General features: G+C 38.2%; 3 protein-coding genes and 1 long non-coding RNA gene across 5 annotated transcripts; 2 read left to right on the top strand and 2 right to left on the bottom strand.

The window, feature by feature from the left end:
* Positions 1 to 6,525: 6,525 nt before the first annotated feature.
* Positions 6,526 to 54,908, bottom strand: DDIAS (DNA damage induced apoptosis suppressor). The gene is made up of 6 exons (XM_079105568.1): positions 54,605 to 54,908; positions 46,812 to 46,937; positions 40,343 to 40,504; positions 39,296 to 39,413; positions 35,700 to 38,279; positions 6,526 to 8,477 (listed from the first exon to the last, which is right to left on the bottom strand). Exons 2-5 carry the CDS (start codon positions 46,919 to 46,921, stop codon positions 35,739 to 35,741), a joined length of 2,931 nt encoding a protein of 976 aa, XP_078961694.1. The 5' UTR covers positions 46,922 to 46,937; positions 54,605 to 54,908; the 3' UTR covers positions 6,526 to 8,477; positions 35,700 to 35,738.
* Positions 54,909 to 55,119: 211 nt separating this feature from the next.
* On the top strand, positions 55,120 to 132,994 carry PRCP (prolylcarboxypeptidase). 2 transcript variants are annotated; one of them, XM_079105599.1, is made up of 9 exons: positions 55,120 to 55,463; positions 99,741 to 99,881; positions 102,418 to 102,519; positions 105,568 to 105,749; positions 105,979 to 106,136; positions 107,106 to 107,275; positions 120,471 to 120,635; positions 121,341 to 121,528; positions 132,240 to 132,994. In XM_079105599.1, exons 1-9 carry the CDS (start codon positions 55,416 to 55,418, stop codon positions 132,454 to 132,456), a joined length of 1,371 nt encoding a protein of 456 aa, XP_078961725.1. In that variant the 5' UTR covers positions 55,120 to 55,415; the 3' UTR covers positions 132,457 to 132,994. The 2 variants fall into 2 exon arrangements, with proteins under 2 accessions (XP_078961725.1, XP_078961724.1); XM_079105598.1 differs by lacking the exon at positions 55,120 to 55,463 and adding an exon at positions 55,804 to 56,075.
* An 8,063-nt stretch (positions 132,995 to 141,057) lies between these two features.
* Positions 141,058 to 151,871, top strand: LOC306640100. Its single transcript, XR_013757738.1, has 3 exons — positions 141,058 to 144,362; positions 147,591 to 148,553; positions 149,376 to 151,871. It is a non-coding gene; the product is annotated as an uncharacterized lncRNA (long non-coding RNA).
* A 64,718-nt stretch (positions 151,872 to 216,589) lies between these two features.
* LOC306639577 (uncharacterized protein) lies at positions 216,590 to 219,718 on the bottom strand. The gene has a single exon (XM_079103273.1). The coding sequence runs from the start codon at positions 219,609 to 219,611 to the stop codon at positions 217,215 to 217,217; it is 2,397 nt and encodes a 798-aa protein (XP_078959399.1). The 5' UTR covers positions 219,612 to 219,718; the 3' UTR covers positions 216,590 to 217,214.
* Positions 219,719 to 239,512: the final 19,794 nt, after the last annotated feature.

Here is a 239,512-nt window from a genome sequence, read left to right as displayed (position 1 = left end):
CTATTTAATTATAAGGAAATGAGTCATGTAGAACACAGTATTGATAAGGCATTTCTAGCATCTCTCTATCAGGTTTCAGCATGACCAATCTCTTGCACATGGAATTATTACTTATAATTAAGAGACTGGTACTTTCTGATTGGCCTCACTGTGTTTTTCCTGATTTATGGGAAAGAAAAACAGATCTCGGAAGTTTGGACTTTCTTGTAGAATCTGTCTCTATAGAAAAAAATCACTTTAATAAAAACCAAAATAATTTATAATTATTGTCTTTCCCTCATCTTCTCCACTGAGTCAGCAACTATAATATCAAAAAATAAGTTAATCAAGGTGGGCAGAAGTTAACTTTTTAAACTGTGAGATAATGTCCCTAAATTTAGATTTATTACCTTTCTGTTGGCAAAATTCCAATGTCTCCAGCATATGATGACCCAACTTCATCTCACAGCAGCAAGTGTGTTAAAAATAAGTTGCTTTGGGAACTTGGAAGGCTTTGTTGAATTGGACTAACTTAGTTCCAAAATAATGCCTTCTTGGTCCACATTTATGCTATGGAATTCTTATTCCCTAGGGTTTAATCCCCTGTCTACCATTGGCCAGACTCAGAATGGGATTAGAGAGATGTTCCTTTTTCTTCCTTGGTACTCCCTCTAGTCTTCTGTAGCTAACAGTTGCCTATCCATGGCCTGTCAGCAGGGACACATGAGAATTGGGGCTTTGTTTTTCTTAGTTCTGTGAATTTCAGATTAGGCCTTATGGGCATTTTTCCACTGATGTATCTGGAATTTGAGAACAAACTCTGAAGGTGCAATAAATATCAAATAAATGATTTAGTGCTAAAAGGGACTTCTTTGTTGTTAAATAGTAATTCCTTCAAGTAGAAGTTGAGAAGAATGCAAACAAATGAAGTCATCTTAACCTAGGCCAGAACCTAAATTTACAGGTTTGCCTAATTGTTCTTATTTTAAGGGCAATATTTGCTGAGATGAGCCTTCCTTAGGGAGAAAAAAAAACAAATTCTTATTTAATGGCAGATGAAAAGAAAAAAAGAGTTGCTTTATTATAGTTTAGTTTGGCTTGACTCTGACAAATAAGACCAGAGTCCATGCCTTCTATTTTTGGTGTGATCTTTTCCTTCTTTTAATAAAGTTATTAAATATATAGCAAAACTTTTTTCAGTTTCCAGTGAAAATACCTTCATGTTAGAGTTAAGCTTGGGAAAATCTATGAAATCATAATTTGCTGTTATCAATGACATGGCTTTGTATAAATTAAATCTTCAAAGGATTTCATGCTTTTTCCTTTGCCTGTGCAAGACTTTTTGATCCTTTGTATACTTTCATTAGATCTGTTGAATTATATTAATATTAACTTGTGATTATATAGGGCCAAATATGTTCTCTGTAGATTACTTGGGTTAAGTCAGTGGTTTTTCCTGGATTTTCTTTTTCCCATCTTTTAGTCATTTTCGTTAGCATCTCTCCCTATGTAAAGTGGCAAGAAAATAACTGAAAATGAAACAATTTGATTGTTTTGACAAAATGTCAAGTTCTGATTTAGAATTTGGTAAGAAAGGTAGAAGCCACTGACCAAAAGAAGGTATTTGGATTAGGATTATTTTAGAGTTATTGGAGGAAGGAACAAATTCAACACAGGACTAGACTCTTATTATTCTTCTGTTAATGAATGCATGCCTTGGGAGGACACTGGTGATCGCCACAGTGTTAGGTCAATTATTTGCCTCATCTACCCTTTAAGCTGTCCCATAGTTCCTCCAGATCCAGCATCAAATTTCAGTTAACAACTCACTCTGAATAAATACCAGTTGCAAATTATTTTGAACTGGTCTTCTGATTTTTTTGTAAATGGAGCCACAGAATGAGAATTCATCTCATACTCAGAAAAACACTTCTTTTCCCCCATATATCATATCAATGGCCTTAAAGATAGACATGTTCTATTTCTGAACCTTATAGAATTTTGTATATTTCAGTCATAAATACCTAGGGATCACTTCCTCATTTGTTCCTGTAAGAGGTTTTTTTTTTTTTTTTTTTAGGATTTGTCATTTCATTTTTTCTCTAGAATTTTTGTTTTAACTGCATCTGGTTACTTTCCTCAGTCATGGTTCTGACAGGTGTGTTTTGATGTAACTATAATACTTTAGAGTCAGAGAAAAGCACTGAAAAAAAATTTGCATCTCATTCTTCTGACAAATGTATTCCACCTAAGCAGTATTGTTAAACACTAATTTTAACAGCAAGGAATTAGGATGTATTTTCTTCCTTTTAGATTTCATTTCCGACAAGAGCCTTTTTGAATTTGAAAGGAAAGCTGCCTTCTCCTACATTGTACATGCTGATCATTTATTCATACTGAGTTAAGAAGTATCCCTTCAAACCACTAACTAAAATAGTCGTGTTAGAAGAAGAGAAATGGTACTTCTTTCTGAAGTCCCATCATTCCTAGGAGCCATACTTTGAAATTAAAAACAAATTGAGGCATAACCAGCCTGCTGAAGGAATTTAAAATTTAAGATGTTTGAAGAATACTTGAAGGATTGGGGGGAGGTGAACACAACTAGTCTATTATAGCAAGATGCTCTGTAGTTCAAAGAGGTAGAATAAGGCCCACTGAATAGAAGTTACAGAGGCCAAGTTTGGGCTTTGTTAGGGAAAACTTTCTCAAAGTTGACTTTCAATGAAAGGGGCCACCTCAAGTAATATCCTCTGTCAAGAGAGGATAGACAGGAACTGAGCAAAGAGAATGTGGAGAAGATTCAAGCATTGGTTGGGGATTTGACTAAATGACCTATTAACTTAAAATTCTACATTGCAGTGCTTTTCTTCTCATAACATGTTTAATTAAGTACCTTTTGACCCATAACTAATGCTTTTCTTAAAAAGGCTTTGTTCATCTGCCACAAATATATTCACCTCTCAGGGAAGAGGTTGGTTACTTGTTAAGCCAAGAGGCTGGTCTGCTGTCTTACTCCAAGCTGGGATTATCTTGCCAGTCCATTCACCAATGTCCTGTTGAAACCACAAACTAGTTGTTGAGTTAAAAATAAAACGATATTGTTTTTGTAAGTTATATGAGTCATGGAAATTATATCATTGTAATGCATAATGATCTCTTCAGGATTTTAGGGTAGGCCTTTTGAACAGAGCAGACTCTTCCATTCAAGACCTCACAAAATAGACCAACATGAAGTTTTTCAGCTCCCATGAGATGGACTGGTGGGTCACTGGCATAACACAGTCCTTGGGATCTACTTTAGAAAAGTCTAAAAAATTGGTGGGTTTCCTTGATTCTTTGGAAAGTGAGTTTTAAAAAGCTGAGGCCAAATTGCTCCATGTAGAATGTAACAAAGCACAGGCTTTTGATTTTTAAAATGAGATAACTATAAGCAATTTTTGCTTATAAAGCCTATCACCCAAATGATTCCACCTGCAAAATAATTTGCACTCTTTCTAGGCTGAATTATAGATTTTCATTGGTTTAAAAAACAAAGTCACTGGTCTTGAATCAGTATGGGAGAAATATACCGTAGTTTGGGTAAGCCTTTCTCTGACTCCTTTGGATAAGAGGTCAGAACACAAAGGCTAGCCCCCACTAATTTGACTTACTGAGATGTACAAGTCAAAATGTTACATTGCCACTAGCTTAAAGCAGAATTTTGGAGATGCTGTGTTCTAGTTCCTGTTGACTCCTTGGTAGGTGATGATTTTGACATTTTAAAGAGCGAGGTAGAAAGATGTATAGAAGGGAAACACTAATTCAAGTGTAAGGGGCCTTAAGATGCATAAGTTAGCTGAGACTTTAGGCAAAGAGCATCTTTATAAATATGCCAGACTTATCAGCATTATTGTGAACGTTAGATGAGAAAGTTAAAAGTAGAGTGCTCAGTAAATAGTAACCACTCAAATTATTAGTTCTTTCCTCCTTAATTAATAGAAGATTTTGGCACTGGGCATGGTGGCATGTGTCTGTGATTCCAGCTACATGGAAGGCTGAGGCAGGATGTTCACTTTAAGATCATCTGGGGTAACACAAAAAATTTGGATAGTATGATACAAGTATAGATCCTTCAGGGACAAAACCAATTGTTTTCTTTTTGGCTTAAAAGAAAACAATTCCATTCCTGATGTGTTCCTTAAAAGAAAATCACTTATTTGATCTGCTTTTGGGCATTACTGTCACTGTTTCTTTATGTATTTATGCAAAGATATTTTCTTTCAATAGGCAATTCCAGGGTTGTAAACTCCTCATCAGGAAACTTAATCTTAGAACTGAAATACCTCACAGTGCAATTTAAACCTCTTTGATCCCATTCTCTATGGTAAGAAAAATGGGTTGATCCCTTTCTTTTTAAGGAGCCACATTTGCCACTTATTATTGTTCTTTTTTGCTTAACTTGGTTTAAATAATGGAAAAATCTCATTAAAGTGATAATCATTCTTCTCTCAATGTCAGGATAGTCTTTGTTAATTCTTGGCTACTTCTTCCCCCTCCTGCAGTATTGGGGATTGAACCCAGGGCTTCATGCCTGGTAGTCAAGCACATTACATTGAGCTATATCCCCTGCCCACAGAACTCTTAGCTTCTTATTGATATCAGATTTAGATCTTAATGTTTATTAAATTGAAGAGTTCTTCAATTATACATGTATTTTTCTTCTTTATTTGTAACATATAATTGATAACAAAGTATGCTTCTGAAGAATAATTCTGGTTGTGTGGCTTGTTTCCATCCCTTGGTAAAAATGAAGTTATGAATACCAGTTTTGGGATCTGCTTTAAGAGTTAATTTCATATGTGACAATATTTGATGAATGTAATTACCAACACCCAAAAAGCCCCCCCCCCACTTTCTACGTGTGCACTATGTTCTGAAATAAAACTTGGAGTACCAAATGCCTAATAAAGCAAAAATTCATATAGAGAAAAAAACAAGGTAAAAATCTGATCAGATAGCATAATTTACTAGTTGGCTAAATGGTGCACAGCTTTTAAGGTTACACTGTTATGCCTGGATTCAATAACAATACTAAGTTTGATAAGCCCTCTGAAAAACAGCTGCTAATTGTATTGCATTCTGGAATGTAATCATTAGGAATAACTATTCTCTTGTCCTATGTAATTACAGAATGCTAGTGGAAATTTCTTGTAGGTTATTTGACAAATGACTGTCAAATGATTTCCTTAAACAATTAAAACAAATTTTATCCCCTTAACTCTTTTGGGGTTTTCATGCCTCTGTTGTAAAAAAAAATCCAAATGACTGGAATGCTGGCTTCTAATTTCTACTCACTGAAGTGTCCTCTAGACATACCACATCATTGGAGCTCTTGATGGTATATAAAGGAGCTGCATAAATGTATTTGTACTAATGCATGAGTAAAATTTGTTTTCAGCTTTAAAAAAACCTACTCTGCTAAAAAATTCAGCTAATAAAGAATTAAGAAGAGTTTTGATAATCTAAAGGGAAAAAGTGTGCCCTATATATTGTGACACACACTTTAATGCATGATTTTTAGTATAGGATGAAATAAAATTCAAAATATAATTCTGGAGATCTCAGCAGCTAGTTAAAATATTTAGAGAAGCTGCTTTATGAAGACTTAAGAGATTCCTTGATTTTCCCCTTCTATCTTTCCATTAAAAAACATGGATCTTTAATATACACATTTTAACAAACAGGTTATTCATTGAGTTTTATGAATTCAATTCTTAATATTTGGCTACTGGTTTTATATGTAGGATCTCAGTAAAATCTTATACATTAGCATATAAAATCTAATCAGCTTCAATATAAGCATAGTACTTGTTTCTAAATGCTAATATGCAAATATTAATGATACAATGTATATTTTGTGTCCATGTATTAATTTCTTTTTACTTAACAAAAAGCCTATTAGAAATATAAGCCACTGATGACCTGAGTGCAGTTAGCTGAAAAACATTCTGTAGAAAGATGATTTACTGAAAATTCACTCAACATTTTAAAAGGGGGACAGGGAGGAAAAAGGAACCTGAATAAAATATTTTAAAATGAAGTGTCCCTTGTTTTAAAATTAAGATATAATACACACACCATATACTTCACCATTTTCAAAGTATAAAATTCGATGTTTTTAGTGTATTTACTATGTTGTTGTGCAATATCATCACTAATTGTAGAACATGTGTCATCCCCAAAAGAAACCCTGTATCCATTAGTAGTCACTTCTTCTTCATCCTCCCCAGCATCTGGCAGCAACTATGGATTATTTCTATGGATTTTCTTATATTGGACATTTCATATAAATATAGTCCTAAAATATGTGGCCTTTGTGTCTGGCTTCTCACTTTATATTTTCAAGGTTCATCTATGTTGTAGCATGAATCAATACTTTGTTTCTATGGTTAAGTAATATTCCATTTTATTTGTCCGTCGGCTGATGGACATTTGGGTTGTTTCCATTTTTTGGCTATTATAAGTAATGCTGCTATGAACATTTATGTAATTTTTTTTTTGTGTGTGTGTGTGTGGGCATATGTTTTTACATCTCTTAAAAGCAATTAGCCTAACAAATCATGTCATTTGTCTGTATTTAAACATAACTCTTAAATTACTACTTGGGGAATGCAACTTATGATCTTAGTTCCCTTGATCAATTAGGAGACTCTTGAATAATGGCTAACTCTCCAATATGTCCATAAAATTTTTTTCTATGAGTCTGTCATGTAGATATGATAATCAATTTCTTGAAGACTGCTTTGGTCTTGTAGAAATTGCATTGTCATCACAGAATTTCTAAAGTCTTTTGCATTGTTTTTAAGGATAGCTACAATGATGGTGGAATGGAATATTCATTCAGTCTTTTAGGAGTCAGTGAAACATTTTTGAGGTACAATTTCTTTTATATGTTGTCTTTAAAATTTTTCCTTCTTGAAAAAAGATTGTTAAATTGCCAAACCACCTGACTGTTCATTGTGGCTTAAGTTTTTATTAAGAAATAATTCATACTGAGAGAAAAAGGAAAAAGAATGTATTTTGTGTGCAAAGAATGAATGTATTAACAAAACCTTTTTATTTGTAATAATTTTTTAAAAAGTTGAATGGAAATTGCTTTCCCATGTACTTGTACATAAATAAACATTTCCTGTTGCCCACATTGAGAGGGTCATATGCCATGTCAACATGCAAAAAGCAAATAAGTTTAAGTATACTAATATCCTTTAGCATAACGTGGAATGTGCCCTGGATTTGGGAATCTGGATACATGATTTGAATGTTGATTCTCTAACTTGTCTTGAACAAGTCATTTAATGTTTTATACCATGGTTTTCTCCTCTATAGAGAGGATAATCTAGATCACTTTTAAGGTCTCTTCCAATTATTCAACACTAAATGAGACTATTCTGCTATATTTAGGATGTGAAAATTATTTATAGTGATAGGAAAGATGCTTTAACTTATGATAAGGCTGAAGGAGTATTACACTGGGAACCAATGTCTTAATCCTGACTCTGAGAAGCTAAAAATTCTAGTACCATTAGATATTAGGGTAAAAATTTTATTTCAAGCCTTAATTTTTACAAGTTCAATATATGGGCACCAGATATCCTTCCAGCTAAAATGTATTATATGGTTCTATGTTCTTTAGAGATATCACCTAAAATGTTATCCTTCACAAGAGAAAGAGACTACCTACTCCTCACTAATAAGACATTTATTCATTCATCCATTCATTTATTCACCATTTATTGAGGATAAGGCAAGTTCAAGAATCTGCCTTTCAGATGTCCCCACCTTCATGGCTGGAGTTCCCTTTTCTTGAAATTCATCTCCAGTCCAATCCTTGCCTCTCATACTCTTTGCCTTCGGACATTCATTTGAGAGAATGCCTCTTATAAAAGCATAGTAAGAGAGACAAAATATCCTTGCAGACGTAAGTGTGAAAGAGACAGTCCCAACAAACTATCAGCATCGATGCTGGCAATCCCAGCTCCTGGAAAGTTTAACAACCCTCACAGGCTTGCAGCCCAATAGATAAGTAACTGGAAACCTGCAAGGTAGTTTTGTTTTAGGAACGGATTTCACAACATCTCCCAGAAAACCCCCAGGAAGCTATAGGCAGTTGAGAAGGGAGCTATTGCCTGAATTTGGGCTGCTCTAGGGTCAGAAACCCTTGCATATACCACCTCTGGGATCCCACATACATTCCACTGCCTAAGTAGGTATCTGCCTTGTGAAAAAAACATGGCAAAGCAGAGTAACTGACTCAAATCCACCAAGCGGTCTGCATTGTAAGGGACAGTTGTGACACTGAGGAGAATAAAGAGTGTCACACTTAACTGGGAAGCTTGCCCTCTGAGATCGAGGGCATGGCAGGTTGTAGATGAATTCATGCTGGTACCTGGTCTGAAGGCAGCCACTCATGTGGTTCTTACTGCCCTTCCCTTCAGCACAGCATACATGGGTGCCTGTCACTAGAAGGGAAAAGAAAGAGCTCTGTAGTTTTACTGCTGCCCTGAACACAGAGGTGCGCTGGGGTGGCTTTGAGTAAGGCTGGGTTCTGGGGTTTGGGGCTGTCATACTGCCCCCCTACTCTGCTTGGCTTAAGGTCAGAAGAGAAACTTGGCTTAGTGCCTGCTGTAATCCCTCTCCTCCACTTGCTCCCGCAGGCACTTCAGCTGGAGGAATATTCCCCTACTGTCCTCCCTGCCCATGGGCATGAACCGTCAAGGGAGGCCTAAGAGGAATTTTGCCTGGCTTCAGCCACATTTTGCTCCTACTAGCTTTACGGTAGGCACTTTAACTAAAGGAGTCAAGGGAGAAAAGCCCCATTTGTCACGGTATCCCCAGATACATATAGCTGGGAGTAGGAGGGGGTAGTGGAGATTGAGATCCTGCTCCTGGGTGGGTACTCCTACAATATAATCCCACAATAACAGCACATAGGGACACTGCAATTTCTGCTACCATCTCACCTATGCAGTTCCCTCTACAGGCTGCCCCTGCACCTTTTCCAACTACACACTGCTGTTAGGGTTCTGTGTGAGCACCACAGTGAAGGTGCTGTGGTTCCTGCCATTATCTCTCCCCATGAAGCTCTGGTACCTGTAACTACTATCTGGTCAGAGGATAATAGCTTCAGGCTGTTTCCACTATTGGTGTAGCCAGTGCTGCATAGTCTTATTAGAAACAAAACCAACACCAAGAGTGCCAGAGGAAACCCCCATCACCTGCTAGGAACCACCATTCCCATTGTAGGAGAAGCTACACAGTGTGCACTTCACATTCTCTGTGGTCTACACCACAACTGCCTGAACTGCTTGAGTGTCCTTGCTCTTGCAAAGCATAGAGAGATAGTGGACTTCACCAGCTCTGACATAGTACACGTTGTGCCCTCATTCATTAATTACAGATAAAGAAGCTTCAGGGAGACCACACTATGGTGCCCAGCTGGAAATAAAGCTAACATTGCAAACAAGTGATAACCCAAGACACATTTTCAGGAAAAAGCTTCTAAAGGCCATCCCATAAGTGGTAGAGATGTGCACCAGATGTTCCAATCTTAATGGAGGAACACAAGAAATGTGGAAAAACAAGTTCAATATGACACCTTCAAAATATAATTCTGTAGTAACAGATTCCAAAGAAATCAAAATGGATGAACTGACAAAAAATTCAAAATAATGATTTTTAAAAAGCTCAATAAGATCCAAGTAAATATGGATAAATAAATAAAATTAGGAAGATACACAAGAAAGTAATAAGATATTAAGCAAAGGGAGGTTCTGCAAAAGAACTGCACATAAATTTTGGAAAAGAGCTCAATAAGTCAAATTTAAAAATTGAAAGTCTTAATAATAGTGGAAGAAAATATCTGAGCTTGAAAAGAGGTCTTTGGAAATATCCTATTCAGACAAAAAAAAAAAAAAAAAAAAGAAAAAGAAAAGAAAAAGAAAAAAAGTATTAAAGATCTTTGGGAAACTATTAAACAACAACAACAAAAAATCTGCATTGTTGCAACATCCAAAGGTGAGGAGATAAAGGTTAAGGGCACAGAAAACTTATTCAATGAAATAATAGCAGAAAACTTCCCTAATCTTGGGAATGCCATGGACAACTATATATGGAGGCACAGAGAACCCTAAATAGATATGATCAGAAAAGATCTTAACCATGACATATTATAAAACTGTCAAAAGCAGATCAAAGGAAGAATTTCTAAATTTGTAGGAGAAAAGCACCATGTTACATTTAAGGGCAACCCCATTAGACTAACAGCAAAGTTTTCAGCAGAAACCATCAGCCCAAGAGGGAATGGGATGACATATTGCAAATGCTGAAAGAAACAAAAATGCCAACCAAGATTATAACAAGACTATTCTTCAGAAATGAACATCTCCTAACACAAAGAAAAACTAAGGGAATTCATGACTACCTGACCAGCCTTAACAAAAGACACTTTATGCAATCCTGCACTCAAAAGTGAAAGAAAAACAATAGAATCATGATAGTGTATGCGAGTATAAACCCCACTAGAAGAGTAAGTACACAAAAGAGAAAAAAGAATCAAATGTTATTACAGTAAACCATGGAAGCATAAAGATGAATAAGAAAGGAAGAAAAGAACAAAGAATATCAAAATCAAGAGAAGGAAATCAACAAAATGACAGGCATATATCTATACCTTTCAATAATAACCCTGAATATAAATAAATAAAATTCTCTGATAGACTGGCAAACTGGGTAAAAAACCCAAGACCCAACAATATGCTACCTACAAGAAACTCACTTTACCTGTAAAGATATACACAATGAAAATGAAGGGATCTAAAATTATATTTCAAGCAAATGGAATCCTAAAGCAAGTCAAAATAGTTGTATTTGACAAAACAGATCTTAAGACATTAGTGTAGCCATTTGGAATCAGAATGGAAGTTCCTCAAAAGACTAGGAACTACCATATGACCCAGCTATATCACATCTCTGAACTTATCCTAAAGAATTAAGGTCAGCATACTACAGTGATACATGTTATATTACTGTGCCACATGTTTACTGTAGCACAATTCACAATAACCAAGTTATGGAACCAGTTTGGGTGTCTATTAATGGATGACTAGATAAAGAAAATGTTGTATATATGCAAAATGAAGTTCTATAGCCATAAGGAAGAATAAGTTGTCTGCAGTAAAACGAATGGAACTTGAGGGCATTATGTGAAGAAAAATAAGCCAAACTCAGAAAGTCAAGGGTCATGTGTTTTTTTCCTCATATATGGAAACTACAGAGGAGAAAAAAAGGTGGGGGGGGAAGGTGGAGGATGGTCTCATGAAAACAGAAGGATAACCACTGGAACAGATAAAGAGGACAAGGGGGAGGAAGGAGGAGAGTTGGAAATTGGAGATACTGGAGAACAAAACTGACTAAACTATATTGTATGTACAAATATATATCAACAAATTCTAGTATTAAGTATAATTAAAATGCACCAACAAAAATAGACTTTAAGACAAACTTTAAAAAGAGACAAAGTCATTATATAATGATTAAAGGATCTATTCATAAAGAGGATATAATGATTGTAAATGAACATGCACTTATGTTGAAATATCCAATTTTTTAAAACAAAGGCTATTAATACTAAACTTAAAGGGAGAGATAGGCACCAATAACAGTTTACCCTCATCAATGTTCACATCATCCAACCCCACTCCCTGTCAAATAAGAAGTATCACAGTTAAACTATACACCAAATGAATTTAACAAAATTTTAAACAACATTCCAAACGGCAGATTATGCATGCTTTCTATCAGTGCATGCAACTTTCTCTAGAGTAGACCATGAAGTAGATCACAAAATAAGTCTTAACAAGTCTTGATAAAACTGAGTCATATTCTATATCTTTTCTGATCACAATGGAATAAAACTATAAGTCAACAATAAGAGAAACATAAGAAATTATACAAATACATAGAAACTAAACAACACACTTTTGAACAAATAGTGGGTCATTAAGGAATTCAGAAGTGAATTTAAAAAAATCTAAACAATAAAAATATAAACAAAACATACCAAAACTTGGGATGGAAAGAAAATAGCAAGAACCAGAGCAGAAATAAATGCGGGAAAAATAAACCTATGGAAACAAAAGAGTTGGTTCTTTGGAAAGATAAACAAATTGATAACCTTTAGCTAGACTAGCCAAGACAAAAAGAAAAGACCCAAATAAATAAAATTAGAGATGAAGAGGAGACACAGATATTGGGAGCAGTGGAATGAATTATGGGCCATCTCAAGGTAGGGGCATTGTTTTTCTGAGAATTCTTGGTGAAATCCTATCAATTTGAGACTGCTCAGTTTATGCTGACACCTGCCCATTGGCCTCAGACAGCCCTAGGTTCAAATGCAGCAGCCTAGAAGTAGAGGAGGTGGGTGTAACCTGCTAAGTCCCAACCAACTTGTTTTTGCCATCTTCATCCTGTTTTCCTCAGGAAGTTCTTCATATTAAATCCCACTGGTGTTCCTACCCATATAAATAAAGCATGGGCTCCATTTTGTGGCTAGATCCAGTCTCAGAGCTGGATCATCCCACTGTGCCTTGACTTTTCACTTATTTCTGTGTTTTGTCTTTATTTCTTAATTTCTCATACCTTTAATATTTCTAATCTGACTCACCACCCTGGTTCAGAAAAACTGTAAAGATCTTGTGGGTTGTGATACATCATAACTGAAAACAGAAATATAAAGGATAATTAGGGATTATGTTAAAACTATATGCTAATAAACTGGAAAATCTAGAAGGAATGGACAATTTCTTGAACACATATGACCTAGTAAAATTGAATATAGGATATAAAAGCCTAAATAGACCAATAAGTAATGATACTGAATCATAAAAGTCTATAAAAAAGAACTTCCCACAGAGATGTCCTTCATTGATAATATTACCAAACTATTAAAGAAGAACTTAAGTCTTTCTTACCAAATATTCCATGGATTGAAATGGAGAGAACCCTTCCAACTCATTCTGTGAGACTGGCATTATCCATGGAAAACACAAGAAGGAAACACACAGACCAATAACCTTGATGAACATTGATGCAAAAATCCTCAACAAAGTACCAGTGACTCAAGTTTAAGAGCACATAAAAAAGATCATATATCAGCCAGGTGCAATGGTGTTTGCCTGTAATCCTAGAGACTGAGGCAGGAGGATTGCAAGTTCAAAGTCAGCCTCAGCAACTTAGTGAGGCCCTAAGCAGCTTAGTGAGAACCTATCTCAAAATACAAAAAATTTAAAATAAATAAATAAATAAAAAGGGCTGGGGGTATGGCTCAGTGGTTAAGCACCCTTGGATTCCCTCTCCAGTACAAAAAACAACAACAACAACAACAACAAAAAACCCATCATGATTGAGTTGGTTTCACTACAGGGATACATGGATGTTTCAACATATCCAGATCAATAAATGTAATATATTATATGAACAGAATGAAGATAAAAATCACATGATTATTTCAAGAGATAAAGAGAAAGTATTTGATGAAATTCCACATTAGTTCATGATAAAAGCCTGTCATAAAATATATGACAAACCCAGTCAGTATTGTACTAAAATGAGGCAAAACTGAAAATATTTCTTCTAAGATCAGGAGCAAGACTACTCTCACCATTCTTACTCAGTACAGTACTAGAAGCTGTAGTGCAATTAGATAAGAGAAAAAAAAAAAGACATGAAGTAGGAAAGAAGAAAGTCATTCTGTTTTCGGATTGATTCTTACATAGAAGAGCCTAAAGAATCTACCAGAAGGCTAGTAGAACTGATAAAATGAATTTGGTAAAGGAGCAGGATACAAAAATCAAAATATAAAAATCAGTAGCTGTTCTACACACCAATAACCCATTTGTCGAGAAAGAAGTAATTTAAGCAATTCCATTTACAATAACCACAAAACAAACATACTTCAGGAATAAACTCAACTAAGGACAATGAAAATTGTAAAACAGATAAATGAAACAGAAGAAGATACTACAAGATGGAAAGACCTCCCATGTTCATGGATTGGAGAAATATTGTTAAACTGTCCATACTATCAAAAGTGATCTACAGATTCAATGCAATCCCCATCACAATGCTAATGGTATTCTTGGAAAAACTAGGGAAATTTCTAAAATTCATATGTAAGCACAAAAGCCCCCCAAATGGCCAAATCAATCTTAAAAAGAAAAGAATGAAGCTGATCTTAGGACATACTACAAGAGCTATCATAACCAAAAAAGCATGGTATCACATAAAAATAGATATAGACAACAGAACAAATAGAGAACCCAGAAAGGAAACCACACATCTATAGCCAACTGATTCTTGACAAAGGTACCAAAAACATACATTGGAGAGAGAAAACCTCTTTAACAAAAGGTGTTGGGAAAACTTGGTATCTGCATGCAAAATATTGAAACTTAACAACTATCTCTTATCTTGAACTGATAAAAATCAACTCAAAATGTATCAAAGATCTTAACATAAAACCTGAAATTCTGAAACTACTAGAGGAAAACATAAGAGAAACACTTCAAGATACTGGTCCAGGCAATGAATTTCTTGATAGGGCTCCAAAGGCACAGGGAAAAGCAAAATTGACAAATGGGATAACATCACCCCAAAGCATCTGCACAGCAAAAGAAGCAATCAACAGAGTTAAGAGACAATCTACAGATTGTGAGAAAATATTTGCCAGCTATCATCTGAGAGGGTTAAAATCCAGAAAGTATAAAAAACTCAAAATTAATAAAAAAATCAAAATGGGAAAATGATCTCAATAGACACTCCTCAAAAGAAATAAAAATGACAGTATATGAAAAAATGCTCTATATCATTAGCCATGAGGAAATTCAAATCAAAATTATAAGATACCAGTTAGAATGGCCATTATCAAAAAACAACAACAAAAAATAACAATGCAGATGAGGATGTGGAGAAAAAGGAACTCATATACTGTTTCTAGGAATGTAAATTAGCATAGCCACTATGTAGAACAGTATGGATGTTCCTCATAAAACTACTATATGACCCAGTTTCTCCCACTCCTGGGTTATATCCAAAGATACAAAGTCAGCATACAAAAGAGATACCTGCTTGACTATGTTTATCATAGCAATATTCACAACAGCTAAATCTAGGTGCCCATCAACAAATGATGAAAAAATATATGCAGTGTGGGTATGTGTGAGTATATAAATATACACACACAGATCATTATACAATACGGTGTGGGTATATATAGAGAATAAAGAAAATGTGAAATCCTTTCATTGCAGCAAAATAAACTGGAGGATATTATCTTAAACCAAGTAAATCAGATAGAAAGACAGGTACCACATGTTGTCTCATATGTGAAAATTTAAAAAAGAGTCAACCTAAAAGTAGAACAAGTGATTACCTGAGACTGGGAACAGATGATGGTATGTGGGTGGTAGAAGGATGGTTATGTATGCTCAATGGATACATCTACATGTATGAAAATACTACAAAAGAATACCATTAATAGCTAACACTAATGTGTTAATTTAAAGTATGATAGGTATGGAGCATAGTAACAGGGTGGATGAAGGGACAAATATGATCTTGCACGCCCTAGGCATTTTTGTTTTTATATAATTGGCATATGGGCAATTTGGAATCGTATCTGTCATCATTTAGCATTTATGAAGTATTAGGTTTTGTAAAAATCATTTGCTATAATTATGTATTATTCAATGATACCTTCTCTATAGTTGACACAAGGCTCTTAAATTTTGCTATCTCACTGCCTTCATTAAAAGGATATCGGGGGTGTAACTGTGGTAGACTGTGTGCTTAGAATGTAAAAGTTCATGGGTTCAATACCCATTGCTAATAAGTTTTTTTTTTTTTTAAAGATGTTTTGCAGAAATTTCTGTTCCGATTTTGCACATTGTGGTTTTAAAGTGTTCTCTTGTCAATATTTGAACCACATGAAATTGCTATTTCTATAGGTTAAAACCAGTCAGATATTGGCAATCTCATATTATTCTGATACCATCTACTAAGTTATAAGTAGCAAACACTTGTAGGGAACTACTACTACTTGGAGGAGAAACTGACTCAAAAGCTTTTTTTTCATTCTTGTCCCTATGGGAATTTAGGCAGGTTAGTTCACCTAGCACACTGGTTTTTCCATTGCTAACTAGAGCAAATTGCAAACTTCCCTCAAATTTTAACATGCTCCTTCATATGTAAATCATTACAGATCACTGGAAGGAAGGTATAAACATGGATTATCCTCCAAATATCTAAATGTTCAGATCATTATGTTTTTCATTTGGGTAATGTAATGCTCCAAAAACATATATATTATATATATATTTTTTTTTTTTTGGCAAATTGGAAAACTATTATGAAAAACCTTGAAGATTCTATCATTAATTGATCAATTATTCAGTATCTGCTAACTTGCAGACTATATCTGATGTGTTAGTCAACTTTTTGCCTGTGACCTAAATAACTGAGAACACTTCAAGAAGGGAAAGCTTATTGTAGTTCATGGTTTCAGATTTAGTCTGTGGTATGTCCACTCCATCACTTTGGGCCTGAGGTGAGGTGGAACATCATGGTGGAGAAGCACTGCTCAGCTCATGGTAGCCAGAAAATAGGCGGGGATGGGGCCTCAGGGAAGATGAACACTTCCAGGGCAGGAACCCAGTGACTCACCTTCTCTAGTCATGTCCCACCTGCCTACAGTTACAACCCAATTCTCCATTCAAACTAGGATGGACTGATTAGGTTGCAGCTGCCATCTAATCATTCCACCTCTGAATATTCCTACATTAACACAGGAGCTTTTGGGGGGACACCTCACATTCAAACATAACAACAGACATATTTACGTATCCTCAGACATATCTGCCACAGAGAGATGAACCTGGAATTATATTTAAACCATTATCTTATGGGTATGCTTAAGGTCAGTTTTTCACATCTGAATATTTCAGGAACATATATTTCCTGAACTAAAATATTTTATTCCCATTACTTGCACGAAACTACAATAATAATATAAGATATACTATCTAAATCTTCATACCTGGAATTTATTCAAACTTCCAGAGAATAGCTATATTTCCACATCTAGATAAAAGTAAGCTTGGAGAAACAAGAGTCTTTCTGACTTTGATTTTAGGAATCCACAAGAACTAACTGTATGAAGCCTAGCAGTTGCCGGGAAAATTTGGTATCCATATGTAGAAGAAGGAAACTAGATCTCTATCTCTGATCCTACACAAAGTGTTAGAAATATTAAGGTGATGCAATAAATCAAGCACATGTTCAGAACTGGGTTAGCAAGGGCAAAAGTACTTCTGCAGCAGGGTGCACTCCTAAAGGGAATCCAGCGAGCCAAACACCACCTGGGTGGGCAGTCTGCCAATATCTATCCATAATGAAGCACTGCCCCTTGATCTGACAAGAAGAGTTTGGGGGTAAAAAAATTTATGCAACGATTAGCTAATTTAAAACTTGGGTGGCACAGAAAAGGGTTACAGTTGTGATTGGATACTATTAGGGAATTTTTAAAAAAATAGCTCCATTCTAACCACAATGGTTTCCTAAGGTAATATGGCTCCATTATACATGTGAAACTTAAGTTACAGTAAACATGCCTGTGTTGCATTACAGCTTGAACTTTGATGGAGAACACAAATCTTGCAAAAGTCAACTCAATTGAAGACCTAGGAATTAGAACAGAGACTATGTAACTCCTGGAAGAAAATGTAGGGTCAATACTCTAACATATAGAACCCAGAGACTTGGGTGGCTGAGGCAGAAAGAATCTCAAGTTTGAGGTCTGCCTATGAATTTTAGTAAGATTCTGTAGTCAAAATAAAACATAAAAAGGGCTGGGGGAGGAGATCCAAAATGGTGGACTAGAGGAGGCTGCGTTCCTTGTCGCTCTGTAACTCGGGTTTAAGCAGAGGATATTTGTTTCTTGGTGAGGCCAGTTTTTTGCTGCTTATTGATCCCCTGTTGTTTACCCATTTGTCTACTGTGATCACTTGCAGTCTGCCAGCAACATTGACGCCTTTTTGAGTGCAGACTGCTCACTGTCAGGGCGCCTATCAACCGCCATTTGCCTGCCTCTTGCCTGTCCATCGGCTGCCTTATACCTATCCATCGCCCAACTCAAGCGTGTTCACCTCCCGATCGTCCGACAAACAGTCAGCAAACTGATCGCCAACCGCCAGTGAGCACCAGCTGCCTGCTGTTGCCTGGAGGTTAACTGTTACAGTACCTGCAGGTTTAATACACATGGCTGCCACCATTTTGAGACAACAGCCAGGCCCCTTAGGATCCCTGGCCAGACTGACGCAGCCCCGTCTCCAGGATCCCTCAGCCGCACTGATCACTTCCCTGCCTCTGGGGCCCTCACATCGACTGACTGCTCCCTGCCGCCAGACCCCCAGACCAACTGACTGCGCCCTATCACCGGGACCCCAGACCAACTGATTACACCCTGGCCTGCAGGATCCTGCAACCACACCACAACACACCTGACCTCCAGACCCCTGACTGACCAACCACACCCTGCCTCCGGACCTCCAGCTGAACCACGGCCACACCCTGAACTGCAGCTCCCCATCTGCCAACACATTTGGAAGCCAGAGCGGCCATCTTGGGTAATCCTGGAAGTCATAGCTCCGATCTTTAGGTGTGGGCAAATCCTATCCTGAGACGCCTGCTGGAGGCTTGAAGCTCATTGTCAGGTACCTCTCATGCATCAGGCTACTGAAACACTGTGAGGTTTCATTAGTATATGACTTTTATACAGTAGATTTTTCTTTTCTTTTAAAAAAAAAATTAAGTTTTATTTCTTTACTTTCTTGCTTTCTTTTCCCTTTGTTTACCTGTTCCCTCAGAGGCTCTTTCTCCCTTTTTTGCATGCTAACATCCAATTTCTTTTGATTACACTCTATTTCTATTATCTAGAACTTCTGTATATTCTTTTCTTATCCCATTAACAGCCCATTCTACATCCCTCTGCATCCTCTCTGTCCTCCATTAGGAACTGCAGACCTTATTGCAAACCTGTTGTTTTACCGAAGATAATATGTGAACTCATTCTGTTATTATGACAATTTTGTTATTGTCCCCATAGGGGCTATTTGGTCTAGGATTGCATAGTGTCTGAATTGGGCACTGCTAATATTCATATCCCCTTAAAGAAAAGGTTTTGGAAACCTATATGGCAACTATAAACCCTATAGGGGGAAATCTACAACTACCCAGATCTGCCTGCTAGAGGGGAAGATACATGAACAACATGAAAAAACAAGGAAGAAAATGATCCAAACAAATCTAGATTCTATATTAATAGAATCCAATGACAGTATGTTAGAAGAAATGTCAGAAAAGGACTTCAGATATCATGTAAGATATCCAAGAAGAAAGGATGAGATAAGAGCAATGTAGGCAATGAATGATATACCATAAACTGAAAGAGCACCTGCAGGAAGCAAAAAGATCATTTCACAAAGAGATAGAGATGTTAAAAAAAAACAAACGGAAATCCTTGAAATGAAGAAGACAATAAACCAAATAAAACACTCAATAGAAAGCATCACCAAAGACTAGACCACTTGAAAGACAGAATCTCAGACAATGAAGACAAAATATTTAATCTTGAAAAATAAAGTTGCCCAAACTAGAGAAGATGGTAAGAATACAGCAGAACTCTCCAAGAACTATGGGACATCATGAAAAGACCAAATTGAAGAATTATTGGGAATTGAGGAAGGCACGAAATACAAACACAAGGAATGAACAACCTATTCAATGAAATAATATCAGAAAAATTTCCCAAGCCTCAGAATGAAATGGAAAAATCAAATACAAGAGGCTTGCAGAACACCAAATGCGCAAAATCACAACAGATCCACACCAAGGCACATTATAATGAAAATGCCTCACATTCAAAATAAAGATAGGATTTTGAGGGCCGCAAGAGAAAGGCATCACAGATTACATACAGGGGGAAACCAATACAGATAGCAGCAGACTTCTCAACCCAGACTCTAAAAGCTAGAAGGGCCTGGAACAATGTATTTCAAGCTCTGAAAGAACATGGTTGCCAACCAAGAATCCTATACCCAGCAAAACTACCTTCAGATTTGAAGATGAAATAAAATCCCTTCCATGATAAACAAAAGTTAAAAACATTTACAAATAGAAGCCTGTGCTACAGAATGTTCTCAACAAATATTCCATGAGGAGAAAATGAAAAACAACAATGGAGGTCAGAAAGGGAGGAATTACCTTAGACAAAAACCACTCAAAGGAGAAACCAAGCCAAGTTAAAAACCAAAAATAAGCCCAAATGACTGGAATACCAATCTATCTCAATAATAACCCTGAACGGTAATGGCCTAAACTCCTCAGTCAAAAGACATAGACAGCAGAATGGATTAAAAAGAAAGACCCAACATATTGCTGCCTGTAAGAGACACAGCTCATAGAAAAGACTCCACAGACTAAAGGTGAAAGGATGGGAAAAAAACCTACCATGCACATGCACTCAGGAAAAAAGTGGGGGTTCCATCCTTGTATCAGATAAAGTGGACTTGAAGCCAAAGTTAGTCAGAAGGGATAAAGAAGGACATTCATACGCTTAAATCAGGAAAACATAACGATAGTAAATATTATGCCCCAAACAACGGTGCATCCCTGTACATCAAACAAATCCTTCTCAATTTCAGGAATCACATAGACCACAAACACAATAATTCTGGGGTGACTTTTAACGCACTGCTGTCACCCACTAGATGATATTCCACACGTCAAACCCAAACACAGAACACCATCGAACTCATAACACAATCATAACCTAGACTTAATAGGACCTATATAGAACATTCCATACATCAACAAGCGGATTCACTTTCTTCCTCAGCAGCACATGGAACTTCTCGAAAATAGACCATATGTTATGCCACAAAGCAGTCCTTAGGAAAGCAAAACACCAGGAGCATACTGCCTTGTGTCTATCAGATCAGCAATGGTACATGAGAGTAGAAATCAATGACAAATAAAAAAAACAGAAACTACTCTCCAACACCTGGAGACTAAATGAATATGCTATTGACACTGGAAACATGGATAACAGATAAACATCAGGGCGGAGATAAAAAATTCTTAGAGGGTCAATGAGAACAAACTGATACAACATATCAAAAATCTCCTTGGGACACTATGAAAGTCGGGTACTAGAGGAAAATTCATTGCATGGAGCGCATTCCAGAAAAGAATGAAAAGTCAACAACTAAATGACCCTAACCATTACAGCTCAAAGCCCTAGAAAAGAAACAGAATAACAGCAAAAGTAGTAGAAGACAGGAAATAATTAAATCAGAGCTGAAATCAATGAAATGAACAAAGAAACAATTCAAAAAATTGACAAAACAAAATGTTGGTTCTTTGAAAAAGTAAACAAAATAGACAAACCCTAGCCACACTAACAAAGAGAAAGGAGAGAGAAACACTCAAATTACTAAAATTTGGGATGAAAAAGGAAACATCATGACAGACACCACTGAGATACATAAACATAATGAGAAGCTACTTGAAAATCTGTATTCCAACAAAATAGAAACTACCGAAGACATTGACAAATTTCAAGAGACATATGCTCCTCCCAAACTGAACCAGGAGGACATACACAATTTAAACAGATCAATATCAAGCAATGAAATAGAAGAACCATTAAAAACCTACTATCCAAGAAAGACCAGGACCAGACAGATTCTCAGCCGAGTTCTACAAGATCTTCAAAGAAGAACTCATTCCAATACGTCTCAAAGTATTCCAGGAATATAGAAAAAGGAGGGTGCCCTACCAAACTCATTTGATGAAGCTAATACCATCCTCATACCAAACCAGCAAAGACACATCAAGGAAAAGAAAATTTAGACCAATATCCTTGAGGAATATAGATGCAAAGATCCTTACACAAATACTGGCAAAACGTATCCAAAAACATAGGAAGAAAATTGTGCACCACGATCAAGTGGGGTTCATCCCTGGAATGCAAGGATGATTTACATCCATAAATCAATAAACATAATCCATCAGGTCAATAGACTTAAGGATAAGAATCATATGGTTATTTCAATTGACGCAGAAAAAGCATTCAACAAAATACAACACCCCTCATGCTCAAAATACTAGAAAAAATATGGATAGTAGGAACATACCTGAACATTGTAAAGGCAATTATGCTAAGCCCATGGCCAACATCATTCTTAATGAGAAAAACTAAAACCATTCCCTTTAAAAACGGGAACAAGACAGGGATGTCTCTTTCACCACTTCTATTCAACATTGTCCTTGAAGCTCTAGCCAGAGCAATTAGGGTGACTAAAGAAATTAAAGGGATATGAATAGGAAAGAGGAACTTAAGCTGTCACTATTTGCTGATGGACATGATTCTATATTTAAGGATCCAAAAAACTCCTCCAGAAAACTTCTAGACCTCATCAATGAATTCAGCAAAATAGCAGGCTATAAAATCAACATGCATAAATCTAAAGCATTTTTTATACATAAGCGATGAAACACCTGAAAGGGAAATAAGAAAAACAACTCCATTTGCAATAGCCTCAAGAAAAATAAAATACTTGGGAATCAATCTAACCAGAGGTAAATATCTCTACAATGAAACTACAAAACATTGAAGAAGGAAATTGAGGAAGACCTTAGAAGATGGAAAGATCTCTCATGTTCTTGGATAGGCAGAATTAATATTCTCAAAATGGCCATACTACCAAAAGTGCTATACAGATTCAATAAAATTCCAATTAAATCCCAATGATGCACCTTACAGAAATAGAGCAAGCAATTATGAAATTCATCTGGAAGAATAAGAAACCCAGAATAGCTAAAGCAATCCTTAGCAGGAAGAATGAAAACGGGGTATCGCAATACCAGAAGTTCAACTATACTACAGAGCAATAGTAACAAAACGGCATGGTATTGGCACCAAAATAGACAGGTAGATCAATGGTACAGAATAGAGGACACGGACACAAACCCAAATAAATACAGTTTTCTCATACTAGACAAAGGTGCCAAAATATGCAATGGAGAATAGATAGCCTCTTCAACAAATGGTGCTGGGAAAACTGGAAATCCATATGCAACAGAATGAAACTAAACCCCTATCTCTCACCCTGCACAAAAATCAACTTACAATGGATCAAGGACCTTGAAATCAGACCAGAGACCCTGCATCTTATAGAAGAAAAGTAGGTCCAAATCTTCACCTTGTTGGCTTAGGATCAGACTTCCTATAAAGGACTCCCATAGCACAAGAAATAAAAGCAAGAATCAATAACTGGGATAGATTCAAACTAAGTAGCTTTCTCTCAGCAAAGGAAACTATCAGCAATGCGAAGGGAGAGCCTACAGAGTGGGAGACTATCTTTGCCACTCATACTTCAGATAGAGGACTAATTTCCAGAATATATAAAGAAACTCAAAAAACTCTACACCAAGAATACAAATAATGCAATCAATAAATGAGCTAAGGATGTGAACAGACACTTCACAGAAGATCTACAAGCAATCAACAACATATGAAAAAATGTTCACCATCTTAGTAATAAGAGAAATGCAAACCAAAAACTAACCCTAAGATTCCATCTCACCCCAATTAGAATGGCGATTATCAAGAATAGAAGCAACAATAGGTGTTGGAGAGGATGTGAAGAAAAAGGTACACTCATACATTGCTGGTGGGGCTGCAAATTAGTGCAGCCACTCTGGAAAGCAGTATGGAGATTCCTTAGAAAACTTGGAATGGACCCACCATTTGACCCAGCTATCCCAGTCCTTGCCTATACCCAAAGGACTTAAAATCAGATACTACAGAGATACAGCCACATCAATGTTCATTGCTGCTCAATTCACAATAGCCAGACTGTGGAACCAACCTAGATGTCCTTCAATTGATGAATGGATAAAGAAACTGTGGTGTATATATATATACAATGGAATATTACTTAGCTATAAAGAATATAAAATTATGGCATTTACAGGTAAATGGATGAAATTGGAGAATATTTGCTAAGTGAAATAACCAATCTCAAAAAACCAAAGGACAAATGATCTCGCTGATAAGCGGATGATGACACATAATGGGGACTGGAGGGGGGAAGAAGGAGGAAGGAGAGACTGTACAGAGGGAAAAGGGGGGGGGGGGGGGGAGGGGGGAAGGAAAAAATAACAGAATGAATCAAACATCATTACCCTATGTAAATGTATGATTACGCAAGTGGTATGCTGTTATTCCATGTACAAACAGAAACAACATGTATCCCATTTGTGTTACAATAAAAATAAATAAAAAAGAAAAAAAAGGGGCTGGGGATTAGCTCAGTGGTAGAGCACCCCTGGGTTCAATCCGAGTACTGAGAAATAAATAATAAATAAATAATAGCAAATTAAAAAGCTTCTGCACAGCAACAAAGGAACGAAGAGAGAATGTATAGAATAATCTTTGCCAGCTACTCTTCTTACAGAGGATCAATATCCAGAATATACAAAAGAATTCAAACTTACAAACATGCAACCCAGAAAAACAACCCAAACAAATGGGCAAATGAACTAAACAAACATTTCTCAAAAGAAATACAAATGGCTAATAAACATGAAAAAAAATACTGAACATCTTTAGCAACTAGCGAAATGCAAATTAAAACTGCACTCAGATTTCATCTCACTCTTATTCAGTAAGAATAGCAAACAAGAATACAATTAGTAATAAATATTAGCAAGGAAACAGGAAAAAAGGAAAACTTGTACCCTGTTATTGGGGTTATAAATTAGTACAACCACTACAGAAATCAGTATGGAGTTTCCTCAGAAGACTAGGAACAGATTGGGCACAGTGGTGCATGCCCGTAATCCCAGTGTCTTAGGAGGATCAACAAGTTTGAGGCTAGTGCCAGCAACTTAGCAAGACCTGGTCTCAAAATTAAAACAGCCTGGAGATATAGCTCAGTGGTAAAGTGCCTCTGGGTTTAATTCCCAGTAAAAAAGCAAAAACAAAATAAAACACAAGGAATGGAACCACTCTATGACCTAACTATGCCACTCATATTTATTGAAAAGAACTAAAGTCAGTGTACTATAGCCAATATGCATACCCAGCTTTACAGCAGCACAATTGACAATAGCCAAATTATAGGAACCAGCCTAGGTGCCTGTCAATGATGAAAGGGTTAAAAAAAAGTAGTATATATACATAAAGTAGTTTTACAACTACAAAAAATATCAGTTTGGAAAATGGATAAAACTGGAGATCATGTTAAGTGAAATAAACCAGACTCAGGAAGTTAAGGTCATATGTTGTCTCTCATATGTGGAAGCTAGAGAAAAAAAAAAAAAGGGGGGGGGGTGGGAATTTCATGAAATGGAAGTAGGTGATGGGGATGGAGGAGGAAAGAGGGAAGGGAAAGTGGAGCACTGGACAATGCAAACTGACCAAATTATGTTATGTGCATGTTAAATATATTAAATGAATTCCACTATTTTGATAATTAGAATGCAGCAACAAAAAATTTTTATTTTTTTTTATTGTAAACAAATGGGGTAAACAAAAACGTTTTTAAAGGAGGTTGTGATCAACCAAATCAAATAATACTAATCTATTGAAAAAGATGAGGACTAAGATAATAGTGGATTTAACAACACAAAGATTATTGGTGACCCTGAAAGAGCTGTTTTAGTGGAGTAATGGAGATGAGAGAGTGCTTTGTGAAAGTTCAGAACAGTTGGAAGATAGGAAATGGAGACAGTGATTATAGAATAAACTGATTACAGAATAAACTGATGTAAGGCCAAAAAACTTTTATTTTTAAAAGCAGGATATATTAGCACTGATGATAGTGACTATGAAATGAGTCATGATCAGAAGAAGTCAATATCTGGCCTGGTATCCTCAAGTACTCATGAGGAGAACTTTTAAGTGTTACAAGATGCTTAGTACACCTTAGTAGAAGGGAACAAAGAGTCTATGGGCATCTAGATGTATGAGGAATTAGTGAGAAAGTGATGATATCCTGACATATAGAAGGCATGCAACAAAGCTGGTTCTGTCTGTGGTGGGGAGGGGAACTTTTTTGTGTGTTGTGCTGGCGATTGAACCCAGGGCCTCATGCAGGTTAGGCTCAGTATACCACCGAGCTATACCCTTGGTCCCTTACCCTTTTTAAATACTAAAAATCTGGAGGTATAGATAGCTGTTTTACTAATCAGTGTATCATTAAACCAGGATTAATTGATTTAGAAACTGTGCTGGACAAAATGTAGGTAGAACACTGACGTGTGGCATTTTGGCCATATTTGGCAAAATACTATATATATTTTTAAAACCTCAGAAAACACTGGTACTGTGGTGTACACCTATAATCCCAGTGGCTTGGGAGGCTGAGGCAGGAGGATTGCAGGTTCAAAAGCCAGCCTCAGCAACTTAGCCAGGCCCTGTCTCAAAATAAAAAATAAAATTAAAAAAGGGGCTAGGGATGTGGCTCAGTGGTTAAACATAGCTGTACACTTGAGTTCGATCCTAGAATAAAACAAAACAAAATGCCTCAGAAAACAAGAAGGGGGTTCTTTTTTTTTTTTTTTCTTGTGAAAGAAGTTGAGAGGTTGGTAGCCTGAGACTAGTACTATGGTTTCATGGTTTTGTCATTGTCCTCAGGCTCTCTCTCACTCTGACCTCTCTTTTAAGGTCACCTTGGAGTCTGAGATGGCAGCTAGAGTTCTAGTCATCCTGTCTATGTCCCTGTTCCAGTCCCGCATTAGGGAAGAAGAGTCTAACCCTTTCATTTTAACTTAGAAGTTTCATGCAACATTTCCAATTATCTCTCTCTTGCTAGAACTTTGCCTGCAATGGAGGCTGGGAAATATAGTCTTTTGACAAGTCTTATTGTCACCCTGAATACAATCAGGTTTTATTACAAGGAATCATAATGGACATTACAGTAGGCAGTTAATATTTATTACACAAGTGATTACAACACTAGCTCTACGTTATATTGATTGTGACCTTGAACAAATTACTTTACTTTTGTGCCTCATAGTTTTTCTTTTCTAAATTGAGGTTAATAACAGGATATGAAATAATATAGGTAAAGTGCCATTGTGTCTGTCATATGATAGGCAATCAAAAGTAATATTACATGCATAAAATAAAAATTAGTCTTTTGGCAGGCAACTGAGGGATGGCATCTAGTTAATTAGGCTAACTGGGCTACTCAGTTTTAGGTTTAATATCAGTGTCACCATTTCACTTGCCCTATGTTTTATAAGAAATAAATACTCCAAAAAAAAAAAAAAAAAGAAATAAGTACTCCAAGATGAAGGAAGAAGAGTCATAGTATCAAAGGCATTTTGACTACAGGTAACCTAAACATTTACTCTACTCAGTTGTTCAAATTAATATTTGTTCAAATTGCCTTCAATCACTTTCCTAATCTGCTGGCAGCCAAACTGAATGCCCTGAAAAAGGAAATCGGTTTTAAGGTTCAATGGAATACATACCTTAAGTTTTTAAGCATGGATAAATTCTTCTCCAGCCACTGCTAGTTTGAAGGCTTTGTTTTAATCATCTTGGATAACATCCATTTTCATGATTTTTCTTCCTTTCTTCTTCTTCTTTTTTTTTTGGTACTAGGGATTAAACCCAGGGCCTTGTGCAAGTACTCCACTACTGAGCTACATCCCCAGAGTTTGGCTGATTTTTAATTACTGGGGTCATAATCAATAGCCAGTATATGTACACCCCAGATCTGATTATGAGTACCACTGTATCTACCAACCTGGCTTAGCCCTTAGAGTTACTTAACACAAAAGACTGCTGGTAAAGCCTGGGTTTTTGCATATCATGAATTTTCTTGGCAGAGCTAGTGACTCTAGTTAGCAGAAAGTGCTTCAGTCTGTGAAGGAAGCAGGGCCAAGTGGTCATGCACTTCAACTTAGCACCTAAAGGGAACTGCAGCAAACAGACTGGATTCTCTTAAGAGGAAAGGTGAAGTATTTTACAGGTGAATTTCTCTCCCTGGGAGTAATTTTCTCTAATCACATCACAAATTACTTCAGGCTGAGAAGCAAGTGATAGAGAAAAACACTGCAGTCCCACCTAGTCTATGTTTGACCTTAATTAATCACATAGTTGAAGCCACTGGCCAACAATTGGTTTTCTAACATCATCTGAAGGTACTAGTTTTTAAGGTACTACAATGAAAAAATATCATGAACCACTTGTATATATTTATTAAAGTGTCAACTTGACTTTTTTCTCATTTTTTGCATATTTTTCCAGCAATATTCTGTACACAAACAAAAAAACCAAAATAAAAGATCCCCTGGTGATTTAAATGAACAGTCCATAGATAAGATTCACTGCTTCACAAATATTTCCAAGGTTCTCTCCAGTTCTAAAATGCTAAGGAATTGATGAGGTACAATATTTACAAATTCAGCAATTATTTCAACAGGTTAATAAAAGAAGCTAGAAATTTTGGGGGTGGATTTTTTTTTTTTTTTAATCATCCCCAAAAGAGTGCAAATCCTGGGATATTTATTAACTTAATGATAATTCATGGCAGGCCATACACTGTGATATATTTACAAATGATTCAGTCATAAAATACGAACAAAATGTTCAGGTAATAATCTTAACCCAATCATATTGTGAGGTATGAGGGACAGAAGATTAAAGCCCAGAACTCGCTCTTGGTAAGGAATTTAATAACTTTAGGAAATTCTCAGTTAGGGTGAATCAGATGTAAACCCAAAGTAGGAGAAGATCCCTGTATAGTTTAGCAATACAAATTCACTTGTTGGTGGATTTGAAAACCCCTCAAGTTGTGAACTTAATTTAAGGTAATTACAGACTGATAGTGTTTCCAGGCACTTGGCAGAAACAAATGGAAATCCTCCACAGAAAACACCTTCTGAGTCCTCAAAGACTTCTTGTAAATATTTCCCAAAGAAAAATAGTACAGTTAGACTAAATCTAGGAGAAAAATAATATGACATATAGGCCTATTAAGAATGAATATAGACTAGCAATGTTACTGTGTTTAAAGCATTAATAGACAGACTTGAAAAATATATACAGGTAGAAGTAAACCTTCAAATGTGATGCGGATTTGAAAAGATACAATTTTAGCTTTAGAAATGAAATATATAATTTTTGAAATAATCAATAGGTGGAAAAGTAGTTTCGACACAGTTGAACAGGTCAAAGAAGAACTGAAGAACAAAGCAAACAGATGTAAAGATGAAATATAAGGAAAATATTAAGATAGATATTGAAGAACCTATAATTTACTGTTTAATTGGAATTCTAGAACCAGAAGAGGAACATAATGGGATAGAGGCAATATTTGAAAAGATGCTTAAGCATTTTGCCATGATTGATAAAATGTATTCATCTACAGACTCAGTAAGCTTAATAAATCAAGAACAATTAATAAAAGATATTTCTATCTCAATACATCACTAGTAGAACTAAGAAACACTAAAGACAAGGAGAATAAAAACATCCAAAAAAGAAAAATTTCAGATTACTTTCAGAGAAAATGCAATTAGATAGAAAGCTGATGTCCCAACAGCAATGACAGCCAGAAGACAATGGAATGATATTGTGAAATGAAAGAAAATGACTTCCAGCCTAGACTTCTACACCTGGAGAAACAGTTATAAGATTGAGGACAATGACATGGCTTGAAGTGAGGTGTCCCTCTAAAGCTCTTGCTTTGTGGGAGACAATGCAAGAAGGTTTAGAGGAAACTATTGGGTTGTGAAAGTCTTAACCCAATTAGTGAATTAATCTTCTGATAGGGATTAACTGAGTGGGTAGAGTATGGAAGGAAGTGGGTCACCGGGGGGCATGGCTTTGGGGTATATATTTTGTATCCGGTGAGTGGAGTTACTGTTTCCTGATCATGTGAGCTGCTTCCCTCTGCCACACTCTTCTGCCATGATGTTCAGCCTTACCTTGAGCCCTGAGGAATGGATCCTGCCAGCTATAGATTGAGATCTCTGAAACTGTGAGCTCCCAAATAAACTCTTTCTCCTCTACGGTTGTTTTCCTTGGGTCTTTAAGTCACAGCGGTGAAAAAGCTGATTAAACAGGGCAAAATAGAAACAGTTTTAGATGAATGAGTAGCACAATCAAGTAAATAATCAAGAACTGGCATAATAATCAAGAAATATGGCATTAAGAGAACCATGACAAAAGAAATTCTAAAGGATATATTTCAGGCCAAAGTAAAGTGATAGAGGGTCTGGAATGTGAAATAAATTGAATGAAGAACAAAGAAAATCATAAAAATGAGAGCAATTCTAAAAACAAACAAAAATCCCAAAAAAAGTGACCACAGAAACTAATACCTTGTAGAGTTAAAAATGTAGAATTAAATTTCATGAAAAATGATTCGAGAGAAGGGTCAATGGAATAAAAAAGGCATGAGGTCTTTGGGAAAGGGTTATAAGTATTGACTAGAAGCTTTATACTTTGATAAGTTTATAAGTTGTAATTCCTAGGATAAAAACAAAAGAAATAGCATTTAACTCTCAAACTAAGAAGGAAAAACTCCCCGCCCCCCCCCCCCCCCCAGGAATACAAAAAATAATCAACTGAAAAAGAAAGTATATAAAATCTGAAGTATGAAGATGGTAGCTATAAACCCAAACCTATTTTAATGATTATAATGTTAATAGACTAAATGCTCCAGTTAAAGGACAGAGATTGTCAAACTGGAAAAGAAATCCAAACCCAACTATAAGAGTTTTTAACACACCTAAGACAAGAAGACATAGAGAGACAAAAAATAACCTATTGCAAATACAGATCCAAACTAAGCTAATGTAGTATAGTAATAACAATTAGCTGTTAGAGCAAAAAACACTGTGATGAAAAGGGACTTTCATGATGAAATAAGCAAGATACATGTGGGAGATATAAGATTTAATTTGTGCCTAATAACACAGCACCAAGAAAGACAAAATTGAAAGAACCAAAAGGAGAAACACATTTATAGTCAGAGAGAGATTTTAACATCCTTTTCAGTAATTGGCAGAGAAGTAGGGAGAAATCATAACAAAGAGATCTAGTTATCACAAAGAGATAACTAGAATAAATCCATTGTGCTGGAAATTAAGAAGCATATTTGTAGTCAGGTGTGGTAGATGCCTATAATCTCAGCTACCTGGGAGGCTGAGGCAGGAGAATTGAAAATTTCAGGCCAAGTGGGCACAGTGGTACACACACCTATAATCCTGGTTACTCTGGAGGCTGAGGCATTAAGTCTGTAAGTTCAAGGCCAGTCTGGGCAATTAGCAAGACCTTGTTTCCAATAAAATAAAAAGGGGTGGGGACATAGCTCAGAGTGCTTGACTAGCATGTGTGAGGCCCTAGGTTCAATCTCCAGTAAACCACTCTGTGCATGTGTGCACACACACACATACACGAGAGAGAGAGAGAGAGAGAGAGAGAGAGAGAGAGAGAGAGAGAGGGAGAGGGAGAGGGAGAGGGAGAGAGATAGAGAGAGTGAGAGAGAGTGAGTTTGTAAATCATTCACAAATCAAAGAAACCACATAGAAATTACAAAATTTTTCACCTAAATGAAGACTAAAGAAACCTAACATACAAGTTTGGTCTCCAGAGAAAGTCTAGATAGAAGACAGAATTTGAATTAAATAGCCAATGACTGGTAACTGTAGATAAATGGATGAATTCAACCAGGGATTAAATGTAGAAAAAAACCAATAATAGAACACTAAGAGGTGTCATCTTTTAAAACAGGCATAAAGGAGGTTGTCCAGGGCAATAAGGAGGAATGATCAGAAAGTACCCTGGAGACTTGGGTAAGCAGGGACACTGTCAAGGACTCCATTCTTCAGGAGGCTTGTGCTTTGGAGTGCTTTTCTCAATGTTTTCTAAATTTTCCTCTTTAACTAAGGCCAGACATGGTCCCATATAGAATCTGGTTACCTTAAGTACCTCCCTTGAAATTTTCCAAGTCTCAGTATTGTGCCTGGGACAGTATAATTTCTCCCATTTGAGAAACTGCCAACATACTGCATCATGTTGGTTATGTATCAAAAACCCTTAGAAGGTGTGGGACTTGTGCCTATGAAATTATCTTAGGTCTGAAGAGTAGATCTCTCCCACCGGCTGATGCACTATTTCTTTCACAATATGGCATACAATTGGGTTGCCAGGATGGAGTTGACACATTTAGGTGACTTCTCATGTTGGGCACAATGTGTATTCAAGGTAATGTTGATGGATGGAATTGAGTTGTGGGGGGCCTGTGCATGGATTCTGATCTGTGAGGGTCGTGGCAGCTCCTTATACTATTTCCTGTAGATTTTATATCTTGTGTCAAACCGTGCTTGTGTCCTTTGAGGACTGTTTTTTTTTTGGTACTAAGAATTGAAACCAGGGCCTTGCATATACTATACAAGTACTATATCATTGAGCTGTGTCTCTAGCCCTTTTGATTTTTATTTTGAGACTTGCCGAGTTGTCAAAGCTGCCCTTAAATTTGCAACCCTTCTTCTTCAGCTTCTATAGTTAGGATTTCAGGAGGGCGTCACTTCACCTGTTGGGGCAGGCTGAAAAGGGCTATAGTTAGGCTCCCTTCCTGAGGCTTCTGGTGGGCCGTTTTTAGTGTAGTCAGGGCTGAGAACTGGCTATATTATGGTAAGTCAAAAACAGAAACATTGATTCAGCATATATACTCAAGGTCATAAACATTAACTTGTGAGCTTGAGTCCCCTCATGCAACCTGTTGGCAGTATGCCTTCTTTGGCCTGCACATAAAAAGGGCCTATGGAAAAGACTAGGGGTTAAAAAGGGGACAAAAATGGAACTGGCTGGGGGCTAGATCTGAAGCTGCAAATTGTTACCACTGTGGACTAAATAAAGCATGTCTTTATCCTACTGCATCTTGCATCTTCTTCCACCTGCCAGGCTCAAAATCTGAGTGCCCTGCGTGATACTGGTGGAGTTGTCACGATGTTCTGCAAGGTGAGAGATGCCTCAGCCTTGTCAGACAGGGATTTGTGGTCACAGAGCATCATGCACACTTGGTTGAGAAGGTCCTATTAGCATGTACTCCTGTATAGAGTTGGGATATGGTGAATGGGTTCCCTGTGAGCATAGAGGATTTCTGATTGCCCTGTGGTGAACATGGACCAGGCAGAATGAAATGTGAACTGAGCCACAGAGTTCCTGAATCTGTTTCCTAGGTCTGAGGACTCCATATCACAGCCTGACCCTTTGAAACTGTTATTCCATAATGCTAGTGGGTTTCCAATGTCCTTTCTTGTTTTCAACTGATAATATTGTGTTGGGTCTGGGCTTAAGCCATCCTGACGGAGGAATGGACATTCCTTGCACAAAGGAAACCATTCTTCTTGCTCCACCCACAGGCCTCTTGCAAACACTGAAAGAGATCAGTCTAGGAACGCAGATTATAGCTTAAAAAGTTTGAGAAGGAATAGCTGGAATGTGTCCAGTGCTTATGTTACAAAAGCCCAAATAATAAATATATGACCAGAAGATGAAATACTCACTTTCCTGCATACTCTGGGTACAACTTGCATTTTCTGTAATCATTAGTGACATATAGTTAATTCACTTTGAGAGATTCATTGCAAGACAGTATTATCAGTTGTACAATGAATGCACCATCATAAACAATGTAATCAGCATTAAATAATGGTATTGGGGAACTGCAGAACTATACAGTTCAATACCAACAGGTTCTGAAGAGTAATGGCATTGTGAATCCTAACAGTATTACTACTCTTATTGCAGAGGGAGATATGAAATTTGCATGTAACAAAAAGAACAAAATAGTTCCTAGTTCTGGAGATGTCTGTTTATTAAGAATTATTGCACACACAGATTAGACAATAAACATGTACCTCTTTTTGGGCTGGGGTTGTGGTTCAGTGGTAGAGCATTTGCCTAGCACAGGTGAGGTACCTGGTTTGACCCTCACCACCACATAAAATGAATAAATAAAATAAAGGCATTGGGTCATCTACAAATAAAAAAAGCACCTCTTTTCTACTCATTACTCTAAATCTTCACTGATAAACCACTCTACTTGGGCTCATAAATTTTTAAAATATTTTTAATTAAATGAGACAAAGGCTTTGAAAAAAAATTGTCCTATGGTGATACCTGATTAAAGAGCAGAAATTAAGAGAAATCAGAAACCATGAAAACATATCTTAGAAATAGAGGAAGTTCAGAGATCAAATTAAAATAAGGAATGTGATAATTCTGTGGCTAAAGAGAGAAGCCTTTCTAAGAAAATTAATGCAGAACTATTTGGGGATAAAAAGTCCTATCTGCAGCTTATCTTTAAACAGTCCACCAAAAACATATATACTTGTGTATATATATATATATATATAATTTTATACATATGCACATGTATACATATATATACAGAGAAAGGAAATATGCATATAGAAAAGGCAGATTTTAAAATAATTGAATAGATGGTATGATTATCTAATGCTGTATCATTGTAGTATTCTTTTAGCTGTTCTATTTCAAATTATCAAAATAAAAAGCTAGGGGGTAGGTGAGCAAGGAGGGAATATCTGGTATAAGATCCCAAGAAAGATGAATGTAATTGTATAACAGTACAAAAAGATTAGTACCAAGATGGTGCTCATCATTTTCTTACACTACAGGAAAGAACTTATGGGAGACTACAGATATAGAAAATTGTAGGTATGGTGTGGGAAGTTGAGAGAATACCAAGTGATCTCAATACCCGTCATGAAGTGAGAAAAGACTAGCAATAGCTTGGTGGCATAAAGAGTGTGAAGGTTTGGAATCATTTTCTGTGAGAAATGACAAAGGAAACTGTTTTAGTCAGCTTTTCTGCCACTGTGATCAAAAGACCTAACAAGAACAGTTTCAGAGGAGAAAAAGTTTATTTAGGGCTCACAGTTTAAGAGGTCTCAGTCCATAGGTAGTGGGCTCCATTGCTCTGGGTTCAAGGTGAGGCAGAACATCATGGTGGAAAAGCATGGTAGAAAAAAGTGGCTCAGGACATGGCACCAGGAAGTAGAGAGCTCTGCTCACCACAGACAAAATCTATATTCCAAAGGGATGCCTCCAGTGACTTACCTCCTCCAGCCACACAATACCTGCCTGTAGTTACCACCCAGTTAATCCATTCAAGTGACTAATGCATTGATTAGGTTAAGGCTCTCAAACGTTTGCTAGGTTAACCACTTCTATTTCATGCTCCCAACACAACATCTATGTGTGTAATACCCATTACAAATCTCAGATCAGAAAATACCTGATCTCAGCTGAACAATTAAGATTTTGTTTGGTTTGCAAAGGTTTTATTTCTGGCTGTACATGTGATTGTAACAAATACTTTTAAAAAGCAAAATTAACAATATTCCATGCTATTATCAGCACAAGATAAAGTGCCCAATAAAACACTGGGGAAAATATGCCTTTACATTTTAAAAGACCCAGTACAGTTCCTTTATTTACTTTTCTCAGAGTGGTCAAACTGTAAAGAATGCTTTCCATGCCACTGGAGGAAAAAGTTTCCAAACAGATTTACCTTTATTTAACAGTTGAAGAATTGAGTTCAGGTGACTTTTTATGAAAACAATTCAGGTGACCAAGTACTTTTAGTTTCAGACACTTCAGATGGAAGGCAACATTTGATTTCCGAAAAAAAATCATGTCCGAGAATTGACTCTTTGGAAATCCAGCCTGGCTGTTTACAGTTATATTCAGGAGTTTTCTGTTTTGCAACTATTTCTGTAAACATATTCTTTGACTTTTTCTTAACTAAAAATATATCAGTTCTTTGCTTGACATGTTTTAATTTCTTTCTTGGTAACTCTTTTTGGTCAGGAGAATTATGGGCAGTAAAGCACTTTCTTAGACCCATGACTTGGAATCCAAGCGAATCATTTTTTGGGGTAGGAGGGACCCATTCATCAATATCAGTTTCAAGACACTCAGCAATATTACAGTTGTTGAACATCTCTGACTGTGTAATACTAGATATAATAGGGCTTCTGAATTTTTTGCTACGTATTTTCATGTGTTTTGAACAGCTTGGGATGGCTTGCTGTTTGTCATTTTCAGGAGAAATCCTTATTTTTTCATGGTTAGCATCAAGATCTGAATACAAGGCAGGCAATTTGTGGAAAGCTTCATTTCTCCCATGAATTCTTTGGTGGAATCCTATAACTGGAGTTGACTGTGAACATGGAACAAAGTCTTGGCTATCTTCAAGGTCACATTCTGAATCTGACTGAAAATGAGGCAGAGGAGAGTATGTTCTCAGATACTTAGAGGTAGATGTGCTTTGTAAGGGTAATTTTTGTGAAGTCTGGCTAGAATTTTCAGAAAGTGATCTTCCTGAAAAATCAGGCTCTGCAAGATGATTTTCTGTCAAAGATGTTTCACACTGTAACAAAATATCCTGTGGTTTTTGGATAATTTCTGTTGCAATGGCCACATCTTTAGCAATATCATCAAAGAGATCAGCAGACGCATTGTAGCTACCTTCATGATCAGGAGAATAGATTTGTGTTAAGTTATTATCAATATGTCCAAAAGGCGTTTCTTTCAATGTATCTGTACTATTACAAAGAGTTTCTAAAGGATATGTAAGTTTCTTACAAACTGTAAAACTGTCACCTTGGTTCTTTGGCCACCTATAAAGTCGTTTGTTTTCTAATTTGCAAACATCAGAAACATCATTGTATTTTTTAGAACATGAAGCTGTCAACTTTTCATTCACTTCTGAAAGTGACTTTTCTCCACTAAAATATTTGATACTGAGATAAAAATGGTCATTCTCTAAAGTATCGGGCCTAAGTGAAATTTCATCCTTCTGTGGTAGAATTCTGATAGTCTTTTTAACTGTTGTTTCTAAATCTTTTGAAGATGGAAGCAGAGTTGAAAGATAAGGGTCCAGGAGAAAATATTCTGAAGTATCTCTTCTATTACTGCTTCTAGAGACAACCTCTGCTGAGTTATTTGATTCTGTCTCCTTTTGAATAACAGGACTTAGATTTGCTTCACAGTTGGAAAAGAAGTTATCTTTGCTACAGTGTGTTTTGACTGCGTGTTTTGATCTTAAAACTATAGGTGGTGTATGCAGGGTTCCAGCAGTTCTCTGGGGGGTCACATATAACCTGCTGTGGTCTGTATAGAATTTACTGGTGTTATTATCTACATCATGTTTCTTATTCCTGGTGTCTGTTTGGGTAATAGTAATCTCACTTTCAACAACTGCTAGAAATTTGTTCAGGCTTTCAGAGAATGGCAGATCATCCCAAATCATAGGGTCACAATCATGGGAATTGCTAGCTCTCTCCCCAGGTCTAAATGATGAAGATGGACAATATGCTGGTATATCTTGAAGGCTAGTGGTGGTATTTACATTATTATGTGGATAACAGTATAGCTCACTCTGAGAATAACTATTTTTAATTTTCACTGCACTGTGGAAGGATTCTGCATTACTTGACTCATGGAGTTCTTGTATTTTCAAAGGGACTAAATTAAAATCAGTGACTCCAATTTCACAATTGCTATGAACTGCACTCAGTTGATTAGCCTGAAAGTCAAGTTCTTCATTCGACTTTTCTGCTGTACTCTTTTTATCCATATATGAAATGAGGCTCCATGAACCCTGAATGGGATCACAGCAATTGCTAGAACCAGAAATCTTTGCAAAGGAGCGGCACTTCCGGTTTTGATGAAGAGTACCAATGGTTACGCTTTGTTCTGAAGCTGAGAAATCATCATTATCTGTTAGTGGTGAAACAATGGAAGTAAGTTCAAGTGATGGCTGCCAGAATCTTGTAAAATTATCTCGGCTGTGGGGCTCTGAAAAATATGTAGTGCTGTCAGAGCCATTTATGCTGCTGAGATCACTATTTGAATGATCTAAAGCAAGTAAGTGACTATTAGGTTCCTGGAAGGCACACTGAAGTTTCCTGAAATTGGAAGTCTGCAAAAGCTGATGAAAGTAGTCGATGACAGTGAAGCCTGCAACATGGGGGTCTGGTAGAAGAATCTGGCAAGCTACTAGTGCTCTGACTTCTCCTTTGTAGCCATGGCACTGTGGTAAAAAGTTACTAGAATCTGAACCATTTCCATATTGTTTTTCAAAATTCTGTGAAAGAAGTAAATAAATTAAAATGAAAATAAAGTGTTCCTCCTTTGGCTCAAATAATAAACAGGGACTTAAAAGGTTAAAGCAGATACAAATATAACCCTTACCCCCTCTATTTTCACTTCCTATAGTGTTCCAATCAGAATAGAACATACAAAAGGAATAAACTTTGGAATAGAAAGATTTTTCTTCAAATCCTAGTTCCAGGATTTACTAGCAGTGTTAGAGCTTTGAGCAACTTATTTAACCTCCCTAAGCCTTAGTTTTCTCATTTATTAAACAAGAATAAAACAGAGAATTACTGTTTAGCATGAGTTGTTTAATAAATGTTAGCTACCACTCTATTTGGGAGAGAAAAAAAGAGGAAGAAAAGAGAAGAGTCAAACCCAAGATTTTAACAAAGTAAAGCTCTGTATCTCTTGGTTTTATTTTTTCTGGGTATTTCTCACTGCTCAGTTGTAGAGTGCTCTATTCCTTCTTTTAAACTCCTGATTCCAGTGTTGACAAAATTTCTCTTTGTTCCCTTCGGTTGTAGTTAAGACAGTACATTACTCCTTCTGAGTCCGTTCATTCTTTTACTCCTTCTACAGGTTCTTTTATAATTATTTAAGACCATTCTTTTTAATGGTCTTATCAACACTGAGATACTTTGCCTTTAATGTTGTTCCCTCCTTCTCCTTATACATATGATAGAATTTAAAACTAGAACACTGATGAAAGTCTTACCATATAATTTGAGAAAATTTTGAGAGTGAAATAAATACAAAACACCTAAGAGTTTTCTGAATTCATAATAAATTTCTAAACTTCTGAAAGCATTTGAACTGTGCTTTACTGTCATTTGAAAGAGGAAGTTGTAACATATGATGTTTAAACAGATCTTCTATAGGCTATATTTATACAGTATAAAGTGCTTCTACAGGCCTTCAAATTTATATAACTCCTAAAAACTATTTAGAAAATTCAAAGCATTTCACTACAACAAAATTCTAAAAAGAAAAGAAAGTATCAATTACCGTCACTCCAAAAATAAAGCTTTGTCCAACAAAACAAGTTTCCACAGCTTCAGTTAACAGGCTCTGAGTTATATCACTCCCCAGTGTTTCCGGGATCTTATTATGATCCTGAATGTACCTAGAAAGAAAATAAAAAATGTAAAGAAAAGAACTTGGAGATTATAATTTGCAATAACATTAGAAGACACAATTGGTCTGAAAACGTGGCTGGAAACTACAGTTACATACTGAAAAAACCAGTAGCTTTATGACCTAAGCATTTTGTTCTCTATAGTTTTCCCATAATATAGAAAGACAAAGTAAAAACCCTACAAAACTCCAATGTATCCAGTGTGAATAAAGCATGTATTTGTCTAATCACCAGGTCCAGTAATTATACTAGGGAAAGACAGAGGCAACAGTGGGGGGTACCAGCCTTTCCTCTTCCCTGACAATTCTGGCTATGGTCCCTCTAGTGCCCCTTTTTCTAAATCAGTTTGCCCTCAATTATAAAACATGGAATAGATTTCTTCTGACAAGTGATTGGGGGTAGGGGTAAGCAAAGGGCAAATGTTCAGTTGCTTACACAAATCTTCCTTTTTCAGAATTATGTTTTTGTAGGTCTATGCAGATGAAGTTATAAAGCAAATGAAAGAAATGACAAAATTTCAACTTCTGATATGCAAATATTCCCTCAAATAGTTTCTCCTGCCTCATAGGTCCTTTAACACCTGAATATTAACCTCAATATGGATCATCCTTCAGTTTGAAATTAATTTATTTTCTTATCTAAGTTTCTCTATCTTGGATTAGTTTTATAATTTAATACTTTAATTAATAGCTTAGTTATCCTGAATGAAAGAAACCTGGTATAACATTAATATGGTATATAGACTTCTGGGATAAGTATCTTCCTTTTCTCACTTGAGTATCTTTTAAGGAAAATGATGATCTGAGGTTAAAAAATTATCTTTTTATTAAGTATACTACCTTACCTTAAAACACTTATCTTCATATTCTATTGGCAGACTAAAGGAGCAGTCAGAAAAATGCTTTAAATATTCTTACCTGTGCAAACCAGTGGCAGTCAGACCAAAAAATGTATCTAAGCAGCTTCCAAATACAGTAATAGCATATAATTTGTTTGATTCTGCAACTTTCAAGGAGAGTTTATACCTATAATTGGCATTTTCAGCTTCACTAGTACAGCCACATTTTGGACAACTAGACCTAAAGAGTGGGGGAAAAAAGGAGTATAGAAATTTTCATTAAATATTTTTTTCATATGACAAAAACCAAGAAAAGTAAAAATTTTAAATAATAGTTCTCACAGAAGTACTACTAGTAATTTACATTCATTCTTCTTTAACTACTTATGATCAACTTGTTTTGAATCTCTGTTCCTAATAGCTAGCTTTGGTGATTCAAATTAAGCAGTACCAAACTGACAGAAATGCATACCAAACTGATAGGAAACTAATGATAACTGTGTGTGTACACATGAGAGAGGATACGACTAACACGTAATCTTTAAATATATATACCTAAAGTACTTAACTAATTGCATTCATCTTACTGTCTTTAATCCACTGGAATATATTAAAACTGATCAGATTACAAAAATTAGATATAGGAAAACCCAGGGGATTTAACTCATTTTCATGACAATGTGCAATTGTGGTCTAAGGCTTTCTAGTCAAAAAGTATACATAAAGTGTAACTGTTGCTGTCTGTTCTTGGGATAGTTACTATATTCCTGAAATCTGGAGTACCTTATCTGTAAAGGCCTGAGGAAGGATAAAATGAGAAAAATTAAATGAAGAGTACAGAATAAGTCTTGCCAAGCGAATGTACTGGTCTGCTTTTTCCCTCATAATATTATGATTCGTATTAAACATATTATATCTTTTCATTAATACATTAAAAAATAATAACAACATTGTGGTGATTATACTTCTATTTAGTATTTCCCTCTTTTCTAGTTTGCAATAATATAACTCTGATTTCCATTTTTTATGTTCTAAGTTTGGGAAACTGACCCTTTACAACACATTATGGTAATGGGTAATATACTACAGCTTTGTTTTTTCTTCATGTTGTTAGTGATCTGGTTTAAAACAGACAAAGTACAAAAAGAAAGTAATATTACAGATAGCTGTATAAATTTGACTGCTGTCAGACAGCCACTAGAGGGAGTATAAAATTCTTATCTCTCCAGTAACTTATCCAACAAAGCCTTAACATAAGGTATTTTGGATTCACCATCATAGATTGGCGCTAATTATTTTTTTGTCACACTGAGGATGAATCTGTACTAATCAATTAATGTAACTGAACTGAAATATTCTGGAGTCTGTGCTGTAGGCTGGTCAAAGAATAAAGGGAACTGACTCACTAGGAGGATAAAACCACTTCTCATTAGTACCAACCTCTAGTGAAATAAATTGTTTTAAATATGCATTAGAATTTTTTAAAGGTTATGCATTAATAATGCATTGAGGTCTAATGTAAAATTCCTAGTAAATCTTAAAATAATTAACATAAAAGTGTTTTGCACTATAATGCATAGTATCTATATTTCTTATTGTTCATATTTTATCTTTTCATTAATACATTAAAAAATAATAAACCCACTACATGGTTAACTAGAACACATTTTTATAAAACATAACTGATGATCTGATAGAGAACAAGGTAGTATCTCTATCTTCTTGTATTTGCTAACAGTAGCTTTGTGGCATAAAATATGGTCTATTTTAGAGAAGGATCCATGTGCTGCTGAGAAGAAAGTGTATTCGTTCTTTGTTAGATGGTATATTCTATATATGTCCGTTAAGTCTAAATTGTTGATTGTGTTATTGAGATCTATGGTTTCTTTATTCAATTTGTGTTTGGAAGATCTATCCAGTGGTGAGAGAGGTATGTTAAAATCGCCTAGTATTATTGTGTTGTGGTCTATTTGATTTCTGGAATTGAGAAGGATTTGTTTGACATATGTGGCTGAGCCAATGTTCGGGGCATAGATATTTATGATTGTTATGTCTTGCTGATTTATGCTTCCCTTAAGCAGTATGAAATGTCCTCCTTTATCCCTTCTGACTAGTTTTGGCTTGAAGTCCACATTATCTGAAATGAGGATGGATACTCCAACTTTTTTGCTGTGTCCATGTGCATGGTATGTTTTTTCCCATCCTTTCACCTTTAGTCTATGGATATCTCTATGACATGAGTCTCTTGCAGGCAGCATATTGTTGGATTTTTCTTTTTAATCCAATCTGCCAGTCTATGTCTTTTGATTGATGAGTTCAGGCCATTAACATTCAGGGTTATTATTGTGATATGATTTGTATTCCTAGTCATTGGACTCATTTTTGTTTTTTGACATGATTTGGTTTCTCCTTTATTTGGTTACTCCTTTAGGCTAGTTCCTCCCGTGGCTCATTTGCATCGTTGTTTTTCATCTCTTCCTCATGGAATATTTTGCTGAGAATGTTCTGTAATGCCGGCTTTCTTTTTGTAAATTCCTTTAGCTTTTGTTTATCATGGAAGGATCTTATTTCGTTGTCAAATCTGAAAGTAAATTTTGCTGGGTATAAAATTCTTGGTTGGCATCCGTTTTCTTTCAGGGCTTGGTAAATGTTGTTCCAGGCCCTTCTAGCTTTTAGGGTCTGGATTGAAAAATCTGCTGATATTCTTATTGGTTTCCCCCTGAATGTAATTTGATTCTTTTCTCTCGTGGCCTTTAAAATTCTGTCTTTATTTTGTATGTTAGGTGTTTTCATAGTAATGTGCCTTGGTGTGGGTCTGTTGTAATTTTGTATATTTGGAGTCCTATAAGCCTCTTGAACTTGATTTTCCATTTCATTCTTCAGATTTGGGAAAATTTCTGATATTATTTCATTGAATAGATTGTTCATGCCTTTGGTTTGTTTCTCTGTGCCTTCCTCAATCCCAATAATTCTTAAATTTGGCCTTTTCATGATATCCCATAATTCTTGTAGATTCTGTTCATGATTTCTTACCATCTTCTCTGTTTGGTCAACTTTGTTGTCTGAGATTCTGTCTTCCAGGTGTTCTATCCTATTGGTTATGCTTTCTATGGAGTTTTTAACTTGGTTTATTGTTTCCTTCATTTCAAGGATTTCTGGTGTTTTTTTTTTTCAGTATCTCTAACTCTTTATTGAAATGATCTCTTGCTTTCCGTATTTGCTCTTCTAACTGTTGATTGGTGCAATCATTTAATGCCTGCTTTTGTTCTTTCATCTCCTCCTTCAATGCCTGCATTTGCTTTTTCATCTCCTTGTTTGCTTCCATGATTGTTTTAATTATGTACATTCTGAACTCCCTTTCTGACATTTCTTCTGCTGTGCTGTCATTGGATTTTATTGATATAGTATCTAGGTTTGTTTGGGACATTTTCTTCCCTAGTTTTCTCATATTGGTCAGATGTCAGTGGGACTCTGAGATATTGCAGATTTCCTCTATTGGCTTATAGTGTCCCTGGAGATTTCCAGTATATCACCTCCCAGCCTTCAGTAGCCTGAAGTCTTGGAGGAACTTGATAATGCAGTGCTTCCAAAGAAAGCTGCCCCTAGCCCGCTACTGGTTCCAGGGCTTGGAGCTGGCTCTGTGCGGAAAGGCTCTCATTGGGCAGTCTGCTCTGAGAAGCTAGCCTTGAAAGGTGCCTGCCGCTGGAGGGAGCAGGGCTGCTTGGGGAAGTCCCTGGCTGCCCTGTCCTGGTCCCCGAAGCTGCCTGCGGGCCGGAGCTCACCGCTGGCTCCGGGACTTTATAGAGAATTATGCTTTTAATCATCATGATATACTGCAATAGGTAAAGTATACTTAGAGATTTTTTTACAACAATGATTAATATTTTGGAAATCCTTATGTCATAAAATGTATTAGGAGATTGCTGTGCATTACCTCTACTAAATAGACTCACGGAAGTTAAATATCTTGCCCAAAGTCATACAAATCAGAAGCCTGAAATCATTCCATTATACCATGCTGCTTCTAAGAATACATTTCAATAAGACAAATAGTCTGTGGCTTTTAGTTGCTTCAAATGATAGTTAGAAGCCTGAAAATGGGTGACCCTAAGACAACCTAGACAATATCATGCTGCCATTTATTCATTTATTTAACAAACATTTGTTGAGCATTTTCTATGAACTAAGTCCTAGGCTGGATGCCAAGGATTTAATGAAGAATCACACAAACAGGGTCTTCCTCTCAGAGCTTACAAATGAGAACTTGAGTGGTAAATAAAGGAATAGTGATAACTACTGCAAGGATGACCTCGATCCTAGATGTGAATTAGAACTGCTAATCTTTCTCCACCTCCCTATTTGATGTTAACTAGAGAAAAAGACTAGTTGAGAATATTCCTGGCAGAAAAATCAGTAAAGTATGGGGCTGGGGTTGTGGCTCAGTGATAGAGTGCTTGTTTAGCATGTGTGAGGCACTGGGTTCAATTCTCAGCACTGCATATAAATGAGTACACTAAAGATCTATCAACAACTAAAAAAATATTAAAAAAAAAAAAAAAAGATCAGTAGAGGAAGGGGAAGAGAGGTTGGAAGGCTTTATGGTTTAGCTATTAGGTATCTGTCGAGAGCAGTGACTTGGATCATGGTCTTTGACTGCTTTGGAACTGTGGTTGCGTTTTGCTCTGGGAACATTCTGTGCAAAGGTGCAGGACAAGATTGCTCAGGAGCTATGGTAAAGCTCTGCATGAGGAAGTTCCGTGCCAAGCTAGGGAACAATAACAATCTTGACCTTGAGCTCAGACACTTGCTGGCAATAGAGAATTCTGAGTATAATAAGATAATTGCAATTATATTGCAAGTGCTGCAACCTTTAAGCCTGTCTGCTTTGCAGAAACTCTGGACAGTTGGCTTCTTGGGTGCAGCAGGAAATGACAGGAAGTTCCTAGCATTGTAACAGTAGAATAGCTACAAAAATGTTTCTAGTTCTGTAACTTTTTAGTGCACAAAGAACAATGTCCCTATACTTTTAACTTCCTGACTGTGAGACCCTATATAATAAACGTGCTGAGCTAGGTCTGGGTCACTGTTCCTCCATCAGAGGTCTGTGTCCCACCTGGTCCCAGCTTTCTCTTTGTAAGTGATTGGGTCTTTCTTAAACCCCCATTGCCCCTTACAGGTTTCTAGGGTGTGGCTGGGCAGGTTGCAGCAAGTGTCTTCCAAAGGCCCATGTGTGAAACAATGCAAGAAGGTCTAGAAGTAAAATCATCAGGTTGTGAGAACCTTAATACAATCAGTGAATTAATTCCCTCATAGGGATTAACTGGTAACTGAAAGCAGGTAGGGTGTGGCTTGAGGAGGTATGTCACTGGGGACGCGCCTTTATGTTTATATTTTGTTGTGGTGAAGAGAACTTTCTCACTCTGCTTTCAATGGAACAATGTTTTGAGTTGCTTTCCTCCACCACACTCTTCTACCATGGTAGTCTGCCTCAGTGAAAGCCCGAAAGAATGGAGTCAGCCTCTGCAACTCATATAAACTTTTCCTCCTCTAATTGTTCTTGTTAGGTCCTTTGGTCATGGCAGCGAAAAATCTGATAAAAATGAGGTGGGGTGGTAAGGGTAAATACCGGGGACTGAACTGAAGCAAATCAGATTCCATGTATTGTAATTATGTCAAAATGAATTCTAGTGTTATATATAGCTAATATGAACCAATAAAAATTAATTAAAAAATAATATTACTGGCACACTACTCTCACTTATATACTATTAGATACTTACTGGATATATTTATCTTATCGCCATCAGAAAGTATTTTTGAAGAACTTCAAATCTAACTTCTCAATTCTACTTAATAAAGATCAGAGAAGGATCTTAGGCTCCCAGCTATACTTGGCCTGCATTTAACATGATAAAGACTTCTGTGCCAAACACCATTCTAGTGCTAAACAATAAAAATTACTACAGGTTGAGCATTCCTAATCAGAAAATCTAAAATCCAAAAATGCTCCAAAAGCTGAAATTTTTGAGTACTGACATGGCATTCAAAAACTTTTGGATTTTGGAGCATTATGGATTTCAGACTTTTGGATTAGGAATACTTAACCAGTAAAGTCTATGCAAGTATCCCCAAATCTAAACTTAACATGTATGAGCCTATTTTCAAGGAATTTACTTATTTGTATTAAAAAATAATTTGGGGGTCATGCAAAAACAAAAAAACCCTACTTAATTCCCAGAGATATTCTAGAAGTAGGCTAAGATTTTACACCAGGATTGTGACTTGCTCTCTGAGAAGTTATTATTATTATTTTTTTCAGAGGTAGGTACTTAGTATACTTCACAGTAACTTGAAACTTCTCTCTAAAAATTGGATTACTGGCCACTTCTGTTCTGAGATTTACATGAGAACCAAGCCCTGAGAATCCCTGAGAGACTCTAATGTCCTCATATGATGAATTTAGTCTTTATTTGCCCTTGTGCCATAGAAGTTAAGTTTACAGTGTATACTTATATTTCCTCTCTCATGCTCATAGGCTTTATTTTTACCTTTTGGAGACAAAAATTATCCGAGAGAAGCACCTTTGACACGATGGATATATAAAACTTGAATTCTGAAGAGCAATTACTGAGGCAAGAAGAAATTTTCTTCTATTCATGCGTTCACACTGTAGCCTACAAAACAAAATAGCCACAGGAATGAATGGTAAACCTTTTATCATCTATCCACGCTAATTTCTTAGGAAAATCACTTAACTAATCTTAGCCAAGAGTTATCATCTGTTATACTTTTGAAAATAAGATAAAATCTCAATGTATTGGAAAAATATTTTCTTCTATTTTAAAGTATTAATAGAAAATAGATTTAAAAGTGACTTAAGCAAATATTATTCTTGAATAAATTTAAGAAAGATGCATTTAGCTCTTTCACACCTTACAAGATACAGAACTTGTGTTTATCATTTTAATAGGAAGTATACTACATGATTTTTTTTTTTTCTTTCCCTGAGATGGGGTCTCCCTATTGTTGCCCAGGCTGGTCTCAAACTCATGGGTTCAAATAATTACTGTCTCGGCCTCTCAAGTAGCTTGGAAGGCATGTGTTATCATACCTTGCCCTACATGAATCTTTTAAAGAAACTTAATTTGGTGTAAAATGGTTCTTTTCAGTTGAAAAATTGCTTTATTAGATTTCAATGTGTATAGTTTTATACAGTTTTAAGAGAAAAAAGGGACCTTAGCCTTAGTAAATAGAAAACAAATTGTTACATGGTCAAAGGAGAGCTCAAGGTGACTTTTTAAAATTCCTTGTATAAAATACATCGAAGAAGCAAATAATAAAATAGCAAGATCCTTTTCTTTTAAAATCCAAATGTTAGTTTGCTTACCAATTTTTTCATGATTAGCTTATTTACAGTATAAAAATGCTCTGAAATAAAGGTCTCTGTACATGTTTGAGATAAAACTATAATAAACTTCATTCAACACATGGTAAAAGCTTTCAGTTCTGAAAATGAGTGGAACCGTTTCTGAGACTGCATCAGCAAATTCTGACAAAGTAGAAATCATCAGTTTAAAAATCATAATGGAATCCTTCAGGTACAGCTCTTCATAAGATGATTACAAATAAATGTGGCAACTTTGGAAGGGAGAGGGTGCAGGGAATAGGGATTGAATCCAGGAGCTCTTTACCACCAGCTACATCCCTAATTCTTTTTCCTTATTTATTAATTTTTTGAAGACAGGGCCTTGCTAAGCCGCAGAGGGTCTCAATAAGTTGCCAAGGCTGGCCTCAAACTTTACAATTTTCCTGCCTCAGACTCCTAAGTTATGGGGATTACAGATGTGCACCACCACGTCAAATGTGAAAGAGATCTTACACTGATATTAATACTGTCATCAGTAAAAACAGTATTTTTGTGAAAATAAAGTATTGCCACCCAAGGCAAATAGATGGAAACTTGCAAAAATAAAAACAACAAAAAATCCCACGTAAATCGATGATCTGTTATTAAAAAGAGTTAAAAATCCCCCCTCCCGGCTTATTGTGATGTCTGATGCGGGTGGACAAAAAGGAGTCAGACCGTGAGCGGCTGAACAAAAGCTTTTTTGGGATCAGCACTGGAAAGAGGTTCACCTGCCGCCAGAGTAAAGGGCCGGGAAGCCGGGCACAAATCAGCTGGGCAGTGTTTTAAAGACTGGGATAGTAGGGGGAAGGCTTGAGGGTTTAGTGTCCTCCTGGGGTTGGTTGGAGGCCCTGCAGGGGCTTGTGCCCTTCTGGGACTTGTGCCCTTCTGGGACTGGCTGGGGGCTCTGCTGACTGACAGGCGGTTGCAGATAATGTTAGGGTTTATCTGTTGACGTCTGATGGGTTATTCTTTGGCGAGTGGGGCTGCCTGATGCCCTGCCCCCTCCTCCAGCCGCCTGAAACCGACCTAACATTTATATATTAATGATTTGGTATACACAACTAGGATATAAAATTCTACCAAAAGCAGGCAGGTATTCCCTGGGTTTTGTTATTTTTTTAGGTCACATGGCAATTTCTAAGAATAAAGTAGTAATATGTGATATTGATAAAAGGAAATGGAAGAAAAAAGTCACAAAAATGCCATTATTATTAAAACCTCAGATTCCTTAAAATGCAACAAATGATGGAATATATATCAACAAAGGCATTTCCTTTCTATCTCCTCCAAAATCCAGATCCAGAGGGTATATAACATAGTATCCATCAGTGGGCTATGGCAAATAAAATAGAGCAAATGTCTATTCTGAAAATGTGGCTTAAAAACCTGCTACTTAGAACCAAGCCTCAAATCTTTACAATAGCTGGTGAGGTTCTGGATCATTCAGCCCTTGCCCAACTCCCTGAGCTCAGTGACTTTGTCAGTCTCCTTGTTCATCACTGCATTTCAAGCCATGCTGGCCTGCTTTCTTTTCCTCATATATACCAAACAATTTGCCTTTTCAAGCTTTTATGCTTATTGTTTTTTTGTCTAGAATGTTTTTCCACAGTACTGAGCATAGCTCCTTTGCTTCAACTTTAATGTGATTCCCTCTGAGAGCTCCACCTTACATCAAGTAGGCACTGCCTCCTTTGCTTTAGATGACATCGCCTGCTTTATCCTTCATAGTACCAGTCATGTTCTATAATCTTCCTAAATATGCATTTACTTACTTTTGTGCTACCTCCCACTAATCTGAAAGTTTCATAAAGACAGGCACCTAATCTCCCTAATGCCTTTTTTCTTGACTCTCTTCCTTGATATTTATGTGCTAGTAATTTATACTAAAGGGAACACAAAAGTCACCTGAGTAGTGTTCCTTGCTTCTTGCCCCAGTGGAATGTTTCCTATTTCTTTGCCTTTGCTGTTTTTCACTCTTTTCTCTGCCTAAAATGCTTTTTCATTCTCCTAGTTAATGCTATTTTTAAGATTCTTAGCGGTTTTCTTCTCCAGGAAGCTTTCCCAAATTAAGTGATTCTACTTTATCACTTACCACATCACAGTAAATTGATCTGTTTCATATGTTCTTTTCCAGGACCAGAGGATCATTTTTTTTAAATCTCCAGTACCAAGTTCAAAAACTATCAATATGAATTTTAGTTATTAACATTCTTTATAATTTTCAGTTTTCCTAGTCTTCAACCACAGTTTTGCCATATGCCATTAATATAAAACACATTTTCCCAAATATTAAAAAATCCTACATATAGTTTTCAAATACCCTATTTGTATGTGGGATATATACAGTAGTTTTACAATATAGTACCTTAGTATGACAGACTTGGGGACAATTTTATATGTGGTATATCCTATAATTTATCTTTTTCCTCAATTTTATTGTGAAGGATGGAGATATAGTATTACATTTCTTTCAGCTCCACCTCAGTTAGCAAACCATATTCCAATTTAGTAAGCTCACTATATTTATCAGTTATTTGTTGTGCCGCTGGTAAACGCCAATTGCTGATAGCATAAGTAGGGACAACAGACAGCTTTCCTAGTTACTAGTTAGTTACAGTCTAGGGCAAGAGACAAACATTAAAAGACAATCACAAACAAAAAAAATTAACTGCAATCGTGGAAATTACATAAAAGAAATGTATATAGTACTATGAGAAAAATAACAAGGGGATTGATCAAGTTTTTGCTTCAAGGGGATGGGGAGAGAGATTAGGAAAATATAGATCTTTTTAAGAAAAACTACTTTCTCTCACTGTGGAGCTATTAAAGGTACTTTTAATCTCCTTTAAACATTTAAAGTATTTTCTAAATGTATCACTTTTATAATTAGAAAAATCAATATAATAAAATATTAGGTAGGGAACTAAAACATACAAAGAAAACATCAGTTCTTAATCTCTCACACATAAAATTAGAAATAAGGTTAAGAGGGAAAGAGGGAGAAAAGCACAAGTGTTAGGGCAGATTCGTAGGAACTAATTAGGTCTCATTTGGCCTTTGTTTTGAAGGCCTACATATTCTGCAGGTCATTGTCCAAGAATGAAGACTATGATCTTATTAAAATATGTGGGGACCAGATGGACACACTATGGTGCATTTCTAATGAATACTTATTTTCTCTCTTTTTGGTGAGACTACATGAGGAGGTACAGTAATTCAAAAAATGCCCCACTAATTTATCATGAAAAATTACTGTCACAAGGAAGGGACATATCAAAAATTTGTATTTTTTCTGAGGAGTATAACTACACTGAGTCCAATGATAAACTAGGCTTTATTTAACAGAATTAGTTTGATGCCTGATACATCCTTTCACTCTAAAGATGGTGTTTGTCAATGGGACCAGATATATAAACAAATTGATTAAAATCCCTACATCCCATTTTCATGCTAGACAAATAGTTCTTAAAACTCTAGCATGCATCAAAATCATGCTGGACAAAACACATGCTGCTGGGTTCCAACTTGAAGTCTGGGATTAGAGCCAAGAATTCAAATTTTTGACAAGTTCCCAGATAATGGCCACTTAATTGCACATGTTTAAAAATCACTGTCTAGCCATTGAGACTGTCTGAGAGTGAAAACACTTGGGATTAACATGGTAATAGTCATATCCCAAGCCTTGTTATCAGTTCAGTTCCCTTCAGTTAACTTTGCAATTCTTGGCTGTGATCCATTATTTATTTATTTATTTTATTGTAAACAAATGGGATACATGTTGTTTCTCTGTTTGAACATGGAGTCAAGGCATACCATTTGTGTAATCATAAATTTACATAGGGTAATGTTGTTTGATTCATTCTGTTATTTTTTCCCTTCTCCCCACCCCTCCCACTCCTCTTTTCCCTCTATACAGTCCTCCCTCCATTCTTGCCCCTCTCCCTAATGCCGTGATCCATTATTGTGTGAACTTTCAGTTTAACACCCTCATTACTAAATTATTAGAATGAACCTTAACTATTTTTTTTCCTCCTTTGGGCTAAATTAGAAAATCTAAAATAGGTTAGATTAGACAATATGGAATAATTCTTATTAAGTGTTAGATCCTGGAGGAAAAAGTTCAATTAAGTAATATGAACTGTTATGTAGGGATGGTACTGAAGGTAAAGAAGTGTTAAGATGTGATGAATACTATCTTCAAATTTATAATCTAGTGGGATTCATAAATTCTTTTGACTGTTTTATAGTGTACACAGTGCTTTTACCTCATCATCTGATCCACTCAGAGAATTTAAATTAAGTGGCTAATTAAAGGTCAAGATGCAGGTGGTTATCAGGTCTGAAACTCAGGCCTTCTGACAATGCACCGGTATTTCTAGTTCACTGTACTGTTTGCTCAAGTATCATACTTAACTATTTGTTTTAAGGCTGTCCCAAAGATAAAATTACCTCTTTAGTAAACTTGTCCCCAGTTCTAAAGACACAAGGAAAAGGAGGTATGACTAATTTTTCTTCCCTTCATTTCTCCCCAAATAGTTCACACTGGCAATGGGTGTGGCTCCGTGTAGATCATTTGCTTAGAGTGCATGAAGCCCTTGAGTTTGATCCCTAGCACTATAAAAGAAAACAAATCAAACAGAACAAATCAGAAACTGTTCACGCCTTTCAAGAAAACCTATGTCCTATGTCACCTTGTTGCTCTTAGAATTCCCATATTACAAGTCAAGAAGCCTTACTATGGGAAGGGTAGCTACTTTGAATATTTTTCTTAACACCATCTAATGGTCTCCTTCAAGGGCACATATTTTGTCTAAAATTTTTCTAAAAGAAGTGGTAACAACTCTCTAGGAAATACTTTATGGACATTAACATGAACATTCTAGAAAGGGAAGGCAGAGGCAGGTAGGAGATCAAAAATAAAATGCACAAAAAGCAAAACCTCCAGTGAAAGGTGAAATATTTTTAAAAACACTAACCAATAAAATCTTAAGGAGTACAACACAGTGTCCATTCATTCCACCATTTAAGGGGGCATTTATGACCGGGATGGAGAGGGGACAGAGTTGGAGACAGAAAACACAGGCTCTTTTTTTCAAGGAATTTATAATCTGTTGGCTCAATGAATAACTATCAATGAAATGATACTAAGGTAAAAAATACATGCAAGCTTCAGATTTCCATACTGCAACTGCTTACCTGAGTGCTCACTGTATTTGGATATCTCACAGACATCTTGAGGATTAACAGGGAACAATCTGAATTTTTAAGTTTCTTCTCAAACCTCTTTCCATGAAATTTTCTCAATCTCAGTAAATGGTACTACTTTCTAACCAGTCAGTAAGGTCAGATAGCTAGAAGTCTTTCATTCCTCTTTTTCCTCATGTGCCACATCACACCATCAGTACTTTTTGAGTCTATTTCCATATTAGAAACCATCATTCATTTCCTTCATATATTCCGCCACCGCCATAATCCAAACCGCCATCAACTCCTGCTTATGCTGCTGAATTAGTCGTCTAACTGCATGATCTGCTTTCTACCCATCCTTCCAGACTCACCTCATTCAAGAGGCCTTCCTGAATAAGTTCCAGTTACACTGATCTTTTCTTAGGTTCCTAAACACAAAAATGTCAAGCTCATGTCATCAGCCTCAGGCTGTTATGTATCCTATTCATTCTGTTTGTAATCCTCTTCTCTTGCAAGGCTAAATCATTCTTATCTTTAAGGCCTCCACTGAAATATCAACTCCTTGGAAAGGACTTCCTAGATTCTTTTAAAACCCATAGTTCCCCTGTTATTTCCTTTCTTAAGTCCATGGAAAAAAGGTAAATTCCATTGGGAAAGGAATCCATCTTGTTCACCATTGTAACCCAATATCTAGCAGTCCTTGGCAGAGGGAGATACATAAATCTATCTGCAGAATGAGTAAATAATTACTGGGCACTCTGGGAATTCAGTTTTGCAGGGTTAAGAAAGGCTGTCTGACACACACACACACACACACACACAAAAGGCCTTGCCAACCAGAAATAAGGAATGAGTAAGAACAAGCCAGTTGGGGATGGGGTTAGAAGAGGTCTGGAAATAAGAGGGAGGGCTGTGCCTCTGATGAACATATGACACTCTAGGAATAAGGGATAGCTCACTGGCAGAGCGCTTGCTTAGGCTGGATGAAGCCCTGGGTTTGACATCCAATACCATTAAAAATAAATATATAAAATCATTTTGTTTGGTTGGTGCCCAGGGCTAGAGTTGAAAGTCACTGGAGTTGGAGGTTCTTGCTACCTTTGTTAAGGAGTTTGGATGTAAACCTGCAGGCAAATAGGAGGGGCTGAAAGGTTTTAAATGGTCAAACTTGCAGCCCTCCTGCTCCTGGTTCTCCTGGCACTAGCGACCTCTGTAGCCCTCCGAGGGGTACAAAAGTCTGGCAGTGTGGAGACTGAATTAGACAACGCAGAAGAAATAGCTGGGAGGTTACTGTTACAGCTACGTAGCACAGGGGTCGACCCAAACACCAGTGAATGTGGAGAGAAGTACAGAGGTTCGAAATATTCACGAGGCTGTTATCATTAGCTGGCTGTGAGAGATAGGAAGGAATTTAGAAAGCTTTAAATAGTCCAGCCTTTTTCTCGGTTATTCCCAGTTTGAGTTCACCTCGTGTCTAGCTCGACAGCCTAAGTGCTCAACAAACGTTCACTTAGTGATTCCAACGGCACGGTCTAAAGTGACTGACCCTTTTACTCTCGTATTATCAAAGCTTCCCTTTACAGAAACGACTTTAAAAAAAAAAAAAAAAAAAAAAACAAAAAAACCAAAACAAACAAAAAAACGTAAAATGCAAGCCTCCAGGTCTCATAGATAATGACTTTAAGGACTTCGTAAGGCGTCTCCCACCCTAATGCTTCCCAAGAACCTCTTTCTCCAGCTCCTCACCTAGATCAAAGGACTGGGAGACAGCTGGGGCGACGCTCAATGGCCGCAGACCAGGTAGACGCAGCACCTCTCCAAACACCGTCTAATCGAATCTCCCGCGTCCTCTTCCGCCGGAAGTGACGTTTGAGAGGTAGTTCCTTAGAGCCAATCAGAAAAGGTTCCGCAAAGGGTCGCGATTAGCCGCGAAATCCTGCGAGCTTTTGGAAGTGACCATTTTTGTGAAACTGCGGGTAGAGATAGGGTTTGAGGGATGCTTTATCCCGACTGGAAAAATAGTAGTACAGCCTGCAAAGTTAGCTTCCGGGGGCGCTGAGCCAGCTTGGCGAAGGGATGCCGGGAAGGGGTGGGAGGGGGTGGGAGCGCCCTCGGACTGGGGTCTGGCGGGATGAGGAAGAGGGCAGAGGGAGTGGAAGCCGAGTGGAGGGGTTTGGCTCAGCCGGGAAGACAGGAGAGGGCGCTGTTCCGGAGTATAGCACGATCTGCGGCGGAGGAAGGGAGGCGACTACGGGAGGAGCCGGGGGCAGGCGGAGCCTGGAGTGGGTTTCCAGAGCGCGGGAGAAGAAATGGGGCGCGACTAGCAAGAGACCTGGCTCAGTAAGGGGGTTGTGCGGGCAGGTTAGGGGAGACAAGAACAGAGGGTCTGTTTAGGCTGGCATAATGAAGGCGAGATGCAAGGAGCGCAGTCTTTGGAGGACCGAGCGGTCCGAAGCAGTGCTTCACTTCCTGCTACCCGAGTGACCCAGTTTCTTCATCTATGAGTGGGAATGACAGTCGTACACCAGGCAAGAGATTGCTGTGGTGGTTGAGTTAGATGTGTGCCATCTCGTCTAGTGATGTACTGGCATGCAGCGAGCCTTCAGTAAGTTGTCACGGTGGCTGTCTTAACCATTAAGTGGGATTTGCGGAGGGCAGGGAGTGTTGCAGTGGAACTGAAATGACCGGGCAGGGTTTGGCGGTGACAGTAAAGGCGGACGATACAGCGTGACCTGGAGAAGAGTTGGGCTTCGGGGACACTGTAGATAGAGATGGGCTACGGACCCTGGCCTGATAAGGGCCGACTGGTGGTGTGACCGCCGTGAAGGTGGGCTTTAAGGAGGGGATGGCACGAGAGGAAAGTGGGGTGGAGGCGGCGCCCTCGGGGACAAGGGGTGGCGAGGCTGAGGAGCTGGCTGGCTTTGGGTTTCCCGGGGGAGGAGCCGGTCTGCAGCGGGTGGAGCTGCGGGCTGGGGCCGGGCTTAGGCGGCGCGCAGCTGCCCTTGTCTCTCCCGCCTTCACACCCGCGCTGCTGCCGCCAACCTGAGCCATGGGTCGCCCAGCCCTCCTGCTCTTGCTCCTGGCTTTCCTGGCACCCGGGACCTCTGTAGTCCCCCGGCGGGTATTAAGGACCCTCAGCAGTCTGCACTTGCCAACCAGCCCCGCATCCCACTCCTCTGTAGCCAAGAAGTACTCAGTTTTTTATTTCCAACAGAAGGTAAGGGGGAGGGAGGGGGCGGGGAAGCTTCGAGTTCCCAGGTCCCAACCGCTGGGACCTGTAGGGACTGGGCATTGGAGCTCACTCTGACTTCAGACTCCCTGATGCCTGGGACTGGCCAGTTCTTTGGTTTACACACTCCAGAGTGTAGCTTTAAGTCCTCAAATTTAAAATTTCTCCTCTCATTACCAATAATTTAATACCATTCCTGGCATCCTTTTTTCTCTCTCCTTAAACAACGGAAATTTATTCTCTCAGAGTTCTCAAGTCCCAGAGCACCATCCTTTTGATTCAGTCTCTGCAATTGGCCCTGGCAGTCACTGAAATTCTCCCAGCTCTCAGAGGGTCCCTCAATCTAAACTCCTTTGACCTTTAAATTCAAATTATTGAATGCCAACCCTGGTCCCTAGGCTTTGGTGACAGTCGTCTTTTGCCCCAAGGCAGTCACTAAATACAAATTCTAATGTCTTTATCTATTAGACAATATAGAATATTAATTCAGTCTAAAATGACAACTTGTCATTTCAGGATCAGCTCAAAAATGATTTTGTGGGCCTTTAAGAATTTTTGTCCCTGTTCCCTATAAGACTGAACATATGGCCTGTGCCTGTAAAAGAAGTTATAGACATATGGCAGAATTTGAGGTGGGTGTTGGGGTCACTGTCTCTGAACCGTGACTTGAGTTTAGAGTTCTAAGACAGGATTTATGGGTGCTTTTGTGCTTGGCTACAGCTTTAGGCCTTACCTCACAAGTCTGGATGGAGAAGTACATCCTATGTGAAATGACAGAGATTTCTAATGATTTTACATTTCTGGGAGCCTAAAGAGAGGGAATGGAAGGAGTGCTTAGCGCCTCGCTTTTGCTGAGGCTGACTTTGAACTCACATTCCTCCTGCCTTAACCTAAGCCACTGGGATTACAGGCATGTGCTACCTTGCCCACCTCCAAAGTTTTTTTGTTCACCTGTACTCACAGATGTATATAAGATACAGCCTTAGAAGAAAAATTGCCACCAAAGCTTACTATTTTCATCTAAAATAACTTGTTGCCTTTTTGCCTGTCTTTTCCTTCTCGTGGTGTTTTCTCAACTCAGTGGACCAGTAATCACTGATGAAGACAGTTTTGCTGGTTACATAGATCTTGGTCTAAAGTAGAACTCCAGACTCAAGCTGGTCTTTTAACTCTTCAGTATCCCACTGCCGGGAAACTTGTGGGCAACCAAGTCTTGAAGTTGTTGTATTTCATCATGACCCTCAGAGTCTTCACTCATGATAATATATATATATATATATATATATATTTTTTTTTTTTTTTTTTTTTTTTTTTTTTGGGTGCTGGGGATTGAACCCAGGGCCTTGTGCTTATAAGGCAAGCAAGCACTCTACCGACTGAGCTATTTCCCCAGCCCCTCATGATAATCTTTATGGAATCTTCATTTGGCTCAATATCCCACATTTTGAGCACCTGGCCATTGATTCATGTCACTCACTAGTTAGAAACCAGCTCAGGACTCTTTACTCAGCCATCCTTTGCCCACTAGTTTATATTTAATTAATACATTAGGGCACATACTCACATATGTATTTATTACCATAATAATAATTTTCCTTATATCAACTCCAATTGAGCAATTTTTTGAGAAAAATTTTCCATATGTATTTATTGCATAATTGTAGTTATTAGTCGTTGTCAATTTCAGGATCATAGATTTTTATTTGGGACTATGTAAACTCAACTTCAGTTTTTTTTTAGTAGAGCACATGAAATACTTTTATGCCTTTCAATAATAAATGTATAATCCTCAGTTTTTATTTAGCGTTTAATTTTTTCAACTTTATAATGTTTCCTTTTTCTATAATTATCTAGGTGACCAGGCTAGTCCCAGAAGTCCTTATATGCACATAAAGGTTGTGGTTTTATGGAGTGGTCTCTAAAAAGGCTTAGCCAATGGCTTTGTCCCTCTCCTGCTTAGAAATCCTTCATATCTTTGATTGCTTACAGGGTAAAGGCCAAATTCCTTGGTATAAATTCCATTGTTTCTCACCACATAACCTCATCTGGCTTTTCCAGCTTTATATCCTGCTGTAGTCTCCTGCCTCCACTTTCCAACACATCTACTCTTTCAGTAACATAGAGTATAGACTCCAGTGAATTTTACTGTTTAGAAATTCTGTCTGGAATGCCATACTTCTTTCCACTAGTTAAACTTATCCTTTTATCCCAAAGTGTTACCTTTTCTGTCAAACCTCGACTTCTTTAGGGCAATTGAGTTCATCTTGCAGTTTTAATCCTGCATACTTATTATTTTATACATGTTCTAGCTAGATGGTACTCTGCAGGACCTACAAGAGCCTATAACAAGTATAAGGGTTTTCTGTTTCTGGTTTAGAAGGAGGGTTTGGGGAAGGGGCAGGGATACCATATTTAGATGCCATGTTTAGCCACAAAGATGTAAAAAGAATCCTTTAAACAGCCCAAGTAGCAGGCCAAGGAGATAGGTGAGAAGGCTTTCAAGCAGAAATAAAAAGAGGAGACGAAGAAATTTGAGGAGATAAAAACCTTTGGAAGCTGGGGTGTGCAGTGGGGAGGGAATCTGACCATAGGTGGAATCAGTAAACCTAGCAAGATGACCATGACACTGGAATCCATTCCTGAACATCTGAATTCTTTGTTTGCTACAGCATCATTTTGCCACCTATGGCTAAAATGAAGTATTTTTTTGGAGTTTTGTTGTACATTTAAGAGTAAACTTTTGTGTTGAAAGTGGTACATGCCTGTAATCCCAGAGAGTCAGGAGGCTGAGGCAGGAGGTGCAAATTTGAGGCCAACCTGGGCAACTTAGACCCTGTCTCAAAATAAAAAATAAAAAGATCTGGCGATATTGAGCTCAGTGGTAGAGCACCCCTGAGTTCAGTTCCCAGTACTGAAAAACAAAACAAAACAAAACAAAACCTTTTGATTAAAAAAGTACATATATATTTATACAGCACAAAATAATTAACATAGTTAATTATTAATTACTAAATTACATAGTAATAATTAAGGTAGTAAATGACTGACTAAAGAGCATAAACAAATGTATAGCTACAAATAATTTTTTATTACTTACTCTTCTGTTTTTTGTCAATTATTTTTCCTTCTTTTCCAAAGTCTTCAAATGTTGATTTAGTAAGAATATTTAATTTCTTTTACCTGAAATAACTGAATCAGGAGATCAGAGGAAGGAAGTGCCCACATCACTTGGATACACAATGGCTCTGGGTATGTGTGTAATGCCAGTGTCATGAAGGACTCTGGGATTCTTGACCTGTGATTACAATTTTTACCACTTATTGATTTCCCCTCCCACCCAACCCCCTCAGGCTAGAATGTAAGTTCTGAGGTCATTTCACTGTGTAATGTAGTGGGGAGGAGGAATGGTTCTGTCAGGCTGTCTTTTTCCTCATTTGCAAAATAGGGAACAAAATTTACTGTACTAGTTGGGGTTTTTTAGAATCTCTGTGTGTGTGTGTGTGTGTGTGTGTGTGTGTGTGTGTGTGTGTGTGTCTGTGTGTGTGTCTGTCTCAGAAAGAGAGAAAGACAGAGATACTGATCTTGAGAGACTTCTACTAAGGAATTGGCTCATGCAATTGTGGAGGATGAGTAAATCCAAAATCTGCTGGGCAGGCTGGTAGGTTGTCAGGCTGGTGACCCAGGGAAGAGTTTTAGTTTGAATTCACAGATAGCCTGTTGACAGAAGCAAAAATTCATTCTTGCTGAGGAAATGTCTATCTTTTTCCATTCGGCCTTAAACTGATTAAGGCTACCCAAGTTGGGGAGGGTAATCAGCTTGAATAATTCGAATATTAATCTTATCCATAAAAACACCTCCACAGAAACATCCAGAATAATCTTTGCTCATGTATCTGAGCACTGTGGCGTGGCCAAGCTGACATACAAAATTAACCAATCACATCTACTAAAGTTGTTGTCAGGGTTAAATGTGGTAAAATATGAAAGGCACATGCATAATGCTAGGAACATAGGAGTTTAAGGAATTCTTCTTAGTTTTATACATTTTAGACTGATCCAAAAGTAAGACCACTGTGGTAATGCTTCATCTTGAAACTGGTGGTCAGCCAGTGGTACCCATCCATTCCTATTTAATTAGTGATCATGGTCTCTTAGAATTCTGTTTTGGCCTAGCATTAAACCCATGGCCACTAACTCTTGCAGGGTCTTCCGTAGCTCATTTCTTAGGTGTTGGTGAAGTGATCATATCAGTGGGCTAAACTTTTGATTTATGCACATCCCTTGTGGTTTTGTTTTCAGTTCCTGTTCTAGGTTCTGCTTTCCCACTGTTGCCATAATGGCCCCAATGTCTAGTAAAATGTAGTTGTATTGGGTCCTTGGAAAGACATCAATACTGATCTTTTTCCTTATCCTCACTATCTCTTTATTTTTTCTCCTTCTGTGTTAGTCAGCTTTCTGTCACTGACAGAATATCTGAGATGAATAACTTAGAGGAGGAAAAATTAATTTTGGCTCATGGTTTCAGAGGTTTTAATTCATGGTTGTCTGGCTCCACTGCTTTTGGACAAGTCAAAATATCATGGTGGGGAGTGTATGGTGGAGCAAAGCTGCTCACCTCACAGTAGCTGAGAAACAGGGCTGGGGAGGACCCAGGTACCAATATACCCTTCAAGGGCATACCCCCAGTGACATTCTTCCTCCAACTAATGCCCCCTTCTAAAGTTTCCATCAGCTTCCAATAGTGCCATCAGCTAGAGACCAAGTCTTCAGCACACAAGCCTTTAGGGGACATTCTAGATCCAAACTGTACATCCTTTCATTTTTGGCTTCTGATGACCTTTCTCTGAAGCCTGAAGTATACTATCACAAATATTGGGTGAATTCTGAATTGATTTCTGTGTTTGGTGATACTGAATCATTTTTGGAAGGGTCTTAGAGATTGTGTAAACTACCTCTTAAATATGATGAATTGATCTGGATCTAAATTTTGGAGGGTGAGGAACTTGATAAGTTTGAATATGGTAGTAGTTAAGAGTACTGCCTTTAGAGATCTCGAACAGGTTTGAGAATGAGTTCTGTTTTTGCCACTTCCTCAGTGAACTTGATGTTTCTCTGAGGCAGCCTGTATTTTCATAATCAGCAAAATGGGCATAATTATACTGCTATCTCACAGGTATGTTGTGAAATGAGGTAGTAGGTTTAAAGTGCTTATTTAGCACAGTGCATATCACTTAGTAAACAATAGAGTGTTTATTTTTTATCTTGCAGTTTCTTAATACTTTAACCCCTCTTCACTCAAAATATTTAAATCATTTCTTATAGCTAAATAAAAATGATACGTGTTAATATAAATATTATACTCTGGAAAATATGAAAATCTGTGAGAACTATTCTTTTACATAAATACTACATACATGACTTTATCAGTGGGAGGTAATTTAAAAGACTAATGGCACAGGAATTAGCATTTTCCTTGCTTGAAATAGTTTTCTGTCATATACACTCTGACATGTAAAAAGAAACATATCAAACTATATGTGTTACTTTTATGCTATTTGAGTTCTGGTAAAGTATGAAGGGAAAATGTGGCAATGAATATCTTTTTTGGTTTTTGGAACATTGTTCAGTCACTTAACCAACTACCTACCTTCCACCTCAGTACTTATCTAATACCATTTATGTCAGGCACCGGGCTAAGTCCTGGGAACATAGAGATTATGTTCAGAAGGACCTTAAATTATACTTGTTGACCATTTCAATTGTGCATACTCACACTTACCTCTGAAAAACCTGGAAAAATGCTGAAACTTTTGTTATTTCTTAGTATTCATATGACTACAACCCAAATTACTTCAAAAAATGTTCTCGAAGTGAGGCAATCTGTTTAGTATTTTCTTATTAAACTTGTCATTGTCATAATGGTTTCCCATCTGATACATACATGTATACACACACACACATGATAAAAAGGAATTTATTCATTCAATAATTAAAAATAATTGATTTGCCTTTTTGTAATGAAAGAAAATTGATTTAGAGATTTGTATAAGTCTTAAGTATGCTTTGTTAAGTGTTGGGAAATTTTTCATTGAAAAGGAATAGTCTTCATTGGTATATTTTATTATGTATTTAGAAAATATGTGATTGGAGAATATTAAAATCTTTTTTTCATTTTTATTCACAAATTAAAAATCCTAGTTATTAAGCTGGGCATGGTGGCATGAGCCTGTAATCCCAGCACTTAGGAGGCTGAGATGAGAAAATAACTTGATCCCATGTCTTTGAGACCAACTTGATCTACATAGCAAGACCTGCCTTTTTTTTTTTTTTTTTTTTTTTTTTTTTTAAGTTGTAATAGAAAAAACCTAGTTAAGCTGGGTATAGTATTACATGCCTGTAATCCCAACTACTTAGGAGGCTAAGGCAGGACAATTTTAAATTCAAGACCAGTCTGGGCAGTTTAGTGAGACCTTGTCTCAAAATGAAAAAATAACGAGGGATGAGGATGTAACTCAATGATAGAGTGCCCCTAGGTTCTTCTTTTTTTTTTTTTTTTTTAATTCCCAGGTTTTGTTTTAGTTTCTGTTTTTATTTTTGTTTTATTAACAATTAGTGAATGAATGTTTATTGATTATGTACTCTGGGTAAAGTATTTTACTAAACTCTTTTGCATTTCTGTTTTTTTGAAATAAATTATTAAAAGTGATATAACTAAAAAAAATGATATAACTGAGGTTTATGGAGGTTTTTAAGGGGCAGTTTTGTCACACTTTAATCTGTTGCTTCTGAGATCCATGATTTTTCATTGACATCACAATACCTCTTTGTTCTAAGAAGTAGTAGCAAAATTCATATCTCTATTTCTCTTCCACATTGTCTTTACAACAATCTTGTAGGATAGATATCATAATTTTTAGAGGTGAAACTACTAAAATTCAGAAAGGTCAAAAGGAGAAAACATCTAAGAATACTATTTGTAAAATCTCCTGGTTTTTCAATCCAAAATTTAATTCATGGTTTATCTATAAAATGAGATATTACTGGCCCTTAAAATTATTGTCTTTAAGTATATTTGATCATGTAGGAAATTTTTCATTCATTAATGATAAGCAAAAAAAAAAAAATAGAAATCTGAATGTACAATATTGTGGTATTTTTCCATTTTTGGTTGCTATAACAAAATACCCGAGGCTAAGTATTTGATAAAGAGAAGAGGTTTATTTTTCTCACAGCATTGAAGGATGAAAGTTCAAACAGCATGGTGCTGGCTCTAGCAAGGTCACCCCTGGCTAAATCACATCACTGGAGCAGCATGTGTGAGAGGGAGAGATCCCATGGTGAAACAGGAAGCAGAGAGCAAGAGCAGCCAATCTTTCTCTTCTGTAACAGCCCACTGTCATGAAAACCCACTCCAGGACTTTTCATTCCATGAATTAATCCCTGGGGACAGTGCCCCCAGATAACCGAATTGGTTCCCACTGGGCTCTACTTCTTAAAGTTTCTACCACCTCTGATGAGAACCAAGTTTCCCTTGAGTGATGAACTGCATCCAAACCATAGCAAATGTCTCCAAATTTACTGAAGTCAATTTTCCTGTATCATGGAACAGGGAATTGAACCCAGGGCCTTGTGCATGCTAGGCAAGTACTCTTATCATTGAGTTACAGCCCCGGCCTTTTCATTTTATTTTGAGACAGGGTCATGCTAAGTTGCCCAGGCTGGCCTCAAACTTGGGATCCTCCAATCCTAGCCTCTTTAGTAGCTGGGATTACAGATGTGCACTAACAAGTCTGGTTCACTTAAAAAAAAAAAAAAAAAAGAAAAAATATTTTAATTAAGGGCCTAGCATGTGCTAGGCACTATTCCAGGCATGAGGAAGAACATTGTAAACACAGAGAAAATCAAGTACTAAAAACCCTGAGGTAAGTGTGTGCCTAGCAGGAGCAACTATAAGGTGTGTGGCTGGTAGGAAATGTCCAAGGAGGGAGTAGGGGAGGAGGGCAGAGAGAAGATAAAGGGACCATATTGTGTGGGGACATGGGGGCTATTGTTAGGAATTTAGCCTTTATTTAGAATTAGATAAGAAGCATTTGGAGCATCAGGGGCAGAAGAGTGGCATCTGACTAATGTTTTAATAGACATTCTCTAATTTTTGTGTTTGACACTAGATGTAGTGGGATAGGTATGGGAAGACTAGGCTATTGCAAAAATTCAAATTAGAGACCATGGTGGGATGGTGACTGGGATTAGTGTAGTAGCAATGGAAGTGTGAGTTTGGATACTATTGAAGATAAACCTGAGAGATGTAGTTGGTGAATTAGATCTGTGGTGTAAGATAAGGAGAAGATGAAGATGACTTCAAGGTTTTTGTCCTGAACACCTGGAAGGGTGGAGTTGTCATTTACCAAGATTGGGAAGGCTGCAGGAGGAGTTAGTTTGGGGAAGGAGGGAGATGAGGAACTTACTTCCAGATGTATTTGAATCAGGAGTTTAGAAGAAAGGTGGAACAGGAAATAAACAGACCATCTGCAAACTGCTGTTTGTAAAACCGCGAAAGAGGTCAAAAGTGTTGGTAAAGATTGTCTTTTCTGATCTTCTCAACATTGTGGTATTTAGAAGTCAGGAAAATGAGCCAGTTAAGGGAACTGAGAAGGAATAGTTGGAGGAGGAAATCCAGGAGACTGTGATGCTCTGCAAGAAGGCATTTCATGGAGGAGACTGGATTTAGCAATATGGAGGTGGGGATGATGACAGAAGCAGTTTCTGGGGAGTCATGGGTGGCGAAAAGCCTAATTGAAGTAGATGGGAGAATGGGGGGAGATGAATTGAGGCTATGAGGATAGGTGACGTTTTAAGGAATTCTGCTGTAAAAGTGATTTAGAGATACGATGTGACAGATGGAAGGGGACGTGGGGTGCCATTTTTAAGATGGGAGAAAGAATGTATGCTAAAAGAAATGAGCCCTCAGAAAATGATACAGTAATTGTGCAAAAAAGAAATAGAACTGCTGGTGGAATATCCTTAAGTAGGCAAGAGGAAACAGGATCTAGTGAAAAAACAAGAATGAACAATTTGATTATAGCAATGTAGGGAAAAGTTACATTATATAGGCCCAGATGAAGGTAAGAAGGTGGAGTTTGGGCACTGTTTTTCAGAAACAGTGAAATAAGATGGAAAGTCATTAGGCAAGAGTGAGCAAGAGAAAGAACATAAATGCTCCTCTAGTAGAGAGGGAAAAGTAAATGGACTAGGGAAAAAGAATTTGGGTGCAGAAAGTTTTGAAGTCTCATTCAACTTGCTAAGACCAGTTGGCATGGTTGTATGTTTCTCTGACTGTTTGGTTTCTTGGGTATGACTGTAGAGTTGGTGGAGGGTTCTTTTCAACCATGACTTCCCTTTAATGAAATGAGTACTACAAAGTGAAAGAGAGACCTAGGGAGTAAGGGATATTGTAAGGGAGTGATTGTACTCATTGACCAGGGAATGTAAATGAAGGAAGAAGGAAGTGAGGATGTGAGGAGAGAAGGAACAGTGAAAGGGTAGATTATAAGTCACAGGAAGGTTGAAGGATTTGGGGAATCAAAATAGAGGGAGTGAACTAGAAGGATAGAGGACATGGAGCACTTGACATTGGGAGTATGGTGGGAATAAGTAACTAGAATGCCAAGATCTAAGGTTTGACCGTGTGCTAATGACTAGGTAAGGTAGGTGGAGGATAAACTCATTGGAGCAAAGGAAAATAAGGAACCAAGGGACCAGGATAATGAAGTCACCAAGGATTCTGAAAGGAGTTATGTTGAAGTGATAGTTGAGTAAGAAGCAAAAATTGTCAAGAAATGGGTTTGTAGGTCAGTTAATGATTGTAGCAAGAGAGGTGTTAGGTAGTTTACTTTGATGGCAGTTTTTTTGTTTTGTTTTGTTTTTGGCACTGAGGATTCAATCCAGGGCCTTGCACGTGTTAGCACACACTCCATCAGTGAGCTACACCCCAAGCCCTGTTGGTGATAGTTTAAGGCAAGGGATTAAGGAGTAGGGAGGGAGAATTCAGACCAAGGAGAATTCCTACTGCTCCTCCAGGCCCAGTGTTGAGAAGGATTTGGGAAAGATCAACCACCAGTTGAGAGAGTCAGGTAAGTTTACAAGTATGTTTATAGCTGCCTAGAGAAAGAGGGGAAGAACATAAACTAAAATAGTAACAGTGGTGAAAGGTATGAGTGATGTTTCATTTTCTACTCTTTTTCTTGGTTTTTCAAATTATTTTTCATGAGCCTGTATCATTTCATAATCTGTTAAACCAAATGTTACTGAAGAGAAAAAAAGCTGTTGACCTCTCTTGGCTGACATAGGCCATATGAGACAGTATCAGAGCTCAGACCTTGGGACTCCGCCCCACTAACATCATTTCTCTGGGTAGATGTGGACTATTCTAGTTCTCCTTCACTGCTTAGCTGCAACTGCTTTGGCATCTTTTCTTCACCGAATCTTGTATCTTTGTCTTGTATATATACCTTGGACAAGGATGAAGAACTCATATGAGTGGGGGAAGGAAAAAGGAACAATGTCCTTTTCTACCACATTTTAACCTAGTTTTACTGAATTTAAGAGAAGGATAGAAAAGAAAGGTTGCCAAGAGGATTTTTTTTGTGTGTGAAGATGAGGGAAAATAACGAAAGTTCCCAAATAGGACCAGAGCATGTATTTTGTCAACTCTGTATCCCCTCCTATCTATCTCTTTGAATCCCTTCTGCTGCCTGTAGTGGAATGGAGCTCATACACTTACTTCCATTTTCCACAGAGCTGGGAAATAAAAAGTTAGTAAGCAAATAAATATTAAATAAATGAGATTACAAATTGTAATAGCTGCCTTGAAAGAAATAAGCAGGGTCATCTGTGCTAAATATGGTGTAGAGGATGGAAAAGTCTGTTTCTCTGAGGAAGGGATTTTGTACTTGAGAGGAAGCAGGAAGACAAAGTCCCTGAAGCTTGAAATGGCAGTTATTTCCTATTCTGAGTTAGGTTGATTCTATCCTATTTTTACTCCCACATCCCTCACCCCTGTTGCGGCCCCTGTCGCAGCCCCTGTTGCTGTACACACCCCCAGTAGGGAAGGAGTATACCAGTGTGTCCTCCCAGCTTCCTCCAGTTTCCCCCTCTGCTGCAGCCACCATTGGGCTGTCACATTAATCACCTCTCCTCCATTCACATACTCTCTTGCTTAGAACCTGTAACAATTCCTTATTATTTGCTTTATTAAGAATAAAATCCTATTGTATTCACTCTATGGACTCAACCCACCAATCCCTTTTGCTAATCTATTCTCCACACGTTTCTTTCTTTCCTGGCTTTATCCTTATCCCACATTGTTCCCTTTATCTGGAATGTCTCTGTTGGTCCTTCCCTTTTTATCAGTTGCAACCATCTCTTAAGCTGCATCCTATTCTCTGCCACCTCCTAAGAGCAGTTTCCTAATCTGGAGAGAGTGAGTGGTCAGATCGCTCTTTATACTTCTTATGGCTCTGTCTTATTCTAGCCTGTGTTATCATTTTTTATACCCTTCAGTTATTCCCTTGTGAAGAAAGAAGCTTGCCTTGCAAACAGCCATATTTTCCACAGCAGACTTGTACATTGTTTTAGATAGAATATTACTTCACAAGTTCGATGAATCTGTATCTTTTTCCCTCCCTCAGGTCCATTTTTCTACACATTGAGGTAAGGAAGGTGTATGTATGTGGGGTGGCACTGGGATAGTGTGGAAACTTATAATTCAACTGTTTCATACTCTTTAGACAGCAAGGTAGAATATAAGACAAGAAAACCTATTTGTTTTTATGTTCTTGTTTTGGTGGTCTGGAAGCTGTGCATAGAAGTGGTGCTGACCCTTCTCCCAGCATATCTATGGATAAGTATTATGGAAGGGAATGATGCAATCCCTGTTTTTTCTTTGTTTTGTGTATAGGTGAGGGCTGGGGAAAGGGTGAAGAATGAAGACATCAATAAAAAATGTCTTCTTAATCAATATGCATAGGGAAGAATCCTGAGTGTGATTTCCTAATAATCCAATGACTTTCAGAATCTTACATATCCTTCCTCCTTGGGAAAAAGAGAAGAAGGTAATGTAGGAAATTTGGAGGAGTCCTAAATGGTTATTAGGGGAATCAATTGACCAAGAGAGAGAAATTCACTTGTAAAATTATTATCTTTGGAATTGGAGTGAGCCCAGTATCTTGTGACAAAGTCTGTCCAGAAGTGTTTACATTCCTCAGTTGTCTTCTGTGATAGATAATGAGAATTCAAGGTGGGGATGGAAGGCAATTGTATTTTCTTTGGAGAATCTTGTCTTAGCAGTTAAAGAAATGTCAGAGTAAAGCCTTCTTTAAGGGCCTCTAGTTTCAAATAATCCGCATATCAAGGTGCTATATTTTGAGGCAAAATTCCTTGGGCTTCTTCAGATACAGTGAAGTATAGAAACTATAGAATCTAATTATTATATTGTAAAACAGCGCAATCATATATCCCCACAGACATTGAGCTCTTCTGATGTGCCATATATTGTTAATAGTTGAGGGTAAATGGAAAGCAAAGCTAGACCTCCTGAACTTCACAGATTAGTGGGAAAGAAGATAATGATAAATGATAAATGATTAGAAGTGTAACATGCTTTAAGGAAGTACAGGATGGTAAAGGATCCACAATGAGGTCCTTAGCCTGGAATATTAGAGAATCATATTAGAGAATCTTCTAGGGGGTAATGATTCCAGAGACAGGAACTTTTGATCCAATGACCATAAAAATAAAATTAGGTCAGAGTTCTAACACAGGCAAAGTTTTGCTTAGTGGGGGTTACCTCAAGGAGCAGGCAGACAGCACAGAGAGAGAGAGAGAGAGAGAGAGAGAGAGAGAGAGAGAGAGAGAGAGAGAGTACTATATCAGGTTGTTCCCTAAACAAAGGAAGGGACAAGCCTTTTATCAGATTTCTGGGCTGGGATAGAGTCTGGTTGACTGTTATGATGATTTTGGTGACTGGTTTTGGTTTTCAAAGTGTCTGGAGAATTCCTTGTTACTTGAGGAGGCAATCTGGCTCCCATGAAATGATTACTCCTGCTTGTGGGAGGCATCCTCATGTCCTATCATGGGATAGTTGCTCACATTTAGGGGGATAGGGTGATCTCATCATGGGTTGATCTGTCTGTGTAACTACTCTTTCTAGAATACAGGCTGACTGTAGGTTTAGGGTAATGACTGTAGACTTCTAGGCATTGCTTCAGGGGATCTACGCTTTGACCCTGTGGTAGCCCTAACTTTCCCAGTGATGATGTTAAAGCAGACACTGAAGGATGAATAAGAGCTAGGAGAAGGGAAGTAAGAGAGATTTCTGTCCAGCAGAAGGTATATCATGTTCAAGATCCTAAGTTAGGAAAGAGCAAATCTTATTGGAGGAACTGAAAAGAAAGCAGTGAGACTGGGAGAGGGATCAGAGATGATGAGGCCAGTGGACTCCATTGACTATAAGAATGTGATGTTGCATAATCAGAGTGTGGTGGTTTTTCATTTATCTTATAACAGACATTCATAATTGTTCTTAATATATTTATCTTTCACCCTGCAGGGAGGTACTACTTATATTTTGTAGAGGAATTAAGGTTTCAAAGGTGAAGTAATTTATGCATGATCATATAACTGATAAATGGTAGACTTTGGATTTAACCCAGCTCTGTTGGCATCAGAACCAGTATATTATGTTGTTTATAGACTGTTTGTATTTCTTTTCTCCCCCCCACTTTCTTTTCTTTTTTTTTTTTTTTTTTTTTTGTACTGGGCATTGAATTCAGGGGTGTTTTACCAGTGAGCATCCAGTTCTTTTTACTTTTTGTTTAAAGACAGTGTTTCACAAAGTGGCTGACAGTCTTGCGAAGTTGTTTAAGCAGGCAATGAATTTGAGGTACTCCTTCTTCAGTCTCCTGAGTTGCTGGGATTACAGGTGTGTGTCACTGCTCCCAACTGGCCTGACTATATTTCTCAAATGGACAGGTTTTGTAATTCAGACCTTACATGTTATTTATACAGTACATGGCTAACTTAAAGGCAATAATCTAAATTAGACAGTAACAAAGTTGAAAAATAAGAGAAATTTTAATTCTGCTTTTAAAACCAGGTTGGGCATTATGGTTTGGATATGAGGTATCCTCCAAAAGCTAGTGATTAGACTATGAGAGATATAACCTAATCAATGGATTGATCCATGTGGTAGATTAATAATATGCAAGGACTACCATATTGAGTGATATATGTAGGTGAGAGGATGTGCTGGAGGAAGTAGGCCACTGGGGGTCATGTTTTCAGGGTTTATATTTTGTTCTCTTGCCTCTCTATTTCTGCTTCCTGGCTGCCGTGCATTGACCAGCTTTTTTATGCCACACCCCTCCACCATGATGTTCTGCTATTGGCTTGGTCCTGGAGTGATAATCAGCCAACCATGGACTGCATCTCTGAAATGATAAGCCAAAATAAACTATTCCTCCTCTAAGTTGTTTTTGTTGGTTATTTTGGTCACTGTAACACACAACTGACTAGCACAAAAGTTGGTCTCAGGAGTGGGGTCATTTCTGTGACTAACCTGATCATGTGTTTCAGAACCCTTTGAATCTGGTTTATAGGAGTTTAGAAAAGTTCCAAGGTGCAGGATGGGAAAACCATAGAAAGTTGTAAGCAGAACTTTATGGGCAATTCTTATGGGAGCCCAGAAGACTAGAATGCTGACAAGGCTGAGAACAGTCAAAAAGACTGTGCTCGTGAGGTTTCAGGGGGAATGGGATTGGGTATGAGGGCATTCTTGTTCCATTCTGGTAAAGAACTTGTCTACATTTCCCCCATATCCTGAGACTTTCTATGAGGCTGAATTTAAAAGCTATGGACTGATTAATTAGATGGAGGAAATTTTAAGTCAGCACAGTATTCAGATGGTAACATGGATGTTCCTGGTGGCTTTTGGCCAAGTTTACTGTGATAACCAGGAGCAGAAAGCAGAGTGAAAGTTTAAAAACTTGCATTTTGACCAGAAAAATGCATGCAAAATTTGGGTCATGGAAAGTATGATTGCTGAAAAGATTGCTACCACCAAAGAAAGCTACATACTTTGCACAGGGACAATAAGAAAGATACCTTGAGGGCCTCTCAGGAATCAGAAAGACCACACCCACTGCAGATTCGGGTGTGAAAGTGAAAACTCCTTTGAGAAGAGACTGTGGGGCACAGTACTTGCACAAGGGAGCCTAAGAAGTTGTTTCCCTAGAATTCATTTCACTACGCCTAGCTGCTCAGGCACTCAGGGGCCACCGACCCCGTGGTCCAATGGGGCCCAGCTACTGCTCAAGCTAGTAGCAGACTGTAATATCCACATGGTGTTGGTTCTGCAAGAATGCAGGATGCTGAAGTTAAGGGGTAATTGAGGTTTTCACTAAGATTTTAAAGGAAGGCCTGGGAGGCCAGGCAAAGTGTAAGGGGAAACTCCTGAGAGGATGATGCATGAAGCTGTGAAGAGGAGGCCAAAATTGGAATGAAGACCACAGGATTAAGAGTTGCCAGCAAGGTGGATAGTCTGCTGAGGAAAACTGCTGGCTGAGAACAGAGCCAGCCTAAGAGAGAGGCCACATGGACTGCAACTAGCAAGGCCATAGGGGCAATGCCACACAAATCTTTTGGAGATCAGCTTTCTTCACCATGTACCCCCGATGCTGGATATGAAACTATTGGATTTGTTTGCCCAGCTGGATTTCCATTTCATCTCGATTCCATCCTTTTGTTCTATGTCCTTATTCCTCCCCTTTAGATTTGGAATATTTATTCTGGATCATTATATATTAGACATGTAATTTTTTGATTTTTACAGGGCAAGAATTTGCTTTGAATCTCAGAGGAGTCTTGGAACTGGGATATCTGGGCAATGCTGGAACCAAGACTATAGGGACCCTTGGGAATGGATTAAATGTATTCTGCATTGTGAGATGGGCATGAACTTTTGGGGACCAGGGTGGAATGTTGTGGTGTAGATATGAGCTATCCCTGAAAAGCTCATGATTCAATTATGAGAGCCATAACCTAATCAGTGAATTGATCCATTTGATGGGTTAATAATTTGAAAGAACTACCACACTCACTGAGTGATAACTGCAGGTAGGTGGGTGTGACTGGAGGGAGTAGGCCCCTGGGGGTATGCCTTTGGGGTTTATATTTTGTACCTGGTACCTCTTTCTTTCTGCTCTCTGACTACCATGCGGTGAGGAGCTTTCCTCTGCCTTGCCCTTCTGCCATGATGTTCTGCCATCACCTTGGGTCCAGAGTGATGGATTTGGCTGACTATAGGCTGAGACCTCCAAAACCATGAGCCAAAATAAACTTTTCTCCTCTTTGTTGTTCTTGTCGGGTATTTTGGGCACAGTGACAAATAGCTAACTAACACATTGAATAAGTTTGGATAGAAGAAAGGAGGAAGGAAGATAGAAGAAAGGAAATCATAATAGAGGTTTCAATAATACAAAACTTTTTTTTTCCTTTGGTTTGGCTTTGTGTTACAGAAAGAAGAAATTTAAATTAATGGAAACTGTTAGTAGTAGAAGGTGACTATGAAACCTTCTAAGATAAGCCTGACTATGAAGTATTTTGAATAGCTCTGTACACTTGCAGAGTAAAAGATGTTAAGAGACTTCCAGTGATGATCACAAAAAGGTACTATGCAAGAGAATAATAGAGACTAAATTGGTAAGGCAGAAGTATGGTCATTCTTAACAGAATTTTATCTTAAGATTGGTGCTCAGGGTAGTATACCTTAATTCCATTAATGAATCCTCCATTTTAAGCTTGCTTTCTTAACAGTTTCTGTTAAAAAAAAAAAAAAAAAGACTTGGAATAAGTTAATAGAAATTCATGTAAGTGTCCTTAATTTGTGCTGTGTGGATTATTCATTGCCATGTTTTCATCCTCCACTCTGCTTGGAGAGGTCCTTGCATGTCCCTTTTTGCATTCTGCTTTTGGAAGTCTACCAGCCACAAGTTTAGGGAGTCAAGTTCAATGAACTGTACATAGACATTTTGTGTTTTTCAGTAGTCTGGAGATTGGCTCTCATCATTAAATATGATTTTTAGAATAATTGCACTATTTTTCTCTTTAATAAAATGTTATAATTAAAAGGATGTTAGACAAAAAAATTTACCTAGTCTCCTTAATCACCTTTTTGAGAAACCTGACTATTTGGACCATGGTTGTAATTATGCTTTTCTGCCACCTAAGAGGAAATAGTTTCTTGAGATGTAGATTTGTAATCTTTAGCATATGAAGTGATGAAAATGTGTCACAAATTGTTTGGAAAAGCACTCATGTTTTATTTCTGCAATTTGTGTCATTCCTGAGCGATCCATTAGTATGTACACTGATGAATGTGTACTGAAGTATATTAGAGCTGGCATAGCATTGGTGACTGGTACCAGGACGGAAAATCAGAAGAAAAAACATTTCACATGCCAGGCCACATCATATTTGATATGTAAGAAGCTTTCACTGCCACAGAGTCACTACCTTGGTGATGACAGTCAGTTTCAAGATAGCTGCAATTGCTTTTAAACAATTTACTTTTCAAGTCATATTTTAGATGTGATTGCTCAAGTTTTATATCAAAATGCCTCACTATTGAGGCAATATTGGACACTGATAATATATATTGTGTATGTTCATGCATGTGTTTTGTTATAATTTTAGACTTGGGAAGTGTATGCTAGTGATATTTTTACAAAATATACTAGTAATCCATCTAACTTCCACTTGCTGGGCACTTGGACACTTATCCAATTTAATGATCAGAAGACCCTTTAGTCATTACAGATTGGCACAATATTTTTGTTTTACACATGAGAAAACAAGCCCAAAGACAAGAAGTACCTTATTCAAGTTAATAAGTAGTAAACAGCTAATATATGGCAGAGTTGGCACTCAAATTTATTTCTGTCTTCTATTTCCCTTCTCTTCCCATTAGGTCACAGAAAATTTGTGGTCTTAAAAAGGAGAAAAAGATTCAAAATTTTTTTAAAAAATTTAAAGGCACTATTAAGTTTTAAAAACTACCATTGGTGCTCTCTCTGTGTGTATTTAACCCTCAAACAAACTGGCATGTTTGGAAAGTTCTCCTGGTAGCATATGACTAGTATGTTTTGCTAACATCATTGTGATTTAATAACCCAATTTAAACAAGGAACTACAAACCAAACAATGGCTCTGATTCATCATATAGGAAAGTAAGGAAGTACTTGTTCTCTTTTGTTAGTGACTTTTTATTTTTATGCAGTTTGAACCATGGGTCATGCTGCAGACACTGTTCTTTAAAACTGTCGGAAACCTCTGCCACGTCCTGAGCACTGATGGCCTCTTCCTTTGAGGAAGCAGCTCATACAACAATACTGAAGAGCAGTGGTGATGGCTCTCTTTTCCTTGGCACTGAACGAACCCTTTCCCTTGAACAACTGACTTCAAATGACAATGACCAATGCAGCCAGTGGAGACTAAAACCAGCTTTTGTTTGCCTTTTTGTGTGGTTTCATTTCTAAAAAACAAGTACCCTTTAAAAGGGAAGGGCATTCATGCCTACTTCCCCTTCTCCATGATCTCAGGGGCAACTTGGATTGTGCTGGTCTGAGAATCTCGAAGGCCTGCGGTAGCACCAAGCATCATGTTTGCTTCCACATGCCTCAAGTGCAGGCAACTCTAGCTGATGTCAAGGATTCCAGGAGCTTCAATTTTAAGTTCCACACAGACTGACCCTTGCCTCCCAAGAAATCTTGACTACCCATCTCTTGCTCAGCTAGTATAGGTTTAGATAATGCAAATGAATTTTAAGGTCAACCTTTATTTATGTTTTATTTTTGGTGACTTAAAAAAAAATCTCTTGGGATGGTCTATTTAAGAAGTGAACACCTTCCAGCTTAATCCATTTTCATTCAAAGTCACGCTAAGACTGAACCTTAAGGAAAACCAAGTTTAAACCTCTTCTGCAAAATATTTTCCTTTTTTTCTCCCAGAGGTAGAGCCAAGAAAACGTAGTTTTAAATGAGTATTAGCCATAATTTCTAATTTAAAAATGGATGGAAACATTCCACTATTTTGTTGATTAGTGACAGACTGTGGAGAATCACCAGTCAAGGGTTTATTCTGGTATAGAAGTTTGTGGGTCAGATGCCTCAAGACAAGCAGGTCATGTTTTAAGGAAGCTTACGCAGTTTCTAATCCAGTCCTGCTTTTTGTAACCCTGCAATAGAACTTAGGTACATGGTAAGGCATTTGGCACAACTTTCCAATGACCTAGCCCTAAGATCAGCCTTTAAAATCATAATTAGAGAAGAAAAAAGTCCAAAATTTATTATTATTCATTATTAATACCATGTGCCAGGCATTACTCATTGGTTATCTCATTGTTAATGTACACACTGTTCTGGGATGTGGCTTATATGATGCTGGTACCCCTCTGTTTGAAATGGCTTGTCCTCGTTTCTCTGCCTGGCAAATTCATTCTTCACTGCTCAGGTCTTACCCCACTTTGGTTCTGGGGATCAAACTTAGGCTTCCATGCATAGTACGCAAGCACTCTATCACTGAACTATTCCTATAGCCCTGTTTTATTTTTATTTTGAGATAGGGTCTCACTAAGTTGCCCAAGCTGGCCTCAAACTAGTGATCTTCTTTCTTCCCTCAGCTTTCCAAGGTGCTGGGATTGCAGGTATGCATCACTGCACCCAGCTGCCACAGAGAGGTCTTCAGAGAGGTCTGGTAACACCTCTCTGAACTATGGAACTGCTTTGCTTCATCCTGAAGGTTGAGTAATGGACTGCTGTCTGCATTGTGCCTCTCACTGTACTTTATAGATACTTCTGTGCTCCTATCCTGGATTGAAATGTTTCGTATATGGGTTGGAGTTACCATAGACTGAGTACATCGAGTGCCGGGACCATATTCATCATTGTCAGTGTCAAACTCACAGCTGTTTGAATAAATAACTAGCTCAAGCTGAAGTGAATACTCCTTCTTCTGAAAGCTATTAGACATGATTTTATCATATTTTGCCTAGTTCTACCAACATGGCACTGACACTGCCCTGTCAGAAGCTGGTCTTTTGCATTGTTGTGAATTAGTTTCAGATGTCTGAGCTCTGAAAACGAATGGGGCAGTAGGCCAGCTGTGTGTGCATGCAAACCTTTGTGTGTGTGTATGTGAGGATGGGGGGATGCAGAATACTCAAGGTACTCAGGTAACTGGTGTGAAAGTGTTTCAGTATTTCTTTTTTACATTCATGAGTCCAAATATTTTTGTATTTAAAATGTTACATTTTTGTGATCAACTTTTTAAATTTTATTTGTTCCATTTAGTTGTACATGACAGTAGAATGCATTTATACATTTAATAGATCATGTATAAATAGAGTATAATCTCTCATTTTTCTGATTATACATATTGCAGGATCACATCAGACACGCAGTCAAACATGTACATGAGGTAGTAATGTTTCACTCTACTATCATTCCTTCCCCCACACCCCTTCCCCTCCTTCACTCCCATCTACCTAATATAAAGTAACTCCATTCTTCCCTATTGCCCACCCTTTATTGTGAATTAGCTTCTGCATATCAGAGAAAACATTTGGCCTTTGGTTTTTTGGGATTGGCTTATTTCACTCAGCGTGATATTCTCTAACTCCATCCATTTACCAGAAAATGCCAGAATTTCATTCTTCTGTAAAACTGAGTATTAATCCATTGAACATATACCATATTTGCTTGATCCATCATCTGTCGAAGGACATCTAGGTTAGTTCCATAGTTTTAACTAGTGTGAATTGAGCTGCTATAAACATTGATATGACTGCATCACTGTAGTATGTTGATTTTAAGACCTTTGGGTATAAACCAAGGAGTAAGATAACTGGGTCAAATGATGGTTCCATTCCAAATTTTCTGAGGAATCTCCATACTGCTTTCCATAATAGCTGCACTAATTTGCATTCCCACCAGCAACATATGAGTGTACCTTTTCCCCCACATTCTTGCCAACATTTATTGTTGATAATTGTATCCTTGATAATTGCCATTCTGATTAGAGTGAGATGAGATCTTAGAGTAGTTTTGACTTGTATTTCTGTAATTGCTAGAGATGTTAAACATTTTTCATATATTTATTGATCGATTCTATATCTTCTTCTGTGAAGTGTTTGTTCAGTTCCTTAGCCAATTATTGATTGGGTTATTTGATTTTTGGTGTTAAGTTTTTTGAGTTTTTTATATATCATAGAGATAAATGCTTTATCTAGGGTGCATGTGGTAAAGATTTTTTCCAAATCTATAGGCTCTCCACATTATTGATCATTTCTTTTGCTGAGAAGAAGCTTTTTAGTTTGAGTCCATCCCATTCATTGATTCTTGATTTAACTTCTTGTGCTTTAGGGGTCTTGTTAAGGAAGTCAGGTCTCAGGCCAACATGGTGAAGATTTGGGCCTACTTTTTCTTCGAGTAGTCGTAGGGTCTCTGTTCTAGTGCCTAAGTCTTTGATCCACAGTGAGTTGAGTTTTGTGCAGGGTGAGAGATAAGGGTTTAATTTCATTTTGTTACATGTGGCTTTCCATTTCTAAGCACCATTTGTTGAATAAACTATCTTTTCTCCAGTGAATGTTTTTGGCACCTTTGTCTGGTATGAAATACCTGTATATATGTGGGTTTGTCTCTGTGTCTTTTATTCTGTACCATTGTTCTACATGTCTGTTTTGGTGCCACTACCACACTGTTTTTATTACTGAAGCTGTGTAGTATAAAGTTGGTGTTGTGATGTCTCCTGCTTCAGTTTTCTTGCTAAGGATTGCTTTGGCTATTCCAGGTCTCTTATTTTTCCAAATGAATTTCATGATTGCTTTTTCTAGTTCTCTGAAGGATGTCATTGGAATTTTAATAGAAATTGCGTTTAATTTGTATAACACTTTTGGTAGTATGACCATTTTGACAATATTAATTCTGCCTATCCAGGAGCATGGGAGATCTTTCTGTCTTCTAAGATCTTCAATTTCTTTTTTTTAGTATTCTGTAGTTTTCATGGTAGAGGATTTTCAACTCTTTTGTTAGATTGATTCCCAAGTATTTTATTTTATTTTTTTTTGTGGCAATTGTGAACGGGTAGTGTTCTTTATTTCTCTTTCTGGATTCATTACTGATATATAGAAATGTGTTTGATTTATGGGTATTGGTTTTATATCCTGCTACTTTGCTGAATTCATTTATTAGTTCTAGAAGAGTTTTGGTAGAATTTTTTTGGATCTTCCAGATATAGAATGGTATCATTGACAGTGATAGTTTGAGTTCTTCTTTACCTATTTGTATACCTTAATTTCTTTCTTCTGTCTAATTACTCTGGCTAGAGTTCCAAGGACAATGTTGAATAGAAGTGGTGAAAGAGGGCATCCTTGTGTTGTTACAGTTTTTAGACGAATGCTTTCAATTTTTCTCCATTTAGAATTATGTTGGCCTTGGGTTTAGCATATATGGCTTTTATGATGTTGAGAGAGGTTCCTACCATCCCTAGTTTTTTTAGTGTTTTGAACATGAAGGGGTGCTGTTTTTTTTTTTTTTTAATGCTTTTTTTGCTTCTGTTGAGATGATCATATGATTCTTGTTTTAAAGTCTATTGATATGATGAATTTCATTTATTGATTTCCATATGTTGAACGAACCTTGCATCCCTGGAGTGAACCCCACTTGATAGTGGTATACAATCTTTTAAATATGTTCACAGAGGCCACTGATTTATTTACAAAGTATTTTGTTTTTGTAATAGTATTTCAATATTTAAGAACTGGCTGAGGATTAACTTTGGTTCTACCAGGTGATTAACTTTGGTTCTACCAGGTGAGTGCCTTAAGAATGGAATGCTACTGATACTGCTTTAACATCCTTCCTAAGAATAACTCAGTACAACTTAAGAGATATAAGGGGATTGGGGAGATAGCTCCGTTAGTACAGTGCTTGCCTTGCAAGCATAAGACCCTGGGTTCAATCCCCAGCACCACCCCGCCCCCCCCAAAAAAAGAGATATAAGTATCCAAAACAGGTTAAAATTATAACAAATAATAATGTATTATAGAACACTCCTTTCTAAAACTCCTCTTTTCATATTACTATTAATTGTTCTAATCTCCTATAGTTTTAGCTAGCCTTTTCACTGCTGTGACTAACCTAATGAGAACAACTGTAGAGGAGAAAGAATTTACTTAGGGGCTCTTGGTTTCAGAAGTCTCAGTCTATAGAAGGCCAGCTCCATTCCTTGGGGCTTGAGGTGAAGCATAACATCATAGCAGAAGAGTTAGCATAAGGATGATCAGGAAGCAGAGAGAAAGGACTCCACTTGCCAGATACAAATTATATACCCCCAAGGCATAACCCAATGACCCTCCTCCTCCAACCACACCCTACCTGCCTTTAGTTACCACTCAATTAATCCCATCAGGGGTTTAATACACTGATTGGGTTAAGGGTCTCATAATCCAATCATTTCTCCTCTACACCTACCTTGCATTGTCTCACATGTGAGCTTTTGAGGGACCCCCTCACATTCCAAACCATAACACCTAGTCACCCAGGATAGAAAACTTATAATCATTTATTCCTTTGTCTTCAAATCCACACTAAAATTCAGTCAGTTATTAAGACCTTTCCACAATTCCTTCCTAGTTTTGGTCCTTTCTTTCATTCCCCAGTGTTACTGCCCTGTGCTTTGATTCCAGGCTACATTATTACAATAGCCTCTTCAGTCTTGCTGTTCTTTAAGCTTCTGTCCAGGCCAACTGTGGTTTTGTTTTTTTTTTTCCTGTTCTCCTCTCTTCCAATCCAGCCTTCCTGGTCTGTACTTAAACCTCACTTCTTCAGGGAAACCTCCAACCACTCAGCCTGGTATGAGCTGTCCTTCTGCTGGCTCCCCCAGTACTTACTGGCTGAAGCATTTATTTAGCTGTCAACCATGCTTTACTCTGTGAGAGGGCATCAATGATAATGATATCTTGGAATGTGATTTCATAGGTAGTAGTTCTTCAGGTCTTATTATTTATACTCACAGGGGTGTAATGGTTTAGGCTACTTAGATTTTTTTTTGGTAGGAATAATTTCAAATTCTATAACTTGATTGCTCAGCAATATGCAATTTTGTTAAAAAATGCTATGACCCACTTAATAGAGTTTATAAACTGCCAGTGGATCACAATCTTCATTTTATGAAACACCAATCTGGATTATACAGACCTCACAAAGATGACTGTTTCTCTCACAATGGAAAACCAGGCCCGGAAGGGGTTTTTACTGTAGGATGAATATATAGTATTGCAAAGAAGGTGCATACCTAAGGAGTTCAGAGGAGAGGAAATGCCATGGTGAAAATGACTTCCTATTGTAGAAGATGATTTTGGGGAGAAAGGACCTGAGTATATCCTAGCAGTTTACAGATTTTTCCTTGAAAGCCACCGCTCTCCGCCACTACCTCCAGGAGCAGGTGTGATACACATTCAGTTCTTTTTATCTCTTCTCCATCTTGTTTTCCCTCCTAGTGTTTATGTGCTTTCACAATTGCAGGACTTGTTTGAGTTTTCTGACTTGTTCTGGTTTTTTTTTTTGTTGGTTTTGTTTTGTTTTGTTTGTTCCTCTTCTCTTTTTCATTTCTGTTTTTTTCCCCACCAGTACTAGGAATTGAACCTAGGTGTGGTCTGCCACTGGGCCACATCCCCAGTCCGTTTTATTGTTTATTTTGAGAGAAGCATGATGAAAAAGCTAAGTTTCTGAGGCTGGCCTTGAATTTGTGATCCTCCTGCTTCAACCTCCTGTCTTGTGTACCACTGTGCCCAGCTGTGTTTTTAAGAGCAAAGCAGGATGCCACCGAAAGATATATCTCTTGTTTAATACTCATCTATTTTGTATATGACTAAAAAAGACCACTTTAAAAATGGAAACTCTGAGGTCTGAGGCTTATGGGATGAAAATACCACCACTTCAAGTGGTTATAATTATTGTCTCTTTGTTGGCTAGTAGAATTAGCTTTAAAGGAAGGGAGTGTCCTGTAGGAAGTAGTGGTGGCAAACTGTAAGTATTGTCCCTGAGTCATAAGAAAGTTCTTTTTTGTTTTTCATTGATTTTTTTTTAAGTGAAGTAAGTCTTTGTGGTAAAGCTGTTCTTGTTTTCTTGGTTGTATTTATTTATTATTGTTTTGGTACTGGGGTTTGAACCCAGGGGTGCTTTACCACTGAGCTACATCCCATCCATTTTATTTTTTTTAATTTTGAGACAGGGTCCTGCTAAGTTGTTTAGGGTCTTGCTAAGTTCCTCAGGCTGCCAAGTTACCTTGAACTTTCGATCCTCCTACCTCCTAAGTTGCTGGGATTTCTTTGGGATTACAGGAGTGCACCACCACGTCTAGCTTGGTTGTATTCTTTGTGGCAATGCTTTTCTCTTGTATTTAAAGGTTACCTTGATTTATTTTTATTGCCTTAATGATGACAAAATTGTACCTGAGGAAAACGTCTTATCAAAGTGTTTTTTAGGTTCTCCAGGCTCACATGCCAAATGTGAAAATAAACATCTGATTGTAATGTACTTTTGTGTGCATGTTTTATTATTACCAAAATATGAAATTATTGATAGCTATCAATCATTACGTTATTGACTATAATTCAACAAATTTTGAACCTTTTCTATGATGAGGACTTATACATATACTAACTTGAATCTGGTAAGGAAGGCATTAATAACCCCTTTTGTAGATGCAGAGACTGAGGTTGAGTGTTCGGAGCCTTGATTCAAATAAAGGTCTCTGACTGTCAGATGACAGGAAAGCACCTGCGTTAGGAACTCCTAGTACACAGGTGCCAGTTGAGACTGCCCAGTTGTTATGGGGATACCCTACTCAAAGGAGGTTCTGTGCTTGCCACCAGACTATCAGTCTTGACCCTGAGTTCAGACACCAGATGGTGGGTATAAAGAATTATGAGTGCAAGTTGATAATTATAATTGGGCTGCCCAGAACTTTGTCCTTCAGCCTGCATGCTTTGAAGAAACTTTTACAAAAAAATCCTTTTGATGTTAAAACCTGTATAATAAATGTGCTGAGCTAGCTCTGTGACTAACTTACTTTCCATCAGAAAGTAATGTCCCACCTGGGCTCAGCTTGTCTCTGTGTCTGATTGTCTTTTCTAATCTCCCATTGCCCCTCACCAGTTTCTGAACTAACGCCCATGCAGTTCTGGCAGTTGAGGGATGTGAGAAAGCTTCTGGAACTCATCTAGTAGAAAAATGGCACGATCAGCATTATGGCATTGGACTTTCAGGCTACAAAGCTGGACTTTTTCCGGTGTACCAAACCAACTTTAAAACCAGTGGTAACACAGGTGATGGCTATGTGCTGGGAGCTGTGATGGGATCAGAGGAGAAGGAGCAATCTACTTTGGGCCTGGGGTTGTTCTAGGAAGTTTTCCCAGAGGGGTCAGCACTTGAGCAAACTTTTGGAGAATGATGCAGGAGGAGACTGAGGAGGCATTCCAGACTGGAGGAAATTCATGAAAGGAAGCCTGGAGAAAGCACATAATTGCAGAGGATTTCTGAAATACAAAGTGGGAGAGGGGCGAGTTGTAGATAAGGTTGGGAAGGAGGTGGGTCGGGTCCCAGGACAGGCATTACAGTCCTGTACCACCAGTTGCTTGGCTTATGTCTCCTAACAAACCCTGCCTTAACAAATACCTTGTTCTCACATTCATAATGTGCATTCCTGATACAGAGGAATTTCTTTGCTTACTTGTCTCCTCCACAAGACTACAGTCTCCTTGAGAATAAAGAATCTACCTTTAGACAAAGGGGAATGAAGGGAAGGGAGGTGGGACAGGAATAGGAAAGACAGTGGAATGAATCTGACAGAACTTTCCTACGTACATATATGAATATACCACAGTGAATCTCCACATCAAGTACAAACACAAGGCAGGGATACCAATTAGAATAAGATATACTCCCTGTTTGCATAAATATGTCAAAATATACTGTCATGTATATCTAAAAATAACAAAGTATCTGAAAGATCCTTGTTTAATCCTTGTTTCCAATATCGCTAGGCACACAGTAGGCACTGAGGACACGCTGGGAGGAGGAAAGGGCCCTGTCCTTGCTGAGGAGGACGGGTTTTAGTCTTAATTTTATGACTCTTCTGCCCTTTCAAGGTTGAGTTGAATTTTAACTTGATAATTTCAGGATCTATTCACATATCCCAAATCTGACATACGTCTCTGATGGAAAGATCGTGACAGAATCCCGCTGGTGGCCCCAGTGGTCTGGAGCAGAATCAGGCTGTGTAGCCAGTGTCTAGCCTGGGTTGCTTGGTTTTCTGGTATCACATTGAACTTACCATTTCTCCCCAATGAAAATCAATAGTCACTGGTTTTGGAGCAAAGTCTGGGTATGTGGCAATTTGTGTTGTGGGGTACAGAGATGAACAAGGACAGGGGGAGGCAATGTGGCGTGGTGAGCAAAAACAGCCCATCTGCTCCATAAAGTTCCTGTGAAGAATAGATGAGATAATATGCATAGACCCTAGCGCAGTCCTTAGACTAATCCAGGGGCAGATGGGAATAATGCACATGGAGTGATCAGTAGAATCTAACTTTTATTGTATATAGGGTTCTTTCTGTCTTGAATCTTATAACAGTATAGCAAACACAAGATGTGCATATATAAATAACTACAGTGCAAGGCTGTTTGAAAAGCTTTATAGTAGAACTCAAATAACTTTGGGACATAAAAAAGTCAGGGATGGTTCAGGTAGGAAGTGACATTGAACAGAACTTTCCCAGGTGCTTTTTACACTGAGGGCTGGAAGGATTAAAAGCTTAAATAACTCTTGCTTGCTCCAAGGTCCCTTCTCTTACCACCCTGTTAAAATTAGGTCTGCCTCTGTTATTTTTTATCAGAATAAAACGTGTTCAATTATAGTTCCTAAGTATTTGTGTGTTTGCTTCTTTTTTGTCCATTCCTTGTGTTCCATCACTAGACTGTATGCACTGAGGGCTTGCTCACTGCCGTATCTCTAGCACTGCAGTCCATGGTGGACACTCAAGAAGTATTTGTTCACTGAATGCATGTAACCACTGACTCACTTGTTTGCACATCCCATTAGCTCTGGTGAGATATAGCAATGCGGTGGCAACAGCACCTGAAAGTAATCAAAGGAAGCAACTTGGTCTCGTTTGAACTTGCTGTTATTGTTCTGAGCTTTTTGGTTTCAGCTGAGGATATCCTTTTCCCTTCCTTTATCTTTTTTACAGTGCTCGAAACAATGAGTAGTTTGTGTTTTTAAGATGATGATAAAAAATCCCCAGAGGCCATTTTATAGTGAAATCAGAATTGAAAATTTCATGTTGGAGTTTCCCAGGAGGAAAAGCTTAGGCATTACTTTCTTCAGTTGCTTCCTTTTGTAGATGCTATTCATATGCGGATTTTGTAAAGTTTACTTTTTCAGAAGTGCTTTAAAATCATGTATTTTTCAACATAATAAAAACCATTTTAAAGTAGTCTTTTAAAAAGAGAACATTATAGTCCATTTCAGTGATTTTTGTGGTGCGACTGACAGAAGGTCCTCTCTGGAGGAGGCTGAGTTGTGTTTTACATTATGATTTAGTCTTATGATTGGATATTGTTATGGTTTAGATGTGAAGTGTCCCCCAAAAGCTCACGTGTAAGACAATGCAAGAAAGCTTAGAGGTGAAATGATTGGTTTATGAGAGTCTTAACCTAATCAGTGTATTAATCCTGTGATACAGATTAACTGGGTGGTAACTGTAGGCAGGTAGGGTATGGCTGGAGGAAGTGGGTCATTGGGGATATGCCTTAGAAGTGTATATTTTGTCTTTGGTGAAAGGAGAAGTCTTTCTCTGCTTCCTGGTGCCATGTTCTGAACTGTTTTCTTCCACACCCATCCACCATGATGTTCTGTACTCAGGCACACAGTAATAGAGTTGGTTGTCTATGGACTGAGACCTCTGAAACTCTGAGCCCCAAATAAACTTCCTCTCCTCTAAAATTGTTCTTGTCAGGTCTTTTGATCACAGTGGTGAAAAAGCTAACTAAAACAGATATGCTACTCTCTTTTTTTTGGCGGAGAACCCAGGGCTTTGTGCTTGCAAGATAAGCACTCTACCAACTGAGCTATCTCCCCAGCCTGCTACTCTCTTTTTTAAAGTAGCTTATTAAGTCATCAGAAGAAACTAGGTGAAGATTGTGGTCCCTGGTATCCTTTATCTCACCAGAATGAAACAGGGACCAAAAAGTTAAGAACAATTAGATTATCACTTTCTATCAATTTTTTAAAATAGTTTTGGAGAAAAAGAATGGAAGTAGAATATACTTTGTTAATGTCTACCTAGCTGGATGCCATGGAGCATGCCTGTAATCCCAGCTATTCTAGAGTCTGAGATAGGGGAATTGCAAATTTGAAGCCAGCCTAGGAAAGTTAACAAGACCCTGTCTCAAAACAGAAAATATAAAGGGTTGGGGATGTAGCTCAGTGGTAAAGCATCTCTGGGTTCAATCTCTAGTACTGCCAAAACCAAGCAAAAACAAAAACAAAACTGAAATTCAAGGGGAAGCCTGAAGGCCTTGGAGCTGAAGGCCTGAAGGCCTTGACCTTGACTGTTTAGAGTGCCCACAGTCAGGGCCTTGTGAATGGGCGATAGTGTTGGCAGCCACTGCTCAGAAGACATCCTTCTGTTGATTGCTGTTAAATGAATACTGTTGTCGTCATACACTGGATCCTTTTTCATTGTGCTCTTTCTTGGGCGTATTATGATTTGAAATAATAAATATTGTTCTATATATAGAAATTGAGGAAGCCTTGGTTTGAAATCTGGCTGCTGCTTCTCTTCTTCTTCTTCTTTTTTTTTTTTTTTTTGATATCTGGAATTGAACCCAGAGGTGCTTTACCACCAAGCCATATCTCCAGCCCTTTTTAATTTTATTTTATTTTTATTTAGAGATAGGGTCTTGCTAAGCTGCTTAGGGCCTCAGTTGCTGAGGCTGGCTTTGAACTTGTGATTCTCCTGCCTCAGCCTCCTGAGCTGCTGGGATTACAGGTATGTGCCATCACACTCAGCTGGCTTGTTAGTCTTGTAATAATTTTCCACCTGAGCTTTTCTATAGTCTTGAATTTACTCTTCTTCCTTTCTTTTTTCTTTCTTTCTGTCTTTTTAAATTCCTCTAAGTCATCTTCCACAGAAATTGCCAAAGGGATCTTCTTGAAACTGATCAGAATAAGTCTTAAAACTCTTATTCCCATTAAAGTTAAATCCAAATTCCCTATTATATACTGCTTAGCTCTCAACCTCATTCCATATCATTCTTCTTGTTTACCATGTTCTAGACACTCTGGTCTCATTTCTGTTCCTGAAACATAGCATGCCAAGCCCTTTCTAGCCTCTGAGTTTTTATATTTATTTTCTTTCTTCCTCTTTTCTTTCTCTCTTCTCTCTCTCTCCTTTTTTTTTTTTTTTGGGGTGCTGGGGATCGAACCCTGGGCCGTGTGCTTACAAGGCAAGCACTCTACTGACTGAGCTATCTCCCCAGCTCCGCCTTTTCTTTCTTCCTTTAGTATTGGGGATTGAACACGGGAGCACTCTACCACTGAGCTATACTCTCAGCTCTTTTTGTTTTGAGACAGAGTCTTGCTTAGGCTGGCCTCAAACTTGCCATCCTCCTGCCTCAGCCTCCCAAGTCTCTAGGATTATGGACATGCATCACCACGCCTCGCTTGGACTTTAAAGTTTTCATTTTCTTCATTTCAGACTTCTTTCCTTGGATGGCTCCTTCAGGCTCCGATGCCACCTCCATGGAGAGGACTTCTACATTAGTTTCCTAGGCCTCTACAAAGAACTATGAGCTGTGTCATTTAAGATAACAGAAATTTATTCTTTCAGTTCTGAGGGCCACAAGCCCAAAATCAAGGTGTCAGCAGGATTGTTTCCTTCTTGGGAATTTGGAGGGAGAATCTGTTTCATGCCTCTCTCTAAGCTTCTGGTGGTCACTGGTAATCCTTGTCGTTTCTGGAGTATTTGCATGACTCTAACCTTTAACTTCCATTGTCACATGGACATCTCTCTTTTGCTCATTGTGTCTTCACACATGACATTTTCCTCTCTGTGCTTGTCTCTGTGTCTCTTCTTTTCTTTTATAAGAATACCAGTCTTATTGGCTTAAGGGCCCTACTCTAGCATGACCCCATATTAACTAATTACATCTGCAGTGACCCTATTTCTAAATAAGGTACCATTTGGCCATCCAGGAAAGATACGAATTTTGAGGGGGATGCTCTTCAACCCAGTCCACCTTCTCTGACTCTCAATATAAAGGAGGTTTCTATAGTGCAACTTTATCTATAAATATATTTACTACCTTTTTAATCCTGGTAAAGCGTGAACAAGGACAATTCATCAGACCATATGTCATATGTTGTACTCAACTCTGAACACACCATCCATAAGAGGGAATTGAATCAGGGCATGTGCAGGGTTATGAGGATCTTAGTTTTAAATAGAAAACAGTGTTAGATGGGATTGCTCAGATGGAAAAGAGAAGTTTGGGGAAGTCATCACAGCTCTCTGCAGAGAAGGAAGATACCTATGCAAGGTTGGATTGGAAGTTACGTGGATCACAGGTCTGAGCTCCTATATGTGAAAAACATGGTGTAGACTTTGGGGTGTGTGTGGAGGTGTCTTTATCTCTTTTCATTATAACACATACCAGCCTTTGTCTCTCAGAAGATGTGGTATGGTATATATTATAGCAGTGGTATCTAGGATACTTTGCATATATAGAAACATTCAGAGCAATTGATCATAAAATCATCGGTAATATTCATATTTAATAAAATGGAATAGAAACTTGTAAGGTTTTGTTTAAAAATATGCAGCATTACACACTTTTTATAAGATTATCTTTGACATGCTTCTATATTGGAAGTATGAGTTCTGGCAAGAGTTTTTATTCCGTAAACTGGATACCTTGGTGCACACCTGCACTCCTACTGACTTGAGAGGCTGAGGCAGGAGGAGCATGAATTTGAGGCCACTCTGGGCAACATAGTGAGACATTATCTCAAAATAAACAATGAAAGGACTGGGAATGTGGTCAGTGGTAGAGTGCCCCTGGGTTCCATCCCTAGTAACACACACACACACACACACACGTTTACTCCTTAAATTGGAGTACATCCAACATAGTTTGGGATGTCTTGAGACAGATCATGGCAGCATTCATCTTGGTGGAGAAGACCTCATTGCTCCATATTCCCATCTGCATGGAGCTCAGGAGTGACCTCAGCTCTCTCACCCCGGACTTCTGCCACAGCCACTTGATGAAATTCCCATAATAGTTTTATTCAGCCATTGAACTTCTCTGCCTCCTGACTCCCTGGGACGTGGGCCTCTGCTGAAGCACACTCACAGCCAGGCAGAGACTGTTCCTGCAGAGTCAGTCTGCAACTTCCGAAGTGTGCAGAGACCCAGACACTAGTTCCTTCTTCCATGCTGTACTTTTACCTCTGTCATCAACCACTACTTCACTAGCTCTCATTTATTCTCTCTTCTAATAACCTTCCCCCCTAATTCACTGATTAAAAAGCTAAGGTGTTGTATGAGGGGCATTTTAGATAGGGCCCATTTCAGTTCCCTCTCATTCCAACTGAAAAAGCAATTCCTTCTGGATCCATCTGTTTCTCAACAGAGAAGGAGTTCCTCAGCCTGCCAAGTCAGATCCCTCATCTGTGCTGTGGACCCCTCCCTCCTGCTTCTTCAAGATCCCACTGCTTTAGGTCTTCCCCTTTCTTCTATGTTCTCAACTGTTCCCTCTGATTACATTTCTGTTTTCAGTCATTATACCTCTCCCTTGTTTCTTGATAAAAATCTAGAGTTGGAAAATGTATTTTATATATATACATTGATCAAATCAGCATTTGCAGCATATTTGGGTTCACTAAACACTATTAAGCTGCTGAATGAACCATTATGATATACATGTTAAAGGACACTGTTCTTCAGGTAAAATTACTCTGCTCTGGCTGAGAGCAGTTTAAATAATTTCCAGCCTTAAAAATCTTTGACTTTAACCCTGTCACAAGGTCAGGTATATTTTGGGTAGCACACTTTGGTAGAGTTCTGATTAGTCCTCTACCCACAAGCTGGCCTTCTGCCTGTATTATTTGTAGTTATTTATTCATTTCCCTGTTTCCCCTTGCAGCACAGAGCATGCAATTTCTGCTTCTTCAGCAGTCTGGGAAGACTGACTAACAGCCTTAGATTTTAGGTTTGGTTTTTCCCTAAGGCATGTGATTTACTAGTATGCAAAAGACATATCCAATTAGTGTTCTGCAACTCTTCCAAAGCCAGTAACAGACCCACAGAATAAACCAGCCTACACAAACTTGATCCTGGGAACTTGGCTCTCTCTTCTCATTGTTTCTGGTCATGATGGGCCCTGAAGCTGTGTTGGGTGTTTTTCTCAGTTGTGCAGCCAGAATGCATGCAATCATTTGCTACCTGTTCATTGTTCTTCTATATTTCTGGCATTGTTCTAGTCACTGGTGACTTAGCAGCGGACAAACAAACAAAAGTCCTTGCCTTGTTAAATCTATTTCTTGTGGTCCTATTACATTCACTATTGGTTTAGAGAAACAATTTCAGCTTCAGTTAGGTTTCTCTTTGCAGGAAGATTTTCATGTAAGTCTGCTGGCAGCCTGATGAATAATTTTATCTCCCATCTCTTTCCCTCATAAACCATATACCTTCTACAAAGAAAGAACAAGTTTTCTTTTCTTTTCTTTCTTTTTTTCTTTTTGGCACCAGGAATAGAACCCAGGGGCACTTAACAACTGAACTGTATTACTCAGCCATTTTTATTTTTTATTTTGAGACAGGGTCTTACTAAGTTTTTTAGTTATTTTAGTAATTTTAGTAGTTTTTACTAAGTTGCTGAGACTGATTTTGAACTTGCAATCCTCCTGCCTCAGCCTCCTCAGTCTCTGGGACAACAGGCATGCTCCACTGTGCCTAGCCAAGAGCAGGTTTTAAGTTTGTGTTTGTTCTCAACAGTGCACTATAACTTTGCTATTCTAGCTCCTTTTGCTTGAAACACTCTTCTGTACCGGGAAATTCTTGCCATGCTTCAAGATTCAGCCCAGGAGCCACTTCCCTGGTGAGCTTTCTTGATGGTAGCTTTCTTCTGCTCTCCCACAGCACATTGTGCACAAAACCCGACTTCCCCTTTGTGTGATTTTTTTTTTTTCAGAACTTCATGGAACTGTGCCTTACTAAATTCAGTTCTCGATGCCCACTATTTAGTGAGTGCTAAAAATTTTTTTAATTAAAAAAATACTGTTGTGCTTCAGTACAATGTAATTTACATGTGACTGTGTAGTTAGATAGAAATATAAATGTGTATTATAAAAGTCTCTTAAATGAAATTTTGAATGTTCATGAATCTCTTTGTGAACTATTTTATTGTAATATAGAGAAATGTTCCATCCTAACTCCTGAATCCTCTCCTTCTCTTTTAGAATCACTTCCCTGCCACAGTGGTAACCAGTGTTCTGACTTCTAATCTTTACATAATACATCTTGAACCTTGAATTTAAAAAGAAGGGAAATGACTGCCATATTTCAGCATATTTCAGTGATGGGAATGTATCTTTATTTAGGAAATACTTAAAACAATTGGCATTCCTGTGTTCCTATCTTTTATCCAAGAGTTTGACCCTGCCGTCTACGTTTCCACTCTGTCCTAAATTTCATGAATCTAATTTAAAACTTAATGGGTGCACCCACTTCACCACTTACTTATACAACAGCGCCCTCTGATGGCATCGTATTTCCTAAAATCGATGTATTTTATCATTTCAGCAGCACTTTAAGGCCAGAGCTTATGGTAAGCTGTGGTCAGGTAATTCTAGTGCTGCAAAGCTTCCTGAACTAAGGGCTGTTATTGACCACATAGTGTTCGTAGAGTATTCAGCCAGCAGGTGATATCAGAATCTTCTGATGAAATTTTAACTGTTGTTTGATGAAACTTGTTATTTCTTAGCTTACTGGAATGTTTTAGGCATCTCCAAGGGACTCTCTGTTTTAGCAGTAGAGCAGAGAGTATTTTGAACTCACAGCATTTTGAAAATTTATAATGTGATTCCCCATCTGGGGCCTACAGTCATTGATCAAAGGGAGTTACTAAGCACTGCAGTTATTGGAGGGGGTATTTGAATCCATTTCCCTTCCAAGCAGATACTGTTTTAAAAATGTAATCATATGCTATTTATACCACAGTATCGTTTATAATGGCTTCTCATATTTTCTCAAGCATAAACTTCTAAAATATAACATGCCTATGTTAAAATGAAATTTCAACATTAAAAGGGGGACCTCATACTCAGAAACACTGGGAGCCATTGATTTAGAACTTTATTCTTTCGATGATTATTCATGACATCTGTCATGTACAAGGGCATTGTGGTAGCTCTTGTCATCTTGCCTTTTGAACTATCCATTTACAAGTATAGGAGGCTGGATTGCTGGATTTTTCAATGATGAACTCTCCCATATCACTTCTCCCCCCACTTTTGCCATTTCCTCTTTGAATAAATATTTTATTTCTATTCCTTTTCAAAATGTGGGCATGTCACTAGGATATAGGATAGAAGGAAGGGAATATAAGAAGAGTAGTGTCTCATTACATAGAAAAATGGTTTCATTGGAAGAACATTTCTGAGGAAACTTCTACCTTACTTTTAAAGGGGAAACCAGGGCTGGGGGTGTGGTTCAGTGGTAGAGCATGTGCTTAGTATTCATGAGGCCTTGGGTTCAATCTTCAGCACCAAAACAAACAAACAAAAACTAAACCTGTAGGGCTGGCAATGAAGAGAAGGGAAGGACAATTCCTGTTTTTTGGACTCATCTTCCTCTTGGAGAGACTTGTAATCATTTTCCTTGCCACCACTAGACTATCATCAAGGGATACAGTTTCCTCTCTAATTCTAGTTTAGTCTCCAATGCTTCCTGTATCCTCATTGTACAGATGAATAAAGGTAAAATATTTGGGCAGGTTTTTGATATAATAAAATGGAAATAACAAGGGGTCACCCAGCAGCCAAGGATTTGACTCATAAAATATGGCATTTCTCTTTGATCTTGTTTTAGCTGGGGTGCTGCCTTGTGTAAGGGAGAACCTAGCAAGACCCACTTCTCCACTCCCACCATTCTCCACACGTAGCCCAAGGGCCTCCTCCTTCCAGGTTTTGATTCCTTCTTTGAGAACTTGTATCCTTCCAACATGAATGTGTTCTCCCCTTCAGGGCAGAGATGGAACTTGTCCAGAAGCGTTATTGCTCTCTCTTTGGGAACTCTAACAGACTGTTGGACTGTGAGTCTCCGACCTAAAACAGGACCCACACATCAAATGGGTGTGAGAGGCTCTTGTTTGTTCGGCCTCTCGGGATGAGGTTTTTTTTTTTTTTTTCCTCTATATCTTATAAGTATACTTTTCATATATTTATCAAATTTATGTTAGTTATTATTATTCTATTATTATTTTTCTGGGTGCCTAAATAACCAACTGTAGAGTGAGGTTTTTTTTTTGTTGTTGTTGTTGTTGTTGGACCAGGGATTAAAACCCAGGGGCACTTAACCACTGAGCCACACATCCCCAGGCCCTTTTATTTTTTATTTGAGACAGGGTCTCATTACGTTGCTTGGGGGTCTCAATTGCTGAGGCTGGCCTTGAACTTGTGATCTTCCTGCCTCAGCCTATCAAGCTGCTGGGATTATAGGCATGCGCCACCTCAATGTGGTTTAGTTTTTTATCAGCGGTCTAAGTAAATGAGTTAAAAATAGTAGTATAGTAGTGATTATTGAGTCAGGTCAGTGAAAAGACCAGCATGCTACATAGTTTGTTGTGTAACTGTTAGTAAGTGGCTAAGGTTGTGACCATCATTGCAAACTTAGGAGAAAGATATTTGTGTCCCCTGCTGAAGGCTGAAGTTGGTTGTCAGCTCTCTGCAACAGCATGTTGTAGTGAAGAGCAGGTTTTTTCTTTCTTTCTCTTTTTCCCCATACTGGGATTGAAACCAGAGGAGCTATACCACTGAGCTACATCCTCAATCCTTTTTATTTTATTTTGGGTCAAAGTCTCACTAGGTTGCCCAGGCTGGCCTTGAATTTGTGCTCCTTCTGACTCAGTCTCCCAAGCAGCTGGGATTACAGGCATGCCCCATTGTGCCCCTGGCTTCAGATTTGAGTTTTGTCAGAAGCAGGAGCGGGTTGGTATGAAGAGCATGTAAAAAGGATTGTATTTTATTTCTGTTTATTAACTATGTTATTTTGGGCAAATTATCTGACCTCTCTGAGGGTCACCATCCTTGTTTTAACACTGATGTTATGAAAGTGCCCCAGGTGATGGGCTGGCCAGGTGATCTGCATCAAGCAACACAGTGCCAGCATGCAGAGGGTACTCTGTGTTATTCTCTCCTACCCTCACTGCCCCCAGATGACTGATAGGTATAATATTATTACAAGTTTTTCTGGGTATAATATTTATTTTTGTGCAGTTTAAAAATCCAAATTATTTTTGCCACATTACATTGTATTTAAAGGATGTTCTCTTTGTTCTTTCTTCCCTACCCATTCTCTCAGATCCTTTTCTCCTCCACATGGTGAAGGAGGGAAGTATCTTTTAAAATTTAAAATTTCTTGTACCATATTCTAGAAAGAACTGCTGTGTATAACTAGTGTTTCCTTTCTGAGGTCATGTTTGTATTGCTTTGATAGCACTATTATTTATTTTGGATATTTCAGTAAATCAAATTACAAAAATAATTTAAAATTCCAGCTCTGCTCTGACCTTGGCTAAGTCATCTGACCGCTTTGAGCTCTGTTTCCTCAGTTGCGCAACAGATCAAACAGCGTTTAAGTCCCTTTTATGTTGTGATTTATACAATCTCTATTCAGGAGCCCAGAACTGGAAGTGTCTCAGTTCTGAACAGCAGAGGGCACACTGCCCCTTGTGTGCCTGACCATTAAGTACTGAAAACTAGAGTTCATAATACCTGGAAGTTGGTATCCTGGATGGTGGGAGGGAGCCAAGAAAATTCCATAAATTCATATTGTGTAAAGGACATTTCACTGTATGTTTCCAGTTGTTTAATATTTAGGTGAAACAGAAAATAGGAGATTTTGACATTCTAAAAATACTATCTGTAATTCTCCTAAGAATATCACTACCTTTTACCAACTAAGTAATTCATGTTAGGACTGGTGTGCAAATGCATCAGAGAGGATAATTAATATTTATTGAGAAATTATTATTTTTCAGGAATTATACCTGGTACTTGAGGTGCATTTTCTCTATCCTTACAGCAATTCTTTGAGCAATGGGTTATTATCTTTAGTTTATCTAGGAAGATATCAGGGCTTGGAGGATTAAGTGACTTACCTGGCCTTATAGCTGGTAAAGATTTGGGATTGGGTCTGTTAACTCCCAAACTTGCTTTCTTTCTACCATTGGAAGATTCCTCCCTTTTTTCTTCCAATCTTAAAAATTAAGACTGATTTCTAGGAGCAGAAGTGCCTAGATATAGTCATACAAAAGAACTTGGCTTACTCTGGTTCTGAAGTTCCTGTGGCCCTTGTAATTCTAGGTGGAAGGTTTTTCTCTGGCAAGAACTTTCTACTATTTATATTAAACATGACATATATAAACACATACCACATTTTCAAATTTGAAATCTTCCTACTGGATATTGAAATGTTATTCTTTGTAGGCTGCTTTTAAAGGTTATAACAATATCTCATTTTATAAGAAGGCTGGGTTTGAAAATCACTATGGCAAAATCACCTTTGGATAGCCTGTGGGATATCCTCTTGTTCTAGAGAGCCTTGTACCTCTCTTCTTTACATCTAACACAGCAACTCTTTCCTTCTTCACTGAAATAGATTGTGTGTGTGTTGGTTGTTGTTGAGGTTCTTTTGATGCATTTGGCTTATATTGGGAGTATGTTGAGGGGTAATTGAAATCTATAAACACCAGAGACTTAGTCAGCATAGTGAAATGCTTATAGCATTAGAGTTATCCTGATCAAGGGAAGGGATAGCAGATTCATGTCTTTTTTTGATTCTTCCTCTAATCTGGTAGTTTTTAAAACTTCAACTGTATATCAGAACATTCGCAGAGCTTGTTAAAGTACAGCTCACTAGATTCTACAATTACAGTTTCAGATTCAGTAGGTCTGGGATTCAGCCAGAGAGGTTGCAGTTCTAGCAAATTCCCAGTGATGCAGATACTGCTGGCCCTAGGACCTCACGGTGAGAACCACTACGCTACTTAAGTGGAGGCCCTGGAATCACTTGCATACCTTCCCTTCACTGTTTGTTTCTCTTTTTCTCTTTTATTTTTAGACTGAGTGGGTGTAGTTGAATTAGTTTAAGTGAAATGCAGGGATTGTGGCTCAGCCTATTTTTTGCCCCATTGTTTAGTTCAGCACTTGTCGCAGAATAGGAATTCAATACATGCTTGTTGAATGAGTGATGAAGTAAATTAAAGGATGTAATGGGAGGGATATATAGGACACCATTGTTTTATACCTAGTCCTAGATATACAGATGATCAACACATAAGTGAAAAAGTGCTCATCATCTCTAGTAATTAGAGAAATGCAAATCAAAACCACTCTAAGATTTCATCTAACTCCAATTAGAATGGCTATTATCAATAACACAAGCAATAATAAGTTTTGGCATGGATGTGAGGAAAAAGGCACACTCATACATTGCTGGTGGGGTTGCAAATTGGTACAGCCACTCTGGAAAGCAGTCTGGAGATTCCTCAGAAAAATTCCCATTCTTGTGGTTGTACACGATGTGGAATTACACTGGTTGTGTATTCATACATGAACATAGGAAAGTTATGTTCAATTCATTCTACCATCTTTCCCATTCCTATCCCTCCTCTCTTCCCTTCATTCCCCTTTGTCTAATCCAATGAACTTCTATTCTTTCCCACCCTCTGTTGTGCATTAGCATCTGCATATCAGAGAGAACATTCTGCCTTTGGGTTTTGGGGATTGGCTTATTTCACTTAGCATGACAGTCTCCAGTTCCATCCATTTACCAGCAAATGCCAGAATTTCATTCTTCTTTACGGTTGAGTAATATTCCATTGTATATATATAGTTCATTTTCTTCATCCATCCAGGACTTAACTATTATGAATTGAGCTGCTATACACATTGATGTGACTGTGTCACTGTAGTATGCTGATTTTAAGTCCTTTGTGTATATACTGGTGAGTGGGATAACTGAGTCAAATGATAGTTCCATTCCAAGTTTACTGAGGAATCTCCATATTGCTTTCCATAATGATTGCACCTATTTGCATTCACATAGCAATGTATAAGTATACCTTTTTCCCTCATCCTCACAACATTTATTGTTGCTTGTATTCTTGATAATTGTCATTTTGATTGGAGTGAGATGAAATCTTAGAGTTGTTTTAATTTGCATTTCTGTAATTACTAGAGATGTTGAACATTTTTAAATATATTTGTGACCATTCATATTTCTTCTGTGAATTGTCTGTTCAGTTATTTTGCCCATTTATTGATTGCATTATTTGTTTGTTTGTTTGATTTTGGTATTGTTTTTTGAGGTCTTTATATCCTGGAGATTAATGCTCTATCTGAGGTGCAGGTGGCATAGATTTCCTCCCATACTGTAGGCTCTCTCTTCATGTTCTTGATTGTTTCCTTTGCTGTGAAGAAGCTTTTTTGGTTTGACACCATCCCATTTATTGATTCTTGATTTTAATAGTAGGCATCTCAAGACTAGAATAGCTTGTACTTTAGACCTGTGTATGGTGACGATTATAGAGATCAGTAAGTATGCAGTTAGAATTTGATGCAGATTTGAAACACTTGCATTTTGGGACCTATCATATGTGAAGAGTGTGTGTGTGTGTGTGTGTGTGTGTGTGTGTGTGTGTGTGTGTATGCGCACGTGTGCAGGGAGTCTCATCGATTTTAAAATGACCTAGACAAGTCTTGCAGGGTCTAGTGTAGGTCAGCACCAGTCTCTGCTCCAGGGAGCCTGGGGCAGTGCTGCAAGAGCAGCCTGCACAGGCTCCAGACCAGGCCCTGCGGTCCCACTGCTGTCCCTTCACAGCTGTTGCCAAGATCCTAAGGCTCAGTGGCTCAGGGTAACTCTGTAAATTCAAATAGCTGCACCCCAATCTTACCAGGTCATAGGATTTGACATTTAGATGTAAAATAGCCAGTTCATAAAAATCTCAAAGGGTAAGAAAAACTTCACAGAATATATCCGAAGTTCAACTTGAGTTTAAAATCATTTTATCATTCTTATTTTTCAACACATTTTTTATAATCTGTCTTATAAAGTCTCACTATCCTGTATGTTTTTTTCTCTTTTTTGGCATAAACTTTAATTCCTTTAAGTTCACTTTACTTTTTTATGTTGAAGTATTTTCAGGTATTAAAAGTTTGATGTTCTACCTTTAAATCTTTCAGTGTACAACTGTAAAAAGCCAGACATTTTCTGATGTATCCAAAACAATATGATCACTCCTAAACAGTCTTTAGAATTGTCTAATACCTTGTCCATATAAAAATCAACCCAGTTTTCTTTAGATTGTTATTTGTCTCTTATTTATTCAAATTAGGATCCATTCAGGATAATGCATTGCATCTGGTTATTATTCTTCGTAAAATTCACTTAATCTAAAACTTTCTCCTATCCTCTGCATTTCCTAGAACCTGGTCAGTAGATCCCAAGTTTGGATTTAAAAAAAAAACTGAATATTTTTGGCAAGAATTGGTGCACACCTGTATCCCAGTGGCTTGGGAGGCTGAGGCAGGAAGATCACAAGGTCAAAGCCAACCTCAGCAACTGCGAGGTGCTAAACAACTCAGTGAGACCCTGTCTTTAAAGAAAATACAACATAGGACTGGGGATGTGGCTCAGTGGTTGAGTGCCCCAAGTTCAATCCCCCAACCCTCACCCCTTCCAAAAAAATGTATCATGGGTAATACGTGTTTCGTGTTGTGTACACGAGGTGGTACTTAACCCCTGCCTGCCCACCATTAGTGCTGCCAACATCCATTGCCAGATTGAGGTGACAACCTGATCCTTATAAAGTTACATTTCCCCCTCTTAACAAGAGAGTTTTGCTATGGTATTACTTTGACACTGTATGAATATTCGTTTTCCTATTATCCATTCTCCTAATGTTTTTAACACCAATTGATAATTCTTGCCTGAATCAGTAACTTTGCAGAAGGTTTTCTAATTCTGTCATTCCTTCTGCATTAAATGACATTTGATTAAACAGCTTTTCTTCACCAATCAGGATTATTTGATACCCTAAAATATAATTATTTTGCAAAGGCAGGTTAAATGTTGAAATTTTTATTTTTTAATTCCCTGTTTCAAAGTAAAGGATTCATTTAATGAATACTTTAAATGGTGGCAAATGAATTTTTTCCTTGCTTTTTTTTAAAAAAAAAATCTGTATATACTAAAGGATTTTCTTGAATTAAATGTTTCAATCAACTTTTTAATGTTTGATTTGTTTCATGTTCAGTTTATTAAAATGTTAGCTGGTGATAGTCTCTTGCAATTAGCTCCTTATCTGTTAATGTAACTCTATTACTTTTTGAGCACTTCTTTGTTTATTTGCACAGCAAGATGTATAGGCTTATCTTGTGAATTCCTGGTCTAGATGTCAGTCAGTCACAGTACTAACAAGCTCTAGTTCTTTTTACTGAGAATGGTATTAGACACCAAAGTCTTGGCACTTGGAATGTCTATTAATACTAGTGTAATAGTGTCTATTTAGTGCTTGAATTTTGATACTGAAGTTTGAATAATGAAAAATCACATAGTAAGGGATATGTACATTTTGAAAAATAATGATATGTATTGTATGCTTGAAAAATGCTCAGAGAGTAGATTTTGAGTATTCTCACCACAAAAAATAAGTATGTGATATAGTGCTTATGTTAATTATCTCAAGTCTAGTCATTCCACAATGTACACATATTTCAAAACATCATGTTGTACACCATAATTATATCTTGTCAATTAAAAATCAAGTAAAAGAAAAAGAAAAAATAATGGCCTCATGTTTCTATTTCAATTTTGATATTATTATTTTGTGGTGCTGGGGACTGAACTCAGGACCTTGTGCATGCTAGGCAAGTGTTTTGCTACTGAGCTACAGCCCCAGCTCAACATCATTTTGTTTTTAAAGTACTACTTGGTTTGATAATTCTGTCTTTTCTTTTACACTGGAAATCTTGACCACGGATATTAAACATTGTTTTATCTTACCATATAGAGAAAACAATTTCAAAACAACAGCATCAATATTACCATTAATAATAAACCAAATAAAGTTTAAGGTTTTATTATTTTTGTAGCATAGGTTGGTTTAAATGGAAGAATGAATTATTGTTATATTGATATCATTTAATTACCTTCCTTTGAAATATATCTTGTCTGTTTTGTTTTTATCACAGGTTGATCATTTTGGATTTAGTAACATGAAAACTTTTAAACAGCGGTACCTGCTATCTGACAAACACTGGGACAAAGATGGTGGATCAATACTTTTCTACACTGGTAACGAAGGGGACATTGTTTGGTTTTGCAATAACACGGTATGTGCAGATTAGTGAACTTCCTCTGCTCAAACAATTTGCCTCTTATGAGAAAATACAAAAAAAATGTTTTCAATATAGATGACCAAGCACTACCATTCTAAACTGTAAAGTTCTTTTTAACAATGATATAAAGATAAACTCATTAACAATGGAAAAATAGCAAAAATACATGGATAGGAGTTCACAAAAGAATATAGATACCAAGAAGCCTGCATGTTCAGTTTTAAAGAATTACACATGAAAAGAATTAAATACATTTTTTATTATAAAGTGGTAGAATAATCATTATCATCTCCACTGCCAGTATTTGGCATGGTGCCTGGTTCTCAGAAGGTCCCAGTAAATGTTTGTTGAACTAAATGGAAAGTAAAGACATAGAACCAATTATACTGATATCACATTCCTCATTGGTGGCTATTTCCTTAGGAATAAGAATCTAAATATGTTAGTTGAAAATAAAATGATTCCCTGAGAAAGGAGATCCAAGGATGACTCTCTTTTTTTCAGATGAATGACCAATGAGAGCAGAACTTCCTTTCCATCAGATTCTGTGGAACAATGGTTGCTGCCTTGTCTCTTTTCCTTACCCTTTTGCGTTTTTGGGGGGCAGTGCTGGGGATTGAACCCAGGGCCTTGTGCTTGCACTCTACCAACTGAGCTATATCCCCAGCCCTGTGACTGCCCTTTTATGCCAAGGCTACAGGGCAACTTCCATTCAGATTTTCCCAGCTCCTGTTCTCTTGTTTTGTAGGCAGGTAGCTGTTGCTGCCTCCCCCCGACCCTACTACTTGTTAAACACTGGAGCAGAACCTTAGGTTTGCCTGGGAATTCCTGTCCTCAAAAGTGGCGAGAACAGTTCTGGAAAACTGACTAGAGGTAGCTCTTGGAAGGACAGATCCTGACCTTCCTAGTCCCAGACATCTTCCTCTACTTACTAAAATATTACAATTACATGTTCACTTTCAGATGTTCCTTTTCAAGAAGCAGTGTAGTATAGAAATAGTGAAAACTTCAACCAGACTGTCAAGATTGGAATTCTGGTTTTGCCACTGTACTGTTTTGTTTTGGGAAAGTTTTTTATTTTGTGCCCCAGTTTTTTCACTGTTAAATGGATGTAATAAAAATATCCAGTGCATAGAGTTATGAAGACTAAATAAGATAAAAAAAATCTACTTCATAATGTTAATAAAGTACATGCACCTCTTTTGAAAAATATATCTGATATATAGATGCAGACAAAGGCTTATTACATTGTGAATCAGTTCAATTAAATTGTTTTCTCTTGAGGTCTGAGGACAACTTCACAGAGTCCTGGATAATTTGATGGATAGTTTTTACTCTTAAGACACAGTCTTGTAGGGTAAGACACACGTAAGCCAATCTCACAGCACAGAAATAGAGATCTAGGCCTAGCCCAGCAGTGCAGAAGGGGATTACTACTACCGTGGGGCAGGCAGGGGAGGGCAAGTGTGAGTTTTGTGTGGGCAGGATCTGTAGCTATGTGGCATAGAACGAGTGGGTCCTTGAAGGAGAACGGTGGGACTATTGACACCATCACAGGTGTTGGATTAAATTCCCCATCCTCACATGCATGCAGCTCTTCTAATTATTTGCTTATTGATCAAAACCATCAAAAACACTTTGAGGTTCTTAGTCCTTATTAGGGAGTGGGAACTCATTAAAAAGTAACACTGTGCATTAGGAATGACAATTCATTTTGATCATTTTTAATGTAATCCATCTATGCCTGTCTGGAATGCTTTGTCGAGAAGAATTCTGAGGTCACCACTGAGCGTGGTGAACAAAGGCAGTGAGGAATAAATGAGCAACCATAAGTGTTGAGGTAGGAAGTTTAACAGCACCTGATGATGGTGTTCTGCAGCCATGTAGCCTAGGTTTGAATCTGGTTTCTGACAGTTACTCGCTGTGTCAGTATCAAGGATTGTTTCGTCTTGTGTCTCTGTGTCCTTGTCTGTAAAATCAAATTGTTTCTTGTTTGTTTTGATAATTAAGTGAATTAATACATAGGAAATGTTTAGAACAGTGCCTGACTTATAAAAGTACTCAGTTAATATTAGCTATTGTCAGCTACTATTTATTTTCCAATAAATAAAATTAATATAACCACCCCCTGGGGTTTAGTATTCTTATTTGTCCTGTTTTCTCTGGTATGGTATAAATGCCTGTGATGAGAGTCTGACTTTGATACCATAAGTTCTTTCCCAGATTATTTGGTGCCTAGTGCAATTTGAAGATTGTTTGAGACCTAATATTGATTCTAGGATAAGAGGGTCAGGATAAGAAAGTTGGAATGACTTTTCTTATGAGCAACTTGAACTTTTTTTTAATTGTTTCACTCTAATACAACATTCAATAGTGAAACAACAATTATGTCATTTATCTGTAGAAGAAACACAAATTATGCAACTTTTCAGAGAACTCCTTCTGATCTGGTTTAACGTCTATTTCATGTGGTTTGTAAAAGTTTTCAGTGACTCCCGATTTTATCTTGTGATTTGTGAACTCTTCCTAGGGGTTCATGTGGGATGTGGCTGAGGAACTGAAAGCTATGTTAGTGTTTGCTGAACATCGATATTATGGAGAGTCCCTACCCTTTGGCAACAACTCATTCCAGGTAAGTATATGTTTTGCTCTGAAGTTTAAAGTTGGGAACATTTTCTACTTACAAGTCCTACGGTGAGATAGTTTTGATGTGAGCTGCCTGAAATATTAAGAATTTGTGCTTAATCTTTTCTTTTTTTGGTACAATTTGAATGAGCTGAGGCTTTAAAAGCCATATTATTATCTGTCTGATGTTAGTCAGTTTTTAGTTCAGTGTGTCAGGCCAGTTTTGGCCAGCTCAGTCTTACTCTATGGCTTCAGAGACAGTGCAGGGGACTTTTCATTATTTCAAAAGTATAAGTCAACAATCCTACTTTATAAATTATATGCTTTGTCAATCCAGTCACTGAAAATATATAATGAGCACATAAATATTTGTCTAATAAGGTGTTTTTCAATCCAATCTAGTCAATAAAATAAGAGAAATAAGCTATATGATTCAGAAAGACTAACTGCCCCTGGGATTCCCTTCAGCTTTTCCTCTTTGTACAAAAAGCTCTGGCCTTGACCACCGGCTCTACACCTAATTAAACCTGGATGCTTTTTCCTCAACTGAGTCACTACCCTTGTGATTCTGCTTATTTTAATTTTCAATCTGTGGTATTATTTTCTTAATATTTTTCTTCAAGGAACTCACTTTTTAAAGTTAGCATTATCTTAACCAGGGGCTTCATGTACTAGTTATTTTTTCCATGTTACATTAAAATAAGATAATCAATGTTACATTAAAAAACATTTATGGGCTGGGGTTGTGGCTCCGTGGTAGAGCACTTGCCTTGCACGTGTGAGGCACTGGGTTTGATCCTCAGCACCACATAAAAATAAATAAAAGTATTTGTGTCCATCTACAACTAAAAATATTTTTTAAAAAATTTGTGTACTACCTGAGATCATCTTGCATACCATCAGTATATATATATATATACTGATATATATATGTATATATATATATATATATATATATATATATACATATCATGCTTTTGAGGAGATCTCAGCTAGAAGAACTTGGGGTCCATAGTTTTTTAGTCTGTTTTGCAAGGAATTTTTAATTTTTATCCTCAGGTTTTATTATTTTTGTTATAAATAAAATAAATAAAAATAAGTAAATATGTTCTTTGTTATAAACAGAAAGCTGACAGTTGTTGGGATATCTAACTTAGTGTTTTTCATACATAATTGATTAGAAAAGTTGACAGGTCCTGAAACCAATAGAAAGCAGTCAGCCTGATGCAGATAGAAACATAATTCCCTTGCCGAGGTCACTATAATTGATGCTCTGTCAACAAAATGGAGCCAAGGGCTCTTTTTCATATGCTTCTTTCCCTTTCTGTGCTCACAGAATTTGTCAGTAGCATGATGGATGTTACAGATATTTTTCAAGGATTGGAAAAGAATTGCATTCAACTATACATAGTGCCATAAAAACAGGAAGTAAAGAATAGTGACAGATAGGAGGTAAGAAGTCAGAAAGCATACATCATGGATGAGGGGGAAGGCTAAAGGAGTAGGTGGCATCTATAGGAAGAGGAGAGGTGGGTGCTCTGTGGCTCAGTAATGTGTCAAATAATGGAAGGAGTCAACAGAGTGTTGAGACCCACACATGAAGGTCCAACAGGATAGCTGGGTGTAGCTATGTAGCTATGTTTGTTATCTGCTGCTATCTTATCAAAACTTTGTGGCTTAAAACAGCAATAAGCCTTTATTAGCTCACAGTTTCAGGTAAGGAATTGGGAGTGGTTTATCTGGGTGGTTCTGTTTCAGGGGTCTCATGAAGCTAAGAGGTCAGCATCTGCCTGAGTCAGATAAAGGCTTGACTCCACTTATGGAGGTGAACACATGAGTGATAAACTGACCCGGAGATTGGCAAGAGACTTTGGTTCTTCTCCTCCTAGGCTTCCCGAAGGGCCTACTTGAGTGTATTCATGACATGGCAGCTAACTGCCCTCAAAATTGACAAATCAAGAAAGCAATGTAGAAGCTACCATGCTTTTTTTTTTTTTTTTTAATCTAACCTTGGTACTTCTGCCACATTTTTTCATTAAAACCAAGACACTAAGTCCAGCCATGTTCAAAGGGAGTGAGATTAGGCTTCAGCTTTTAAAGTAAGGGATATCAGGAATTATTGAGACATTTTAAAAACACTGTTAGCCTCCTCAGTTCAGCCAGACACCATTTAAGGCTCAGTTTCTTATACTGCAGAGGGAAATTGTCCCCATGCAGAGATCTAGACAACTTTGAAACATACTTTACGAGTTTCCCTTCTGTCTGGGATTGATGTCTTGTATTGTTGGTGCCTGAAAAAATATTTTTCTCAATGGGTATGGTGGCACATGCCTCTAATCCCAGCAGCTCAGGTGGCTGAGGCAGGAGGGTTGCAAGTTTAAAGCCAGCCTCAGCAAAAGTGAGGTGTTAAGTAACTCAATGAGATCCTGTCTCTAAATAAAATACAAAATAGGGCTGGAGATGTGGCTCAGTGGTCAAGTGCCCCTGAGTTCAATCCTTGATGCCCCACTCCCTGCAGCCAAAATATTTTTTCTCTTCCAATTTTGCAGCTTAGTTTACTCACAATATATAATCCTTCTGATGGAGAAAAACAAGTTTTATTTTTATTGGTGATCTTTACCTCATTTGTCCATAGGATTCATTTTATCATTTCCTACATGACAGACATTTTAAATGTGTCAAGATTAGAAATACAAGTTATAACAGTTGTCTATTAGGCTTAGTTTTATATTTTATCACATTTGCTCTTAAATGTTATTTACAGTTTGTTGTTTCTTATTTCTATTGCCTCAACAAGGTCTTCAGTCAATAGCATTTAGTAGAAATTCCAACTAAATGCAAAGTACATTATGTTCTTCCACAATCTTAAAAACACATTTCATGAGTTATTTAAATCAGCACAGCTATTGATTTGACTGGGCATTTTAACTCAATTGCCTAGAAATTCTATTTGGAGAAAAGCTTATTTGTCTCTGACTTTTTTCTAGATCTATGCTATGCCTAAACTGCTATTATGTACACATTTATACCCATGCTCTTTATTATTTTTCTTTAGGATATCAAACACTTGAATTTTCTGACATCAGAACAAGCTCTAGCTGATTTTGCTGAGTTAATCAAACACTTGAAAAGAACAATCCCAGGAGCTGAAGATCAACCTGTCATTGCCATAGGGGGCTCTTATGGTGGCATGCTTGCAGCCTGGTTTAGGATGAAATATCCTCACATAGTAGTTGGGTAAGTGTACATATGTTGGGTATGAGAACTTCTCAGTAATTGTCAAGGCAAACTTAGAGATCTGTTTTGAGTAAAACATGTCCCATTCTATTATTGAGATTTCTAGTTTCCATCTCTTTAAAATGGTGTTATTTTTCTCATCATTTTTGTTCAGTCTCAGCTTTAATTTTAAAACTTGAGTTAAGCGAGTTTTGTATTTCTTTTCTCCCTTGTTTGCCTTACTCTTTAGAGCCCTTGCAGCTTCTGCCCCTATCTGGCAGTTTGAAGACTTTGTTCCTTGTGATTCATTTATGAAGATTGTAACTACAGATTTTAGAAAAAGTGGTTCAAATTGTTCAGTGAGCATCCTCAGGTCCTGGGATGCCATTAACCGACTCGCAAGTACAGGTAAGCTTTATTCAAGGGAATTGATTTGAGATTTTGGTTAAATTCAACACTTTCCCTTTTTCTTCTCTCTCTCTTTCTCTCCCCCCCCCCCCCTTATTCTTTGTGGAGGCTGCCTCTCCTCCTTCTCTTCTTCTTCCTCTCTTCATCTCTTTCTTCCCCTCATTCCCTTCCTCCTCTTCCTCCTCCTCTTACTTCTTCTTTTCTTTTTTTTTAGATGGTCTCACTGTGTTACCCAGGCTGGTCTCAAACTCATGGGTTTAAATGAGCATCCTACCTTAGCCTCCTAGGTAGCTGGGGCTATAGGCCTGCACCACTATGTCCAGCAGTTCTTCCAATTTTAAGAAAATGTTTATTAAAGTAAAATGTATGTTTGTACAGAAAACTGCACAAATCAAAATGCATAACTTGATGAATTTTCACAAACTGAGTACTTAGTGTAACTAGCATCCTGATCAAGAACATTATCAACATCTCAGAAATTCCCTGGTGCCTTTCTCAGGCTCTACCTCCATACCTACCCAGCTACTTACTATCCTCATTCCATGAGCCATAGATTAATTTTGCTCGTTCTTGAACTTTTAAGTAATTGAAATTGTATATTATATATTTTTTGTCTGTTGGCTTTTGCTCAATAGTATGTCTGTTATATGTATCTATTTGTTTTATTAGTTCTAATTTATACATTCTCATTCCTGTATAGTATTTTTATTTATTTGTTTCAATAGTATTTTAATAAGAGGAAATAATTCAGACTACTAATTCTAGTAATCTCCATAAAGATAGGTAACTTGTCTATCACAGAAATATCCTGTAACTCTACTGAATATTTTACTGAATGTTGAAAAAAGTCTGTGGAAAATTGGTATAGAAAATTGAGTTTTCTGTAATACTAAGTGAAGAATGAATGATCTGTAAAGACTTCTTTTGACTAAAACTTTTTAGACTCCAGCATTGTGATTCTATTCTCAGGAAGTGGTCTACAGTGGCTTGCTCAAGCCCTTCACTTATGTAGCCCATTGACATTTGAGGACATCCCAAATTTGAAAGAATGGATCATGGAAACTTGGGTGAATCTGGCAATGGTGAACTACCCTTATGCGTCTAACTTTTTACAGCCTTTGCCTGCTTGGCCTCTCAAGGTAACAGGAAAATTTCCTCTCGTTTTTATTTTATTTTTATTTTCATTTTAAAATTTGTTCTAACTAGTTATACATGACAGTAGAATGCATTTTGACACAAATGGAGCACAACTTCTCATTCCTCTGGCTGTACATGGTGCTGAGTCACACCAGTATGGTAATCATACATGTATATAGGGTAATAATGTCTGTCTCATTCTACTGTCCTTCCCATCCCCACTGCCCCACCCCTCCCCTCACTCCCTTCTGCACAATCCAAAGTTCCTTCATTCTTCCCTAATGCCCCCCACCCCTCAACTATGGATCAGCATCTGCTTATCAGAGAAAACATTCTGCCTTTGGTTGTTTGGTATTGGCTTATTTCACTTAGCATGATATTCTCTAGTTCCATCCATTTACCTGCAAATGCCAGAATTTCATTCTTTTTTAAGGCTGAGTAATATTCCATTGTGTTTATGTACCACATTTTATTTATTCATTCGTCTGTTGAAGAGCATCTAGGTTCGTTCCATAGTTTAGCTATTGTGAATTGAGCTGCTTAAAACATTGATGTGGCTGCGTCACTGTAGTATGCTGATTTTAAGTCCTTTGGGTATAAACTGAGGAGTGGGATAGCTGGGTCAAATGATGGTTCCATTCCAGGTTTTCTGAGGAATCTCCATACTGCTTTCCATAGTGGTTGCACTAATTTGCAGTCCCACCAGCAATGTATGAGTGTACCTCTTTTCCCCACATCCTCACCAACATATATTATTTCTTGTATTCTTGATAATTGCCATTCTGACTGGAGTGAGATAAAATCTCAGAGTAGTTTTGAGTTGCATTTCTCTAATTGCTAGAGTCGATGAACATTTTTTCATGTTTGTTGATTGATTGTATTTCTTCTGTGAAGTGCCCATTTAGTTCCTTAGCTCATTTAGTGATTGGGTTATTAATTTTTTTGGTGTTAAGGGTTTTGAGTTCTTTATATATCCTGGAGATTAGTGCTCTATCTGAGGTGCATGTGGTAAAGATTTTCTCTCATTCTGTCAGTTCTCTTTTCATGTTATTGTTTCTTTTGCTGAGAAGAAGCTTTTTAGTTTGAATTCATCCCATTTATTGATTATTACTTTGATTTCTTGTGCTTTGGGAGTCTTGTTAAAGAAGTCTGATCCTAATGGCCAACATGATGAAGATTTGGGCCTACTTTTTCTTCTATTAGAGTTTGGGTCTCTGTGCTAGCGCCTCAGTCTTTCATACACTTTCAGTTGATTTTCATGCAGGATAAGAGATAGAGGTTTAATTTCATTTTGTTACATATTAATTTCCATTTTGCCCAGCAGCATTTGTTGAGGAGGCTATCTGTTCTTCAATGTATGTTTTTGGCACCCTTGTCTAGTATGAGATAACTGTATTTATGTGGGTTTGTTTCTGTGTCTTCTATTCTGTACCATTGGTCTACAATAGCATGCCATTTTTGTTACTATTGCTCTATAATATAGTTTAAGGTCTGGTATTGGTGATGCCTCTTGCTTCATTCTTCTTGCTAAGGATTGCTTTGGCTATTCTGGGTCTCTTATTTTTCTAAATGAATTTCATGATTGCTTTTTCTAGTTTTATGAAGAATGTCATTGGGATTTTAATAGGAATTGCATTAAATCTATATAACACTTTTGGTAGTGTGGACATTTTGACAATATTAATTCTGCCTATCCAAAAGCATGGATTCCATCCTCTAAGGTCTTCTTCAAATTCTCTCTTCAGTGTTCTGTAGTTTTTATTATAGAGGACTTTCACTTCTTTCATTGGATTGATTCCCAATTTTTTTTTTTTTTTGAGGCTTTTGTAAATGGGATAGTTTTCCTAATTTTTCTTGCAGTGGATTCATTGCTTATGTATAGAAATGCATTTGATTTATGGGTATTGATTTTATATCCTGCTACATTGTTGAATTCATTTATAAGTTCTAGAAGTTTTCTGGTGGAATTTTTTGGATCTTCTAAATATAGAATCATGTCATCAGCAAATAGTGATAGTTTGAGTTCTTCTGTTCCTATTTGTATCCCTTTCGTCTGATTGCTCTGGCTAGAGTTTCAAGGATGATGTTGAATAGGAGTGGTAAAAGAAGGCATCCCTGTCTTGTTCCAGTTTTTAGAGGGAATGCTTTCAATTTTTCTCCATTTAAAATGATATTGGCCTTGGGCTTAGCATAGATAGCTTTTATAATGTTGAGGTATGTTCCTACTATCCCTAGTTTTTCTAGTGTTTTGAACATGAAGGGGTGCTGTATTTTGTCAAATGCTTTTTCTGCATCTATTGTGATAATCATATGGTTCTTGTCTTTAAGTCTGTTGATGTGATGTATTACATTTATTGATTTCCATATGTTGAACCAACCTTCCTTCCCTTGGATGAACCCTGCTTGATTGTGGTGCGTTATCTTTTAAATATGTTTTTGTATGCAATTTGCCAGAATTTTATTGAGAATTTTTGCATCTATGTTCATCAGGGATATTGGTCTGAATTTTTTTTCCTTAAAGTGTCTTTGTCTGGTTTTGGTATCAGTGGTACTAGCCTCATAGAATGAGTTTGGAAGAGTTCCCTTCTTTTCTACTTCTTGGAATAATTTGAGGAGTATTGGTGTTAATTATTATTTGAAGGTCTTGTAGAACTTGGCTGAGAATCTGTCTGGTCCTGGGGTTTTCTTGGTTGGTAGGCTTTTTTTTTTTTTTTTTTTTTTTTTTTTTTTTTTTTTGCAGTGCTGGGGATTTGAACCCAGGGCCTTGTGCTTATAAGGAAGCACTCTAGGTTGGTAGGCTTTTGATGGCTTCTTCTATTTCAGTGCTTGAAATTGACCTATTTAGATTGTATACATCTTCCTGATTCAGTTTGGGAGGATCTCTCTAAAAATTTGTCAATGTCTTTGATATTTTCCATTTTGTTGAAGTATAGATTTTCAAAGTTGCTTCTAATTTTACATATTTCAATGGTGTCTGTTGTGATCTTTCCTTTTTCATCATCTTGCATTTTCTGTCTGACACCATCTTTATTTTGATGATTAGTCTAAATATGTACCTTCTAAACTCCTTCTCTGACATTTCTTCTACTATGTTGTCTATGGATTCTACTGTGGGAACATCTTGGTTTGTTTAAGGTCCTTTTTTCATGTTGTCTTCTCATCTAGCAGTATGGATCTGAGGCAGTGCAATTTCTTCCCTGTATTCTTAGAGTGTTCCTGAAGGCTTTAATACCTTACCTTTAAGGAGGAGACCAATATTAACAAAACCCAATGCAAACAATATACAACCTTAAGCCAAATAAGTCCTATTAAGGCATGTCCAGTTTTGTCTCAATAAACAGAAATGAAGTACTCAATTATTGTCTACAATATAAACAGTAAGTTTGCTAAAATGGTTTACTGCTTCAAGTGATGGACAATGAAGGAAATGAGTAGTGTAAGATGTGATGTTTAAGAGGGGAAAGGAGAGAAGATAGAGGTAAAAATTTATAGTAAGAGGAAGGGAGGAATTCATAGAGGTTAGTATAAAAGAGAAGGAGAACCCAGGGAGACAGATAGAGAAAAAGTATATACAAATTTTTAAAAAAGTAAAAATATAAGAATACACAATATAACTAGAATATATACTATTCAGAGAACCTAGACATCCCATTCCTCAATAATTGATGCATGAAAAATATTTGGATTCAAAGATGGTAGAGGTATGAGAGAGAGGACAAAAAAAAATTAGTCTCAGTGGAAAATTGAATGATTGCTTCCATTGGCTTTCAGAAATGTTCTCAGCTTCCCTTCTCTGCTGACAGGTAGGGTTATCTGAAGTTGATGTTAGCTCCAGTCTGGTGGCTGCTGGACTTGTTGGTTGGGTGAGCTGATAGTAAGATGCCCTCATACCCTCTTGCAGTCTTCCCACCCATTTTAGCCATCCCCTTTGCTACCCACACACTTCAGGACTCACTGAGCTGGAGAGAGCTTGTTTTCTCCAGTTTTTCCAATCTGTGCTCACCCCCAGCTGCCCCTAATCTCCAGCTTTGCACAGGACCCAGACCCAGACTAACCCATGCAAACCCAGCTGCAATCTGATGGACCTGGGCTTCAGCTTCCCCAGGCTCTGCCTTGCTGCAGTCCCAAGATCTCAATACCCTTTCAACTTGTAGAGAGATTATCATGGCACTCACACAAAGGAGCCACCCTGCAAAGAGGCAGCCTAATGGAGGCCACTAGGACACCCAACAGAAAGACCTCAGGTGCAACCAGACCTGCAGTACCCTGATACTATATCTCTAGGCCCTTGCTGGTATCCCAAGACTGAGGTGGCCACCCCCCAACATGGCAGCATTGGTGGTGGCAAACCTGCAGGCTCTGGCCAGTTTCCCAAAATGGTGGCGACTGCGTATAACCAAACCTGCGGTTACTGTGACAATGGACTTCCAGGCAACAGTAGACAATGGGTGATCTGCTGGTGGTCTTTTGGCAGTCTGCAGGCTAATGGGGGGTGATCGGCAGGTTAACATTGGGCGGTGGGCAGTGGATAGGTGAAAGGTGGGGTATGGGCCGCAAGAGGCGGCAGACAGGCAAATGGTGGTTGATAGGTGGCAGTCAATGAGCGATCTGTGCTCAAAAGGCAGGCAATATCCTGGCAGACAGCAGGGGATTGAAGCAGACAAATGATGGGTAAGCAGCAGGGGATTGGAGAAACAGTATTTCCTCTGCTTCAATCCCAAGTCACAGAGCAACAAGGAATGCAGACTCCCTCTAGTTTGCCATCTTGGATTCCCCTCTCATTTTACTTAATGACATACTATTCATTTTCCTCATACATTCTCTGACTTTCATCATCAGAGGAAATCCCAGTGACTAGGATTCTGTGGGCTCTGTGGAGTTACTCAAATCTGGGTGGGAATCCTGGGTTCAACCACTTTTGTAATTATGTGACTTTGGACATGTTGTATAATTTCTGAACCTGTTTTTCCCATGAAAAATTGGGGTAAGACATCAGTGATAGAGCTGTATGGAGTAGAAATAATAACAATAGTTGCAGTCAGTGGAGTATTTACTATGTGCCAAATCCTGGACTATACACTTTGCATATATACTATATTTAATCTGTGATGTATGTATAATGCCTAGGTCTATGTCATATGTGGTTGGTGCTTAATAAATTGCAGTTGTTATCATAGTATTATGATTCAGTCAGCTTCTAAAGCTTTCTAAGTGCTACACTTGTGTGAAGGATGATTCCCATGCAGCATGGCAGAATGGAAAAATCTCTGACTTGGGGCCTGAAGGTTGAGGATCTGGCCTGAAACTATCACTCACCAGTTGTATGATCTTGTTCACAGTACTCTTCCTCCCTGAGTCTCCATCTTCCTCTGCAAATCAGGATAACAGTAGTTACATAGGGTTGTGTTGAGGACCACATAAAATATTGGATGTGAAAACACCCTGAGAAGTGTAAAGACTTATTACATCAATTTTAGGTTCTTTTAGAACTTTAAGTTTTGTTTTTTTTTTATGTCAAATTATTTATCATTTATACATGTTTTAAAGCATATCTTTGTAAGGAACTTTTCCTCTTTTAAAAATAAAGGCTGGCCAACTTGATGGTTAAGTTTTGAGAATATAATTGACTCTACAGCTAGAATGGGTGCTGGAAATAAAAGGAGAATTGATAATATGAGAGCTGGGTTTCAAAGACACTTTTAATTTACTGTGCCTTTGAAGTGGTAGACATATACCTTGCTTATAACTTTGTAACTAAAATGAAACAAATTTATTTGCAATTAGTTTTTTTTTTTTTCCTTCCTTTTTTCGTGTGCAAAGTAAGTGTTTTGCACATAGCAGGCTGGAGGTAAATGTGCATTGAATTAAATTTAATGAAAAGTTATTAGAAAGAGATCTCTTCCATGTTAAGAAAACATGGATTAAACATCAAATTTAACGCTATTAGTATACAAAGTGAGAATTACTTTTGCATCTTTATCTCCCCTTGGAGAACAAATGAATTGTCAGATGATAAAACCAAAAAGGAATTCCCTCATCGATTAGAATAGGGATAGGCAAACTTTATCCTTTATAAAGGGCTACACTTTAGTCTTTGTGTCACAATTATTCAACTCTGCGGCTATAGCATGAAAGCAGCCATAGGTAATCCAAATGCAGAAGGATAGCCAATAATATTTTATAAAAATAGGCAGTTGGATGGCAATTAGCCTGGAGTTTGTAGTTTGCTGACCCCTAATCTGAAAAGAGCCAGAGGAATACAGCTTTAGAGTTAGTTGTTCATCATGATTTGGGGTGGTAAGCAGTCTAACTTTGGTATTCTTTCCACTTTTTTAATGTTCCTTCAGACATTCTCCTGTTGAGTCTAAAATGGAAATAAATATATATTTTTTTCCCATCACTCTCCTAAATAATTACTTGAAACCAGTAGGGTCTACTTCAAATATTTTGTTGTCTATTTTATTTTTAATTTAGTGCAGTTCTTTTATCTTTTGTATACATGATAGAGCCTTTTTTTTGAGGGGGGGGCAAGATAACTTTATGTCTTTCCCCCATAATCACCTTTGCTTCTTTTCTCCAGGATTAGTTCATGTCATTCTCTTTAGTTATTTCTTACCAATGTTATCCTTTCCCTTGACACATTAAAGAATCATTTGGAGGGAGCAGAACCCAGGGCCTCATATGTGCTAGGCAGGCACTTTACCACCCAACTGTGCTCCTAACCTGATATTATGGAATCCTTGATTGCTTATAATAAATACATTTATGATTGTTTCCTTGCCTGTACCCCATCAAAAATAATCTCTATTGCCTCTTCCTTGAGAAACTTGCATTGCCTTTTTTTTTTTTTGCATTTCCTTTTCCTCCTATAGTTAGTTACCCATCTGATTTTCAGAATTTTTCCACTGCATCTCCTCCCAAACTTTTAGCTTCAGATCACTTTCTTTCACCGTCCATTCTATTTCTCCTTTCTTGACCCCTTCTGTTCTCCCAACCCACTAATCCCTGAACACTACCCAGTTGGGGACCGCTCTTTCACTTGGATAGTTCCATTTAGCCAGAACTCCTCCTCCCTCTGATACACTTCCTCCTTTTTAAAGGGCTGACAAACAGTCGTCCTTTTCTGAGTCTGTGACTCAGGCTTAGGATGGTGAGATAATATTGCAGCAATTGGGTTATGGAGAAAAGCAGATGATTTCCAATTCAGGCTGGACCTTGTACAGTTCTGAAGGATCCATGGGCAGCAACTGAAGGCCATTTTCCATGTCAATTCAAGGATCGTTCTTTTTAATTTGTCTTTGGGCTCTGCAGGCTCAGACTCCATTTACTTTTGTTTACTGTTAACAGAAGCTGCAACATTCATGCAGAGATAATCACAGACTTGGCCAGTAGAACACAAGGAAGAAGAGAAAAGGGAAATAGAAAACCCCTCTGTCATTTGACTGTTCGGTCCACATAAAGACTACTAGGTCTTTTAATTTAAAGAACAGTTTTGAAGGATACTGTATAACTTGTTAATTTTGGACTCATTTTTTTAACCTGATAACTAATCAGGCTTAGACTCCTGAGCATGCAGAAGGATACAGTGAAGTAATAAGACATAAGATGGAAAACCTCTTCCGTTTGTCTTGGTGTTTGATAATGTATGCGACCTCTCTGGGTGGTTTAAGCGGTTTAGGTGCATTCTATGAAAAGGGAGCTTTTAATGACAAAACTAATGTGATTATCCAAGTGAGTGTGAGAGGGGTATTGAAGCCTTAGAGAAAGAAAATCTGTTAGAAAAGCTGAATGTATCTGCTTAATCCTTTTTATAATGTGGATGGACCATGCTCTCTGAGAGGAGATTGGTCTTTTTTTTTTAAACCTATCTTCTGTCCTTCCTCTTTTAAAAAATTCTCTTTGCCCCCCCACCCCTTTTCTTTCTTTTATTCGAATACTTATTCTCATAGGTAGGGACACTTAGAGCTTTTAAACAAATCATTATCTTCCCTTTCTCTGGTATATGGTAAGGTCAAAGGGCAGAACCTAAATATTTGGGTGCATATCTGATCAGCTTGGTTCCAATGTTGCATGAATGTTCTATTTCTTATACTATTTCTGCAGTCCTTAAAGCTAGAATTATGAAAATAGACCTCTAATTTTTTTAAGTGTTTCCACAAATGCTCACTTTTATGTGAGGAAATAGAAGGTGAATTAAGTCTGTTTTGAGTGTTGATTCTTGAGCTTCATATTGCTTTCTTATCTTGCAGTTCCTTTTTACTCCTGCATATTTTTAGAATTTTGTGATTTTATATTGCCACAAAATTCCTTTTAAGGTTTTACTTAAAACAAAGAAACATAGAAACATATAAAGACAATCCAAGAATTAAAAAGAAAAAAAAAAAAAACTGTTTAAAAAAAGTCACCAAGAGACTATGAAGAGACTATGGGTATATTTAGGCACTGGTGTGATTTCTCTTATAGTGTAACTTTCAAAGGTGAAAGGATGTGTGGTTCAGGCCATCCTTTGACAAATGGAGGCTCCAGAGTGAGTCTGTGTTTGAATCTCATCTCTGATACTTCCTTCCTGTGTAGCTTTAAGCAACTTTCTTAACCTCTCTGTTTTAGTTTCCTCAGTTTCCTCACTTGCAAGCGGGGATAATCACAATTGCCATGCTTATTTGGGTTGTTGTATTTCATAGGATCTGTTGTGTAGTAAGCACTAAATTGATGCTAGTTAATAATAATAACAGCAGTAGTTATTATATAATGTCAGGAAGGCAGATTATTATGCAAGAACTTCATCGTTGTAGTCTGAGTTCAGAACCTATATAGTCATAGTTTCTCAATTGTGTATCTGGAGCCATATCTCTGTGAGCTTATTTTTTCCTCTGTGAAATGGGGATGGTCATTATATGTTGCTTCGTACATCATTTTGGGGAAAGTGCCTAGTTTCAAGGAATTTCAGTAATCATTCCAGCAACCCCAGCTTCACATGGTCCTATTTTAGTGCATTTATGGCTTTGAGTTCGTTCACAAGAAATACAAACTATATAGTATAATACAGGGGCTACACATGGGTGTTAAGTGTTGTGGAGGTGTTTGTCAGGGACTCGTTTCTTGCTACCTGATCAGATTGTAGTCTCTCAGTAAACAATCAGCAGATCAAGTGCTTGCCCTTATCAAGTGGGTAATATATGTAAATTATCAGAATTAAGTTGAAGTTTATATAAGGTTGTACCAAACTTGCCAATATTTTACTACATTTCACCTATAAATGTGGCAATTTCATATGGTTCAACTTAATATTTATGTTTTATGCATCCTATAAATCTTTGATAAAAGTGAATATGTGAATATCTCCTTTTAAATTATTATAGCTTTGAATAAGCATGGGAATAGTGATGAGGTCTCATCAGTATAACTTTGGTATTTTTTGGAACTTCATTTACTTCACTACCAAAATTGTTATGGAAGTAAATGGAGATTGTGTTTTTTTATGCTAGAGAATGATGTTCAGACTCACAGGATCTTTGCATTAGAAAGGAACTTTAGAACTGCCTAAAATAAAGTTCCCACATACATTTTGAAAAAAAATTCAGTGATATTTTCAGACCTTGTAAAATAATATACCAGTAGATTATAAATTGGTACTTCCTCTGTATAGGGCAGTTTAATGGAATGTACACAAGGCCTTATATATATAAATTTAGCCCTGGGTATATTTTTAAAGCCTTATTTGTAATATGAAAGGTTGGGAATGATCCAAATGACCAATTTTAGAGTTGCTTCAACAATTCCTTTGCTCCCCATCCCACCTGTTCCCCTCTGAATTTTCTCTTATTTGGTTGGTGTCCTACTTAACGTGGGGTGCTCAGAACTGGACCAAGTTGTCCAAGGGGAATCTGACTTCACAGAGAAAAGTGGGCCCAGGATTGCCCTGAATCTGAGCATGGAATTCCTATCAGTAGAGGCCAAGTTTCTGACCACGATGTTCTGGGGCTGACAAAACCCAACTATTGTCAGCTGGTGCTGGTCTTCAGCCACACTTGTGTCTTTTAAGGAGTGACAGTAACTGTTCTTTGCAAAGATGGCTATTCATGGGGACTCCTTTTCTTTGCCCAACAGAGGCCCAGTGTTCTAGCTCTAAGTCGAACTCTAATGCCAGCATGTGAGTCACACTCACTTGCTCCTGATCTTTCCAGAGTTTCAGGCCAGCCTTTGTGCATCAGTATCTCTTTCCCTTTGCCCAGCTTGCACTGTCACCATGCCTTATCTACCATGATGTGCTTGAATATAATGTTCTTCTCCACATTCCATGTACCTACTCTGTGGTATTGTGCTGCATCTTGAAAAAGCAGTCTGCTGCTGGTATCCAGATGGAGGAAAGACTGCTGATTTTCTATTGACAATAGCTAGTTTAATGCAACCTGTGATTGGTTCTTGAATAATATCTATATTGGCTTGAGTATTTCTGTCTTGAGTGCTGAGAAATATTGCCTTATTTCTGAGGAACATTCTGGCAATTGCTATACAAGTGTTGGGTAATTTTTAACTTGCCATGGAAAATCAAGAGCTGTCAAAATAGTAAAACACTGTTTTACTATTATTCTTCAACTAGCATTTCCTTATTGCTCTAGGTGTATGAAGCTCTCAGTTTAGCTCAGTTCTGTTTCTTCATGTGCATCTTGAACACTGGTGTACCTTATGCTTTTGACTCTTAAAAAGTATATCCTGTTGTTTGGGCAGCTTATTTTCTGTCTTTTCTCACATTTGGCATTTTCAAAACCTTATTGGGATTGATGCACACTATCTTCCTTTTGGAAAATCACGTTGCAGTTGATGTTAAATGCTCTGAATCCTGCAGTCAAGAAAACTGTTCACATTTGCTAATACAAAATATTCCTTAAAATTATTTGACTAAGAAGTTTTTTTGTTTTTTTTTTTTCACAGAGTACCAGTTAACAATTCGTGGAAATATGGCTGTGTAGATACATTTGAGGAGAGGCATCATATTTTCTGTACAACTCATTTTCTCAGTCTTTTCAAGTTTCTTTTTTTTTTTTCTGGGAAGTGTTGCTGGGAGCTGGTCCTGGACAGAATGTGATGAGGGGCTGGGTTTGCTTGTGGCTTCTTATTTCTGCTTCCTTTCTCAGTGCCTTCCTTCCCTGACTGGGAGTATGTACTCAGCCCAGACCTTGCTATCACTCCTGCTGCTCTCAATCTGTGAGGTGGGCTCCTCTCTTTCTGGTTCCTTCTTTGGACTTGTCTCCTTTTTGTTAGAAACTGCCTATGTATTATATTTTTTCCATACAAAATGGGAAAAGATCAGATCACTGAATTCATGTTAAAGTGTTGATACATAGTGCAAACTTTATGTGTTTTCTTTGCTGCTGGGCTGTTTGCAGTTTTACAAAGGTCAACTTTCAAAGCTAATGGATAAGATATGGATTTCGTAAGCAGAGACTACTGGGGAAATATCTAGTTCCTACCGTTTACTACTTTGGTAGCCATCATTAAAGTGAAGAATCAGTTTCTTCTTGTAAAATACTGGACAATAATCCATCTGATAGGTCTTTCTGAGTATTAAATGGTGTAATGGTTGTAGGCTCAGGCCTTAATAATCAGTGACTATTGTTGCTATTCTACAGCTATGATTATATTGCCTGTGATTTTTCCCCCTCACATTTTATTGTGAAAAATTTCAAACATACAGGAAAAACAGAAATAATTGAGAAGTCCACATCCATACCTTTACCATCTAAATTTTATGAGTATTTTTTGTCGTGTTCTATATATCACATGTAAATATTCACCTTTCCATCTATCTCTTTTTATATCTTATTTTTAATGCATTTCCAAGTAAAGATATTTTCTCCCTAAATAATTAAGCTTTAATATCATTAACTAGAATTCAATATTAGTTTATGAGTCTTTTGTTTTGGGGGAATAAAATCTACATAGAGTGAAATGCATAAGATATGTGTACTGTTTGTTGTGTAACCCAAACCCCTATGAAGACATAAAATATTTCTGTACCCCAGAAAGCTTCCCATGCCTTTTCTGGTTAGTCTCTACACTCCTGAGAATTGCCTAGGTTTTCAGAGGTAGAATTTCAGGCACAGGCCAGTGACAGGAATATCTGGAAGCTGGGTAGTGGCAGAATATGCTTTTTATCATAACATGAATGTTGGAACTTGATGTAGTTTTTTCATAAAAAATTTTATGAATCAAAAAATATAGTCATTTTTGTAAAAACATAGTCACTCATTCAGCATATATTTAGATAGCAGAGACCTTGCTAAGTGCTGAGGGAGACATTCTGGAACTAAATGAGGGGAGTTGTGCATTACAGAGGCGCTGATAGAAATAGGTACAGGGGGTAGTGGAAGCACCAAGAAGGGAATGGTTGATTTCTTCTTGACCTAGAAACAGAGGTAAGGATGGCTTCAGAGAGCGTTGATATTTGAGCTGAGTATTGTAAAACATGAGTTGACCAGGCATAAGTGGAGTGAGAGAGGGGGAAGGAGGTTTCAGGATAAGCAGGGGCAAAGAGGAAGGAAAGAGCTTGTTGGAGTGGAGAATAGTTTTATTAAGCTGGAGTGAAGGCTGCAAAGTTGAAGCTGGAGGCAGGTGCAGAGAAGTTTGCATGCTGTGCAAATGACTTTGGTTTATTTCTGTAGTCTGGGGAAAATTTATCTTTCTATATTTATTTTTATTGGTTCATTATAATTATGCACAATAGTGGGATTCATTATTATATATTTATACATGCACACAGTATAACAATATAATTTGGTCAGTATCATTCCCCATGGGGAAAATTTAAAAGGTTTATTATTTTTTGTTTGAAGGGATTATACTCAAGAGAGAGAAATTTTCAGGCAATTCAGTTCAATGTTTAAGAATACTTTATGATCAAACCAGAATTTATTTCTTCTTTGTATTATCAAACTATAGTTTTAGCCGGGCATGGTGGTGCACGCCTGTAATTCCAGTGACTTGGGAGGCTGAGGCAGGAGGATCGAAAGTTTAAAGCCAACCTTGGCAACTTGGTGAGGCCCTAAGCAACTTAGTGAGACCCTGTCTCTAAATCAGAAATAAAAAGGGGTGGGGATATGGTTCAGTGGTTAAGCACCCCTGGTACCAAAAAAAACAAAAAAGTATAATTTTACATTCATATTCTGACTCTTCTTTATAATTTATTTACAATGACAGGTAGTGTGCCAGTATTTGATAAATCCTAGTGTACCGGATTCACAGATGATACAGAATATTTTCCAAGCTCTGAATGTATATTATAATTATTCGGGCCAGGCAAAATGCCTGAATATTTCAGAAACAGCAACTAGCAATCTGGGATCCCAGGGTTGGAGCTATCAGGTAAGTGTATATGATATCCCCAAGCAGAATCTACCTTTCACTGATATAGTCGTGCTGTAATAGAGACTACACAAGATTTTATCACCCAACCTGAATCTAAATCTGGACTGTTACTTTACTCTGTGAGTCCAGTTTCCTTATCCACTCATTCATCCAGTCATTCATGTATTTAATCATTACATAGCGAGTGCTAACCATGTGTCAGGCATTGCTCTAGTCTGCAAAGACCAAAAAGATAAGTAACACATGATCTCACCATCAAATATAGCCTTGCAAGAAAGATAGATGATCTAATGTTATCATAGATCTCTATAAGTTCTATAGAGTAAGCATTTTATGGACACATAAAAGAATGGGAATCTAATTTGACCCTGAGACTCCATCCCTTTATCTTCACATGAAGACCAATAGTGATAATAATGCTTTCTTTCCAGAGCTGTCTTCAGGGTTAAATATGACAATAGATGTGAAAGAAGGCAGTTTGCAGAGGAGCATACAGCCCTGTATGCTCTGTAATCTCTGTGGCTTCTCAGCCAAGCCTTTCCAGAATAGTAAGGGCATAAGAGTAAAGAGCAGTGGCCCTGAAGCTGATTGCCTGAGTTCAAACCCTGGTTTTGCTGCTTTCTAGCTGAATGACCTTGGATAATTCATTTCATCTTTTTTGCCTCATTTTCTCTTTGGATCCTCTCCTGGTTTGCCTTTTAGGCCTGCACGGAAATGGTCATGCCCTTTTGTACTAATGGTATCGATGACATGTTTGAACCTCATCAGTGGAACCCAAAGAAATATTCTGATGAGTGCTTTAAACAGTGGGGTGTGAGACCAAGGCCCTCCTGGATCATTACCATGTATGGAGGGAAAAACATCAAATCACACTCCAACATCATTTTCAGGTGAGCTTTGCTAATTCAGAGAGAAACTTTAGTTGACTAAGATACTTAGAGGATAGCTGAGAAAGTAGGACAAAGAAAATGCTGGACAATAAAACAAGAGACTACAACAGCAGTAACTAGCAGGTGTTTCTACTCCTTGAAAGAGGAGGCTGAGAAGAGATACAGTTTTGTATTACCAATGTGCACAATGGCAGCAAAATTAAAACATTGGGGGGAAAAATACTGTATAGCCAAAATGAAGTATCATCTGTTATCTCAGTTTATGTTGTTTTTGTTACTATTATTGTTGATAAGAAAAAAAATTCAGCATTTTACTCAATACTTACAAGTGCCCACTCCATTCTGTTGAAAGTACTGGATGAGGCTCTTCAGACAAATTACCTGTTGAATTCCCACAGCTGCCCTTGGAGTAGTTGTAGTCCCCCCACTTTTTTTTTTCCTGAAGAGGAAACCTAAGGTCACAGCATTCAGTCACTTGCCAAAGCCCACCCAGGTAGGTGATAAACACAGATTTCTACCTTCACCTGTCTGACTACAAAAGCCATGTTTGTTTTTCTGCATCACGCTACTCCTTGAAGAAGTGACATACATGATATTAGTTCATGTCAGAGTTAATTATACTGATTCTATGGGTGTCTGACTGGGACTTCAGATTTTTCATGTTTTGGCTTGAACATTATGTTGTCGGCTAATGGCAGTTAATAAAAAAATTACCCAAATATATGGAAATAGGATAGTTACAAGTACATACCTCTTAACCAGGAGCATTATTTAAATTGTAAATGTCATTCTTTCACATGTTCTCTTAAACGGGAGTCAAATTTGGCCTTTTGTAAGTGTCTAATAGCTTTTAGGAGTGAGGACTCTTGTTTTGCTGATGGTCTCTGAGTGTAGGCTGGTGGTGCTGCCCACTTTGCAAAAACCCTCTGACTTACTGGATCATGTTATTATCAAACCTGGCAGATACTTGTTTCCAAATGAAAGGTAAGACACTTTAATGGAAAAGTGAAAGGTTTTCTTTGTTCAATTATCTTAAATTATCTCCCTTGTCCTCAATAGGATTCTTCCAAAGTATACTCTTCAGATTTCTCACAAAGTGACAGTTGAGCAAAGAAATCTATTTAGGGTGTTTAAGGAAACTGTGGCAATTCAGAGGTGTTTGAAGCCAGGAAAACTTTAAGGACTGAGGAAACTGAAAAAGACTTCTGTGTGAGCCCTGGCTCTGATAGTGCTATTATCGCCAAAATCTGAGCCTGAGTAATTTGTATTTGTCATAGTTGTGGAGGTGGGATCAAGGTGCTGGCAGCTTCGGTGACTGGGAAGGCATGGCCTTGCTTCTAGGATGGTACCTTGAAGGTGGCATCCTCATGTGGCAGAAGGTAGAAGAGCAAAGAAGGGCCTAAACTAGTTTCTTCTAGCACTTTCACAAGGTACTAATCCTTTCATAAGGTGGAGCCCTCATAAGTTAGTCATTGCCCAAAGGTCCCACCTCTTATTAATACCACAGTGGGGATTAAGTTTCAACATGAACTTGAGGGTACAGACCACAGCCATCTCTAGGCGTATCTTAGTTCTACCAGAGGAGGAAGTACTTGGACATTTGTTGTTTTTCTTTAGGAACGTGTATCCATGGAGCATTTATTTGGATTTTTCTAATGTTCTGAACTTTTGAACTTATGCTGCCTTTCTCTGACTGTACAGTTAAAGCTGAAGTTCAAGTTGAATTAAGTAGAATCTTTTATTTTTGTTTGAGGTTGGTCAAATACAATCTCTTTTCTTATTGATTCAGCCATTTCAGTTAAGTACATTACTTATCTGTTTGCCTTTTATAGTGTTTTTCATAGGTTGTCAAATCATCATCATGATAATTATCATGGGCTTCACTGGAGGAAACAGCAGATTTTGTGAGAAAAGTCTTGGGAATAGAAAGAGATCAGAAGGTGGAAATTATAGCTCAGTGTAAGAAAGGACTTCTTTCTAAGAGGGTTGGACAAGATAGAATGAGCTATCTTAAATAAATCAACACTCTTTGATCCTTACTTCCATCTTCTGTAAAAATGAGAATTATAATATCACTTATAGTGTTGTTGGAATGCTTTAAAGAGTTAGCCCAGCAAAGCACTTGACTCAGATCTGGCAAATATATGTGCTCAAAACATATTTGTTGAAGTGGAAGTATAATTTCTGCCTTGCACTTTACGGTTTTAGCCACAGAAATCAGTATATTTGCCTTTATTCTTTTTCTTCTTTTTCCCTCCTTTTTATTAAGACTCAGGCCTCCTCCAAGAAATCTTCCCAGCCTCTCTAGGAAGAATAGGTTTCCATCACCCCCAGAGCTCCTTTAGGACCTGTGAATACCGCCTACCCTTTGGTGTTGAGATTATCTGCCTGTGTTCCTATCTGCCCTAGGAGATTGTGAACTTCTCAGAGGCAGGAACTTCATCTTAATCATCTCTGTGCTTTTTGGCACCTCCCACCTGACTTGCACACACTGGATGACCAGTAAAATGTGTGTTGATACAAATGAGGAATGCAGTAACACGATGTGGGAAGTCTTTGGAAGCAAGTAAAAGTTTAAAGCCAGGGCTGAGTGAAGATGCTAGCTTATCTTTCTGCAGTAGCAAGTCTGCTTTTGCAGAGAAATTGCTTACTGTAGGCTACTAGATATGAAAAATCCAATGTAAAAATTTAAAGATATTTTCCCCATATTTTTAGTGGTACATAATAATTATAATAACATTAAAAAATGGAAATATTTTCTGCTATTCTGAAGAAAGCACATTCTCTAAGTAAAAGAGCAGTCTTGGTGTCTGTGTTCTGTGTACTTTGAGTAAGACAATGTCCAAGGGACAATGTGAAAAGTTATCTTTGTGTTCAGGAGCCCCTTCTCAACTTGCCTCAGACAAATCCAAGAATGACTACTATTTTGATTGAAAAGTTCAATCTGTAATTATTGATTTGGAGACTTGCCAGTTAAGGCTTTGAAGTCAGGTAGACCTTGGTGTCTTTCTGTTTCTTCCTTGAATTAGCTGCATGGCCTTTGGCAAATTGCCAGTTTATATAATTTAGAAATAATAAAGCCTACCTAACAGTTATTTAAGGAATAAATAGATTGTCATAGAAGTAAACACCATGAAGGCAAAGATTTCGTCTGTTTTGTTCTCTGGTGAACCCATACCTTGAGTGCACAACACACAGTAGGCACTCAATAAACACTTGTTAGATGAATGAGGCCTTAATAAAGAATACCTGTTAATAATCTCATTTCAGCACTTTTAAAATTGCACAGTGGTTTTGTCAGGAGGATTTCCTACCCCCACAATTTGTAGATTGTTTTACCAATGCTCATTCTTAGTTATTAAGTTATTAATGTAAGTTAAGAAGGGAGTCCCTGATAAGCTGGTTAGTTTAGCATCATTTCTCAGACAATGTTGCCAGTGATTAAATGAGGTCACTTTTTGGGAATTTTACCCAGGCATCTAGATTCTCTCTTGAAAGCCAAAGCCAATTTTTTTGTAGATTTCCCAATGATTAGTTAGCTTTCACATGTCTAGGACCAAGAAATTCAAGTCCATGTGCATCTTAGGTCTCTCAGCAACTCCAAACACTGTTGCTAAGCCACTAGGCTGTTTCAGATGACCTTTTAAATCAAATGCAGTTTGCTTATTATGCAGCTGTTGGGATAGCTTTTTTGTTTTGCAAATAATGGAGTGTTTCCTATCTGGGTTGGGCCTGTCAATTGGAATAATGATGAAGGCTATTTGTTCATTTAAGAGAATTCAACCTCTGTTTAGTTTATTTTAAATATTTATCTGATAGTTGAAAACTATGACTTCTATTTTGCATAGGGGTTTTCCCACTTGTTTTTAATAGAACAAAAAAAGGGTATTTTGGGGGTATTTCTTTTTAAAAATGGTACTACGGTTGCAATTATTATTATTGTTATTTTAAAAAGAGAAGTATGTGATAATGGAACAAGGAATTTAAAGTTGTATTTCAAACACATATGTTCTTAATGTACCTGTTTATTTTCTCATTTAATTTGTACATTTACCTTGAAAAAGTTGATAAAGTTAGTATTCTAGCTAAATTTTTAAAATAAACACTCTCACATCCATTTTCATGATTCATTTACTTCTAGAGGTGTTAATACTTCTCATATAGAATATGATAATAATTATAACATTATTGCATATTTGTGTAGTATTTTATAGTTTATATCTTATTTCTACATATATTGCTTAATTTGGGCCTCATGATGGTTCTGTGAGAGGCATTACGTTTCTTTAAAAATTTTTCTTTTCTATAGTACACATGGGAATTGATGTTCACAGAGGTGAGGTAACTTACCCAAAGTCAGACAAGATAAAAAACTTTGATCTGCTAACTTAGAAAGTACCAGGGAGACTTACATGCTCATGAACTTGCCCACATGTATTTATAGCTCTCTTTGTAGACCACAAGTAATTAGACATTTAAATTCTTTTTTTGTTCATTCAATAAATATTTGCTTGGCTTCTACTGTGAGCCAGTTCTATGAACTGACAATATAGTAATAAACAAAACAGATGAAATCCCTGCCCTTGCAGAGTCCTAGTTTGACAGGTAATGAAACAAGGTAGCATCTATAAACATGCTAGAAGGATATAAGTGCTAAGGAGAAAAATAAGTCAGGGAAGAGCAATGAAATGTCAGGAGGAGGAAAAAGAGTTGAAATTTTTTTAAGAGTGATGAAGAAGACCTCACCAAGAGGTGGCTTTTGCAAAAATGATCTGAAGGAAGTGCAGGAGCTAGCCACAAGGTTGCTGGTGTAAGAGTGCTAGCAGAGCCCTTGAGAGGTGAGCATCCCTGTATTCTCTCCTTTGGATGGAGTAAGGAGGTCAGTGTGTCTGACGTGAATGAAGTCAATAAGAGAGGGGGTAATAGGAGATGAAATCAGAGGCACAGAGGACCTGGATCATGTAGAGACTTGCAAGTTCTATTATAAACTTTGGTTTTTATGCTGAATGAGATGGGAAAGCATGGACTCTTTTGAGTGACACAATCTGATTCCAATTTATAGGATCAAGTTGGTTGCATTATTGATATTAGATTTTAGGGGGATTCAAGTGGAAGCAAGAAGATCAGTTAAAAGGCTGTTGAAGTAATTCAGACTAGAGATAATAATAGTGACTTGGATCAAGATGGTTAAGGTAGAGGTGCTAGATATTTTTGAGGATATAGCTGACAGGATTTATTGACAGATTGGGAGTTAAAGATTAGATTAAATGAATGGTTTGACCCAAGCAACTAAAAGGATAGAGTTTCCACTAACAGATTAGGAAGATGGTGAGAGGGGCAGGTTGAGAGTTGGAGAGCATCAGGACCTCACTTTTAGACTAGGTATGTTTGAGATTCTGATTAGACTTCCAAGTAAAAGTGTCCAGTAGGCAATTGAATTTTGGTTTTGAAGTATACAGGAATGGTCTTGGGCAGAGATAGTATTTGGTAATTGTGTAATTTTCCATCACTATAACAAAATAACAGATAATCAACTAAAAAAGAAAGGTTTATTTTGACTCACAGTTTTGGAGACTTCAGTCCATGTTCAGTTGACCCTATTGCTTTTGGGCCTGTGGTGAATGACTGAGCAAGCTGCTCACTGAATGGTCACTGAAGTGAAAAAGAAAGAGGAAGAGGCCAGCTTCCATAATCCCCTCTGAGGACACAGCGTCAGTGGCCTAAAAACCTCATCGACCCCACCTTTTAGGTTTCCTCCACCTCCCCGTAGTGTCAAGCTAGGAACGAAACCTTAACACGTAGGCCTTGGAGGGACCTTTAAGATCTAAGCTATAGCAGTTGTCATCTGCGTTTAGGTTGTACTTACAGCCAAGAGTTTTGTTTTGAGGGGGGTTCAACATTTTTTATTGGTGCATTATAGTTGTACATAATGATGGGATTTATTGTTACTTATTCATACATGCATACAATATAACATATAATTTGGCCCTATATCACTCTCCAGCACTTCCCCCATGCCTCCTCACCTGCTTCCCCTTGGTCACTTTCCTCTGATTTTCATGAGATTCCCTGCCCCTCCCCCCAGCACCTCTCTTTTTTCTTTTCCTCTCTGGCTTCCACATTTAAGTGAAAATATGTGACCCTTGACCTTCTGATTTGGCTTATTTCACTTAATATAATGGTTTCTAGTTCTATCCATTTTCCTGCGAATGACATAATTTCATTTTTCTTTATGGTTAAATAAAATCCTATTGTGTATATATACCACATTTTCTTTATCCATTCTTCTGTTGATGAGCACCTAGGCTGGTTCTACAGTTCGGCTATTGTGAATTGTGCTGCTGTAAACATGGGTATGTATATATCATTATATGATGACTTTAGTTCTTTAGGATAAACACAGAGGAGTTGGTATAGCTGTGGGTTATAGGGTGGTTCCATACCTGGTCTTTTGAAGAACCTCCATGTAATGGAGTGGTTATACTAATTTACAGTCCCACCAACAGTGTAAAAGTGTTCCTTTTTCCAAGGGATTTTTTTTAATGATTATGTACATTATGGGAATCATTTAATGTATTTGGTAATGTGGCCTTGACAAACTTTTTTTAAAATTTCAGGCTTTGCAAATAATACAAGAAAAGGAGAACATGCATTAAATAGATGTCAAAACACAAACAATGTTATTTATGTGATCTCAAGTGATATGTGAAGGTGCCATGAAAGGGAGCTTGCCATGGATGGGCAGGGTACTTAGATCTGGGTATTTTAGTGCCATATTTATTCTAAGGAATCTAAGTTTCCATAAAATTAGGTAGGTTAGAGAAAGACCTGGAATAGGAACCTAGGTGTATATGATCCCAAAGATCAAGTTCTTGCTCTGACCACAAAAGTTCAGAGGATGGGTGCTGTTGACTTTCAGAACCAGTCATATGTCTATGAATTGCAACATAATATAAAATTGAGCGATGGACTAGGGTTATAAGATCTGATTTTGAGTCTCTGATTTAACAAGGCTTTTAACTTCTCTGGGCATTCATTTGTTATTAAACCTACTTGTAGGCTTTTTATAATAGTCAAATGTGAAAGGCTTTGTAAACTCCAAACCACTTTATGCATGTATAGAGTTAGTAATACTAGGAAACATTTTACTTAAAATAGCATCAGGAATGAAATATGTAGGAATAAGTTTAACAAAAGAAGTATAAGACATATGCACTAAAACCTACAAAATTCAAAGAAATTAAAAATATATTTCTTAAATATAAGGACATTTCCTGTTCATGCATTGAAAGAAGTAATACTGTTTTGAATGAAACTTTTTTAGTTTCATTTTCATTTTTAGTTTTTTAGTCTCTTTCAGCTTACCTGGTAGCTACTGTCCCTAGCAGTCGCCAGAGGTTGGACAGGAGAGTACCCCCAAGGGATCCACCTACATGGGTCCCATTGTGTGGCCTGTCCATAAAATAACACAACCCACGAAATGAAAGTTTAAGAGTTTTTGTACTTATAAAAACTGAGGTTTACATGGAATAAATGGAGGCCACACACATGGAAGTCAGAGAGTTTAGGCAGGGAGAGAGAGAGAAAAGGGACTTGTGGTCTAATGCCTTTATTGGATCCAGGGCCTTATCCAAACAGGTTTTCCATTGGTAGGTTTAAAGGAGGTCACAGGGTGACTGCGAAGTAGTCTAAGTAGTCGAAGTAGTCGTTGGAGCACGCCTTAACGATCCACACAGGGTGTAGAGGACCAATGGGCAGTCAAGCAGGCTGCATCTCTCTGTCTCATGGGGAAGTGATTAGCAGGGAGGAGTTCTATAAAGAACTGGGGTACTGTGGTTTGGGGGTGTGTGTATAACTGGAAACTGATATCAAAGATGACAGCCCTGCTTCTCATATGACAAATTCCAACCTGTATTTAAAATGGATCCCAAGGCAAAATGAAATTATAAGCATGCACTGCAGATGGCAGTACTCTTCAAATTAATTGACCTACAGATCCAATGTAACCACTATCAAAATCCCAGCTAGCATTTTTAATAGAAATTGAGAAGCTGACTTTAAAGTTCATTTAGAAATGGGACACCCATATTATGCAAAACAGTCTTGAAAAGGAAAAACCAAATCTGAAGAACTTAAACTTACTGATTTCAAACTTATTACAAAGTGACATTAATCAATACAGTATGATACTGGCATAAGGATAAATGTATAGATCAATGGAAGAGAACTGAGAGTCCAGAAATCAACTCTTAAATGTATTGTCAATTGATTTGCAACGAGAGTGCCAAGATAATTCATTGAGCAAAGAATACTTTATTATTATTTTTTTCAACAAATGATCCTGGGAAAACTGGGCATCCACATACAAAAGAATGAGGTTGGATCCTTTTTTATACCATACTAAAAAATTCACTCAATACAGATCAAGGATACAAGGCACAAGATACAAGGATACAAGATACAAGAGCTAAAATTGCAAAACCCATAGAAGAACTTGGAAATAAATTTTCATGATCATGAACTAAACAATATTCTTAAATAAATAAATAGCCAAACACAAATAACAAAAGAAAAAAGATAAATTGAATTTCATCAAGATGAAAAACCTTGCTGCAAATGTTATGATTAAGAAACTTATTAGACAGTCTACAGAATGGGAGAAAATATTTGCAAATCATATAAAGGACTTGTATCCAGAATATCAATTAGGAGTTGTGAACTCCTAAACCACAAAAAATAAGAAGATGGATAACCCAGTTAAAAAACAGGCAAGGATCTGAATAGACATTTTCTTGAATAATACATACAAATGGCCTATTAGCACATGAAAAGGTGTTCAATGTCATCAGCTTTTTGGCAAATGCAAATCAAAACCACATTGACGACTGAGGATGTAGCTCAGTGGTAGAGCATGTGTTTAGCATGCATAGGCCCCTGGATTCAATCTATAGCATCAAAATCAAACTCACAATGAGATAATGTTTCATATCCAATAACATGGCTGTATTTAAAAAAAGATAGATAATATTAAGTGCTGGTGAGGATATAGAGAAACTGAAAACCTCTTATGTTACTAGTAGGAATGTAAAATGGTACAGCCACTTTGGAAAGCAGTCTAGCAGTTCATCGAAACGGTCCTGGGGATGTATCCCAGTGGTAGAGTACTTGCCTAGCATGAATAAGGCCCTTGGCTTGATCCACAGCAACACACACACACACACACACACACACACACACACACACACACACAAATGATTAAGTTACCAAGTGTCCCAGAAATTCCATTTCTAGGTATATATACTCAAGAGAAATGAAACTATGTATCCACACAAAAACATGTCTTTGAGAATGTTCATAGGAGCAATATTCTTAAAATAACCCAACTATGCATAAACTGATTAATGATAAAATATAAAATATGATAAATATGATAAAAGGTGGATATTTATGCAATAGAATGTTATTTGACACTAAAAAGAAACAATATACCAATCTATGCTACAATATGGATGAAATTGGAGTACATTAGACCAAGTGAAAGAAAAAAGTCACAAAAGACTACCTATTATACGATTTCATTTAGATGAAATATCCAGAAGGTAAATCTATAGAAACAGAAAATAGATTAGTGTTGCCAGTGATTAAGAGTGACAAGATATTGTTTACAATAAAAATAAATTAAAAAAAAAAAAGAGTGACAAGATATGGTTGGGGTAATGGGGAGTGACTGCTAGTGTGTATGAGTTTCTTTTTGAGGTGATGAAAATGTTCTGAAATTGACATTGGTGATTGTTGCATAATTCTCACTATACTAAGAAGCTTCGAACTCTACATTTTTGAATGGGTGAATTCTATGGTATATGAATTAAGTCTCAACAAAGCTATGCAAAAATATTATTAGGGATGCCATCTGTGGTTGTACCTTCTTTTTAAAATTCAGCTAAACAATCTGTTTCAATGACTTATCCTATTTACATTATTTAGAAATGTGTTTTGTGAGTTATAATAACCTTGTAGCATTTTTTTTTAAACTTTAAAGTTAATGCAAAATGAAGATCTTGAAGTAATGACCAGATCTTCTGATTCCAGATTCTGGGGACTTTTTTTCAGTTCTACCAACTTATTTCCCAAAGTACTGTGCTGTGTTGAACAAAAAAGTAAAAATATATAAAAAAAAAAATAAATAAATAAATTACACCTTTTTGTTTTTCTTTGAACTGAGATAATTTACATTTTTTAATTATGGGTATTTTGTTGTTTTATCATTTTGGTAGTTTGATCCTAGGAGAAAAGAAAGTCAGGTTTAATTGAGGGACTCATATGTGCCTGACCCTTGAGCTTACAAAGACTTCCATATATACTGTCATGTTTAATACTTATAACATTCTAAGGTAGACTTTGTTATCTCCATTTTACAGATAAGGAAACTAAGTCAGGTAACTACAGTCACACAGCTTTTGAATGATGGAGTTGGGATTCGAATTCAGTCTTCTAAATGCCAAGTCCTAGTACAGTCTAGGTTGATCCATGGAGGCACCCAATTAAGTTTTCTTTGGTCTTTTTTTTTTTTTTTTTAACGAAATATTAGACAGATTATATCCTCAGATCAAATCCCCCAAGTTTAAAGTTTATAATTTTTGCATATAATAGGTTTCTCCTATTTTATTTAAGTGTAGCTAACAGCCTTATTTTTTCTTTTCCTTACTTGTAGCAATGGTGATCTAGACCCCTGGTCAGGAGGTGGAGTAACCAAAGACATCACAGACACCCTGGTTGCAGTCACCATCAAGGATGGGGCCCATCATTTAGATCTTCGAGCCAATAATGCCTTGGATCCTACATCTGTGCTGTTAGCCCGTTCCTTGGAAGTTGAGCACATGAGACGATGGATCAAAGATTTCCATGACAATGTCAAAAGGCAGCCCTGAGCAACTTTTGATCATTTTCAGTTTCTTCTTTTATGTTCACTACACCCACATTCCCATTCACTTTGGTTTTCTATGTGTAATAACTTCCCCTCATTTGTCGTTAGATTTGGGTGCCCAGGTTGAGATAGAAGAGAGGGCGATGGAGGTGTTGCCATCCAAAAAGTATCATTGCCTGGGTATTGAACCTGCATGCACCACCTACAGGAAGAAATCTCATCATGATGCCTCCCACACCATCAGTGGCCCTCATGACTCAAGCAAAGTTCCCCACTGCCTTTCACAAGAGGAGAGTCACTTCCTTTGTTTCTTTGCAAGCAGGCATTTGAATTCTTAGTTCTGAGGTTGAAATCTCTTTTGCCATATGCAAGTCCCCATTCCTACCCACCAAAAAGGAAAAGCAGAAGATAGATAAAAATGACGTAAGTGCAGCTGGTAGGAAGGATGTCTGATGCCAATCCAGGAAATGGGGGTAATTTCTTTTGTACTTGATTTAATGACTTTAAACTGTGCTGTAAATAAAGGATAAGGCTGGACCTTATACCTGTGTGTTGCTTCTGAAGCTCACTCCAGCTGTTGGGAATATATAGAATGCCCTGGGCTTGGCTGTTTTTGGAAAGTCCTTTAATATTCTCTCTTCTACTTGGCAGCTTTTTTAAGTTCTGGGATATTTGCCACTGTGGTACTGCCAGTAAGAAATCTGGCCTTTTCCAGTTCCATTTCTCTTTGTTTCTAATGTCAGTTTTGTGGTAATTTGACCAAATCATGCCAGTTTAGGAAAATGACTGTTTTGCCTTTCACTTTAAATCTGAACAATCTCTGTATTGGGTCACTGATGATACTTTAGTAAAAAGCCTTAGAGAAAACAGACAAATCAACTATTCAGAAATAAGAATGTAGTTATGTTCAGTTTTAAAAATTTATTTTTCTTTTTTCCTGGTGGTTTTACTGCTGTCATTAAAGCCAGAAGTGTTGGGACACTGAGAGGCAGGTGCATGAGGACTTTTCTGTATGGCTTCCAAATGACAAGCTGACTAATTCATGCAGGCAGCATATTTGACATTAATAAATGGCCAAGCCGTTCCTACTTCCAAGGGGTTGGCTTCTTTCAAGCAATTCTTACACTGAGACCTTTCTTCAGAGGAGCTTTTCTAGGATAACAAATAGTTTGGATCAAAATCTTTCAGGGACACAGAGAGACTCACAGTTTCTACTTTGTTGAAATATTTCTTCCTCCTTCCCCCCCACCTCCTCTCCATAGTATTTTCCCCCTTTTCTTTGCCTTGGGGATATTTTTTGTTTTTTAAAAACTGTACTTGAACTTGATTGTTTCAAAAGCAGTTACTACGCAGACATATAGTTCGTTCTTGGGTGTTAGACTGCGATATTTCCTTTGCTTTTTCTGGCATCTGAGAGTTACAGAAAAATCTTTGTCTTGTTTTGGAAACCGTCAGTTCTCATTGTAACGAGTTGTTCATCAAAGCATTTGGTCACTATTTTCATTTCAGCATCAGAGAACAGTCTACTGGGGTGGGAATTTAAAGGTAAAAACAATACTTGCTTTTAATTCTTTGTCCATTAAGAAGTTATGATGTACAATTTTGGGTCTTAATAGAGGATGTTCTTACCATTTACTCAAGGATTTTAGGCTGCTTTCCTTGAAACCTTTACTTGTTTAGAATCCTTAAAATACTTTGCCATTTCATTTAAGATTAGTTGTTTGAATGAACTGCATTTTTCTGAAGAAACAAATTGCAAAAAAAAGTACTGTATTTTTTAACAAATAGAATTTGATCCTATTACTATATACATTTGATTTACGTGCACAATAGCCTTAACTAAAGATAGTCTAATTTTAATGTGCTAAAATTTAAGTTGCAAAAGAATTGGAACATCATAAAAGCCTTATTAAAAGCTTGTTCCCAGGCATGGTAGTGCACACCGGGCAATAAGCTCAATAAGCTTGAGCCTAGGAGTTTGAGGCCAACCTGGGCAACACAGCAAGACCCTATCTCAGGGGTTGGGTGGAGGGAAGGAAGGGGAAGAGAAGGAGAAGGAAAAAGAAAAGAAATCTCATTATCTCATTTGAAGCCTCTCTTAAATTAATAGAATGTGCTTTGAACAGATAGGGAAAGAAAGACATACAGAATTGGAGTTCTTTTTAAATTTTCTATGTTAGTTACTTTAACTCAATGGGTAAAACTAATGAAATTTAAGGAACTTCCTCAGGGGATGTGCATAGCCATGAGATTTTCCAGAGGAGCCAATGTCCAGGTCAGCAGATCAGAGAGTGAACATACCTCAGATACCAGTTCAGACCCATCATTTTGTGACCTAGAAAGAAAGGGCTTGTTTAAAAACTCAGCTCATTTTTTTTTTTTAAACCAGATCTTAGCTTCAGATTTTTTTGTTTCTTTGTTTTATTTTATTTGTGTGGTTTAATCTTTGTGTGGGTTCGAGCAACAAAATCTCACCAACCCACCTTAATCAAAAAGGGGAATTCACTGCGACCATGCAAGAATTGCTCCAGGTCTTGGATTGCTAGGCCTCATGAGGGAATGCAAGCCAGTCTAGTAAGTTGAGACTGCTGTTTTTTCTCTGGCTTTACACAGAGGTTACCAGTTTTCAATTTGTGTGTTGCTTAGGTGTTTACAGTCTGGCCAGCAATCTGAAGTGTATGTATGAATTATTCAAAGGACTATAAAAACACTGAGTCCCACCCCAGAGTTTCTATATCTTGGGGTGAGTCTTGAGAAGTTGCATTTCTAGCAAGTTCTCAGGTGATGCTCACAGAACAGTTTGAGAACCACTAGCTAAAAGAATTCTGAATTTGAATTTCTTTAAACAAAGCATGACTCTTCAGTTCTTCTTATTCCTGTTGTACTTCCTGACCTGTCTGAGTATGGGACCCTGCCCTGTGATTGCTCCATTCTTTCTCTGCAGATCAACTTCTTCTCTACTCACACAAGTCCCATGATGACTTCCAAGAATGGTATCCTCATTGCCTTATAAGTCCACAGCTCTCAGGTGGTTAGGGAAGGGCAGGGCCATGAAAACATGGTTACAGACATGCATTTCTTAGCATAGTGTGGGAGCAGTTCAGGCAACTCAATCATATGGTATCTATCATATGATGTTTCTTGGAACACCCAGGTGTCCCACAAAATGCCAGTGACTTATACAATAGAAAGACCCATAGTTGAGCATGTTTGGATAATTGTGAGATTAAACCAATTTAAATAGTTGTTTTGTTTGCAATCTGTAACTATGCATTGTGACTGTCCAACATAGTAACCAAGAATGCAACATTTCCTACTTGTACTTCACAGAGCATCCACTAAGCATAAGACTTTATTCTAGAACCTGGAAAATACAATGGAGACAAAAGAAATACAGTTTGAATTTTACATTCCAGTGGGAGAAAGACATGAAATGCAATACAATGTAGTACAACATGATATATCAATACAATGTGATACTTTGTAATACAATGTGATGAACTGTGACCTAGTGATACACTGAAATACAATGTGATACATTGTAACCCAGGATATACCATGATAGAAAGCAATGCAATGTAACACTGATACAATGTATGCACTGCCATACATCGTGACACACCACATTACACTGTTACAGTTACACCACAATATGTAATGCAATGTGATACATAAGACAATGTATTGATACATTATATGAAGACTATTTCTATCAAGAGCACTTAATAGGCTGTTGGGTTAGGACACTTAGCAGAGACAATGTCTGAGGGAATAAACAATGATTTTTTGAGATGCTACATTACAGCTATGATATAAAAGATGAACAGAAGCTATACTAGGAAGAAAAGTGGAGAAAATGGCATGTGCAAAAACTCTGAGTGTAGCATATTCAAAAGAATTGAAAGGTCACTACAACAGGACAGCAGACAACCACAGAGAAAATGACATGAGATGAGTCTGGAAGCATGAACAGGAGAAATCCTCATTCAAGTAGATCATGATAAAGAATCTTTCTAAGAAATGGTAAACCACTGATGGGCCTTAATTGAGAAGTGGCTGAACAGATTTTCATTTAAAAGGATCACTCTGGCCTTAGGTCATTAGAGCTCTTGTGTAGCTTTTGCTTACCATACCATTCTGTCACTCTTCACTTTCCAAAAACCTTGTACTTCAGTGGTACCAAATTTCTCATTAGTCTAAAATATTGCTCTTCTTTCTAAAATTTCTTTCTTAGCACCACCCTCCAGTGGTTGTGTGTGTGTGTGTGTTTTACAGACAAGTTCTGTGCATCTTGTAAAACCCAGAGCCACCTGGTTACCTCATCTGCAAAGTCTTCCCCAACTTATCTAAAGGAAGTCATTCCTTATCTATGCTCTCACAAACCAGGTTCACACCTAGTGTCAGCTATAATGCGAACTCCATCTTTATCTCCATCACCTTCAACAGTACCTAATCACCTTAAAAAAAAAAAATATATATATATATATATATGGATATATACTCTAAATAATAGTATTTTTCTCAGTGTCCTTACCCTCTTTTTAGGAAAACCAAATTCTCAGTGGGCAAAGATCATGTCTTATCCCTTTTGATCATCTGGCATCTGGCAGCCAGGTCTCAGTAAACCCCTCCATAAATTTATGTTTAATGAACAAATTTCAGGGAAGAAAGATGAAGCTTTCTATTAATCTCTTTCTATAGCCGAGCACCTTTCACAGCTGTGATGTGTTTACGTGACCTCTTCCTTGGCCTGCCTGGGTTTTGAAAGGGAATCTCCTCATCCTCAGGACTTCTGGAACTTAGGTTTCCTGGTTGACCCTCACTTCACCTGTGGATGTCTCTGGTTCCCTTTCCCACTCTGTCATCTTGGTGCTTTTGGTGAAGAAAGGTTGATGTCATGTTGAAAAAGAACACTCACCAGAAACAGCTAGCCATTCATGAGGCTCTGTTCTAAAGGAACAGAACAGAGGAAGAGCTGGTTCCAGTATATTTTGTTAACTTTAACATTCAGCAAGGGAAGACAGAAGCTTACAACAGAAGAGTTGGAAAAAAAATCTTGAGATGGTATAGCTCTATGTGTGTGTTTAACATGACTGGTGCCTTAAGCAAGAAACAGGGCCTGGAATGTGAATGTTACCTGCTCAAGATCTTACAGCTCAATGTTTATTTAGTATTCATTTATTTATTTTTGCCATACCCATTTTTTTTTTATTGTAAACAAATGGGATACATGTTGTTTCTCTGTTTGTACATGGAGTAAAGGCATACCATTTGTGTAATCATAAATTTACATAGGGTAATGTTGTTTGATTCATTCTGCCATTTTTCCCTTCCCCCTCCCCTCCCACCCCTCTTTTCCCTCTATACAGTCCTTCCTTCCTCCATTCTTGCCCCCCCTCCCTAACCCTAACCCTAACACTAACCCCTTCCACCCCCCCATTATGGGTCCTCATCCACTTATTAGCGATATCATTCTTCCTTTGGCTTTTTGAGATTGGCTTATCTCACTTAGCATGATATTCTCCAATTTCATCCATTTGCCTGCAAATGCCATAATTTTATCATTCTTTATGGCGGAGTAATATTCCATTGTATATATATACCACAGCTTCTTTATCCACTCATCAATTGAAGAGCATCTAGGTTGGTTCCACAGTCTGGCTATTGTGAATTGAGCAGCTATGAACATTGATGTGGCTGTATCTCTGTAGTATGCTGATTTTAAGTCCTTTGGGTATAGGCCAAGGAGTGGGATAGCTGGGTCAGATGGTGGTTCCATTCCAAGTTTTCTAAGGAATCTCCATACTGCTTTCCAGAGTGGCTGCACTAATTTGCAGCCCCACCAGCAATGAATGAGTGTACCTTTTTCCCCACATCCTCTGCAACACCTATTGTTGCTTGTATTCTTGATAATCGCCATTCTAATTGGGGTGAGATGGAGTCTTAGGGTGGTTTTGATTTGCATTTCTCTTATTACTAGAGATGTGGAACATTTTTTTCATATGTTTGTTGATTGCTTGTAGATCTTCTTCGGTGAAGTGTCTGTTCATTTCCTTAGCCCATTCATACCCGGTTTTGAAAGGGTTTCAGGTGATCCAAAGATATAGTTTAACATGACACAAGGGACAGAAGAGAATTAAAAGGGATAAAGATGCAAAAGGTATCTAAGAATGCAAACTACAAGGCAGAATTTATTAAATAGGTTCCACAAAATGCTTTTATGACCAGATGTTAGTAGGTGTCACATAAAAAAAAAAAAAAAAAGGTTTCTTAACAGAAATGTTTCAATGTGGTTGAGACAAATTTAAACAGATTACCACAGAATCTCTCAAACCTTTAATTTTGTTCTATGAATCAACAAAAATGTGACATATCCTAAGTTTATCTGATCTGGATCTCTCTTTTTTTAATGCTGTATTTGAGAAATTAGTGGTCTGACAAATACCTGTTGGGAATCACTGCCTTGAAATTCTACATATTTTCTGAAGTTGAAGGCTAAGAAAATTCAATGCTGAGTTTTCTAGCAGGAAACTGAGGAAAGCAGTCAGTCAGTTAGTGTGTATGGTGGCACACACCTGTAATCCCAGCAACTAAGGAGGCTGAGGCTGGAGAATCAGGAGTTCGAGGCCAGTCTTAGCAATTTAGGCCTTAACCGACTGAGCCAAACCCTGTCTTGAAATAAAAATTAATACAGAGTGGGGATATAGCTCAGTAGTTAAGCACCTCTGGGTTAAATCCTCAATACCAAGTCAAACTAAAATGAAAACCAAAAGAAAACAAAAACTGAGGTAGTTAAACAATTCACACTGTACATAAGATAAAAACAGATCAATTGATCTTGAGTTCATGCAGGAACTCCCTGGAAGAGCCTCAGAAATGGGAAAGTGTGATGTAAATGAAACCAGAATTAGAGACAGGCAGTCAGTGTAGAATAGGTAATTGGGCCGATGGAGAAAATGGAGGCCAATTTGAGTCCAGGAAGTTGGAAACTGCCTCTGGGAGATTGGAATGTTCATGTCTCCAGAGCCCTTGGATGCCACCCCTCCAGAAAAGGTTGTTAGTGAAGCAACTCTTGGGCAAACAGAGAGCTGCTAATTGATGGCCCGGGGCTGCCACTCCCTTCCTGCCTAGTACTGCCTAGTACTCCAGCTTGTCTCTTTCTGCCCACCTGCTCACACTGGGGCTATTCCACCCACATCTCCCAGTCACTATGCAGGATTTGAACAAGATAAATTAGAAAAATGCAGGAGAAGAAAGGAAACTGTAGATGTATAAAAGGGACAGGACTTCCTCATCCCATGTATTCTGCCTTTGGGTTCCCTTCTTCCACCTGGGAGAAGTCTGTTTTACTATCCTTTAATAAAGCTTCTTGCTTTTTACTCTATGCTTGCCTTGGCATGCTACTCTGGTGTTATACTTCAACATTTGAGGAAGCAGGACTTGTCAAGGTAACCAATAACCGATGGTATCATAATGAACGAAATCCTCAATTTCCCTGCATGTATTGCTAAGTTTCATTGCACTCATCCTTGTATAATCCCTCAATACACACGAAAGCCATAATACCAAGTTTAAAAATTATTCTATAATGAAATATACTATAGGTAAATATTTTGCTGATCTGGCTTAATCTAGAAATAGATTTTATAATATATGAAAGTATAATTTTCAGACAAAATTTTGCTGGATAAATGTTTCTGGGCCTGTTTAAATGCCTTAGTAGATGGTTGGGGGAGGGGTGATGTTTTATAGTAAAAATGAAGTAGTTTTAATAAAATGAGGTCAGACATCTGGATATTGCATTACCCTCCTTGTCTCACAGGTAAACTAGGGGGCTCACAGTTATGTGCAGAAAGAACTGAGACAAGGAACCACACAGATGTCACCATCTGTCACCAAATTTTATCTGTGAGTTTTGGGGAGCAGTTTAACAGTTTCTATTTGTTTTGTAGTTCCTGAAATGTGGAGATTCAAAGCTAAAGGAAAGTTTGTATCAGTCAATCGATAAGTCCAGGTTTTTAAACTCTAAATGAAACTTTGTGCTATGGTGTGATACAAAGTGCAGTGACACTAAGGCTCAACAGTAAGTGTACTTAGATAAGCTTACTAACATGGTAGACGGCCAAATAATTTGAAAAATGACTTTCATCTCTTATCATCAAAGGTTGTCAGATTGTTTCTGTTTCAGAAACCCTCCAGAAAATTGACAGAAGACATTTCATATGGTACCATAATGTCAGTTCATTTGGTCAATCTACCTGTCTTCATAATGGAAGGTATAGTGGTGCACACCTTAACCCCAGTTACTCAGAAGGCTGAGGAAGGAGGAACACAATTTGGAAGCCAGTCTGGGCAACTTAGGGAGACCCTGTTTCAAGATAAAAATAAATAAAAAGTGTTGGGGCTGTAGTTCAGTGACAAAGCACAACTGGATTCAATACCCAGTACAGAAAGAAAGAAAGAAAGAAAGAAAGAAAGAAAGAAAGAAAGAAAGAAAGAAAGAAAGAAAGAAAGAAAGAAAGAATAAAAATGGTAGAACTACATTTCTTAAAGCAGGTAAACATATTTTACTGGTTTACATACTTTTTCTCTTTCTATCTTTTTTTTTTTTTTTTTTTTTTTTTTTTGGTCTCCTTTTCTGCTGCCATACTCAACTGGTGGCAATCTTGCTCCCCAAATGATGGAGTCCTTTTTGGTTGTCACAACTGGTTAGGGAAGATGCTGCTGGCTTTCCTGATCCAGACCGGAGATGCTGCTAAACGTCTTACAATGCAAAGGACAACCTTTCATAACAGAATTATCTGTTCCCAGATGGTAGCAGTGTTGATGTTAATTGAGTCTAACCTAAATCTTCTCCATATAATTTAAGAAACTTTCCTCAGGTTTTATCCTGCAAAGGAGATGAAAAATGAAAATAGAATTTTTGATTAGATTTATTAAATAGCCTTACACTTTCCCCTCCAATCAGAATGATAAATGTTTAATGTGAACACCTTCTCTGAAATTCAATAAACTTTATTTTTGAGACTGATTCTTTGGTTATTCTTCTCTGGTCCAAATAATGCCAAGTCTTTGGATCATTTGTTTACTTCTTGTGTGTGAGTGTGTGTGTGTGTGTGTGTGTGTGTGTGTGTGTGTGTGTGGTGCTGGGGATTGAATCCAGGGCCTTGTGCATGCAAGGCAAGCACTCTACCAACTGAGCTATATCCTCAGTCCCTTGTTTGTTTACTTCTGATTTGTTACTTCAAATGTTAATTTAACAACAACCCTGTGCATGTAGAGTGCTAAGATGGAAGAGTTAAAAGGTAAAGCCCAGTGTTCTCAGGGAACTCAAGGGTAATGGGAAGAGACTGTCACAATGTCAGATTATTGAGGACATTGTGCTCAGAATGCGTACTGCATTCAGGATGCTGTGGAACATGGAAGCAACAGTGTAGAATTCATCGTGAAGGTTGGAGGAAGGTTTTAAAAGGGAAGTAACATCCAAACTGGGACTTCAGGGATGGGAGTTTGCTCGTTGATTGGGGAATGAGAAGAAAGGCAGTGGAAGCATTCTTCATTGAGAAAAACGATTAAACACTCATTATGTGCCAGTAGTTAGGCACTAATCACATTGTGAAAAACAGCAAAACAGATAGCTCCTATCATTATGGGGCTATAAAAAGAGAACTAAAGAGAACCTCCCCTTTAATGCTTAGATCATGCTTTAGAGACCTCAGAACTGCTGCCTGCCTTTTTTCTCTTTGAGCCCCTCAACAGTCCTGGATGGGAGGGAAGATAGACACTATCTCCAATCTTATAAAGGAAGAGCTGAAGCCAAGAGAAATGAAATGACTCCCTGACAGCCCTAACCATGGCCACAGGTCTACAAATGGCAAAAGCTGTGCTTTTCTCCTCTTTGGTTTCAAATGCAATTTCCTATGGCAGAGAGGCAAGCACGCCTTTTTCTACCCACTCCTTGCCCTGCTGTCTTCATCTAGTCTTAGCCTGTGTTTTTGGCTGGCCTCAGTGCTGAAGGAGTTTTCCAGTCTTCCCAGCTCTGATTGAAGGGGGACTGCCAAGGGAAGGAAGTGAGAGCTGCTGTCCATTCTCTCACCATTTGCAAGATCATTTCTACCTTGATTTCCCTTTTTTCTTTTTTAATAAGGAGAACTGAGATGTGGGATTGAAAATCCCTTTTTTTTTGTCTTGGTGTTTGATAATGTATGCAACCTCTCTGGGTGGTTTAAGCGGTTTAGGTACTTTCTATAAAAGGGATCTTTTAATGACAAAACTAATGTGATTATCTGAGTGAGTGTGAGAGGCGTATTCAAGGCTTAAAGAAAATCTGTTAGAATAGCTGAATGTATCTGCTTAATCCTTTCTCTAATGTGGCTGAACAATGCTCTGGGAAGCCGTTGGTCCTTCTTTCTTCTAGTAAATGCCTGTCCCTAGAGGTAAGGACTGTTCACAGCTTTTGATAGCCTTACGCTTCACCTTCTCAGCTGCACAAAAGCACAGGAAAAGCCTGGAGGAGCCCAAAGCACTGACAGAAAGCAATGTCTCCTCTGAACACTGACAGCAAGACACACACCACAAGGCATGCTTTCTCCAGGGCATCCCAAGCTGCAAGAACTGTGGTCACTGTTGGGAATGGCATTTTGGAGAAGGGGTCTGTTTCTGGTGGTGCTGGGTGACAGAAACTTGTGAATGTTATTTAAAATCTTACCTCTGAGTTGTAAGAGTGGTTAAGCTACTCTGGTTTGTTTGTGTGTGTTAGGTGGGGTGAGTGGGTGGCAAGGGAAGCATAAGAGGGGAGAAAAGTGATATAGTTTGAGCTGCTCTGTGATTTTGGACAAAATTATATTCCTCTGAGTATCTATTCTCTCATTTGCGAACCAGAGATAATAAAACCTCCATGTAAGTTCATTGTGAAAATCAAAGTAAAATTGGTGCACGAACATAAAAGTGTCACAGCCAATCTGCAATGTGAGCACAAAACTTACTTTTTTAAAATTTTACTTTATTTAAAAATTTAAATTCTTTTTCTTTTAAGAATACTCTTCTAGGTGTATAATTTAACTCAAGAAAGCATTTGCTCACCTCTGATGTGCTGGAGTACAGATATGAAAAAATCACTGACCTTCAGGGAAGTTGCAATCTTGCAGAGATGCAGTTATGTGAAATGCATCCTCAGAAATGTACATGGCAAGTGATTAATTACAAGTTGGGAGCATCAGCTAAACCTTATGTAGCGTTTATTATTTTCCAGGCACTGACTGCATGTTTGACTTGAGTTACCTGGGAAGTAGAAATTAATAGAAATCCCATTTCACAACTGAGGCTGAAGCTCAGTCAGAGCAAAGAAGTCAGTTTCCCACAGTGTCACAGATAGTAACTGGTGAACTAAAACAGTTCTGGGTCTGTTTGATTTTGTAGTCTAAACTCTTACCCATTGTACTGTGCTACATCTCAAGTTAAGAAAGACTTCCTAGAGCAGGTAACCCTAGGGGAGTTCTGACCCAGAATTGAAAATATGCCAGGTGTGTAGAAGAGAAAGGACATTCTAAGCAGAGTGGACAGGTAGAATCACATTGACCCGAAAATTTTTGTGCAAGAGGAACTAGAAGCAGTTTTCAATTAGTGTGGAGGGGCGTACATTAGAGAGTAAGCAGGGGCCTGATTATGATCTCCTTTGCTGTATCTTTGTGGGAATAAAAAAGTAGGCAAGTTATTTCTTTTTATTAATTACTTTGTTTCTATTTTATTTGTCAAAAAGAATTTTGCAGTGAAGTGGGAACTGTTGCTGTCTTTATAGTGCAGAATCACAAAATATACTCTAGATTTCAGAATCAAACACATCTGAGGATTGAAGGTCCTTCAGAGATGATGAACTCATTCTTTGCAAGAGGAAATCCAGGCTGAATGCATGTAAGTGTCTTAATCAAGATTATAATACAGTTTAACCTGTCAAATCAGGAATACTTGTGCTTTTCAGACAAATTATGGAGTCAAAGAGAACATTATATGAGAATTGCAGGATTATTTTCAGATGCTCTTAGAGAAATTAGTTGAAAAGAGGGAGAGATGCAGTTGGCAATTCCAGGGAATGGCAGTGAAGCTATGGATTCCTTCCTGGGAGCTCCCAAGACATTCTCTTTGTTGAAAGTGGGTACTTTGACTCAGCTAAAGCTGGGAATCAGGTTTGACTGGAAGGTAGAGTGGAGAAATCTTTCAATGCCTATTTATTACTTTTCACTGGCTACTTTAAATGGAGACCTGGTAAGGATAGGGACTGGTTCTTGTTCTCACCAGGCCCGCAGTCTGAAAGATAGAGCAGAAAATAAAACAGGTGATCACAACAAACTGGATTAATCTTATAATATGGAATAGGATATTATGGCAATCCAGGGAGGGATGAGAGTCCAATACTGTTTTGGATAGGTTAGGAAAAGCTTCCTGGGGAGAGTGACAGCTACAGGAAGACCTGAAAGACAAGAATGTGGTAAAGGGGAAGGTAAAGATTAGGTAAAGGGAACTGTTCCTTCAAATGCCCCAAAAGGAAAGACCACCCCACATTTGGGGGAAATTAGCTTGCACATACTACTCTCATTTGGGATAGCAAAAATGTAGGCGATGAGTTGGGAATGATGTGAGAGTTTTTTCTCTGCCTTTTGCTTCCTGAGCATGCAAAGCAATTTACTAGAAGTGTCACAACTCTGACAAAAACAACTGAAATATGTTTGAGAGCACCCCAGAGAGCAGATGCTGACATGCCTGGGCACACTCAAAGATTGCATGAAACAAAAACTCCAGTATTTCCCCTCCCCGTGTCACTATAGCCATCCCACTGACCTGAGAACCAGTCTCCCCAAAAGGGCTACTTCTCACCTCTTAGATGGAAAACAAAAAGGCATGAAATCAACGCTCTGAATGTAAACTAGACAGATAAATATCAGTGCAGCAGGAGGGGAGAGCAATAAAGTGAGCAGGCCTGAGTGATGGTGGTAACCTGCTGAATTCCCAGGTCACGGAGTAATTTACTGACTGGTCCTAGACCCCTGGATAATTATCCAGACAGCCCCCATTCTGATGTGAAGCCTCCTGCTGCTCATGTTATTAATTCCGGCAGCAACCAGCGGGCGTTGGTGGGAGCAGAGAAGAGCAACCTAGTCCCCAGGCTGCTAAGTGAAGGCAGAGGCACCTGCCGGGGCCCTCTGAGCCAGATCTCACCAGGAAAACCCACTAGCTCCAGTATTCAGCTCAGCACAGCTATTGCATGGCCCTGGGGAGAGGCTCCTAAGGATGGCCAAGGGCTTGGTAAAAGCAACAGATCCAAATTCTGGAGTTTGACCAACTTGTATGAAAGAACACTGCCTTGTTCCTCTTTGGGGCTAACTGGAAAGTGATTTTGAGGTCTCCCCAAATAACTTAAATTAATATCCCCAAAGCAATGTCAGACACTCGACTTTGATGAGGTGTGGAAATTAGAATTTATTGCCTTCAACTAAGGTTGGGGAAAATGGAGGTGTGTATTTTAGGATTTAATCATTTGAGATCTTTTTCTTATCTTTTCTGGCCCAATGTACCTAGATGTCCCAGTGGCATGTCCTAAAACTAAGCTCTAGTTTTTCACCCCCCTACACCCTCACTTTATTTTTGGCTAAAAAATAAATTTTTGAACTTGACCCTAGAGATGACAGGAGGACAGTGTTTCACAATCACTTCTGCATCGTCAAGATGTAGTGTGTAGAGGTATCCCTGCAATCTTGTACCCCAACTCAGCACTGCCAGAGAGCAGGTGCTCCATACAAATTGAGTGAATAATTAGGAATGTATAAACACTCAACAATTTGGACTTTTGTTTTTTAAAGCAAGCAAGTTAATATTTGTATTTGAAAGCATTACTTGATTTCAGTGTGCAAACTCTCCTAGAAAAAGGATTTCTCAACCTTGGAACTATTGATACTTGGCAGGACAATTCTTTGTTGCAGGAGATGAGAGAACTTTCTACATTAAGAAAGGGAATATGTATTTTTTTTATCTCAGTAAACAGAACTAACTTTTCAAGTCCCAAGCCAGGAACCCAGGATTTCTTCTTGACCCTTTCTTCTTTCTCAGGCTCTCTATTCAGGCCCTTATGTACTCTGAGAAGGAATTACACACCAATGGTATAAATTATCCATTAAGTGTAATGGATAAACTTCTCTCCATTGAATCTAGAAATAGTAGGAGGCCTGTGCTTTTACTTCCTCACCAGCCCCGGATTTTATTTGCTCCATGTAATTTGTTCAAACTGGTAGTATATAATTGTTGCCTTAATTTGTATTTTATTGACAACTAATGAAGTTGAGACTTTTATTTATGTTGGCCACCTGTATTCCTCTCGTTCATAACTTTTGTCCATCTAAAAATATTTTGTCTCTTTCTTACCAATAAAAAGAAGCAATTTATAACACATTGTCACATACGCATTGACTAATCCCTGTCTTCAGGACTTAATCACTTCCCCAAGACCTCACCTCCTGATGCCATGACCTGGGATTAGGATTTGAATATATGCCTTTTTAGGGTGCACAGATGATCAGACCATAGCATCTCCTCTACCCACAGAGTCTCTTTTCACCATGCTGGGCTCTGACAACTTGTGCTCCGCACACCACATGGATGCCCTTTTCACTCTCATCAGGCTCCAAGAGCCGAGGCCAGCTTGCAGTTGCCATACTCACTTTCCTTAGTCTTCAATCCTCTGTAGCAAGCAGTCTTCCTATGCAACAGACCCCTTTCTCACCCTGTTTGAGCCCTACACTCGGTGCTGGCCCATCCCTCTTGTGGAAGCCCTTGTTCTGCCTGAATTCCACTCATCTGTACTCCAAATGGACACATCGAAATGTCTTTTGTCTCCAGCTGAATGTCTAATAGACAGGTTAGGGGGTGTCCAAACTGGAATTCTGAATCTATTTCTCTGCAGAGATGTCCTCCTCTCCCTGTTCTGACCCCAACAACTCACACCAAGCTGCTCCCACATGTGGATGACCTCCTGGTCCTGCAGGGGCTTGGATTTTCCATGCTGGCCTATCTGCTGTGCAAACACCTCCTCCCGCTGCATGGCCTCCCATACCCACTGTGTGTTTCCATTATTCCCCTCTCTCATTGCAGGCACTGCTTTAGCTCCATCAATTGTGAGGAAAGGGGAGGAAAGGAAAAAAGGAAGAGGGCTATACCTGTAAAGTAAGTTCCTCTCACTATTCATACTTATAAAAATTTGGAGGGCAGTTTTCAATTTTTTTGTATATATTTTAAAGCAATTTGTAGAGGTAAAAAAACCTATTAGAATTTTAGTTGAAATTGTATTGGGAAGGATTGAAATAATTATATTGTGAATGCAATTTTTCTGTGAGGGAGCTTGGTAAATTTCTTTACTTGTTTAGGTCTTGTCTTATTTTTTGCCATGGGATCTTATTGTTTTTATATAGATTTTATACATTTCATCTTAAATTTATTCTTAGTTAATGTATGTAAGTGGGAATGTTCTTCTATTTCCCTTTTGAATGGATTATTGTCATAGGAGAGAAGCTAATGATTTTGGTAACTATGCTTCCCTTTTCTTCACCAGGAGTTTCCTGATCATCTTGACCTTTAATCCTGGTGTGCACAGGACTTGGTCTTCTTACACTTTTTTAGTCTGTACTTACTTCCTGTATTATTCATCAATCTCCTGGTCTTAATATATATATGTACTGATGACTCCCTAATTTATATCTAAAGTCTCAACCTTGTCCCTGAATTTTGGACACACATATCAAAATGTCTTTTGTCTCCAGCCGAATGTCTAATAGACAGGTTAGGGAATGTCCAAACTGGAATTCTGGATCTGTTTCTCTAAACCTGCTCCATTTGGTGTCTTCTCTGTATCAATAAATGACAGTTCTGTCCTTTTAGGTGGCTAGGCTGAAGCCTGGGAATCATCCTTGAATTCCTTCAATTCCATTCTCTATCTAGTTTATCAGGATCCTGCAGTTCTGTCTTCAACTGTATCTCACAGCTTTCTCTGCTGTTACTTTTCTCTATTTTTTCCCAGGTTTATCAGCTAACAATGGATATATTAAGGTAGGGATATTTGTTCAACATCTCTAGTAATAAGAGAAATGCAAATCAAAACCACCCTAAGATTCCATCTCACCCCAATTAGAATGGCGATTATCAAGAATACGAGCAACAACAGGTGTTGGTGAGGATGTGGGGAGAAAGGTACACTCATACATTGCTGGTGGGGCTGCAAATTAGTGCAGCCACTCTGGAAAGCAGTGTGGAGATTCCTTAGAAAACTTGGAATGGACCCTCCATTTGACCCAGCTATCCCACTCCTTGGCCTATACCCAAAGGACTTAAAATCAGCATACTACAGAGATACAGCCACATCAATGTTCATAGCTGCTCAATTCACAATAGCCAGACTGTGGAACCAACCTAGATGCCCTTCAATTGATGAGTGGATAAAGAAACTGTGGTATATATATATAATGGAATATTACTCAGCCATAAAGAATGATAAAATTATGGCATTTGCAGGCAAATGGATGAAATTGGAGAATATCATGCTAAGTGAGATAAGCCAATCTCAAAAAGCCAAAGGACGAATGATATCGCTAATAAGTGGAGGATGACACATAATGGGGGGGAGGGAAGGGTTAGTGTTAGGGTTAGAGTTAGGGTTAGGGAGGGGGGCAAGTATGGAGGAAGGAAGTACTGTATAGAGGGTAAAGAGGGGTGGGAGGGGTGGGGGGAAGGGAAAAAATAACAGAATGAATCAAACAACATTACTCTATGTAAATTTATGATTACACAAATGGAATGCCTCTATGCCATGTACAAACAGAGAAACAACATGTATCCCATTTGTTTACAATAAAAAAAAGAAAAAAAAAGAAAACAAAAAAAAAGAAAAAAAATTTATTAAGGTAGGGATATACAGTTTTATTTGTGTCTCTATCTTTAACATCTAAAAAAATTCCCAGTATATGGTAGGTACTCATTAAATAATTGTTGCATGAATGGTATCTTGTATTTCACTATCTTGACAAATACTAATAATATATTTTTAAAAGTCACTTAGGTTTTCTAAGACTGTGTCACTTATAAATAATAACATTCTCTCCTTTTCAACATTATACAAATTTTGTCTCCTTGTGTCAACCCAAAGTCTTCCAAAACAATACTGAGTTATAGCAGTCAATCTTTTTTTTTTCATTCTTGATTATAATGGAAATGCTTCTAATATTTCTCTGTTTAATGGGCCATACTTTTGGTGTGAGTTACTTTATCAAATTTGAGCAGTTAATTTCTCATTTATAAAATGTGAATGGCTACTGAAACAAGACACAATTCTAGCACCTGGAGAATACTCGTGTATGTATTGGTGGGGATAGGACATTATTTTCCTATTTTCCTTTATCACATGGACCTGATGACTGTTATCCTTTTTCTTGCCTAGATCATCCCCAGCATGCTACATGTCACTCTTTTTTCATAATTTTCCTCAAACCACCATTACAGAAAGTTGTGTCTAACACATTTCAATAAAGATTTGGCATAGTAAAAGGAGTTATAGCTCAGAATAGTTAGTTCATGTAACAATTTACAGCTATCACTAATCTAAACACTGCTAACCACTCCTTTTTTGAGGGATTTCTTGCGAAATATTTTCCAGCTTTCTGCCATGTTTCCTTGCATTTAGTTTCTCCTCAAACCCTTCTAACCCCCTGGCTCTCACCTTCCTCTTCACTTTGACTCTATCCTTTCTAATGTGATTGCATTTAAACATATAATTGCTGTTTATCCAGCATCTACATGTTTTTAAAAGTACCTACTCTATCATACCATCAGTAATTGATGTCTGTGCTTTTATTCCTTGTGCTTTTAAAATACTGCTCCATTTATGTAAAAATTGCATTCAGTAAAATGTATAAATCTCAAGTTCATCAATTAGTTAACTTATTAGGTCTCTATAAACTCATTGACTACCACCCAGAAAAGGACTGGAACATCTTTATAACCCCAGAAGATTCCTCATGTCTCTTTCCAGTTGATTCCAACCCCCCTCCAGAGGTAACTACTATGCTAACTTATATTGCCTCAGATTTGTTTAACCCTATTATTGACCTTTACATAAATGGAATTATATAGAATACACTTTTGTTTCTAGTTATTTTTCTCAATATAAGTTTTGAGATCCATCCAAGTTTTTGCATATGTTAGTAGTTCATTTCTTTATATTATTGTATAGGTTTGTTTCATTGCATAAACACAAACCAATTTTGTCTTTGTCTAGTCTTCTACAGTTAGACACTTGGGTTATTTTGAATTTGGGCTTTTATGAATAAATCTCCTATGAATATCATTATACAAAAATTCCATGAATATTTGTATTTGTGTCTTTTAGGCATATACCTAGGAAGGGAATTGCTTGGTAGACAAGTTTAACTTTATAATAAGTTGGTAGACCAATTTCTAAAATGGTTTTAACATTATAGAGTTTCACCAGCAATGTGTGAGAGTTCCAATTTCCCCATCTCCTTGCTTACTTTATATAGTCGGTTTTTTTAATTGTAGTCATTTTGATAGGTGTGCAATGGTATCTCATTTTGGTCTTATTTTGCAGTTTTCTGATGACTAATGATATTTAACATTTTTTCATATTCTTTGGACAACTGGGTATACCTATCTTTGTTAAATGCCTATTTAAGATTTTTCCTGTGTTTTCTTTTCTTTTTGTTTACTTTTATATTTATGTTGTTGATTATAGAAGTTCTTTATACGAGATATAAATGTTGCAAATATTTTTACTTAACCTGTGCCTTTCCTTTTTACTTTCTTAATCGTGTTTTACAAAAAGCAGATGGTTTAAATTTTGATAAAGTTTAATTTGTCATTTTTTTCTTTTATGAGTAGTGCCTTTTGTAGCTTAATTAAAACCTTTTGCTTGCCCCAAGGGCATAAAGTACTCTTCCATGATTTCTTCTAGGACCTTCATAATTTTAGCTTTCATAGTTTTGACTGTTCTTAAGTATACAAAATTGATGCACTTCACCCATAATAAGATATGATTTTTACCTATCAATTTGGAAAAGATGAATATGTTTGATAATACATTGCATACAAATTGAATTACTATTTTACTTGGTGTGAAGTGGAACTTCAGTTTAATTTTTCCATGTAAAATACTTTACTGTGAAAAAATTCAAACATATCCAAAAAATAGTTTTATAAATCCTGAAGGATCCATCACTCTGCTTTAATGATTATCATAGCCCATATTTTTTGACATCGTCTTCATCCAATTTCCCTATCCCATACTGGATTATTTGTAAGAAAATTCCTGATATCATGTTGTTTCATCTATGATTATTTCAGAACCTATCTCTAAGGATAGGATTATTTAAAAAAAACACACTACAGTGTTGTTATGTATAAACAACTAAACATAACTTCTCAATATTGTCAAACATTTATAAACATACATTTTTATCCACATTTCTCCAATCATCTTCTAAATTTTAGAAATTAGTTTATTTGAATCAGATTTCAAACAAGTTCTTTACATTGATTTGATTGCAAAGTCTTTCAAGTATACTTTAATTTAATAAATATACCAGTACCTCTTTTTCTTTTTTAAAAGAGTATTTGTTGAAGAAATATGAATTTTTTTCAGTGTTCCATACTCCAGATTTTGGTGTTCAAATTTCTTCGATGTGAACTAACATGTTCCCTTTCTCTTGTGATTACTGTGATGATGGTTAGATGAATGTTCCCCAAGGAACTTAAAGACACATGCAAATTATTTAAGGCCTAAGAATTCACTGATTTGGAGAGATGATCCCCTCTAAATCAATTTCCCCAATTTCTGTCCTCCTTTTTTGAGCACAAAAGGGAGCATCTTTCTCATTCTCTGTGGCCTTGTCCTCTCCCTTTTATTCTCCTCACTGGGTCAAATATTAATTTGTTCCTTCCTTCATCAAGTCCACATAGTACATGGAGAATATGAGATAAAGAAGAGAGGCACAATGCTAGGAAAGTTATTACATAATGGTTATCTAATTCTTGGGTTCTGAAGCCACATTGCCTGTGTTCAAATGCAAGCTCTGCCACTTTGTGACTGTGACATTGGGCAAAGAAGTCTGCATTGCTCATTTAAGAAAATGGGGATACTAGAGTATCCCTTGTTGTGCTACTATGAAGGATAAAAATAAGTAGTTTATATAACTACTTATGTTATATAACATGTGGAGCAATGCTTGGCACATAAGTATAAAAAGGTGGACAATTCACTAGGAAAAATATAAACAATAAGGATATATAATTTATAGGAAAGGAAATACAGGCTGTTCTTAAGTATATAAAAGTGATGAACTTTACCCATAATAAGAATGACTTTTATCTATCAGATTGGGAAAGAGGAAAATGTTTGATAATACATTGCATTGGTGAGAGTGAGGGAAATTAGACACTTTTATGAAGTGCTGATGGGATTATTAACCAGGGAATAATTTGGAAATAACTATAAAATATGTGAAAATGTACATATTTTTTCTCCCTGAAATTTCGCTTCTCAAATTTTATTCCAAAAACTATAAAGTGATCTATGTACCAGGATATTTAATAAAGTATTTTTTGTAATGGTAAAATGATTAAAAAAGAAAGTGATAAAACAAACAGGTCTATCTATATGGATATAGATATATTTTACAAGTATATTCTTGAGTAAAGCTACCCAGGAAACTTGTACTTACCTTTATAGGGGAGGGCAGAGGGATAGTTAGAGTTCCTTTCCATTGTAACTGTTCATGCCCTTAAAATGTTTAACCATGAGTATGTGTTTTCTAGTGGAAAAACAGTACAATTGATTTTTAAAAACTACTTGTAAAAAGAAGCTTAAGTTTTTATAGACTTGATTTGTTTTTGGAAAATTATTTGACTTACAAAGTTTCAGGTATTTTTGCAAAATTCAGCATACTGAATTCCTAGATTTTAACTCAAACACATTCAGTTAAGTCAATTAAGTTAACGAACAGAGCTGTACTGTTTTAGCAACAGTACTCATTGCTTTCTCATCTTTAAACTGATAATGAATGTGCTCACAGGATTGTCAGAGGGATATCTGACAAGGGTTTCAACAGTAACTCATAACGTTGATAGAATTGCAAAAATGGGGTTTGCAACAATTCAAAGCCACTAGGCCAAAGTTGGCCCTTTTCTAAATTATCCTTTACTGATTGCCTTCTTTGTACCAGGTGCTGCATAAGAAGTTTACTTATGCTAACTAATTCCATCCATTCCTCAGCAAGCCCTGGAAATAGGTATCATTATCTCCTTTTTACAGTGAGGATTGAAAAAGCAGAGAATTTAAGTGACTTGCTGATCTGTGATTTGAACCTTCTCTCTTTATTCTGCCATAGCTCCGCTCCTAGCTTCAGTACTGGACACATGGCAGATGTTCAAAACTGAGTTACTAACAAAATTATTAAATGTGGGCCTCAGTGTAGACTCTACCTATTCTAGGATTCCTTCCATAGCCTCTCTCTGTCTGTGCCACCTCTCTTTCGTGAACACATACCTGCAATAGACCTTTGTTCCCACACTTTCACATCGACCTGCACCAGGTCAGTGTGTCTCAGCCTGCTGAGTGCACTATGTGGACTATGAATGCACTTCTTGGGGAGCAAACAGGAAGAAGTGGGAAGCAGGACAGTGGAACCAGCTCTGGAAGAAGTGCTTCCAGAGTACCCAGGGCTGAGGCAGTTAATTTGCCCCAGTGGTGAGGAGGAAATTTCTTGTAAAAGCTAGCTCCCCTCAGAACAATGTGGCCTTTTATTTTTTAGCTTTGGAATGGAGCCTAGCTGTCCCTGGAAACAAAGAGAGAGAGAATCACTGAACCAGTCTCGCACATAAAAAACTGACCAGAATGTCTGTCTTTGAAGTCTCCTTTATGTCATTTAGACAAGTTTGGATTATAGGGGTGTTTTTTCCTCCTTTTTTTTCCTTAGTTCCTCACCCCACCCCACCCCAATTTTTTTTTTTCCAGAGAAAAGAGAGAACTGGGTGTAAGGGAACCTTTCTTTGAAAACAGGGCAGAAGTCATTAATTAAGGCTCCCATTCATTCCTGCTGACACTTGCTCATCAATCAGATTTCCTCTTAGCATTCTGATGACCCCACTGACCTGGGTCCTCCATACTGTCTGCCAGACAGAATTGAGACTCAGACCACACACCAGAGGAGAGGGAGTGGGCTCTGGCTCCTGGCTTCCTGATATTGAGCAGAAAGAGTCTGAGGACAAAGCTGGCTAGTCTGGAGATCTTCTGGGTTGTGGTGAAGGTGAATAAAGAAGACATTTTCTTTGCGGAAGCAAGTGTTGCTCATTTCACACAAGCTGTGATCTATGTCTGCCCTTCCCTTTCTCCCCCACCACAGGGCAGCCATGGAGCTCGGAGCCCAGCCAATTGAGCCCAGGAAACAAGGCTAGCAATTCCTCTCTGCCAACTCGGCACTGTTGAAAGAAGTCAGCTCCAGCCTTCACTCAGAAAAGTACAGGGAGCTGGTTTGGAGATGGGGGTGGCATCTGGGGGCAGTCAGCCTGAAGTGTGGGGACTCCTATTTCATTATTTGTTCATTTGTCCATTTATCCACTCATTACTCATGTATTCAATAGAAATTTATACCTGGTAGCCACTATGTACTGGACAAGTTTCATGTTATATAGTTTATCACAATTTTAAAAATAGGATTTTTAAAAAGTATGTGTATAGAGAAAAAAACTGGGAAATAAAATATCTGTTTGCTACATTATTGAGGTAGCAAAGTTATGGGGTGACTTTCTTCTATATGTTTGTTGCTATAAAGTGTTAGAAAAGAATAAAAAGCATAAAAGAAAATGGGGAAACTACTTGAACATAGTTTTCTACAAAAAAATATATATATAGAGAGAGAGAGAGAGAGAGAGAGAAATGGCTGATAAGCATATGAAAAGATGTTCAACATCATTCATTCATTTATCATTAGGGAAATATAAGACCAAAATCATGAAGATATCATTTCACATACACTAGGATGACTGTTATCAACAAGAACAAGTAATGAGAGCTAGGAAAATTGAAACTTTCATATATTCTGGAGGGAATGTAAAATGTTGTAACTGCTTTGGAAGCAAAGGAGGGGGAAGAGAGTTTATGGAGAGGGGAAGGAATCTAGTGGACAAGCAGACGAGTTGGACTTGGGTAAGAGTGAACATAGTCCATTCATAGTAACTTTGGGGAAAGCAGAAATGTGGGCAGAGACACAGGCCTGAACTCAATCTGCAGTGCAGCTTCCAGAAATTTTGTATGACTTTCTGTCTCCTCAGTGAAAGAGGAAGCAATCACGGAAAAGACAATGGAGGTTTAATGAGTTGAAAGTGAAGGGAATGCTCATCTAAGAAAGAGGGAAATTGAGTCAGGATTAGGGAGGTGGGTCCTGAGCAGCTCCAAGGGCCTTCTCAAGTACAGGAGCCATAAACTTAGACCAGTTAGCATCTTGTGTATTGATCTATAGCCAGGTTCAGTAGCTCGGGTGCAGCCTGGGAGAAGCAAAGAGTGAATCTTGAGGAGATTTTTTTCAAGAAGAGTATGAGGTGAGAAAGGGAAAAAATAGTTGAAGGTACATGTAAGTGAGAAATTATAATGGTAGATTATAGAATCTAAGCTGAGAAAGAAGGGCAAGAAGAAACAGCAATGCTCATAGCGAGGGATAGTGAATAGGAACGGGATCTAAGATTGTAGTTCTCTATGGGGTTAAACTTGTTGAAATCGGAATACTAAAATTGGAAAGGTAAGAGGTAGTGGTGATCAGAAAGTGGGATGTTTAAGACCAATATTAGGTTAAAGTGTCAATTCTTGGCAACAATAAGTCGTAACATTTGACCATGGAATGGGTAACCAGGCTGGGGTGTGGGGCAGAACCATTGGTGGAGAAGAGGTCAAGGAACACAGAAGCCACTGTACAGGGAGGGCTGCCTATGCGGTTGTTAAAATCATGTCTCAGTAAAGCAACTGAATTATAACTAAATGAATAAAATGAGATATGACCTCATGAAATAAAGGTCAGAGATTGGTTGATGACAGAAGCCAAGAGAGGGTAGTGGATAGAAGTTGTATGATGTGATTGAAAGCTGAGAAATCTAGGGAAGAGGTGAGAGTGTTCAAGACACCATCTTAGGCAAGGAGAACCTTTACTCCACCCAGGCTTGAGGCACAAGGTGTTTGGAAATAAAGCAGCAACTCTGGGAGAGGGTTGAACTTGCATGTGTGCTTCCAGCATACATATGAGGGAATCAAGAGTTTTGGAGTTTATGGTCTCAGTCCAGGTCCAGGGGTGCTGCAGGCTTCTAGAAGTTGTATTCTTGGAGGTAGCACTGATAATCAGAAGCCAGAGTGGCACAGAGAAGCAGTGACTGAGAAGAGGTCTCGATATTGTAAGACAGCACTGCTGGTGGCTTGCAAAGGAAACAGGGAATTCTTAAATTTCTACTGTCTTTGATGATGGGGCTTAGATGTTTTGAGGAGGTAGGTGGACTAGCAGAGCTGGGACTGAGATAAATAATAGACCATGTAGGAGTAGCAATGTTGCAAAGTGGGCAAATTACAAGTGACATGAATTTTAACAGCGATATATAGGGCGTGATATCTGCAAAAGATATGATGGAATCAGCAGATCCCAGTTCAGAGGTCAGACATGAGAATGTAACCTAAGTAATTTCCTAAAGAATTGTGGAGGCTCATCTTTCCAGCTAGTCCCCCTGTAAGTGGAATACAGGCCCCTTAGCTTTGCCACAATCCACGTAAGCCTGACTCAAACGTCTTTCCTGGGTGGATCAAAGACCTGAGCATGTACCTCAAAGAGATCAAGGTGCACAGAAGATACCATTAAACCAGAAAAGAGATACTATTAATTTGAAAAAGTTTAGTTGTCTCCTCCTGCAACTTCTGAGGAACATTTCAGCAATCAAGAAAATTTGAAATGATGATGTTAAATCTGCATCCTATTCCAACAGTACTGATTTCCAAATGTTTTGTTTTGATGACTTAGAAAGCAAAGTCATTCTTCTTATTATTTTTTTAACCTAGCAACTGTAAACTTTAGGTAAGCTTATACATTATCCTGACTCAGGAGGCATGTGCTCTTTATTACCCCATGTTACATATAAAGGACACAGGTCTGACTGTGCTGTTCAGGACTAGTGGAGTCTGAATATTTGACAAGAGACAATGGCCATAGTTTCTTTTCTTTCCTCCAGTGGGAGGGTTGGCAACCACAGCAACTGGGAAGCAGCTGCCCAGGGCGGGATGAGGTGGGAGAAGTGTTTCCTGAAGATGGTTGGTCATGCGCTTTAGCAGTAACACAGGCTCTGGCTTCCACAGCCTTTGAAAGAAAGTCCTGCACAAACTCAGACCATCTGGTTGGGCACCTTTTCCTCTCTGGTTTTGAAGAATCAAGAGAGGGTTAAGGGATAAGGGACCAGAGACCTAGCTTGGAAACCTGAATAAGCAGATTTCCACAAAAAAGAAAAGAAAGCACTTTAAATGAATCACAAACAGAAGAATTGATGTGTTTCTTATCGGTTTCCCAGCTTTGGCTGGGAGATAATCACCATGGTTAACAAGGATCCTGGCAGCCAGATATTATTCCTTCCTGACTATTCTCTCCTACTGTTGTTCTGGCATATAAAACCCTGAAAGAACACCAAATCCCCAGTGCATCTCAGCATTGTGGCTTCTGATTATAAACCATGACCTCCCCATCCTCTTCCCAGTTTTCTCTCCCTAAGGGCCCACATGACCCACCCTTAATAATTATAAGAGACAAGGAAGAAGCTGAGCATAGGCCTCATATTTTCACTTCAACCAGAGGAGCTCTGCTTCCATCTGCTTTGTGAAATCTATGAAATTGCCTGCTGAACACTATTTACTCTGAAGAGTTTCTCTGGAAAAAATTGAAAACCATAGACTACCAATGTTCGCCACCCCCAGTTACAAAAGCAGACAGAGGGTAGGAAGGTGAGGTGGGTGGATTCAGGCTTCCTGTTCTCTACTCATTGCATAAGTAAGCACATAATTGTTGGTGCTTATCATCTGGTCTTCCCCCTCAACTATGATACTGGAAGGAAGAAAAAGAAATCCTGGCACATGCTGTTTGTACAGGTGTCCAAGACCTGATTGGCTACCTTTTCTTTATCAGCCCCAAGTTTCTGGAGGTCCCCAAATTTTCCTGTTGCAGAAGGAGTGCCACCTTGAAGTTTACTCAGGACCAAAGTTTGTTTGGACGCTGAGGAAGGTTTGAGGTTCCACAGTTCAAAAGTCTTTATGCACTTGGGTTCTTTTAACTAACATGAGTCCACTCACTCCCACCCATGCTGGGAGTATATAACAATAGCTGCATAATTGATGCACTGTGGTTTCAACAGTTTGCTCAGTGTTATAACAGATTGCATATCAAAATCCTTAAGAAGAAGTAATTGCTGGACTATGAGCTCCACGAAGGCAACAATCCTATCATGCCATTTACCTAGAACTTAGCAGAGTGCCTGGAACATAAGATGTTTGTTCAATTGAATTGATTCATTTATTACAGGTGTATCCAATTCTTTGACTTATTTACTTAATTACTCATTTATTTATTTAATCATTTATTCAGTCCCTAAAGAGTGTTGACTATTTATTCATAGTAGAAATTTATCATCATTTAATTTGAATAATTTAAATGCAAAGTTATTCTTAAGTAATAGCAGGGTAAATTTTGATTAAATTCAAGAGTTATGACCTTGAGCAGACCTTGAAGGATAGCTAGAAAATATTGAGAATATCTACCCTTTATTGCACAACCAGAATGTGCCAGCTTCCTTATAAGAGAAGTCGTTTTCTCTTTCTTAGGCAGACAGAAAAGAGAAGTTTATGGAGCTGAAATGACTTGCCTAGCTCATGTAATAGAATTTGCATGAAGCCCGCCTGACTTGGAAGTCTCTGACCGTTCTCCAGCCCATATTGCCTCTGCGGGAGGGTGTGGCCCTGGGGAAGTAAAGGGAGCTGGGGTTCCCAGGGAGGGCCTATGGTAGAGGAACTAAGCTGGCTGTAGGTCTGTTTCCTGAAGGGGATGACCAGGAGCTCCATTTGGTCCAGGCTGATGTCAGGTGGTCCAGGGTTTTTATCTGGAAAACAGGGCAGGGCATGACATAGCAGCAAGGGTCCCTGCAGCGATGATACTTAGACAATAGGAGTGGGGTCAGGCAAGAACAGAATTTGAAGCAGGACTAGAGCTAGCAGCAGATTGGGAAGTAGTGGTGAGAGAGATGGAAAGGGTCCCATTTCACTGAGGGAGTAAGCTCCCCAGCAAAGGTTGGAAGGGCCATGGAACCCAGGTCAAGAGCTAAGGCATAAACCAGGAAAATCTTGAATTACATTGAACGTTACATCATAAGCACATCTCTCAGTTCATTCTTTTGCTGATATGTGAACACAGTGGAAGGTGTAGTATAAACATCTTTGACTTGGGAATCAAAGGAATTTTTGACTTCTTTTTCCCTACTTGCTAGTTTTAAATTTTTCATCAAGTGCCTTATCTCTCTGGATTTACTTTCCTTATCTTTTAAATTTTTAATTTATATTTTCATTTTTAATTGAGACATAATAATTGCACATATGTATCATTTTTTCATGTTAAAATTGAGATTTTTTAGCAGTTGCCTCACTCAGGGGTTTAAGAGGATTGGAGAAGAGAGAGTTTGTGGATTGCCACACTGAATGCCAAGGCTCCAACCACTGAAGTCTTAGCCATATATATATATATATATATATATATATATATATATATATATTTATTTATTTAGTGGTTAATGGACCTTTTTTATTCATTCATTTATTTACTTATGTGCAGTGCTGAAATTCAAACCCAGTGCCTCACACATGCTAGGCAAACACTCTACCACTGAGCTACAACTCCAGCCCCTTAAGTCTTATTCTTAGGTGCTATATCTTCAAAAGAACCAGGACTTGAAACTGTGAGTGAATAGTGGCCTAGAAAGCCAGAGGCTGATCAGAGGGTACATGTCAATGATTGTAGGGCAAAGGGTTGCAGATTAAAATAGTTTGAAATCCTTGGAGGGAATACTGGGGCCCGAGGGAAAATGACAAGAAATGCTTTTCAAACAGAGGAGTCAGTTTTTGCCTTGTTGCTACAGATCCCAATTGTCTCCTGACTATGTCTGTGTCTTTGTCCGGCCCTTCTGTGGGTTCTTTCAGGAACTTGGTGATAGTCTGAAGATAATTAGATCAGTGTCGTCACTTTCGCCATTCCCCTTTTATTCTGCTGGGGCCATTTACATAAAAATAGAAGTGAGTGATATTCCTTTCCCATTAATAAAATTCGACTTTCCAGGCACAGTGTACACACCTGTAATCCCAGCCACTCTGGAGGCTGAGGCAGGAGAATTGCAAGTTTAAGGCCAGCCTCAGCAACTTAGCAAGACCTTTTCTCAAAATTATATAAAAATAAAAATAACTTGGGATTAGCTCAGTGGTAAATCACCACTGGGTTCAATCCCTGATACTAAAAATAAATAAGTAAATGAATGAATAAAATAGGACTCAACTTATTCCTGGGATATAACTTAGAGAGCCATCACATATAGAGGCTTTGGGGTCAATATGTGAGTGACCCTTCCTGAGGCACTTGCAAGACCCACATGTTTAGCCAAACCATTCACTTACCTTTTGGTCTTTCAAAAATATTCCCTTATGATATAGAAGACCTTCGTCTAGGATGCAGCTTTCAAAGGGCCTGGATTCAGTAGTGAAATTTATTCTGATGTTAATAAACATATGCATCTGTACACACATACAAGAAGACATTTTTCTTGTCTTTATTCCTTAAACAATACAGTATAACAATAATTTATATAGCATTTAAATTGTATTTGATATTATAAGTAACCTAGAGATGATTTAAAGTGTATGGGAGCCAAGCACAGTGGCACACCCCTCTGATCCCAGTGGTTCAGGAGGCTGAGGCAGGAGTTCGAAGCCAGCCTCAGCAAAAGTGAATGCTAAGCAACTCAGTGAGAACCTGTCTCTAAATAAAATACAAAATAGGGCTGAGGATGTGGTTTATTGGTCAATAGTCCATGAGTTCAATCCCTGGTGCTCCACCCAACTAAAAAAAAAAAGTATATGGGAGAATATAAGTTATATGCAAATACTATGCTATTTTATGTAAGGGACTTGAGAATCCATTGATTTTTGTATTTTGAGTTGATGGGGGGGAACCTGGAACCACAGTATGACTGTATTTGTAATTTAGTAGAGAAAAGATTATTTTTTCAAGAAATAGTGCTGAAACATTTGGACAACTATGTTAAAAAAAATAAATCTAAGGCATGGGAATATAGCTCAGTTGGTTGAGTGCTTGCCTCGCAAGCACAAGGCCCTGGATTCAAATTCCCAGTACTGCAAAAAAAAAAAAAAAAAAAAAAAAAAAAAAAAAAAATCTAGACATAGACCTGAAACCTTTCATGAAAATTAACCCAGGATGGATCATGGGCCTAAATCTGCTAGATAAAACTATAGAACTTCTCAAAGATAACATGTGAGACAATGTAGGTGAACCTGGGTCTGGTAAGGACTTTTAAAATACAACACTAAAAGCATGATCTGTGAAAGAAAAAAATTGATAATTTGGGCTTCATTAAAATTAAGAACTTCTGCTCCAGGAAAGACACTATTAAATAAAAAAATAAAAGGCAAGTCAAGAAGACACCGCTGTCGTCCCCCAGAGGTCTTCTCTCTGGGCAGGTGCAGCTGCTCCTGAGGTCGCTGCCGTAGACACCCAGAGGTGTTTTCTCTGGGCATCGCTGTCACATGTGTCCATGCCACTGCTCAGAGCTGTCCTCTTGGGGCACAGCTGCCCCTGATACCACTGCAGGCTCCTGGAGGTCTTTTCTCCAGGCACTGCTGCCGTCTACACAGCTGCCACCACCACCTGCTATCAACACCACCTACGACTGCAGCTGCTGCAGACCCCCTGCCTGCTGCCTCTGACCCCCACCACTACTGCTTCCACCACCACCCAGAGGTTCACTGCCAGGGAGACTCCAGGTTTGGTTGCATGTGACCATATCAACTTTGAGACACTGGCTAGGCCTGGGGTTTGGGGTGCCGGTGGGTTTACTACCACTGCCATCATAGGGAGCAGCTGCCCCTGTCTGGGGACTGGCCAGGACCTGGAGGTTCAGTGTCAGGGTGCCTGCGGGTTTGGCTGCGCCTGGGGTCTTCCTCCTGGGAGTGCTGGTTCCCGCCATCTAGTTACTATCTCTCAGGACTGCTTATCCCTGGTGGTCTCTCTCCAAATTCCAGTGGCTTTCAGATCTTGGACTACAATATGGCTGAACCCAGGACAGCCGAGGCCCAGATTGGTGGGATAGATTGGGTCTGCCAGGGTTGGTCTGGGCCACACAGTCTTGTGGGAAGTCAGAGACAGGACTGAGAAGCTTTTATACGTTGACAGAGACAGTTGTTCCATTTTCCACTAGATTTATTTTATTTTCATTTTTTTCTTTTCTGGCATCTCTCTCCACCATATTTGGAGCAGGGTGCTTTTTGTGCATCAGTTTGTTGAGGATGGTGAGGTATGCATGGTGTTTTGCAGTTCTACAGTATATTCTTACGTTTTTAATTTTTTCTCTTTATATGTATTCTTCCTCTCACTTGTCTGTTTTCCTGGATTCCCTTTCTAACTTTCTCCACCTTACAGCCAATCTCTGTTGGTTTCTCTTCCATATTTCTTACGAATTTTTGCTTCTGACTGCTCTCTTTCTCCCTCATGAACATCATGTCCTGCACTATTTCTGTTCTCTCTTGGTCCACTATTTGAGATTATAAATCCTTTTGGCAAATTTTCTGTTTATACTGTAGACTATGATTGAACTCATCATTGCTGTTTATAGTGAGAGGGCAGTGGATGCCTTGGTGGAAACTATTAGATTTGAGGCTGTATATTATTTACACTGGGTGCTGTTGATATTGGTTTCCCTCTTAAAGATGGAACACTGGAAATCTTCAGGGACAATATAGGTCTACAGGGTAGAATCTGTACTGCCTCAGATCCATACAACTAGATAGGAAAACACACAAGCAACATGAAAAAACAAAGGAACAAAGTGCCCCAAACAAACCAAGATGCCCCAATAAGAGAATCCACTGACAACAAAGTAGAGGAAATGTTCGAGGAGTTTAGAAATGTACATAGTTGGTCTATCATCCGCCATTTGCCTGCCTCTCACCTGTCCATTGCCTGCCTTACACCTATCCATCACCCAACGCATGAGGTTCACCTCCCGATCGTCCAACAACAGTCAGCAAACTGATCGCCGACCACCAGTGGGGCACCAGCTGCCTGCTGTTGCCTTGAGGTTAACTGTTACAGTACCTGCAGGTTTGATTACATGTGGCTGCCGCCATTTTGAGACAACAGCCAGGCCCCGTAGGACCCCTGGCCAGACTGATTGAGCCCCGTCTCCAGGATACCTCAGCCCAACCGATCACTCCCTGCCTCTGGGGCCCTCACATCGACTGACTGCTCCCTGCCACCAGGATCCCCAGACCAACTGACTGTGCCCTATCACTGGGAACCCAGACCAACTGATTGCACCTGGCCTCAATGTAATGAACTTTCCTCTTAGGACTACCTTCATACTGTCCAAGAGATTTTGAGATGCTATTCTCATTTACCTTTAAGTATTTTTAAAATTTCATTCCTGATTTCTTCTGCTATTCATTAATGATTCATTTAGTCTCCAGGTATTATAGTAGCTTCTATTTTTATTTTATCATTGATTTCTAATTTATTCCCTTATGATCTGATAGGAGCAAGGTATTATCTCCATTTTTTTGTATTTGCTAAGTATTGCTTTAAGGTCTAAGATATGGCCTATTTTAGAGAAAGAGCTGTGTGGTGCTGAGAGGAAAGTATTCAGCCTTGATGGATGAAATATTCTATATATGTCTAAGTCTAAATTATTAACTGTATGTTAGTTCTATAACTTCTTTATTTAGTTTTTGCTTGCAGGCTCTATCTAGTTGTGAGAGAGGTGTATTAAAGTCAACAGTATTATTGTGTTGTGGTCTATTTGATTCTTGAAATTGAGAAGGGTTTGTTTGATGTTGGTGGATGATTCATTGTTTGGGGCATAAATTTTTACAATTGTTATGTCTTGTTAATGTATAATTCCATTAAGCAGTATGAAATGTCCTTCTTTCTCCCTTCTGATTAACTGGCTTGACATCCACTTTATCTAATATGAGGTTAGAAACCCCTGCTTGTTTATGAGATTCATGTGAGTGATATGTTTTTCTCATCCTTCAACATTCAGTCTGTGGATTTTTGCCTATGAGATGAGTCTCTCGGAGACACCATATTGTTAGTCTTGTTTTTAATCTAATCTATGTCTTTTGATTGATGAGTTTAGGCCATTTATATTCAATGTTATTATTGAGAAATGATTTTTTTTCCCTGTAACCTTGATTTATTTCTGGTTTTTAATTTGAATTAGTTGATTCTTTGATTGTCTATTCTTCTAGTGTAGTTCCTCCCTTTGCTGGATTTCACTTTTGTTTTTATTTCATCCTCATGGAATATTTTGTTGAGAATATTCTATAGTGCAGACTTTCTAGTTGTGAATTTTTTAAACTTTTCTTTATTATGGAAAGTTTTTATTTCATCATCAATTCTGAAGCTTAATTTTGATGGGTGTGGTATTATTGACTGACATCCATTTTCTTTTATTGGGACTAATGACGCGTTAACTAACTCAGGCTGACTTCTTACTCCCTGGTGAGTGAGCAAGATCAAGGCCTCAGGTGGTTTCAAAGGTTAATGACGATAAATCGGACCACTGTCAGGGATTGGTTAACAACAGTTCCGCAAACGTGATCAGCTCATGCTTGCCATATAGTCCTATGGGACTCTCACCTGCGTGAATCCCCTGTGTCTTGCTGACCTTTAAACTGATTGGTTCCTGCTTAGCCTCCACCCTACATAAAAGCTCTGTGATTTCCTCAATAAACGAGGTTCCTGCTGTGCCTCGTGTGCTGACAGACCTCCCGGCTTTGGTGTGTTTCCTTTGCCACCGACACTCATCATCCTGCTCAGCCCCGTATTCTCCTCAGGCGGGCCCTGAGGAGGTACATCGGACCTTGTTGCCTGTCAGGGAGCAACATTCTTTCATAGCTTCATATATATTATTCCAAGACCTCCTAGATTTGAGGGTCTGGGTTGAGAAATCATCTGCAATTCAGATTGGTTTTCCTCTAATTATGACCTGTTGTTTTTTTATAGCAATCTTTAATATTCTATCATTCTGTATGTTAGGCATTTTCATAATAATGTGCCTTGGTGTGAGTCTGTTACAATTTTGCATATTTGGGGTCCTGTGGGCCTCCTGCATTTGATTTTCCATTTCATTCTTTAAGTTTGGGGAATTTTCTGTAATTATTTCATTGAAAGTATTGTGAATTCCTTTGGTTTGTATATGCAAACTTTCATCTATCCTGATCAATCTTGTTTTTTTTTTTTTCATTTTATCCATATTTCTTGGGAGTTCTGTTTATAGTCTCCTAACATATTTTCTCCATGGTAAACTTTATTTTCAAGATTATATATTTTGTCTTCATTGCCTGAAATTCTGTCTTCCAAGTGATCTAGTCTGTTGGTTATGCTTTCCATTGAATTTTTAATTTGGGCTCTTGATTCCTTAATTTTGAGGATTTCTCCTTGATCATTTTTCAGAATCTCTATCTCTATATTGCAGTGAATTTTTACTTCCTGTATTTTCTTCTGATTTTACTCCTTAGATCATCCTTTACATTGCAGACCAGTTTAACTATGTACATTCTAATCTCCTTATCTGCCATTTGTATCAGTGGATTCTGTTAATGGACTATCTTGTTTTGTTTGGGGAAAAATGTTTTCTTACCTTTTCATGTTGTTTTTGTGTCTACTCATCTAACAGTATGGATATGAGGCAGTTGAATTTCTACCCTGTGGATTTATAGGGTCCCTGAAGGTTTTCAGTACCTTACTGTTTAGTGGGAGACAAATAATAACAACAATGAATGCAATTGATATACAGCATTAAACCAAATATTCCCCCTGCACAAGGATATTGTGCAGAAAACCTTTCAGAGTTTTTGGCAGTGTCTTCAATCTCTGATCTCTCTGTACCCAGATATGCCTCAGTCTCCTAAAAATGTGAGTTCCTTTAATTCCCTTCTTCCTCCACTTTTATCGCAGAGGAACCTTTCTGGCTGGTGCCTCCAGCTGTGGCAGTGGTGGTGGCAGTGGTGCTGGGAATTTCTTCCTTATTTAATTATATCCAACCTCCTTAGTCCTGACATGCTTTGAATGTTCAATATTAAATCCCAGTAAAGTCCTCCACCCTTTTTTCCCCCACCCACCTTGCTGAGAACCTGACTATCTGCTTTCTTGGTTTCACACCACAGAGCAGTCAGGACAGTAAACTTCCCTATTCTGCAATTTTTAAAAACATTTTAAAAAAATTGCTAATATATTTTTATTTTAGATGTCAATAGACCTTTATTTTATTCATTTATTTATACATGGTGCTGAGAATCAAATCCAGTGCCTCACACATGCTGGGCAAGCACTCTATCACTGAGCCACAACACCAATCCTTTTCTGCAATTTTGAAGCCTCTGGACCACTAATTTATTTAATTTAATTTACGTATGTTTCTTGCAGGGTACCAGGGGTTGAAATCAGGGACATCAGCCACTGAGCCACATTCCCAGCCCTATTTAGTATTTTATTTGGAGACAGGGTCTCACTGAGTTGCTTAGCACCTTGCTTTAGCTGAGGCTGGCTTTGAACTCATGATCCTCCTGCCTCAGCCTCCTTAGGCATTGAAATTACAGGCGTATGACACCATGCCCGGCCCTAATTTATTTTTAATAGTTATTCCTAGGTTACTTATAAAAACAGAGAAATCAGAAAACAAAATCATTATTTTAAATTGATTATTCATTTAAGAAAATTCCATACAGAGGAGCAGATGTGGTTTCAATCCAGCAACTTGGGGTAAAATAATTGAAAAGTTCTGACATTCAGCAATGGATTCTAGGAAAACATCTCTCCTGTGGATTGTGAGTAGGAAGGCAACAGCTGAGGTGAATGGGGAAGGAGTTGATTCTCAGAGGCCACCACTTTTAGTCTTGTGAAGTCACCAAGTGATCAGGGAGCATCTAGATTCCACAGATGTGTTCATTTTTTGACTAAGGCCTCAACTTTGTCATTTACTCTCCATGGAAGCCAGACTTCAAATTGCAGTTTATTAAATCAACGTATGATATACAGCGAGAAACAAAGAGAAAGAGATGATTTAGATTAACACACTTGGGGTAGTTTGCAAGCACACTGCATGAATCCTGTATTTATATAATGTTTACGCATGTACTTACATACATTCATATGCTTTGTTTTTCTCTGTCTCAACTATCCTCTTTGCTGATGGTCTGGTAACATGGACTGGAAGTGATGCTGAAAGGGATGTGAGTTAGTGAGGTGTAGCCTGCAGCTGACACACACACTTGCAGAGTCAAGTATACTTAGCATAGCTGTAGCTCTTTGATTGACCTAGGGAGCAGTTGTGGTTTTATTGGTATTTCTTGGGCAGATGAAGTGCACAGTGTCATAGGTAGGACCTCATGGATATTTACTGTATTATGAATGTTTGGTCCATCTCTTTTCCTTCCCCTTTTAAAAATCTTCCTCCTCTTTCTCCCACAAAATTATTGACAGTCATAATGATAATCATAACAACAACCTTTCATGCCTGTTGTACTGGTGCAATGTAAGATACTTACTGTAAATTATTTGCTGTAATCCATATAGAAGTTCTGTAAAGACATCTTATTTTCTATATTTTAAAGTTGAGAGATCAGAGTCTCATAGATATGAAGTAATATTTCCTTTAGCACTGTCTTTGCTGATTTTGATAACTCCTAAAAGAGTATTTATGTATTGAAAAGAGGAATATATTTACCTTTTCTTGCTCCTTGTCTCTTTTTATATAAATGAAATCCAAAGATTATGAGAACCAATACCAAAGAAAGTACCAAGGTGAAGAATGTTATGACTCCAAGGGAACTGTAGGACTCAGCAACTGGAATTCAGATGTGTTCCCGGTCAGTTTCAGTGGAGAGGGTGTTCCCACACTTCCTTCTTGCTTAGTGACTCCCCAGTCCTTCCCTCCAACAATTGTATTCTGGGGATGTGCTGTCTATCTTTGTTTCACTCCTGACTTATGGTTGGTCAGTAAGTGCATGCCTCCTTTTAACTATTCTCATACTTAGTTTATTTGTTCAGCAAATAAATTCATTTCTGAAGTGGAATAATAGCAGTGCAACTGAGTGTAATGGAATTGAGAGTATCAATGAAAGAGTAGGTGGGGGAGTCAGTCCATGGAAGTTTGATCATGCTGAGCCTGTTAGCCTGGATAGCCTGGAGGAATCCAGGGAACAGCAGTCTGAAAAGCCTATGCAAACAGAACTAAAGTATAAAAATTGAAAGAATTGGAAGTTGTCCGTCAAAAAGTGAGATAAAATCTCCTCCCTAATTAAAATCTTGCAATCATTCATGTAATGGGAATAAAACACATGTCAACATAAATCAACATTTTTCTACTGAATTCTGGGAAAATTTATGCTTCCAAGTGAAGTAAACAAAAAATGAACATGCTATTTTGAATTTTCTATTTAATACAAATATTTCCAAAGAATTAATGATGCTGTTGTGGAAAAAAGCATTTTCAGTGAGCACCATACAACATATCAGTACTTTCCTGATGCAAGTCTTTTTTATAACATCAAGAAAAAAAAAAAAACTTTTAAAAAATAAATGCTAGGATGATTTTAATGTAGCTCTAATGAAGAAAGGCATAGGTGTATCTTTATTAGGTATCAGCATTAACCAGCATAATGGTACCTGATTACTAACCCTCAACTCTTTTTACTTTCTCCCAGAAAGATTGAGATTTGGTTCTGCTTTTCTGTTGCATCTTTTTTCCATGCAAAGGTGAACAACTGTGTGTAGTTCTCATTTTTGGTTACATAGGAATGTGACTGAAGTTGTCAGAGGTCATGTACCTTCTGAAAGGCTGTGCTTTAGGAACAAGGCATCTATCTCATTTGGCATATCTGATGCTTCTAATTTGAGTCTAAAAGGGTAATATTTTAAAATTGAATTTTCATCATTCTCAAAATTATGAACTTTATCTCTTTTTTTTTGTACTAGTGATTGAATACAGAGGTGATTAACTACTAAGTTACATCCTCAGCCCTGTTTATTTTTATTTTGAGACAGGATCTTACTAAGTTGCTGAGGCTGGCCTTGAACTTGGGATCCTCCTGCCTCAGTCTCCCAGTTTCTGGGATTACAAGTGTGTTCCACTATGCTTGCTTGTTTTTAATTTTTGATTAGTGTTTTTAAAGAAGTTTAAAGATATGTGTATGTCTGAAGTAAAATCTATGGTTAAATTAGGGATTTCACTGATTAAAAAAAGATGCCTTTAAAAAAAAAAAGATGCCTTTGTCAAGAAAAACTATCTAAAATGTGGAAACAAGGCAAAAATGTGAAAAACTACAAATCTTTTCAATGTTATATTAAAATTTATCTAATAGTAAACCTATCTAAGGATCATCAGATTTAAAAGAATAAAATTTCTTTATGGTTTTATTGCTCCATTGGACATTAAATTAGTAATACTTTAGGTTTCCTTTTTTCACTGATTTTGAACCATTTTTGATAGCCTATTCTTTCTCTCATTTATGCACTAATTAAAATTATAATACCTGATTTTTATGTACTTATGTGAGAATTATATTTTTAACATTTAAAAAGTCATACTTTTATTCCTTTTCTTCCTAATCTCTCTTCATGTTCTGCAAGTATAGATGTTATAGTCCCACCATTACGGCATTCTTAGTAATTAGCATGTGCTGACTCATAGAAGTTGATGAATAGACATTTGTTGAACAAATATGTAAATGAATGTGTAATGGAGGATACATCTGAGATTCTAGAATGTTGGAGGAATTGCCTCCTTGGTCATTGAAGCAATCTAAGGCGCTAACTGGTCTCAGAGTGGCGAGGCCCAACATAACCCAGGTGCCGAAGTCTGATCTTAACCAACAGGAAGAATTTACATGACTGGAAAAGGACAGAGACCTGTAAATAGCACTGGGAATTGCATGCAGTGCAAGGGAAGTGGGGGATCTTTCAGGGAAATTCAGGTTTTAATTAAGACAAGAAAGTAGATGGAGATTTAGGGAAGAGATGGAAGATATTGAGGAATTTCAGAGGAAAAGTTTGAGTTGGGGGAATTGGGAACAGTGGGAGGTTCATTCAAATTAGAGAAAAAACTGGGATAAGTAACCTGTATTACAACTTAAAACTTGATCATATAAACCCCTCTCCTTTAAGTACGTCTCCTTTTCCCCCCTGCCTGGTCTCAGGGTCATTCTCCCTCTCATTGATGGCACCAGGTCCTGACTCCCATACCACTGTCCGGGCTAGTTCTGCCACTGTTCTTGGTGACCTCAGAGTCCACATGGACACACCATCCAAAACTCTGGTCTTCACTGAACTCTTTGTCAATAAATATTTATCAAGTGATTTCTTTGTTTCGTTTACCATATTAGGCAGTGGGTTTAGAATGGTTAGAAAAAAAGTCATGCCTCCCATCTTCATAAAACTTACTCTATAATAAGTGACACTGACATTAAATAAATAAATGCCAAGGAAATACATATTTCTATTTGGTTTAGCACCAAGGTTATGAAAACAACAAGATTCTATGACAGAGAATAGTGCTGAAACCTAATTCAGCTAGAGGGAAGGAAACTTCTCTGAGGAAGTAATATTTTAGCAAAGATTAGAAGAGTAATCCAGATGAAGGCATTATCCAGATGGAGAATAGAGAAAATAATTAAAAAATACAACTGGATCTGGCAGAAATCAGGAAAGACGGTAGAACGTAGGGAACCATATATGTCAAAATCATGACTGCCTATCTATAGGGAATTCTCATCTGTGTTTAAGCTTAAAAGAATTATTTCAACAAGACATTTAGGCAGAGGGAAGATCTAACAAACTATCGGAGGAGGAACCTTGAAAAGGTAATGCAGGGAGACTGGTGAATTGGAGATCTAGAGATGAGATTTGATAGTAGTTTTTGATGAACAGGTCTCAATTTCATGGAAATGTGTAGTAGGATGGGGATTGGAAAGGCCTGGTGAGGAAAGGAAGGTAGTAAGTAGAAAGAGAGAGAGAAATTGGGTCCTATCAGCATGGCTGCTATTGGTGTGATGGAAGAGAGCAGAAGCAGTACACCTGGAGTACACCTGGAAGAGAGCCTATCTTCCATGGTTCCAGGGTGAGTAAGGGAAGAAAGAAACCAGACCTGCTATGGACAGTTGCTTTTCCATTTTTCTGATTGGTTCCAGATGGAACATGTCACATTCATCTCTGCTGGATCTCTGAATAGCAGCAATGTGGTTACCTGGAACAGGCCACTTTGGTCCTGGGTGTGGAACTCAAACACAGATGGAATTTCCTTTAATGAGAGCTTATCCACTGGATCTTTGGTTGAGGGAACCAGCTTTCTGACTTGCACTCCAGTTGGGTTTCTCTGGACTCAGTAACCTTCACATGGAAGTGAGGAGCTGAGCCTAGAACTGAGAAGAAGACATGCCAGGACTAAGCTCATTTTGCAATACACACACATCCCTGTGCTCCTTCTAAAGCATTGGGGCTGCTAACTAGATTGTAGTGCATAGAGCAGAAACCAGGACTCTGAAAATAACCTTGGCAACAACTGATGGGGATCTACACAAGAGACGAGTCAAACACCATTCAGTATAAATGGTCTCTGTCCATTTTTTCTTTTTTATTTTGTGAATCTTTTGCTTCCTAAATCTTTATTCATCTTTTAAAATTGTTTGTTCTCTTTAGTTATACATGACAGCAGAATGCATTTTGATTCATTGTACATGAATGGAGTACAACTTTTCATTTCTTTGGTTGTACACAATGCAGAGTCACACCATTTGTGCAATCATACATGTACATAGGGTAATGATGTCTGTCTCATTCCATCATCTTTCTCAACCCCTTCCTCCTTCCATCCCCTCATTTCCCTCTACACAAACAAAAGTTCCTCCATTCTTCTCTTACCCCTGCACCTCCCAATCCCATTATGTACCATTATCCACTTATCAGGGAAAACATTCTGCCTTTGGTTTTTTTGGGATTGGCTTACCTCACTTAGCACAATATTCTCCAACTCCATCCATTTATCTTCAAATGCTATAATTTTATTCTTCTTTATGATTGAGTAATATTTCATTTTGTATATATACCAGTTTCTTTATCCATTCATTTATTGAAGGGAATCTAGGTTGGTTCCACAATCTAGGTATTGGGAGTTGAGCTATTGTAAACATTGATGTGGCTGTGTCACTGTAGTATGCTGATTTTAAGTCCTTTGGGTATAGGCCAAGGAGTGAGATAGCTGGGTCAAATGGTGGTTCCATTCCAAGTTTTCTAAGGAATCTCCATACTGTTTGCTAGAGTGGCTGCACCAATTTGTAATCCCACCAGCAATGTATGAGTGTGCCTTTTTTCCCACATCCTCGCCAACACCTATTGTTGCTTGTATTCTTGATAATTGCCATTCTGATTAGAGTAAGATGAAATTTTAGAGTATTTTTAATTAGCATTTCTGTAATTGCTGGAGATGTTGAACATTTTTTCATGTATTTATTGATTGATTATGTATCTTCTATGAATTGTCTGCTCAGTTCCTTAGCCCATTTATTGATTGGGTTATTTGTATTTTTGGTGTTAAGATTTTTTAGTTCTTTATGAATTCTGGAGATTAGTGCTGTACATGAGCTTCTTCCTCTGCTTGCCTTTCTTTCTTTCTTTCTTTCTTTCTTTCTTTCTTTCTTTCTTTCTTTCTTTCTTTCTTTCTTTCTTCCTTTCCTTTTGGTACCAGGGGTTGAACGCAGGGGCACTAACCATCCACCTATCAGCTACATTCCCAGATCTTTTTATTTATTTATTTTTTATTTTGGGACTGGGCCTTGCTAAGTTGGCTTTGATCTCATGATCCTCCTGCCTCAGCTTCTCAAGCTGCTAGAATTACAGGTGTGTGCCACCATGCCTGGCTCTTCCCATTTCTTGACTCCCACCATGACTCTATTATCTTCTATTTATCCCTAAACCCTGAAGGTAGCCTGATCCTAGCAGTGGTATGTAGAATTATGAGACAGGCTGAGGTATTAGCCACCTCCATTTCTCTTAGCTCTTCTTTATTTTTCCAAGGAACATGGATTAGAGTAGGAAATCCATTCCAGAGTAAGCCCACCCTGAGGGGCGTCAAGGGCAGAAACCTGGGCCATTACCTGCCACTTTCTGTTCAATGTATCATTGTAGAAGGAACCATGCTGGAACCCACAATGATAGTGCCCATCATCGGAGGTTTGGATGTTGAGGATTCTCAGAACCACTAACCCTTTACTGAGAGCATCTCTCATAAGCTTTGTCCTCCCTGAGTACTCCTCCATGACTTTCCAGGGCTAGTCACGCCCATCCTTGTAGAGGTGTACATCTGGGAGGACAGGGAGTGGGACCAGCTCATCTGCATATACTCAGCTCTCTGATGGGGTGAGAGAAAGCAAGGCAGCTCTGCTTCATCACCCAGCACAGCCACCACAGGCTTATGGGGCCCTGGATTTGGAATGCTTCTGAAAAAAGAGAAACAAAGATGGAGTCAGGGAGGGCTGAGGGCAAGAAAGGGGCTAGGGATGTTGAAAGTAGGAACAGTGGGCCTAGACTAGAGTGAAGCTAACAAGGCACTTAGGGAACAAGATTTAAGAAGGTCCTCACTCTCAGGGCTGTGCAATTGCAGGGGCAACAAGCCCCTAAGAGTGAGTGCTTCTTTACATTTTGTGCCTTGGAAATGTTACTTAACTCACCTAGCTCCTTGTGGGAGAGGGAGGTTGGGAAGGACCTAAAAAGTTTGACTGTTGGATTTGAGGAATAGATGCAATAACTTCTTCAGTTTAGAGTCTGTCATCACCTGTAGGAAGGAGGGTTCACACAGCTTAGGAGTGAATAAATGGACAACTATGTCGAGAAAGAATCCAAAGCAGACCAGTGGGAAACATGTCTGAGAATGACTAGTAATGTTTGCCACGAGCAAGGGATGAGAAAATGGGGCATGCGAACCTATGTTTGCAAGGTCTTACTGCCATTTCATGAGTTCTAAGAACATGTGCTTCTTAATTACCATCTGGGGCTTCTTCACTTTCTCTCAATCCTTGCACACTTGCACTTATGTGCATGCTCACGTTCATGAGCTCACACACACACACCACATGCACTAACCAATAGACTTGGACCAAGAGAAAGAGATGCAAGAATAGTGCTAAGTACAGAGCCTGATACTTAGTAAGTTGAAAAGCTAATTTGTTTACTTTTCCCAGGCTCTTGAAGAATTTATTTGTACTTCTGTCTTCTTTCTTTCTGAGTTTTCTTCTTTTTTCTTTTCACTCTCCATTTTTCTTTTTTTTTTTTTTTAAATCATAGAACCAGAGACTTAGAATAGGAAAGAGAAACTGGAGTTCCTACCTGCAACCAGTGTGGGCTCTGGAGACAGAGATGGAGTGAGAGGAGGCTGCTGTGATAAGTTGGAGAGACTTGCTTCTTCTTTGGTTACTGAGGAAGGGCAACCCCAAGGATATGTGCTTGTGCTGCTAAAGAAGAGGCTGTAATAAGGAGAGATTAAAAAGAAAAAAAGTGAACTCTGAGATATAAGCAAGGGGCAGAATAGAAGAGAACACAGAAATCTCATTCCCATGTCGGAGGGACACATTATCTGTGGTGCCAGTGTTAGGAACAGAGTGAGCTTCCTGTTCCATTTCCCACAAATTTCTGGACTCTGGTTTTCAGGATCGCTCGGGGACAACCACACTTCCACAGTCTTGCTATTCCTCATCACGTATCTGACTGCTTCTACTCGTTTTCCCTCACTCTTTCCTCTTTCTCGCCCTGCGGCTTAGTCTCTCTTGGTGATTTCTCACAATCTCAAGGGTTGCTACAGTCTGGATCTTGAATGTCCTCCAAAGGCCCAGGTGCTGGAGGCTTAGTTCCCTCTCTGTGGCGATATTGGGAGGTGGTGGCACCTTTAAGAGATGGGACCTAGTGGGAGGAAGCTAGGTCATTGAAGGCATGCCCTTGAATTGAGAACACAGCCCCTCCTCTCTCTGTTTCCCAGCCACCATGAGGGGAGCAGTCTTCTCTGCCACGCACTCCACACCATGATATACTGTGCCTCCACAGGCCCAAAGCACCAAAGCCAAGTGACCATGGACTGAAATGTCTGAAACTCTGAGCCAAAATAAGTCTTTCATCCTTATAAGTTTTTTAGTTTTAGTATTTTGTTACAGCAGCCAAGGGCTGACTAATGTATGGCTCCAGCTATCTTTTACATGCTGGTGACTCACTTCTAAATGCACATTCTGTTCATAATATCTGGGGATCCAGTAGCATGAAATTGCTTCTAGAGGGTCCAGGAGCTTGGGGACCCCCTCCTCCTTGGATCTGGAGGAAAAGCAGGTGGGTTCTATCAGTACCTGCCTGCTTCCCTCCCTTTGTTTGCCCATAGATAGATTCTGATGTCTCCTAACAGGACATGAAAAATATTTTTGCTAGCAGTGAAGAAGGGACTGTAGCACACTCAGAAACCACTACCATGTGGAATTTGGTGGTCATAGCTATGAAGTTTGCTTTTCTGGGCCCAGGGCCCAGAGATGTTGTTGCTCAGAGAGTATCTAGGAACGGGTTGGCCCAAAGAACAGAGAGGAAGAGAATTCCAAAGGTCAGCCTCTCTTCACATGGAAAGATATATTCTTTATGTGTGGGTGAATGGATCTTGAGCAATGAAAGCATGTGGTATGACTCTGCAGGGTCTTAGAGGACTGTGGCAGCAACTGTAAAGGCAGAGCATGTAATTTTTTTAAGGAGTTAGGAAGTACATTCTGACCTTTTTGACATAATGACACATGGAAAAAAATGATATCACTTGTTCACACTGTAGTAAACTGGAAGGAGATTTGTAGATGTTTACATAGGCTTCATTAAAGATTATATTTTAAAATATACTACCATTATGATAAGAAAATGAGGTAGAATTTATTAGAAAACATGTTAAATATTAAATTTCAAAGGTATAAGTATAAAAATCCTAAATTTTTATAACATTTGAAATTGCTTCAGTAAATACCTTTGTTTCCCATTTAACAGTTGATAATAAGCAATTATAATTATTAATCATTATCTTTTCAACTTAACGATATTATATTGGTAAGATATTTTATTTTCTCAAGTTGATAAAAATTTTAAAATATTTTTATTCTCATTTTTCAAATCAAATTTAATAGTTCTTCTTTTCTTTACAATATAATATTGAACTTTTTTTGACAGTTTAAATGACTTTGAAATCCAATCAACTTTTTTCTTATTGATTCAAAATAATAATGATGCCAGCAAGTTATTTTGTGGATATTGACAAAGTATTCTGAAGCATTATACAGAAAGGCAAAAGACCAAGTAGCCAGTATAATACTGAATGAGAAGAATAAAATTGGAGGATTGACATTACCTGACTTCAAGCTTACAATAAAGCTATAGAAATCAACACAGTTTGGTATTTTTGAAAGAATAAACTGACAGACCATTGAAATAGAATGGAGGGCCCAGAAATAGATGCATAGTGATATAGTCAATTGATCTTTGATAAAGGAATAAAAGCAATATAATGGAGCAAAGACAGTATTTTCAACAAATGGTGCTGAAACAATCAGACATTCACATGTGGAAAACCGAATCTAGATATAGACATTACATCCTTCACAAAAATAAACTCAGAGTGGAGGAAGACCCAAATGTAAAAACAAAACAATAAAATCCTGAAGATAACATAGGAAAAGAATATAGATGACCTTGGTTTTGATGCTGGCTTTTTAGATACATCAAAGACATGACCCATAAAAGAAATAACTGATAAGTAGAATTCATTAAAACAACAACAAACACAACAACAACAGACACAACAACAAAACAATCAAGCTTTAGTTTGCAGGAAGTATATACCATCTTAAAATAATTGCTTTGCAATTAGTTTGACATACCATTTACAAATTGACAGAAATATCGGAGTAGGGCCAAAATTTATAGGCTGTTACTTTGAACTCTAGTTAGGAACCCTATCCTGGCTTTGTTGGTCCCCTTATCGTCATTGAATTAAAGATAGGGTCAAATTTGCACTCTTTAGATGCTTGTACCTTGAACTCCTCCAGGAGTTCTATGATCTTCTTTATGGTAGGTACAAGCTTTCAAAGTGCAGTTGGCTGGTGGAGATGCTGTCTGGGTAGTTGAGCATTTCCTGGTCAAGCAGAATGTACAGTTCCTATAGTTGATTAAAGAATAACAGATATTCACTTTTTGCTGCTCATCTTGTACCACCATATAAGTGACCAATCTGGTGAAAGACCAGCCTAAGACATTCTGAAGGCTGAAAGAAATGAAGTTTGACTGGTATGTTTTACCTTGGGGTTGTTGTCTGAATCCAAGACTCTTGAAAGTTTAGGAAAGGACAGGTTACCAAAAAAGTTTTCTGGCAACTATCTCACTAGGGCAAAAGAAACTCAGCTGGATTCTTTCCAGCTGATAAAGCCAGCTCCCCATTAGCAGCAGGGAAGGGACTGTTTGTGGAAATCATCTGAGAAGCTGTTGTAGAGACTCTTAACAAAGAGTCTCAGTGTTCTTCAAATAAATGTCTTTATGCCAAAATTTCTTTATACAAACTCACTGCAAGATTAAAATATCTGATGCAATTTCTCCAATAGTTCTTTTGTCCTCCCATACCACACATATTTATGATGGAATTCAAAGGAAATGTTTGAAAAAGGGAAACAGGAATAAACCTTATTGTTCTGTAAAGTTCAGGAGTTGATGAAGGATGGAGTTTGGAATTCTCTAAAACAATTCTCTTGTAATGGCGCATCACACTTGCCATTAGAAGTCTTACCTTTTAAAAACTCAAATTTAGAACAATTGGATTGCTGTCTCCCAACCACGATTTTCTTTGCATTCTTGAACAATCTCTTTAGGATATTTAGTGATCTCTTCTTGGCTACTTTGCAGGGCTCCATCTAAATCACCAGTCAGTTGAAGAAAGAAACAGAAAGATTTTCCACAGCACTTTCACTTCAAAATAGCCATACTTACGTGAACCTCTGCCTTGAACATGTTTTTAAAAGGTGTACCACTAGATATGACTGAATTTTTATTCACAACAGTAGCTGAGATACAAGCCACATGTCATATAACTCACACTTTAAAAGCATACAATCTTCTTTCCCTGTGGATTTGCCTATCCTAAATATGTCATATAAATGGGATCACAATGTGTAGCTTTTTGTATTTGGCTTCTTTCACTTAGCATGATTCATTGAAGGTCCATCCATGTTGTAGCATGTATTAGCACTTCATTCCCTTAAATTCCATTATGTGGTCATATCACATTTTGTTTATTTATAAGTTGGTGGACATTTGAGTTATTTCCTTTTTAAAGCTATTATGAGAAATGTGGTTTCTTTTTTTTTTTTTTTTTTGCATAGACTAATACAAGTTTTTGTATGGATAGAACTTTTTGATTCTCCCAGGTGAGGAATTGCTGGGTCAGATGGTAGCTCTATGTTTAATATTTTGAGAACTGTCAAACTGTTTTCCAGAGTGGCTGCTCCAGTTTGCACTTGCATCAGCAATGTATGGGGGTTCCAATCTTTCAACATTCTTGTTTCATTGTCTTTTTCTGATACAAGGGACTGAACCTAGGGTTGTGCTACTACTGAGCTACATCCCCAGCTCTTTTTATTTATTTATTTATTTTAATTTTGAGACTAAGTCTTGCTTACTTGCCCAGACTGGTCTTGAACTTGGAATCCTCCTGCTTCAGCATCCTGAGTTGCTGGGATCACCGGTGTGAGCCACCGTGCCAAGTTCTCCATATTCTTGGCAGCACTTCTTATTGTCTTTCCTCTTTTTATTTTTAATTATGTCTATGGTTTAAATATTTGTCTCTTCCAAAACTGACACTGAAATTTAATTGCCATTATGATGCCTTTAAGAGGTGTTACTATTAAGGGACCAGTAGGCCAGGAGAGGAATCTACCCTCATGAACGAAGTGATGTCACTATCATGAGAGGGGTTAGTTATCATTGGAGCAGGTTCCTGATAGAGGGATAACATTTGGCCCCCTCTGCTGTCAATCTCTTGCACTCTCTGTTGCCCTTCCACCTTTTCCATGAGATGATGCTGCATGTATGAAGACCCTCACCAGATACTGGTGTCATGTTCTTGCACTTTTTAGCCCCCAGAACAATGAGTTGATTCTTCATTTTATGCATCTGCCAGTCTGTGGTTTTCTGTTATAGCAACAGAAGAGGGACTAGAGGAGATGTCTTTGTTCACTGTAGCACTATTCATAACAGTCAAGGAGTTGAAACAACCTATCTTTCCATCAACTGATGAATGGATAATGAAAATGTGGCACATGTACAGCATGGAATACTATTTATCCACAAAAAAGAGTGAAATCCTATCATTTTTAACATGGATAGAATTGTAGATCATTAAGTGAAATAAGCCAGGCACAGAAATACAAATATCACATAATCTCACTCATATGTAGAATATAAAACAATTGATCTCAAAAGCTGAGTAGAATAGTGATTACCAGAGGCTGGGGACAGTAGGGCAGGGGAGAATGGAAAAGGTTAATCAATGAGTACTAAGTTGTAGTTAAATAAGAGCAACAAGTTCTGGTGTACCAATACACAGTAGGGTGACTCTGCATAAAAGCAATGTATTGTGCATTTCAAATAGCTAGAAAAAAAGATTTTGAATGATTTTACTATAAAGAAATGATCAATGTTTGAGGAGATAGAAATGTTTAGTCTTATTTAAACATTATACCATGTGTACTTGTATTGAATCATTATAGGCTACCCCTTTAATACATAGAATCTTTATGCTTTACATATCAGCTAAAATAAGTTTTTAAAAAAAGAGACTAAGACACTCTCCTAGGCAATATGAAGATTGTTATCCGATTGTTGTTTTAGTTTGCACTAATGATGCTGACTGTTTTGTCATGTGTTTATTGGTTGTTTGCTTATCTTCCGTGGCAAAATGACAATTCAGATCACTTGCCCATGTAAAAATTGGGTTTTTATCTTTTTAATCATTGAAGTATAAAAATTCTTTATATATCCAGTCAAGAAAACAAACAAACTTTGCAGCTTGAGAAAAACCATTAATTTGATTAATAGTTCTGCTTAGCCACAGTCCCTATAATAGCTATAACTTTGGGTCCCTTGTAAGTTAAGTTACTAAGTCTCTTTGGAATACAACTGTATGGCTAACTTTTTAAATGTATAGAATTTTTAATATTTTGTTAAACAAAATACATCTTTTGTAAACAAACCTAGCACAAGACCAACAAAGAAAAGGGTAATAAAAACCAAACAAAACCAAACCCAAAACTTAGGTACGTGGTTAACTCTTGCAATGCTGACTTTTGCAGATGTGTAGTACATATATTATTATGATGAGGAGGAGTTACTGTCTTTCTATCTGTGAGAATAATAAATGAACAATTCTAACTTTGTGCTTTTTTTCTTTAAACCTTACTATAGTTTTTACTGAGTTATATGAGTTCTTTTAGATGCTGGTCTCTTTGCAAGCAACTTTTCTCAGCATTCGAATTTGTCTCTGAATCTTTCTTTGCCATAGAATGAGGTAGTGGGAACAATGAGTTTGTTTAAAGATAACTTTTATCTGGGTATTGGAAAGTAAATGTCTCTGAGGGGAATCTATAAAAGCCAAGCAAAGGGATAGACTGGTAAGAAATAGTAAATGTCAAATAAAACTTTTTAACAAAATGCATTTAAATATAAGAAATTATTTTCAATTGTTCTAGAAACCAATATCTAGGAATGTGTCATCAGCTTGAAGGAAAGGTTTCATTGAACTGCGGAAGCAGCAGAGATTATGTCATACAATTTGAGTCCTTTTGGCATGTCTCTTTCTTTGAACATTTCCTTATTTTCTGGTTCAAAAATATATCCCAGACCCAAATTGTACTTTACCTTGTAAGTCCTGGAATCAGCCAGTTATGCCATGAGGCAAGGTCTAAGTGCCAGATGTGCCCATTGGTACAGGACAATTGATCACAGATCCTCTAAGTGCACAGAACTAGGGAACCCACCTTTACAACTATATCTATTTCTACGTCTATCTTCATATATTAAACAACATGTGTTGACGTTGGAGACTTCAATTCTAATCCAGTACCTCAGGGCTTATGCTCATTCCCTTTCCCTTCAATATCTGTAACTCTCTTCTCTGAAAGTGAGAATCTTGACTCTTGTTATCATTACTATATTCCATTTCTGATCAGTGCTCCTACATAAAGCTGATTTCTCATCTCTGTGGTTACTCCTTCTGTGTGAATGATCTCGTCCCCCAACTCCAGTACTCAGGGCTGAGCATTCTGTGTGGGATGATGCCCTCCTGACCTTGCTTGGGTCTGATGATTCCGGTTACACCCAGTTCCTCAGTGCTCTGCCCTCGTAAACTTCCTCCCCACTATGTCAGCCTGTCTCCATGAGTGACACCCTCACCTACTTGACTCTGACACCCTCCACGAGGAGGACTGCAGCATTCCCTCTACACCCAGCCTCCTACCCTGCCAGCACAAATAACTACTTTGCTCCACCTACCTAAATGCTTTAGGTTTGTGATGTTCAGGATGGGAGGGAAAGGAAGAGGAGGGGAAAGGGGAAGGGAAAAGCTATGTGTTACTTTTCTGTATAAAAGAAATTGTGAGGGCCTCGTTGGGAAAGGAACCTCCTGATCAATCTTACCCCCTTCTGGGATCGCTTAGAGAGCCTTTCATGCCCTCAGGCACATGGTCGTCTAGGTTGAAGACCATGGATGTAGGCATCACTAAGTAAATGCAATGGAAATACCTAAAAGGCCCTTCCCACCTCAGAACTCTGGCAAGCAGATCTCGAGTTTCTTAGTTGACATCATTCTTGTATCAGAGGCTCTGCTGTTCTACCCACTTCTCTCCTTTTATCTTTTCATCCTGCTTTCCTGCCCAGAAGCACAGCACTGTCTGTCCTCACCTCTGTGCACTAGAACCTTGCATGGGACAAGGACGTGGTGGCCCTTGTTTTAAGCTCACCCTTTCCTCAACTTTGGGAAGAACCCCCTTTATGGATGGGGACCTCAGGAAGGACTTACCTTCACTCTATAGGTTTCTAATTATTCAGGCTATCTCTGTTTGGAAATTTTTCTCTCAGGGACTCGGGACTGGGAGCAGTGAGGTGGTCTGAGTTAAAGGAGACAACAAAAAGAAGTTGGAAGGAGCCTTGGGCTGGAACCAAGTCAGATTATCTGGGAAAGAAATTCACTGGCAGTACTAAGTTCAACAAAGTAACATTATTGGATAAGTTTTATAATCACCATTGGAGAGAACAAAAGTGAAAATTAGAGAAATACCAACAAAGGTAAAAAAATCAAAGAGCATAGATCAGACAGATGATTTCATATAAACTAATGATTTACAACGTCAGCAGAGCCTGAAACACTCCATGGTCATTATACTAGGTTTCTCTAATATCTTCCTTCACCCACTTTCTGTAAAGGCCTTGCACATCTTTTTCTCCCTTTTGTCAAAAATACAATTTAGATCACAGCAGAAATTTGCTCAAAGTTTATTTTACATACACAAAGTAGGACAAAACCCAAAGTAGTCCACAAACTAGGAGGCCTTGGAATGGAAGTGTAGGAGGCTTCCTTATAGCACTAGTATTTTCTCCATACTCAGGTTCAGAGGGTCATGCCATAGAAAAAGCAGCTGGAGCTAGGAACAGAGGTGCACACCTGTAAACCCAGTGGCTCAGGAGGCTGAGGCAGGAGGATCATGAGTTCAAAGCCAGCCTCAGCAAAATCGAATGCTAAGCAACTCAGTGAGACCCTGTAGTTAGGGCTACAAAAACAGGGCTGGCGATGTGACTCAGTGGTTGAGTGCCCCTGAGTTAAGTCCCCAATATAAAAAAAAAATTAAAGTAAAATTTAAAAAAAGAAGACGAAGAAAAAGCAGTTGGAGAGAAAGAAAGTCTTTATTCAAATGGCCATCAAAGGAGAAGAGAGAGTTCACAAATTAGCTTTTCATCTCCAGGCGATTGAAGGATTACAGGTAAAGGGTAGAAGTAATGAGGGAGAAAGGTAGGCTAATAAAGAGAAGGGAAGTTTATGTCTTTTCTGGGGATAGGTGGATGTCTTCCAGGAATTCAGGTGCCACCTCTTTCTGTTTGAATTGGTTTTTCCATCGCCGTGACCCAAAGACCTGACCAAAATCAATGTAGGGTAGGAAAGGTTTCTTTTGGCTCATCATTCAGAGGTCTAGTCCATGGCTGGCTGACTCCATTGCTCAGGGTCTGAGGTGAGGCAGGACATCATGGCAGGAGGGCATGGTGGAGGAAAGGGCTCAGTACAGGGCATGGAGGAAGCAAAAAGAGAGAGCGAGTTCCACTTATCAGGGACAAAATATAAACCCCAAGGGCACACCCCAGTGATCTGCTTTCTCTAGCCATACCTTACCTGCCTACGGTTACCACCTAGTTCATCCATATCAGTGGATTCATCCACTATTAGGTTATAGCTCTCATAATCTTATCATTTCACCTCTAAACATTCTTGCATTGTCTCACATCAGAGTTTCGGAAGATACCTCCTATTTAAACCATAACAATTCATTTCAAGGTCTGGTGTTTCTGGTCATGGTGGCTGGTAGTGTTCTTAGCTTTGAAGACACTAAGCAAGTCTAAGTCAAGTTAACCCTATATTATAGCTTTGGACAAAACATTTCTCAGATTATCAACATGTCTAGCACTGAGGTCGGGCGCCATCACTGGTCGGTCGCAGTCCAGGAGCTAGCCTGTGGGCACCCAACCTGCCTGCATTGCAGAGCTAGCCCTTGGGCAGCTAGCCCGCCCAATTATCAGGCCCGTGTCAGACACCATCACTGAGCGACCCTGCCCTACCATCACGCCAAGGTTGGTCACCAACGTGGAGCAAGCTGGCAGATGAGCCAGCCCACCTGCATTGCCAAGCTAGCCAGAGGGTGAGCCAGCCAGCCTGACCCCCACACCAAGATGGTGCGCCATTGCTGAGCCTGCCTGCCTGCTCCCCCTACTGCTGAGGGACACTGCGATTGCCTCTGTGCTGACTCAGCACACCCTTGCTGGGGCTCTCCAGCTTCTTTAAAGGCTGGTGCAGGCATTTTGAATTATTCCTGAGGGTGTGGCCATCATCATTGAAAGGGCAGCTCCTTTCCTGAGACACCTACAGGAGACTGGAGGCCCTTTGACAGGACCCAGGAGTCAAGAAGAAGAGCTATTGAGAGACTTGGGACCAACTCAGAGCCACCTGGTGAGTCTCTCCCATTGGTTGGGCTCCCCGGATGGGGCAGTAGTCCTGAAATGCAGGGAACTTCATGGAGTAGAGTGGCCCAGCAAGACTCCCCCGCTGGAGCCATGAACCCAGTCAACCGGGAGTATTGCAGAGGAGGGCTGCACAGTGAGAGGCATCAACGCAGAGTGAGGGTCTAGGGCCCAGGATGTAGCTCTGGTCCTCAGGGAATGCAGCAGAGGAGGGCCGCTCAGTGTTGGAGTTCCTTGCAGGGCCAGGCTCCCCAGCCCAGGCAGTAGGTCAGGACCCCTGGGAACATTGCAGAGGAGGGCTACCCAGTCCAGGTGGTAGTTCTGGACCGAACAGAACTTCTTGGAGGTGAACTGCCCAGCAAAACTTCCCCACTGGGTGAGTCTTCCCCACTGGGCGAGGCTTTCCCACCAGAGCAGTAGAACCATAGACACAGGCCCAGATCAGAGGTGCCCCAGTCTGCAGCCTAATCCCCCTTTGGCTGACCATCAGTCAACAAGTGGAGGCACCTCTGTCCACTGACAGGGAATATACCCCACCTGAAGGCCACCACTCCTAGAGGGGCAGCTTCCTTGTGGAGCACTGCATTATCAAGTTCCTCCAAGATTTCAGGCTACTGAAGACTAGGAGGTGAGATATTGGAAATCTACAGGGACACTATAATCAATAGAGGAAATCTGCAATATTTCAGAGTTTCACTACTAGAGGGGAAGCTACCTGAGCAATATGAGAAAATAGGGGAAGAAAATGTCCCAAACAAACCTAGATACTACATCAATAAAATCCAATGACAGCATGGCAGAAGAAATGTCAGAAAGGGAGTTCAGAATTTACATAATTAAAATGATCAGAGAAGCAAACGATGGGATGAAAGAGCAAATGCAGTCTTTGAATGATCGCACCACTCAACAGTTAAAAGAGCAAATGTGGGAAGCAAAAGATCATTTCAATAAAGAGTTAGAGATACTGAAAAAATACCAGACAGAAAATCCTTGAAATGAATTATTCCTTGAAATGAAGGAAACAATAAACCAAATTAAAAACTCCATAGAAAGCATAACCAATAGGATAGAACACCTGGAAGACAGAACCTCAGACATTGAGGACAAAATATTTAACCTTGAAAACAAAGTTGACCAAACAGAGAAGATGGTAAGAAATCATGAACAGAATCTCCAAGAATTATTGGATATCATGAAAAGGCCAAATTTAAGAATTTTTTTTTATTTTTTATTTTTTTATTTTATTTTATTTTTTTCCATTCATTCTCTTTTATTTTTTTTTATTTTTTTTTATTGTAAACAAATGGGATACATGTTGTTTCTCTGTTTGTACATGGCGTAAAGGCATACCATTTGTGTAATCATAAAATTACATAGAGCAATGTTGTTTGATTCATTCTGTTATTTTTTCCCTTCCCCCAACCCCTCCCACCCCTCTTTACCCTCTATACAGTAGTTCCTTCCTCCATACTTGCCCCCCTCCCTAACCCTAACACTAACCCTTCCCTCCCCCCCATTATGTGTCATCCTCCACTTATCAGCGATATCATTCGTCCTTTGGCTTTTTGAGATCGGCCTATCTCACTTAGCATGATATTCTCCAATTTCATCCATTTGCCTGCAAATGTCATAATTTTATCATTCTTTATGGCTGAGTAATATTCCATTGTATATATATATACCACAGTTTCTTTATCCACTCATCAATTGAAGGGCATCTAGGTTGGTTCCACAGTCTGGCTATTGTGAATTGAGCAGCTATGAACATTGATGTGGCTGTATTTCTGTAGTATGCAGATTTTAAGTCCTTTGAGTATAGGCCAAGGAGTGGGATAGCTGGGTCAAATGGTGGTTCCATTCCAAGTTTTCTAAGGAATCTCCACACTGCTTTCCATAGTGGCTGCACTAATTTGCAGCCCCACCAGCAGTGTATGAGTGTACCTTTCTCCCCACATCCTCGCCAACACCTGTTGTTGCTCGTATTCTTGATAATCGCCATTCTAATTGGGGTGAGATGGAATCTTAGGGTGGTTTTGATTTGCATTTCTCTTATTGCTAGAGATGTTGAACATTTTTCCATATGTTTGTTGATTGCTTGTAGATCTTCTTCTGTGAAGTGTCTATTCATTTCCTTAGCCCATTTGTTGACTGGACTATTTGAATTCTTGGAGTAGAGTTTTTTGAGTTCTTTATAGATTCTGGAGATTAGTGCTCTATCTGAAGTATGATTGGCAAAGATATTCTCCCACTCTGTAGGCTCTTTCTTCGCATTGCTGATAGTTTCCTTTGCTGAGAGAAAGCTTTTTAGTTTGAATCTATCCCAGTGGTTGATTCTAGCTTTTATTTCTTGTGCTATGGGAGTCCTGTTAAGGAAGTCTGGTCCTAGACCAACAAGGTGAAGATTTGGACCTACTTTTTCTTCTATAATCTGCAGGGTCTCTGGTCTGATTCCGAGGTCCTTAATCCATTTTGAGTTTAGTTTCGTGCATGGTGAGAGATATGGGTTTAGTTTCATTCTGTTGCATATGGAGTTCCAATTCTCCCAGCACCATTTGTTGAAGAGGCTATCTTTTCTCCATTGCATATTTTTGGCCCCTTTGTCTAGTATGAGAAAATTGTATTTATTTGGGTTTGTGTCCGTGTCCTCTATTCTGTACCATTGATCTACCTTTCTATTTTGGTACCAATACCATGCCGTTTTTGTTACTATTGCTTTGTAGTAGAGTTGAAGATCTGGTATTGCAATACCCCCTGTTTCACTCTTCCTGCTAAGGATTGCTTTAGCTATTCTGGGTTTCTTATTCTTCCAGATGAATTTCATAATTGCTTGCTCTATTTCTGTAAGGTACGTCATTGGGATTTTAATTGGAATTGCATTGAATTTGTATAGCACTTTAGGTAGTATGGCCATTTTGACAATATTAATTCTTCCTATCCAAGAACATGGAAGATCGTTCCATCTTCTAAGGTGTTCTTTAATTTCTTTCTTTAGTGTTGTATAGTTCTCATTGTAGAGGTCTTTCACCTCTTTTGTGAGATTGATTCCCAAGTATTTTATTTTTTTCGAGGCTATTGTGAATGGGGTAGTTTTCCTAATTTCTCTTTCTGAAGATTCATCACTTATGTATAAAAATGCGTTGGATTTATGGGCATTGATCTTGTAACCTGCTACTTTACTGAAATCACTTATGAGTTCTAAGAGTTTTCTGGTGGAATTTCCAGGTTCCTCTAAATATATAATCATGTCATCAGCGAACAGGGATAGTTTGAGTTCTTCTTTTCCAATTCGTATCCCTTTAATTTCTTTGGTTTGTCTAATTGCTCTGGCCAGAGTCTCAAGAACGATGTTGAATAGAAGTGGTGAAAGAGGGCATCCCTGCCTTGTTCCAGTTTTTAGGGGGAATGCTTTCAGTTTTTCACCATTTAGAATGATATTAGCCATGGGCTTAGCATAAATGGCCTTTACAATATTAAGGAATGTTCCCACTATCCCTATTTTTTCTAGTGTTTTGAGCATGAAGGGGTGCTGTATTTTATCAAATGCTTTTTCTGCATCTATTGAAATAATCATGTGATTCTTGACTTTAAGTCTATTAATATGGTGAATTACGTTTATTGATTTCCTGATGTTGAACCAACCTTGCATCCCTGGGATGAAACCCACTTGATCATGGTGCACTATCTTTTTAATATGTTTTTGTATGCGATTTGCTAAAATTTTGTTGAGAATTTTTGCGTCGATGTTCATTAAGGATATTGGTCTGAAATTTTCTTTCCTTGATGAGTCTCTGTCTGGTTTAGGTATCAGTGTGATATTGGCTTCATAGAATGAGTTTGGGAGGGTTCCCTCCTCTTCTATTTTATGGAATACTTTGAGAAGTATTGGAATGAACTCTTCCTTAAAGGTTTTGTAGAACTCGGCTGAGAACCCGTCTGGTCCCGGACTTTTCTTTGTTGGTAGGCTTTTGATGACTTCTATTTCAGTACTTGAAATTGGTCTATTTAAATTGTTTATGTCCTCCTCATTCAGTTTAGGCAATTCATATGTCTCTAGAAACCTGTTGATGTCTTCGAAATTTTCTATTTTGTTGGAGTATAGATTTTCAAAATAGCTTCTAATTATGTTTTGTATTTCCATCCTGTCTGTTGTGATATTTCCTTGTTCATTCCGAATTTTAGTGATTTGGGTTTTCTCTGGTCTTCTCTTTGTTAGTGTGGCTAAAGGTTTATCAATTTTGTTTATTTTTTCGAAGAACCAACTATTTATTTTGTCAATTTTTTGTATTGTTTCTTTTGTTTCAATTTCATTGATTTCAGCTCTGAGTTTAACTATTTCCTGTCTTCTACTACTTTTGGTGCTGGTCTGTTTTTCTTTTTCTAGGGCTTTGAGCTGTAGTGTTAGGTCGTTTATTTGTTGAGTTTTACTTCTTTTATTAAATGCGCTCCATGAAATAAATTTCCCTCTAAGTACTGCTTTCATAGTGTCCCAGAGATTTTGATATGATGTTTCTTTGTTCTCATTTACCTCTAAGAATTTTTTAATTTCCTTCCTAATATCTTCTGTTATCCATTCATCATATAATAGCATATTGTTTAATCTCCAGATGTTGGAATAGTTTCTGTGTTTTACTCTTTCATTTATTTCTAACTTCAATCCATTATGATCTGATAGAATACATGCTAGTGTCTCTATCTTCTTGTATTTGCTAACATTAGCTTTGTGGCATAATATATGGTCTATTTTAGAGAAGGATCCATGTGCTGCTGAGAAGAAAGTGTATTCACTCTTGGTTGGATGGTATATTCTATAAATGTCCGTTAAGTCTAAATTATTGATTGTGTTATCGAGATCTATGGTTTCTTTGTTCAATTTTTGTCTGGAAGATCTGTCCAGTGGTGAGAGCGGCGTGTTAAAATCACCTAGTATTATTGTGTTGTGGTCTATTTGGTTTCTGAAATTGAGAAGGATTTGTTTGACATACATGGATGAGCCACTGTTTGGGGCATAAATGTTTATGATTGTTATATCTTGCTGATTTATGCTTCCCTTAAGCAGTATGAAATGTCCTTCTTTATCCCTTCTGACTAACTTTGGCTTGAAGTCCACATTATCGGAAATGAGGATGGATACTCCAGCTTTTTTGCTGAGTCCATGTGCATGGTATGTTTTTCCCCATCCTTTCACCTTTAATCTATGGGTATCTTTTTCTATGAGGTGAGTCTCTTGCAGGGAACATATTGTTGGATCTTTCTTTTTAATCCAGTCTGCCAGTCTATGTCTTTTGACTGATGAATTCAGGCCATTAACATTCAGGGTTATTATAGAGAAATGATTTGGTTTCCCGGTCATTTGGTTCATTTTTAAAATTTTGTTTATTTATTTGTTTGACACAACTTGTTTCCTCCTTTATTTGACAATTCCTTTAGGATAATTCCTCCCTTTGCTGATTTGCTTCTTTGTTTTTCATCTCTTCCTCATGGAATATTTTGTTGAGAATGTTCTGTAATGCTGGCTTTCTTTTTGTAAATTCTTTTAGCTTTTGTTTATCATGGAAGGATTTTATTTCATCGTCAAATTTGAAGGTAAGTTTTGCTGGGTATAAGATTCTTGGTTGGCATCCATTTTCTTTCAGGGCTTGGAAAATGTTGTTTCAGGCCCTTCTAGCTTTTAGGGTCTGGATTGAAAAATCTGCTGATATGCGTATTGGTTTCCCCCTGAATGTAATTTGGTTCTTTTCTCTCACAGCCTTTAAAATTCTGTCTTTATTTTGTATGTTAGGTATTTTCATTATAATGTGCCTTGGTGTGGGTCTGTTGTAATTTTGTGTATTTGGAGTCCTGTAAGCCTCTTGAACTTGATTTTCCATTTCATTCTTCAGATTTGGGAAATTTTCTGATATTATTTCATTGAATAGGTTGTTCATTCCTTTGGCTTGTTTCTCTAGACCTTCCTCAATCCCAATAATTCTTAAATTTGGCCTTTTCATGATATCCCATAGTTCTTGTAGATTCTGTTCATGATTTCTTACCATCTTCTCTGTTTGTTCAACTTTGTTTTCAAGGTTAAATATTTTGTCTTCAATGTCTGAGGTTCTGTCTTCCAGGTGTTCTATCCTACTGGATATGCTTTCTATGGAGTTCTTAATTTGGTTTATTGTTTCCTTCATGTCAAGAATTTCTGTTTGGTTTTTTTTCAATATCTCTAACTCTTTATTGAAATGATCTTTTGCTTCCTGTATTTGCTCTTTTAACTGTCGATTGGTGCGATCATTCAATGCTTGCATTTGCTCTTTCATCTCATCGTTTGCTTCTCTGATCATTTTAATTATGTACATTCTGAACTCCTTTTCTGTCATTTCTTCTGCCATGCTGTCATTGGGTTTTATTGATGTAACATCTAGATTTGTTTGCAGCATTTTCTTTCCTTGTTTTCTCATATTGTTCAGATATCAGTGGACCGCTGAGATATTGCAGATTTCCTCTGTTGATTTACAATGTCCCTGAAGATTTCTATATATATCCCCTCTTAGCCTTCAGTAGGCTGAAGTCTTGGAGGAAGTTGATAATGCGGTGCTCCACAAGGAAGCTGCCTCTCTAGGAGTGGTGGCCTTCAGGTGGGGTATATTCCCTGCTAGTGGACAGAGGTGCCTCCACTTGTTGACCAATGGTCATCCAAAGCGGACCTAGGCTGTGGGCTGAGGCAAGGCCTGTTTGGGCCTGTGTCTCTGGTTTTACCGTCCTTGTGGGGAAACCTCACCAGGCAGGGAAGACTCACCCAGTGGGGAGGTCTCGCTGGTCAGTTTCCTCCTAGAGGTTCCCCTCAATTTACAGCTACTGCCTGGGCTGGGCTGCCTTCCTCTGCAAAGTTTCCAGGGGCCCGGCCCTACCTCCTGGGCCTGGGAGCCTCACCCTTCGCAGATGAATCTCCTTAGGCTGCCCCTCCTCAGAGAATTTGCCCACAGGCCTGGAACCTTCGCTCCGCCCTAAGCCTGTCTCTGTGCGGCTCTTCCACCCAGAAGCCTCCTAGATCCTGGGACCCTGTTCTGCACCTAATTGCCTGGCTGTGTGGCCCTTCCTCTGAGCAGCCACTGTGGCCCCGAACAATCGCTCTGAGTCCCAGAGACCCTCCACAGGCCTCTTCCTCCAGACAGCCGCCCAGTATGCCGGTGCGGTCACTAGGAGTCCAAGAAACTCACTTCGTGCCTCCTCCTCCCACCAACCACTCGTAGCCCGGGGCAATCAATCACTCCGAGTCGAAGTGACCCTCCCCGTTCCTCCTCCTTCTCCAGATAACCCCCCGGGTGTTCAGGAGCAGTCCCTCTGAGTGGCTCTGAATCCACGTGACCCGCTGCACAGGTCCTCTGGGCACTGCCCGGAGCTCAAGTGCGGCCACTCAAGACCAAGCGTCCCACCACACTTCTCCTCCAGGCAGCCCCCCTGTGTTCAGGAGCTGTCACTTTAAGACCAAACAACTCACCACTCGCCTTCTCCTCTGAGCAGCCGCCTGGAGCGCTAATGCAGTCACTGCGAGTCCAAAGGACCCACCGCGCTCCTTCTCCTCCTTCTCCTACTCCTCCGGGCAGGCCCCGGGGTTCAGAAGTGGTCAGAGTCCAAACAGCTCGCCATGCAGCCCCTTCTCTGGCAACCGCCTGTAGCTCTGGTGTAGTCACCCGAATCCAAGCGGCCGCTCCTCTTCCTCCTCGTCCTCAGGGCAGGCCCCGGGGTTCAGAAGCGTTGTTCTGATTCCAAACAGCTCGCCGCGCAGCTTCTCCTCTGGCAACCGCCTGTAGCTCTGGTGCAGTCTCTCCGAATCCAAGTGGCCATGCTCCTCTCCTCCTCCTCAGGGCAGGCCCCGGTGTCCTGAGTCCACACAGTTCTCCTCGCCACTCTTCCCCTGGGCAGCCGCCGGAGCCCCAGTGGCTGCTCCGAGTCCCAGCGCTGTGCCGAGCGGCCTCCTTTACGGCGCTCCCAGCTATCCGAGTTCACTGCTCCAGCGGGGGGAGGGGCGTCTCGCCAGCAGTTCTACTTCACAAAGTTTCCTGCGTTCCGGGACCCCCGTCCCATCTGGGATGCCCCCCCAGGGGGTGAGAGTCACCCGGCTGCTTTGAGTTGGTCCCAAGCGTCTCAATATCTCCTCTTTTGAATCCTGAGTCCTGGAGCAACATGAAATGCAGCCACCCTCTAGGCCGCCATCTTGAAAAAACCCCCAAATTTAAGAATTATTGGGATTAAGGAAGGCACAGAGAAACAAACCAAAGGCATGAACAATCTATTCAATGAAATAAAATCAGAAAATTTCCCAAATCTGAAGAATGAAATGGAAAATCAAGTACAAGAGGTTTATAGAACTCCAAATATACAAAATTACAAAAGACCCACACCAAGGCACATTATTATAAAAATACCTAACATACAAAATAAAGACAGAATTTAAAGGCTATGAGAGAAAAAAAATCAAATTACATTCAGGGGAAAACCAATACAGATATCAGCAGATTTTTCAACCCAGACCCTAAAAGCTAGAAAGGCCTAGAACAACATTTTTCAAACTCTGAAAGAAAACAAATGCCAACCAAGAATCTTATACCTAGCAAAACTTACTTTCAGATTTGATGACGAAATAAAATCCTTCCATGATAAACAAAAGCTAAAAGAATTTACAAAAAGAAAGCTGGCACTACAAAACATTCTCAGCAAAATATTCCATGAGGAAGCAATGAAAAACAATGTTGTAAATCAGCAAAGGGAGGAACTACCCTAAAGGAATAGCCAAATAAAGGGGAAACCAAGTTGTGTCAAAAAAAAAAAAAAAAAGCCAAATGACCAGGAATACAAATCATATCTCAATAATAACCCTGAATGTTAATGGCCTGAACTCATCAATCAAAAGACATAGACTAGCAGATTGGATTAAAAAGAAAGATCCAACAATATGCTGCCTGCAAGAGACTCATCTCATAGAAAGAGATACCCACAGACTAAAGGTGAAAGGATGGGGAAAAACATACCATGCACATGGACACAGCAAAAGAGCTGGAGTATTCATCCTCATATCAGATAATGTGGACTTCAAGCCAAAGTTAGTCAGGAGGGATAAAGAAGGACATTACATACTGCTTAAGGGAAGCATAAATCAGCAAGACATAACAATCATAAATATCTATGCTCCAAACAGTGGCTCATCCATGTATGCCAAACAAATTCTTCTCAATTCCAGGAACAAAATAGACCACAACACAATAATAGTAGGTGACTTTAACACACCTCTCTCCCCACTGAACAGATATTCCAAACAAAAATTGAACAAAGAAACCATAGATCTCGATAACACAATCAATAATTTAGACTTAACGGACATTTATAGAATATACCAACCAACAAAGAATGAATACACTTTCTTCTCAGCAGCACATGGATCCTTCTCTAAAATAGACCATATATTATGTCACAAAGCTAATGTTATCAAATACAAGAAGATAGAGACACTACCTTGTATTCTATCAGATCATAATAGATTGAAGTTAGAAATAAATGAAAGAGTAAAAAACAGAAACTATTCCAACATCTGGAGATTAAACAATATGCTATTATATGATGAATGGATAACAGAAGATATTAGGAAGGAAATTAAAAAATTCTTAGAGGTAAATGAGAACAAAGAAACATCATATAAAAATCTCTGAGACACTATGAAAGCAGTACATAGAGGGAAATTTATTTCATGGAGTGCATTTAATAAAAGAAGTAAAACTCAACAAATAAACAACCTAACACTACAGCTCAAAGCCCTAGAAAAAGAAGAACAGACAAACACCAAAAGTAGTAGAAGACAGGAAATAGTTAAACTCAGAGCTGAAATCAATGAAATTGAAACAAAAGAAACAATACAAAAAATTGACAAAATAAATAGTTGGTTCTTCAAAAAAATAAACAAAATTGATAAACCTTTAGCCACACTAACAAAGAGAAGACGAGAGAAAATCCAAATCACTAAAATTCGGAATGAACAAGGAAATATTACAACAGACACGAGTGAAATACAAGACATAATTATAAGCTATTTTGAAAATCTATACTCCAACAAAACAGAAAACCTTGAAGACATCAACAAGTTTCTAGAAACATATGAATTACCTAAACAAACAAGGAGGACATACACAACTTAAATAAATCAATTTCAAGCAATGAAATAGAAGAGGTCATCAAAAGCCTACCAACAAAGAAAAGTCTGGGACCAGATGGGTTCTCAGCCGAATTCTACAAAACCTTTAAAGAAGAGCTCATTCCAATACTTCTCAAAGTATTCCATGAAATAGAAGAGGAGGGAACCCTCCCAAACTCATTCTATGAAGCCAATATCACACTGATACCTAAACCAGACAGAGACTCATCAAGAGATCCTGCATCTTATAGAAGAAAAAGTAGGTCCAGATCTTCAACATGTTGGCTTTGGACCAGACTTCCTCAACAGGACTCCCATAGAATAAGAAATAATAGCAAGAATCAATAACTGGGATAGATTCGAACTAAAAAGTTTCTCTCATCAAAGGAAACTATCAGTAATAAAAGAAAGAGCCTACAGAGTGGGAGAATATCTTTGCCACTCATACTTCAGATAGAGCACTAATTTCCAGAATTTATAAAGAACTCAGAAAACTCTACACCAAGAATACAAATAATCCAATCGACAAATGGGCTAAGGAAATGAACAGACACTTCACAGAAGAAGATCTACAAGCAGTCAACAAACATATGGAAAAATGTTCAACATCTCTAGTAATAAGACAAATGCAAATCAAAGCCACCCTAAGATTCCATCTCACCCCAATTAGAATGGTGATTATCAAGAATACGAGCAACAACAGGTGTTGGCGAGGATGTGGGGAGAAAGGTACACTCATACATTGCTGGTGGGGCTGCAAATTAGTGCAGCCACTCTGGAAAGCAGTGTGGCGATTCCTTAGAAAACTTGGAATGAAACCACCATTTGATCCAGCTATCCCACTCCTTGGCCTATACCCGAAGGACTTAAAATCAGCATACTACAGAGATACAGCCACATCAATGTTCATGGCTGCTCAATTTACAATAGCCAACCTAGATGTCCTTCAATTGATGAGTGGATAAAGAAGCTGTGGTATATATATACAATGGAATATTACTCAGCCATAAAGAATGATAAAATTATGGCATTTGCAGGTAAATGGATGAAATTGGAGAATATCATGCTAAGTGAGATAAGCCAATCTCAAAAAGCCAAAGGACGAATGATATCGCTAATAAGTGGATGATGACACATAATGGGGGGAGGGAAGCATTAGGGTTAGGGTTAAGGTTAGGAGGGGGCAAGTATGGAGGAAGGAAGGACTGTATAGAGGGAAAAGAGGGGTGGGAGGGGTGGGGGGAAGGGAAAAATAACAGAATGAATCAAACAACATTACTCTATGTAAATTTATGATTACACAAATGGTATGCCTTTACTCCATGTACAAACAGAGAAACAACATGTATCCCAATTGTTTACAATAAAAAAAAAAGAAACTGTGGTATATATACACAATGGAATATTACTCAGTCATAAAGAAGAATAATATTATGGCATTTGCAGTTAAATGGATGAATTAAAGACTATTATGCTAGTGAAATAAGTCAATCCCAAAAAATCAAAGGCCGAATGTTTTCCCTGATAAGTGGCTGATGATTATACGATGGGAGTGGGGGTGGGGGTGGTGAGTGAGAGAAGAATGAAGAAACTTTAGATTGATGGAATGAGACATACATCATTACCCTATGTACATGTATGATTACACAAATAGTATGAATCTACATCGTGCACAACCAAAGAAATGAAAAGATGTACCCCATTTGTACAATGAATCAAAATGCAGTCTGTAAAAATAAAAAGTAATTAAAAAAAGGTTAAGGCAAAAAAGGAGACAGATACAATATGAAGACAGAGATGACAAGCATCTTCAACTCATTCCTGTCATTCATTGGACATCAGTGAGACCAAGCAAAACGTCAGTGTTCTTAGAAACAGTGACCTTCAGTTCCCTAAAGAGAAACCTAGACAATAGTAACATTATAACCAACACACTGGAGGTGTAATCTATTGCTAAGCTAGTAGGAGACCAAAAATGTATTGCCCAGCTGTGTGACCTGCAAAATTAGTGACTTTTTAAAGTTCATTAAGAAACAATTGGAGCTAGAGGATTTATTTAGATTTTTTTTTCTCAGTAACAATATATGTTATAAGGTATAAGTAAGAGTAGAAGTAACGGTGTAACCCTAGACATAACAATATAACAGTAACAGTACAAGGTATGAAAAAGTCAGTATGTTAAGCAAGGAAGAAAAGATTGTTTATGGTTACAGCTAGCATTCCAGGGAAAATCAGAAGAGCATAAGTTTTTATTTTTTTTCATAAACCAATAACTTAGTCATTTATTATCATTATCAAATATTATGTATTGTACATAATTGTCTGCACTAAAGTTTTATACGAATGGTAGTGTAGTAGGGTTGTTTACACCAGAATTTAGTCAGCTTTTTCTCTGCTGTGACTAAATGACCTGACCAGCACAATAACAGAGGTGAAAAGGTTTATTTGAGGGCTCACAGTTTCAGAGGTCTTAGTCCATAGAAGGCCAGCTCCATTCCTCAGGGCTCAAGGTGAGGCTGAACAACATGGTGGGGAGTGTGGCAGAGGGAAGCAGCTCACATTGTCAGGAAGCAGAAAGAGTCTCCACTCTCCAGATACAAAATATGTACCCCATAGCCACACCCCAATTCCAATCTCCTCCAGCCACACCCTACCACTTCAATTAATCCCATTAGGGATTAATTCACTGATTGGGTTAAGACTCTTACAACCCAATCATTTCTGCTCTGAACCTTCCTTCCTGCATTGTCTCACATGTGAGCTTTTGAGGGACATCTCACATCCAAACCATAACAAATGTTGATGGTTATGATGTCATGAGGCAATATGAATATTTCAGCTCCTTTATGATACATATGGAACAACCATGACATGAAGTCTGTCATTGGCTAAAATGTGCATATTGTAATTAATTTATTTTGGAATAAACGGAATGGCAAAATTTCTTAGTAACTACTTTAAGTTAGACAAACTCTAGGTTAAGGGTCCTCTTGCAAGATTGCCAAGTCTGCCCAAGACTTCTGATACCAGAGACGGGGTTGAAAGTCCCCAGGTTCACACCTGCACAAGACTAGATAGCTTCAAATTTAGGAGTCTCTGCAGACCCTACAAGTTTGATAATTTTTAGAATGGCTCACAGAATCAGAAAAGTCCTATATTTACAATTACATTTTTTATCTTGTGTTTTTCTTTGAAGGTGTTTTTTTTCTTTCTTTTTTTTATTGTAAACAATGGGATACATGTTGTTTCTCTATTTGTACATGGAGTAAAGGCATACCATTTGTGTAATCATAAATTTATATAGAGTAATGTTGTTTGATTCATTCTGTTATTTTTTCCCTTCCCCCAACCCCTCCCACCCCTCTTTTCCCTCTATACAGTCCTTCCTTCCTCCATTCTTACCACCCGCCTTATGCCTAACCCTAAACCTAACCCTAACCCTAACGCTAACCCCTCCTACCCCCCATTATATGTCCTCAATGCTTATCAGCAAGATCATTCGTCCTTTAGTTTTTTGAGATTGGCTTATCTCACTTAGCATGATATTCTCCAATTTCATCCATTTGCCTACAAATGCCATAATTTTATCATTCTTCATGGCGGAGTAATATTCCATTGTATATATATATGCCACAGTTTCTTTATCCACTCATCAATTGAAGGGCATCTAGGTTGGTTCCACAGTCTGGCTATTGTGAATTGAGCAGCTATGAACATTGATGTGGCTATATCTCTGTAGTATGCTGATTTTAAGTCCTTTGGGTATAGGCCAAGGAGTGGGATAGCTGGGTCAAATGGTGGTTCCATTCCAAGCTTTCTGAGGAATCTCCACACTGCTTTCCAGAGGGGCTGCACTAATTTGCAACCCCACCAGCAGTGTATGAGTGTACCTTTCTCCCCACATCCTCGCCAACACCTGTTGTTGCTCGTATTCTTGATAATTGCCATTTCTAATTGGGGTGAGATGAAATCTGAGGGTAGTTTTGACTTGCATTCCTCCTATTACTAGAGATGTTGAACATTTTTTCATATATCTGTTGATTGCTTGTACATCTTCTTCTGTGAAGTGTCTGTTCATTTCCTTAGCCCATTTGTTGATTGGATTATTTATATTCTTGGTGTAGAGTTTTTTGAGTTCTTTATAGATTCTGGAAATTAGTGCTCTATCTGAAGTATGAGTGGCAAAGATATTCTCCCACTCTCTAGGCTCTCTCTTCACATTACTGATAGTTTCCTTTGCTGAGAGAAAGCTTTTTAGTTTGAATCTATCCCAGTTGTTGTTGATGCTTGCTTTTATTTCTTGGGCCATAGGAGTCCTGTTAAGGAAGTCTGATCCTAAGCCACCAAGTTGAAGGTTTGGACCTACATTTTCTTCTATAAGATGCAGGGTCTCTGGTCTGATTCCGAGGTCCTTGATCCATTTTGAGTTGAGTTTTGTGCAGGGTGAGAGATAGGGGTTTAATTTCACTCTGTTGCATATGGTTTTCCAGTTTTCCCAGCACCATTTGTTGAAGAGGCTATTTTTTCTCCATTGCACATTTTTGGCCCCTTTGTCTAGTATAAGAAAATTGTATTTATTTGTTTTGTGTCCATGTCCTCTATTCTGTACCATTGATCTACCTTTCTGTCTATTTTGGTGTCAATACCATGCCATTTTTGTTACTATTGCTTTGTAATAGAGTTGAAGATCTGGTATTGCGATACCCCCTGCTTCGCTCTTTCTACTGAGGATTCCTTTAGCAATTCTTGGCTTCTTATTCTTCCAGATGAATTTCATAATTGCTTGCTCTATTTCTGTAAGGTACATCATTGGGATTTTAATAGGAATTGCATTGAATCTGTATAGCACTTTTGGTAGTATGGCCATTTTGACATTATTAATTCTGCCTATCCAAGAACATGGGAGATCTTTCCATCTTCTAAGGTTTTCTTTAATTTCTTTCTTTAGTGTTCTGTAGTTCTCATTGTAGAGGTCTTTCACGTCTTTTGTGAGATTGATTCCCAAGTATTTTATTTTTTTCGATGCTATTGTGAATGGGGTAGTGTTCTTAACTTCTCTTTCTGAAGATTCATCACTTATGTATAAAAATGCATTGGATTTATGAGCATTGATCTTGTAACCTGCTACTTTACTGAATTCACTTATGAGTTCTAAGAGTTTTCTGGTGGAATTTCCAGGTTCCTCTAAATATATAATCATGTCATCAGCGAACAGGGATAGTTTGAGTTCCTCTTTTCCAATTCATACCCCTTTAATTTCTTTGGTTTGTCTAATTGCTCTGGCTAGAGTCTCAAGAACGATGTTGAATAGAAGTGGTGAAAGAGGGCATCCCTGCCTTGTTCCAGTTTTTAGGGGGAATGCTTTCAGTTTTTCACCATTCAGAATGATATTAGCCATGGGCTTAGCATAAAAGGCCTTTACAATGTTAAGGAATGTTCCCACTGTCCCTATTTTTTCTAGTATTTTGAGCATGAAGGGGTGCTGTATTTTATCAAATGCTTTTTCTGCATCTATTGAAATAATCATGTGATTTTTACCTTTAAGTCTATTGATATGATGAATTACATTTATTGATTTCCAGATGTTGAACCAACCTTGCATCCCTGGGATAAAACCCATTCGATCATGGTGCATTATCTTTTTAATATATTTTTGTATGCAATTTGCTTAAATTTTGTTGAGAATTTTTGCGTCAATGTTCATTAAGGATATTGGTCTGAAATTTTCTTTCCTTGATGTGTCTCTGTCTGTTTTAGGTATCAGGGTGATATTGGCTTCATAGAATGAGTTTGGGAGGGTTCCCTCCTCTTCTATTTCATGGAATACTTTGAGAAGTATTGGAATGAGCTCTTCTTTAAAGGTTTTGTAGAATTCGGCTGAGAACCCATCAGGTCCCAGACTTTTCTTTGTTGGTAGGCTTTTGATGACCTCTTCTATTTCATTGCTTGAAATTGATTTATTTAAGTTGTGTATGTCCTCCTTGTTTGTTTAGGTAATTCATATGTTTCTAGAAACTTGTTGATGTCTTCAAGGTTTTCTGTTTTGTTGGAGTATAGATTTTCAAAATAGCTTGTAATTATGTCTTGTATTTCACTTGTGTCTGTTGTGATATATCCTTGTTCATTCCGAATTTTAGTAATTTGAGTTTTCTCCCTCTTTCTCTTTGTTTAGTGTGGCTAAGGGTCTATCAATTTTGGTTATTTTTTCAAAGAACCAACTATTTATTGTGTTAATTTTTCCGATTGTTTCTTTTGTTTCAATTTCATAGATTTCGGCTCTGATTTTAACTATTTCCTGTCTTCTACTACTTTTGGTGTTGGTCTGCTCTTCTTTTTCTAGGGCTTTGAGCTGTAGTGTTAGTCATTTATTTGTTGATTTCTACTTCTTTTGTTGAATGTGCCCCATGAAATAAATCTTCCTCTAAGTACTGCTTTCATAGTGTCCCAGAGTTTTTGATATGATGTGTTTTTGTTCTCCTTTACATCTAAGAATTTTTTTATTTCTTTCCCGATGTCTTCTGTTATCCATTCATCATATAATAGTGTATTATTTAATCTCCAGGTATTGGAGTAGTTTCTGTTTTTTATTCTGTCATTTATTTCTAATCTCAATCCATTATGATCTGATAGAGTACAAGGTAGTATCTCTATCTTCTTGTATTTGCTAACAGTAGCTTTGTGGCATAAAATATGGTCTATTTTAGAGAAGGATCCATGTGCTGCTGAGAAGAAAGTGTATTCACTCTTGGTTGGATGGTATATTCTATAAATGTCCGTTAAGTCTAAATTGTTGATTGTGTTATTGAGATGTATGGTTTCTTTATTCAATTTGTGTTTGGAAGATCTACCCAGTGGTGAGAGAGGTATGTTAAAATCGCCTAGTATTATTGTGTTGTGGTCTATTTGGTTCCTGGAACTGAGAAGGATTTGTTTGACATACATGGATGAGCCAATGTTTGGGGCATAGATATTTATGATTGTTATATGTTGCTGATTTATGCTTCCCTTAAGCAGTATGAAATGTCCTTCTTTATCCCTTCTGACTAGTTTTGGCTTGAAGTCCACATTATCTGAAATGAGGATGGATACTCCAGCTTTTTTGCTGTGTCTGTGTGCATGGTATGTTTTTTTCCCATCCTTTCACCTTTAGTCTATGGGTATCTCTTTCTATGAGATGAGTCTCTTGCAGGCAGCATATTGTTGGTTTTTTCTTTTTAATCCAATCTACCAGTCTATGTCTTTTGATCGATGAGTGCAGGCCATTAACATTCAGGTTTATTATTGTGCTTTGATTTGTATTCCCAGTCATTTGACTCATTTTTGTTTTTTGACATGATTTGGTTTCCCATTTATTTGGCTATTCCTTTAGGCTAGTTCCTCCCATTGCTGATTTGATTCGTTGTTTTTCATTTCTTCCTCATGGAATATTTTGCTGAGAATGTTCTGTAATGCCGGCTTTCTTTTTGTAAATTCCTTTAGCTTTTGTTTATCATGGAAGGATCTTATCTCATCATCAAATCTGAAAGTAAGTTTTGCTGGGTATAAGATTCTTGGTTGGCATCCATTTTCTTTCAGGGCTTGGTAAATGTTGTTCTAGGCCCTTCTAGCTTTTAGGGTCTGGATTGAAAAATCTGCTGATATTCTTATTGGTTTCCCCCTGAATTAATTTGATTCTTTTCTCTTGCGGCCTTTAAAATTCTGTCTTTATTTTGTATGTTAGGTATTTTCACAATAATGTTCCTTGGTGTGGGTCTGTTGTAATTTTGTTTATTTGGAGTCCTATAAGCCTCTTGTACTTGATTTTCCATTTCATTCTTCAGATCTGGGAAATTTTCTGATATTATTTCATTGAATAGATTGTTCATTCCTTTGGTTTGTTTCTCTAAGCCTTCCTCAATCCCAGTAATTCTTAAATTTGGCCTTTTCATCATATCCCATAATTCTTGTAGATTCTGTTCATAATTTCTTACCATCTTCTCTTTTTGGTCAACTTTTTTTTCAAGATTAAATATTTTGTCTTCAATATCTGAGGTTCTGTCTTCCAGGTGTTCTATCCTATTGGTTATGCTTTCTATGGAGTTTTTAACTTGGTTTATTGTTTCCTTCATTTCAAGGATTTCTGTTTTTTTTTTTTTCAGTATCTCTCTCTTTATTGAAATTATCTCTTGCTTCCCATATTTGCTCTTTAACTGCTGATTGGAGCGATCATTTAATGCCTGCATTTGCTCTTTCATCTTCTCATTTGCTTCCCTGAATGTTTTAATTATGTACATTCTGAACTCCCTTTCTGGCATTTCTTCTGCTGTGCTGTCATTGGGTTTTATTGATAGAGTGTCTAGGTTTGTTTGGGACATTTTTTTCCCTTGTTTTCTCATATTGGTCAGATGTCAGTGGGACTCTGAGATATTGCAGATTTCCTCTACTGGCTTATAGTGTCCCTGTAGATTTGCAGTGTATCACTGCCCAGCCTTCAGTAGCCTGAAGTCTTGGAGGAGCTTGATAATGCAGTGCTTCTGATGAAAGCTGCCCCTAGACCGCTACTGGTTCCAGGGCTTGGAGCTGACTCTGTGCGTAAAGGCTCTCACTGGGTGGCCTGCTCAGAGAAGCTGGCCATGTGGGAGGGGCCCCCTGCTGGAGTGCACAGGGCTACCTGGGGAAGACTCTAGCTGCCCTGCCCTGCTGTGATAAGCCGTCCCTATCTGGGCCTGCCACCCAGGCCGAGTTTCACCCAGTGGGGGAGACTCACCTTGTGGCTCTATTTTAGTCTGAGTCTCTCAATGCCTTCTCTCCTGAATCCTGTGTTCTGGAGTGACTGGAGATGCAGTCACCCTCTAGTCTGCCATCTTGGATTGCCCCGTTGAAGATGTTTTTGTATGTGTATATATATGCACAGAATTCACACATATATTGTAAATATGTTCTAACATTTTAAAAAAATCACAAAGGTGTGGGAGCTATTAGTTTTATTCCCTCAGTATATAGCTGGACAGTAGACATAGCTGCTATTATCTTATTCCTCATTTTCCAATAAATAGCAGTTGTTCATCGAGTGCAATGGTTTGCAATAATGGTCACACATTATCACCCTGTTGAGTTTTTTCTTTTTTAAATTTGTTCCAATCAGTTACACATGACAGAAGAATACATTTTGACATATCACATATAAATGGAATATAACTTCTCACTGTTTTGGTTGTGCACAATGTAGAATCACTCAGGTCATGTGCATATGGGGTAATAATGTCTGATTAATCCTACCATCCTTCTTACACCCACATCCCTTTCTCTCCCTTCACTCCCCTCTATCTAACCCCAAGTACATCTATTCTTCTTTAGCCCCCACCCCCTTATTGTGAATTAGCTTCTGCATATCAAAGAAAACATTTAGCCTTTCGTTTTTTGAGACTGACTTATTTTGCTTAGCATGATATTCTCCAGCTCCATCCATTTACTGATAAATGCCATCATTTCATTCTTTTTTTTATTTTATTGTAAACCAATGGGATACATGTTGTTTCTCTGTTTGTACATGGAGTAAAGGCATACCATTTGTGTAATCATAAATTTACATAGAGCAATGTTGTTTGATTCATTCTGTTATTTTTTCCCTTCCCCCAACCCCTCCCACCCCTCTTTTCCCTCTATAGAGTGCTTTCTTCCTCCATTCTTGTCCCCCTCCCTAACCCTAACTCTAACCCAAACACTAACCCTTCCCTCCCCCCCATTATGTGTCATCATCCACTTATTAGCGATATCATTCGTCCTTTGGCTTTTTGAGATTGGCTTATCTCACTTAACACGATATTCTCCAATTTCATCCATTTGCCTGCAAATGCCATAATTTTATCATTCTTTATGGCTGAGTAATATTCCATTGTATATATATAGCACAGTTTCTTTATCCACTCATCAATTGAAGGGCATCTAGGTTGGTTCCACAGTCTGGCTATTGTGAATTGAGCAGCTATGAACATTGATGTGGCTGTATCTCTGTAGTATGCTGATTTTAAGTCCTTTGGGTATAGGCCAAGGAGTGGGATAGCTGGGTCAGATGGAGGGCCCATTCCAAGTTTTCTAAGGAATCTCCACACTGCTTTCCAGAGTGGCTGCACTAATTTGCAGCCCCACCAGCAATGTATGAGTGTACCTTTCTCCCCACATCCTCGCCAACACCTGTTGTTGCTCATATTCTTGATAATCACCATTCTAATTGGGGTGAGATGGAATCTTAGAGTGGCTTTGATTTGCATTTGTCTTATTACTAGAGATGTTGAACATTTTTCCATATGTTTGTTGATTGCTTGTAGATCTTCTTCTGTGAAGTGTCTATTCATTTCCTTAGCCCATTTGTCGACTGGATTATTTGAATTCTTGGTGTAGAGTTTTCTGAGTTCTTTATAGATTCTGGAGATTAGTGCTCTATCTGAAGTGTGATTGGCAAAGATATTCTCCCACTCTGTAGGCTCTTTCTTCGCATTGCTGATACTTTCCTTTGCTGAGAGAAAGCTTTTTAGTTTGAATCTATCCCAGTTATTGATTCTTGCTTTTATTTCTTGCGCTATGGGAGTCCTGTTAAGGAAGTCTGGTCCTAAGCTGACATGTTGAAGATGTGGACCTACTTTTTCTTCTATAATCTGCAGGGTCTCTGGTCTGATTCCAAGGTCCTTGATCCATTTTGAGTTTAGTTTTGTGCATGGTGAGAGATATGGGTTTAGTTTCATTCTGTTGCATATGGAGTTCCAATTCTCCCAGCACCATTTGTTGAAGAGGCTATCTTTTCTCCATTGCATATTTTTGGCCCCTTTGTCTAGTATGAGAAAATTGTATTTATTTGGGTTTGTGTCCATGTCCTCTATTCTGTACCATTGATCTACCTTTCTATTTTGGTACCAATACCATGCCGTTTTTGTTACTATTGCTTTGTAGTAGAGTTGAAGATCTGGTATTGCAATACCCCCTGTTTCACTCTTCCTGCTAAGGATTGCTTTAGCTATTCTGGGTTTCTTATTCTTCCAGATGAATTTCATAATTGCTTGCTCTATTTCTGTGAGGTACATCATTGGGATTTTAATTGGAATTGCATTGAATTTGTATAGCACTTTAGGTAGTATGGCCATTTTGACAATATTAATTCTTCCTATCCAAGAACATGGAAGATCTTTCCATCTTCTAAGGTTTTCTTTAATTTCTTTCTTTAGTGTACTGTAGTTCTCATTTTAGAGGTCTTTCACGTCTTTTGTGAGATTGATTCCCAAGTATTTTATTTTTTTTGAGGCTATTGTGAATGGGATAGTTTTCCTAATTTCTCTTTCTGAAGATTCATCACTTATGTATAAAAATGCATTGGATTTATGAGCATTGATCTTGTAACCTGCTACTTTACTGAATTCACTTATGAGTTCTAAGAGTTTTCTGGTGGAATTTCCAGGTTCCTCTAAATATATAATCATGTCATCAGCGAACAGGGATATTTTGAGTTCTTCTTTTCCATTTTGTATTTCTTTAATTTCTTTGCTTTGTCTAATTGCTCTGGCTAGAGTCTCAAGAACGATGTTGAATAGAAGTGGTGAAAGAGGGCATCCTTGCCTTGTTCCAGTTTTTAGGGGGAATGTTTTCAGTTTTTCACCATTCAGAATGATATTAGCCATGGGCTTAGCATAAAAGGCCTTTACAATGTTAAGGAATGTTCCCACTATCCCTATTTTTTCTAGTATTTTGAGCATGAAGGGGTGGTGTATTTTATCAAATGATTTCTCTGCACCTATTGAAATAATCATGTGATTCTTGACTTTAAGTCTATTGATATGGTGAATTACATTTATTGATTTCCTGATGTTGAACCAACATTGCATCCCTGGGATGAAACCCACTTGATCATGGTGCACTATCTTTTTAATATGTTTTTGTATGTGATTTGCTAAAATTTTGTTGAGAATTTTTGCGTCGATGTTCATTAAGGATATTGGTCTGAAATTTTCTTTCCTTGATGATTCTCTGTCTGGTTTAGGTATCAGTGTGTTATTGGCTTCATAGAATGAGTTTGGGAGGGTTCCCTCCTCTTCTATTTTACGGAATACTTTGAGAAGTATTGGAATGAGCTCTTCTTTAAAGGTTTTGTAGAACTTGGCTGAGAACCCATCTGGTCCCAGACTTTTCTTTGTTGGTAGGCTTTTGATGACTTCTTCTATTTCAGTACTTGAAATTGGTCTATTTAAATTGTGTATGTCCTCCTTGTTCAGTTTAGGCAATTCATATGTCTCTAGAAACCTGTTGATGTCTTCGAAATTTTCTATTTTGTTGGAGTATAGATTTTCAAAATAGCTTGTAATTATGTTTTGTATTTCAATCGTGTCTGTTGTGATATTTCCTTGTTTATTCCGAATTTTAGTGATTTGGGTTTTCTCTCGTCTTCTCTTTGTTAGTGTGGCTAAAGGTTTATCAATTTTGTTTATTTTTTTGAAGAACCAACTATTTATTTTGTCAATTTTTTGTATTGTTTCTTTTGTTTCAATTTCATTGATTTCAGCTCTGAGTTTAACTATTTCCTGTCTTCTACTACTTTTGGTGCTGGTCTGTTCTTCTTTTTCGAGGGCTTTGAGCTGTAGTGTTAGGTTGTTTATTTGTTGAGTTTTACTTCTTTTATTAAATGCACTCCATGAAATAAATTTCCCTCTAAGTACTGCTTTCATAGTGTCCCAGAGATTTTGATATGATGTTTCTTTGTTCTCATTTACCTCTAAGAATTTTTTAATTTCCTTCCTAATATCTTCTGTTATCCATTCATCATATAATAGCATATTGTGTAATCTCCAGATGTTGGATTTGTTTCTGTGTTTTACTCTTTCATTTATTTCTAAGTTTAATCCATTATGATCTGATAGAATACATGGTAGTGTCTCTATCTTTTTGTATTTGCTAACATTAGCTTTGTGGCATAATATATGGTCTATTTTAGAGAAGGATCCATGTGCTGCTGAGAAGAAAGTGTATTCGCTCTTGGTTGGATGGTATATTCTATAAATGTCCGTTAAGTCTACATTATTGATTGTGTTATTGAGATCTATGGTTTCTTTGTTCAATTTTTGTCTGGAAGATCTGTCCAGTGATGAAAGAGGCGTGTTAAAATCACCTAGTATTATTGTGTTATGGTGTATTTGGTTTCTGAAATTGAGAAGGATTTGTTTGACATACATAGATGAGCCACTGTTTGGAGCATAGATGTTTATGATTGTTATATCTTGCTGATTTATGCTTCCCTTAAGCAGTATGAAATGTCCTTCTTTATCCCTTCTGACTAACTTTGGCTTGAAGTCCACATTATCTGATATGAGGATGGATACTCCCGCTTTTTTGCTGTGTCCATGTGCATGGTATGTTTTTCCCCATCCTTTCACCTTTAGTCTATGGGTATCTTTTTCTATGAGGTGAGTCTCTTGCAGGCAACATATTGTTGGATACTTCTTTTTAATCCCATCTGCCAGTCTATGTCTTTTGATTGATGAATTCAGGCCATTAACATTCAGGGTTATTATTGAGATATGATTTGGTTTCCCAGTCATTTGGTTCATTTTTTAAATTTTATTTATTTATTTATTTATTTGACACGACTTGGTTTCTCCTTTATTTGACAATTCCTTTAGGATAATTCCTCCCTTTGCTGATTTGCTTCTTTGTTTTTCATCTCTTCCTCATGGAATATTTTGCTGAGAATATTCTGTTATGGTGGCTTTCTTTTTGGAAATTCTTTTAGCTTTTGTTTATCATGGAAGGATTTTATTTCATCATCAAATTTGAAGGTAAGTTTTGCTGGGTATAAGATTCTTGGTTGGCATCCATTTTTTTCAGGGCTTGAGAAATGTTGTTCCAGTCCCTTCTAGCTTTTAGGGTCTGGATTGAAAAATCTGCTGATATCTGTATTGGTTTTCCCCTGAATGTAATTTGGTTCTTTTCTCTCACAGCCTTTAAAAATCTGTCTTTATTTTGTATGTTAGGTATTTTCATTATAATGTGCGTTGGTGTGGGTCTGTTGTAATTTTGTGTATTTGGAGTCCTATAAGCCTCTTCAACCTGAATTTCCATTTCATTCTTCAGATTTGGGAAATTTTCTGATATTATTTCATTGAATAGATTGTTCATTCCTTTGGTTTGTGTCTCTAGGCCTTCCTCAATCCCAATAATTCTTAAATTTGGCCTTTTCATGATATCCCATAGTTCTTGTAGATTCTGCTCATGATTTCTTACCATCTTCTCTGTTTGTTCAACTTTGCTTTGAAGCTTAAATATTTTGTCTTCAATGTCTGAGGTTCTGTCTTCCAGGTGTTCTATCCTATTGGATATGCTTTCTATGGAGTTCTTAACTTGGTTTATTGCTTCCTTCATGTCAAGGGTTTCTGTTTGGTTTTTTTTTTCAATATCTCTAACTCTTTATTGAAATGATCTTTTGCTTCCTGTATTTGCTCTTTTAACTGTCGATTGGTGCGATCATTCAATGCTTGCATTTGCTCTTTCATCTCATCATTCAGTGTGTGCATTTGCTCTTTCATCTCATCGTTTGCTTCCCTGATCATTTTAATTATGTACATTCTGAACTCCGTTTCTGTCATTTCTTCTGCCATGCTGTCATTGGGTTTTATTGATGCAACATCTAGATTTGTTTGCAGCATTTTCTTTCCTTGTTTTCTCATATTGTTCAGGTATCAGTGGACTGCTGAGATATTGCAGATTTCCTCTATTGACTTACAATGTCCCTGAAGATTTCTATATATATCCCCTCTTAGCCTTCAGTAGGCTGAAGTCTTGGAGGAAGTTGATTATGCGGTACTCCACAAGGAAGCTGCCTCTCTAGGAGTGGTGGCCTTCAGGTGGGGTATATTTCCTGCTAGTGGGCAGAGGTGCCTCCACTTGTTGCCCAATGGTCATCCAAAGGGGAACTAGGCTGCGGGCTGAGACAAGGCCTGTTTGGGCCTGAGTCTCTGGTTTTATCGTCCTTGTGTTGAAACCTCACCCAGCAGGGAAGACTCACCCGGTGGGGAATTCTCGCTGGTCAGTTCCATCCTAGAGGTTCCCCTCAATTTACAGCTACCGCCTGGGCTGGGCTGCCTTCCTCTGCAACGTTCCCAGGGGCCCGGCCCTACCTCCTGGGCCTGGGAGCCTCACCCTTCGCAGATGAATCTCCTTAGGCTGCCCCTCCTCAGAGAATCTGCCCGCAGTCCTGGAACCTTCGGTCCACCCCTAAGTGTGTCTCTATGCAGCTCTTCTACCAAGAAGCCTCCTAGATCCTGGGACCCTGCTGTGCACCTAATCACCTGGCTATGCGGCCCCTCCTCTGAGCAGCCACCTGGGGCCCCGTACAATCGCTCTGAGTCCCAGAGACCCACCACTCGCCTCTTCCACCAGACAGCCGCCCAGTATTCCAGTGCGGTCACTAGGCATCCAAGAAACTCACTGCGTGCCTCCTCCTCCCACCAACCACCCGTAGCCCTGAGCAATCAATCACTCCAAGTCGAAGTGATCCTCCCCGTTCCTCCTCCTCCTCCAGGTAACCCCCTGGGTGTTCAGGAGCGGTCACTCTGATTGACTCTGAATCCACGTGAACCGCTGCACGCCTCCTCCAGGCAGCCACCTGGAGCTCTGGTGCGGCCACTTGAGACCAAGCGACCCACTGCGCTTCTCCTTCAGGCAGCCCCCCTGTGTTCAGGAGTGGTCGCTTTAAGTCCAATCAACTCACCAATCACCTCCTCCTCTGAGCAGCCGCCTGGAGCTCTAATGCAGTCACTGCGAGTCCAAACGACCCGCTGTGCTCCTCCTCCTACTCCTCCTACTCCCCCGGGCAGACCCCAGTGTTCAGAAGTGGTCTGAGTTCAAACAGCTCGCCACGCAGCTCCTCCTCTGGCAACCGCCTGTAGCTCTGGTATAGCCACTCCGAATCCAAGGGGCCACACTCCTCCTCCTCCTCGTTCTCAGTGCAGGCCCCGGTGTTCAGAAGCGGTCGCTCTGAGTCCAAACAGCTCGCCGCAGCGCTCCTCCTCTGGCAACCCCCTGTAGCTCTGGTGCAGTCACTCCAAATCCAAGCGGCCACGCTCCTCCTCCTCCTCCTCAGGGCAGGCCCCGGTGTTCTGAGTCCACACAGCTCTCCTCGCTGCTCCTTTCCTGGGCAGCCACCGGAGCCCCAGTGGTTGCTCCGAGTCCCAGCGCTGTGCTGAGTGGCCTCCTCTACGACGCTCCCAGTTGTCTGAGTTCACTGCTCCAGCAGGGGGAGGTGTGTCTCGCCGGCAGCTCTATTTCACAAAGTTCCCTGCGTTCCGGGACTACCATCCCATCCAGGACGCCTCCCAATGGGAGAGACTCACCCGGCTGCTTTGAGTTGGTCCCAAGTCTCTCAATATCTCCTCTTTTGAATCCTGAGTCCTGGAGCAACATGAAATGCAGCCACCCTCTAGGCCGCCATCTTGAAAACCCCATCATTTCATTCTTAAGTTTGAGTAATATTCCATTGTGTATATGTACCACATTTTCTTTATCCCTTCATCTGTTGAAGGGCACCTAGGTTGTTTCATAGTTTAGCTATTGTGAATGGAGCTGCTATAAACATTGATGTGGCTGCGTCACTGTAGTAGGCTGATTTTAAGTCCTTTGGGTATAAACCAAGGAGTGGGATAGCTGGGTCAAATGGTGGTTCTATTCGAAGTTTTCTGAGCAGTTTTCCATATTGCTTTCCATAGTGGTTGCACCAATTTGCAGTCCCACTAACAATATATGAGTGTTCTTTTTCCCCACATCCTCGCCAACATTTATTGCTTGTATCCTCAATAATAGCCATTTTGAAAGGAGTATAAGTTTTTGAACATTAGAATTTTGAATTATTTCACCAAGAATGTTTACTAAGATGTTATATTGTTAAAAATTGAATAGAGATTTAGCTTTGCTTAAATAATTTTGATTTAATTTTTTGACATATACTAATTGTAATTTGGGTTTTGCTACTTGATTTTATTACATAAATATTTTAGATCCTCCAAAGAACTTCTTTTAATATATAGTAACAACTATTTTTTATTTAAAATTAAAAAAAATACATTTTAGTGAAATTAGATTTAAATTTCATAAATCTATGAGAAAGAGAAAAGCAGTACCTGCTATCCATGAGCTGACTTGGTTCCATCAATGAGGATTTACAGTCACCAGGAGAGGCCTGGTACTCCACAGTGAGGCCTTGGTGCTCTCCTGTTAAACATAAACACGTTAGCAGAACTTCAGTATCAAGCAAGGCTACTCTGTGATCATGATGGATCAAGACATAAATCAGACAACACCATAGTTGTGTCTGAATACAGATAAAACCTGAACATTGCCCAAACTACAAGAATGAACACACATCTACTTCCTTGGATAATGTGCAAGACTGCTATGTCTTCAATAATATTACTTTAGCAAAAGTTAGTTTTCTTTCTTTCTAGATGAGATTTATTAAAATACTCAATCATTGACTTGTTCTTACTTCCTTACAGGTTCAATCACAGCAAAGCCCTGTTTCCTTAAATTTCCCCAAAGTTTTTAACACATGCCGATTCCATAATAAATTCTTACCAACACCATCTTACTGAGATGCCCATGTGTCTCCATGGGGTACATTTGCCCTCTATGGAACTCATAATTAATTCAGGTTTTTACCTACAGGAGTGTTCCTTCTTTTGGTTGAAGGACTTGAATACTTAGAATACAGTTGTATTTTATATACTTACATAATTACTATAAAATATGGTACAAAAATTATATGAAAAATATGAAAAATATTGATTCTAATAACCAAAGACAAGAAAAATAACTTTTATGGGATAGATGCATAATAAATAATCAATGATTGCATATTTGTTTGATTAATCATTTAAATATTTTTGGGTCATTAACAGAACATCAAGACATGAGCAATGGTAATTAAGATTCATTGGTCTTTCCTATTTTTACTGAATTTCAGTCATAGCAAAACTTCCCACATCACTGGGGATGTGGCTCAGTGGTTAAGCACCCCTGGGTTTAAGCCCTGGTACCAACAAAAAAAACCAAAATAAAACAAACAAAAAAATAAAACCACAAAAAAACCACATATTTTTAATTTCATAATTATATAGGTATATTTCTGAAGATGGGAAGCTAGAATATATAATATAATTTATTTTGTAAGTATAATTTTACATAATATGTGGGATATAATGATAGAAAGTAATACATACAATTTAAATTCAGTTCAAAGGCAGCCTCAGCAACTGCATGGTACTAAGCAGCTCAGTGAGACCCTGTCTTTAATTAAAATATGATGTGGGGATGTGGCTCAATGGTTAAGTGCCCCTTAATTCAATCCCCAAATTAAATTAAATTAAATTGACATAGTATAAAATTCTAATAGTTTTGTAGTGGTAGTTTATTGCTATTTTAATTTACAGTCCTGTAATGGCATATATTGTTGAATTCTTTATATGCTTATGTGCCATCTGTATGTCTTCCTTCCGAGGTGTTTGCGCAAGTCTTTCATGCATTTTAAAATCACGTTATTCATGTTCTTATTGTTGAGTTTCAAGAGGTCTTTGTATATTTTGGACGAAAGTCCTTAGTTCTCTGAATTTTAACACATGTATAGATGAATGTAATGATAAAAATCAGCATACGGAATGGTTCCATCGCCCCCTAAACTGCTTTTGCCTTATGCCCCTTGTTGTGGTTTGGATGTGAGGTGTCCCCCAGAAACTCCCATGTGAGACAATGCAAGAAAGATTAGAAAAGAAACTATTGGGTTGTGAGAATCTTAACCCAATCAGAGTTAATTCCCTGATGGGATTAACCCAGTGATAACTGGGGGAGGTGGGGCCTTGGGGTGTGGCTTTGGGGTCTATGTTTGTATCTGGTGAGTGCGGTTTCTCTCTCTGCTTCCTGATCATCATGTGAGCTGCTCCCCTCTGCCACACTCTTCTGCCACAATGTTCTCTGCCTCACCTCCAGCTGGGAGGAATAGAGCTGGCTGACTGTGGACTGAGACCTCTGAAACTGTGAGCCCTCCAGTAAACTTTTCCTCCTCTACAATTGTTCTGTTTGGGTCTTTTAGTCAGTGCAGTGAAAAAGCTGACGAAAATACTCCTCTATCCTATGGCAACTGCCGATCCTTTCTTTATCACCCCAGCTTTGTCTTTGGTGACAACATAGAAGTGGAACCATAAAATATGTGAACTTTTGAGATTAGCTTCCTTCACTGAGCACAGTGCCTTGAGATTCATCCTGGCTGCTGTGTATATCAACAGTATGCTCTTTTTATTGCTGAGGTGTATTCCACTGTGTTGATGTACACATTTCATTTATCCATTTACCCATCCAAAGCTGTTAAACTCCTTTATTGGTTTTGGAATCTTTTTTTTTTTTTTTTTTTGGTAGGTGGACACGATACCTTTATTTTATTTTTATGTGGTGCTAAGGATCGAACCCAGGGCCTCACGCACGCTAGGCGAGCGCTCTACTGCTGGGCCACAACCCCAGCCCACAACTTTACTTTCATAAGTAAAAACTAGACAAACGCAGGGTAGAGATCTCCATTAAGAATGAGTCACTGGAGCCCTTTCCTTTTACCTGTACCACACTGCAGAGGGCCGGGGCCTTCTGTGGTCTTCCCATTGCCTGGGGTTTACAAAGACAGGCAGAGTGGGCATTTTGTGTAGCAGCCTGGGAGTTAAGGACTGTGTGTTTGAGAGTGCGGACTGGGTCAGGCGGCCTGGGTCATAAAGTAGGACACAACCTCCTGGCCTAGACCCTCAAGCAATGTGTTCGCCAATGGAAGCATGAACTCTGGGCATGCGATGTTCCCAGCTCTCTGAAGAAATCACCGTCTAAGAAGTATGTAAGGTGCTTAACTCCCCGAGAAACATTTCCTCAGTCATTCAGGACTGTCTACTCTTCTTCAGCTGAGCCCAGCAGCTCCAGTCACCATCTCCTTCAAGACAGGAAATGCTCTGCCTCATCACACTGCAATCAGCCCACTTGGTTCACACATGATCGATCCCCCTGTGGAAAGATGCGCAGTTCAGCAGGAGGCAGAGTGCCACTGAAGCACCTCCACTCGCACCAGTGCATGAGTTGGAGAGAAGAAATTGCAGGAGTGCCAGTTTCTCTCAGGGCTGCAGGCTCTTGTTCTTCATGAGGAGCAACATGGCCACACAGGTTTCCAGGGGCAGTAGACACTGTGCCAGTGGGGACTGCGTCAAACCTGAGGATTCTGCAGCTTCCTCTTGCCATAATGGTACAAGAGTGCAAAGATGGCCGCTATGATCACCCCGGATCCTGGCCGTCTAGGGCCACACCAAGGGCAGCCTCACAGATTACCCAGATAATGAGGATGAACACACTTTCAAGATATCCAGCAATGCCATGTGTTGGGATATTAAGGATTTCCTAGTGGATAATCTGGATATCCTGGCCACCCCATTCTCGGTCTGCCAGATCCCTAAGACAGTCACACTAGACAAGAGCTACAACACCATGGTAGTAGTCACTCCGGGGAACTCAGCCATGGCTCCACCATGCCAGTCCCACAATTCAAGTCAGGCAGAAACATCTCAATGGAGCCACCCTAAGCAGAGACTTGCAGTCAGTGAAAAGGGCAGACTGGTTTGTTACTGAGATCATCTCCATTTGTAGCACCCTCCCTAGAGTGGACAGCAGTCAACTTTACCCAGGTTAGTTGGAGCCCAAGCTAAAGCTATAGTAAGAGGGAAGTAGCACAGGATCCTCCCACTTTCCTGACCTTCATCACCTGGGCCAAGGGAGACTTCAACCACCTGTGGTCACTGACACTCAGGATGCAGGCCTCTTCTACCCAATCTCCAGTTGGTCCCTGAAGAAGTTCACCCTCACTGATGGAGAGAGACTCTGAGTGTTTAGGTTCCATTATGGTTCAAACTAGAGTACTTTACTCACTTGTAAACCAAACCAAAGATTTAAAAAGTAAATTTACATCAGGCCAAAGTGGAGCCAAGCCTAAGTGGGCAGACGACTAAAACAAAATAAGAAATTCAGGGTATTTTCTAAACTTGAATCTCTTTGGTTGAAATCTCAATGTCTACTTGAAGTACCTGAATTCCTGTGTCACTCATTTTCTACCAAGAACATTCCAACTCTGTATAACCACTTCTGCCTGATGAAAAAGAACAATATCAATTCCTCTCATTTTGCATCTTGCCTCACTAAAGCTTTTTCTTATCCATCCTGCTGTTTAAGAGTTTGGTAGAACAAAGCCTCGCCTCTATTTCATGTGAGGCCCAAGGTAGTTAAGAGACTTACTGGGTGCTGGCAGTCATCAGAGGCAGAGATGACTCAGACCCGAGTCCCCAGGGCCTGGCTCAGAGCTGTTCACTCTCATCCCTCCAGAAGTGAGCACTCCCCTGAGGATTTGGAACTTAGGAGGCAGAAATATTTATAAAACATGCCCATGCCCTTCAGAGCTTGCATTCACTTGGGAAAATAAACACTATATGTAAAAAAAGATGCCAAAAGGAAAAAAAAAAGTCACTGATGAGCACAATCAATTCATGACTAGTACATTTCCTTCAGGTAGTGCATTTTCTGGAGCATTCTACTCAAAATTATTTTGCATCAAGGTCTTCATAGTAAATCACACCTTTAGAATTCCAGTCCAAAAAGGCTTTTTCAGAGGACACAATCTGTTCCTTTTAAAGGACAACTTTCTTGTACTTTTCACATTCCCAGCCTTTTTGTTCAGTGCAAATACTTTTACATGGGTCAACTAAAGGCCTTTGCACATCTCTTCTGTCCCATGTTTCTCTCCGTGCTATGTTCATTTATATGTATATACTAAACAAAATGACTGCAGGCATCCTCAAATGCTTTTCATTAATACAAGTTCTCTCCACTGTTCATGTCTGATAAAAAATTTAAGAAAGAAGTCTTATCACAGTCTTTGGTCAGGGTTACTTTCTCATGAGTTCTTTCATCTATGAGAACATAGCTGGACTGAATGAAAGCTTTCCCACAGTGCTTATATGCATGGGATTTTTCTCCAGTATGTGTTTTTTCATGTATTTTTTCATGTATTTTAATATAACTGGAAGAACTAAAGCCTTTTCCACACTGCTTACAAACATAGGGTTTCTCTCCAGTGTGAGTTCTTTGATGTCTGAGAACATGACTGGACCGACTGAATGCTTTTCCACACTCCTTACATATGTAAGGTTTCTCTCCAGTACGTGTTCTTTCACGTCTTTTAATGTAACGGGAAGAACTAAAGGCTTTTCTATACTCCTTGCGTATAGAGGGTTTCTCTCTAGTGTGAGTTCTTTCGTGATTTTGAAGAGAAAAGGAAGAACTAAAGGCTTTCCCACACTGCATACATACATAGGGCTTCTCTCCAGTGTGAGTTCTTTCATGTTTTCGAAAAGAACTAGAGTAACTAAAGGCTTTCCCACACTGTTTACAGACATAGGGTTTTATTCCACTGTGAATTTTTGCATGGTCTCGAAAGGAACCAGAATAACCAAAGGATTTTCCACACTGTTGACATACATAGGGTTTCTCTCCAGTGTGAGTTCTTTCATGTAATTTAAGGGAACTGAAACAACTGAATGCTTTTCCACATTGTTCACAGGCATAAGGTTTCTCTCCAGTGTGAATTCTTTCATGTAATTTAAGGGAACTGAAACAAGTGAATGCTTTTCCACATTGTTCACATATGAAGGGTTTCTCTCCAGTGTGAGTTCTTTTATGCCTGTGACAGGAACTAGAGTCACTGAAGGCTTTCCCACAGTCCTTACACACGTAGGGTTTCTCGCCAGTGTGAGTTCTTTGATGTCTGATGATATGACTGGTTTGACTGAATGCTTTTCCACATTCCTTACACACATAGGATTTCTCTCCATTGTTTATTCCTTCACATATTTTAATATAACAGAAGGAACTAAAGGTTCTTCCAAACTCCTTGCAGATAGAGGGTTTCTCTCTAGTGTGAGTTTTTTCATGATATTTAAGGGAAAAAGAATAACTAAAGGTTTTGCCACAATGCATACATACATATGGTTTCTCTCCATTGTGAGTTCTTCCATGGGTTCGGAAGGAACTGGAATAACTAAAGCCCTTTCCACATTGCTTACATACGTAGGGTTTCTCTCCAGTGTGAATTGTTTCATGTAATTTAAGGGAACTGAGACAACTGAGTGATTTTCCACAGTGTTCACATACATAGGGCTTCTCTCCAGTGTGACTTCTTTCATGTACTTTAAGGGTACTGAAACAACTGAATGCTTTTCCACATAGTTCACAAACATAGGGTTTCTCTCCAGTGTGAGTTCTTTTATGTCTGTAAAAAGAACTAGAGTCACTGAAGGCTTTCCCACAATCTATACATACATAGGGTTTCTCTCCAGTGTGAGTTCTTCCATGTTTTCTGAGGGAACAGGGAAAATGAAAGGCTTTGCCACATTGCTCACATACATAAGGTTTCTGTCTGTTGTGAGTTTGTTCATGTCTTCGCAAGTGACTCAAAGAAAAAAAGGCTTTTTCACATTGCTTACATCCATAGGGTTTCTTTCCATTGTGATTTTGCTCATGTCTTTCCAAGCTACTGAAACAACTAAAGGTTTTCCCACATTGCTGACATCCATAGGGTTTTCTGCTACTGTGAACCCTTTCATGGTATCGAAGAGTACTGTGATTAGTGAAGGCTATACCACATGGTGTACATATATATGGTTTCTCTCCAGTGTCAATCCTTTCATGTATTGGAAGGGAACTGGGACAAGTTAAAATTGTCCCACATTGCTTATATTCATGGTGTTCCACTCCAGTATGGGTCTTTCCATGCTTCTGCAAGCATTGGTAATAAATAACGGCCTTCTCATGTTGCTGATATTCATATGGTATATGTTCAGTGTGAGTCCTGAGGAGCACATTTGGTGATGAATCACCAATGAGGACTTCTCCACACAGAAAGCTTTCATATGGTTTTACACCAGAGAGACTTGTATTGTTCTCAATATAATCTGGAGTTTGACTGAAGATGTCTCCGTGTACACTACCTTCACAGAGTCTCCCCAACACTTGATTTCTTAGATATCTCCCAGGATTTTTGTATGCATCTTCATTGGTCTGGTTGCTTCTTTCTTCTCCTAGAGAGACCAGGCTCCTAAAGGTTTCCTGCATCACATCTTGGTAGAGCTTCTTCTGGGAGGAATCCAGCAAAGCCCACTCATCCAGGGTGAAGTTCACAGCCACATCCTCAAAGGTCACCAACTCCATCTCCCTGCTTCTGGTGTGTCCCGGTGTCCGCCTGGCGGCTCCCGGAGTCAGCGGAGGTCACAAGGCCAAACAGGAAGCGCAACCTCGGGAGCCCACCAGGTCCCAAAGATGGCCTGGAATCTTAAGATTCACTGGAATTTCCTATGTAGACTATTATTTTTTTTTTGTAGTCAAATCAGAACCTTCCCAATTAACATGGGTTCTGTGTCATTTTCATGCTTTAATGCACTGGAGAGTGTTTCCAGTGCAATGTTGAGTGGAAATGGTGCCTCAGTGCATTTCTTCACTTCCTTTGCAATCTCAGCCTTTCATCTTTATGATAAGGATGATGACACCTGTAGTTTTTTCATAGATATCATTCATCAGTTCTTACCATGAATTGATGTAAAGTACCATCAAATGCATTTTATTTATCAACTCACTGACAATGTGTTTTTTTCTTCTGAGATCCCATTTGGTCATGATACTTATTATTTGTCGAACATTACTGAATTCAATTCCCTAATATTTTATAAATGATTTTTTTTGTGTGTCTGTGTTCTTGGAGAGTATTGGTCTATTTTTTTCTTATACTATCTACTTTTTTTGCTAGAGCTTTGCCAAGTTTTTACAACTTTTAAAGGACTATCTTTTGGTTTCAGTGATATTCTCTATTGTTTTTCTCTTTTCAATTTCATTGATTTTTGTTTTAATTTTTGTTTAATTCGTTGTGCTTGCTTTGGGCTTATTTTGCTCTTATTTATTTTTAGCTTTTTAAAAGTGAAAGTATATTAATGATTTGAGAACTTTCTTGTTTTTTAGTATAAGTTATTTACAGTTTCCTCCTCTCCATAATCTTTCTGGCACTTTTCTATTTTCATTCCTTTGGCCCAAAGGTGGGTTTTACTTAATGCTACTCTGCTGTGGTTGTACCCACTTTCAGGATCAGGTGGAAGGGCAGAGATAAAGAAAGCAATAGGGTTCATTCTATCCTTTAAACAACATGTTTTCTTAGATTAGGAGGAAAAATTGCTTCTTTCAAAATTTCATATGTCTACAGGTTCCCTATTGCTGCTCTGACAGCTCTTGGTGCTACTATCACCACTGAAAGATTTTTTGGAGGTTTGGGCATGGAAGAATGAAGAAAAGAAAAAAAGAAAAGTGGGATTTCCTCCACTCTCTTTGAATGAGATGCTCACAAGAGGCATTTTCTTGTGCTCTCTCTGTCCATGCCACTGTTCACTTTCTGGTTCAGGCTATGAGCCCAGGCTGGCAAGAGTTGAAGCAAGAAAATGGTAGGCTTCCTGCTGATTCGGTGGCAATTCTGAGTCTGGTCTTCCCCAACCCACCTGCTGCTGTTTGCTCCTCAGAGTCCTTGTAAGCTACCCCATGGGTGCTCTCCAGGTTGGATAGTTGTATTCAGTGGGACACAGAGTGGTGTGCATTTTCTCTAGCACACCTGGAACCAGAACCTTAGAACGTATTTTATTTTACAGCTTGTCAGCGTGACATAGAACATTTGATTAGTGGGCCTTCTTGTGTGCTCTTGTCTCATCCGTGCAAAGGTAGGGGTAGTAGGCACTGTTATGCAGAATCAATGAAAGGGGAGAAGCAGAGAGAACAATGTGTTTGCAAAATATTTATCAGTATTAGATGTCAAAGAAATATCTCTTATTTGTATCAATTCCACAAAATACCTGGGATGTTGTCCTTGAACTAATGTTGGATTACCTTTAATTCAGGAAAATCCCAGACTTCTGAGATGACTGATCTCCTTCTACATAGTTCTGTGAGGGATTTCTTCATGGTATTGGTTTAAAATTTTTCTCATAGCTTTTTTTGATATATTATTTTTTATTTGATTTACAAAAAATGCTAACCTCCAAATTAATTTTACACCCAACTAATGAGTAACAGTCTATTTAAAACAACAACAACAACAACAACAAAGAACTGGTTCAACCCATTCTTCTAACTTTGCAAATGAACATACTGACAACCTTAAGTCCAAGGTCATATAGTTAGTTATTAGTAAACTAGGGCTCTGGACTCCTGGAGTTGTCTCTAGTGAGTTTCTCTCCTTTCCTAACTCAAACATTCCTTTAATTCAGCTGGAGTGCTTAGTATGTGAAAGACATTTTGTTAAGCACTTTCGATAGAGATGAATAAGGTGTGGACCTTGCCCCTTTGACCTTTATGATTATGTGGGGGATTAAATATGGAAACAAAGAGGCAGAAAGTTAATGATGGTAAAGAGATAATGAAAAGGGATTGGAAGAGTTTAGAGAGGAAGGAGTGATTACTGTTAGTTGTAAGAATATGGAAGAAGTGACTTTTTAATTTGTTCTAATTAGTTACACATGACAGTAGAATGCATTTTGACACATCATATATAAATGGAGTACAACTTGTCGTTCTGGTTGTACATGATGTAGAATCATACCAGTCCTGTAGTCATATATTTACAAAGACTAATGATGTCTGATTCATTCTATTATCCTTCCTCCCCCAAACTCCCTCCCCTCCCTTCACTTCCCTGTACCTAATCTAAAGTAACCCTATTTTTCCCTAGACCTCCCCCTTATTGTGAATTAGCATGAACCTATCAGAGAAAAGAGTTGGCCTTTGGTTTTTTGGGGATTGACTTGTTTTGCTTAGCATGATATTCTTTAGCTCCATCCATTTACTGGCAAATGCCATAATTTCATTCTTCTTTAAGGCTGAGTAATATTTCATTGTGTATATATGCCACGTTTTCTTTATCCATTCATCTGTTGAAGGGCACTTAGCTTGGTTCCATAGTTTAGTTATTTTGAGTTGAACTGTTATAAACATTGTGCCTGCATCACTGTAGTATGCTGATTTTAAGTCCTTTGGCTATAAACTGAGGAGTGGGATAGCTGGGTAAAATGGTGGTTCCATTCCAAGTTTCCTGTGGACTCTCCATACTGCTTTCCATAATGGTTGCACCAATTAGCAATCCCACCAGAAGCAGGAGGCATCACAATACTGGACTATACTACAGAGTTATAGTAACAAAAGCAGCATGGTATTGGCACCAAAACAGACATGTAGACCAATGAATAGAAGACACAGAGACAAACCCCATAAATACAGTTAGTTATCTCATATTAGACAAAGATACCAAAACATTCACTGAAAAAAAGATGCTCTATTCAACACAAGGTGCTGGGGAAATTGGAAATCCCCATGTAATAAAATGAAGTAAGACTCCTATCTCTCATCCTGCACAAAAATCAACTCAAAGTGGATCAAAGAGGTAGGCATTAGAACAGAGACCCTGGAATACTAGAAGAAAAAGTAGACCCAAATCTTCACCATGTCGACCTGAGATCTGATTTCTTAACAAGACTCCTAAAGTGCAAGAAGTAAAATTAAAAAATCAATAAATGGGATAGTTTCAAACTGAAAAGTGTCTTCTCAGAAAAGGAAACAATCAAGAACATGAAAAGAGGGCCTACAGAATGGGAGAAAATTTTTACCACATGTACCTCAGATAGAGCACTAATCTCCAATCTCCAGGATACGTAAAGAACTCAAAAAACTTAACACCAAAAAAACCAAATAATCCAGTCAATAAATGGGCTAAGGAACTGAACAGACACTTCACAAAAGAATAAATACAATTGATCAATGAATATATAAAAAAAAAATGTTCAACATCTCTAGTGTTTTAGTCAGCTTTTTCACTGCTGTGACTAAATGATCTGACCAGCACAATTATAGAGGAGAAAAGGTTTATTTGAAGGCTCACTGTTTCAGAGGTCTTAGTCCATAGAAGCCCAGTTCCATTCCTTGGGGCTTGAGGTGAGGCTGAACATCATGGCAGGAGAGATTGGCAGAGGGAAGCGGCTCAGGAAGGAGAGCGAGCGAGAGAGAGAGAGAGAGAGAGAGAGAGAGAGAGAGAGCCTCCACTCTCCAGATACAAAATATATACCCTGTAGCCACGCCTCAATTTCCACCTCCTCCTCCAGCCACACCCTACCACTTCAATTAATCCCATCAGGGATTCATTCACTGATTGGGTTAAGACTCTTACAACACAATCATTTCTCCTCTGAGCCTCCCTGCATTTTCCATGTGTGAGTTTTTGGGGGACATCTAACATCTAAACCATAACACTAGCAATTAGAGAAATACAAATCAAATCTACACTGAGATTTCATCTTGCTACAGACAGAATGGCAATTATCAAGAAGACAAGCAACAATAAATTTTGGCCAGGATGTGAGGAAAAAGGGATACTCTCTCATACCTTTTTATTCATCTTTCTCAGTTAAGGAATTGACCTAAAAGAACAAATTTCTCTTTCTCAAATGATGGACTTTGATTACTTGAAGAAAGTTATTGTATTGTTTCCAATTTTCCCTGGGTTTGCGTTATACCTCCCTTGTCTCACATTCCTTTTCCCCCACCTTTCTTTATCTTTTCTTTCTTCTTCCCTTTCATTTACTCCATTTTCAAATATTTATTAAATCTCTATCTGTCCTACTCTGTGTGAGGCACTGAGATACCTTTTTTTTTTGTCTTTTCTCAGAAAGGACAAAAGGCACATTTTTCTCCATTCAGTGCTATAATCCAGATGCTCCTTCTGCCTGTGGGTGGATTCTGATCACCATCACCCTCCCAGGCATTTTGCTCCATATCAGCTGTAACATTATCATCATTCTCTAACTTGTGTTCTGACTGTGGCTCATCAGTGCAGATCTGGAAAATGCTCTTATCCTCTCATAAGGTTAATTGTTTGTTGAGTAGGCTAGTGATAGTTTGTTTAGGGGTAAGTCATGACTGGAAAAGTGCTTTTGAATGGTGGATGCCATATGTAAAATTTAAACTGGTCATATGCGTATTTCCTAATGAATATTCACCCCATAGCTAAATGTCAAAAGCTCTAATTAGGTACACAAAGTCACAAAGGGTGACATAGCCATTCTGGACTCTGGCAATTTTTTTTTAAAATTTTAATTTATTTTTATTGTAAACAAATGGAATACATGTTGTTTCTGTTTGTACATGGAGTAACAGCATACCATTTGGGTAATCATACATTTACATAGGGTAATGATGTTTGATTCATTGTTATTTTTTTCTTTCCCCCACCCCTCCCACCCCTCTTTTCCCTCTATACAGTCCCTCCTTCCTCCATTCTTTCCCCCCTCCTACCCCCCATTATGTGTCATCATCCGCTTATCAGTGAGATCATTCGTCCTTTGTTTTTTTGAGATTGGCTTATCTCACTTAGCATGATATTCTCCAATTTCATGCATTTGCCTGCAAATGCCATAATTTTATTATTCTTTATAGCTGAGTAACATTCCATTGTGTGTGTGTGTGTGTGTGTGTGTGTATATCACAGTGTCTTTATCCACTCATCAATTCAAGGGCATCTAGGTTGGTTCCACAATCTGGCTATTGTGAATTGAGCAGCTATGAACATTGATGTGGCTGTATCTCTGTAGTATGCTGATTTTAAGTCCTTTGGGTATAGGCCAAGGAGTGGGATAACTGGGTCAAATGGTGGTTTCATTCCAAGTTTTCTAAGGAATCTCCACACTGCTCTCCAGAGTGGCTGCACTAATTTGCAGCCCCACGAGCAATGTATGAGTGTACCTTTTTCCCCACATCCTCTGCAACACCTATTGTTGCTTGTATTCTTGATAATCGCCATTCTAATTGGGGTGAGATGGAATCTTAGTGTAATTTTGATTTGCATTTCTCTTATTACTAAAGGTGGTGAACATTTTTTCATACATCTGTTGACTGCTTGTAGATCTTCTTCTGTGGAGTGTCTGTTCATTTCCTTAGCCCATTTGTTGATTGGGTTATTTGTATTCTTGGTGTAGAGTTTTTTGAGTTCTTTATGTATTCTGGAGATTAGTGCTCTATCTGAAGTATGAGTGGCAAAGATTTTCTCCCACTCTGTAGGCTCTCTCTTCGCATTGTTGATAGTTTCCTTTGCTGAGAGAAAGCTATTTAGTTTGAATCTATCCCAGTTATTGATTCTTGCTTTTATTTCTTGTGCAATGGGATGGACTCTGGCAATTTTCAATGGACAGTGAATATAACAATCTGAGTTGCTCTGGTGCAGGTGAAGAGCCTGGTAACTCTGAGGGCTGGCACTGGGCAAGATCCCTCCTAGAAGTTGTCACGGGCAGCAGTTTTATTATGAACCCATAATTTCATGATGTAGAGAGCCCATGATTTCCACTGATCAACCATGCCTCATTAATGGTAAATGGATGAAGGATAAGATAATGCAATTTAGTGAGTTGCCATACTTACTATTAAAAAGGAAGATGTGGACAACTTTTTTCAACTTCAGAGTATTTTCAAGATGACTTTGAATTACCTGATGCCACATCTTAAAACTTAAATCAATGGCTTAGAATTCAAAGTGAAAAAAAAAAAAAAAAAAAGAGCAATTTGTATAAAGAAAGCATAAATGTTTTACCATTTCTGTATACCTTTGCAAATGAAAATTTGTGTTTGGGTTCAAGTGACCCTACATAACGAGAGTAGAAGGGGGACTTTATTTTTTTCACACAGATTTTCAGATTTCTCTTTAAATTCTCCATGATGTGTCTGTCATTTTTGATGATAAAAAGATTCATAATGAGGAAAACATGAAAAGGCCTTGACTGGGGGAATAAAAGCTGTAACACACCCTCGATCTGACTCTATGGAAAATTATTTGGAAACAGACAAGGAGAGAGGTGCATGTGAAGAAGAAGTGCAGCTTGTGGCAGCTTAAGCGAGAAGAACTAAGATCACACCATGACTGTTTCATCTGCCAAAGCATGGTGGCTTTTGCTCCTTGCACATGGGAGCTGTTGGAAACCTCAACCTTTCAGCATGTGCTAGTAGAAGTTCTGTCTCGCCATGATGAAACTCAAAGTTGAAGAGAACATCGTTTGGAGTAATTGTGTACACTTTTGAAATTCTCAAGTCTAAAAGTGAATTCACTAAGTCAGATTTTGGAGCAAAATACTCAAATTGAATATGGTTCTGAGTTGTAGTGTGAGAAAAAAACAATTGGATTTCCTCCGAGAGAGATTCCTTATCCCTGAAGTAGTGGAAAAAAACTGAAAAGAGTGGCTTTTGGTCCTTCAAATGTTTAAAGAATGAAGGAGAAACCCCAATCTTAAACAAAATTGTTCGAGACAATTGTTTAATTGTTTCTTTTATACACCCTCCTTGTGGCATATTGCAGAGTCCCTCATATTTCCTTCTCAAAATTAGATCATTCCTCCACAACCTCTAAGAGACCACGACTCACTTTGAGATGACTCTAGTGAACAAAAAGCAAGCCACTATCCCAAGCCTGCATTCTGAGCTTTTATGTCTCGCTGCCTGTCACAAGGAAGCTTCCTGGACATTTTAGACTTTTTAAAAAACTGCAATTCAATAAAAATGAAGATTTTCCTTTTAGGTCGCCATTTCTTCTGGCAGACTGAGCCTAAAGTGCACTTTATTTCCCTTTAATTTAACAGCTCCAGCAGCTTTTCCAGTTAAATCGACTGTTCATTATTGAGCCCCATTTATGAAGGGGCTGTGCAGTGCAGTTTAATGAATCCTTGGCACAAAGCTCCCTTTCAGGACTGGAAAAGAATAGGGGCTGTTCAGGCCCTGTAGGGCTGTATGTCAAAGCCAGCCCATAATGCCTGTCAGCCAAGGGCAGAAATTCCCACTGATATAAGAATGTGCAAGAAATCAACTTTCACCACCGACGAGCAGATTAAGACACGATCAGGAAATGAGACTGTAGGTTTAGAACAGTGACACCTGTTTGAACAGAGTGATTTTCCCATCCCTTGATCACTGTGTGGCTGGAGTGGGGGCTGGGAGAAGCTGCAGCACAGCCAAGGCCTCAAAGCCCTGCAGGTTCTCTGGGAGCAGAAGGAACGACTTTGTGGTGGGGCATCTTTGGGCGAGGCCCTGTACTATGTGTCTTCACACACTTTTACTACTTTAATCTTTACAATGAGCCCATGAAGATTATTCCCATAAGACAGGGGAGGAAACTGGAGTTCAGTATCATTTCTGGTTCCAGGTTACACTGCTAACTGGCCCACCTAGCTGTGGGATGTCTGTCTTTTCTAGTGCTCTGGAGTAAGGTTCATCAAATAGGTCTGGTCCTTTGGAAATATCCAAACTCTAGTCCTTGGAAATATTTGCAAAGTTTTAATTACATGGGGTATATATTGAATGTTTTTATGCTGGACACATGTAATGTTGCTGAAAATACAGTCAGATGAGACATAGCTTGATGTATGAGGAGGGGTAGTGAGGGCCTGCTTTTACTGCCTGGCAGCTCTGACAATATATAATGCTCATATTTTTCAAACCTTAGGAAACCTTGGGAAAGACCCTCTTACTAAGTCTTGGCTGTGCTAATGGTGAAAATAGTACAAAGAATTTCTATAGAAAGGAGTTCTAGAAGCTTTGGTGGTACATAAGTACCCTGAGATCCTGTGTTCTCAAGATGGGATTGTAGATTTGTTTTCTTCCACCACCATGGAACAGATAAAGCTGGTTGGAATATAATTTTCAAAAAAGTAAAATCACAACTCTTAGGTAAATATAATATGAACCACGTGTAAAATAGACTATTTAACTCGTTAATTAGTAACAACCAGTAAATGTTAGGACTGGCTCAAAGAACATTAGAATTATATGTATATATGTGTGTACATATACATATGTAATATTTATATGATTCTAATATATATGTAAATATATGTACAATTCTAAATCTTCATAAATATATATAGATACACATACATCTATATACAATATACATACCTATATGTGTATATTCTTATATATACATATGCAATGTTAGTAATACCTTAGCAGTAAAAGCAATGTTAAAAAATATGCTTAGGGTACACTTATTAGGTTATATAAAAATTGGTCTATACTTTTTTTGTTGTTACCTATTCCATGGACAAAAATATCTACTGGAAAAAACTCTATCAGATAACAAGTAATTTTACCAAATCTGATCAATCTGATTGCCTCTAATCAATAACAAATAGTGAAAAGAATTAAACTACATTCTTTTGTCTCTACATAGTTTTTTTCTCTGTACACATTGAAAGAATGCAGGACTCACTTTTTTGCCTTATTCCAAGTTTTGAATATGGTTTTTGATAATTTGGACCCACCTAAAGAAAGAAAATGGTTTGTCTACATCAGAGTGAGTCAGTGGCAGAAGCAGAACTAAAACTCAGGTCTGCTTAGCTTCCTAACAGTGCTTGCTCTGTTTCCTGATTTGGCAATCCTGATTCCTTAACCTAGTGTTTCCACTAGTGCCCAGAGGAGGAAGAGAACTTGGACTTTCGTGATTATGGAGTGAAGGGGCATACATTTTTCAGGGCAGTTTTCAATTCATTTCTATTTCGGGTAGCATCAAGAAATATGTACAAATTAACCCATGTTGCTAAGGTAGAAATTAGGGACACTAACTTCAGAGTTTACTTCCTGCTAATAGCAGAGTTGATTTGGTTCCTTAGATGGGATTTCCTAGAAACAGACCCAGAGATGGAGAGTTGTGTGCAGAAGATTGAGGATGAGTCTTGGGAGATACATTTGTAGGAAAATGAAGAAGTGAGGATTGGATGGAAAGAGAAGTTGACCTTTCATCTGTTTCAGCTAATCCAGTTCTGGAGCTGGGATGGCCTTTCAGATTTGACTCAAGTTGAGGCAAGGAGTATCTGGCTTTGGTGCATATGGGAGGGCAAGTGACTTTGGGCAGGACTATTTTCTTCAGCTGAGGTCAATGCTTGGTAAGGGGTATGATTATGAGCTGTCAGTAACCAGCAGACTCAGCCGCTAGAGGATGGCCTCATGGTCTCCCAGAAGGATCTGCACAGCACGCCATAGTATTTACTACATCTGGGTTTTATTACAAGGCTAAGTAAAACAGAAAGATTCCAACTCAAGGGTCAACACTGATGGACTACTAGTGAGTGTCAGGAACACTCTGGAGACCTGGGTTCTAGGCTCATTGGGGCTTGGTGGAAAGAGTGTGGAGATTGAGAAGTGATGTCTGGACAAGAGAGTAGGGTGTGAGGCCACATTCCTTCTTGGATTTTATGGTGGTGTTGGGTGACTACACCACAATTTGCCATGGACCATCATCATTTATGTCTGTGTGTCTAGGGTGATTATTAATAATGTTACATTTTTATGCTTTAAAATATCCTTCTTCTGAAGACTAATTTTATGGTCATCTAAGTAGGAAATTCTGCACAGTCTTGCTATTCCTGTCTCTGTCTTCTGAGGAAACGTCCTTTCTCTCCAAACCCCAGTTGAGAAAAGTAGCCTAGTATCTTCAGTGTATTTAGGATTTCAAAGAAGACTGGCAGAAAGCATTTGCATTAGCAATTTTTGCTTTTGCTTAGCAACACAAAACTTTCTGGAGACAGAGGTGCAAACTTCCTGGAAACTGTCCTAGAATGGGCTAGGAGGAGGTAGAATGTGAGGCAAAGTACATAGGTAACCACCACAAAGGATTACTCTGCTTCATGGTAGAGCAGAATTTGGCAGATATAGATATCTTCTGGCCTGGCTGGAGTCATGTTGACCCTGCATTTAAAATCAGAGACTCTTAAGGCTAGAAGAGAATGTAGAGATCACTTGTCCATTTTGTAGTGAGACTTGAGCTGGGTTCACACTCAGGATGCTTGTAGACCAGGAGCGAACCCCCTGGATCTTGAAGCCTCTCAAGACAGTACTTCTTCCACTGGAGCAGGCCTTGTTTGACTTCTCCAAAGAGAAATTAGCAGTATCCATAGCAGTGACAACATCATGGCAGCAGCAATTTGGCTTCAGTTAAAAGGGAAAGATTGCTCACAGACCTGGGATGACTTGGCACAAAGGCTGGAAAGAAAATTGCTATGTGCAAGAGCATGGGGAATTATTTTTTTTCCTGTGTAAACAGAGCATGGCATCAGGTTGGGTCCAGAATCCTCTCTTGTGCCAGGAAAGTGACAAATACTAAAAAGTGCTACCAAGAGCAAGGCAGTGTGCCACACGCCATGGAATACAAAAGATAAATAAGCTCTTCTGCTCAGAAATTTCCACTGGCTCTTCAATTTCATAAGATCAAGTCTAAGCTCCTTTGCATAGCCTTCAGGGGACACTTGCTAGTTTTATCTCCCTCCAAACCCTACCTCAGACCAGTCCAGTCACATTGTATTGTTTAATTGATGCTACCCTGCTGATTTATTAAAAAGAGGATTTATTTTTGAGAGCAGTTTTATGTTTTTAGCACAATTAAGGGGAAGGTACAGATTTCCCTTTATCCCCTACTCTTACACATGCATAGTTTCCCTCATTATCCACATTCCCTACCAGGGTGGTACACTTGTTACAGCTGATGAATTTCTATTGACATACTATTATCACCCAAAGTCCACAGTTTACATTAGGGTTCGCTTTTTGTGTAGTACCTTCTATGGGTTTGGAAAAATGTACAAGGACATATTTCCATCATTAAAATATCATCCATCATTTCCTTAAAAATCCTCTGTTCTTCACCTTTTTATCTCTCTCTCCCTTCCAACATTATTGGCAATCACTGATATTTCTGCTGTCTCTAAAAGTTTGCTTTTTTCAGAATATCATATGGTTGGAATCATATGTATGGTATGTAACCTTTTCATATTATTCTATTTTACCTAGAAATATACATTTAAGATTCCTTTATGTCTTCTTATGGCTTGATAGCTCATTTCTTTTTTTTTATTGTAAACAAATGGGATACATGTTGTTTCTCTGTTTGTACACGGCATAAAGGCATACCATTTGTGTAATCATAAATTTACATAGAGTAATGTTGTTTGATTCATTCTGTTATTTTTTCCCTTCCCCCCACCCCTCCCACCCCTCTTTTCCCTCTATACAGTCCTTCCTTCCTCCATTCTTGCCCCCCTCCCTAACCCTAACTCTAACCCTAACACTAACCCCTCCCTCCCCCCATTATGTGTCATCATCCACTTATTAGCGAAATCATTCACCCTTTGGTTTTTTGAGATTGGATAGCTCATTTCTTTTTAGTGCTGAATAGTATTCCATTGCCCTGAATAATATTCCACTGCCCGGATGTACCACTGTTTATCAACTCAACAAATGAAGGACAACTCAGTTGCTTCCCAGTTTTGACAATTATGAATAAAGTTTCTATAAACATCCATGTGCAGGTTTCTGTGTGGAACATAACTTTTCAATTCCTTTGGCTAAATACCCAGGAATGCAATTGCTGGATTGTATAGTAAGAGTACATTTAGTTTTGTAAGAAATGTCCAAACTATCTCCCAGCCTATCATTTTTCTTTTGCTCTAGAAATGAATGAGTTCCTGCTGCTCCACTTTCTTGGCAGCATTTGATATTGTCAGAATTCTGGAATTTGGCCATTCTATTTGTGTGTTATGATTTGCATTTCCTTGATGTTAAGCATCTTTCCATGTGCTTATTTACCATCTTGTATATCTCCTTTGGTGAGGCAGCTATTCAGGTATTTTTCTTTTTAAAATGGATTGTTCATTTTCTTATCATTGAATTTTACATGCTCTTTGTATATTTTAGATAACATCCTTTATCAGATGTATCTTTCATGAATTTTTTCACAGATATATCTTTTATGAATATGGCTTGTATTCTAATTCTTTTTACATAATCTCTCACAGAGCAGAAGTTTCCATTCTTTTTTTAACTGGAAATTGAACCCAGGGAGCATAACCATTGAGCAACAACCCCTGGCCCTTTAAATATTATTTATTTAGAGAAAGGGACTCACTAAGTTGTTTAGGGCCTCACCAACTTTCTGAGGCTGACTTTGAATTTTCAATCCTCCCGCCTCAGCCTCCCAAGCTGCTGGGTTTACAGGAATGCATAGTTGTGCCCAGCAGAAGTTTCCAGTTTTACTGAAGGCCAGCTTATCAGTTAAGTATTCATGGATCTTGGCTTTGTTTTGTATTTAAAAAGTCATCTCTGTACCCAAGGTCATCTAGGTTTTTGCCCAAGTTAACTTCTAAGATTCTTAGGATTTTTCATTTTGCATTTAGGTCTGTGATCCATTTTGAGTTAATTTCTGTCTCAACTCATTTTCTGCATATAGATGTTTAATTGTTCTAGCATCATTTGTTGAAAAGACTATCTTTGCTTCATTGTATTGCCTTCACTCCTTTGTCAAAGACCAATTAACTGCCTGGTCTCCCTATTGTGTTCCATTGATCTACTCATCTATGATTTCACGAATACCACACAATCTTGATTACTAAACTTCATAGTAGGTATTAAAGTTGCGTCAGCTTTCCAGTTTTGTTCTTCTTCAGTATTTGTGTTGCTACCCTGTAAATTTAAAATCTCCATGTCCAGGCTCATGAGGATGCTCTCTCTGATGCTATCCCTCTTCCCCCTTAAAAAAATATCCATCGAATCTCTCATTATCTTTTACGGCCCAACTTAATGACACCTCTTTGCCAAGCCTCCTCCAAAGTTCCAACATAGAGAAGTACTCTCTTGAGCACTTCAATGACAATTTGCTTGTATGTCTATAAAACACTATTCTGAGGATAGGAAGTATGTCTATGCCATTTGTTCATGTCTAGTGCATGGTGTACCTAGGATGTAGTAGGTGTTCAGTAAATGTCTGCTGAACAAATAAATAAAGGACATGACAAATAGGTCGTCAGAGATTATATATATCTTATTCAGACAAGGACTTAATTATGTGTGTATTCTTGGTGGTTGGGTTGGTGCCTAGCACAGAGCAGGCCCTCAAAAGATACTTAGTAGGTGAAGAAGATAAACATGTAGATAAATTGCTTGAAGGAAGGCGTTCTGGGTCTGAGGATTGGGGCTTTGAGTTTGAAGCTAAATACTTGCTACCAGCTATTTGGCCCAGGACCATTGCTTAAGTTTATGTTTATGTTTATGTTTAGGTTTCTTCAGTAAACTAGAGATGCTATTACCTACCTGAAAGGGTTATTTTGAGAATTATGTGGATAATATGTGCAAGCACTGCTTTGAAGTTAAGGTGGGAGGTCCAAAAATGCTTGTTGAGTGAGTGGATGGGTGAATAAAGAAGTGTTATAAAAGAGATGAAGGTGAAATATTAAGGAAGTTTAAGGGAAGAAGATATGACAGCCTGGGTTGGTGGCAATGAGAACTTGGGAGGATTTCTGAAAGAGCCTGACATTTAATACTGATTTTAAAAGCAGGATAGAATCTTCAGAAAGAGTAGTGTTGTGATTCCCTAGTGCAACCTTATGGAAATGTAATCTAGTACATTTTCTACTGTCTTAAATGTTAAGCTCAATGAAAGTCATTTTAATAACAATGAGAAAAGACCAAGTATAGAATAGCAAAAGTGCCATTGGCTAGGATGTCTAAATTCAGATTCCCTTTTCATAAAAGTGATTTTGAGGGGCTGGTGATAGGTCTGGTAGCCTGAGACTTGAAAGTGTCCCCTTAACTCATTTCCACTTTAGGAGCAGTCAGGAAGTGCTTTCCGGAAAGAACAGGCAGGTTTAATGCAATTATGCAGTATTAGCTCTCCCAGCTTGGTGATGTGCTGGGCAGCTCCAGCTGGCCTCACAGAAGAGAGAGCAAAATTCAGCTGCCCCCTGGGCCATTGTTTTAGCACTCTGCACAGAAGTGTTTCAGTGGCTGATCGGAGCTGCTTAAGCTGTTTAATTGAATGAATTCAACCTCATATAATAGGATCTAGGTTTTTAAGCATTTCTGTCTGGTGCACTGGATATTGGGCTGTTGGGCTGCTCAAGTTACCCAGACTTACCATGGACCCGGGGCTTTCTGGTGTCCAGAATCTGCTGCAGATCTCTGTGAACAGCCTTGTGTTCTACTCTGATGGATTCATGCTAAGAGTTTCATGCTCTTAGAGGGGTAAGTTATCAAGTGTTTAAATGAAGTCTGAGTACAAAAGACTGCATGCAGAGGGACTGATGTGATTTTCCTCATTTTCAGGAAAGGAGGGGATTTTCACTCTTTGGAAATTGAGTCCTTCAGCTCCATCTTGGCCTCATCTTCTTGGGCCTGCCGCAGAGTGGCCACATGATAGGGTGGGCCTTGAATGAGTTGGAAGGGGAGAGGAAGAACACTGAAAGACAGGTGGATCTTCTTCAGCTGTACTTGCTGTCAATTCAACCTTCATACTGATGCCCAAGTGAGACTTATTTTTTTTTTAAATGTGAAATTTGCAAACACAAACATGACAGAGCTTAAGTGAACAGTAAAGAGGTTTTTAAAAATTATTTTATTTGTTCTAATTAATTGTACATGACAGTAGAATGCATTTATACATTTTGATAGATCATACATAAATAGAGTATAATCTCTCATTTTTCTGATTATATATGTATTGTAGGATCACATTAGTCAGGCAGTCATATATATACATGAAGTAATAATGTATGTTTCACTCTACTATTCTTCCTGCCCCCATATCCCTTTCCCCTCCCTTCACTCCCCTCTACCTGATCTAAAGTAACTCTATTTTTCCTTATCCCATTTTGTGAATTAACTTCTGAATATCAGAGAAAACATTCAGCCTTTGGTTTTGGGGGTTTGGCTTATTTCACTTAGCATGATATTCTCTAACTCCACCCATTTACCAGCAAATGCTATAATTTCATTATTCTTGAAAGGCTGAGTAATATTCCATTTTCTTTATCCGTTCATCTGTTGAAGGACGTCTAGGTTGGTTCCATAGTTTAGCTATTGTGAATTGAGCTGCTATAAACATTGATGTGGCTGCGTCACTGTAGTAGGCTGATTTTAAGTCCTTTGGGTATAAACTGAGGAGTGGGATAGCTGGGTCAAATGGTGGTTCCATTCCAAGCTTTCTGGAATTTCTATATTGCTTTCCATAGTGATTGCACCAACTTGCATTCCTACCAATGATATATGAGTGTAATTTCCCCCCACATCCTCCCAACATTTATTGTTGCTAGAGTTCTTTATAATTGCCACTCTGGTTAGAGTGAGATGAAATCTTAGTTTTGATTTGCATTTCTCTAATTGCTAGAGATGCTGAACATTTTTTCACACATTTATTGATTGATTGTCTGTCTTCTGTGAAGTGTCTGTTCAGTTCCTTAGCCCATTTATTGACTGGGCAAATACACCCTGAAATGGCTTGGCTGTGGTTGGAGGATCCCTTAAGGTTTCATGTGTTGAAATTTAATACCCATTATGAGATGGAAACAATCTGACTGTGGTATTTAGAGGTGGGGCCTTTGAAAGGTGATTAGGATTATATAAGATCATTAGGGTGGAGATTTATAATTGAATTCTGGTGGCTTTATAAGAAGGAGGGAGAACAGAAGACAGACATATATCTATGTCTAACATACAGATGAGATATATATCTCTCTCATCTACCTATTTATCTGTCTGTCTATCTATCTATCTATCTATCTATCTATCTATCTATCTTTCTATCTATTGTCTCTTATCATGGGATGCCCTGCATCATTTTGGAATTCTGCCAGCAAGAAAGCCATCACCAGAACAGGCACCTAGACTTTGAACCTCCAAAACTGTGCACCAAAATAAGCCTCTTTTCTGCACAAAGTAACCTGCACCTGGTATTTTGTAATAGTAACAAAATGGACTAATATACACCCATCACCCCAAGGAAGATATACAACTTTTCCATCCCCACATAAGGTTTCTTCATGCTCCCTTTCATTTAATCCCATCCCATAGGCAACCACTATTCTGATTTTCAGTGCCCAAAATTAGTTTTTCTGTTCCAGAAGTTCATATAAATGGAATCATACAGTATGCATTCTTTTAAGTCTGACTCATTTGGTCTAGTTTAATATTTTTGAGATTTATGCATGTTGTTACATCAGTAGTTGTACCTTTTTATTGAATAGTGTTCCATTGCATATACCAGCCACACATAATAATCTAAGACAGGAAAATGATCATTCTTTGTGTTTAAAATCCTTACCATTACCCCCCATTATTTAATGAAGAATTGTTAGTATGGCTTTCATCTGTCCATAGCCTCCTCTCCTGCTACTCTTACCCATGCAAACCACTTTCCATATAAACATTTCATTGTTCCACTATTCAGATCTGGTAAAGAACTTTCTTTGCTTCTTCCTCCCATGGAAGGCATTTCCCCAGGCTTCAGGCCTGTGTGAAGCCTTCCTTCACCTGTCAGCAACAACTTAACACTTCCCTCAGTTATAGACCAGACATTGTGGTTTTGGGAATGGGATAATGCCTAAGTATCCTTGGCCATCCTTGCATCAGAACAGAGCTGCACTCTGTGGATGGAGGATTTTAAGATGGCAAATTGATAATGTTGTTGGAGGATTAAACTTCTGGGTGTTTAGCTTTTCCAAGATAATATTAACAATCCACATGAATCAGGGTCTCCTCACATTTAGTCACACTTCCTGGAAGAAAGTGAGAGTAGCTCAGGGTTACTTCTGCACTTCTGAATTCATCTTCTAAGAGATCTAGTGTCCATCTCTAAACAAGCTTTTGAGAAACTGGGAACATCTTATTGTGAACTCTGAACATATGCAGACCACCAGTTTTGGGGGGAAATATGTAGGTCACATAAAACAAATTTCATTCTTTATAAAACATTTCTATGATATAATTATTTTAAAAAATAATTTAAAATTTAATTGAAAAGCTGTATATAATCATGGGGTGCTTATATTATGTTTTGATATATAGACATTGTAGAATGATTAAATTAAGCTAATTAGCATCACTTTCATACTTTTTGTGTGCGATGAGACTATTTGAAATTTCCTCTTAGTTATTTTGAAATATACATCTCATTATTATTGACTGTAGTCACCAGGCTGTGAAATACATCTCAAAAATGTATTCTTCCCACCTGACACTTAGATCAGTTTCTCCTACTCCTCAACACATTCACCCTGTATTCTCTGCTAACTACCATTCTATTCTCTGCTTCGATGAGTTTGATTTTTTAAAATATATTCCACATACAGATGAAATTATAAGGTATCTCATCAGCTTGGCTTATTTCACTAAGTGTAAGGTCTTCCAGGTTCATCCATGTTGTTTTAAGTGTCAGGATGTTCTTTTAAAAGCCTGAATGGTATTCTATTGTATTCTTTATCCAGTCATCTGTCCAAGGATGCTTAGGTTGATTTCATTTCTTGGCTGTTGTGAATAAGGCTGCAATGAATATGCATGCAGATATCTTTTTGGCACAAATATTTCATTTCCTGTGGATATATACCCAGCAGTGGTGTTGCTGGTTGTTATAATTTTAATTTTTTGAGGAGACTCCCTACTATTTTCCATAATGGTTGTACTAATTTCATCATCAGTATGCAAGTGTTCCCTTTTCATTACCTCCCCTTCCTTTTTTGATAACATCCATTCAGGTGATATCTCATTGTGATTTGAATTTACAGTTCCCTGATGATTACTGATGTTGAGCATTTCTCCAAATATTTCATTTGTATGTCTTCTTTTGAGAAATGTCTGTTCAGGTCCCTTGCCCATTTTTTAATTGGGTCATTGTTTTCTTGCTATTGATTTGTTCTGAGTTCCTTGTATACTTTAGATATTAATCCTTTTTCTTAAGATGTTTGGTTTGCAAATATTTTTCCCAGTACACAAAGGTTTTGTGTATATTCCGTTGTTGACTTTGCTAAAGACCACCCTTTTGAAGGGCATGTTTGTTCAGTGCTCTCTTTTTAAAAAACTACAGTCAAAACATTGTGCAATTATTCACACTAATTTCATAACGTTTTCATCAACCTAAAAAGAAACCTTATACCCATTAATAAAGGCCTCCAATTTTAGTGAAATGAAAAAAAAAATTGAAAAACTTTAATCACAGAATACTGTTTAGCAAGAGAATACAGGTTTAAAAATGATAAAAACATTTCACATCAGGGAGATGAAATCATATGCAATCTTCTACTAAGGTGACTATATACAGATAAGTAACAGATTGCTTCAACTTACCTCAGATTCCATAGTGAGATAGTTTTTCTTCCTCTGAATTCTCCTGAGTTATGTTTTGGTTCGTATCCCCCAAAAGCACATGTGTCAAAGGCTTGGTCCTCAATGCTGCCGTGTTCAGAGGTGGGGCCTTTGGGAGATGATTGGAGCACAGTGGCTCTAACCTCATGAGTGGATTAATCCATTTATGGTTTTGTAGTTTAATAAGTCTTGAGGAAGCAACTTTGTTATGACAGCAAGTGCTATCTCTCTCCCTCCCCTCCCCTTTGCTTCCCAGTCACCATAGGTGAGCAGTTCTGCTTTGGACATGCTTCCCACCAAGATGTTCTACCTTGCCACAGGTCCATAGTGATGGGACCAAGTGACCATGGACTGAACCCTCTGAAACTATGAGCAAAAATAAACTTCCTCAAGTTGGCTTTCTCACATATTTTGTCATAAGTGATTCAAAGTCAAGTAACATATCCTTATTTATACTAAATTGGAAGTTCCTACTCTCCACTCTTACGTGTGGTTGAGAATGACAGCAAATAATTGGTAGTTCTGTTAGAGTTTTGAATTTTAGATCAAACAAGGCATCTTGCCCATTATATAGGACACTTCACACTCAGCCTTCCTGTTGCTTCCACAAAACAGTGAACAGACTACTGATCTATCTAAGTATTAGAAAGAGATCCCTCCACCTCAGTAAGTGTTGATGCCTACCCAGTTTCAAGGAATAAATTATTATTAGTCTAACAAATCATGGCCATCTCATCTGCCATAGTCATCGAATGGTGTAAAGGTAAGCCTGTAACCCAGGTTTGTCTAATGAAATGTTTTTCTAGGAAAGACATCCCTCTATGCATAAAATCACAAAACCTCCTGAGGAAAAGTCTCATTGCCATAAGGCATCCAGA

This window comes from Sciurus vulgaris, assembly GCF_902686455.1.
Source record: "Sciurus vulgaris genome assembly, chromosome: 11".
Taxonomy (NCBI): Eukaryota; Metazoa; Chordata; class Mammalia; order Rodentia; family Sciuridae; genus Sciurus; species Sciurus vulgaris.
The sequence above is the reverse complement of the archived record's forward strand: the minus strand, read 5'-3'. Positions and strand labels throughout refer to the sequence as shown.

Bases quoted from the DNA above. Each gene is read 5' to 3' on its own strand.
- PRCP (XM_079105598.1), top strand. From the start codon at position 55,908: ATGGGTCGCCCAGCCCTCCTGCTCTTGCTCCTGGCTTTCCTGGCACCC. The intron at 102,520-105,567 runs GTAAGTATATGT...ATTTTTCTTTAG, and splicing joins TTGGCAACAACTCATTCCAG to GATATCAAACACTTGAATTT. The intron at 121,529-132,239 runs GTGAGCTTTGCT...CCTTACTTGTAG, and splicing joins CACTCCAACATCATTTTCAG to CAATGGTGATCTAGACCCCT.
- DDIAS (XM_079105568.1), bottom strand. From the start codon at position 46,921: ATGAATAGAAGAAAATTTCTTCTTGCCTCAGTAATTGCTCTTCAGAAT. The intron at 40,505-46,811 runs GTAAAAATAAAG...CCCACTCTTTAG, and splicing joins ATAATTTTTGTCTCCAAAAG to GTCTAGTTGTCCAAAATGTG. The intron at 38,280-39,295 runs GTAATTGATACT...CTTCTTTCACAG, and splicing joins GCTTTATTTTTGGAGTGACG to AATTTTGAAAAACAATATGG.
- LOC306639577 (XM_079103273.1), bottom strand. From the start codon at position 219,611: ATGGAGTTGGTGACCTTTGAGGATGTGGCTGTGAACTTCACCCTGGAT.